We start from the raw sequence: 288,358 nt of genomic DNA on the forward strand, positions 1-288,358 counted from the left end.
CAACAAAACATTGCATTGTGAAATCGCTTATTTTTTTTACAGTATAAAAGTTCTTCACTTTTGCATATAAAATAAGACGTGATTTAGGTTGGTACCCAACACCCTATCATGTACGATATTAATGGATTAAAAACCAGTTCAGTTGCTCGGCGGATCTGTTTGTGCGCAAAAGCAACCTGAAATTAAAAGCTACTTATTTGGACACCCCACCCCCCCCCCCCCCCCCCAAAAAAAATAATAAACAGGCTTTTGTTTTCGGGGGCGATTGAGCAGTATTCCACACACAAAAAAAAACAGTGATAAAGAAAGAACTAGAAGATAATTGGGTACATTTAAAGAAAAAATACTGCAAGTGAGACTTGCGCAATCCCCCTGGCATGCTGGCAGCTTTTTTTTTTTATAAAGTCAGTGTCCCTAACCAAAATGGGACATTTCTATTGTTTTACCAATAGTGACCTTGACCTTTGACCTGTCGGCCCCAAAATCAACAGGCTTCTTAAGACTACCAAGAAAAGCCCACAAAACAAATTTCAAGTTCTTAAGTAAAGCATTTCTCAAGTTATCGTGCTGACAAGAGCTAATCTTACCAAAACATAACACAACTGCAGACACCCACGTTTGTTTATAGTGGAAATCGATGATGTCCTTTTGTTCCTCTTCCCTTTACCTTTGTTTGTATACTAACTTTTTCGCAACAGCTCTCATTGGTTTTGTACACGTTTTCCAACGGAGGAGTCCTCGATTTGGTTCCTGTCCTCGATTCACCGATGATGTTGCACGTGTGTGTCCTCGATTTACACCATAAACAAACGCAAGCATATATACAGACATACATACATATATAAAGAAATACACACAGAAGGAATACATACTGGAATTTGTTTCCGTGTGGAGTCATTTCTTTGTTGTCGTGTACTAAAGTTTTCGAGTTTAAAAGTATAATTTCAAAATGCTCCTATTTTAACCAGAATGAATTTCCTGAGCAGAAATTTTGACTTAATATCCCTTAGGCCTACACAAAATACTTCAATTTGCAACAGATCAACACACCTCAATTGGAAATTCCTAGTTTTTGAGTAAAATCCATATACATGTAACTTATTCGTGATAACCTTGTGCAGACATATTCACCTATAGAAATTGCTCTTTGGAGACGTGTACAATCTTTTGTTCCCTGTTGTTCACATGTATCCAGAAGGTACCGTGCAACACATCCCTATCGCAATATCCCCCTCCGGCTTACAGCCAGGGGGATAAAAAGGGAGAAACACATTGTCCAAACACGTCCAAAGATGTCTCGTAAATGACGGTTTTTTTAGCTGCTCCCATCGACGGAACTTGCAATATGTGTTTTTAAGACACCCTAAAATAACAGCATTGATAGGGAGCGTAAATAAGACATTCTTATTAATTTTGTTGCTGTAGTATTAATTTCATCAAATTCATATCCTACATCCGATTCAACTTTGGCTCTCATAGCAAAGCGCACATGTAAACAAAGCGTGACGTCATTGTGTCTTATAGGTCTTCAATTCTTTGGGCGACATGCAGACACTGAGTTAACAGGCATACACCGCCCAAGCACAGGTTAATAAAAGCCGGCATATGCCCCATTCGCTCTTGTATCACGATATTGGAACAAAAGCGCAGAAGTTGAACGGGCAAAGGCTTCCATTCACATTGCAATAACTAGACCTTTTGAACAAAAAAGTTACGTAACGGAGGACTCTGCGAACAGTACCTATGTTTCACGACGGGCGCAGCGCATACTGTTCGTAACTCCTCCACGGTGAAATCAATGATTTGATCCTCTGCAAAGAAACTGGTGAACAATCGTATTCGGAAACAAAGCTCAAGAGTCACTCGCGCGATACCGAAACTCGCCCCGCAGTCTTAAAAATAAACTGTACTAGGAATAGACGACACATCGTGACCATACCAACATAACATGCTCCACACAAGTCATGCTCATAGTCAGCTACCGTCCCCAGACTATGTAATAATAATACGGGCACTCGTACGGTGAGCCGGGCCCGCCGCTTTCAAAGTGCCTTAGCAAGATACTTTTACTTTTTATACGTGATAAAAAAACCGACTGTGAAAATCGAACCTGTCTTACAAATGTTAGCTTAAAATTCTACAACAAAATGAATTAAAAGCAGACACAATGTTAAAGTGAAAGGAAAGAGGAAAGGACATCGAGTAGTCAGTGGATACTGCAACATGGACTTACCTGTTCAAATGTTTCGTTATAGAAGTCAGTTCTGTTCATTTATTTCCAGTGTTCACAAATCAGTATGTAAGGGTGTACATGTACATGTCCAAGTAAAAAGTGTAGAGAAATCCATAAGAAAACACAGCTTGTATATAGGCATGGGCCCTATAACACAGTAGGCCTAATGGTCAGACACTAAGTGACAATCAAGCAAAATGTTTACATGCAAAGAAAAACAAGGGTACATATCAATAATTTTATAAGCCAACAAAAGAATGTCAGGAATAAATAACTATAGTACCACATATCAAAGTAAAATTCAGCAGAATAAATTTTGTAAACGGCGAATGTACCGTATACGAATAAAAAAAAATCAGAAAAAGTGCCTTAATGAAACAGGTTCGTATACAAGTCATTTAAATCGTTTGTTTATTACGGGAGTTTAGAGGGTTTTTTTTACATGCATGTATGAATACAAAGCGCAGATTGAGCTAACAATCCTCCAAGTGTTTCCAACTAAATATTGAGACTCAGTGGTTTAAAGACTGTATATACAATAGCCTAGTGGTTAGGGTACTTGTCCACAGACCGCGGGATCCGGGGTTCGAAACGGACTTTGGTGCAATTTTTGTGCACCCATACACTGATTTGTGAACGCTGGAAATAAAATGAACTGAACTGAACTGAACTGACTTCTATAACGAAACATTTGAACATGCAGGTAAGTCCTTTCACTTTGACCTTGTGTCGGTGTTTTTTTTTTATCACGTATCGCAAAAGTATCTTGTTCGGAAGGCATTGTGAAAGCGGCGGGCCCGGCTCATCGTACGGGTGCCCGTATTATCACATAGTCGAGGGACGGGAGTAGTGTGAGCATGTGTGGAGCAGGTTATGTTGGTCACCGTCACGATGTGTCGTCTATTCCTAGTATAGTTTGTTTAAAGACCGAGGGAGAGGTTTCGGTCTCGCGCAAGCGACTCCTGAGCTTTGTTTTCGAATACTATTGTTCACCAGCTTCTTTGCAAAGATCAATTCATTGGTTTCACCGTGGAAGAGTTGCTTTCATAGATCAAGATACGGTCTTTGTTTCACGACGGGTGCAGCGCACTGTTCGTAGAATCCTCCGTTACGTAACTTTTTTGTTCACAACGTAAACGTTATTGAAATGTGAATGGAAGCCTTCGCATGTTCAACTTCTCGTGATACAAGAGCGAATGGGGCATATACCGGCTATTTACCTGTGTTTGGGCGGTGTAGGCCTGTTGCATGTTAAGAATGATACGGTATTGAAACCCGGAAGTGTCTGCATGTCGCCCAAAAGACCTAAGACATAATGACGTCACGCTTTGTTTACATGTGCGCTTTGCTACGAGAGCCAAAGTTGAATCGGAAGTTGGATATAAATCTGATGAAATTAATACTGCAGCTCAAAATTAAAGCAATAAGAATGTGTTATTTACGCTCCCTGTAAATGCTATTATTTTATTATTCTTTGGACAATGTTTTTCTCCTTTTTTTCTTTAAATGTACCCCATTAAGCCTATCTTCTAGTTCTTTCTTTATCGCTGTTTTTCTTTGGAGTACTGCTCAATCCCCCCCCCCCTCCCCCAAAGTATGTTTATTAATATTAAGGGAATAAATGTGTGCTCCGGAGGTTTTTATCACTCTGTTTAATACCACTTAGAGTCTGGGTGCTGATAATTACCCGAGCCGGAGGCGAGGGTAATTATCAGCACCCAGACTCTAAGTGGTATTAAACAGAGTGATAAATACCGACGGAGTACATATTTATTCCCATTCATAAATACCTTTTCGGTAAAAAAAAATCATATAATTCGTTCAAAACATCCCGATTTTGTTCAACAAATTCACTTTATGCTTTTTGAATCATCCCTCCTGCAAAATAATGGAGTGTTCAGCTGGCGAGTAAGATGAAAACAACCCTTTTATGAAGATTGACGCGCGCGTATCGTGTTCTATGCGATGTCGCGCAGAACGCACCTGGCGCGTTGCATTTTGAATTTAGAACTATAAAATTCTAACTCCCTGGTAGTGTTGCGCATGCCTACGTGAGGATTGTGAACGTTCAACCAATGAAACGATAAGAGGCACTGGATTTTTAGGAGTCCACATTTTATTGTGACACTGGAAAAGTGTTTAAGACCAGCTAGCCATGTCTTTATAATCCGTTTAATACCGGCCACGTGACGGGCTCTCGACCAATAGGAATGGCTAAACTGTCTGAGGTATTTATGAATATTATTTTAATGGGAGGGGGCGTCCAAATAAGTAGCGTTTTATTTCAGGTTGCGTTTGCGTACATAACAAACAGACCTGTCGAGCAACTGAACTGGTTTCCAATCCATTCTCGAACATGATAGGGTGTTGGGTACCAACCTTTATCATGTCTTATATATGCAAAAGTGAAGAACTTTTATAATGCTAGAAAATTAGCGATTTCACAATGAAATGTTTAGTTGTTGGGGAGCGAGAACAAGCCGAAAATATCACAGGTTCAATGTTAAAGATGCGTCCCCTCGCTGCGTTTCACCTCGAAAATTGATGATTAGAAACGGACTTATTTCTTCGAATTATTGGCTGTCATATATTAATTCAGCTCACGCAGGTTGGGTTCATTTGTGTGCAAAATGAAAACACCTTTTTCAGAGTGTTGCAGACGCCCAAAATTGGAATAAAAGAAAATGTTCTCGTTAAAATAAAAGAAACACATCGACAACTAGTTAGCCTTGATGAAAAAGGCATGTAAACAGCACGGGTGTCATCTTTAATGTCGTTTACCCCATAAACCGTGAACACCCGCGGGGGTTGCCTGCGGAATACGAGAAAGGTCTTTTAAGTGTCTGTCCAAAGAAATTTCGAAAGCCGCACCCACCGGCGGGCGGCGGGCGGCGGGTGGCGGGTCGGTTCACCGTACGGCGCGTCGTCACAATACCTGGTTTGTTGTGAGACTGCACAGAGAGGTTTTGGTCTCGCGCGAGCGACTCGAAGCGTTGTTTCCGAAGGATCAAACCACATAATGCATGCACAATGGTTCACCATGGAAAAGTTACTTCATGCTTTCTTTTACTTTTGGGTGCAACGGACTTCTCCCCCCGTTACGTAATTTTTTTGTGAACGCGAAGTCGCCAATTCAGGTTTCTCCGCTTTTGTTCCAACATTGCGATACAAAGAGCGAATAGGGCACACACCACTTTACCCGATCAACCTGCATTTAGACGGTATTCGGGTCTGTTGCATTGGAAGCGAGATACGGTATTGAAACTAAACAGAAACGCCCCAGCAATTACTCTTTTCCAAGCCCCTCCTTACATCGAACAACCTACAGTTCATAAACTGGACAGGGATTTGATATGTTAATAACTTCCGCAAGAGTTGATGAATTCTTTCTTTATACCAAAATATGATGACCTTTATATTTCCTCAATCAAACATTTTGTAAAAAACACGAATCGATGACTTGATCGCATAATTGATAACGAGTTGAAAACTCAAGATTTATGAAGTGGAATACATGCATGCATTGGAATTTTACTCCATGAGAAAAAAGTCGGTTACAACCAATCGGCTTTGTCAAGATGCCACAGATGAATAGGGACATACATACACAATGGCGGATGGGGGGGGGGGGGCAACAGGGGCCATGCCCCCCCCCCAAAAAAAATCACCCAAACCATATCTTTTGAAGTTGACGTCGCAAAAAGGCAGCCACCAGCGTACAACATTAAAAAAAACCAACAGTTTTTCGGGGAGCAAAAAAAAAGTTTTGGCCCGCCCTAAAAACCCCCCACTGTGTCCTGGATTTGGCCTGATACATTCGTGAGTGCGAGACCAGTACCGGACTGAACGGTCGCGCGATTGCAATGAATTGTTGATTGCAAGAAGTGAAACAAAGGAAGAATAGTTTGAGTGAGGGGTGGTTCCTCCATCGAGAGTGCAGTTGAATAGGCAATTCGGCGTAACAATGAACGCGCTAAAAACATTACGTAACAGAGTGCGCTGTCAATAGTGTAAACGCCCGATATTGGAAGAGAAAGTAAGGTGCGTTTATCGAATTCCTTGGTACTGTAGTGATTGGAAGGAATTCGAGTACATTGTTCAATGATGAATATTTGTGGCGATACTCTCAGTCAATTGAGGGCACTATTTCAGTTTAACGGTCAAGCCTACGCAGGTTTGGTTGGGGGTTAAACGTACGAAAAGTAGTTCGCAGATAATTAGCTGTTTCGGCGACGTAGTTTGCCGATACAGCTCCTTTTAATTACGTGTGTTAATATTGATATTAAAGATAGATAAAGGGATTATTTGCTGCTGTGATTAGAAAGAATTGTTTGTGATTACATAATAATTGTACAGTGTGCAGTGACGATCAGTTGTGCGATTACATTTAGCTGACTGAGGGCGCTATTCAAGTTTAACGGTCAAGCCTACGCGCAGTTTGTTTTGGGAGTTGAACGTACGAAAAGTAGTTCGCGTATAATTGGCTGTTTTGGTAACGTCATTCGCCAAAACAGTTCCAGTTGCGTGTATTTCGTGTTGGGATTCAAATTAGCAACCGAGGCATTTCTTTTATTCTCATTTGTAACCGACTCTAATTATAGGCTCCCAACCAGGAAAAAAAACTAGAACCTCTAGATCCATATTTTGGTAATGTAACAAATGAAAAATATATATACATTAGATTCTGTAATCAGTCTATGTTACCCACAACTCTCCAAGGTGCAGAATCGTGCGTTTGAGACACCCACCAAATCAAAGCTTATTTCATAATCTTATATTTTCTGTTTTATTTTTGTGCATTTATCCTATAACGTTTGGGAGAAAATTCCATCAAATGATGTCATTCCGAAAAAGTAGTCCTGTGGCCCATCGCCATTTTGCAAAATGCATATACGCTCCTTTGCAAAATAGAGCAATTTTTCGGCCCAATTTCATGCAAATATCACAGAAACACGAGCTCACACTCCTGTGTACGGCTTTCACCCATTTTATTTTAATATCAAGTTCAAAGCCCTCAACGGTGTCCACTCTGCGTTTGTAACTCACAAACGCCTTGACCTCTAGTTGTGTTTGAAATGTTAGTACATGTAGGCCTACAGCTGTTACATAAGTTTAGGGTTCGACCTCAGCGGTGGCCCGCTAGCCTAAGTAGCCCGGTTGGCGAGTGAAAAATTATTAGGCTACGGCAAAGATGAAAGGACTGGAAGAAATAAATCATTCAATTGACAAGCAAACCTGTATCACTTTGTGTCTAATTTTAATATTTGTTTATGGTCAGATTATTAAAACACTGACAAGAGTGCCTCATGATACATGTTTTAGGCTACATGTATGCACATTCTTGTTTATAAGACACTCTTTAGTAACCGTCCCACACTCTATAAAAAAAAAAACCACGCCGGCTTGTAAAAATTAAGGGTCTGTTTTAGTAACCCGGCTGGAAAAAAATGTTAAGGGCGAATTTATTTTAAAAAAAAAACATTTCGTTTTCACTGTACCTTATAAAGCCGCGACACTGGTAAAAATAATAATGGGATAAAGAAAAACAAAAAGTTATGTGGTGTTGACCAAGCATTCAGGGGTCGCGATTGGTTACCAACTCCCATATAGGACTCTTCCTGGGTCTCGGATTCCCTGGCCCACCACACCTCCTTCCCTATCCATCCATGTAACCCCGGAGGGCCAAGCACCGTTAAGGGAGGAAACGAGGCGACACCCTATGCCTTGCTGCCGAGACAGCAAAAGAGCCCCGTACCTATGAGTAGATGCATAACCTGGACTTCGCAGACAGTCCCAGCCGGTGACTTAACTGATTGAGCTAAGGTCGGTTGGTATTTGACGACGGGAAAGAAAGACTCTTAAGTAAATGATTGAGCACGTGTATTGAAAATACAAAAAATGCACCGCGGTCCGTTTCGAACCCCGGACCCCGCGGTCTGTGGACGATGACTCGTACCACTAGGCTGTTGTACATACAGTCTTCATACTCAGAGTCTTAATATATAGTTGGAAACACTTAGAGGATTGTCAGCTCCAGTCTGCGCTTTGCCTTCATACATGCATGTAAAAAAAAGAACCCTCTAAACTTCGAAACTCCCGTCATAAACAAATGATTTAAATGTCTTGTAAAAAAAACCGAACCTGTTTCATAAACATGCACTTTGGCTGAAATTATGTATTCGTATATGCCGTACATTCGCCGTATTTTTCCCCCGCAAAGTATCGGTCTTTTCCCAATACCTTATACTCTTCAATCCATTAATTTTGTTTCTCGGAATTTCGATGTACATCACTCTACTAGGCAAGCTATTCATCTCCATCCGTCACTTACTGCTTCTTTTGCTTCAAAAATACGAGGGATCCGAGTGATAGTCCACTGATCCCTGAAGAATTTTCTTAATTTTTACAAATCTATTTTGCTGCATGTTTAACTTGATATATCTTACTATAGTTTTCATATCTTCTTAGGTTTATTTCTTCCGCATTACGATCGCTGACTTTTTATATACCTAAACGTGGATATGATGACCTTTTTATTTCTTGAAACAAATTTTCCCCCGTTTTTCGCAGCTTTGTGTAATAGCGAGTTGACAAACTCAAGTTTTATAAAGTGGAGAACATGCATATTGAACTTCCTGGAATTTTACTCACTGAGTAAAAAAGAAAGAAAAGAAATGGGTAATTGGTAATTTCTGTTTTTGAGAGAGGGGGGGGGGCATTGCCCCCGTTGGCCCCCGCCCGGATCCGCCGTTGCGTGTGTATGTCCCTTTTCACTGTGGCATCTTCATTGACAGAGCCAAGGTTTTTACCAATTATTTTTTCAGTGTGACGTCGCAAAAAAGGCAGCCATGCTACGTACAGCATAAAATTTCAGCCACCATGCAATGATGCCATGAAGAGTCCTAGTGCCCCCTTGCTTTTCATATCGAATTTGGGGCGGAACATTTTGGACCCACTTTTTCGGGGAACAAAATAATGTTTGGCCCACCCGAAACAACCGCTGTGTTGTGGATTTGGCCTTATACAATGTGTGCGAGACCAGTACCGGTACACGCTGTCAATAGTGTAACGCCCGATATTGGAAGAGAAAGTAAGGTGTGTTCAAATTCCTTGGTATACTGTAGCAATTGGAAAGAACTGTATTACCGAGTACATTGTTGAGTGACGATTACTTGTGGTGATACTCTCAGTCAATACAATTGAGGGCACTATGCAAGTTTAACGGTCAAGCCTACGCAGGTTTGGTTTAGGGTAAAAGTACGAAAAGTAGTTCGAGCAAAATTAGCTGTTTCGGCGACGTAGCTCGCCGAAACAGCTCCTGCTAGTTACATGTGTTCATATTTGGATTAAGATAGATAAAGGGGTTCTTTGCTGTTGTGATTAGAAAGAATGGTAAATGATTACATAATAATTGAACAGTGTGAGTGTGCAATGACGACCGGGTTGCGTGATTACTTTTGGTTGATTGAGGGCGCTATTCAAGTTTAACGCTTAAGCCTACGCGTAGTTTGTTGTGGGAGTGCAACTTACGAAAAGTAGTCCGCTCAGAATTTGCTGTTTTGGTAACGAAGTTCCCGAAAGGTAAAACGCGTTTTTGGTAAAACGCGGAACTGTTATTATTGAAGGTCTTCCCGGGTGAATTTTCCCCAGGTTAAAAATCACAGGAGTTGTTGAGAATATAATACACTTATCCACATTAAAATTAAAACATTGCGATGATTTTTAATGTTGGTTCTGTAACGATAAACATGCCCCCTCCCACAGCATCGGACCCATTACACGTATACTGTACATACCGTGCATTAGGCCTATTTGCACAAATCCTTTTTTTGGTAAAACGCGGAACTGTTATTATTGAAGGTCTTCCCGGTTGAATTTTCCCCAGATTAAAAATCACAGGAGTTGTTGAGAATATATATCACACTGATCCACATTAAAATTAAAACATTGTGATGATTTTTAATGTTGGTTCCGTAGCAATAAACATGCCCCTTCCACAGCATCGGACCCATTACACGTATCCCGTGCAGTAGGCCTATTTGCACAAAAAAACTGAATTGGTAAAACGCGGAACTCTTATTTGAAGGCCTTCCCGGGTGAATTTTCCCCAGAACAAAATCACTGGAGTTGTTGAGGATATAATACACTTATCCACATTAAAATTAAAACATTGTGATCATTTTTAATGTTGGTTCTGTAACGATAAACATCCCCCCCCCCCACTGCATCGGACCCATTACACGTATCCCGTGCAGTAGGCCTATTTGCACAAAAAACCTGAGTTCAAGGTAAAACGCGGAACTCTTATAATTGAAGGCCTTCCCGGGTGAATTTTCCCAGAACAAAATCACAGGAGTTATTGAAAATATAATACACTTGTCCACATTGTGATGATTTTTAATGTTGGCTCTGTAGCCATAAAAATGCCCGCACAGCATCGGACCCATCACACGTATACTATACCGTGCATTAGGCCTATTTGCACAAAAACCCGAGTTGGTAAAACGCGGAACTCTTATTATTGAAGGTCGTCCCGGGTGAATTTTCCCCAGAAAAAAAATCACAGGAGTTATTGAGGATATAATACACTTATCCACATTAAAATCAAACCATTGTGATCATTTTTAATGTGGGTTCTGTAGCGATAAACATGCCCCCTCCCATAGAATCAGACCCATTACACGTAGGCCTATTGTACACCTATATCGTATGTACAAAAGCCTGGGTGGCTAATAACGCGGAACTCTTATTATTGAAGGTCTTCCTGGGTAAATTTTCACTAGAAAAAAAATCACGGGAGTTGTTCAGGATATGATACACTTATCCACATTAAAATTAAAACATTGTGATGATTTTTAATGTTGCAAGGTTATGTAGCGATAAAGATGCCCCCTCTTACAGCATCGGACCCATTATACAAGTGATGGATGCCCGTGCTTGATAATAACACATGGCCGGAACAAACCCCCTGAAAAAAACTTGACTTGGTAAGATATGGGCATCTCATAACATCTCATCTCATGTGTAAATTTCCCCCAAAAATGCTCAAATAAATTTTTGGAGGATATACGACACTTGTCGACATGAAATGTTCGTAGTGATAAACATACCACTTCCCCTTATAGCTAGCTAACAACAGTTGCACGCGCATCTGAACACTGGATTTGTAAACGGTATTTATCTTTTACCGCATGTGTTCTGCGGTCATAGCGTCAACACAGCGTCAACACACGCAGAAGTACGACCCCGCGTAATTTGAAGGGTAATTTTAGGACTAAGTTATGAGATCTGAACGTCAGTCTATTTTCCAATTGAGTATTTTGTCTTTGTTCAGTGTAATCTCCATTTGTTTGCTGAGTTCCGCAGAGTTCCACACGTTCTGCAAGTTCCGCAAAATGCAGTTACTTTATAGACCAACACAACAGGTACAACGTAACTGCTGAGTGCTGGCAGTCCATGCGCTGCATACAGTGTGCAGTCGCATGTTTACCTATATACGTGTCAATGTGAGTAGTGTGACTTTACTGACCAAACTCCAAGAATGGATGCCAGACTCAGTTTCTTACCCAGGCATCTCAGACAAAGTTTAATGCCTTTCCAAAAAGAGGGAGTCCTGTATGCGCTACAAAGAAATGGCAGGTTCGTCATAATATTCATCATGTTCATAATAAAAATTTAAATTAGGCCCCCCCTAATAAAAATTATTAAAAATTAAAAGCAAATTTTCCCCCAAAATTCCTTAACTTTTTCATTATTTTCTCAATTTATCATTTTTCTGAGCGTGAACAGGGGAGCATTTGCCCTGCCCCCCTCCCCCCCAGCATCAACTTAACAGCAATATGGCTTTGCACCTCCTTTTCCTTTTTTTGTTTTTGTTTTTTTGTTTTCCGGGGGGCGGGGGGGGGGGGGGGAACAAGTGCCCCCTTTGCCCCCCCCCCCTCATGACGCCCATGCAAATGACTAATGACGAATGAAAGGGGTCTTATATCATAGAGTGACAATCAGCAATTAGTGACTAGCCTAAATTGGTTTACAACTATGTAATCAGTACATGCATGTTGGTAAACATGGTAAAGTTAATATTTCTCTTTTATTTCTTGTTGCAGATGCCTCTTCGGAGATGAAGTGAGTATGCGTTCTCAATTCAGATTGACAAATAATATGTGAATTGTAAAAAATTCTCAGATGAGGTCATTTGGAAGGATGATCCCTTGCAGACTGAGACCGTGAGTGCATAAAAACGTGCAAAATTACTACTGACGTTTTTTTACTCACCATTAGGCTAATTAATGCCCACACAACACATACATCAAAATGATAAAGTTGCAAGCATGTCACCTGCGAAATTTGAGACCTTAAATCCAATTTTAAGGCAAGTTTTTGGCAGTTCAAAAACCATCCACGTCAATCTCCATGCTCTGGAAATGGGTGTGTGATTCCCAATGTATTCTGGGTAGGTGTAGGAAGAGCCTTGCAGCTTACTTGTTTTTTAATTGATAGCCAAATGAACATAGCGCCCTCTGTTAAAAAATGAAACATTCTACATTCACTCAGATCAACAAGAGGGCGCTGTTTTATCTACAAGATGAAAATGTTCTAGCTAGGGAGTTTTTTTGCACAATGCATTGCAGTACACATCAACGTGATGTCTCACGTTTGGATTTCGATAACTCTCTGCAAAATTAGAATTAAAAGCTGAATTTTTGGTGATGCAATGCTCACAACAGCAACTTTGCGAGGCAGAAGTTTTGGGGATTATTGAGGAAACTGTAGTGAGTAAGAAGCTTGCACATTTGATTCACACTGGTTTTATTATGCAGCACAAACTTTTGCACGATATGGATACCTTAAGTTTTGGGACTCTCATACACAGTATTGAGAGTCCCAAATTTTCGGACTAGATCCCTTGGGTAAAATGACACAATGTCATAGGTGTAAAATGACAAACAATCTGTTAAATCTGTTTTGCCATTTGTCTGATTCATTTGTTTACGTGTAGATGGGGCTTGGTAAGACCATCCAAGCTATCAGTGTGGCCTACTTCTACAGATCAGAGTGGCCCTTGCTCATTGTTGTGCCGTCCTCTATGCGTTATCCGTGGATTGAAGAGTTAGAGAGGTGGTTACCAGACCTCCAGCCAACTGACATGAACTTGATCTCTTCTGGGACCGATGTAAGGTAAAAGGAATGCGTACCATATACATGTGTTACTATTACTGCAATTTGAATGAATATGCTTTGAATATGAACTTTGACCTGTGCTTTGAAAGTGGCCGACTTTACAAAAAGTAACTTTACGAAAAGTCTAATTGTTGTTTACTGTTTACAGGAACATACCAAAATGCAAGGTTTCCTTAGTCGGGTATGGATTGCTGCGTAACGACAGCCAGACCTTGGTGAAAGCACTGACGGACCAGACGTTCGGGGTTGTGATCGTCGACGAGTCTCATTACATGAAGAACAAGAAAGCGGCGCGCACCAAGCTACTGGTTCCCTTGCTTCAAGCGGCTACGAGGGTTATACTGCTGACTGGTACTCCGGCTCTAGCGAGACCAGCCGAGGTAAGGTTCAGATCTATCGTGTTTAAGTCGAGGTACATATGATGGGATATACCGTGCAAGATTTGAGACTCCAGTGTCTGTATACCCAATGGGCACCGTGCGCCAACAAAAGAGGGCATGTTTTTACCACTTTTGATAACCCTATGAACGGGACACACAGCGTGTGTGCACTATGGCGAACTGGTTCACGCTTGAAGTACGCACAACTTCCTGAATGTGCCAAAGCTATTAGCCACAGCGTCTTCGCGTGAGCATCAGGCATCGTCAGCGCGCGAATAGGTTCGAATCTAACTTGCGATGGTCTCCCACTGGCAGACTATTCCCGGCCACCCATAAGCTTGGTTCAATCGAAATACGCAGTGGATGGACCAGGAACCATTCTAGGTCTCCCCCAACTCTCCTTTTCTGGCCGTTGAAGGAGTACTTGTGCCCGGAGCCCATACACACTCCAGACTATTGTTACCTATCACATCCCCCTAGATATCTATCAAAAGAATTCCTGAGATTCCGGGACGCAATGATCAATACAAAAGGGGCGGGAAGGGAGGTTGGAGACTCTTCGTAGCATATCTTGCTTCAAATGGGAGCACAAGACCTCAAAAGTCAATCACAAGTTATCCAGTCCTAAGCCAAGTCACAAGCTGTTCAAAAGACATTCCATTGTTATTATTCGTCCCCTGTTGCTTGTGATGGGACTTGAGATTTGGTGGCTTGTGATTGACTTGTACCTCAACTACCTCAAATTGCATGTCCTTATGAATTCACACTTGATTATAGGCTCTCAGCTTCGGTCCACAAATTGGGCCACCGGTATCAAATGATCGAAAAAGAGCAACGCTCAGAGCGATTTTTGACAAGGTATACACATCTAGAATTGGAAAATGTGTTTAGCTTTGTAGTGTGAGCGGTGGCAGTTTTTGGGTTAATTTTTTTTTCTTCAAAATGGCCGCCAATATGCTTGAACCGGATTAATTATATGTGGTAACAAGCATGTTTTGGCTGCCATTTTTTTAAAAACAGTGATAGCACCCAAAAAGCTGCCACCGCTGCAATGCTATCACTTATCTTCCAACTACAGGGGTGCATACCTTGCCAAAAAATCACAATGACCACTATTCCCCTCGTTTGATACCGACCAAACCCCCAGGCTGATGGCCTGTTAGGATTCTCATTAACTTCTAACGTCAAGTAATCGTGACAAAATAAAATACTTCAAAACATTTCATCGTCGTGTTTGGCTGGTTTTGTTTTTAGCTGTTTACGCAGATTGACAGTTTGCAGAAGGGGCTTGTGGGTAGCTGGTCGCAGTTTGCAAAGCGGTACTGCAACGCTCGCTGGAGACATTTTGGAAAACAGAGAACATGGGATACATCGTAAGTAATATGTTCGGAGCTGAAAAGCGGAACCCAAACCCCCAAAAATATATTTCATATTTAAAATAATATGTAGCACCAAAAATAATAATGACTGGAAAGCCAATTTCTAAGCTACTTTTTGGTGAAAAATTACTGAAATTGCTCAATCCGTTCAAAGAATATCAGTATTTGAACGCAATGACCCAAAAAACCTTTTTCGTCCAATAAAAACCAATTTATTGCGTATGCTGACTACTCTACAACAAACAAAATGACACAAAATACTTGTTTCAACAACTGTCAACAACTGTAGTACACAATATCTTTATTAACAACCCTGGTTAGGCAAACAATATGATTTATGAAATCCATTTTTTTTTTAATAAAAATGTGAAAAAAAATGAAGCAACCAGGTTTCACATTAGATGAGCTAATCATTACAAGTTTACGTTTTGTCCCAGAGGTGCTTCAAATCTCGATGAACTGCACAAGCTTCTAGTCCAATCAGTCATGATACGAAGGCAGAAAAAACAGGTCAGTACACAGGAAAAAGCCAAGGCAAGAGATAAGTCCAGTCAAGTGATTATGCACATTATTTATTTCATTTAAAACAACAAAACATGCTAGTGTCATGATTTAGGGCGTAATTCCTGGCTACATGGGATATATGGGTGTATGGCTTCTGACTAGCAACCCTTGAACAAAGACACTGGCAAAAATGGAGAACCACCAACATTGGGCTGGATAGCTCAGTAGGTAGAGCACTGGAACGGAAATCTGGAGCTCACAGGTTCAAACCCCGCTCCAGTCATTTTTTGTGTTCAACTTTTAAAAAAAAAACATATTATTTTACTTGTGGCAATGAAAATTATAGAAGTGATCAGTTTTAGAGGTGGAAGCTAAATCTCGTTTGACATTTTGCGAGAAAACTCACAGAATTAGGCAGAGACTGAAAATCCACTCCCCATGTCGGCCTGGGAAGGGCTTGAACTTGGGTGACAGTGGTGGAAGGCGAGGACTCCCCACACATGACATCACACTGTCAATCTCATCGCGTTATTAAAACTTGATGGGGCACTTGCATAAACAATTGACCTATCGCCGTTTTCGAGTTAGTCACGCCCCTTAGACAACCCAATGGAATTTTTGTACACTAAGTTGTGTTTCTCAGATTTTCGGTTCCGCGTCCATATGTATATCGTGTAATTGGACAATATTTCACAAGCTGCGTTTACGCGATTTCTACGGTATTGTACCGCGATAGGTCAATTTTGGCATGGTCTATTTAACGTTGGTCTTTATCTATAAACATCTTAACCCTTTGAATGCAGAAATATTTGCCGTAATTAGACTTAAGAAAGTTTTGAAACTTTGCAAGGTGGTAGCGTTATGTAGTGAAGGTTTGGTGATACTATGTGGAAAATCTCTTTTGAGAAGATGTTTGGTTGTGAAACTCGACGTTCCAATGTGTATACTCTGATCGTCTTCAGGAGATCTGAAAGAGAGTACTGAAGATGATCAGAGCAAACTGAATAGAACGTCGAGTCTTTTCAGAACCACGCTTTTTCTCAAACGAGATTTTCCACATGGTGTCACCACAAACCTCCACCAGTAATAAGACTTTATGCCCTGTGCACAGTGAGTTGATGTATCAACATTTGTTACCAAACGCAAATATTTAAGAAACTGACAAATGAAACACATATTTTTAAATTTTATTTTTGTGGTTTTGGTTTCTCCACTTGTGAAAGGTTTTAACCCAACTGCCACCGAAGAGAAGACAGAAAGTGCCATTTGAGTTGGCTGACTCCGTGGAGAAAAAGGTAAAATGAACGTGGGGATAGAAATTTTTAAGAATTGAGATATTTATTTATCTGGATTTTGCAGAGCAAGTGCTTTTCAACGGTATACAACATTAAGGGGTACTGAGTTCTGTAACGGAAATATAGACTGCCAACTTCAATTTAAGTTGTAAAAAGTGATTCTTGCGTGAGAGAATGGAATTAAAAAATCCTGCAACTTATAATAGACAGGATGAAATGGGTTTTAAAGATGTTGGAGGGAACCAAAAAATTGGAGAAAGGGAAAACAGGACTTACAGATTAAGGTGTCCCTAAAAACAAAAACATTGACCACCCCTTCAAATATTGGCTTTGCCCCACTGTACGGCAAAATGGCAATTTAAGCTCATTCCGCGGCAACAGATCACAATTTTAATACTCGGCTCCATGACACCTGTCCCTTATATTCTCTGAAGGGTGTCGATGTAACTCACTTAAAATATTTTGATTAGGAACTGGAAAAATGCTGGACTGAACTGGACAAAGTGATGAACCCCCAGTCAGCAGCTGCTGTGGAAGAACTGAGCAACAGAAGCTTTGAGGTGAAGAAGCTTGCCACACAGATGTATAACTTAACGGGAAAAGCCAAGGTAGAGTGGAAATGAATGTACATTCAGATTTTAACAATGTGCTTCCTTTGCACTTTTTTACCAAAAATCAAAGTATTTGTAATATGTGACCTGTTCTGTCAAAAGCAGACGCTTCTGGGCAGAGGTTGACATTGAGATAGGGCCAAAAAACGCTGTGGGGGTGTTTTTTTTTCCATTTTCTAATTTTTGCATATTTGTAATTCCGAGCATGTCTAAAATATACTATAAAAGTTTGAAACCCTAATTTGATCTCTAATTATAGTATTTTTGATGATTTGTTAAGGTATATCAGTTAAAGAAATGTCTGTTTTGTGACGTTCGTGTCCATTCTCTCTGTTTTCTACTTTTTGACCCAATGAACTTCAAAATAGCATAACTTTGCGCAGGAAAGACCGGTTTCAAAAATTAAACCACCTATTAAAAGGAAACAGAACATATTTTAACAATATGCAAAAATCTCATTTTTGACCTTTTGCCCAGAAAAGTCTGATTTTGACAGAACAGGTCACATATATGCCTGTTCATCAGGCGATGAGACTAGTTTTCTGCAGAGGTTTTGAGATCTGCGCAATCTGGTCTCTACGCTCACAGGTGGAGAGGGGCAGTTGCAGTAAAGTGTCCTGCCCAAGAATAGTGCTGTGCATTTACGGGTTTTACAGGAACCGGGTATCCTGTTGGAAGTAAAAGACGGGTACCCGTAAAAGAAACCCAACCCTAAAATTCAAATCCCGGAAGTTGTCTGAAGGGCTTTATAGCTTTACGGTGTAAACTGCAACTTTCACGAGCGTCATCTGTCATGTGTTAAAATACACATAAACGTGAAAACTGCTTTGGTTTTCCATGTAGCCTGGTTTTCATTTTGACAATTCCCCACAAATGTCATGCAAAGCATTTCTTTTTCATTGTCTGAGAAGTTACTGAGTAATTTGTGAAGTTGGTTTCGGATACTCGATCCCATAATTGGGACCGTTTCCTGACATCAGCGGTCAAGTACTCGGATACCTGGTTCGGATTTACACCCCTATCCAAAAACACGAGCACCATTTGACAATTTTTAACAATCTTTAAAACTCCCTAGGCTATTTTGCTAGGTTGTAGCCTCAATCCTGCAAAATCCTCCAATTGGCCTCATGGAAAAATAGCATATAGCCTCAATCCTGCAAATTCCTCCATTATTTCTTGAATATGGTCCGTGGAGGGGTGACCGCTGCCTGAATCCTGCAAAATCCTGCGGCAGTGACTGTCAATATGTTGAGGCTTGGCCAGTGACATCCTGGAGCAGTACGGATGTTTTCAAGCATAATCCAGGCCTACATTTATGCATGGCTGAGCACAAACAACACAAGGTCTGGCCCAAGATCTTGACAAAGTGCATCCTACGAAATCAGTAATGCACTTTTGCCATGTAACCTCAATCCTCCAAATTTCTCCACTTTGGCAAAGAGGATATTGAAAGATTCAGGGCAATTAGGGTTAATCTCAAGTATGAACTGAGCCCAATATTTATTTATGGACGTTTTCATTAATTTCTTTTTTGCAATGTTTATTGACTTGTTGGTAATCTAGATAGGCGCTGTGTGTGAGTACATCAAGATGCTTCTGGAGAACCAGGACTTGAAGTTTCTCGTCTTTGCTCATCACAAGGAGGTCTTGACCGCCTTGGCACAGACGGTGACTGCCTACGCTAAGGAGCATAAGACACAACTCAAGTATATCAGGATCGATGGCGATGTACCAAGCATCGAAAGAATGGTAAGATGTGCAGAAGAAAGTGTAACTTTTATTGTTATGGCCAAAAAAAAAAGTCTCCGGTTTCTGGTATGGAGCTTGCCCAAAAAGTGGTGCGGCGACGCGGCTTTTTTTTTTTTACCTGTCTTTTTTGCTTCAAATGTCAGCTGATGACTGCAAATGGTGCCCGACTAAACTTAGTGCAAATATATGGGAGTCCAGAGAGGCCACATAAAGCTTATTCTCGACCATAACCCAATCTAAAAACACGTTAAAATCAGCAGCAGGATTCCAGTCAAACCAGTGAGTTTGGCGGTTTTAAGACATCATCTTTTATTGAAAAAAAAACTTTTTCATTTTGCCGACGCGCATGGCTACGGCGACGCGTGCGCATACCAGAAACCGGAGACTTTTTTTTTTTGGCCTATTGAGATCAGCCTTCCAGTGGTAAAAATAAATCAGCGTATTGTACGCTTTCGTAAAACGTACCCGGATGACTGCAATATTATGTCAGTAAAAACACCTCGATGAGGACAATATTATTTTTTATATTGTCCTCATCCGGGTATTTTAACAAATTTCATTAGTTTTCACTCAATCAAGAGTGTAGAAAGTCACAGGTGTTAACCAGTGAACAGAGCGTAGTGCGCTGGCACATGCATTTGGTACTGTTTTGTCAACAAAAATGCCAGTTTCGAGCGGGGCAAGATTCGCTACGGTTAGCGAAAATTCGACGAAATTTGAAAACTTAAAGACACTTTATTATTCCTCAGATTTTATTCAATTCAATTCTATTCATTTCAAACTCACATTTATTTCCGTACCAAAATGAGAAATACAAGCATAGAATACACGAATAAGTAAATAAATTCAAATCAACCCCCTCCGACTTCTGTGACAAATTCATCTATCCACACACGTAGGGGGAAAACTAACGTCAAATGTGGTTTGTGGTTTCCAAGTGGTTTGAAGGACACAGCCCGTCAAGTTAGATTTGCCTCCTGACAGTATGACGCATCTTTGGAATGTGATGGGGGAAAGCCTGATGAGGATGGCATGCCAAACACTCCTTGGTATTTCTTTGAACTGTTCCAGATGACACTTTGTTCAAGATTTTGTTCTGAAATGATGCACAATTACCGTGACATTTTGGACAGTCCAATTTCAAAACTTAATAACTTCACTTTGGAATATCCGATTTCAAAAAACAAAGCGGCTTTTCAAAGAGCAAAGAGCAAATTGATTCTGAAATTTTACTTATTTTGCCAATAACTCAAAATAAACTTCTTGCCCAAAAGTGCCTGATTTTGACATGCCATGTCACATATAGTGATTGAAACTTTATTTCATGTTCCAATACAGCATTTGGTGAAACAATTTCAAAATGACGACGACACGAAGGTAGCCCTACTAAGCATCATGGCAGCTGGAACAGTAAGTTTCGATACAATTTGACCCCTTTTACCCCACAACTTTGAAGTTCACAAAATTGAAGGTTATTGATGGCTACAACATAGTACAACATAAAAAAATGAGTGGAATGAGCCAAACTTTTACGTCTGAAGTAAACAGATCCAGTTTAGGGCTGTGGGGAAAATTGGAATATTCGAATATTCAATCGATTATCGAATATTCGAATATGAATATTCGGAGGTGAAATGCAATGAAATAAAAAGGTGGTAAAAACTTTGTTTTTAATAACAAAAGTGCTTTTTCAAAGTGAAGTTTCAAAGTTGTTGCCAAAAAAACCCCCATAAAAGCAGCTTGTTTATATGCCAAGCAATAGTGCCATTCATATATTACTTCTGCTTTGGGAGTGCTTGCGGTAACCCGGCCAACCCATTTTTTTTACGCCGGACCGCAACCCTGATCGCTGATGCTTCCGACAAGATAAAACAAAGCTTTTTGTCTTTCATGTCTTCACAAAACACTTTGTTATTCAGGGTTTGACCTTGACGGCAGCTGCCCAGGTTGTGTTCGCTGAGCTGCACTGGACGCCGGGCGTCCTGGAACAGTGCGAGGATCGAGCCCATCGCATCGGCCAACACAACGCAATCCATGTCCATTATTTGGTTGCCAGGGGAACCATTGACGAATGGCTGTGGTCTGCCTTATCCAGGAAGGTAAGCGAGTTTTTTGTGTGGATTAAAAACAAAACCAAATCAAGAAGTCCAAATCAACGAAGTGATTGTGCTTACCGTATATGTGATCTGACTGTTGGAGACCAGCTTGTGTGAAATGCATAGGATGGGGTAATGTAGTGAAATTATGATTGCCTATGACTGTTCAAGGCGAAGGAATGTTAATAGACCAGCAGAGATGATTATTGTGGTTGATAGGAGGCGGACATTGCAGAAATTCCTATCTTTCATTTCATTTTCATGTATTTCATTTTTCGGGATACACTTGTTACAACAAACAATGACATTAAAGACACAAAAATACACATGAACATTTTAGACAAAACATTTACTTGCACCAAAAGAAACAAGGTTTCTGTCGAGGGGCTCTCCAACCGATTAAATATGACCCGCTAAAAACAATGTTAACAAATTATAATTATGTAAAACCTTAAAGAAATAAAACAATATTTATACAAGTCTGTAATGAATACAACTATGAATAAAACAAATAATTGCATTGTGTCTTAAATTGCTATACAGTAAATAAGTATACATAATAAAATGATTTGGAAACTTAGGCACAATTTATATGACAAGTTCTAATAGCACTTCACTGTAAACAAATTCTTGCCAGCGAGCTACTTAAAGATTTCATTTTATTAAAATACTTTTGAAAAAGTTGATTAAAACAATTTTGAGAAAGATCAGCATTTAAACTTTACCACTTTTTTGGCCTTTGGAATGAACCAGTTGGCTCTTAGCGCATGATTTCTTGTCTCATTTCAGGTCAATGTCTTGAGCAGTACCCTGAATGGACGGGTCCAACACTTGAGGATGGAGGAAAAAGGAGGCGAGGAGGTGGAGTTCCTCAAACACGCTGCAGCTTGGTTGCCTAGCAACCGAGACCTGGAAGATGATGACAGTTTCTACTTTGACAACAAGGTTTGTTCAAATACATGTGGGTTAGTCTATAAATTTGGCGTCAACTTTTTTTCCCTATCCGTGCTACATCTGACATGAATGATTTTATAATTCTGATGCACTCCTTAATGCAGTTGTCTTCCAAGAGTGATTATGAAGAGCAAACTACTTACCCAACAAATGCAAAATTGTTTGAAGTCATTCTTAACCCTCTCCGCCCTGAATCCTTCAAAATCCTCTTTGCCAAAGTGGAGGAATTTGGAGGATTGAGGTTACATGGCAAAAGTGCGTTACTGATTTCGTAGGATGCACTTTGTCAAGGTCTTGGGCCAGACCTTGTGTTGTTTTTGCTCAGCCATGCATAAATATAGGCCAAGATTGTGCTTGAAATCCTCCGTATTGCTCCAGGATGTCACTGGCCAAGCCTCATTATATTGACAGTCACTGCCGCAGGATTTTGCAGGATTCAGGCAGTGGTCACCCCTCCACGGACCATATTCAAGAACTAACGGAGGAATTTGCAGGATTGAGGCTATATGCTATTTTTCCATGAGGCCAATTGGAGGATTTTGCAGGATAGAGGCTACATCCTAGCAAAAAGGCCTAGGGAGTTAGGGTTAATGATACTTAAATGGCATATTACAAAGTACCAAGGTAACTGGGACAGGAAAAATGCCAGACTTTGGATCCTAAATTTACAGAATGCCCATTTATACGTGACTAGACCCCACAAAAATCTCTCTCCACCCACTGAAAAACAAACGAACATGGTTTGCTCAGTGTTGTGAAATTCACAGCAGTCACATATTTGCATTGCAACATCTACACCTGGAAAGAGGACCAATTACGAAAAACAGTTGACGCTCGTTAACGACAAACATCTGTTACTACAAAGTTCTGATTATAGTGAACATGAGGCCTCAGTCCCATTTTTGCATTTATTATAAAATGAATGGGACTGGCACTCCTTTTAATGCAAAATTTGGATTCAACAAACATTTGGTTAGGTGCATATGATTGTGTGTTAAAGGGAGTCGATCATGTTCAATTTGTTGGTTTCATTTGGCACTTTGCAGAAAACGAGTCACGACATCCGCACGTTCTTCACACCCAGTCAGAGCGATAGCACCAAGCAAAGAAAACGTAAGCGTCCATCATCGAGTAAACCCGCAGAAACACCACCGAATCCTCACAAGACAGAGACCATCTGCATTGATGATGATGATGATGATGACTTCAAAGTTGCCAAGAAACACAAGCCGTCTTGTGACCGGAGCCCTAAAGAGCTGTTTTCCGATGACGCTCAGCCTGTCAATACGACAGTTTGCCCAACACCTGGTGCTGCCACTAGAAAGTCACAGAAAACAACTGCTAAGGATGAAATCACTGCGTCGGCATCCTCGAAGGATGAAGTTGTTGTATCGCATCAATTTATAGACAACTTGCCAGAGATGAAAAGTAACAAGAAACGTCAGCGACGTTCCAAAGACAAGACGGAAAATGCTTGTTCAGATTCTCAGTCAGAGAGACTTCCTGACTTTGATTCGAAGTTAGAAGATCCGAGCGCGTCTCCCCAAAAGAGCAACCAATCAAAAAGAGAACACTGTACACCTAGTTCATCCAGGAAACCGCAAGAGGAGAATGCAGTGAGAAATATGGACACCCCCTCGCCACGTAACTTACCGGCCCAAAAGTTTAACACCAATGAAAGCTGGAGTTGTTGCGCTTGTACATTTGAGAACCATGCCGAATTGCCTTTCTGTGAAATATGCAGTACGCCAAGAAAGACTTCAAGAAGCCGGTCATCAGAGCCGTTAAGAAGAGATCTCTGCTTGGAACAGGGCAAGGTGCAAGACAGCAGTGATGGAAAGGAAAGAATACCCAAAAGTGAGCAGTCATCATCCACAACTCCGCAAACATCTGCATCATCTGTTGCAAACAGCACTGGAAGCAGTTCTGTGAAAGTAACAAAGCTTGAGAAACATGCTGCGTGTTCCAATCACCCAAAGCCCCCCAGCACTGTAGAAAAAACTTCACAAACACGGGAGACATACACTGATGACAACAACTCCCTGAGCTCTGACTCTGAGGCCACAGCATCTTATGACTTGCCTAGGGAGCCTCATGACATCTCACCCAGTCCCACAAGCTCTACCCACGAATGCTCCTCAGAAATTGAGATTCCAACCAAGTGTCCCAAACCAAAGAAAGTTACAGCTAAAAACCAGGATCATTCCAAAGACTTGAAAGCTACTAGTGATTCTGCCATTATGTCTGAAGAAAGCACATCAGAGGAACATTGGACGTGTGATGATCCCTACTGCGGATACCTCAACGCTGATTATGATACTGAATGCGAAGTATGTTGGAGCCCCAGACCAAAGCCGAAGTCCGACAAATCTCCGCGAGATTCACTCAGTCCTGGATTCATCAAAGCGTCGGAGCTAATTCAATCAGACACGTGTAAGAAAGCAAACAGCGCATCACCTGCAGAATCTTTGACATTCCAAGATGCTGAAGACTTGACTGCCGATGACTCGAGTCAGACAGAATCTGAGCAGGAACCAGTAGTCTATGACTCCTTCCTGTACTGTCCCAGCAAACATACGGACAGGATCTATCTGTATGACCAGGTTAGTCAAATATCTGATATGAAGACTCGTCATAACCAGAAGTGGACGAGTAGTGAATTTGTTCAACAAGAGCACTTGTGGCAGAATTGCTTACGAGTAGTCGAGTACTCTATGAGATTTTGACCGAAATTTATAATAGTGAAGCAAGGCAGTTGGCAAGAGTTGCGTTAGATATACATTTTGTAAAGCAATTTGGATAATTGGGTTCTTTATTTAATCATTATGTGAGCAACTATTGAAATACAATGGAGGAAACTTCCTTCTCAACGATGTTATGTGTAACTTTTAAGTGTCGCAGTCAAATCTTTTTCCCGAGTCTGACAAGTTTACCAAAAGAAACTTGGCATGTATAGTTGGAATTTAATCCGAAGAAACGAGGCAGTGTAGTCTGATTAGCTGAGCTTTTGATTATGGTAGGTAGGTGAATATTTGGACAAAAGCGCATGAAGAAATTGGACAAGTATTTAACCCGCGGTCCCTTTACCGCCCTGCCTGTTACTCCCTACTACCCAAAACCACCTCAGCCGCATGGTTTCATGGATCCATCAGGGAATAAATGCAACGTAACGCAATGTAATACGGTAACACAGTGTAATACAATGTTATACAACATAGGACAGGTGTTAATGCATGTAATCTATTTGTCCGTGTTTGTTTCATTCCATGTTCAGGATGGGACTGCTCTCAATTGCAGCTTCCAAGCCATCGATCTTCAGCATCGTGACTTGGAGTCGCTACCCAAAGCCCTTTGTCATGAACACAACATGCGTATAGCACTACGCTTCCTCAGAGAGTGGAATAGGTTATCATTAATTCTTGAGTTTCAATTAATATAATTGACAGATCCAGTGTTGAAAATGTTGACATCTGAGAAATACATTGGTATAAGGGAGACAAAGTTGCACGGTTTATTTCAGGAGAATTCAAAGACTGAATTTGAAATATTTTCGATAAATCGCTGGTAACTTTATCCCATGCTATACTGCATCTTGTCTGTTGACTTGCATATCTGTGGTGGCATCCATCACAAGTCAATCACAAGTCCTTCAGCCCTTAAAGTCAAGTCACAAGCTGTGAAAATGGTATCTTTTCGTTACTGCTCTGTTACTACAGGGTGAGTTAAAAAAAACGAAAACTTAGGCCAAAAAAAAAAAGTCTCTGGTTTCTGGTATGCGCGCGCGTCGCCGTAGCCATGCACAACGGCAAAATGAAAAGGATTTTTTTTCAATGAAAGATGATGTCTAAAAACCGCCAAACTCACTGGTTTGACTGGAATCCTGCTGCTGCACAATTTTAACGTGTTTTTAGATTGGGTTATGGTCGAGAATAAGCTTTATGTGGCCTCTCTGGACTCCCATATATTTGCACTAAGTTTAGTCGGGCACCATTTGCAGTCATCAGCCGACATTTGAAGCAAAAAAAAATCAGGTAAAAAAAAAAAAGAAAAGCCGCGTCGCCGCACCACTTTTTGGGCAAGCTCCATACCAGAAACCGGAGACTTTTTTTTTTTGGCCTTAATGTCGGGACTATTGTTTTATTGAAGTTCTTCATGTAGCACTTTGAAATCTAGGACATTAAAGCCCAATTCAAAGCTTTCCTTTTAGTACAAGAATCATTCAAATCACTTATGTACTTTTCAAGTTACGGAATTTTAAACACAACCTCTGTTTTAAAGTTCTGTCCACGGATCACAAAAAAAAAGATGTGCGTTCTTTCAGCAAAACATAAACGATTCACACACATCCCTATGTGGTTTGTTTTTGTTTTGCTGAAAGAACACTTACCTTTTTGCGATCCGTGGACAGAACCTTAAAAGGGTGGTTGTGTTTAAAATTCTGTAACTTGAAAAGTACATGAGTGATTTGAATGATTCTTGTACTAAAAGAAAGCTAATGAATTGGGCTTTCATGTCCTAGATTCTGAAAGTGCTACATGCAGAACTTCACTAAAACAATGGTCCCAACATTTGGGTTACGTTTTTTTTACTCACCCTGTAGACTTGTGATTTAAATTTGTGCTATGCTTGTGTTGGACTCCGCTACAACGCTGTTGACTTGTACATATTGATGAATGTACTGTTTGTAATACCCATCTTGAATTAATTTTGTTTTGCTTTTTAGTTTGAATGAAGTAAAGAGAAAACAGCTGAGGAAGACGGGTGAGGTGTTTGATAGTCCTGTGGCAGCACTGGAAGCATTGAAACAAGGACAGCATTACCAGCCATGCACTAAGAGATACATCACTAAGGTAAAGTCCCCATGGGCTGCGTGCACAAATACCCCCTCAACGGTTAGACAGGGGGAGTTAGGGGAGACCTCTGGGAGAGACATTCAAATGCATTGCTGACGACTACAGACGCTCACGCTATAACCTCTTTGCTATGGTTTTGTGGACATTCAGAATAAACTAAGTCGTGTGTACTTCAGGCTATACGCATGAACCATTTCGCTGACACTGCGTGTCCTGGGGCACGTTTTGGCGCTGTGACCGTAAACATGTTTCTGGTTCGCTGTCGTTTTGGCGCTTCGATTACACTGAAATGACGTCATTGTTTCGACCAAAGTTAAACCGAAGTTTCCGGTCGGTTCACTTATGTTTCAAGATGGCGGAAAGGTAAACAAGCTTAGCAGACGACGTTACTTTTTACCATAAATGGGGTTTAAATAATGGGTTTTTACCTTCAATTGGTACGAAAGTTGATACACAATATCAGGCCTACTCTTTTTAGAACTTTAGGGAAACGCTATAAAAAAAACTCCCACTTTTGCTTTGAATGTTATTGTTAATCATGTCCGGTCGCCGCGTGATTTTTTTTGGGGTTGTGTGCAGTCACGTAGGCAGTAACATGACGTCATGAACAATTTTCTGGTCAGTCGTTTTCGCGGTGCACAGGAAACATGTTTCAGGTCACGGCTGTGACGTCAGAAACATGTTCCAGTTCAAGGGCCGCCAAAACGTGCTCCTGTCCACTTGGCTCTCGAAATTGGTAAGAAAGCGCCCTCTCTTGTTCGCGCATGGAGCCCATACTGTACAGAATGACATCCTTGTTATATCTCTTTCAGTTGTAAATTCAGTTAAAAGTTTACCTCTAGATTCTGCATACAGGAAGTACAAATTTCAAGCAGAGTAGAACGCTGCTATAATGAACACCACTACGACGAACATTCGGTTTTACCGAATGTCCCCTTTTGCTCCAGATTTAGTTCTGAACGTTTCTGAATTTTTTGGAAAAGTTGTTCCACTCGTCCATTTGTCTCCACGTGAGTGCTTCTGAACGGCATTCGGACGTCAAAAATGCTAATTTGCCAAATGAAATCCAACGACTCAAATTCAGTCAATGGAAAAATAATACATAAAGTTCTCCTGTCTGAAACCACTTGGACAGCCTGACTTGCTCCAAAGTTGCTTTGGTGTGGCTTAGGTCATGTCCTAATTACATGTACTTGGCTACAGTTGGCAATTACACACGCGGCTATGGATGTGGCTACAGCCACTTCCCATAGACTCGTGTGTTATCTTCAGCCGTAGCCCAGTAATTCGAAAGCGGCCTTAGAATGTCAGTCTTAAAAACAGGTGTTACATAAATAAATAGTACCACTGTATCTCTCTGTTAACCACATCTTTGCATTGTTGCTTGATGGAATTGTCGGACATTTAGGTGGACTTGGCAGAAGCGGCGAGACAGAAGGCGGAATCGCTCGGTGGAAGCCTGAGGGTCATATCCAAAGCAAAGCCAACCGCTAAAACAGCCAAGCGAAGATTACATCACCGTCCTGGCGATCCAGGTCCGTCAAACCAAGGTAATCACTCTGGTCCAGAATAAATATCTCCACTGCTGTTGTAATTCTGACCTCTGTATTGAGGTTTATTGAGAGTTGTACACCAACATAGCATTGTTGTCGAGACCTTTTCTGAGACCCCAAACAAGTACTCATGTAATGGGACATCAGATTGGATTTAAACAATAGTACTCATTCTAAGCTTATTATACATGTATGACGTATTTTGTCACCAAAAATATTAATAACTGATCAAACAGAAAAAGGTCTTGACAATCATACTGACAAATGGTGCTCCAAGGAAAATTGTGCTGCTGACTTTCTTGGTTATGTTGTAGATCTCAAACGAAAACTGTCACACTGAAAATGGTTTGATTTTTCTCATTATGGGTACTGTAGAACAAGCATCATCGTGCCAAACCAGTGTAAAGTCTCCGACTACAAGACATACCGGCAACAAACCCAGGGAGAAAGCTGGTCATGTCAGCCATGCCACCAGCACACACACTGCTGATACTCAAGCAGGTCAGTGTCTAACAGTGTCAAAGTCATGTCCATCACAAGCCCAGTCACAAGCCCAGTCACAAGTCAATCACAAGTCCAGTCACAAGTCAATCACAGGTCCATCACAAGTCCATCACACGCCAATCACAAGTCAATCTTAAGTCAATCACAAGTCCATCACAAGTCCATCACAAGTCCATCACAAGTCTAGTCACAAGTTCATCACAAGTCAATCACAAGTCCATCACAAGTTACAAACGTCCATCACAAGTCAATCACAAGTCCATCACACGTCAATCACAAGTCAATCACAAGTCAATCACAAGTCAGTCACGAGTCAATCACAAGTCCATCGCAAGTCAATCGCAAGTCCATCACAAGTCAATCACAAGTCAATCGCAAGTCAATCGCAAGTCAATCACAAGTCAATCACAAGTCAGTCACGAGTCAATCACAAGTCCATCGCAAGTCCATCGCAAGTCCATCACAAGTCAATCACAAGTCAATCACAAGTCAATCGCAAGTCAATCGCAAGTCAATCACAAGTCAATCACAAGTCAATCACGAGTCAATCACGAGCCAATCACAAGTCAATCACAAGTCAATCACAAGTTCAGTCACAAGTCTAGTCATAAATCCAGTCACAAGTCAGTCACAAGTCCATCACATGTCAATCATAAATCCAGTCATAAGTCCAGCACAAGTCCATCACAAGTCAATCACAAGTCCATCACAAGTCAATCACAAGCCAATCACAAGTCCATCACAAGTCTGGTCACAAGGAACAGGTGGAGGACAATAACAAAGAAATGTGTTTTGTTTCCACTGCTAATTTGAATAGTTCATAAGTTGACTTGGGCCAGGATAACTTGATCGACTTATGGTGATGTTGTTTGGGTCTTGTGATGGACTTGTCTACAATACTGGTGTCTATCCGGTTCGTTAGTGTCACGTCATCTCAATTCAACCATGCCTGCTTCACACAGTGTAGCATAGCACGAATGGAACTGGAAGTTAACGCATCTTGAGCATTTATCCAATGGGCGCTAGTTATCAGTGGCGCGCGCGCGTGTATGACGTTTTTACTAACGAACCGGATACAATCTTACATTTCCCTTTTTATCTGGTTCTTACTTCACGTCACAAGTCCGCGTAAAAATAACCAATGACAAGCTGTTGATAACTTCTCATCAAAACTTCCAAGGATTTAACCTTCCTGCTGCCTCCCCATGAAAATAGTACTACAACAATGTTACTGAAATTCCCCATTTTCTCTTGCTCTGAAGGTTTGAGTTCTTCAACTTTGAAACAAATACCAAGACCATGCTCTGATGATAACGTAGCATCTGTGGAGAGAGGAACCTATGTTCAGGTACTTAAGAGTAATTCTTGAGTGTTTTCCAAGCCACAAAGGATAAGTTGCAGTTTACCGACCAACAAATCAAAGGCGTAAACTTCATCATTTCAGATTTGAAGCTAAGAATCTTATGTAATTTTAAATATAATGTAACGTACGTGACACTTTTTTTTTTAATCGCAGTCAGATTTTTCATTCATGGAATGTTTTCACTTGAACATTTCTGCGCTCATTTGTTCAGGCTGTTGATAGTGAAGGGCGCCCTCTATGTGTGTTCTGCGGTAAGGCGACAGCATCGAGCACTGAGGCAGAGACGCATCAGAGTGCAGCGTGGGATATGCGATACTGCTCGGAGAAATGTAAAGACGAACACAACGTGAGTGTGGTTTCCTGATCATTCACTTCAATGACAGAGGAGTATGTGTTAACAGAATCTGTGATGTGTCGGGGAGATGAAAATTCAAAAGTGGGTTTTGCCCTTCGCCAACAAACTTTCGTGAAGACTGTGCTTGAATTTATTCGGATGGGATTCGAACCCATGACCTCCTGCTTTCTAGTGCAGACGTCCTACCACTCGACTACCAAGCTTGCCGGGGTCGGCTGGCTGGTTCGAATCTGATGTATGATCAGAGTCAAATCTGGATCATGATTTTGTCATCTTGTGATTGCTGCTACATCAGATATATGTTTAGTAAATGATTGTCATTTAAGTTCATGGTTTTTTTTTATTCGTAAGCTTCGATGGAAGAACACCAAGTACATACGGCAGCAGTTATTGGAGGCAGAGCGTGGCGTCTGTCAGATATGTGGTTTAGAAGCCCAGCAGCTCTGCAATATTATCAGGTGAGTTAAAGGGAATGTACATGTACATCATTGGCTTTTGCTGTAATTTTCAGAAATGAAGTATTTGGGGGTTTAGTATAATAGATCCAAATATTGTTACACTGACATGTTTGAAGTACGGTGTTCTAGAATGCTGGAAAAACCAAGAAAAACACAAATGTTCAAGTAGTCTGGTTCCTTGACTCCACTAAAGATGAAATGGATCAAAAATGCCGGAAAATTGTAATGTAAGGGAACCAGTCTAGCTGGCCTGCACCCGTTCATGAACATGGAACCAAAAGCAAACAAAATTTGGACTGAAAAAAAAAAACCAAATGGTAAATTTGGAGCAGTAGTTGAGAAATAGTTCGGTTTTTCCAACGGTGGTCGGCCGACCACCGTTGGAAATGCATACAAAAGTACCATTCTTCTTGAAAATGACTTCACATTAGGTGCCATAATTTTACAGGATGCTTTAGACTGCCAGTTACCAACATCCTAGTAAAGTATTTTGTTACAACTTAGTAGTTTTATTTTTCGATGTGTGCCAATGTTGTATTTTCCCTTTAAGCAGTGTTTAGGCGTGGTATTATGTTGAGGTATGATGGACCACAAGTCCATCACAAGTCCAACACAAGTCATACATTCTCAAGTCAACTCACAATAGGCTTTATTCACAAGTCGGCGATATTAAATTGAAAGCAAAGTAAAGTCTTCATTTTTGGAACGTGCGAATAGAAATGAAAGCAATGACATAAAGTTAGTTACAAATTAATACCAGTCTGCTCTGAGGAATAATGTAAATTTTGTGATTAAACATGCCCTAATGTTTTAAGCCACATTAAAAAAAGATTGAAAGCGAGGCTTGGTACGCATAAATAGTCTGGCACCATCCCATTCAACAGTTTACGATGTACAAAATACATTCAGGGAACACGACCAAAAATGGCTACCTTGTGACTAAGGTCTACATGTCTCAGTGTTGCTATAAGACTATAAGACAAATCTGTGTACTTATAAATAACATTTATGCTTTTTTTTGTTTTATTTTTTTTCCGCAGAGATGCAGCTAAGAGCGAGAGGAAGGATTTGTTGGAGCGTAGTACGTTCTCCAAGATGTCAACCCAGCGGTTGAATGAGATTATTCGTAACCCCTCCTCTGGCCAGGTAAAGAGGTAGTGATTAAACTGGAATTTGTGGTCAAAAAAAAAAAAAAAAAAATCAATGAAAAATAATCTTCAGTCAAAAGCAGCCAGGCAAGGGCGATCAAGCTGAGGGCCCAGAATTTTGGGGCATCATTCATTGAGTGAGATATGCTCGTAATTTTGAGTGCAGAAGCTCCCAAGAGTTTGAGTCCTCTTGCTGATAGTGCCCCACCACCACGGCAGCTTACCCGCACCGATGCCATGGATCAGAGCGAGCTGCATTAGCAGAACAAAGTCCTGATCCAATCTTGGACCCACACTAGGGAAAGCAGAGGGCGTAGCACTTATAATATTATGTCAGTGAGAGGCAAAGTAATAAACCTTACATCAACATGCATAAAGTTCCTTCGAATGTTTTGATTTGTTCTTCTTCCAGTTTTGGCATGCGGACCACATTGTCGCTGTGCATGAAGGCGGCGGTCTGTGCTCGCTGGACAACTACCGCACACTGTGTGTCCTGTGTCACGATGAGGTCACGGCCGCACAGAATCGGAGACGAGTAAATCGCAATCGGGCTGTAGGCATTCCGGATATCCGCTCCTTTTTTAATTCTTAAAAAAATCTGAATAATCTTATACCCGTTTTTAATAACACAGATTTTTCCAGAGTCAAGATTGGTTCATACTTGACGCAAAGCAGATGCAAATTTGTGGACGCAAATTTGTGAATGCGAATTTGTGAATACGAATTTGTGAATGCAAATTTGTGAATGCGAATTTGTGAATGCGAATTTGTGGACGCAAATTTGTGAATGCGAATTTGTGAATACGAATTTGTGAATGCGAATTTGTGACATCAGGGCAAGTATTCGCTGTGCGAATTTGCAGAAGTTGAACACATATCCGGTTTATTTTGAACATTTTAACTCCGGCGAATTTCGCAGCGAACATGTCCTGATGCTATTTTCACTTTTCTCATTTGCATAAAGTATGTACCGGACTCCACATCATTTATAAACCATTAGGAGCTACTCAGATTGACCAAAACAGATTTTGGTTTCAGATAAGCACGTTTTTTGCTCCATTCCCCAAGTTATGTCTATTTTAATAAACAGATCACAAAATTCAGCTGTCCACCACTGATCATTTACCGGTTTACGAACTGATGACTACCAATGAAACATTTCCAACCTCCATCGATGAATGACAACTTGCAAAGAAAAATATACAAAAATCGGCATTAACACTTCCGAAAAAAAAATAGAGTTGACTTGTTCCTTATATTCAAAACACAAAATCTGAAAGTAAAAATAATGCTTCAGTCTTGATTTCAATCATTAAAATCTCATTTGTGTTTGAGTGCTTGTGTGTAATCTGTACTTCTAACTAAGCTCAATAGCTTCCAATGGCATTCCGTGGACAGCTATAAAAATGGGTTCGTTCAGTAAAACATGGTTAACTTCTGATAGCATGGATCAATTTCAGTAATTCTTTGTTTCAGATGAATGGAAGAATTTGCTCTATTAAGACACAGTTCATTTGTGTATCAAATTTAATTGCTTTTAAGGGGAAAAAAATAATCCGGGTCACTTCTTTTTGACTCGCCCCTGTAGAATGCCGGTATAAAAGGTGTATTAGAATAACAGCGATGGAGTCTAGGGAATGTTTCCGAGACAGTGCAGATGAAAAGTTGCCATAATACTTGCCCAAGCTTACCAACTCCATAACTCTTGCGTCATTGACATGTACGATATTCCCGCATAGCTGCCGAATATTGCCAAAAACATTTGTAATTATAACAGATTAATGTGAAAAAAATGCAAAAATCATTCATGAACGTTTTATGATGGTGTTTGGAATTCATACAAGAATGACCCCCAGTGTACTCGTCTTGTTTTGAATTCAAATTAATCCTGAAACACACAATCAGTAGTTTACCTACCTATAGCCATTTATTGCTGCTTCAAACTCCATGCATATTTATACACATTATTATTCATGTTATGTGTGCTTGTACCATGATATTGTATGCTGAAGTACACTCCTATTAAATTGAAAATCACCATATGGCTTGATTGCAAATTGCATTTTTTTTAAGGGCTCATACAATGTAATTTTTTTTAATGCAATCCTTGAAATGCACCTTGGTGTCCCATTTAACTTTATTTTCAATTTTCGTTTTGCCATTTTGAAGGTATTTTGGTGTCTTTTTTTTGGGGGGGGGTATGCTGATGCAAATTTTCATTTTCATGGTAAAACTGTGATGTCATTCCAATTTTAGAAACCTCCATGTTACAGTTATTTAAGCACAAAAAGTTGCTAGAATTTTGGATATTTTGCTGTCATAAATTTTCTTTTCTTCTGTGATTTGTTGTCAGTACATGTCAGTAAGCCAATGAGCAGGCCTTTCTCACAAATGTTTCAATTAGCAAATTTTGGGTACGTAGTTTGAATAGAAAACCCTTAAACTGAACAGTGTCTTCATGAAATGCCATCACAGCAACAGCGCCCTCAGCTGTCCGGGAATGCATGGAAATTGTTTTAAATGTTTAAAGGTAGAGTCCATCATTTGCAGCCATCCGAAAAGTAACTGGCGTAATTATTGTTGAAAAACTAACTTGGTTGAAAGATAGTAAGGAGACTAAACTCCCTGTGAAATTATTCTTTCTGGGAAGCTGTCATTTTGAAGTAATCAACGAAAGAAGGCATTTCCAACGGTGATTCTTAAGAAGCACCGTAGGAAAATTTAAATTAGTAGTTCGTTTTGTTATTCAGCGCAGCGCGCACAAGTATTCGAACGACGCACACGCGCGCGCGGTTGTTATAATTCGTCGGATCAGTGCGCGACGTCGCGTATAGTTGCAATTCAAAACAATTCAAAACATGATTCAGCAACTCTTGATTTGAAATTGAGATCTTAGAATGCTGTTTTTCTCGGAATGTACAGCTGAAGCTTAGCTGAAACTTCATCAGGTTAGTTGCTCAGTATCCTTCATTACATTTTGAACTCTTTTGTTGCTTCAAACGAACAAAATGCACAAATTACAAATGATGGACTCTACCTTTAAAGAAGTGCACTTTTCAATAAAATTAACCAAAAGGGGATGTCAAATAATTTTCATAAATTTAAGGAAGTTGCACAGAGTGTGTTCAGAAAAAAATTCATCGCAACCCTTCAAATGTTGGCAGCGATGTTCCTGTGATTTCACTTAGCGGACTCGCATTACTTCTGCCAAGTGCCTCATACTTGTTTGTTCATTCTGTACATCATTTGCATTGCCCTCATAACCACCTCAAACCCAACCCACATGAGCCCTCAGAACCATTTCTTAAGACAATTTTTACAAGTTTTAATTGTGAACCACAGTATTTTTCAAATAAAGAGTTTGATAAAACAACATGTTCGTTTCAGCTTTTTTTGGTTGCATTGTTGTTGGAGAACTTGTACTTCAGTTTCTCTATAAATTTCTTGTTTATTGGTATAGTCCTTCATTTGTAATTTGTGCATTTTGTTCATTTGAAGCAACAAAAGTGCTCAAGATCTAAAGAAGGGTGCTGAACAAGTAACCTGATGAAGTTTCAGCTCAGCATTAGCTGTATATTTCGAGAAAAACAACATTCTAGGATCTCGATTCAAATCAAAAGTTGCTGAATCATGTTTTGAATTGGGCCTGAATTCAGCGTCCGAGACACGTTCTCACTGATGTCACGCACTGATCCGATGAATTATAGCAACTGCACGCGCATGTGCGTCCTGCCAATGCATTGAGCGCGCTTCGCCGAATAACAAAACAAACTACTAATTTGAATTTCCTACGGTGCTTCTTATAGTCCAGCGGATATGTGACAAAATATCGATGAATTGTGCACTTTTGCATAAAAGCGTGAAACTTGGCACAGATGTTTATATTCATGCGAGAAAATAATTTAGATGTGGAGCCATCGCAAATTTACCCTTTTAGGGGCGTGGCATCCATTTAAAAAGGGAGGGGGGCTGGACTTGTTGTGCCCGCAGTGAAAATGGTTTTTCCCACTTGTAACAAAAGCAGGAAACTTCACAAAGACATAATTATATAGATTATTAGGGTTTTCCAGATTCGGAGCCACCACAAAGTACCTTTTTGGGGGCGTGGCAGCCATTAAAAGAAAAGGGGGGTTTAATTATTATGCCCACTTTGGAAAACATTGTGCCCATATTTCATGAACGAATAAAACGTCACACAGACGTTTATATTCATGAGAAAAAAAATTCCAGATGTGGAGCCATATCGAACACACTTTTAGGGGCGTGGCAATCATATAAGAAAAAAGGGGGCAGGGGTTTTCATTATGCCCACCCTGGAAATATTGTTCCCACATTCATAGAGAAATGGGACCTTCCACAAACATTAACATTCATGAGAAAAAAAAAATCCAGATGTGGAGCCATATCGAACACACCCTTTTAGGGGCGTGGCAACCATATAAGAAAAAAAAGGGGGGCGGGGTTTTCATTATGCCCACCCTGGAAATATTGTTCCCACATTCATAGAGAAATGGAACTTTCCACAGACATTGACATTCATGAGAAAACAATTCCAGATGTGGAGCCATCGCGAACACACCCTTTAGGGACGTGGCAGCCATATTGAAAAAAAGAGGGGGCGGGGTTCTCCTTATGCCCAACATGGGATAAATGTGCCCACATCTCATAAACGAATGAAGCTAATTCCCACAGACATTAATATTCACGAGGAAAAAAGTCACACGTGAAGCCATCGTAAACACACTTTAAGGGGCGTGGCAGCCATATTAAAAGGGGGGGGGTAGTCATGATGCCCCTATAAAAGAAAGTCATGCCTACCTTTCATTAATGTCGATTGGCCCATAACCTATATTATTTGGTAATACAATGACTTACACCGAAGAGCATGGGTAAGTACCGGTAGGCTAACTCGTATAGGGTTCAATGTGTGTACTTGCACCTATATTATCATGCACATCTAAATTCCAGAGTGTTTTCATAATTACAAATACACAGCACACAATGGCAGCCCTAAACTCTAACATTTAATATTTAAGGGCCATGGAAATCCTTTTTTTTGGGGGGGGGTGTAAAATCCCCCTACCCCCTACCCGTTGCGCCGCATTGACAGCAGATTGGGTAACAACACGATGTACTCGCCTCACAAAGTGGTGATCACGTCCACTATGACTTCACATTCAATGAATCTGTGTACCCCCACCACACAACATCTCTTCTCTTAAAAATGGTATATCAAGCTCTGATGAGTGTTTTTTTTTCCCCGACCAAATCCATTAACAATTTTTATACTTTATACAGGCGCGAGACTGCATACGCCTTTTGGCCTAATTGTCAGAAAAAAGGCAGGGGAAACAATGTATTTGAAGAAGTAACACTAGTCTTTCCAGGACTAACTGAGGTACCCCAGTTTATACCCCATTTCAGATATTGCTGCAGTTGAAAGGTTAACAATAATTCTACAGACGACAGAACCAGTAACTGGGTTAATATGGATGAGGCAAGAATGCACAGTATAAAAAAAGGTTTGCCAACAGTAACTTCAAACTATAAAGGCGGCCCTACTCCAACACATTAAACAGCTATCTGAGGTGGATTTTATTATATGAAACGCGGTCAAAATTTTCCACGTTGTGCATATTGAGTACCCCCCCCCCCCATTTTAAAAATGGATGCCGCGCCTCTAAAAGGGTTTTTATGAATATATTGTCCGAGTGGAATTTAATCCATTAATGAAAGGTAGGCATGACTTTCTTTTATAGGGGCATCATAACTACCCCCCCCCCAATTTAATATGGCTGCCACGCCCCTAAAAGGGTGTGTTTACGATGGCTTCACGTGTGGCTTTTTTTTTTCTCGTGAATGTCAATGTCTGTGGGAATTAGCTTCATTCGTTTATGAGATGTGGGCACATTTTTCCCATGTTGGGCATAATGAGAACCCCGCCCCCTTTTTTCAATATGGTTGCCACGCCCCCAAAAAAGGGTGTGTTTGAGACGGCTCCACATCTGGAATTGTTTTTATCATGAATGTCAATGTCTGTGAAAAGTTCCATTTCTCTATTAATGTGGGAACAATATTTCCAGGGTGGACATAATGAAAACCCCGCCCCCCCCCCCTTTTTCTGATATGGTTGCCACGCCCCTAAAAGGGTGTGTTCGAGATGGCTCCACATCTGGAATTGTTTTTCTCATGAATGTCAATGTCTGTGGAAAGTTCCATTTCTCTATGAATCTGGGAACAATATTTCCAGGGTGGGCCTAATGAAAACCCCGCCCCCTTTTTTTCTTATATGGTTGCCACGCCCCTAAAATGGTGTGTTCGATATGGCTCCACATCTGGAAAATTTTTTCTCATGGATATAAACGTCCGTGTGACGTTTTATTCGTTCATGAAATATGGGCACAATGTTTTCCAAAGTGGGCATAATAATTAAACCCCCCTTTTCTTTTAATGGCTGCCACGCCCCCAAAAAGGTATTTTTGTGGTGGCTCCGAATCTGGAAAACACTAATAATCTATATAATTATGTCTTTGTGAAGTTTCCTGCTTTTGTAACAAGTGGGAAAAACCATTTTCACTGCGGGCACTAAAAGGGTAAATTTGCGATGGCTCCACATCTAAAACATTTTCTCGCATGAATATAAACATCTGTGCCAAGTTTCACGCTTTTATGCAAAAGTGCACAATTTTTGCACATATCCGCTGGACTATTAAGAAGCACCTTTGGAAAGGCCTCCTTTTGTTGATTTCTTCAAAATGAAAGCTTGCAAGAAAGAATAATTTCGCAGGGAGTTTAGTCCGCCTACTATCTTTCAACCAAGTATATTTTTCAACAATAATTACGCCAGTAACTTTTTGGATAGCTGCAAATGGTGGACTCTTGCTTTAAAAATATATATATTTCACGTTCCTGTTTTCAGCCTCATTTAAAAGCTTTGTTGTATTTTTTAGGGGTTGTAAATGTGACAAACGTGTAATTTTTGCCGACATCAAGTGCGACATATTGGGCATAAATTTGCCGTTATCAACTGATGAAAAGGTTGAACTTTCATTTATTTTGAAGCCATGATAAATGATAACACAAAACCAGTCCGTCATTTCTTTTTTTGAGGAATGAACCAAAATTTATTTCCAATTATAAACCGAAGAAACACTTATTTAAATAATCATATTAATCTGTAAATACAAGTAATCACCGGGAAAATCAAAATTGAAATCATGGGTATCCGTAACATATTTAGGCAATTGCACATTTTCATTGGCAGCTTGACTTGAGTTGTCAATTCTTATTCTTTGTGATGTTTAGTTGACAATACTTTTTCTTGTCCTAAATCTAACTTTTAAAATGATGTGATTATTGCCTGTAAGTGTACAGCACACCGCAATAAAACAACGCATGCTGCCATTTTAAATCCTGCCAAACTAACAAGCTATCTTGTGAGACTGAAACACCTGGATATGGGTCATTCTAGAAATTTGGGGTCCACTTTGTTTTCCTGGCCCTGTTGCATCTAAAAGCTATGATTTTATAATTCTGACGCACTCCTTAATGCACTCGTCCTCCAAGAGTGAGTCTGAATAGTAAACTACCTACCCAACAAATAAAACATTGTTTGAAGTCATTCTTAATGGTAGTTGAGTGGCAAATTACACGGTGACTGCTCTATGTTCCAACACCCCTATGTTCCGATAGCCCGCACATCAGATTGTGTTACTCCCGGTTAGGATTAGGAATATGTGCAGTCGGAACATAGGGGTGTCGGAACACAGAGGTGTAACCCAAAGTAACAAGGTAACGGAGTCGCACTTCAGACCCAAAATTATAGAATGACCCAAATGTTTGCCGTAAAACAGAACACAATTCACACACAGTGCTTCTTCCGAGATACATGTACTCGACTAACGATTCACCTACAATGGTTAAAATTCAATCTAAATCAACAATATCTATTATGATAAAAATTTTTAAATAATCTCATGAACAATTTGGCTATAGCGATACAATTAATACAGGGACACATTAAGAAACTAATGTAAACTGAACTGTAGATAAGATATATAAATACGAATAGTTAAAACATTAATTCTGTGTAATCATATAGGATTCATAAATATTAAATGTCGGACAACTTTTCTTTGGCTTAGGAATAGTACTAGATATATCTGCGTAACACAAAGACATATAAAACAAATATAAACTGAATATAAAGTTAAAATGTGGTTTCTAAAATTGGAACAATTTGAACAGATGTGCCAGCGAGTATTGTACAACTCTCGACACGTTGTACAAACTGTTTTCCTGTTTTAAGGTTTTTCAGCACAAAAAGTTGCTAGAATTTTGGATATTTTGCTGTCATAAATTTTCTTCTCTTCTGTGATTTGTTGTCAGTACATTAATGCCAATGAGCAGGCCTTTCTCACAATGCTTTCAATGGTAATATATGGCGACCAATCACCCATTTTCGCACGAATTTGAATGGGCGTTGAGATCAACATTCAATTACTTAAAAACACCAATCAATTTCACACTAGAAGCATGCGACTTCACATTTTAATCATGCAATTTCAAAAACAGGGCATTCAAATTAAAATTGCACGAACGAGCATCCAAATTCGCCGGAGCTTCCAGCTGTGTAAGTTTGGTCATTCGAATTCACCAGTAAGCAAGCATGTGAAAAGTGTATAAGCAAAGTAATTCGAAATAGGTCCATGTCTTCCGTCGTTTGTTAGTGCTTTTTTTTCCAAGTTTGATAAAATAACACGCTCGTTTCAGCTTTTTTTTCGCATTGTTGTTGAACTTGTTACTTTTCTCTGTAAATTTGTTAAAAATATATATACTTTACGTTCCTGTTTCCAGCCTTATTTAAAAGTTTTGTTGTATTCTTTTAGGGGTTGTAAGAGATCCTGTGAGACAAACATGTTATTTTTGCCGACATCAAGTGCGACATATTGGGCATAAATTTGCCGGTATCAACTGATGAAAAAGTTGAACTTTCATTTATTTTGAAGCCATGATAAATGATAATACAAAACCAGTCCGTCATTTTTTTTTGAGGAATGAACCAAAATTTATTTCCAATAATAAACCGAAGAAACAATGATTTAAATAATTGTATTAATCTGTAAATACAAGTAATCACCGGGAAAATCAAAATTGAAATCATGGGTATCCGTAACATTTTTAGGCAATTGCACATTTTCATTGGCAGCTTGACTTGAGTTTTCAATTCATATCTGTGATGTTCAGTTGACAATATTTTTTTCTTGTCCTAAATCTAACTTTTAAAATGATGTGATTATTGCCTGTAAGTGTAAAGCACACCGCAATAAAGCAACGCATGCTGCCATTTTAAATCCTGCCAAACTAACAAGGTTTCTTGTGAGACTGAAATACCTGGATATGGGCCATTCTAGAAATTTGGGGTCCACTTTGTTTTCCTAGCCCTGTTGCATCTAAAATCTATGATTTTATAATTCTGACGCACTCCTTAATGCAGCCTTCCTCCAAGAGTGAGTCTGAATAGCAAACTACCTACCCAACAAATAAAACATTGTTTGAAGTCATTCTTAATGGTACTTGAATGGCAAATTACACGGTGACTGCTCTATGTTCCGACACCCCTATGTTCCGACAGCCCGCACATAAGATTGTGTTACTCCCGGTTAGGGTTAGGGTTGGGAATATGTGCAGTCGGAACATAGGGGTGTTGGAACATAGGGGTGTCGGAACATAGGGGTGTCGGAACATAGGGGTGTCGGAACATAGGGGTGTCGGAACATAGGGGTGTCGGAACATAGGGGTGTCGGAACATAGGGGTGTCGGAACATAGGGGTGTCGGAACATAGGGGTGTCGGAACATAGGGGTGTCGGAACATAGGGGTGTCGGAACATAGAGGTGTTGGAACATAGGGGTGTCGGAACATAGAGGTGTTGGAACATAGGGGTGTTGGAACATAGGGGTGTCGGAACATAGGGGTGTTGGAACATAGGGGTGTCGGAACATAGGGGTGTTGGAACATAGGGGTGTTGGAACATAGGGGTGTCGGAACATAGGGGTGTTGGAACATAGGGGTGTCGGAACATAGGGGTGTTGGAACATAGGGGTGTCGGAACATAGGGGTGTCGGAACATAGGGGTGTTGGAACATAGGGGTGTCGGAACATAGGGGTGTCGGAACATAGAGGTGTTGGAACATAGGGGTGTTGGAACATAGAGGTGTTGGAACATATGGGTGTTGGAACATAGGGGTGTCGGAACATAGGGGTGTTGGAACATAGGGGTGTTGGAACATGGGGGTGTCGGAACATAGGGGTGTCGGAACATAGAGGTGTCGGAACATAGGGGTGTTGGAACATAGGGGTGTCGCAACATTGGGGTGTCGGAACATAGGGGTGTCGGAACATAGGGGCGTCGGAACATAGGGGCGTCGGAACATGGGGGTGTCGGAACATAGAGGCGTAACCCAAAGTACCAAGGTCAAGGTAACGGGGTCACACTGCAGACCCAAAATTGTAGAATGACCCACATGTTTGCCATAAAACAGAACACAATTCACACACAGTGCTTCTTCCGAGATACATGTACTCGACTAACGATTCACCTACAATGGTTAAAATTCGATCTAAATCAAGAATATCTATTATGATAAAATTTTTGAAATAATCTCATGAACAATTTGGCTATAGCGATACAATTAATACAGGGACACATTAAGAAACTAATGTAAACTGAGCTGTAGATAAGATATATAAATACGAATAGTTAAAACATTAATTCTGTGTAATCATATAGGATTCATAAATATTAAATGTCGGACAACTTTTCTTTGGCTTAGGAATAGTACTAGGTATATCTGCGTAACACAAAGACATATAAAACAAATATAAACTGAATATAAAGTTAAAAAGTGGTTTCTAAAAATGAAACTGAACAGATGGGCCAGCGAGTGTTGTACAACACTCGACACGGTGTACAAACTGTTTTCCTGTTTTAAAGTTGGCTGAAAATGTCAAAGTTAGTTTTTACAAAATTTAGTGAGAACACTGGTTTTTACGTAATCAGCACAGAGTTGTTATTTTTAATAAATGGAATTGGATGCCAAGTGAGGTTCTGTTGCTTGCTCTGATTAAAAAAAAAAAAAACCAAGAACGTGATAGCAATCCACACAAACCCTGTAGTTGGCCACTTTGTTGGTCAAATGTTAGTTGATTGTCAAAATTTATATATAATTTAAACATATACAGTTATATTTTTTTAATGAATTAAATAACAGACAATACATCAGCGGTTAACATCTGAACATAAACACATTAACATAAGGCCAAGTGAAATAATAAACCAGTTTTTCGTCCACGCCGGCTTCCTTTTTTCCCAAGCCGCCTCTCATTTGCAATATATTTTGCACTTATTTTGTCAATACATCGTTTTTAAATTTGTTTCCAACAAAATTGTAGCTATGTAGAAAGGGTGACGACTCCTTCGGACACAAAGAGTCGAGAAAATTAAACAATTTTTTTTGTGAAAAGGCCAGACGAGAAACTAGTTATTTTTTTTACTCGGCCAAAATAAAACAGGTCAATTTCATGGCGCTGCCCAGCGGTTATGTACAGAAGCCCCTCCCACTTTTGGCTACTGTGGTCACCTGATCCAAACTCATGATCTAATTGGTCAATGTGCATTCTTTGATTGACAGGCAGGGAGGGTTCGATCAGCACTTTAGTTTTTGGGGCTGAAAAATTAAACTTCGCCCTCTGCAAATTTGCCACTACACAGCACCTGAAACTGGACCCGAAAGCCCATCGCCAAAACTCAACTGCACATGTACATTATATCACATTATATTACACGCAGAATTAAAAGCAGTTGTGGAAAAAATCAGAGTTTTCAAAATCCGGTTATCCTATTTTTTTCAAACCGAATAATGGTTATCTGATATCTTCCGGAAGTTCCCATCCAGCTCACATTCATGCCAACCAAAAGTGACGAGTAAGGTCAAAGTTTCATTTTGTCAAAACCATAAAGATTTTTGGTAAACAGGTTCCAAAAAGAGGTTTGACAGATTTTCTCCTAATTTTTTAAGATCAGTACCTTTGAAATCGCTATTTTTTTTCTTTCACAACTTTCTGTCAATTGGAACTATAAGTGATCTTCATAGTTTTCTTTTAATATTGCACAATATGAATAAATTAAAATCGTACTGACTATTCTACCTCGACAAAGATTCAATGTTTTTAGTTGGCTGAATTTGATGGTTGAAAGGAAGATGGGTTGAAAAAAAGCACAATGGAAAACTGCCTTAATTCACTTTTAATCAATAAGTAAAAGTTGAACAAGGCGATGTACCGGTACATGTACATAAAAAAAAATACTGTTCAGGACAATCCACAACGTGAAGATTAGTGTGTACAATGGGAAGAAAGACTACGTTTGAGCGCATTGTTAACCAAAACACTGGATCATGCAGGATGTGGTTAACACTTTAAAACAACTACTGAGCAATAGTTATTACCACATTGTGTTACCGCAACTCAAAACGATACTTTAAAACAGGTTAAGTTTTGAGATGAAAGGAAAGCGAAAAATGTGTATCTATCGGTGAGGTTTTCCTTGAAACACGCAAAATTTACATACAAGCTTGACACGTGAATGAGTTAGCAGTGCAATTGATGGCAGTGTTAATCACTCTGACCCCATGCATAATAAGTTTTGTTATCAGTAAATACATTTGACGAAAGGTGGACCAAATCTGAGGTAGTAAGACAAGGCGTAAATAAGTGGAAAGACAGCAAAAAAGCCCGCAAGACCAAACACAAAATCAAGTCTTTACAAACAGCCTTTACGAACAGCACACACCACATAACCACCTTGATAATGAAGATGGGTCATTCTAGACATTTGGGGTCCACTTTTTTTTTCCTGTCCCTGTTACATCTGACATGTATGATTTTATAATTCTGATGCACTCCTTCACGCATTCGTCCTCCAAAAGTGATTATGAATAGCAAACTACCTACCCAACAAATGCAAAAATCATTTGAAGTCATTCTTAATGATACTTGAGTGGCAAATTACAAAGTACCAAGGTAACAGGGACAGGAAAAATTTCAGACTCGGGACCCTAAATTTACAAAATGACCCTGATGACACTTAGACTCAACAGTAACACCATTTGGCTTCTTTCTTCTTGATTTTCTCCAGCATGTTACCATGGATGACTTTGTCGGTACTCTGAAGACGATTTATCTGTGGGGAAAAATTAATAACCCAGTGTGTCACGATCAATCCGTCACAGTTCATTTGAGGAGGTTGTTAACATGTTTTAATATGAATAGCTTCGGGATATCAACCCCCAAAAATGGAAATTACTTTTGGCATGGACGAATCTGGAAATGTGATCACTTGTACATGCATGAGGTCCTTTTTAATGGAGAAATGATTGTGCACGCTTTTGTACAGGACAACTTTTCTCCTTTTTTAAAAAAATCTCTGTAGGGTTTAGATTTTTAATTTTTTAAATCTCTGTAGGGTTTAGAAAAACTCTTTCATTCAATTACCAAAATCAAATTCAATTAACAATTCCACTTTTTTTTTGAAAAAAAAAATGCAGCTTTATGTTTGTTTTAACAACTATCAGTCTTGGAAAACTGAGTCCATCTCATAATGTCGCAAATATTTCAAATTTCCAAACTTAGCATTGCAATTTTTTTTTTTGGTTTTATCGGTCTTCTTTACAATTCAAACAATGTTTCATTAAATTATTGTGCAACACTCAACACTATCTTTAAGCTAATGAATCCATACTACGAAAAACTATCAGCGAATGGGCTTCGCGTACAAATACCCCCTCAATGGTAAGAAAGGGAAAGTCGGGGGAGACATCCGAATGCATTGCCGAAATTTGCGTGCCGATGACGCCGGACACGTAAAGAGACTATGAGTTTGCCCACACTCAGAATAAAAAAAGTCGTGTGTACATGCGCGGACCAGTCCGTGCACGTAATGTGTCCCATCCCCTGGGCTCTCGAAAGTGGTCAAAGAGCGCCCTCTTTTGTCCACGCACGGAGCCCATACTAAGGCGGGAAGTGAACCTATCGTGCGTTTTGTTCATATGCACTCACTCTGTGTTGTTGCTTGGTCAGCATTTGTTTGACCAGTGCCATGAACGCAGGCTCAACGTTGACGGAGTTCTTGGCGCTGGTCTCGTAGAACAGAAGATCAAAGGCACTGGCAAGCTGTCAACAAAAAGAAAGAACGAGTGGTGTTTAATTCACGTTGATCAACAGACAATTTCACGGTACTGCAAAACACAGTATTTTGTTTTCTCACATAGGCTGAATCCGTTTTATTTTAATGCAAGAAGCAAAGCAGCCAGGGAGCCAATTTCAGAAACTGAACTGTCTCAAAGTAGTGACACGGCAATAGAAATTTACAAGCACCCAAGCATTAGCATCTCTATGCTGTGAATTATGCTAAAGGTTAGCACATATTTTTTTCTGTTGTAGGTCTATATTTATAAGGCCAAAAAAAAAGGTCTCCGGTTTCTGGTATGGAGCTTGCCCAAAAAAGTGGTGCGGTGACACGGCTTTTTTTTTTTTTAACCCGATTTTTTTGCTTCAAATGTCGGCTGATGACTGCAAATGGTGCCCGACTAAACTTAGTGCAAATATATGGGAGTCCAGAGAGGCCACATAAAGCTTATTCTTGACCATAACCCAATCTAAAAACACGTTAAAATTGTGCAGCAGCAGGATTCCAGTCAAACCAGTGAGTTTGGCGGTTTTGAGACATCATCTTTCACTGAAAATTTTTTTTTTTCATTTTGCCGACGCGCATGGCTACGGCGACGCGCGCGCATACCAGAAACTGGAGACTTTTTTTTTTTTGGCCTAAGCTTGGTTTGGACAAAAAAAAATTAATTGAAGTCTGATTTTTGTTAAAATGTAGGTTTTTGGGAGGTAACCGAGTGACACTTGGTTACTTTTTCTTGTTTTGGCACAGGCACAGTCACCATATCTCACAGGCTACGTTCTCATATTTGAATCAAAGCACTTTTTGAAAATATTTGTCGTGTAAAAAGAGGATTATGAATGGTAGTATCACTATTATTACGAGCATTTCTTACATTGATGGCCCTCATAGTTGGGACTTTTCTTCTGTCCTCCTCATCACACTTGTTGCCGACGAGCACTTTGCAGACGTCTGCTGAGGCGTTCTGTTCAACAAAAAGAATCGCTCAAAAGCGTAAGGTCTATGGGGTCAGTGTGCATGTAACCCACAACGGTAACAATGAAAAGCAAGTGCCGATACTGAAGGAACTCTATCTTGCTTCATGTCCAACACACACTCTTACAAAGTTGCGGAATGCCCTGTTTTATTCATGTCATCAGTCTAGGGATTAATTTACCCTAACCCCTAGGCCGTTTTGCAAGGATGTACCCTCAATTCTTTGAATTCATCCCACTGCCTACGTGTAAAATTTGATACAGCCTCAATCCTCTAAAATTATCAGTTATTTCTTAAATTTATTCATTGGAGGGGTGACCACTGCCTCAATCCTGCAAAATCCTCCAACAATCACTGTTGATATGTTATGGCAGTGCCGATGATAACCAGAGGCAGTGTGGATGATTTCAAGTATAATCTAGCCCTAAATTTATGCATGGTTCAGCATAAACAACACAAGGTACAGTATAGACCTTGACACAATGCATCCTCCAAAATCAACTGACACATTTTCGCCATGCAGTCTCAATCCTTTGAAATCCTCCACTTGGGTGAAGAGGATTTTAAAAGATTTTGAAAGGCTAGGGTTAACTGACAGTCAAATATTTCAAACACAACTCTGAATTGAAATCTTACATGTAAATCAATGTTACTTCCCCTTTGGTAAAATTCACTGCCCTACATACACAGTTGACTTGGACCAATTACATGGCGCTACTTAAAAAAAATAGCTGAGCTAAAATTAGCGGGGAACCAGTCACAAACAGCATTATCACATTGCATATTGGCTGGTAACCTTTAGTTGCTAAGGACAAACTCTATTCCGCTTAGCAAGTTTGTGCGTTACGCACATGGCTCCGTGGGATTGGACCCTAGTCTGTATACAATGACAGCCTTTCTCACCTGGGAGATGTTTTCCAACCAGCTGGTTATGTGATTGAAGCTTGTCTCGTTTGTGATGTCAAACAATACAAGAATTCCCTGTAAGAAATAGAAAATCCAAAATCCTAATATTGACGAATACAAAATGTATTTCACACCCCCCCCCCCCCCAAAAAAAAAGGAATTGCCACAAATGCTTTTCTGTTCTGCAATAAAAAGCAAAAGGTGGAAAGCAAATGAAATTTTTATGCCTGTCAATTCTAAAATATTGAAAAGGAATTTACCAATTTTGTCATGTCCCAGCATGCAAAAAAATATTATCTAATAACTAATGCATTTTCATATTGTTATCACAATTCCGAAAAAACACCGATTCTTAATGTGAGATACTGATGACATCAAATGCAAAATTAAAAAAATCATGAATATTTCCTTTCAAGCCCTTGCCTATAATTAACTTACATGGCACCAGGCTTGAGCAAACGGCACTCAAGTAGTACGCACGCATTCCGGGCTCCTTCATCCAATTGTGTTACCAAAATGAGTGCGTGCCTAGTCTTTAAGAACACGTGTGGCGTGCGCACAAGCATGGCACCACTGTAAAAATGGCTTCTAATTCTATTCGCCGGATTGTACACAGTCATGCACGACAATATGTGGAAATTAATTACTTTTCTTGTTTCTCAGACCAAGATGAATGCACTTACCATAGCACCTCTATAATATGCGGTAGTGAGTGTGCGATATCTCTCCTGCCCTGCAGTGTCCCTGTAGGTGAATGGAACATATGGTAGAAAAAAAAAGAATAAATCAAGTTCTGTTGGATTCCTTAAAGGTAATATACAACATTCATAAATACCTCAGACAGTTTAGCTATTCCTATTGGTCGAGAGCCCGTCACGTGGCTGGTCTTAAACGGATGATAAAGACATGGCTAGCTGGTCTTAAACACTTTTCATAATGTGGACTCCTAAAAATCCAGTGCCTCTTACCGTTTCATTGGTTGAACGTTCACAATCCTCACATAGGCATGCGCAACACTACAAGTGAGTCAGAATTTTATAGTTCTAAATTCAAAACGCAACGCCCCAGGTGCGTTCTGCGTGACATCGCGCAGAACATGCTACGCGCGCGTCAATCTCCATAAAAGGGTTGTTTACATCTTACTCGCCAGCTGAACACTCCATTATTTTGCTAGAGGGATGTTTCAAAAAGCATGAAGTGAACTTGTTGAACAAAATCAGGATTTTTTAAACGAATTATTTGATATTTTTTTACGGATAAGGTATTTATGAATGGGAATAAATATGTGCTCGGTGGGTATTTATCACTCTGTTTAATACCGCTTAGAGTCTGGGTGCTGATAATTACCCGAGCCGGACCCAGACTCTAAGCGGTATTAAACAGAGTGATAAAAACCTCCGGAGCACACATTTATTCCCTTATTTGCAAACATCAAAAACAAAACTACCAAATTATTATGAAATACCTTACTTGACTGTGCGTGAATAACAGTCTCAAGCATCCTGTGAAATCATAGCACATGGTGTGCTGTCATTTGCAAGAAAAGTGGAATTTTTGTATCAATTTCCAACGATGGTAGTCCGACCATCGATGGAAAAAAACTGATTTTTTTTTTCTTCAAATATTGCCCCCAAATTACCAAATTCAGTAAGTCCACAATTTGTTTGCAATTGGTTACACATCCGTGAACAAGTGCAAGCCAGCTAGTCTGGTTCCCTTTGTGACCTGACAATTTCCAGACATCTATAAATGTCTCAGTTATGTCTGCAGTAGGGTCAGGGAACAAGAATACAAGAACAGCATTTGTTTTCTTGGTTTTTTTTCTAGCATCTATGAACACAAAACGTTAAAAAAGTCAGTGTAACAATATTTGCTGTGAAATAGTAACCCCCAAATCCATCAATTTCTGAAAATGATTACCTATACCTTTATAATCTTATTATAACCCTAACCCTCCTCATTCCTCCAAAATCAACCAGGCGGCCAGGGAGGATTTTGGAGGATTGAGGCTAAATGCCAAAATGTGTCAGCTAAGTTTGTATGATGCGTTGTGTCAAGGCTGTACCCTGCATTGTTTATGTTCAGCCATGCATAACCGAGGCTTACATGTACAGTATAATGAATATCATCTGCACTGCTTCGGGATATGATCAGCATCATGCTGCCTCAATGTACTACAGTGATTGTTGGAGGATTCTTGAGGAATAGGGTCCGTATTCAATTTTAGCATGACAGCAATTGGAAGATTTTGCAGGATTGAGGATGGATCCTAGCCAAAAGAGCCTAGGCGGTTAGGGTTAGTGCTAAGTTGGCATGCATTCAAGAATTTTCAGTTAAAGTACAAGGTTGAATGGGTTCGAATCAAATTCTATGCACAATACCTGTACGTACAACTACAACCAGTAACTTTTGACAAAATGTTATTGTCAATCTACTGTCTTTTTATTTGTTTCTAACAAAACTGTAACAATGTAGAAAGACTACTGGCTCCTTTGGACATAGTTTTGTATCGGCAAAATAGTTGAGAAAATTTAAGAATCCAATCGCCATCTTGGAAAGTCCCCCATCTTGGGGCGAAAAGGAAGGACATAAAAGGGCTCCTTGCCTCCTCCATGAGCTTGAATTTGTAACTTCAGTCAACTTCAAACACGAATCAAATCCACAACAGTTTTAGTCAATGGCTTACCATATTTGTAGTTGTATTCTCGTTCCGTCAAGTGTGACAACGCGCTGTCTGAAGTCAAGACCTGCAGAAAAATATTTGTTTTTAAGAAAACAGTACATTAAGATCACAGATGCAGAAAGGGTAACAATTACATGATAATTTACTAACATCCTGGACTTTAGGTTATGCTAAAACATGGACAGCTACATACATACATATTGGAAGATAGTTTATCTCAATTCACATCTGGGACACGAAGTCATTATCACAGCAACACATCGTGTCCTGCCAAGATTAGACTTCCTTAGTAGTGGTTAGCGCTTCTTGCAACTCGATGTACCGTAGGAGCAAAGGATGCTTTTTATTAAGTATTTCTCATGTCAAATTTAAATCATTCAAACTCTAAATAATACTAGCAAAATATTGGGAACTACTTTGCAGCAGGTTTATATTTTATGTTTGTTGTGATAGCAAAACCCATTTTCAAACAACTGATGAACAATAAACATTACATTTTAATGTATGTGTGAGTTGACTGCATGCAGAAGTTTACTTTGGGAACGTTTTTGTACTTTTTGGGGTACTTACATTTACTTTTGAAGTGTTAGAGGCACCTTAACGGAAAGGTGCTTTCTGGCACCTTAACAGAAAGATGCTTTCTAGAAGTAACTTACATTAACTCTCAGACAACTCACATGAAGAACAAAAATGGACTCTGTTGTGATGTCTGGAACAGCTTAACAACTGCGTTTATTACATGTCGTCGATAAAACGTTAGGCCAATGGCCCTAAAACTTAGCAGTTTGTAGAAGTCAACATTGTTTGATGATTGCGAATTCTGAGATTGAAAACAATGGTTACCCATTGATCTCCCTATGTCCCACGCCAAGTTGGCACGCTTGCCACACATAGATTTGGACACGCTTGTCCTGAATACTTGGCACGCTTGCCACACATAACATTTCGGGCACGCTTGCCCTCCAAAACTTGGCACGCTTGCCCTCCAAAACTTGGCACGCTTGCCACACACATTTGGGCACATTCACCCTTAAACCAATTGGCAGAATGAGTGAAAATGTATAAGTATTGGAAAGATTTCCATATAAGAAGTTCACTGATTTTCCTCTGTATTGACTAACAAGCCCCCAGATAGCAATTTCATGTCATCACTTGAAGTCAATTTGAGCAGTGAGAAAATACAAGCATTTTCTTAGAAAACACTTAGAATTTTTCAGTCCAATCTCATAGGGTTTGTACACAGGGTGTTGAGTGAACTTCGTATATATGGAATCTTTCCTAAGTGGAAATAGTTCCAATCTGAATATAACCTTAATCTATATTTCCACCGTTTGTACGAACAGTTGGAGTAATGCAGTAGTAAACCCCCTTCATTAATTTTGCATAGGAATGATTAATCTCACAAATTTGCTGGTAAAGGGCACCTCAATTATTCCTTGCAGATTTTTTTTTTCACTTCATATTGAAGATTAGGTTTAGTTCTATTGTATTCAATCATTTACAGTCGACAACTTGGGATCAGGACCTCAGATAAATTCCTGAACTTTGGATCTTGGGAATCCCTAGGCTCAATTCGGAGAATTTCATTTTATTTCCACTGAATGTTAAGGCTGGGGTTTCCCCATAGAGCTGTATACAGCTCTATGTGTTTCCCTAGAAATCGAAGTTAACAGAATGCGAGTATTAATTAAATTTACGTTAGTTTTTTTTTTTTAAAGAATGTTGCATCCTGACGCCACTTTTTCATCCTACATTTCTCAATGAAGGTCTAAAGACATCCATCTCAGTCCTGATTTAAGGCGTGCGATCACACCCCACACCATCACCAGAGTTGCTGACTCGAGTCATGTGACTTGGACTCGAGTCGGACTCGAGTCGCTATTTTTGTGACTTGTGACTTGACTTGTAAATACCAGCTTTGACTTGTGACTTGACTTGGACTTGCAAAAAATGACTTGTTACCAACCCAAGTTAGATGCTAAATCAAGTAAAATGAATAGTTCCCACTACTTTCAAAAGTTTTCAATAAGACTGTCACAACAAACTACACAGTTTTCAATGACCAAGTCTCTTGCTTAATGTAATGGTTGAACAAACTTTGAAAGGAACCTTTCATGAAAAGAAAGCAGGCCTTTGTCAATTGCATGTAAAATACCGGATAGCCTAACCCATTGGTTGGCGTTTAGTATACATGAAAATTGAACAATAAAGTGTTAGTATACTACATGTAATCGAGTGAGTGAAGTTTTTTTTTCATGTCATCGCAACATTTATTTCTACAATGTAAAGTAAATTTATTAAAGTATACAAAGGGCTAATATCCGACAGATATGTGATAAACTATAAGAATAGTAATAGCAACACATTGAAAAAGGGGAATTAAGGAGGCATGTTCAAAATAACTTGTAAGTTGACGCCAGGTTCTTTTAGCTTATATCAGCTGGACAAAATAATGTGCAACTTGACATGTTCTTGGACAAAGATACTTGTGACTTGACTTGTGTTTAGACCGAATGACTTGTGACTTGACTTGTGACTGGACCTAATGACTTGTGACTTGACTTGTGACTGGACCTAATGACTTGTGACTTGACTTGTGACTGGACCTAATGACTTGTGACTTGACTTGGACTTGCAAACAATGACTTGTGACTTGACTTGGACTTGCAAAAAATGACTTGCTGCCACCTCTGACCATCACACACCAAAAAGCTTCCCGAGAAGTGTGATTAATTGCACGCCTAAATTTCCCTGGACCACAGATCACACACCTAGAAAACCACACACCTAGAAAAAAACACACACCTAGAAAAATCCATGTGTGCCTTTTTCCGCACACCTGTGATTTTCAAATCAGAAGGACTGCCACCTGTTGGGACTGAGAAACATTTCCAATTTTGTTAGAAATTTAGGGGCCTACCTAGAAAATTTTCTTGACTCTCCATAGACTCCACTGAAGTGGCGTCTGGATACGTTACAACCATATTGGGGCAACAAAAATCATTTGGAAAATCTGTAGGCATAAGCCACTTCGGAGTTACGAAAATGGGAGTAATTGCAGAATACCCCGCCATGCGAAAATTACCCCCTAAAAATAAATGGCTACGCAGTCGGAAAATGTTGCAGAAATGTCCAAAGTACATGTCATGCATGTAGATGTCGGGAAGTGGATACGCGGATACTGCGGCCAGCAGGGACAACGTGAATTGAATGGGGAGCAGGGGTTAAATAAATCTAAGTCCAAAGTAGGTGCCAGGAAGTGGATACCTGGATACGGGGAGGACTTTATTTTTAGCGGAGGAAAATATTTTTGACATGTTTGAGAACGAAACATCCATATCCATGTTAGGGGAAAAACGGGGATACGGGATGGACTTTACCAGACGCACACGCGTGTGGTTTTGGGGAAAAAGGTCTAAGTCCAAAGTAGGTGCCGGGAAGTGGATACGCGGATACGGGGATACGGGGTGGCACACGCGTGTGGTTATACTAAGTTGAGAGTATCCACTATCCAAGCGTGACTCCGTATCCGCGTATCCGGATACGAGGTGGGATACGAGAGTGGCGGGGTATTCTGCAATTGTGCCCGAAAATGTACTACTGCGCGTGCGCACATCAGATTTAACGATTTAGTGTCCGAAGATAAACAAAGCAGATAAATGCACACGATTCCATGCACACAAGTCTATGGTGGACGTGGTAATTGAATCCACATTGTGCAATTTTGTTCTATTGGAAACTTTTGTTCACACAAAAGTTGGAGCATACAATTACAAAACATCTTAAACCATGGTGCCGTTGAAAACAATCAACATTTTGCATCTACTTCAAAACAAGAACTTTTCTTTGATTTCGTTGGCACCCCGCTATAATTGTGCGCGTGTGTGGCAAACTATTTAACCCCCCCCCCCCCGACCCCAATCGTTGTCCTGGGATGTGCGCATGTGCAGTAGTACATTTTTGTAACTCTGAAGTGGCTTATAAAGTCATTTTTAAACGGAATTAGTAATGTCATGTTAGTATTTTATTAATTTAATATTAAAAAAGGGAGGTGTCCTTCATTTTCATGTCCATATAGGCCGATATAATAATTTTGCCTTTTTCCAAAAAAAATTGTAGCTATGTAGAAAAGTTTGTGCCTCCTTTGTACATGTTGTGCCCATTCTTGAAAATCACGCATTCTCGAGAATGGGCATGCACATTCTCGAGAATGGGCGCGCAATCTTAAGAATGAGCGCCCATTCTTAAGAACGAGCACGCGTTCTTAAGAATGAGCGCTCATTCTTAAGATTGGGTGGGAATATCACGTGCACAATTTATGAATTTTGCCCAATCTTAACAAACATTGCACGACATAATTATGTTAAATGAATTGTATAGCGGTTAAAAGGGAAACAATTCATATAAAGAGGAAAGAAAATGTGCTATGCTTCTGTACTCGTATAACTACGATAATTTGAATCAAATTAAACCTGTTATTATTGCTTTTTTCTGCCCACTATGGGAAGTTTTGTAATAACGGAGGACTGGGAACTAGTCTGGGAAGTGCTTTATTTAGGCTAGACAAGTTACAAGTCCCTGCATGTATCATATGCGTGCCACGAAAAAAAACGATGTCCAGAAGCTGCCAAAATTGCTCTTTTGACTAGATAGAATCCAGCTCTGCGACGTTATGGTGGGATGTGAACAATAAATTGGTGGCAATTTAAATGGGAAATAGCATTAGCACTATGGGATGTCGCAGTATTCATTTTCATTCTTCACATTCTTCATTCTTACGTCCCCCCCCCCCCCCCCCCCCCCCCCCTTTTATTATCCCAAAAATCAGAATTCTTTGCACTAGTATTAGTATGTCTCTTATATTTTCCCGGTGTCCCCCCCCCCCCCCCCCAATATCAATACGCCTATACTTATCATATCCACTCTACTTTTCAGCACCTTGCGTTGCAATAGTATAATTATTGAGAATCAGTGAACGAGGATTCAGCTAAACTTGCCAAGCGCAGCCGGTGCTCGGCATCGACAAGACCGTTATCTTGTCGCGCATTCTCGAGAATGTGCGCTCAATCTGGAAGAGTTATTTTTTGCCAAGATTGAGCAAGGATCCAGTTGCACATTCTCAAGAATGTGCATGCCCATTCTCGAGAATGCGTGATTTTCAAGAATGGGCACAACATACACATAGAACTGAGACATCATCTTTTGTTTCACAATGTCAATGACACAATGCTCACCTAAGGTCGGTACCGAAGCTCGCGACGATCCTCCACCGACGAAATTATTTTCACAAAATCTACAGGCCAAACATGTTTTCCCGACATTGCTGTCTCCCAAAACCAAGATCTTAAACGTCAGATCTGCTTGCACGTCCTCTTCCAGGTTATCGGTTCCATTTCTGCTCGCCATGGTCTCATCATTGTTTGGGTCATAACAAAGCAAAAACGTTTATCGCTTCAGCTGCCGGCCCTGGCCAGCTGCCTTTTTGCGAATGTACGTTTGTTTACGCAGCGATGATAGTAATGACATTTCGCCCCACAAACTGCTGTCTCAGAATTATGCACTGAAGAATGGACATTCGATTGGATTTTCAACACAGCTGGGGCGATTTGGCATTGAGAGAAAAATGCACCAAAATTCCGTCTAGTTCCCAGACCAGTACTGACCATGTAACATGCAACTCGCAATGGTTATAAAACGGGTAACAGACTATCCAGCTGATTTTCATCTCCGGTGTCGTGCCAAAAACCGTCCGGTGCTAAATAGTGTCCGCTGAGCATGCGCAGTAGGCACCAGACTTTTGGCATGTAATACATGCCAAATAATAGTGTCCGGTGCCAAATAGTGTCCGGAATCCCGGGACAATCCCGGGACATACCGTTATTTCGTTTTACTGTTTTGGATTTCCTCAAAAACAAAAACAGTAAACGAACCATTGACCGTTTTGTCGTTTTACAGTTTTGTTAAACGGTCAAAAGGTATTAAGTCACACCCAAAAAAATACTTTTTGTCGTTGTTTTTAATTGTAGAAAGCGTTAAACGGTTAGTTGCTTTATTTTTAGAGTGTTGTTTTACAAAATCATGACAATGACAAACTTGCCGACCATTTTTTGATTTAGGTTCGGCAATTAAGCAATGCACCTAGGAATGTTAATGCGTCCTTGGGATCGAGTCATTGCCTGGGCCCTCCTTACATTTCGTTCTCATAACAGAATTTGCGAATTGGCTATTGAAGAGCCGCGTCGACTTGAACTCCGGCCTAAGACGTAATGACGTCACACTTTGTTTACATGTGCGCTTTCCTATGTAATAGACGGACCTGCCCCACTTTATCTGGCGTCCCGACTTCTAGCTCCCATAGGAAAGCGTATATGTAAACAAAGCCATTACGTCATTACGTCTCAGGTCTATTTCCTTCAAAATATCTGCAACTTATAAAAACGTCTTACCATCCTGTATCCATTGTGAAATTTAATGTCCTCCCTTGAAGTTTTCCAGCGCCATTTTTGCTTGCAACTCTTTAAGCCCCACCAACTGAATCGCGTGAGAAGGGGGTCAGGGTCACCCCAGGAATCACACCACGCATTAATTACGCCGAGCCAACACTTCTTCGTGTAAAGCATGGTCCCCCTCCACCCCCTTCCCCACCGCCACAAAATGCACCACGGACTGTTAACTATGGCACTAAAAAAAAACAGTCTGTATTCAATACTGACCGTTTTGCTAATTTTCAAAGTTATTTGTGTAAAACTGTAAAACAAAAATCATTGATCGTTATGCTATGATAAATTTTACTAAACGTATAAAACGGAGAAACCGTATTTATCTATATAACGCTTGTCGTTTTATAAAACTGTAAAACGACAAAACGGTCGATGGTTCGTTTACTGTTTTTGTTTTGAAGGAAATCCTAAACGGTAAAACGAAATAACGGTATGTCCCAGGATTGTCCGGGCGCCGTCGATCGAGCGAGAACAAGGGCGCAAGTACGGTCCTGCCGGACGGTATTAATTAGCTGGAAAAATCGGACAGTATTTTGCAAGGGGAAATCGGACAATATTTGGCAGGGCGGGGAATCGGACAGTATTTGTTGGCAGGAAAAATCGGACAGCGTTTGGCAGGAATATCGGACACAATTTGGCCGGGGGGGGGCCGGGGATCGGACAGTATTTGGCAGGAAAAATCGGACAGTAATTTGCAGGAAAAATCGGACAGTTGCAGGAAAATCGGACAATATTCAGTGGCAGGGGAATCAGACAATATCGGCAGGGGGAATTGGACAGTATTTAGCAGGAAAAATCGGACAGTATTTGGCAGGAAAATCGGTCAATATTTGGCAGGGGGGATCGGACAGTATTTGGCAGGAAAAATCGGACAGTGTTTTGCAGGAAAAATGGGACAGTATTTTGCAGGAAAATCGGACAGTGGCGGGGGCCGGGGAATCAGACAATATTTGGCAGGGGGATCGGACAGTATATAGCAGGAAAAATCGGACATTTTTTTCGCAGGGAAATCGGACACTATTTGGCAGGGGGAATCAGACACTGTTTAGCAGGAAAAATCGGACAGTATTTGGCAGGAAAAATCGGACAATATTTGGCAGGGGGAATCGGACAATATTTGGCAGGAGGAATCGGACAGTTTGGCAGGACAAATCGGACAATATTTGGCAGGAAAAATCGGACAGTATTGGGTGGGAGAAACCGTAAAATATAACGTTGGTTATATAATGCTACACACAGCACAGTACTAGAGTTACGCCCCAACTATCGCATCGGTCCCAACTATAGTTGGGCCTGTCCCAACTATAGTTGGGCCTGTCCCAACTGTAGTTCCACAGTTGGGCTGGCCCAACTATAGTTGGGCCTGTCCCAACTATAGTTGGGACGGTCCCAACTGTAAGTTCCACTGTTGGGCTGGCCCATCTATAGTTGGGCCACTCCGATCTTTTTATTTTGCGGTGTCCCAACTATAGTTTACATTGATGTACAACTATAAAACGTTCCCTACAGCTCTGATACACGTCTGACTTTACTGGGGACCACTGAAATTAGCTATTGATGGGGCGAATCTATAGTTGGGCCATCCCAATCTTTTTATTTTGCGGTCCCAACTATAGTGTACATTGTTGTACGATAAAACATTCCCTACAACTGTAATACACATCTGACTTTACTAGGGACCAATGAAATTATCTATGGGTGGGGACCATCTGTAGTTGGGCCACCGCAATATTTTTATTTGGCGGTTCCAACTATAGTTTACATTGATGTACGACCATAAAACATTCCCTACAGCTCTGTTACATGTCCGACTTTACTTGGGACCTTTGACATTAGCTATATGGGTGGGGCCATCTATAGTTGGCCGGCTATGATCGCAGAACACATGCTGTAAAAGGATAAATACCGTTTACAAATCCAGTGTTCAGATGCGCGTGCAACTGTCGTTAGGCCAAAAAAAGTCTCCGGTTTCTGGTATGGAGCTTGCCCAAAAAGTGGTGCAGCGACGCGGCTTTTTTTTTCTTTTTTCCCCTTTTTTTTGGCTTCAAATGTCGGCTGATGACTGCAAATGGTGCCCGACTAAACTTAGTGCAAATATATGGGAGTCCAGAGAGGCCACATAAAGCTTATTCTCGATCATAACCCCATCTAAAAACACGTTAAAATTGTGCAGCAGCAGGATTCCAGTCAAACCAGTGAGTTTGGCGGTTTTTAGACATCATCTTTTATTGAAAAAAAAACTTTTTCATTTTGCCGACGCGCATGGCTACGGCGACGCGCGCGCATACCAGAAACCGGAGACTTTTTTTTTTTTGGCCTTAGCTATAAGGGGAAGTGGTATGTTTACCACTACAAACATTTCATGTCGACAAGTGTCGTATATCCTCCAACAATTTATTTGAGCATTTTTGGGGGAAAATTCACACATGAGATGAGATGTTATGAGATGTCCATATCTTACCAAGTCAGGTTTTTTTCAGGGGTTTGTTCCGGCCATGTGTTATTATCAAGCACGGGCATCCATCACCGTCGTGTATAATGGGTCCGATTCTGTGGGAGGGGGCATGTTTATCGCTACATAACCAACATCAAAAATGATCACAATGTTTTATTTTTAATGTGGATAAATGTATTATATCCTCAACAACTCCTCTGATTTTTTTTTTCTGGGGAAAATTCACCCGGGAAGACCTTACAAAAAAAGGCATGTTTAATAGGAAGTACTTTGTTATTTTTTGCAGTGTTGGAACTTCCAGTTTGGAAACCGTCCACGCGTCATGTTGTAACATTAGGCCTAAAGAATTATCTTACTTCTAATAATGATACAAAAAGTTAAGCATTGATCCAATGTACTTGTATTTAGTATAAATAATATCACGGCAAACTTGTATGCGAGCGGGTTTTGCATCGATCTTTTGTAAATTTATCATGACCCTGTTTGAGCGTGCCGTTCTATTCTTTAAACAAAAGATTCGAAATAACGGTAAGTATCGTAGAGTACCCCAAATTTGCGCTTACAAATATTCGCGCAACCAACTTTCTTGGCTCGTATCTTGTTTCCACGCAACACCGTCGTCAATATGTTATTCCCATATTCTGGTATTTTTATAACTTTTTACTATTATTGTTTTTGAAAAATCTATGTTTGGGATTCTACGTACACATCCTTACTCAACATTTTATGACTTTATAAGCAACGACTTATTAGTCTGGCAGCTAGGTGGAGTTTCAACAAGAGCTGTTTCGGGGAACTTCGTTACCCAAAACAGCAAATTCTGAGCGGACTACTTTTCGTAAGTTGCACTCCCAAAACAAACTGCGCGTAGGCTTGACCGTTAAACTTGAATAGCGCCCTCAATCAACAAAAAGTAATCACGCAACCCGATCGTCATTGCACACTGTACAATTATTATGTAATCATTTACCATTCTTTCTAATCACAACAGCAAAGAACCTCTTTATCTATCTTAATCCAAATTTGAACACACGTAACTAGCAGGAGCTGTTTCGGCGAGCTACGTCGCCGAAACAGCTAATTTTGCTCGAACTACTTTTCGTACTTTTTACCCTAAACCAAACCTGCGTAGGCTTGACCGTTAAACTTGCATAGTGCCCTCAATTGTATTGACTGAGAGTATCCCCACGAGTAATCGTCACTGAACAATGTACTCGGTAATAGAGTTCTTTCCAATTGCTACAGTATACCAAGGAATTCGAACACACTTTACTTTTTCTTTCAGTATCGGGCGTTTACACTATTGACAGCGCACTCTGTTCCTTATTTTTTTTAGCGCGTTCATTGTTACGCCGAATTGCCTATTCAACTTCACTCTCGATGTACGAACCACCCCTCTCTCAAACTATTCTCCTTTTGTTTCTTTTCTCGCAATTAACCATTCGTTTCACGTAGCGCGACCGTTCAGTATCGGTACCGGTCTCGCACACATTGTATAAGGCCAAATCCACAACACAGCGGTTGTTTTTTAAGGGGTGGGCCAAACATTAGGCCTATTTTGTTCCCCGAAAAAGTGGGTCCAAAATGTTCCGCTCCAAATTTGATATGATATGAAAAGCACTAGGACTCTTTATGGCATCATTGCATGGTGGCTGAATTTTAATGCTGTACGCAACATGGCTGCCTTTTTTGCGACGTCACACTGAAAAAAAATGGTCAATACATTGGCTCTATCAATGAAGATGCCACAGTGAAAAGGGACATACATACGCAATGGCGGATCCGGGCGGGGGCCAACGGGGGCAATCCCCCCCCTTTCAAAAAGAAAGCAAGAAATTACCAACTACCCTTTTCTTTTCTTTCTTTTTTACTCAGTCAGTAAAATTCCAGCAAGTTCAACATGCATGTTCTCCACTTTATAAAACTTGAGTTTGTCAACTCGCTATTACACAAAGCTGCGAAAAACGGGGGAAATTTTGTTTCAAGAAATAAAAAGGTCATCATATCCAATCGTAAAGCGGAAAAAAAACCTATGAAGATATGAAAACTATAGTAAGATATATCAAGTTAAACATTCAGCAAAATAAAGAAAATTCTTCAGGGTTCAGTGGAGAGTACTATCACTTGGTTCTCTCGTATTTTTGAAGCAAAAGAGTGATCAATATCGAAATTCCGAGAAACAAAATTAATTGATTGAAGAGTATTGGAGATAGACCGATACTTTGCGGGGGGGAATACGGCGAATGCACCGCGTATACGAATACATAATTTCAGCCAAAGTGCATGTTCATGAAACAGGTTCGTTTTTTTACAAGACATTTAAATCATTTGTTTATGACGGGAGTTTCGAAGTTTAGAGGGTTCTTTTTTACATGCATATGAAGGCAAAGCGCAGACTGGAGCAATCCTCTAAGTATTTCCAACTATATATTAAGACTCTGAGCATGAAGACTGTATGTACAATAGCCTAGTGGTACGAGTCATCGTCCACAGACCGCGGGGTCCGGGGTTCGAAACGGACCGCGGTGCATTTTTTGGTTTTCAATACACGCGCTCAGTCATTTACTTTAAGAGTCTTAATTTCCCGTCGTCAAATACCAACCGACCTTAGCTCAATCAGTTAAGTCACCGGCTGGGACTGTCTGCGAAGTCCAGGTTATGCATCTACTCATAGGTACGGGGCTCTTTTGCTGTCTCGGCAGCAAGGCATAGGGTGTCGCCTCGTTTCCTCCCTTAACGGTGCTTGGCCCTCCGGGGTTACATGGATGGATAGGGAAGGAGGTGTGGTGGGCCGGGGAATCCGAGACCCAGGAAGAGCCCTATATGGGAGTTGGTAACCAATCGCGACCCCTGAATGCTTGGTCAACACCACATAACTTTTTGTTTTTCTTTATCCCATTATTATTTTTCTTACCGTCATTGTCGAGGCTTTATAAGGTACAGTGAAAACAAAATGTTTTTTTTTTTCAAAAATAAATTCGCCCTTAACATTTTTTTCCAGCCGGGTTGATAAACAGACCCTGAATTTTTACAACCTGTGTGTTTTTTTTCATAGAGTGTGGGTTACTAAAGAATGTCTTATAAGAAGAATGTGCACACATATAGCCTAAAATATGTATCCTGAGGCAATCTTGTCAGTGTTTAAATAATTTGACCCTAAACAAATATTAAAATTAGACACAAATTGATACAGGTTTGCTTGTGAATTGAATGATTTATTTCTTCCAGTCCTTTCATCTTTGCCGTAGCCTAATAATTTTTCACTCGTCAGCCGGGCTACTTAGGCTAGCGGGCCACTGCTTAAGTCGAACCCTGAACTTATGTAACAGCTGTAGGCCTACATGTACTAACATTTCAGTTTCAACAGTAAAATTGAAACACAACTAGAGGTCAAGGCGTTTGTGAGTTGCAAACACAGAGTGGACACCGTTGAGGACTTTGAACTTGATGTTCAAAAAATGGGTGGAAGCCGTACACAGGAGTGTGAGCTCGTGTTTCTGTGATATTTGCATGAAATTGGGCCCAAAAATCGCTCTATTTTGCAATGGAGCGCATACGCATCATTTTGCAAAATGGCGATGGGCCACAGGACTACTTTTTCGGAATGACATGCTTTGATGGAATTTTCGCCCAAAAGTCATGGGATAAATGAACAAAAATAAAATAGAAAATATAAGATTATGAAATAAGCTTTGATTTGGTGGGTGTCTCAAACGCACGGTACTGCACCTTGGAGAGTTGTGGGTAACATAGACTGATTACCAGAATCTAATATATATAACTTTTTTCATTTGTTACATTACGTAGAATATGCATCTAGAGGTTCTAGGTTTTTCCCCTGATTGGGAGCCTAAAATTAGAGTCGGTAACAAATGAGAATACAAGAAATGCCTCGGTTGCTAATTTGAATCCTAACACGAAATACACGCAACTAGAACTGTTTTGGCGAACTTGTACGTTACCAAAACAGCCAATTATACGCGAACTACTTTTCGTACGTTCAACTCCCAAAACAAACTGCGCGTAGGCTTGACCGTTAAACTTGAATAGCGCCCTCAGTCAACTAAAAGTAATCGCACAACTGATCGTCACTGCACACTGTACAATTATTATGAAATCACAAACAATTCTTTCTAATCACAACAGCAAAGAATCCCTTTATCTTTCTTTAATATCCATATGAACACACGTAATAAAAAGGAGCTGCTTCGGCAAACTACGTCGCCGAAACAGCTAATTATCTGCGAACTACTTTTCGTACGTTTAACCCCCAACCAAACCTGCGTAGGCTTGACCATTAAACTGAAATAGTGCCCTCAATTGACTGAGAGTATCCCGCAAATATTCATCATTGAACAATGTACTCGAATTCCTTCCAATCACTACAGTACATGTACCAAGGAATTCGAAACGCACCTTACTTTCTCTTCCAATATCGGGCGTTTACACTATTGACAGTGCACTCTGTTACGTAATGTTTTTAGCGCGTTCATTGTTACGCCGAATGGCCTATTCAACTTCACTCTCGATGGAGGAACCACCCCTCTCTCAAACTATTCTTCTTTTGTTTCACTTCTTGCAATCAACAATTCGTTGTATGTCGAGCGACCGTTCAGTCCGGTACTGGTCTCGAATGTATCAGGCCAAATCCAGGACACAGTGGGGTTTTTTTAGGGTGGGCCAAACCTTCTTTTTTTTTGGTTCCCCGAAAAAAAATGTGTTTTTTTAAATGCTGTACGCTGGTTGCTGCCTTTTTGCGACGTCATCTTCAAAAGATATGGGTTTGGTGATTTGTTGCCCCCCCCCCCCCCCCCCCCCATCCGCCAATGTGTATGTACGTCCCTATTCACCTGTGGCATCTTGACAAAGCAAATTGGTTTTAACCAACTTTTTTTCTCATTGAGTAAAATTCCAGCAAGTTTCTAATGCATGTATTCCACTTCATAAATCTTGAGTTTTCAACTCGCTAACAATTATGCGATCGAAGTCATTGATTCGTGTTTTACAAAATTTTTGTTTCAGGAAATAAAAAGGTCATCATATTTTGGTATAAAAAAAGAATTCATCAAGTCTTGCGGAAGTTATTAACATATCGCATCCCTGTCCAGTTTATGAACTGTAGGTTGTTCGATATAAGGAGGGGCTTGGAAAAGAGTAATTGCTGGGGCGTTTCTGTTTAGTTTCAATACCGTATTTCGCTTCCAATGCAACAGACCCGAATACCGTCTAAACACAGGTTGATCAGGTAAAGCGGTGTGTGCCCTATTCGCTCTTTGTATCGCGATGTTGGAACAAAAGCGGAGAAGCCTGAATTGGCGATTTCGCGTTCACAAAAAAATTACGTAACGGCGGGAGAAGTCCGTTGCACCCAAAAGTAAAAGAAAGCATGAAGTAACGTTTCCATGGTGAACCATTGTGCATGCATTATGTGGTTTGATCCTTCGGAAACAACGCTTCGAGTCGCTCGCGCGAGACCAAAACCTCTCTGTGCAGTCTTACAACAAACCATTGGGACGACGCGCCGTACGGTGAACCGGCCCGCCGCCCGCCGCCCGCCGCCCGCCGCCCGCCGCCCGCCGCCCGCCGCCCGCCGCCCGCCGCCCGCCGCCCGCCGCCCGCCGCCCGCCGCCCGCCGCCCGCCGCCCGCCGCCCGCCGCCCGCCGCCCGCCGCCCGCCGCCCGCCGCCCGCCGCCCGCCGCCCGCCGCCCGCCGCCCGCCGCCCGCCGCCCGCCGCCCGCCGCCCGCCGCCCGCCGCCCGCCGCCCGCCGCCCGCCGGTGGGTGCGGCTTTCGAAATTTCTTTGGACAGACACTTAAAAGACTTTTTCGTATTCCGCAGGCAATTAAACCCCGCGGTCGTGCACGGTTTATGGGGTAAACGACATTAAAGATGACACCCGTGCTGTTTACATGCCTTTTTCATCAAGGCTAACTAGTTGTCGATGTGTATCTTTTGTTTTAACGAGAAAAAATTCTTTTATTCCAATTTTGGGCGTCTGCAACCCTCTGAAAAAGGAGTTTTCATTTTGCACACAAACGAACCCGACCTGCGTGAGCTGAATTAATATATGACAGCTAATAATTCGAAGAAGTAAGTTTCTAAACGTCAATTTTCGAGGTGAAACGCAGCGAGGGGACGCATCTTTTACAATTGAACCTGCGATATTTTCGGCTTGTACTCGCTCCCCTCCCAACAACAAAACATTTAATTGTGAAATCGCTAATTTTCTAGCATTATAAAAGTTCTTCACTTTTGCATTTATAAGACATGATATAGGTTGGTACCCAACACCCTATCATGTTCGGGAATGGATTGGAAACCAGTTCAGTTGCTCGACAGGTCTGTTTGTTATATGCGCAAACGCAACCTGAAATAAAACGCTATTATTTGGACGCCCCCCCCCCCATTAAAATAATAATATTAATAAACATACTTTGGGGGGGGGATTGAGCAATATTCTAAAGAAAAACAGCGATAAAGAAAGAAGTAGAAGATAGGCCTAATTGGGTACATTTAAAGAAAAAAAGGAGAAAAACATTGTCCAAACAATAATAAAATAATAGCATATACAGGGAGCATAAATAGCACATTCTTATTGCTTTAATTTTGAGCTGTAGTATTAATTTCATCAGATTTATATCCAACTTCCGATTCAACTTTGGCTTTCGTAGCAAAGCGCACACGTAAACAAAGCGTGACGTCATTATGTCTTAGGTCTTTTGGGCGACATGCAGACACTACTGGGTTTCAGTACCGTATCTTTCTTAGCATGCAACAGGCCTACACCGCCCAAACACAGGTAAATAGCCGGTATATGCCCCATTCGCTCTTGTATCACGAGAAGTTGAACATGCGAAGGCTTCCATTCACATTTCAATAACGTTTACGTTTTGAACAAAAAAGTTACGTAACGGAGGACTCGTACGAACAGTGCGCTGCACCCGTCGTGAAACAAAGACCGTATCTTGATCTATGAAAGCTACTCTTCCACGGTGAAACCAATGAATTGATCTCTACAAAGAAGCTGGTGAACAATAGTATTCGGAAACAAAGCTCAAGAGTCGCTCGCGCGAGACCGAAACCTCTCCCTCGGTCTTTAAACAAACTATACTAGGAATAGACGACACATCGTGACCAACATAACCTGCTCCATACATGCTCACACTACTCCCGTCCCTCGACTATGTGATAATACGGGCACCCGTACGATGAGCCGGGAACCCCGCCGCTTTCACCATGCCTTCCGACCAAGATACTTTTGCGATACGTGATAAAGAAAAAAACAGACACAAGGTCAAAGTGAAAGGACTTACCTGCATGTTCAAACGTTTCGTTATAGAAGTCAGTTCAGTTCAGTTCATTTTATTTCCAGTGTTCACAAATCAGTGTTTGGGTGCACAAAAAATTGCACCAAAGTCCGTTTCGAACCCCGGACCCCGCGGTCTGTGGACAAGTACCCTAACCACTAGGCTATTGTATAATTTATACAGTCTTTGAACCACTGAGTCTTAATATAGTTGGAAACACTTGGAGGATTGTTAGCTCAAACTGCGCTTTGTATTCATACATGCATGTAAGAAAAAACTTCTAAACCTGTAATAAACAAACGATTTAAATGACTTGTAAACGAACCTGTTTCATTAAGGCACTTTTTCTGATTTTTTGTATTCGTATACGGTACATTCGCCGTTTACAAAATTTATTCTGCTGAATTTTACTTTATATGTGATACTACAGTTATTTATTCCTGACATTCTTTTGTTGGCTTATCAAATTATTGATATATAATTATATAATATTCCCTTGTTTTTATTTGCATGTAAATATTTTTCTCTGAACACAGCATTTTGCTTGATTGTCACTTGGTGTCTGAACATTAGGCCTACTGTGTTATAGGGCCCATGCCTCTATACAAGCTGTGTTTTCTTATGGATTCCTCTACAATTTTCACTTGGACATGTACATGTACACCCTTACATACTGATTTGTGAACACTGGAAATAAACGAACAGAACTGACTTCTATAACGCAACGTTTGAACAGGTAAGTCCATGTTGCAGTATCCACTGACTACTTGATGTCCTTTCCTCTCTCCTTTCACTTTAACATTGTGTCTGCTTTTAATTCATTTTGTCGTAGAATTTTAAGCTAACATTTGTAAGACAGGTTCGATTTTCACTGTCGGTTTTTTTTATCACGTATGAAAAGTAAAAGTATCTCGCTAAGGCACTTTGAAAGCGGCGGGCCCGGCTCACCGTACGAGTGCCCGTATTATTATTACATAGTCGAGGGACGGTAGCTGACTAGTATGAGCATGACTTGTGTGGAGCATGTTATGTTGGTCACAATGTGTCGTCTATTCGTTGTTTTTAAGACTGCGGGTCGAGGTTTCGGCCTCGCGCGAGTGACTCTTGAGCTTTGTTTCCGAATACGATTGTTCACCAGTTTCTTTGCAGATGATCAAATCATTGGTTTCACCGTGGAGGAGTTGCTTTCAAGATACGGTCTTTGTTTCACGACGGGTGCAGCGCATATACTGTTCGCAGAGTCCTCCGTTACGTAACTTTTTTGTTCAGAAGGTATACGTTATTGCAATGTGAATGGGAAGCCTTTGTCCGTTTTACTTCTCCGCTTTTGTTCCAATATTGTGATACAAGAGCGAATGGGGCATATACCGGCTTTTATTAACCTGTGCTTGGGCGGTGTAGGCCTATTGCATGGAAAGAAAGATACATGTATAAGGTATTGAAACTCAGTGTCTGCATGTCGCCCAAAAGACATACATGTATAAGACATAATGACGTCACGCTTTGTTTACATGTGCGCTTTGCTATGAGAGCCAAAGTTGAATCGGATGTAGGATATGAATCTGATAAAATTAATACTACAGCAACAAAATTAATTGGAATGTGTTATTTACGCTCCCTATCAATGCTATTATTTTATGGTGTCTTAAAAACACATATTGCAAGTTTGATGGGAGCAGCTAAAAAAACCCCGTCATTTACAAGACATCTTTGGACGTGTTTGGACAATGTTTTTCTCCCTTTTTATCCCCCTGGCTGTAAGCCGGAGGGGGATATTGCGATAGGGATGTGTTACACGGTACCCTCTGGAGACATGTGAACAACAGGGAACAAAAGATTGTGCACGTCTCCAAAGAGCAATTTCCACAAGGTTATCACGAAATAGTTATATGGATTTTACTCAAAAACTAGGAATTTCCAAGGTGTGTTGATCTGTTGCAAATTGAAGTATTTTATGTAGGCCTAAGGGATATTAAGTCAAAATTTCTGCTCAGGAAATTCTTTCTGGTTAAAATAGGAGCATTTTGAAAGTATACTTTTAAATTCGAAAACTTTAGTACACGAGAACAAAGAAATGACTCCACACGGATACAAATTCCAGTATGTATTCCTTCTGTGTGTATTTCTTTATGTATGTATGTATGTATGTATATATGCTTGCGTTTGTTTATGGTGTAAATCGAAGACACACACATGCAACATCATCGGTGAATCGAGGATAGGAACCAAATCGAGGACTCCTCCGTTGGAAAACGTGTACAAAACCAATGAGAGCGAAAAAGTTAGTATACAAACCAAGGTAAAGGGAAGAGGAACAAAAGTAAATCATCGATTTCCACCATAAACAAACGTGGGTGTCTGCAGTTGTGTTATGTTTTGGTTAGATTAACTCTTGTCAGCACGATAACTTGAGAAATGCTTTACTTAGGAACTTGAATTTGGTTTGTGGGTTTTTCTTGGTAGTCTTAAGAAGCATATTGCTTTTGAAAATGACAGGTCAAAGGTCAAGGTCACTATTGCTAAAACAGTCGAAATCTTGTCAACTCGATAACTTGAGATATACTTTACTGAGGAACGTCAAATTTAGTTTGTGGGTTGTTCTTGGTAGTCTTATCAAGCCTGTTGATTTGGGGGCCGACAGGTCAAATGTCAAGGTCACTATTGCTAAAACAATAGAAATCTTCCCTTTCGGTTAGGGACAGTGGGACACTGACTTTATAAAAATTTAAAAAAAGCTGCCAGCATGCCAGGGGATTGCGCAAGTCTCACTTGCAGTATTTTTTTCTTTAAATGTACCCAATTATCTTCTAGTTCTTTCTTTATCACTGTTTTTTTGTTGGAATACTGCTCAATTCCCCCCAAACAAAAACCTGTTTATTATTTTTTTTTTGGGAGGGGGGGGTTTGGGCGTCCAAATAAGTAGCTTTTTATTTCAGGTTGCGTTTGTGCACAAACAGATCCGCCGAGCAACTGAACTAGTTTGCAATCCATTAATATCGAACATGATAGGGTGTTGGGTACCAACCTATATCATGTCTTATTTTATATGCAAAAGTGAAGAACTTTTATACTGTAAGAAAATTAGCGATTTCCCAATGAAATGTTTTGTTGTTGGGGGGCTAGAGGAGCGAGTGTAATAGCCGAAAATATCACAGGTTCGGTTGTTAAAGATGCGTCCCCTCGCTGCGTTTCACCTCGAAAATTGACTGTCCAATTGCTGTTTTCCTAGAATCCAACGACGTTTAGAAACTGACTTATTTCTTCGAATGATTGGCTGCCAGTTATTAATTCAGCTCACCCAGAATGGGTTCATTTGTGTGCAAAATTAAACTCCTTTTCAAAGGGTTTAAAACAAAAGATGCACATCGAAAACTAGTTAGCCTAGAAGAAAAAGTTATGTAAACAGCACGGGATGTCTTTAATGTCGACCCCCCACAAACCCCCCACAAACCGAGCGCACCCGCGGGGGTTGCCTGCGGAATACGAAAATGTCTTCAAAGTGTCTGTCTTAAACCAAAAAAAATTCGAAAGCCGCACCAGCGGGCGGCGGGCGGCGGGCGGCGGGCGGCGGGCGGCGGGCGGCGGGCGGCGGGCGGCGGGCGGCGGGCGGCGGGCGGCGGGCGGCGGGCGGCGGGCGGTGGGTGGCAAGCAAAGGATCAAATCACAAATGCATGCACACACACGCATTATAGAAGTGGGGGTTTCCTTTGTTCTCGTTGAAATTTTTCCAACCCACCTTGGAAATTTTTTCCAACCCACCTTGGAAATTCCTAGTTTTTGAGTAAAATCCATATATCTATTTTGTGAAAAACTTGTGGGGTACCAAACCTGTACCCCGCAAGTCGGTGGGCATTCCTTATGGGGTACCTCCCATTGTTCCGGTACCCCATAAGGCAGTGTTTATACGTTCACAATGGTTCACCATGGAAACGTTACTTAATACTTTCTTTTACTTTTAGGTGCAACGCACTTCTCCCGCCGTTACGTAACTTTTTTTGAACGCGAAGTCGCCAGTTCAGCTTCTCCGCTTTTGTTCCAACATTGCGATACAAAGAGCGAATAGGGCACACACCACTTTACCCGATCAACCTGTATTTAGACGGTATTCGGGTCTGTTGCATTGGAAGCGAGATACGGTATTGAAACTAGAACAGAAACGCCCCAACAATTACTCTTTTCCAAGCCCCTCCTTATACCGAACAACCTACACTTAATAAACTGGACTGGGATGTGATATGTTAATAACTTCCGCAAGAGCTGATGAATTCTTTTTTTTATACCACAATATGATGACCTTTTTATTTCCTGAAACAAAAATTTTGTAAAACACGAATCAATGACTTCGATCTCATAATTGATAGCGAATTGAAAACTCAAGATTTATGAAGTGGAATACATGCATAGGGAACTTGCTGGAATTGTACTCAATGAGAAAAAAGTCTGTTACAACTAATTGGCTTTGTCAAGATGCCACAGATGAATAGGGACATACATACACAATAGCGGATGGGGGGGGGGGCAACGGGGGCCATGCCCCCCCCCCCCCCCCAAAAAAAATCACCAAACCCATATCTTTTGAAGATGACGTCGCAAAAAGGCAGCAACCAGCGTACAACATCAAAAAAAATACACATTTTTTCGGGGAACACAAAAAAAGGTTTGGCCCACCCTTAAAAAACCCCACTGTGTCCTGGGTTTCGCCTGATACATTCGTGAGTGCGAGACCGTATCAGACTGAACGGTCGCGCGACATGCAATGAATTGTTGATTGCAAGAAGTGAAACAAAGGAAGAATAGTTTGAGAGAGGGGCGGTTCCTCCACCAAGAGTGCAGTTGAATAGGCAATTCGGCGTCACAATGAACGCGCTAAAAACGTACGTAACAGAGTGCGCTGTCAATAGTATAAACGCCCGATATTGGAAGAGAAAGTAAGGTGCGTTTGAATTCCTTGGTACTGTAGTGATTGGAAGGAATTCGAGTGCAACGTTCACTTTGTGACCAGTGTAAGAGATTCGTAGATCCGAATCCACAGTTTTAACAATAGTGTGACGTCATAGCAATGGTTTAATCGTTCCGAATCCACACTTTGTGACCAGTGTAAGAGATTCGTAGATCCGAATCCACAGTTTTAACAATAGTGTGACGTCATAGCAATGGTTTAACCATCGAGAGTGAAGTTGAATAGGCAATTCGGCGTCACAATGAACGCGCTTGAACATCACGTAACAGAGTGCGCTGTCAATAGTGTAAACGCCCGATATTGGAAAGTAAGGTGCGTTTCGAATTCCTTGGTACTGTACCGATTGGAAGGAATTCGAGTGCAATGTTCAATGATGAATATTTGTGGCTATACTCTCAGTCAATTGAGGGCACTATTTCAGTTTAACGGTCAAGCCTACGCAGGTTTGGTTGGGGGTTAAACGTACGAAAAGTAGTTCGCAGATAATTAGCTGTTTCGGCGACGTAGTTTGCCGAAACAGCTCCTTTTAACTTCGTGTGTTCATTTTGATCTTAAAAATAGATAAAGGAATTCTTTGCTGTTGTGATTAGAAAGAATTGTTTGTGATTACATAATAATTGTACCGTGTGCAGTGACGATCAGTTGTGCGATTACTTTTAGTTGACTGAGGGCGCTATTCAAGTTTAACGGTCAAGCCTACGCGCAGTTTGTTTTGGGAGTTGAACGTACGAAAAGTAGTTCGCGTATAATTGGCTGTTTTTGGTAACGTAGTTCGCCAAAACAGTTCTAGTTGCGTGTATTTAGTGTTAAGTTCAAAATAGCAACCGAGGCATTTCTTTTATTCTCATTTGTAACCGACTCTAATTATAGGCTCCCAACCAGGGGAGAAACCTAGAACCTCTAGATCCATATTCTACGTAATGTAACAAATGAAAAAAGATATATATTAGATTCTGGTAATCAGTCTATGTTACCCACAACTCTCCAAGGTGCAATACCGTACGTTTGAGACACCCACCAAATCAAAGCTTATTTCATAATCTTGTATTTTCTGTTTAATTTTGTTCATTTATCCTATGACTTTTGGGAGAAAATTCCATCAAAGTATGTCATTCCGAAAAAGTAGTCCGGTGGCCCATCGCCATTTTGCAAAATGATGCGTATGCGCTCCATTGCAAAATAGAGCAATTTTTGGGCCCAATTTCATGCAAATATCACAGAAACACGAGCTCACACTCCTGTGTACGGCTTCCACACATTTTTTTTTGCAACATCAAGTTCAAAGCCCTCAACGGTGTCCACTCTGCGTTTGTAACTCACAAACGCCTTGACCTCTAGTTGTGTTTGAATTTTCTGTTTAAACTGAAATGTTAGTACATGTAGGCCTACAGCTGTTCGGGTTCGACTTTAGCGGTGGCCTAAGTAGCCCGGCTGACGAGTGAAAAATTATTAGGCTACGGCAAAGATGAAAGGACTGGAAGAAATAAATCATTCAATTCACAAGCAAACCTGTATCAATTTGTGTCTAATTTTAATATTTGTTTACGGTCAAATTATTTAAACACTGACAAGAGTGCCTCAGGATACATGTTTTAGGCTACATGTATAAACATTCTTGTTTATAAGACACTCTTTAGTAACCCACACTCTAAAAAAAAAAAAACCACGCTGGCTTGTAAAAATTAAGGGTCTTGTAAAAAATTAAGGGTCTGTTTTAGTAACCCGGCTGATAAAAAATGTTAAGGGCAAATTTATTTTTGAAGAAAACCATTTCGTTTTCACTGTACCTTATAAAGCCGCGACAATGGTAAAAATAATAATGGGATAAAGAAAAACAAAAAGTTATGTGGTGTTGACCAAGCATTCAGGGGTCGCGATTGGTTACCAACTCCCATATAGGGCTCTTCCTGGGTCTCGGATTCCCCGGCCCACCACACCTCCTTCCCTATCCATCCATGTAACCCCGGAGGGCCAAGCACCGTTAAGGGAGGAAACGAGGCGACACCCTATGCCTTGCTGCCGAGACAGCAAAAGAGCCCCGTACCTATGAGTAGATGCATAACCTGGACTTCGCAGACAGTCCCAGCCGGTGACTTAACTGATTGAGCTAAGGTCGGTTGGTATTTGACGACGGGCAATTAAGACTCTTAAAGTAAAATGACTGAGCGCGAGTATTGAAAACCAAAAATGCACCACGGTCCATTTCGAACCCCGGACCCCGCGGTCTGTGGACAATGACTCGTACAACTAGGCTATTGTACATACAGTCTTCATACTCAGAGTCTTAATATATAGTAGGAAACACTTAGAGGATTGTCAGCTCCAGTCTGCGCTTTGCCTTCATACATGCATGTAAAAAAGAACCCTCTAAACTTCGAAACTCCCGCCATAAACAAATGATTTAAATGTCTTGTAAAAAAAACGAACCTGTTTCATGAACATGCACTTTGACTGAAATTATGTATTCGTATATGCGGTACATTCGCTGTATTCTTCCCCCGCAAAGTATCGGTCTATTTCCAATACCTTATACTCTTCAATCCATTAATTTTGTTTCTCGGAATTTCGATGTACATCACTCTACTAGGCAAGCTATTCATCTCCATCCGCCATTTACTGCTTCTTTTGCTTCAAAAATACGAGGGAACCGAGTGATAGTACTCTCCACTGATCCCTGAAGAATTGTCTATATTTTTACAAATCTATTTTGCTGAATGTTTAACTTGATATATCTTACTATAGTTTTCATATCTTCATAGGTTTATTTCTTCCGCATTACGATTGCTGACTTTTTATATACCTAAACGTGGATATGATGACCTTTTTATTTCTTGAAACAAAATTTCCCCCGTTTTTCGCAGCTTTGTGTAATAGCGAGTTGACAAACTCAAGTTTTATAAAGTGGAGAACATGCATGTTGAACTTGCTGGAATTTTACTGACTGAGTAAAAAAGAAAGAAAAAAGATGGGTAATTGGTATTTTTTTTTAGGGGGGGGGGGCTTTGCCCCCGTTGGCCCCCGCCCGGATCCGCCGTTGCGTATGTATGTCCCTTTTCACTGTGGCATCTTCATTGACAGAGCCAAGGTTTTTACCTTTTTTTTTTCAGTGTGACGTCGCAAAAAAAGGCAGCCATGTTGCGTACAGCATTAAAATTCAGCCACCATGCAATGATGCCATAAAGAGTCCTAGTGCCCCCTTGCTTTTCATATCGAATTTTGGGCGGAACATTTTGGACCCACTATTTCGGGGAACAAAATAGGCCTAATGTTTGGCCCACCCCTTAAAAAACAACCGCTGTGTTGTGGATTTGGCCTTATACAATGTGTGCGAGACCAGTACCGGTACTGAACGGTTGCGCTACGTGAAACGAATGGTTAATTGCGAGAAAAGAAACAAAAGAAGAATAGTTTGAGATAGGGGTGGTTCCTACATCGAGAGTGAAGTTGAATAGGCAATTCGGCGTAACAATGAACGCGCTAAAAAAAATTTAAAAAAGGAACAGAGTGCGCTGTCAATAGCGTAACGCCCGATATTGGAAGAGAAAGTAAGGTGTGTTGGAATTCCTATGTATACTGTAGCAATTGGAAAGAACTCTATTACCGAGTACATTGTTCAGTGACAATTACTTGTGGTGATACTCTCAGTCAATACAATTGAGGGCACTGTTTAAGTTTAACGGTCAAGCCTACGCAGGTTTGGTTTAGAGTAAAAAGTACGAAAAGTAGTTCGAACAAAATTAGCTGTTACGGCGACGTAGCTCGCCGAAACAGCTCCTGCTAGTTACGTGTGTTCATTATTGGATTAACATAGATAAAGAGGTTCTTTGCTGTTGTGATTAGAAAGAATGGTAAATGATTGCATAATAATTGTACAGTGTGCAATGACGTTCGGGTTGCGTGATTACTTTTAGTTGATTGAGGGCGCTTTTCAAATTTAACGGTCAAGCCTACGCGCAGTTTGTTTTGGGAGTGCAACTTGCGAAAAGTAGTCCGCTCAGAATTTGCTGTTTTGGGTGAAAACTCGAACCATGGAGCTTTTAAAGCTTCATGCTCGAAGACAGCGTTATCTGATTTCACGAAGTGTAGGCCTACTTATGCCTTATAGTTTGATAACTCATTATTAGTTATCCGTTGGCGCTCAAAATCATACATTAACGTGTCATTTAAGATCCCAGCTTTCAGACAGTGCAACAAAATATGAATTTTGAGGCTACAACGATATCAAGATCACCGTTTGAAATCATCGTCAACTTATATCGCTTATATACCTCGTAACACACATTTTCCCTCTGCGGGGGGGGGGGGGGAGTAAGGTCACTACGTAGTGACGGTGACGAGTTTATTTCAAACAGCCGAAACAGCTTGTTTTTGTCCACAAACACAATTCTAGTTTACTGAATTTTTTTACATAACAAAATGACGAATCCACCTTTAAAATCGTCACATGTGGACATTGCAATCATGGCGCCAAAAGACCCGATGTCTATTATCTGTAAAGACCAGACGCAATGTTTCATACAAATTGTCTTAATGCGCCGCCGATCTGTATGCCGATGGTTTATTTACGAATACATGTACGTGTAATAGGCCCTATTCTTGAAATTGAAACTGGACTGAATTAAAGGAACATTTCTTTAAAATGTTTGGGCATTTTACATTGTGCAAAAAAGAGGGAGAAAAATGAGATAAACCTGAGCTGTGAAGTTACAATTTGCATGGAGGCCTAATTGCTCCTTTGTTTTAGTTTGATTGAATTACACTAATTTTAAACTTGAATTCAATTTACATGTTCAAGCGGTTTGTTCTTGTTGATAAACTGAAAAATTCAACTTGAAACAAAACATTAGAAAGCATCCTTGCAAATTGCAACAGTTTACAAACTAAGTATTTACAATTCCTTTTTCAAAAATATAATGCACGAAAACATGCGGACGAAAATACATGGTATCAAGGTAAGAACAGAAGAAACTTAGAAGGCTTGTAAAAGTAAGAGTTTATTTCAATCAATGAAAAAAAATCTTATAATCTTAATTTTTTTTTACTCAAATAACTCCGGGGGCCAGGAATTGCCTCAGATTGCACCGCAGAGTATCTAGAATCCAAAATTTCACGGGGCCCTTAAGCTAGCGGGCACCGGACCCAACGCCGAAAGACGTTCGCGCTCCGCATTGGTCTTAGGGGCAGATGCCCTATACGCATCCTTGCAACAGTTTACCAACTCAGTCTATACAATTCCTTTTCAAAAATAAGCACGAAAATAACTATGCAGACGAAAATATTTGGTGAAGAACAGAAGAAACTTAAATGGTTTGTAAACGCAAGAGTATATTATAAACCAATGAAAAACATCCTTATAATCTTAAAATGTTTTGCTCAAATCACTCAGGGGAAAAGGGGCCAGGAATTTCCTCAGAATACACAAAAGAGCACCTAGAATTCTAAATTTTCCGGGGTCCTTAAGCGGGCCCCGGACCCCACGCCGTAAGACAAGCATGATCCGCCCTCGCTGTAGTCCTTGGAGCAAAATGTGCCACAACGCATCGTTGCAACAGTTTACAAAACTAAGTCAATACAATTCCTTTTCCAAAATAAAATGCAAGAAAATATGAAGACGTAAATACATGGCTTTCGACTTTCAAGCACACAATAACTTAAAATTTGTAAAACTAACAGAATATTTAAAATAAAATCCTTTTAATCTTAAAAACTGTTGCTCAAATAATTCAAGGGAAAGGAGCCAGGAATCGCCTCAGATTGAGCGTCTAGAATCCAAAATTTCCCGGGGCCCCTGGACCCCACTCCCGTAAGGGCTTCGAGTTGTTGAGGATATAATACACTGATCCACATTAAAATAAAAATATTGTGATCATTTTTAATGTTGGTTCCGGTAGCGATAAACATCCCCCCACAGCATTAGACCCATTACACGTATACTATACATAACCGTGCATTAGGCCTATTGGCACAAAAACCTGAGTTGGTAAAACGCGGAACTCTTATAATTGAAGGTCTTCCCGTGTGAATTTTGCACAGAAAAAAAATCAGAGGAGTTGTTGAGGATATAATACACTTATCCACATTAAAATTAATACATTGTGATCATTTTTAATGTTGTTTCTGTAGCAATAAAGATGCCCCCTCCCACAGCATCGGACCCATTACTGTACATACCGTACATCATTCTGCCCGTTTAAAACGCGGAACTCTCTGAGGCCCGTACCCATCAGTTGCGCTGCCTGGGTGAAACATGGAACTCTTAGTACAGAGGGCCTTCCCGTGGGTTTTTTTTGTCCAAAGAAAAAAGAAGAGGATTTGTTGAGGATATAAGACAATTGTCGACATTACAAATAACACATTACGATAATTCCATAATGTTACTTCTGCAGATCCCCCTATCAACTGTTTAATACACGTGCTTCACAAAGCACTGAGTTTAAGCTGCACCCCTGGTTTGTAAACGGCATGTATCCCTTTACAGCATGTGTTCTGCACTGTTCTGCAAATACTACACACAATTATTATACGACGGAGGTGTTACGCCCCAACTATCGCATCGGTCCCAACTATAGTTGGGCCTGTCCCAACTGTAGTTCCACAGTTGGGCTGGCCCAACTATAGTTGGGCCTGTCCCAACTATAGTTGGGACGGTCCCAACTGTAAGTTCCACTGTTGGGCTGGCCCATCTATAGTTGGACCACTCCGATCTTTTTATTTTGCGGTGTCCCAACTATAGTTTACATTGATGTACAACCATTGATCTCCATATGGAGATCAATGTGTACAACTATAAAACGTTCCCTACAGCTCTGATACACGTCTGCCTGGCTGGGGACCACTGAAATTAGCTATTGATGGGGCGAATTTGTAGTTGGGCCACCCCAATCTTTTTATTTTGCGGTGTACATTGTTGCACGATTATAAAACATTCCCTACAACTGTAATACACATCTGACTTTACTTGGGACCAATGAAATTATCTATGGGTGGGGACCATCTGTAGTTGGGCCGACGCAATATTTTTATTTGGCGGTCCAAACTATAGTTTACATTGATGTACGACTATACAACATTCCCTACAGCTCTGTTACATGTCCGACTTTACTTGGGACCTTTGACAGTAGCTATGGGTGGAGCCCACTGATCTCTATATAAAGACTGGATAGCGGATATGCATCCAACATGATCCAACATTCACACAGTAGACTTTGCATATTGACCAATTCGCCCCCGGTCTCACGAAGATGGCCGCGTATATACAAACGTTCTACGCGTAAATACGCGCGCGTTGTATCAACAGTTGACGCGCATTTTGGTCACGTACACATATTATGATGTTCTAAAAGGGACACATTTCCGTAGTGATTATTATTTCAAAACGCCGAAAAAGTTATATTTGCGGCATTTTAGTAACCACGACGTTAGAAAAATTGTAGTTAACCTTGGTCAGTGATGGTGGTCAAAATATAAGTCAAGTGAACCGCGACGTTACAAAAGAAATCATGCTGTCTATAAAAACGACAACTTGTCCTTTGTAGATCACCAGCCGGTCTCACCAATATGGCGTCAAATTCGTACATTGTGCGGCTCTGTATTAGCTATCCAGTCTTTATATAGAGATCAGTGGTGGAGCCCATAGTTGGCCGGCCATGGCAATCTTTGAATTTTGCAAAATGCTGCTAGACAAAAAAACCCAGCAGCTGGACAACTCATCCAACTAGGCAGTACCACGTGACCGGCCAGCCTTGCGGCATGCATGCACGACGAATACACGGTGCCAGTGCCGCGGAACATTTAATCCAACAAGATCTATCAAGCATGAAGCATCAGGCGCAACTCCAGTCCTAACTATAGTTGGGCCGACCCAACTGCCGCACTATAGTTGGGACAGTCCCAACTATAGTTGGGACCGATGTGATAGTTGGGGCGTAACACTTTATACACACACTTCACACAGCGTTAGGCCTACGCGTACGTACATGTACGTACTGCACGCCAAACAGGTGAACTGACGCGAAAAAAACCACAAACATTTTGCACAAATATAATGTTTAAACTATTAGGGAAACCAAGTCAAATAGTTATCACAGTCTCACAGATAACAAGGAAAACGTTAAAACAGATTGTAAATAGCAACTTCAGGTGAAAAGATATCTTTTCTATACGATGTATTGACAGCTCGACAAGGCTGAGCGCGGACACTATTTGGCAAGCGTCTGTGACGTCATAGACGCATGACCAATCAGATCGCATTATGCTAATTAGCGGACACTTTTTGGCACCGGACGGTTTTTGGCACAACACCTGTCGGCTCAGTGCAGTGTGGCGGCTTTTCTAAAATAATTAAAAATGATTCTTTCGGCCCTGTTTCATCAAGCGTGCTGAGGCCTGTGCCGCAGCCGGGCAGAGGGTGGGGGTTGGGGTGGATGTGGAGTGTTCATTAATAGTCCCTCTCTAAGCATCTACACGTGGACTGTTTGTTTTAGTAATGGTCTGCCACTGCCAGATTGCAGGTAGGCTAGGCCTAGACTCTGTGCTGACTGTCATGACTTTGCTAAATTAATAAGCCTAGTACTTTTTAGTAGGCCTACATGTAGTACTGATGTGATGACGTCACACTTTGTTTACGTGTGTGCTTTCCTATGGGTGCTCAGTGGACCGTGGGCCCCCACTGGCTCCATAGGAAAGTGATCATGTAAACAAAGTGTGACGTCATCAGTACAGAATTAGCCTAGGTTGGACAACTTCTTCATCATTATACGTCGTGTACACAACGGAGTCCAACCTGGGGTACTATGCTAACTGTTAGCGCAAGGCTAGGTGGGAAAGGCTTAGCCTAAACTTTGAGCCATAAAAATGTGAGGACAAAAAGTTGGTAAACTGATGTTTTTTTCCCCATGGAATTGGAAATATTTCGGCCTAATAGTAATACTCGGCATGGGGGGTTCTTTTACCCAAGCATTCCACTTTTTCACAAAAATTAGGACTTTCCAATTTTTGTTTGGGAAGGTGAAATCTGTCTGTTAATTTGCCACTCGTAATTTGAATTGTCAAACTTTGTGCACTCCTTCCACTTGGGTTTAGACATATTTCACCTGAGGTAACCATTGTGGGGGGATGGAGGGTGGGGGTGTACATATTGGTCACTCCCACTGACATGGAAAAACCACATGTGTATAAACAAAGTATTTGTGCCATTATTATTACATCTCAGATAAACAGCCTAAGGCCAAAAAAAAAAAGTCTCCGGTTTCTGGTATGCGCGCACGTCGCCGCAGCCATGCGCGTCGGCAAAATGAAAAAGTTTTTTTTTCAATACAAGATGATGTCTCAAAACCGCCAAACTCACTGGTTTGACTGGAATTCTGCTGCTGCACAATTTTAACGTGTTTTTAGATGGGGTTATGATCGAGAATAAGCTTTATGTGGCCTCTCTGGACTCCCATATATTTGCACTAAGTTTAGTCGGGCACCATTTGCAGTCATCAGCCGACATTTGAAGCCCCCCCCCAAAAAAAAACAGGTAAAAAAAAAAAAAAAGCCGCGTCGCCGCACCACTTTTGGGGCAAGCTCCATACCAGAAACCGGAGACTTTTTTGGGGGGGCCTAAACTACATGTATGTTGACCTTGGTCATCTGGCTGACCCCTGACTTTTGACATTTTTTGTAATTAGGCCTGAACGGGATGAGTTTCCACGTCCAGCCAATAACACAGATCAGAGACCACTTTGACAACACCATGGAATCAACTTTGACATCACAACTACAACTTTCCCTGTAGGCTAGGCCTAGACAACGTTTTCGACGATGGAAAATCACATTGATGTAAGTAAGTTGGAGCCTATAGAGAGGCCTCCACAGTGGCATAGCACGGTCATTTTTATTGGGGGGGGGTAAAAATTTTTGAAAAGGGCACTAGCACATCCATGGTGAAATGTAGACAGGTTTTTTTCTCCGGACACATCAAAAAGTGGGGGGGGGGGGGGGGGGGAGAGGGAACCAACGATTAGGCACACAAACGGCCAATGGTGCTTTTCAGGGCGTACATGTGCAAAATTCAGTAAAAGGCACCCAAAAACGTCAGATGCCACAAAAAGGGCACCACTTCTTTTTAAAAAGGGCACTTGTTCCGAAAAAAGGGCACTTCTTAAAAGTGTTGGTATTTTATGAGACTTGTCATGCAGGTCGATCCAGATAAGAAGACGTTGAACCCTAGTGCCTAGTGCAGTCACAGACAGTAAAAAATTTCAATCCTGTTCCCCTGCCATGCCTTTTACATAGGCTAGTCCCCAAAAAGTCGGGTCATTTCTTGTAGACACTTTGACAGTCAAATTCCATCAACATACAAAAGCAGGTGACTGGTGGTAGGCACAGCTGGCTTATCAATCTCCAGCAGTCAAAGCATAGATCACAATCAGGTTTCAAAACAATCACAGCCAGTCAATCCTGCCTTATGAAGGCAGGGAGCACTCAACTGTTAAAAACAGCCACTTGATGTATTTTGACTGCTGGGCTGGCCTTGTTTAAAGTTTAATTAGAATTTCTATCCAGAACACTATAAGATCCAATACATTGCTAGTTCCCACTCGGGAGATTTTGCACAGCACCTTTAAAGCACTGTTTGAACGTGAAGGCAAAAGTTTCAATATTTTGTGCATATACCCACGCAAGGCATTCAGAAATCCCTCATTTTTTTATGGGCTAGTGCTCTGGCTTAGAACAGAATGGTTGAACGTGTGTAATTATGTGGTTGGCAGAGCCATTGAAATTGGTTGCAGAACTGCGGGGTGCACTGAACTAATTCAAGCTCCATTGAAAACAGTGTAGAATCAACAAAGTTCAGGGCCAAGTAACACGCAAGCCGACATCACTGGGGTTTCTTAAACAAATATTTAATTATTGTCTTGTACTTCATCTTTTCATTTCTTTTCAATTTTGGGTAGGCTAGACGATTACATTTTTAAATATTTACACCAAAACAAAATCACCTCCCGAAAAGTGATAGTTCCCAAGCCTGTATGTAACCATTTTACAAGTGGCATCCTTCCACTTTCTCAGGCAAATAGGACCCATTTATCAACCGTAATTTTATCAAGCCTGCCCTCAGATGGAAGCCCAAAAACCAGGCTACATTTACACAATTCCACCGTTTTTAAAGCCAAACGGTCTCCGTTTTCAAAGGAAACTGTGGGTCTCTTTTTATGCTAATCAGCTGGCGTAGAAATTGTCACTTGTCTATTCCTTCCTCCATGCTTAAATGAGTTCATTGCACCCTGCGGATGCAATTTGGTCCCTTTAATTCAGCCATCCCTTTATGGTCGAGCGGTCAATGAACGACAATTGATGCATGCCTTTGATGAAAGATCTACAGAGGAAATTAATAGTCACATATGGTCACGCAAGGCCAACTATAAATCATGTGCTTCAAACTGTGACCATAGGAATACTGTTGTACATGTCTGTTCCGAACATCGCTTGCACAGATAATGATCAAAATTCCTCTGTGGTTTCCTTGTCATCACCTTGAAACATTCTGGCAGGCTGGATTTGTTTGCAATATTCCTGTATAATGAAAGTTCGTGCACTTTTGGAATTGTACGGCAACTTCAAAATTGTGTTTACTGTAGAAATGGCTGTGGGTTGATCAAAATGATGTTGTCTGTCAAGCAGAAACAAAACCAAAAACCACATCAACACAAAAGTTTCAAAAGGAAAAAGCAGAACAATTATAAGTTCAAAAACACAGGTTATTAAAACGGACTCTTTTTGTGTCTCGCATAATGTACTTGGGAGTTAAAAAATTGTCTCAAATGTAGGTAGCATTTTAACTGTAGCATCGATCTGTATACTCCCCAGGGAGCTGAGATGGTATTTGGAATGTTTCATTGGCCCACAATGATCAGGGATAATAATAAAACTGTAGGCCTAAGTGCTGTGATTTAGCTTGCTAATAAGAGCGTTCTTAAATATGCCGATTATTATTCCTACAAATGTACTATTAGGGAGACACGTTAGCGTAGAAATTTCGATAGTAGGGAGACACGGGCTTATTAGGGAGACACCTAGGTGTCTCCCTATTGGCGCAGCCCCCCTTTAGAGGCAAAATTTTACTGTCGAAATTAGGTTATATTTGTTGCTCGTGGTCTAATTAGTAAAAATACCGAAATTCGTGGGAAAAAGGACAAGGGAATATTGGGTTAGGGCACATTTAAATCGGGAAATTTTTGTGCACAAGTCTATGGGAAAGTCTCCCTATTACCCCATTACCAGTAATCGTTATTATTATTATTATTATTATTATTATTAACTTGCACAGCTCCTTAAGCTAAAAAAAATGCAGTGAAGTTAACAAAAAATCAAGTGAACAATTCAAAATGGAATGATTTGTTCAACAACAAAAAATTGCACCACATGTGACCTCTCCTTGTCTCTTTTTGCCCCACACTGTTGTGGGCAAGTTAGTACCATTCCTTCAACTTCTTATAACTCTGTTAAAAGTGATATAGCCACAGCATCTTGTAGTTTACCCAACAAACACATTTTTCTGTAGTTGTGGCCTGAACCAAGTTTGTTTGTGAATGGCATTATAATTGGATTTCCTACCGTGACATTGTCACGCTACCCTGGACATGTTGCGGGGAGTGGGTATAGGAAGTGCTGGGCATACAAGTAGGGTCCTCTCTTTGTACAAGCTCTGCTGTAGTTGCTTTCCAGTGTTTTAGTTTGAGTCAGTCGGTCACAAGTCATCCAATCCAAAGTCATATCACACAAGCTGGCAAAGGCATGCATTTGTAATTGTTCATCCACTAGCTGTTTATACATGTACTTGTGACTGGATTCATGAATAGTCTTGTGATTTACTTGAGACCATCTTGAGACCAGAACTTGTGATCCATCGCAAGTATACCTCTCCTCTGCGAGTCCCCAGCAACACTGGTTGATTTCTGTTTGATATAATGTGAGAAAATCCACACTTGTAATCACTCTGGCGTAAATTTTCTGAACCCGTCTCGTTTTTTTTTCTCACTATTTGTGCAGGCAAGCCTGGGTGCCTACGTGAGTCGGCAGGATGGCGTCCAAGTCTGCAAGCAAGGAGCAGGGTGCTGCTCCCAGGCAGAAGATGGCATTTGTCACCGCATTCAACTTGGTCAAGAAGCAGGCCCCAGGCACGAAAGGCAGCAGTAGAACTCATGAAGAGATTGAAGGTATGTATTAATATCTGTTCCACTTTCAGCATCTGCGTTGGCAGTATTTGTTGCTCTTCAATGCATTAGGGGTTTTTTTTCCCTCACGAGTTTTCGATTTGTGTGATTTATTTTTTCCCCCAAAAAATTATTTTCTACTGTGGGGGTCTGCAACCCTTTTAAAAAGCTTTAAACTTGGGTTGATTTTATTGCACCTTAGATGCACTAAAAGATCCGCCGGAATAATTGTCAGGCCGCAATTAAGTTTGAACATTAAATTATTTTGTTAAGTAATTACACCCTACTAAATGTGTGTGATTTTGCTCAATCGCACTCCAAAATTCAACTTGGTTTTGCAACAACCCTGCCCATTTACCGCTCTCCCCCCCCCCCCCAAAAAAAAACCTGTATACAACTTTTGACGGCATTGTACTGATCATAGCATGAAGGAATAAAAGTGCAGCCGTGGATTACATGGAAGAATAAAAACTGACAAAGACTTAAGAAAACATGACCAAAATTACCAACAGGTAAAGTGTGGGTGTCACTGGAAATTGTACAAATAAACTTTGAGGCTGACCTGCGTGCACTGGTGCTTAGTATAATGTACATGTTTGCGCCACAGACAGTTTTGGGGAGTAGGGTTTTACCATGGGTTGTACTGTCTGGAATGTAGAAGTTTGGATTTGATTTGCATACAGGAAATTGAATTACGAGGATGTTGGTGATAGAAATGTATCCCTGAACCATGCCTGAGTTTTTTTTTTCTCTTTTGGCTTCCTGATGATTATAAGTATACAGTCACTTCCTGGGAACACGTCCAGGTCTATCCAGGTGTGATATACAGATCTATGGGTGTGGGAAATGAAGGGCTTATAAAATACTTCACATAGGCATGATAGGGAGCTCAGTAAAATGGTTGGGTTATACATGCATATGTAACTTTTGGCCTTTGCAAAAGTTACATGGAGCTTTATGCAAATGAGGGTCCCTGGGAGTGGAGACTGCTCAGGATTGGTGCTCCCAATCCTATGCAAATGAGGGAAGAAACTTTTAACCAATGAATCTCCAGCAAGATTAAAGTGACTCCTTATTTGTTTGGATTTGGAAAGTGAACTTTTGGCCTGTGCAAAATTTACGATGTGAAAATAAGGGGTCTTTAGTGTATTTATCATTCTTGCCGAAATTAAAAAAAATAATTACCTTTTATTCTGAATGACAGAAAAAATATATTTGGTTTAAACATCCACAGGTCAAAGAAAATTGTTTTCCTAAGAATTGCAGAAAAAGCAAACGTCATGTAAGAGGAAAATCTCACTTTGAATGGCCATTTGTTTGAGAAAACTTTTTTTTTAAGCTTTTGATAATTGAGTTAAAGAATTCGTTGTCACATTTCACTCCAAACAGTTTATGGCATATTTTATTGCTTTCCAAGTACATTCCTGTCACCCATTTGAAAGTAAACTCCTCTCAAGTCTTAATTAGCATCAAGCACAGTTCCAGGAAGCTTTATGCAAATGAGGGTCCCTGGGAGTGAAGACTGCTTAGGATTGGTGCTCCCATTCCTATGCAAATGAGGGAAGAAAGTTTTAACCAATGATACTCAAGCAAGATAAAAGTGACTCCTTTGGTTGGATCTAGGGAAAGTGAGGCAAAAATGTGTGGATCTTCGTTGTGATCAATTCCTTTAAGCCGATTTTAAAGAAAAAGTCTCTCGTTCGGGCTTGATTTTTCATTTTTTTTTTTTTCCCAAGGTGGTGGATTTTCCAAGATGGTGGATGGACCATTCCATTTTCTCGACCCCATTTGCTGATGCAATAATTTTTCCTAAAAAAGCTGTCACCCTTTTTACATAGCTACAATTTTGTTGGAAACAAATAAAAAGACAATATATTGACAAAATTTTGCGAAAAATAGTGCAAATGTATGAATTTAAAAAAAAGGGAGGTGGGTGGGAAAAAGGAAGTGGGCTGGTACGAGAAACTGGTTTATTTTATTACGTGGCCTTAAACAAATTTTTGATTAACATTTGTGAGTTTTTTTCTTGGTCAAAGTGATACATATTTTCACACCCGTCTGATGTGTACCTTAAAGCTATAGTCCATCATTTGCAGCCATCCGAAAAGTAACTGGCGTAATTACTGTTGAAAAACAAACTTGGTTGAAAGATAGTAAGGGAACTAAACTCCCTGTGAAATTATTCTTTCTGGGAAGCTGTCATTTTGAAGTAATCAACGAAAGAAGGCATTTCCAACAGTGATTCTTAAGAAGCACCGTAGGAAAATTTAAATTAGTAGTTCGTTTTGTTATTCAGCGCAGCGCGCACAAGTATTGGAACGACGCACACACGCGCGCGGTTGTTATAATTCGTCGGATCAGTGCGCGACGCCGCGTATAGCTGCAATTCAAAACAATTCAAAACATGATTCAGTAACTTTTGATTTGAAATTGAGATCTTAGAATGCTGCTTTTCTCGGAATGTACAGCTGAAGCTTAGCTGAAACTTCATCAGGTTAGTTGCTCAGTATCCTTCATTAGAGTTTGAACACTTTTGTTGCTTCAAACGAACAAAATGCACAAATTACAAATGATGGACTATATCTTTAAGCTGGCCTCAGGTCGACCTTGCGACGACACAGATCAGTCGGTCACTGACCGAGTGTATTAACTGTGTGACCTGAGTGTAACTGCGATGATGTTAAAATGATCTGCATCAGCCAGCACTAAAAAAAGTCAACAGTCGCAAGAGTAGAAAAATGTCAACTTCTGCGACGTGTTCCGGGACAATCACACGATCCCTCAGTTTTTTGACCTGAGTAGAAATTTTGTGCTTGATGAACGGTTCTGTCGTGGCGCAAGCAAAATGTGGGTCGACCTGAGGCCGACTTAAAATCTGCCTGTGTCAGTCAATAACTATGTACAGTTCTTATTTTGGTGTTTTTTCATTTCTAGATGTGCCTCAAGAACTGAAGAAACTGGATCTGCACTTGCCTCCACCAAAGGAACTAAAAACAATAGGTATTTATTCCCAATCCTTCCTTAACTTTACCACAATAAGTTATTTTTTCCACAATTTTCATTAAAGTCATAGTTAGTCAGCGTAAGTCAGTCATTGTGACTTATATTCTGTGCTGTTACTGCAGACAAAATGTGTGCTAAATTACTATCCCCTTATAAATGTATTTTATTTATGATGTTGATTCTTTAAGCGTTGGAGCAGTTCAGCTTGTAGAGGCTACTTTTACTCCCAATTTAAAGCTATAGTCCATCATTTGCAGCCATCCGAAAAAGTAACTGGCGTATTATTGTTGAAAAACATACTTGGTTGAAAGATAGTAAGTGGACTAAACTCCCTGTGAAATTAATCTTTCATTTGGAAGTAATCAACGAAAGAAGGCCCTTCCAACGGTGTGTATTTAAATTAGTAGTTCGTTTTGTTATTCGGCGCAGCGCGCGCAAGCAATGGCACGACGCACATGCACGCGCGGTTGTTATAATTCGTCGGATCAGTGCGCGACATCACGTATAGCTGCAATTCAAAACAATTCAAAACATGATTCAGCAACTTTTGATTTGAAATTGAGATCCTAGAATGCTGTTTTTCTCAGAACATACAGCTGAAGCTGAGCTGAAACTTCATCAGGTTAGTTGTTCAGTATCCTTCATTAGATTTTGAACACTTTTGTTGCTTCAAACGAACAAAATGCACAAATTACAAATGATGGACTATATCTTTAAAGGCATATAGGATCATTTGCATTTATCCCAAAAGTAACCTACCAAATTAACATTAAAAAACTTACTTGGCTTAAAGATCATAATGGTACTAAACACCCTTTTGAAATTATTCCACCTGACTTGCTGTCATTTACAATAAATCAAGAAACGTAGGTAACTTCCAAAGATCAGTCAGTTGACTGATTTTTGGAAATATAGAGTGCTATGGACAATCGTTTTTTGTGATGCAAAGGTTGTGCATGCATGTTTTTTCACTGTTTTCTCAAAAAGTGTAATATCCACTAAGCTGAAACTTCAACAGTTTTGGTTTTGACATTTTTTTTCTTTGGATTTTGAGTGGTGTCATTATTGGAAACAAACAAAATGCATGAAAAGCAAATGATCCTATATGCCTTAATAAACAGTTATAATTGCAGGGATTTTTGCGTGCTGATCTGAATTGTAATTTGTTTTATTTGCTTTTCCCGACAGCTGATTTTCCGTGCATGACAGGCACAGCTTCCTGCCAGTTCCCAATCCCAGCTTTCATCAAAACCGACTTCAGCGTCAATACCAAGCACGGCGGCGGCACGGCCCTGGTGCTCATCACAAGTCTCTACGACCTCAACTATCACACATTCACCTCAGAGCTCTGTCTAATCCGCTGCGGCTTCGATGGCAACCATTGCGGTTACACCCCCCTCGCTAAGGGAGGTAACCACACCGTCTACCGGTACATCCGCATGCACACTGATGCCGAGGGCAACCTGTCACCCTGTGTACGCTTTGGTTTCTCCAGGGCTACCATCATCTCAAATGTAGCTGAGATGGGTCACGGCGGGAGTGCTCAAGTCTTTACTGGACCCAAGGCGGAGGTCGGTGCCAGTACAGCTGTCTTCAAATCCGGCATCTCTGTCACCCGTCATGAGAAGTATGGTAAAGCCTTGTTGGTTCTGTGTAGTGCTTCTGGAAAGGAAGGCACCCATCCCTGCAATGCTTACTTTGTTGCTTTCGGGTACAAGCCAAGCGAAATGGTCGTTCGGGCAATCGCCGGTGAGGGTTGTGATGATGTCTGGAAGTTTGGTTCCAGTGGGGAACCGGAAATCGAGCCAGGTTCCTCGGATGAGGCAGAGGAGTATGAGTTTACTGATGAAGATGAGGAGATAAAGACAAAGCCTGGATCAGATGCAGAGCTTGAGATTACTGGCCCATCAGAGAGTCACTATAGCATCTGGCGCTCGGATGTCAACGCCGATGTTGGTAATCAGGCGAAAGTTGTCCATACTCAGGCTTTCCGTGGATCAACCCCTACAATTCTTGTCGAGGATTTTTCCAAGTATGTTGGCCATGCACTACTCGTCATGTGCTCTTGTAGTCTAGGTGATAACGACATGACGTCTTCTGCTCTGTACATGGTCACCATCCAGAGTTGGGGGATTAAGAGTTCATTTGCCTCAGGAAGTTCGGGGTTGTCTAACGGAGGTGACGATTGGGTGATCTCAGATGACAACAAGAAGCTTGTTATCGTTGGTCCGGATGCTCCCTGCCGCTACAGTTTCATGTCGACCATTCCGGAAGATTCCCCAAGCCCGCAGAAGAGATGCTTTCAAGATTCCTGTTTAGCTACCGGCCGGGAGAACAAGTACCGGGGAGCGGTGTACGTCAATGGCACAAGCATCACCGGATGGGTTTCCAGAATGTCAGCGGTCAAGATTATGCTGAACGGCCAGACTATTGAACTGGTGAAAGCCAGCCAGCTGTTGGAACAGCCTGACGGCCGACTGGGATTCCAGAGGGAGTTGAGCGAGGATGAGAACAGCCTCGGCTTGAAGCTGCTGCAAGTGTTTGGAGTGACCACAGATATTAGTAAGTAATCACTGATCGTGTATTATTCAGATGGCCAACAAAGCAATTTTGTTAATACAATGTATGGCAGCACGTAATTTACAAATGTTGTTCTGCAATAATTATCGGCAGCGCTAATGATTGACATTGAGCTAAAATTTGGTGCGGATGAATTTATTTTGTAAAGGGATTAAAAGGCTGGTAATCTTATTATTTTAAATCATATTGTCACTAACTATATTACTTTAACTTCATATTTTCATACATTAATGTAAAGAAAATTTCATGACCAATTTTGAATCACCGTTGTTAAAATTTGTCTTTGGTTGTAGATAATGAACCAGTCAGCGTGGAGCTGGAGGGGTCACCCCATCGCATCGTCAACCAACCACCAGGGCTCCTGTTTGCTGTCAACCTGGGAGGACCCATGTATGAGGCTCTCAACAAAGTGGTTTTCTACGGAACGGAGATAACGTTCAAGGCAGCAGAGCAAGATGGTAAGTTGAGGTCCTACTCACTTAACACTCTTGATTTTACTAACTGAAGGTCATATATAAAAAAAGTATTTTGATTTGTTTTGGTTGGAGCCCCGCCGTGGTCACGCGTGTTGTGCAAGCCCTTGAGTAAGGCGCTTTACCTCAATTACTCCTCTCAACCCAGGTGTTAAATGGGTACCGGCATTATTCAATGTTGGGAAGGTAACAGACTCGCTGTGGAGGAGGTGTGGCGATCCCCCACAGCAGCATTTCATGGACTCGAGTCTGGCCCAATCGCTAATGAAAGAGAGATGGGCACTCCGTTCCTGTGAACACAGGTTCGTCCCCTTTTTGCAGCTCAGCGAATCTCACTTCAAGAACTTCAACAAAATGAGATGGCCTAATGTCTTGATCCTTACAATCCTTCTCAAGACCAAACTGAGCATGTGATCACTGTCCACTCTTAGGGCCCCCAGTTATGGTGGAAGCATTGTGATTACCATTGTACAAAATGACCATTGTACAGGGTGTTCCAAAAAAGTTTGCGCTTTTTTAAATGCACATTTCTAAAAATTGGGGAAACATGTTGAGATTGTTTTAAAATGTTCCTAAACTTCAAGATTTTGGTGGTATATGATGAAAATGGCGTCGAAAATAAAGATTGAATTAAGAAATGGCGGCCATTTACAGAAAAATGGTAACATACCAGTTTATCCACACTTGTGTATGAGATATGGTCATCGTTATTGCAGTTCTTTGTGCACGTAGTGCTTTTGTTTTGACCATATATCATAGATTTGCGTGTTGACAATACAAATTTTGACCACTTTTCTGTAAACGGCTGCCATTTCTTAATTTAGCCTTTATTTTCAATGCTGTTTTCACCATATTCCACAAAGATCTTGTAGTTTAGGAATATCTTAAAACAATTTCAAAATTTTTCCCCGATGTTGAGAAATGTGTGTCAGAAAAAGTGTAAACTTTTTGGGGACCCCCCTGTACAAATAGTGACTGCTCCAGTATGTGACAATTATTTTAGTGACCTGTTGCAGTTACCTTGGGCCACTACATGTATGAGTGTACAGTTATAATGTGGCCAGATGGTTTTATACCTCACCGTTTGGTTTAATTATGTCGTGTTGTTCTTCTCTACTGCCAGGCATGCAGTGTCTGAGAAAGTTTGCCTGCCTAATCAGCCCCGACGACAATCTGTACAACATGATGACCAACACCAACGATGGGTTTCTCTATGGCACATGCAACGAAAGCCATCCTGAATTTGCAGACAAGATGACGTACAAGGCACGTCGTTTCTGTGATGATACTGTGGCGATTCAAAGACTTTCAATTAAATAATAAACTGATTAGGTTTTTTTTTTCATCGTTGTGTATACTTTCCTCCGAATTTCAACTTATGTTTCCCTCATTGACAGCCCAGATTGTTTAACATTGCACACTTTTATTTCTTGGTATTGAGTGTCATGGCCTAACGGTTAAGAGCACCGCACCGGACTCATGCTCTAATGTTTCAGAGGCAGCGAATGTGGGTTCGAGCCGGGTCTGGAAACTTGTGCCCATAAGCAAGGCACTTAACCAATATTGCTTCGTCCTTCAGATGGGACATAAAGCCGTAGGTCCCATGTGTTGTGTATTTGCAATGCACGCAAAAGAACCCAGTAACACTTATCACTAAGAGAAGGGGTTTGTCGCAGTGTTTCTGGCCTCCTCATAAACTCCCCTGAGATGTCTTTAGGAGAAGAACCAACCAAGTATTGATAAGGTTTTCCCATTGCTAGTTCCATTTTTTTTTTAAACCATTATCCAGTGAACCAAATTATTTTCTTTTTGTTGTAGTAGTGTCATTGTGAGGACAATATTGACCTTATGCATAGCACTAAGCTGTCTTGTTAATGTTTGTAGGTTTTTGGTAGAAATTTGAATTCATTGATGAAAACAAATTATTCTAAGGGGAAGAGGAACAAAGCCATTGCCATAGATCTACGATGTCCATAAGGTCTAACAAACATATTAAAGGCGTCTGCACTAGTAAGCAGGAGGTCGTGGGTTCGAGTCCTACCCGAGTCAGCTTGTGAATTTGTTTTGCAACCCCTCAGACAACACTGAGTATACAGTGTTCATAAAAATACATCGGTAAAGGGCAAGACCCGTTATAAAATGTGCTTTCTTCTGCCATTTTTTTTTGTGTTTGTAGATTCCGGTGACAAAATCAGGAAAGTTGACGCTTCAACTTCACAGTGTGAGCAACTACATGAAAGAGCACTGCATCGAGATCAACAAAAAATCTGATATATCTGATGAGGCAAGTCATTACTGTCTGAAATTACCGATTCAATTTTCAAATTTTGCTGAAATTGTCAGGCAACCATTCATCATGTATCATAAAAGTTATTGGCCCAGTTGCGGACTTGGTATCGGGTATAAGTGGCAGGATTCTGAACAACTTCCCCGCAATCTTCCCGCTGTGAAGTTATCAGTATCGGTGAGTCAAGCAGTTGCTGATGAAAATTTCCTCGGACCATGTCCGGGACAAATGCAGAGCTTCTTCCGGACAGAGTAAATGATTCTACCGGCAACTTGTCCGGAACCCGTCCCGGATATGAATTGAGACCGGCCCTAGTAAAGGCAGTTGTAGACAACCCTGTCATTATCTTATCCACAGGTGACTCGGCGGTTGGACCAGATTCCTGAGGTCGTCCCAGGCTACACAGCTAAGGTGGTGTCCATCCCGTTTGAAAGCTCCGGGAATAAAGTCAAGCTCAACTTTGATAATTGTAAGTATGTGAATCAACCGAATATGTTAGAAACTTTGAGGAGGATTTGACTGTTGTTATGATTGGGAATGTTTTCAAATCCAAGTGTAAGAAATCAAGAAACCTGTCTAAATTTATCGAAGCCTGCACGCTTGATTACATCAATAGAGCCATCATAGTAAATAAAAAATTACTTTATTTTTTTTTTAAAACAGACATTGACAAAATGGAGAACCACCAACATAGGACTGGATAGCTCAGTTGGTAGAGCACTGGAACGGCAATCTGGCAGTCACGTGTTCGACCCCCCACCAGTCAATTTCTTTGTTCAACAATAAAAACATAAATAAAATCATACCAATTCTATTGCAGATAAGAGCAAATGTTTGTTATCAGCCATCGTGGTTCATGATGACACATACAAGGAGCCAATACAAAGCCGTGACGAGAAGAAACAGGAAAGAGAAGTCAAACAGAAGGTAAAGATGATGGATTGATCAAATATACAACTATTGACTGCTTTAGAGGGGTATAGTTGAACTACATTCTTGAGATGATCCCTTGAGCATTCCATTTTCCCAAGGTGAACCCAATGGGCTCTCCTGAGGTGAAACGCTGTGTAGTTATGTGACGGAGGCTAGTTGACTCTACCACGAGTCAAAGCAGACACAAATTTGTTTTGTAAGAAGTGCCACTTTTCAGGTTTTAACCTGAATTCAGGTTAAAATTTGGGCTGAAACATCCAGAAAAAAATATTTTTGAAAGGGGGTATGGGTAGTTTCAGGTTTTTTAGTAGTGTTTCAGGCTTTTCATTGATATATTGGTGGCATCTCTGCTCCACATGATCTCCCACACTCATTCTACTTATTTTAAACTGATTGTAGTCACTGTATCGCCCCAAACAGCCCTGCCTTTTTGCCTGTACCCCCAAAACTGCCCGAGCACTCTGTGGTTTGATCCATTCATTCCTCAGGGAATAAATAGGATGTAATTACAATGTAGTAAGGCCAAAAAAAAAAGTCTCCGGTTTCTGGTATGGAGCTTGCCCAAAAAGTGGTGCGGCGACGCGGCTTTTTTTTTTTTTTACCTGACTTTTTTGCTTCAAATGTCGGCTGATGACTGCAAATGGTGCCCAACTAAACTTAGTGCAAATATATGGGAGTCCAGAGAGGCCACATAAAGCTTATTCTCGACCATAACCCAATCTAAAAACACGTTAAAATTGTGCAGCAGCAGGATTCCAGTCAAACCAGTGAGTTTGGCGGTTTTGAGACATCATCTTTCATTGAAAAAAAAACTTTTTCATTTTGCCGACGCGCATGGCTACGGCGACACGCGCGCATACCAGAAACCGGAGACTTTTTTGTTTTGGCCTAAAGGTAACAATGGGTAAACAGAGATCGGATCCATTGAACATCACAGCTAATAACCAGCAGAACAATGTAAAACTCCAGTAGAAAAATCCATATACCTGTCTGTAACTTCTGTCAGACTATCATTTCATTTGGTTCCTTGAAAAAAACAGAGTCAGTTGTAGGGAGCTGTGTGAGTTCATTCATCTTTTATTTATTTATTTATTTATTTATTTATTTATTTATTTTTTTTGCTAACACTTTTTACTTGTATTTCTTCAAGTTGGCAGACACGCTAGTGGCCTTGGATCGTTCCTTCAGCATGAAGCAGATGAAGATAGCTGGCTGGTCATCCAACCTTCTCTCCAACCCTTCAGGAGAGGTCAGAGATGATTAGGAGTCTTACTTATCACATAGGAAAATATCTTCCCAAACGGGAGAGGAACGTGGGGGAGGGGGGCACACTCCTTTAGCCGATTAACACAAATCTTGTATAATGGAACATCAGATTTAGTTGTTCAAGGCAAATTTGAGGACAGACTCACAATTTTATGGCTTTGGACACAGAAAACAGTTGGCTCATTTGCATGGTAAACTGGGATTGTAATTTACTATATCATGAGGTAATTGGATCTCAAAATGGTCGAAAGATATTTTTGGACAGTATAAATCAAGGAAATTGTCCGCAGATCCATGTAGTTTCCAGTTAATCATGGACTGAATTTTCAGATATATTAACATTTTTGGTGGTTTTTTTTCATAGAGAGGTGACATGAGCCATTGGAACTTCTCTGGGGACTGGAAGCTTTCTGAAGGCGGCAATCAAACAGAGACAAGTAAATAATTCTTACATTTATCAGAAGACTTGAAGCATCCAAAATTTACTTTTGTTGAAAATTTCACATCTTTAGCCTCAATTGCCTGCTCTCACTATTTACATTGTGTTCTCTTTCTAGTGTTTGTGGCCTCTTACATGCGATGCGTCAAGTATCAAGAAGTAGAGCTGGTCCAACACTTCTCAGAGAAACATCTGGACTCCAGCCCAGAAATTCAGGTCATTATTATCGATGTATCTGCATAGGGCTTCCTTTGTTTATATTAGTGTTGTAGTCGAGGTCTTTTCCAAGACTTCCCACAAATGTACATTTTACAGATCACCAGTTTTTATCTATTGTCCAGTGGAAAAGTAATGTTAAGCACTCTAAACGACTAACTAGAATGAAAGTTTGCATAACCGTTCGTAGCAACAACTTAAGGAGCATCATCATACAAAAAGGTTTACATAGGGGTACATGTACAGTCAAAACAGAAGGTGGTGATCAGTCAATTACCAATGGTGTAGTGTATTATCCATAAGCAAATTTAGACGCTTAAGGTCCCAAAAAAAAGTCTCCGGTTTCTGGTATGCGCGCGCGTCGCCGTAGCCATGCGCGTTGGCAAAATGAAACAGTTTTTTTTTCAATGAAAGATGATGTCTCAAAACCGCCAAACTCACTGGTTTGACTGGAATCCTGCTGCTGCACAATTTTAACGTGTTTTTAGATTGGGTTATGGTCGAGAATAAGCTTTATGTGGCCTCTCTGGACTCCCATATATTTGCACTAAGTTTAGTCGGGCACCATTTGCAGTCATCAGCCGACATTTGAAGCAAAAAAAATCAGGTAAAAAAAAAAAAAGACGCGTCGCCGCACCAGTTTTTGGGCAAGCTCCATACCAGAAACCGGAGACTTGACTTTTTTTTTTGGCCTAATGCTTTGATTTTCATTGGTTTTATTGTTAAAGTAGGAGTCAGAATTATGATTTTAATGAAGTAGTAGATCTCCTTGAGTTCTAAAGAAGGTCTAAGTGAGATTATTGGCTCTGGAAAAACACACTTCTATCTGAGTAAAGAATGTTGACAAGAAAAACAGTATTCCCATATCAAATAATGAAACCACTACGCTAGTTACTTGACTTAGTATTTTTTCTCTGACAAATGTTAACAATAGTTCAAAAAGAGGATATCTTGAACGATCTTATAACTGTCACAAGTACAACATTATTAATACATACAGAATAATCAAAAACTCATTAATTTAACCCTCTTGCTTAAGAGGTCACCAATGGTCAAATTTTTCTTCCTCACCTCCTGGCCTACTGTGTACAAACCAATGGGGGTCTTGACCAATATTGACCCAAGTAATAACCATTTTTCCATAGGAGGTTAAAAAATAAAATAATGATAATACAAAATATTTATATGGCACTATATGAAGAACAGAGTACCTTACAATAACAAAGAGGGAAGAAATGTGAACTATACAAAATACAAAAACCAAACCAACAATTACGAACTAACAAAGTAAACAAGCATATCAGGAAGGTTCTGGGGAAAGAAATGTCTTGAGGAGGCATTTAAAGACATGCAACGAAGCAGCTTCTTTCAGACTTGTAGGGAGCGTGTTCCACAAGCGGGGCACTGCGACTGCAAAGGCACTGTCCCCGGCCTTCCTTTTAGATCTAGGAATGGAAAGCCGGGTCAAGTCTGAGGATGAGCGGAGTCGATGCCTAGGTACATCAGGGACAGTATCGATATGCAAAATTGCTGTTGTACCTTCAAAAATTATCCATTGTTTGCCGAAATATTCCTCTCAGTCTTAACTTGTATTTTCTTGTCCAGGTGTCGGAGTCTTTTCGTGAAGGTTGCGATCAAGGTGGTTTCTACTGGCTGACTGCCACCCTGCTCGGTCAAGACGGCACAGTGATTGAGCAACAGACCACCGGTCAGCAGGACACCATCAACACCAGGTCAGGGGGATGGATACCGGTCTGCTTCACCTTCAAGAACTACGGCCCCGGAGTCCGCAGTGTCGGCATCGAGACTGTCGGTGAGACCGTTATACGCATTTGTCTTAATCAAGCAAACTTTAATCCTCCATTCTGATTGGTCGATCCGTGGCAGCACCATTGTGGTGTTATCCCCTATTGCGCTGTCCATATCAAACAATGTGTGCTGCGTGCTATTGTAAGATGCACTAGTCCGTATGTATTTTAAGTTGGTAAATTGTGAATTGTGCGTAAGTGTTATTGAAATTGAAAGTTTGCAGATGGCACTTTATCATAGTTCTTTCATGAGAGAAGCCGTAAGATCACTGGCTTCTGTGTACAAGCAGATAGTGACTGCCACCATTTTGCATCTGGAGGTAGAGAAGAATGGGCTTCCAGATCTAGGGCTATGTCTGTGGGCTTCATGCGTAAACAAGAGAGGGCGCTTTTCACCACTTTTGAGAGCCCAGTGAACGGGACACACATGTGCATGTACTTGTTCACGGGCATATAGTGCGAAATACGCACGACTTATTATAATCTTACTGTCCACATTGCCATTGCCAGCTTTGTGTGAGGGTCAGGCGTCATCGGCAATGCATTCAAATATCTCTCCCAGTGGTCTCCCCCAAAACTTGTGCACGAAGCCCGCTGCCAGCATGCCAGTACATTTTTAATTGACAAAGACCTTGACCATTGCTCAAGACAAGAGATACGGAGGCAGCTTCTTATTCAAACTCTCCATTCTCAGCCAAAGATATGAAGATGTGGGCGGGTCACTTTGGGCCCTACGTTTCCGCGGCCTGCATCCGCGTCAAGAGCGAAGTGACTGCAGCCGCCGGAGACAACTACGACGATATCCCGTTACACACTGGAGCTAGCTTCACTAAGGACCTGGATGCCATGGTGCGTGGCCTGTATGCGAGGCATAAAGACGAACTAGCTGAGATGCAGAACACTTTGGGTAAGCGGTCGTCTTGATCAGCAGTCTCAAAATGACTGGAAAAGTTGAGAATAGGTCATTTTGTTTTAGGCTGCTGCAATGAAGTCATTTTGGGAGTACAAACATGTCACAGATAGTTTTTGCATTTGTTTGTCTCGTTTTGTTAGGTTTACATGTAGGCACTATTGTGAGGTTTCTGGCAAAATGAGACAGAACTGGGCACAGGCCGTAGTGGAGAAAAATGCCCCCGCAAAAAATGAATGGGGGTGATTTTTTTCAATTTTCAGATTTATTGAAATTTGGAATCTTTGATACGTCCAACACACATATTTTAAAGAAATAGTATAAAAATCATGGAATAAATGTGTTTTTAAGCTATAAACGTCTGACACTCATATTTTTAAGAAATAGTATAAAAATTGTTTTTATAGCTAAAAACAATTGGCATCTTTCATTTTCACTACAACAAAACTTTAAAGACCTTTTTCTCAGTATTTAACCTTTTCGACATGTCGATGAATGCAAACTTTAAACAGCCATAACTTGTCAATGTAATATCTGATTGAAGTGTAACAAACAGTACTATAATGAGAATTTTATTCTCTTTTCTAATACCCGCAAACCCTCATTTTGACCTCTGCCCAGTTCTGTCTCATTTTGCCAGAAGGAATGGTTTGAACCAGAACGTTTCTCGGACTATTTTCCCCTTTCCGTCTTCTTACCACCGACAGAAGAGACAGAAGTCCAGCGTGGTGCTGAGCAGGACGAAGCTAAGACCCCCACCCAGGCCACACCGCGACCCAAACCCAGTCATCAGCGCATCAAGCGTAAGAAGCGAGAGATCCGTGTCTTTGTCTCCAGCACCTTCAGGGATTTCACAGAGGAGAGGGAGGTAAGGGCGTAGTCGAGTCAATCTCAAGTCCCTGCAAGTCCGTCATAAGTCCTCCAATCCCAATTAACCTATCACCGTTTGCGAGTTAGCCACGCCCCTTAGACAACCCTGTGAAATTTTGTGCGTTAAATATTTGTTTGTCTCGGATTTTGCGTGTGCTGCATCCATTTGTATATCAAGTAAATTGGACAATATTTGACAAGCTACGTTGACGCGATTCTACCGCGATGGGTCATAAGGCGATTCTACCGCGATGGGTCAATTCAACTCACGTGTTGTTCAAATGAGCTTTGACAAAGACATTCCTTTGTTATTGTTCATGCACTGTTACTAGTGGTTGGACTTGTGATTACTTGTGATGGCCTTGTGATGGACTCAACTACACCCCTGCTAAGGACTATATTCACACCTGTTTCAGACCGGCGAACCGGAGTCACCCTGAACCAACATTATCAGAAGCGATTTCGACCCAAATAAATTTTTGGATGGATTGGTCAAATTGGCAAAAGATGTAACAAATGTGCATCATTTTGGCGATAAAGTTCCCACAATGCATTGCCTTCCTTCCCAGTATTCTGTGAACGAGAATATTACAATATCTTATGAAAGAATTTATGTAATTTTTGACCCACCCTAACAAAATGAGTCACAAGTCATCACCACAGCTACTATCTAGCAATTGACCCTGTGTACGAACCGCAGATGGGGGTTTGTTTACCACTTTGGAAAGCTTCAGAGGGACACACTTTGTGCGCTCACTGGTTTATGTGTGTATAGGATGTGAAGTATGCACGACTCGACCTATAGTGTGCATGAACCAGTTGCATCGTGCGTAAGCGTCAGGCAAGTCAGAAAGTTGAAAGTCTCGCCCAGTGGTCTCCCCCAACTCTCTCTTTGTAACCATCGAGTGGGTACTTGTGCACGGAGCCCATAGGCAATTTAACAGAATCTGACACAATGGTAACAAATAGGAACAGTCAATGATCAGAAGTACACTGACCTATTCCAGCCAAAACTGGAACCCACTGAGGAGGCAATGGCAACAGTGGATTTTGCAGGTCAACGCAGCTTGGTTAGGAACACAAGTTTCACTACACCAATGTCAGAATTCACCAAATCTGCTGCACCTTTATCGGAGATCAGCAAGACAGCTACTGTTGTCATATGATCCGTGGTGTTCCAGACCTCAACACGAAAAAGCTGCTCTTCAATGCCAACAAATATCGGAAACGAGGCCGCCCCATCCCAACTCTCCACCAACAAGTCTGTGCAAACCGACAATGTACAGAAGCATATCTTTTTGACATGGCACGTCCATGAGGATTTGAAGTTTCCCAATATGCGTGTATCCTGCCAATTGTTAGATTAACAAAGCAGTAAAACCAAATGAATGAATGAATCCTTTCACCCACATTAATATCTGTAGTTGTCAAATTGAGTGATACCTCAAAATGAAAAACAAATTATGTGCTTCCTTTAACATTTGAAAAATTACTTTTTTAGTGAAAAATTGTCCTTAAGACTATTTTTTTGGGGAGATCCGATCATAATAATGTAAGAAATGAAATGTGATTAGTGTGTCCAGATAAAATATGCCTTGATCCATCTTCAAGGTGCTGATCAAGAAAGCGTTCCGTGAGTTGAACAGGATTTGTCTGGACCGGGGGGTGTTCTTTACCTACGTGGATCTACGCTGGGGTATCACAGCGGGGCAGACCAACGACGGGAAAACAATCTCCATTTGCCTGAGAGAGGTACGGAAGTTGATGCCATGAATTTGTGCAAACCTTTTTCGAAAAAGATAAAAGATTAACATGTTTAATATCAATATCAATTTCTAAATATTTGTCAGGTTTAATATTGTTTCGAAGAGGCAGATTTAGAAATAGCAATAAAGATTAATTGAGGATGACATTAATTATTAAAAGATCAATTAACAAGTACTGCATGCACATGTGTTACCTGTGAAGCAAAGAACCCCTCTGCCATACCTTTCGACTCTTGCTTTAGGCTTAACAAAATCCCATTTATGTAAACTGTTAGTCACTTCTGTCCTGTGGTCTTTTTGTGAGATGGAATATTATTTGGTCCCTCGGTAAGATTGAGAAGTGCCGGCCGTACTTCATCTGTCTGATGGGCGATCGCTTCGGCTGGAGCCAGAGACAGACGCGCCCAGACAAACTACTCAACAAGAGCTATGACTATGCCATCGAGAACTTCAAACCCTTGGAGTGGATTGATCAGTATCGCTTTGAATCTAGCGTCACCAAAGTGAGTGTAGGGTCTGAAAACTTTATAAAAACATGATGTAACTTTTCATAAGATGCATTTGTTTTTTGGTGTCGGGTGATGTAAACCAAATTAGGTTTTGCCCTTCACCGACATATCAACACTGTATACTCAGTGTGTTACCTCCCGAGAGAAAGTTGGAAAAAAATCACTCGGGTGAGACGCGAACCCACGACCTCCTGCACTAGAAAGCATTTTTTTTTCAACTTTCACTCGGGAGGTAACACACTGAGTATACAGTGTTTATACGTCGGTGAAGGGCAAAACCTAATTTGATGATGTAACTTCACAACACAAAAGTTATTTGGGACATGCTTGTCTGACTTGACCGTTAAAGAGCTGGAGTTTTTAGGCCATCTTACATTCTTTTTTGTCCATATAATCTTACAGATTCTGCCACGTTCATGATTTTTATTAAATTGGATTTTTATTAAATATTGTTTACTAAAGTGTGTTTCATAGATCTGGAAAGTTTCAATATCAATTTGACAAAGTTTATTTGTATATGATCAGTAATACCTCGTTCATCCATCTGTGAATGACTGCATTTTCCCACACACTATAAATGGAAATTTAAAATTTGCCATTATTATGCATTGAAAATTTGACATTTTGCTCTTAACAAATGGTCGATTTTTATGAAATTGGTCTGAGAACGTTTGCAAGACATCTGAGTCTGATAATCAGAAAAAGCTCAGCATAAAAAAAATTGCGTAGCAGTGTACAGCCCTGCCCCCCCCCCCCCCCCCATGCAGCACTTTTAGGGTGAAGGAAAGTCCAAAGTGTTTTTAGCTTTTTGACAAACATATCTGTTGTGGATTACATTCTTACTAGCTTGAGATCATGCATGCTGCTCTGAAAGATAAAGCACTGAACCAAGGCCGCACCTTCTTCTATCTGCGAGAGCCTCGTATTAAGAGGGAAGATCTTGAACCAGACGAAGACGAGGATGAGCTACAGGCCGGAGTGGACGGAGCAAAGTCTGCTGCTGTAAGTCACAGTTACTGCTTCTGAGACTGCAGTTGGTTTTACTTGCAAAAGTGTATAGCCTGGAGTACAACATATTTTGTATTGTTATACCCCTGTCTTGAATACTGTATTTTCATTGGCCTAGAACGATCACGTGTTAAGTTTATAAAAAGTCATGGCACACTCCGTGTGGGATATCACTTACGTGATATCCCACAGGGAGTGTGCTATGACTTTGTACGTATGGTACCTACAGTGTGAAACGCTTGTATCGTTGGTACCCACGCTATTTTCACCATGCTTTCACACATGAGTGGGAGCAGTGAACTAGCAGACAATCATCAGCTGTTTCGAGCACGCAACATGCATGTGAGTTGACGTTCGATTGTCATGATTGTTGTGTTTAATGCTGTTTGTTTTCGTGATTATTACATCAAAGTCCAAAGAATCCAAGACAGAGGTATAACAAAACATTTGTTGACTGCTCTGATGTGGGATATGAGGTTTTGAACACCCTCGGGGCACAAAGCACCGTCGTCTTCGCCTTGGTGCTATGCGCCTCGGGTGTTCAAAACATCATATCCCACATCACAGCAGTCAACAATTGTAAAGTGTAACTTTTCACAAAAGTAACACAGTGTGCAGTTCTTGTAAAGGTTATTGTTTTGCCTTCAATTTGTAAATAGGCCAAGTTTTTAGCGAATGAGATCGCTGTATAACAATGCAATTTTCTTGGTACAAACACTAGAACAATCCCGCTCATTGAAGCAGTTTAGTAACCTTACTTCAATTGACAAATTGTAGATTGTAAACAACTAATGTTTGAATTGTAGCATAATGTAAATTTACCTGCGAGTTACATCTGATGACATCTATGATTTCATAATTTTGATGCACTCCTTAATGCAGTCGTCCTCCAATTATGAATAGCAGACTACCTTCCCAACATTGATTTGAAGTCATCCTTAATGATACCAGAATGGCAAATTGCCAAGTGCCAAGGTAACGGGGACAGCAAAAATGTCACACTTTGGACCCTGAATTTATAGAATGACCCCTGTCAGTTTGTTCTCCGAAAATGTACTTTTATTTTAATACTTTGTTGGTCTATTTTAACGCCTTTTGGTCTTTTTAGGAACAAAAAGATGCCAGCAAGAAGAAGAAGACAAAGTCGATGGGAGAGACACAGTGGCATTTTGATCGTCAGTATCAACTCAGGAAGTCGGTGGAGACATCTGGAATGCCTCTACGTCGATACTCCACGGCTGACGAAGGATGCACACTCATCCAGGATGTAAGGGCAGAGAAATTAGGAACTGCTGTGTTCAATTGCAAGAAATTATGAGGAGTTGTAAAATAAAAAGTGTCTTGATGGATGCGATATGAAAAATGGGGAAAAGGACAGCTGAGAAATTAGGAATCACTGTGTACAATTGAAAGAAATTATGAGTAGTTAAAGAAAAAACTAGTAATAAAAAAAATGGCAGTAAAACATTTAGCAAGGCAGTAAAACAGTGAGGCAGAGTAAAACAAATAAACCGAATTTTTTCTTGCCTGCTTCCTTTTTTCCCGCCTGCTTCCTTCTTTTCTTCTTTTTAAATGTTTTTTTGGCAATATATTCTGTCTTTTAGCTTTGCATGCAAGTTCATATTTTGTAGAAAGGATGATACTTTTGTGTCCTGTGGACTCAAACGTATCAGCGAAAGAGTAAAAAAATGGAAGAAGCCACCTGACATCTTGAGAAGCTCCGCTGTCTTGGGGGAAAAAGGGCCTCCGTTTTTTTCTAAAAACCCTAACAAGAATGTTTTTTTTTTACTTGGCGTAATGGGGTGACATAATATGGTAAGGCAAAAAAAAAAAAGGTCGGTCTCTGGTCAGCGCGCGCGTCGATTTTAATCATGTGCGTCAATCTTTTTTTCCCAAAATATTCCACGGTAGCTCCAACAGCGCCCTCTATTGCCGCACCGCAATTTTTTTTTACCAAAGTAGCACCAAGGAATGGGAAATTGCACCAAGGCAAATGATCGAGAGCACCAAGGCAAATATGGAGGACACCAATGTACATGAGGACACCAAAAATGCAAAATAGTACCCCACCTTGTCTGTACAATCCAAGCTTGAAGAAAAAAAAAGAAAAATCAAAAAAAAAAAAAAAAAAAAAACGCGTCGCCGCGTCAATTCCAGAACTTCGGTCTGACCAGAGACCAAATATTATTTTTTTTTTGGCCTAACAGTGCAGCCTGCTCTACTAAAACCCCTCATTAGGAAACTGCTCCTAATCAGTTTTTAGTTTTTATACAAACTCAAATGCCAGGGTTCCCAGTGCTTACCCCAATGTACTTCAATTCGTTGAATTTTGAAAACTTTTCATTTAAAGGAAGAGCATATCACTTGCAGCTGTCCAAAAAGTAACTGACGAAAGTTTTGTTGAAAACTTACTTGGTTTAAAGATAGTAATGGCACTAAACTCCCTGTGAAATTATTCTTTCTGGCGTGCTGTCATTTGGAAGAAAACAATAAAAGAAGGCCATACCCCTTATTTTTTTTTTTTGCTGGTTGATTGATTGATGAGTTAGTCAATTTGTCTTCAAGATTGTATAAATATCACTCATAGCATATTCGGGAATTTACGGAATAAGTAACACAGTTTTATCCCCAAACTAGTCTAATTGATTTATTTGTCTTCATTTCAGGACCTAATGTGGTGCATAGACCAAGACTTCCCCCCAGGCACGGAGCTGACCGCCTTACAGCGTGAGCACGAGGCTCACCAGGCCTTCGCCGAGCCGCGTCGTCGCATCTACATTGGCGGCTTGGAGTACATCAAACAAATCAACGAGTTTGTTCTCAAGGTCGGCCGACAAACTGACCAGGAGGAGTCTGCCAACGTGCCTCTGATCATTCTTGGGGAGTCAGGATCGGGCAAGTCGGCCCTCGTTGCTAACTGGTCCCACCAGTATCAAGAGGCTAACCCTGATGCGTTTCTCTTCATGCATTTCATTGGGAGTTCGTCGGAGAGCGCTTCTCATCTGAATCTTCTACGCCGGTAGGTCAACCTTCAGTGTCGAAATTTTCAATTTTGGGGTTTTACTTTTTCATTGTGATTGGAAAAATATAGTCTTAATAAGGCCCCCAAAAAAAATATTCGGTCTCTGGTCAGACCAAAGTTCCGAAATTGACGCGGGGACGCGGCTTTTTTTTTTTTTTTTTGGCTTTTTTTTTTTTTCTTCAAGCTTGGTTTATACAGACAAGGTGGGGTACTATTTTGCTATTTGGTGTTCTCATGTACATTGGTGTCCTCCATAATTTGCCTTGGTGCTCTCGATCATTTGCCTTGGTGCAATTTCCCATTCCTTGGTGCTCTTTGGTAAAAAAAATTGAGGAGGTGCGGCAATAGAGGGCGCTGTTGGAGCTACCGCGGAACATTTTGAAAAAAAAAAGATTGACGCGCATGATTGAAATCGACGCGCGCGCTGACCAGAGACCGACTTATTTTTTTTTTTCGCCTAACATGTTTGTACATTTTTGTAGATATATATTTAACTTGGAGTAAGGGTACAAGGACTAGCTTCAGCAATAGTTTTTTTTACATACCCTTGCAATCCATGGCAATAAAGGGGGAGGGTGGTGGTCAGTGTACATTCACCGCTTTAATCTGTTCAAGTCAAGACTGACTGTTATTCCAGGTGAAGAAAATATACTTAGTTCTCCGTATAATATTATCTTTGTGCCAGGTTGTACGAAGAGATCAAGCAGTTCTTTGGTTTTGAGATGACCGTCCCTTCATCTCATCGTAATCTTGTCTTGGAACTGTCGACCTGGCTTCAGATGGCTGCCAAGCAAGCTAAAGTAGTGCTGGTACTGGATGCCTTGAACCAACTAGACACTGGCACTGGAGCAGGTAGGTTGTGTGAAGAGATCAAGCAATTCTTTGGTTTTAAGATGACCATCCCTTCATCTCATCGTAATCTTGTCTTGGAACTGTCTACCTAACTACAGACGGCTGCTGAGCAGGTTTAAAAGTGGAAAAAATATTTTGCTGATTGATATCTCAAAATTGAACAAGATTTGTGTTGATTTATAAATTCTGTAGGTGATGAGCAAGATTTGAAGTGGATACCTAAGGAGTTGCCAAGCAACGTGTGTATGATTTTATCAACTCTACCAGGGAGGGTGAGTCCACATTTTAATCCTCTTTTGCCATTTTGGCTCTTGAGTCAAATGAACAATTACAGGGTGTCCCCCCAAAAAACCAAACCCTCAAAACGCCCGTTTTTCACAGCTTTAAAAAAGTCCCTCGCAAATATCAATACATATTTAGAGAGTATAGTTCATTAGCTTTTCAACAAACAAACAAAAGATTTCCTATCCGGTAAATATTTATTGAGTTATGCCCAATAGAAAACAAGTGCCGCTTTTTCATGTTGTCCACGGCGACTGATATTTTGCAGCCTCAATAAGAACACAGGCCGAAACTTGCATCCGTGAAAGAGGCTACCACGTAGAGGCAGAGCAGCACAGTAAGCATCTAAGAAGTTAACCAAACAGTCCTTTTTAGGACTACCATTTCTTCTAAAAGGACAAATGACCATTGTTGCAAAAAATGAAAAATAAAAAACATTCAACTAAACATAAAAAGATTAAAATATTTAAGAAAGCAAAGCTACCCTCGCACTAAATCCATTACCTTCCCACTGGAATGACAATTGAGACCGTGGACAAAATAAAAAAATAAGCACTTGTTTGAATTGGACATAACTCAATCAATATTTACCAAATTGGACAGATGTTTTCGTTGTTGAAAAGCTAATGAACTATACTCTCCAAATATGTATCAATATTTGTAATGTATTTTTTTTTTTAAAGCTGTGAAAGAGAAGGCGTTTTGAGGGCTCGCTTTTTTTTTTTTGGACACCCTGTATAACCAACATCCCTCATTTGGACCTCTGCCCAGTTCTGTCTCATTTTGTCAATATGCCTCACATAACTTTGTGTGATATCTAGGCCATGGATGCCGTCACTGCGGCCGGTTGGCCCTCAATGAGAGTCAATCCCCTCAACGTCAATGAGAAATCAGACATTGTGACTGGCTACATGAATCTGTATGGCAAGACATTGAATGAGGAGCAACGATCCATGATCATTGATGCTAAGCAGACGGATAATCCTCTCTACCTGAAAGCTCTGCTTGATGAGGTAAGGCAAACTTATTGCGGCTTTTTTCAAGAACAGAAATAATAATAGAATGAGACTGCTGTTTGGTTTCCACTTTCTGGATATAAACAAATAACAATATCATAATCAATTTTGAGACTGTACTTCAAAGAGTAAAGATTTAAAAATATCTAATACCTGAATTTGGCGAAATGTAATCTTACATTAAACAACCACGGCTTCACGTCTCAGCTTGCATCCCTAAAATAGAGCAAAACAGTGTCCCAATTTGCTAAAAAAATGTGGCCTATTCTGAAAAGACTCAAGCTGAGTCATATTTTTATTGTCAGACTTTGAGACAATATCTGTCATTCTTCACTTGTCTTCAAACAGTTAGTAAAAGTCTGTCCCAAGCCAATGTGGCTCATCAGGCCGGCGTTTATCTCCGGTTTCAGTAGCATGAAACGACTGAGAATATTTCTACTCCCCCTGGATGGGATGCTAGTCCATCGCAGGCTACTCCCCAGCTAATGCCGGTACCCATTTATACTCCTGGGTGGAGAGGGGCAAGTGGGGGTGAAGTGCCTTGCCCAAGGACACAATATATGACCAGCGGCTGGATTCGAACCCAGGACACTCTGATCGTGAGTCACGAACCCTAACCACTAGGCCACACACTCCCCTTTCAAACAGTTATGTTGCCTCTAATGGTCATTTTTGAAAGATTTGTACAGGGTGGCCCCAAAAAAGGTTTACACTTTTTCATACGCAGCTTTCTCAAAATTGGAAAGACATGTTGAAATTGTTCTATGATATTCCTAGACTACAAGATCTTGGTTGTATATGGTGAAAACGGCGTTAAAAATAAATGCTAAATTAAGAAATGGCAGCCATTTACAGAAAAATGGTCAGAAATTTGCATTTGAAAAAGTGTAAACTAAAAGTGTAAACTTTTTGGGGGACCACCATGTACAGATGTATCAATTCAAGAAAGCATTACCCCAAACTTTTACTGGCCATTTCACTGTTTTCACCTTTGTGACATCACAAACTTCATGAAGTGGGAATGACTTGGCAGTGAATGTCTGTTTCAAAACTAAATCTGTCCTTGCAAAGGAGTACTGATATATATTTTAACAAAATCTTTTCAATTGCCCCCTGTTCTTGACCATCTATCGAGAAGAGTCTGTTTCTGACAAAAATAACATGTCAAATACAGTGAGATCTCGATAAGTCAAACCTCAAGGGAACAGGTTCAACATTTGACTTCAGCAGAGTTTTGAGTTAAGCAGGGTTGTATATCATTGTCATACTGCTGATGGGAATGGATTCTTTGTTTGACTTAACAGTTGTTTTGAGTTATCAGAGTTTGACTTATCGAGATTTCACTGTAAGTTCAAGTAGTTTTCATGAGATCTATTGGTTATGAACCGTGCACACACTACTTTTTCATATCAAGATTGCATTTTGGAAATCTTGTCTCCTTCGACCTTTTCATTCCTCAGGTGCGTATGTATGGGAACTTCTTCCAGCTGACCACGGCCATCAAGGAATACTTGGCAGCCAGCAATCCGGGCGAGCTCTTTGTGAAAATCCTGGACCGAATGGAGAAGGACTTTGAACAAAGCATTGTCGAGAGGTTTGTCTCAAATTTGTATTCTTGATTAATCAGATTTAAGAGTGATTTTGCAGTTCCACAATTTTCTCATGTTTTTTTGTTGTTGTTGTAAAGCATTCTACAGTTTCCAAAGGGTTCAACTAAAGTTAAAAAATGATGCCCTTTTTTCGTAAATATGTTTGCATTCATGTACAAAAACTGTTTTATTGATACTGGCCAGACAACCATTTGATGATAGTATGTAAACTTGCCATAAGCAAAGACAGCAATATTAAATATCAATATTAAATATTTTCTTGGTTGGGGGAGTGCCTCTTTTAATTTATGAGCAAGTTGAACAACAATTGTTGGTCAATTTCTGGTTGATTCCTGACTTAATTTCGCCTGCGAATGCCTCTCGTGAAATGATAGTCAAAACATCACGGAACTTTAGGTCCTGGCTCCCTGCTGTGCATTATGATGCATGCGGTTATTGGTAACCAGTGATGCGAATGCCCTTGGTAGACCGGTCCCGAGACCGATATTAGTCAACAAGACTGTAGTTGACCTGAGTGGGGTAAAGGAAAGATAGTTAATATTTGTTTTTGGGAAAATTTGTGTTCTTTTGTCCTATTTGTAAGAACTTTGCATTGGAAAAGGTTAACAGTTTGCATGTCTTGACTTGCACAGCCCTGGCCTGGTACGAAATGCGACTACTGCCCTCTGGTGTTCACATCGTGGTTTGAGTGAACAGGAACTGCTACAATTTCTCAAGGTGAGAATTTTTTTTACAAAACCAAAATACTTGATCACAAAATACTTAGTCCTAACGTTTGATCCGGACCCAATTATGAAAGTGAAACAAGTTTAAACTTCTTTGTTTATATGTTTACTTATCAATCCGTGGCGCACCCAAAGGGGGGGCCCTCTGGGGGCTTTAGACCCCCCCCCTCCCACCAAGAGGTTGTCAATTTGTTTTTGGGGGGGTTCTTTTGGGTAAATATTTTTTGTTAGTCCCACAATTTGACCATGGTGATATTTATGTGGCCTATTTTCGAGCAGTATAGTAGGGGTGTTAATGGCACCACCAACGGACCCAAAAATACAAGTTGATCAAATTTGCTCAAAAAGTTCATACGAGGTGCCTAAAGGCCAGAATTGAATTCCCTGAAGAGTTCAACTCATTACATTCAGTATCCAGTGAGAAAAGAAAATTTTTAGATTTTTTACAAAATGCCCCCAAAACTTCAACGTTTTCCACAGCCGGCATCATAAAAAAAGTCAGTTTTTGAACCAAAAATACAACTTCACCAAATTTCCTCAGAAGTTCATACGAGGTGCCTAGAGGCCAGAATTGTATTCCCTGAAGAGTTCAACTCATTACATTCAGTATCCAGTGAGAAAAGAAAAATTTTAGATTTTTTACAAAATGTCCCCAAAACTTCAACGTTTTCCATAGCCGGCATCATTTAAAAAGTCAGTTTTGACCCAAAAATACAAGTAGATAAAATTTGCTCAAAAGTTCAAATGAGGTGCCAAGAGGCCAGAATTGAATTCCCGGAAGAGTTCAACTCATTACATTCAGTATCCAGTGAGAAAAGAAAACCTTTAGATTTTTTTACACAATGACCACAAACTTCAACGTTTTCCATAGCCGGCATCATCAAAAAAGTCAGTTTTTGACCAAAAAATACAAGTTGATCAAATTTGCTCAAAAGTTCACACGAGGTGCCTAGAGGCCAGAATTGAATTCCCTGAAGAGTTCAACTCATTACAATCAGTATCCAGTGAGAAAAGAAAAATTTTAGATTTTTTACAAAATGCCCCCAAAACTTCAACGTTTTCCATAGCCGGCATCATCGAAAAAGTCAGTTTTTGACCAAAAAATACAACTGCACCAAATTTCCTCAAAAGTTCATACAAGGTACCTAGAGCCCAGAATTGAATTCCCTGAAGAGTTCAACTCATTACATTCAGTATCCAGTGAGAAAAGAAACATTTTAGATTTTTTACAAAATGCCCCCAAAACTTGAACGTTTTCCATAGCCCGCATCATCGAAAAAGTCAGTTTTTGACCCAAAAATACCAGCGGATAAAATTTGCTCAAAAGTTCACACGAGATGCCTAGAGGCCAGAATTGAATTCCCTGAAGAGTTCAACTCATTACATTCAGTATCCAGTGAGAAAAGAAATTTTTTAGATTTTTTACAAAATGCGCCCAAAACTTCAACGTTTTCCATAGCCGGCATCATCACAAAAGTCAGTTTTAGACCCAAAAATACAACTTCACCAAATTTCCTCAGAAGTTCATACGAGGTGCCTAGAGGCCAGAATTGTATTCCCTGAAGAGTTCAACTCATTACATTCAGTATCAAGTGAGAAAAGAAAAATTTTAGATTTTTTACAAAATGCCCCCAAAACTTCAACGTTTTCCATAGCCGGCATCATTTAAAAAGTCAGTTTTGACCCAAAAATACAAGTAGATAAAATTTTCTCAAAAGTTCAAATGAGGTGCCAAGAGGCCAGAATTGAATTCACTGAAGAGTTCAACTCATTACATTCAGTATCCAGTGAGAAAAGAAAACCTTTAGATTTTTTTACACAATGACCACAAACTTCAACGTTTTCCATAGCCGGCATCATCAAAAAAGTCAGTTTTTGACCCAAAAATACAAGTTGATCAAATTTGCTCAAAAGTTCATACGAGGTGCCTAGAGGCCAAAATGGAATTCCCTGAAGATTTCAACTCATTACATTCAGTATCCAGTGAGAAAAGAAACATTTTAGATTTTTCCAAATTCCCCCAAAACTTCAACGTTTTCCATAGCCGGCATCATCAAAAAAGTCAGTTTTGACCCAAAAATACAACTTAACCAAATTTGCTCAAAAGTTCATACGAGGTGCCTAGAGGCCAGAATTGAATTCCCTGAAGAGTTCAACTCATTACATTCAGCATCCAGTGCGAATAGAGAAATTTTAGATTTTTTCCAAATTCCCCCAAAACTTCAACGTTTTCCATAGCCGGCATCATAAAAAAAGTCAGTTTTTTGACCCAAAAATACAACTTCACCAAATTTCCTCAAAAGTTCATACAAGGTGCCTAGAGGCCAGAATTGAATTCCCTGCAGAGTTCAACTCATTACATTCAGTATCCAGTGAGAAAAGAAAACATTTAGATTTTTTACAAAATGACCCCAAAACTTCAACGTTTTCCATAGCCGGCATCATCAAAAAAGTCAGTTTTTGACCCAAAAATACAAGTTGATCAAATTTGCTCAAAAGTTCACACGAGGTATCTCAAGGCCAGAATTGAATTCCCTGAAGAGCTCAACTCATTACATTCAGTATCCAGTGAGAAAAGAAACATTTTCGAACTTTTACGAAATACACCCAAAACTTCAACGTTTTCCATAGCCGGCATCATCGAAAAAGTCAGTTTTTGACCCAAAAATACAACTTCACCAAATTTGCTCAAAAGTTCATACGAGGTGCCTAGAGGCCAGAATTGTATTCCCTGAAGATTTCAACTCATTACATTCAGTATCCAGTGAGAAAAGAGAAATTTTAGATTTTTCCAAATTCCCCCAAAACTTCAACGTTTTCCATAGCCGGCATCATCAAAAAAGTCAGTTTTTGACCCAAAAATACAACTTCACCAAATTTGCTCAAAAGTTCACACGAGGTGCCTAGAGGCCAGAATTGAATTCCCTGAAGAGTTCAACTCATTACAATCAGTATCCAGTGAGAAAAGAAAAATTTTAGATTTTTTACAAAATGCCCCCAAAACTTCAATGTTTTCCATAGCCGGCATCATCGAAAAAGTCAGTTTTTGACCAAAAAATACAACTGCACCAAATTTCCTCAAAAGTTCATACAAGGTACCTAGAGCCCAGAATTGAATTCCCTGAAGAGTTCAACTCATTACATTCAGTATCCAGTGAGAAAAGAAACATTTTAGATTTTTTACAAAATGCCCCCAAAACTTGAACGTTTTCCATAGCCCGCATCATCGAAAAAGTCAGTTTTTGACCCAAAAATACCAGCGGATAAAATTTGCTCAAAAGTTCACACGAGATGCCTAGAGGCCAGAATTGAATTCCCTGAAGAGTTCAACTCATTACATTCAGTATCCAGTGAGAAAAGAAATTTTTTAGATTTTTTACAAAATGCGCCCAAAACTTCAACGTTTTCCATAGCCGGCATCATCACAAAAGTCAGTTTTAGACCCAAAAATACAACTTCACCAAATTTCCTCAGAAGTTCATACGAGGTGCCTAGAGGCCAGAATTGTATTCCCTGAAGAGTTCAACTCATTACATTCAGTATCAAGTGAGAAAAGAAAAATTTTAGATTTTTTACAAAATGCCCCCAAAACTTCAACGTTTTCCATAGCCGGCATCATTTAAAAAGTCAGTTTTGACCCAAAAATGCAAGTAGATAAAATTTTCTCAAAAGTTCAAATGAGGTGCCAAGAGGCCAGAATTGAATTCACTGAAGAGTTCAACTCATTACATTCAGTATCCAGTGAGAAAAGAAAACCTTTAGATTTTTTTACACAATGACCACAAACTTCAACGTTTTCCATAGCCGGCATCATCAAAAAAGTCAGTTTTTGACCCAAAAATACAAGTTGATCAAATTTGCTCAAAAGTTCATACGAGGTGCCTAGAGGCCAAAATGGAATTCCCTGAAGATTTCAACTCATTACATTCAGTATCCAGTGAGAAAAGAAACATTTTAGATTTTTCCAAATTCCCCCAAAACTTCAACGTTTTCCATAGCCGGCATCATCAAAAAAGTCAGTTTTGACCCAAAAATACAACTTAACCAAATTTGCTCAAAAGTTCATACGAGGTGCCTAGAGGCCAGAATTGAATTCCCTGAAGAGTTCAACTCATTACATTCAGCATCCAGTGCGAATAGAGAAATTTTAGATTTTTTCCAAATTCCCCCAAAACTTCAACGTTTTCCATAGCCGGCATCATAAAAAAAGTCAGTTTTTTGACCCAAAAATACAACTTCACCAAATTTCCTCAAAAGTTCATACAAGGTGCCTAGAGGCCAGAATTGAATTCCCTGCAGAGTTCAACTCATTACATTCAGAATCCAGTGAGAAAAGAAAACATTTAGATTTTTTACAAAATGACCCCAAAACTTCAACGTTTTCCATAGCCGGCATCATCAAAAAAGTCAGTTTTTGACCCAAAAATACAAGTTGATCAAATTTGCTCAAAAGTTCACACGAGGTATCTCAAGGCCAGAATTGAATTCCCTGAAGAGCTCAACTCATTACATTCAGTATCCAGTGAGAAAAGAAACATTTTCGAACTTTTACGAAATACACCCAAAACTTCAACGTTTTCCATAGCCGGCATCATCGAAAAAGTCAGTTTTTGACCCAAAAATACAACTTCACCAAATTTGCTCAAAAGTTCATACGAGGTGCCTAGAGGCCAGAATTGTATTCCCTGAAGATTTCAACTCATTACATTCAGTATCCAGTGAGAAAAGAGAAATTTTAGATTTTTCCAAATTCCCCCAAAACTTCAACGTTTTCCATAGCCGGCATCATCAAAAAAGTCAGTTTTTGACCCAAAAATACAACTTCACCAAATTTGCTCAAAAGTTCATACGAGGTGCCTAGAGGCCAGAATTGAATTCGCTGAAGAGTTCAACTCATTACATTCAGTATCCAGTGAGAAAAGAAACATTTTAGAATTTTTACGAAATGCACCCAAAACTTCAACGTTTTCCATAGCCGGCATCATCAAAAAAGTCAGTTTTTTGACGCAAAAAGACAACTTCACCAAATGTCCTCAAAATTTCATATGAGGTGCCTAGAGGCCAGAATTGAATTCCCGGAAGAGTTCAACTCATTACATTCAGTATCCATAAAGAAATCTTTTTTTTAGATTTTTTCCAAATTCCCCCAAAACTTCAACGTTTTCCATAGCCGGCATCATCAAAAAAGTCAGTTTTTTGACGCAAAAAGACAAATTCACCAAATGTCCTCAAATTTTCATATGAGGTGCCTAGAGGCCAGAATTGAATTCCCTGAAGAGTTCAACTCATTACATTCAGTATCCAGTGAGAAAAGAAACATTTTAAATTTTTTACAAAATGCCCCCAAAACTTCAACGTTTTCCATAGCCAGCATCATCGAAAAAGTCAGTTTTTGACCAAAAAATACAAGTTGATCAAATTTACTCAAAAGTTCACACGAGGTGCCTAGAGGCCAGAATTGAATTCCCTGAAGAGCTCATTACATTCAGTATCCAGTGAGAAAAGAAACATTTTCGAACTTTTACGAAATGCACCCAAAACTTCAACGTTTTCCATAGCCAGCATCATCGAAAAAGTCAGTTTTTGACCCAAAAATACAACTACACCAAATTTGCTCAAAAGTTCATACGAGGTGCCTAGAGGCCAGAATTGAATTCCCTGAAGAGTTCAACTCATTACATTCAGTATCCAGTGAGAAAAGAGACATTTTAGAATTTTTACAAAATGCCCCCAAAACTTGAACGTTTTCCATAGCCGGCATCATCAAAAAGGTAAGTTTTTGACCCAAAAATACAAGTTGATCAAATTTGCTCAAAAGTTTACACGAGGTGCCTAGAGGCCAGAATTGAATTCCCTGAAGAGCTCAACTCATTACATTCAGTATCCAGTGAGAAAAGAAACATTTTCGAACTTTTACGAAATGCAGCCAAAACTTCAACGTTTTCCATAGCCTGCATCATCACAAAAGTCAGTTTTTGACCCAAAAATACAAGTTGATCAAATTTTCTCAAAAGTTCACACGAGGTGCCTAGAGGCCAGAATTGAATTCCCTGAAGATTTCAACTCATTACATTCAGTATCCAGTAAAAAAAGATTTTTTTTTAGATTTTTTACAAAATGCCCCCAAAACTTCAACGTTTTCCATAGCCGGCATCATCGAAAAAGTCAGTTTTTGACCCAAAAATACAAGTTGATCAAATTTACTCAAAAGTTCACACCAGGTGCCTAGAGGCCAGAATTGAATTCCCTGAAGAGCTCATTACATTCAGTATCCAGTGAGAAAAGAAACATTTTCAAACTTTTACGAAATGCACCCAAAACTTCAACGTTTTCCAAAGCCGGCATCATCGAAAAAGTCAGTTTTTGACCCAAAAATACAACTTCCCCAAATTTGCTCAAAAGTTCATACGAGGTGCCTAGAGGCCAGAATTGAATTCCCTGAAGAGTTCAACTCATTACATTCAGTATCCAGTGAGAAAAGAAATATTTTAGAATTTTTACGAAATGCACCCAAAACTTAAACGTTTTCCATAGCCGGCATCATCGAAAAAGTCAGTTTTTGACCCAAAAATACAACTTCACCAAATTTGCTCAAAAGTTCATACGAGGTGCCTAGAGGCCAGAATTGTATTCCCTGAAGAGTTCAACTCATTACATTCAGTATCCAGTGAGAAAAGAGAAATTTTAGATTTTTCCAAATTCCCCCAAAACTTCAACGTTTTCCATAGCCGGCATCATCAAAAAGTCAGTTTTTTGATGCAAAAAGACAAATTCACCAAATGTCCTCAAAAGTTCATGCGAGGTGCCTAGAGGCCAGAATTGAATTCCCTGAAGAGTTCAACTCATTACATTCAGTATCCAGTGAGAAAAGAGACATTTTAGAATTTTTACGAAATGCACCCAAAACTTCAACGTTTTCCATAGCCGGCATCATCAAAAAAGTCAGTTTTTTGACGCAAAAAGACAAATTCACCAAATGTCCTCAAAATTTCATATGAGGTGCCTAGAGGCCAGAATTGAATTCCCTGAAGATTTCAACTCATTACATTCAGTATCCAGTAAAAAAAGATTTTTTTTTAGATTTTTTACAAAATGCCCCCAAAACTTGAACGTTTTCCATAGCCGGCATCATCAAAAAAGTCAGTTTTTGACCCAAAAATACAAGTTGATCAAATTTACTCAAAAGTTCACACGAGGTGCCTAGAGGCCAGAATTGAATTCCCTGAAGAGCTCATTACATTAAGTATCCAGTGAGAAAAGAAACATTTTCGAACTTTTACGAAATGCACCCAAAACTTCAACGTTTTCCATAGCCGGCATCATCGAAAAAGTCAGTTTTTGACCCAAAAATACAACTTCCCAAAATTTGCTCAAAAGTTCATACAAGGTGCCTAGAGGCCAGAATTGAATTCCCTGAAGTTCTCAACTCATTACATTCAGTATCCAGTGAGAAAAGAAACATTTTCGAACTTTTACGAAATGCACCCAAAACTTCAACGTTTTCCATAGCCGGCATCATCGAAAAAGTCAGTTTTTGACCCAAAAATCCAAGTTGATCAAATTTTCTCAAAAGTTCACACGAGGTGCCTAGAGGCCAGAATTGAATTCCCTGAAGATTTCAACTCATTACATTCAGTATCCAGTAAAAAAAGATTTTTTTTTAGATTTTTTACAAAATGCCCCCAAAACTTCAACGCTTTCCATAGCCGGCATCATCGAAAAAGTCAGTTTTTGACCCAAAAATACAAGTTGATCAAATTTACTCAAAAGTTCACACGAGGTGCCTAGAGGCCAGAATTGAATTCCCTGAAGAGCTCATTACATTAAGTATCCAGTGAGAAAAGAAACATTTTCGAACTTTTACGAAATGCACCCAAAACTTCAACGTTTTCCATAGCCGGCATCATCGAAAAAGTCAGTTTTTGACCCAAAAATACAACTTCCCAAAATTTGCTCAAAAGTTCATACAAGGTGCCTAGAGGCCAGAATTGAATTCCCTGAAGATCTCAACTCATTACATTCAGTATCCAGTGAGAAAAGAAACATTTTCGAACTTTTACGAAATGCACCCAAAACTTCAACGTTTTCCATAGCCGGCATCATCGAAAAAGTCAGTTTTTGACCCAAAAATCCAAGTTGATCAAATTTTCTCAAAAGTTCACACGAGGTGCCTAGAGGCCAGAATTGAATTCCCTGAAGATTTCAACTCATTACATTCAGTATCCAGTAAAAAAAGATTTTTTTTTAGATTTTTTACAAAATGCACCCAAAACTTCAACGTTTTCCATAGCCGGCATCATCGAAAAAGTCAGTTTTTGACCCAAAAATACAAGTTGATCAAATTTATTCAAAAGTTCACATGAGGTGCCTAGAGGCCAGAATTGAATTCCCTGAAGAGCTCATTACATTCAGTATCCAGTGAGAAAAGAAACATTTAAGAATTTTTACGAAATGCACCCAAAACTTCAACGCTTTCCATAGCCGGCATCATCAAAAAAGTCAGTTTTTTGACGCAAAAGACAAATTCACCAAATGTCCTCAAAATTTCATATGAGGTGCCTAGAGGCCAGAATTGAATTCCCGGAAGAGTTCAACTCATTACATTCAGTATCCAGTGAGAAAAGAAAAATTTTCGAACTTTTACGAAATGCACCCAAAACTTCAACGTTTTCCATAGCCGGCATCATCGAAAAAGTCAGTTTTTGACCCAAAAATACAACTTCACCAAATGTCCTCAAAAGTTCATACGAGGTGCCTAGAGGCCAGAATTGTATTACCTGAAGAGTTCAACTCATTACATTTAGTATCCAGTGAGAAAAGAGAAATTTTAGATTTTTCCAAACTCCCCCAAAACTTCAACGTTTTCCATAGCCGGCATCATCAAAAATGTCAGTTTTTTGATGCAAAAAGACAAATTCACCAAATGTCCTCAAATTTTCATATGAGGTGCCTAGAGGCCAGAATTGAATTCCCGGAAGAGTTCAACTCATTACATTCAGTATCCAGTGAGAAAAGAAAAAATTTAAATTTTTTACAAAATGCCCCCAAAACTTCAACGTTTTCCATAGCCGGCATCATCGAAAAAGTCAGTTTTTGACCCAAAAATACAACTTCACCAAATTTGCTCAAAAGTTCATACGAGGTGCCTAGGGGCCAGAATTTTATTCCCTGAAGAGTTCAACTCATTACATTCAGTATCCAGTGAGAAAAGAGAAATTTTAGATTTTTCCAAATTCCCCCAAAACTTCAACGTTTTCCATAGCCGGCATCATCAAAAAAGTCAGTTTTTGACCCAAAAATACAACTTCCCAAACTTTGCTCAAAAGTTCATACGAGGTGCCTAGAGGCCAGAATTGAATTCCCTGAAGAGTTCAACTCATTACATTCAGTATCCAGTGAGAAAAGAAACATTTTAGAATTTTTACGAAATGCACCCAAAACTTCAACGTTTTCCATAGCCGGCATCATCAAAAAAGTCAGTTTTTTGACGCAAAAAGACAAAGTCACCAAATGTCCTCAAAATTTCATATGAGGTGCCTAGAGGCCAGAATTGAATTCCCGGAAGAGTTCAACTCTTTACATTCAGTATCCAGTGAGAAAAGAAAAATTTTAAATTTTTTACAAAATGCCCCCAAAACTTCAACGTTTTCCATATCCGGCATCATCGAAAAAGTCAGTTTTTGACCCAAAAATACAAGTTGATCAAATTTGCTCAAAAGTTCACACGAGGTGCCTAGAGGCCAGAATTGAATTCCCTGAAGATTTCAACTCATTACATTCAGTATCCAGTGAGAAAAGAAACATTTTAGATTTTTCCAAATTCCCCCAAAACTTCAACATTTTCCATAGCCGGCATCATCAAAAAAGTCAGTTTTTGACCCAAAAATACAAGTTGTTCAAATTTTCTCAGAAGTTCATACGAGGTGCCTAGAGGCCAGAATTGTATTCCCTGAAGAGTTCAACTCATTACATTCAGTATCCATAAACAAATTTTTTTTTTTAGATTTTTTCCAAATTCCCCCAAAACTTCAACGTTTTCCATAGCCGGCATCATCAAAAAAGTCAGTTTTTGACCCAAAAACACAACTTCACCAAATTTGCTCAAAAGTTCATACGAGGTGCCTAGAGGCCAGAATTGTATTCCCTGAAGAGTTCATCTCATTACATTCAGTATCCAGTGAGAAAAGAGAAATTTTAGATTTTTTCCAAATTCCCCCAAAACTTCAACGTTTTCCATAGCCGGCATCATCAAAAAAGTCAGTTTTTTGATGCAAAAAGACAAATTCACCAAATGTCCTCAAAATTTCATATGAGGTGCCTAGAGGCCAGAATTGAATTCTCGGAAGAGTTCAACTCATTACATTCAGTATCCAGTGAGAAAAGAGAAATTTTAGATTTTATCCAAATTCCCCAAAACTTCAACGTTTTCCATAGCCGGCATCATCAAAAAAGTCAGTTTTTCACCCAAAAATACAAGTTGATCAAATTTGCTCAAAAGTTCATACGAGGTGCCTAGAGGCCAGATTTGAATTCCCTGAAGATTTCAACTCATTACATTCAGTATCCAGTAAAAAAAAGAAAATTTTTAGATTTTTTACAATATGCCCCCAAAACTTGAACGTTTTCCATACACGGCATCATCAAAAAAGTAAGTTTATGACCCAAAAATACAAGTTGATGAAATTTGCTCAAAAGTTCACACGAGGTGCCTAGAGGCCAGAATTGAATTCCCTGAAGAGCTCAACTCATTACATTCAGTATTCAGTGAGAAAAGAAACATTTTCGAACTTTTACGAAATGCACCCAAAACTTCAACGTTTTCCATAGCCGGCATCATCGAAAAAGTCAGTTTTTGACCCAAAAATACAAGTTGATCAAATTTTCTCAAAAGTTCATACGAGGTGCCTAGAGGCCAGAATTGAATTCCCTGAAGAGTTCAACTCATTACATTCAGTATCTAGTAAAAAAAGAAATTTTTTAGATTTTTTTATACAAAATGCCCCCAAAACTTGAACGTTTTCCATAGCCGGCATCATCAAAAAAGTCAGTTTTTGACCCAAACATACAAGTTGATCAAATTTGCTCAAAAGTTCACACGAGGTGCCTAGAGGCCAGAATTGAATTCCCTGAAGATTTCAACTCATTACATTCAGTATCCAGTGAGAAAAGAAACATTTTAGATTTTTCCAAATTCCCCCAAAACTTCAACGTTTTCCATAGCCGGCATCATCAAAAAAGTCAGTTTTTTGACGCAAAAGACAAATTCACCAAATGTCCTCAAAATTTCATATGAGGTGCCTAGAGGCCAGAATTGAATTCCCGGAAGAGTTCAACTCATTACATTCAGTATCCAGTGAGAAAAGAAAAATTTTCGAACTTTTACGAAATGCACCCAAAACTTCAACGTTTTCCATAGCCGGCATCATCGAAAAAGTCAGTTTTTGACCCAAAAATACAACTTCACCAAATGTCCTCAAAAGTTCATACGAGGTGCCTAGAGGCCAGAATTGTATTACCTGAAGAGTTCAACTCATTACATTTAGTATCCAGTGAGAAAAGAGAAATTTTAGATTTTTCCAAACTCCCCCAAAACTTCAACGTTTTCCATAGCCGGCATCATCAAAAATGTCAGTTTTTTGATGCAAAAAGACAAATTCACCAAATGTCCTCAAATTTTCATATGAGGTGCCTAGAGGCCAGAATTGAATTCCCGGAAGAGTTCAACTCATTACATTCAGTATCCAGTGAGAAAAGAAAAAATTTAAATTTTTACAAAATGCCCCCAAAACTTCAACGTTTTCCATAGCCGGCATCATCGAAAAAGTCAGTTTTTGACCCAAAAATACAACTTCACCAAATTTGCTCAAAAGTTCATACGAGGTGCCTAGGGGCCAGAATTTTATTCCCTGAAGAGTTCAACTCATTACATTCAGTATCCAGTGAGAAAAGAGAAATTTTAGATTTTTCCAAATTCCCCCAAAACTTCAACGTTTTCCATAGCCGGCATCATCAAAAAAGTCAGTTTTTGACCCAAAAATACAACTTCCCAAACTTTGCTCAAAAGTTCATACGAGGTGCCTAGAGGCCAGAATTGAATTCCCTGAAGAGTTCAACTCATTACATTCAGTATCCAGTGAGAAAAGAAACATTTTAGAATTTTTACGAAATGCACCCAAAACTTCAACGTTTTCCATAGCCGGCATCATCAAAAAAGTCAGTTTTTTGACGCAAAAAGACAAAGTCACCAAATGTCCTCAAAATTTCATATGAGGTGCCTAGAGGCCAGAATTGAATTCCCGGAAGAGTTCAACTCTTTACATTCAGTATCCAGTGAGAAAAGAAAAATTTTAAATTTTTTACAAAATGCCCCCAAAACTTCAACGTTTTCCATATCCGGCATCATCGAAAAAGTCAGTTTTTGACCCAAAAATACAAGTTGATCAAATTTGCTCAAAAGTTCACACGAGGTGCCTAGAGGCCAGAATTGAATTCCCTGAAGATTTCAACTCATTACATTCAGTATCCAGTGAGAAAAGAAACATTTTAGATTTTTCCAAATTCCCCCAAAACTTCAACATTTTCCATAGCCGGCATCATCAAAAAAGTCAGTTTTTGACCCAAAAATACAAGTTGTTCAAATTTTCTCAGAAGTTCATACGAGGTGCCTAGAGGCCAGAATTGTATTCCCTGAAGAGTTCAACTCATTACATTCAGTATCCATAAACAAATTTTTTTTTTTAGATTTTTTCCAAATTCCCCCAAAACTTCAACGTTTTCCATAGCCGGCATCATCAAAAAAGTCAGTTTTTGACCCAAAAACACAACTTCACCAAATTTGCTCAAAAGTTCATACGAGGTGCCTAGAGGCCAGAATTGTATTCCCTGAAGAGTTCATCTCATTACATTCAGTATCCAGTGAGAAAAGAGAAATTTTAGATTTTTTCCAAATTCCCCCAAAACTTCAACGTTTTCCATAGCCGGCATCATCAAAAAAGTCAGTTTTTTGATGCAAAAAGACAAATTCACCAAATGTCCTCAAAATTTCATATGAGGTGCCTAGAGGCCAGAATTGAATTCTCGGAAGAGTTCAACTCATTACATTCAGTATCCAGTGAGAAAAGAGAAATTTTAGATTTTATCCAAATTCCCCAAAACTTCAACGTTTTCCATAGCCGGCATCATCAAAAAAGTCAGTTTTTCACCCAAAAATACAAGTTGATCAAATTTGCTCAAAAGTTCATACGAGGTGCCTAGAGGCCAGATTTGAATTCCCTGAAGATTTCAACTCATTACATTCAGTATCCAGTAAAAAAAAGAAAATTTTTAGATTTTTTACAATATGCCCCCAAAACTTGAACGTTTTCCATACACGGCATCATCAAAAAAGTAAGTTTATGACCCAAAAATACAAGTTGATGAAATTTGCTCAAAAGTTCACACGAGGTGCCTAGAGGCCAGAATTGAATTCCCTGAAGAGCTCAACTCATTACATTCAGTATTCAGTGAGAAAAGAAACATTTTCGAACTTTTACGAAATGCACCCAAAACTTCAACGTTTTCCATAGCCGGCATCATCGAAAAAGTCAGTTTTTGACCCAAAAATACAAGTTGATCAAATTTTCTCAAAAGTTCATACGAGGTGCCTAGAGGCCAGAATTGAATTCCCTGAAGAGTTCAACTCATTACATTCAGTATCTAGTAAAAAAAGAAATTTTTTAGATTTTTTTATACAAAATGCCCCCAAAACTTGAACGTTTTCCATAGCCGGCATCATCAAAAAAGTCAGTTTTTGACCCAAACATACAAGTTGATCAAATTTGCTCAAAAGTTCACACGCGGTGCCTAGAGGCCAGAATTGAATTCCCTGAAGAGCTCAACTCATTACTTTCAGTATCCAGTGAGAAAAGAAACATTTCGAACTTTTACGAAATGCACCCAAAACTTCAACGTTTTCCATAGCCGGCATCATCGAAAAAGTCAGTTTTTGACCCAAAAATACAACTTCACCAAATGTCCTCAAAAGTTCATACGAGGTGCCTAGAGGCCAGAATTGTATTACCTGAAGAGTTCAACTCATTACATTAAGTATCCAGTGAGAAAAGAGAAATTTTAGATTTTTCCAAACTCCCCCAAAACTTCAACGTTTTCCATAGCCGGCATCATCAAAAAAGTCAGTTTTTGACCCAAAAATACAACTTCCCCAAATTTGCTCAAAAGTTCATACGAGGTGACTAGAGGCCAGAATTGAATTCCCTGAAGAGTTCAACTCATTACATTCAGTATCCAGTGAGAAAAGAAATATTTTAGAATTTTTACGAAATGCACCCAAAACTTCAACGTTTTCCATAGCCGGCATCATCGAAAAAGTCAGTTTTTGACCCAAAAATACAACTTCACCAAATGTCTTCAAAAGTTCATACAAGGTGCCTAGAGGCCAGAATTGAAATCCCTGAAGAGTTCAACTCATTACATTCAGTATCCAGTGAGAAAAGAGAAATTTTAGATTTTTCCAAATTCCCCCAAAACTTCAACGTTTTCCATAGCCGGCATCATCAAAAAAGTCAGTTTTTGACCCAAAAATACAACTTCACCAAATTTGCTCAAAAGTTCATACGAGGTGCCTAGAGGCCAGAATTGAATTCCCTGAAGAGTTCAACTCATTACATTCAGTATCCAGTGAGAAAAGATACATTTTAGAATTTTTACGAAATACACCCAAAACTTCAACGTTTTCCATAGCCGGCATCATCAAAAAAGTCAGTTTTTTGACGCAAAAAGACAAATTCACCAAATGTCCTCAAAATTTCATATGAGGTGCCTAGAAGCCAGAATTGAATTCCCGGAAGAGTTCAACTCATTACATTCAGTATCCAGTGAGAAAAGAAAATTTTTTAATTTTTTACAAAATGCCCCCAAAACTTCAACGTTTTCCATAGCCGGCATCATCGAAAAAGTCAGTTTTTCACCCAAAAATACAAGTTGATCAAATTTGCTCAAAAGTTCATACGAGGTGCCTAGAGGCCAAAATTGAATTCCCTGAAGATTTCAACTCATTACATTTAGTATCCAGTGAGAAAAGAAACATTTTAGATTTTTCCAAATTCCCCCAAAACTTCAACGTTTTCCATAGCCAGCATCATCAAAAAAGTCAGTTTTCGGCCCAAAAATAAAAGTTGTTAAAATTTGCTCAAAAGTTCATACGAGGTGCCTAGAGGCCAGAATTGTATTCCCTGAAGATTTCAACTCATTACATTCAGTATCCATAAAGATATTTTCTTTTTTTGATTTTTTCCAAATTCCCCCAAAACTTCAACGTTTTCCATAGCCAGCATCATCAAAAAAGTCAGTTTTTTGATGCAAAAAGACAAATTCACCAAATGTCCTCAAATTTTCATATGAGGTGCCTAGAGGCCAGAATTGAATTCCCGGAAGAGTTCAACTCATTACATTCAGTATCCAGTGAGAAAAGAAAAATTTTAAATTTTTACAAAATGCCCCAAAACTTCAACGTTTTCCATAGCCGGCATCATCGAAAAAGTCAGTTTTTGACCCAAAAATACAAGTTGATCAAATTTTCTCAAAAGTTCATACGAGGTGCCTAGATGCCAGAATTGAATTCCCTGAAGAGTTCAACTCATTACATTCAGTATCCAGTAAAAAAGAAAAATTGTCGAACTTTTACGAAATGCAACCAAAACTTCAACGTTTTCCATAGCCGGCATCATCAAAAAAGTCAGTTTTTGACCCAAAAATACAACTTCACTAAATTTGCTCAAAAGTTCATACGAGGTGCCTAGGGGCCAGAATTGTATTCCTGGAAGAGTTCAACTCATTACATTCAGTATCCAGTGAGAAAAGAGAAATTTTAGATTTTTTCCAAATTCCCCCAAAACTTCAACGTTTTCCATAGCCGGCATCATCAAAAAAGTCAGTTTTTGACCCAAAAATACAACTTCCCAAAATTTGCTCAAAAGTTCATACGAGGTGCCTAGAGGCCAGAATTGAATTCCCTGAAGAGTTCAACTCATTACATTCAGTATCCAGTGAGAAAAGAAATATTTTAGAATTTTTACGAAATGCACCCAAAACCTCAACGTTTTCCATAGCCGGCATCATCAAAAAAGTCAGTTTTTTGACGCAAAAAGACAAATTCACCAAATGTCCTCAAAATTTCATATGAGGTGCCTAGAGGCCAGAATTGAATTCCCGGAAGAGTTCAACTCTTTACATTCAGTATCCAGTGAGAAAAGAAAAATTTTTAATTTTTTACAAAATGCCCCCAAAACTTCAACGTTTTCCATAGCCGGCATCATCGAACAAGTCAGTTTTTGACCCAAAAATACAAGTTGATCAAATTTGCTCAAAAAGTTCATACGAGGTGCCTAGAGGCCAGAATTGAATTCCCTGAAGATTTCAACTCATTACATTCAGTATCCAGTGAGAAAAGAAACATTTTAGATTTTTCCAAATTCCCCAAAACTTCAACGTTTTCCATAGCCGGCATCATCAAAAAAGTCAGTTTTTGACCCAAAAATACAAGTTGTTCAAATTTGCTCAAAAGTTCATACGAGGTGCCTAGAGGCCAGAATTGTATTCCCTGAAGAGTTCAACTCATTTCATTCAGTATCCATAAAGAATTTTTTTTTGTTGATTTTTTCCAAATTCCCCCAAAACTTCAACGTTTTCCATAGCCGGCATCATCGAACAAGTCAGTTTTTGACCCAAAAATACAAGTTGATCAAATTTTCTCAAAAGTTCACACGCGGTGCCTAGAGACCAGAATTGAATTCCCTGAAGAGCTCAACTCATTACTTTCAGTATCCAGTGAGAAAAGAAATTTTTAGATTTTTTACAAATGCCCCAAAACTTGAACGTTTTCCATAGCCGGCATCATCAAAAAAGTCAGTTTTTGACCAAAAAATACAAGTTGATCAAATTTGCTCAAAAGTTCACACGCGGTGCCTAGAGGCCAGAATTGAATTCCCTGAAGAGCTCAACTCATTACTTTTAGTATCCAGTGAGAAAAGAAACATTTTAGAATTTTTACGAAATGCACCCAAAACTTCAACGTTTTCCATAGCCGGCATCATCAAAAAAGTCAGTTTTTTGACGCAAAAAGACAAATTCACCAAATGTCCTCAAAATTTCATATGAGGTGCCTAGAGGCCAGAATTGAATTCCCGGAAGAGTTCAACTCATTACATTCAGTATCCAGTGAGAAAAGAAAAATTTTAAATTTTTAACAAAATGCCCCCAAAACTTCAACGTTTTCCATAGCCGGCATCATCGAAAAAGTCAGTTTTTGACCCAAAAATACAAGTTGATCAAATTTGCTCAAAAGTTCACACGCGGTGCCTAGAGGCCAGAATTGAATTCCCTGAAGAGCTCAACTCATTACTTTCAGTATCCAGTGAGAAAAGAAACATTTTCAAACTTTTACGAAATGCACCCATAGCCGGCATCATCAAAAAAGTCAGTTTTTGACCCAAAAATACAACTTCCCCAAATTTGCTCAAAAGTTCATACGAGGTGCCTCGAGGCCAGAATTGTATTCCCTGAAGAGTTCAACTCATTACATTCAGTATCCAGTGAGAAAAGAAACATTTTAGAATTTTTACGAAATGCACCCAAAACTTCAACGTTTTCCATAGCCGGCATCATCAAAAAAGTCAGTTTTTTGACGCAAAAAGACAAATTCACCAAATGTCCTCAAAATTTCATATGAGGTGCCTAGAGGCCAGAATTGAATTCCCGGAAGAGTTCAACTCATTACATTCAGTATCCAGTGAGAAAAGAAAATTTTAAATTTTTAACAAAATGCCCCAAAACTTCAACGTTTTCCATAGCCGGCATCATCGAAAAAGTCAGTTTTTGACCCAAAAATACAAGTTGATCAAATTTGCTCAAAAGTTCATACGAGGTGCCTAGAGGCCAAAATTGAATTCCCTGAAGATTTCAACTCATTACATTCAGTATCCAGTGAGAAAAGAAACATTTTAGATTTTTCCAAATTCCCCCAAAACTTCAACGTTTTCCATAGCCGGCATCATCAAAAAAGTCAGTTTTTGACCCAAAAATACAAGTTGTTCAAATTTGCTCAAAAGTTCATATGAGGTGCCTAGAGGCCAGAATTGTATTCCCTGAAGAGTTCAACTCATTACATTCAGTATCCACAAAGAAATTTTTTTTTTTAGATTTTTTCCAAATTCCCCCAAAACTTCAACGTTTTCCATAGCCGGCATCATCAAAAAGTCAGTTTTTGACCCAAAAACACAACTTCACCAAATTTGCTCAAAAGGTGCCTAGAGGCCAGAATTGTATTCCCTGAAGAGTTCATCTCATTACATTCAGTATCCAGTGAGAAAAGAGAAATTTTATATTTTTTCCAAATTCCCCAAAACTTCAACGTTTTCCATAGCTGGCATCATCAAAAAAGTCAGTTTTTTGACACAAAAAGACAAATTCACCAAATGTCCTCAAAATTTCATACCAGGTGCCTAGAGGCCATAATTGAATTCTCGGAAGAGTTCAACTCATTACATTCAGTATCCAGTGAGAAAAGAAACATTTTAGATTTTTCCAAATTCCCCCAAAACTTGAACGTTTTCCATAGCCGGCATCATCAAAAAAGTCAGTTTTTGACCCAAAAATACAAGTTGTTCAAATTTGCTCAAAAGTTCATATGAGGTGCCTAGAGGCCAGATTTGTATTCCCTGAAGAGTTCAACTCATTACATTCAGTATCCATGAAGAAATTTTTTTTTTTAGATTTTTTCCAAATTCCCCCAAAACTTCAACATTTTCCATAGCCGGCATCATCAAAAAAGTCAGTTTTTGACCCAAAAACACAACTTCACCAAATTTGCTCAAAAGTTCATACGAGGTGCCTAGAGGCCAGAATTGTATTCCCTGAAGAGTTCATCTCATTACATTCAGTATCCAGTAAGAAAAGAGAAATTTTAGATTTTTTCCAAATTCCCCCAAAACTTCAACGTTTTCCATAGCCGGCATCATCAAAAAAGTCAGTTTTTTGACGCAAAAAGACAAATTCACCAAATGTCCTCAAAATTTCATACAAGGTGCCTAGAGGCCAGAATTGAATTCTCGGAAGAGTTCAACTCATTACATTCAGTATCCAGTGAGGAAAGAAAATTTTAAATTTTTTACAAAATACCCCCAAAACTTCAACGTTTACCATAGCCGGCATCATCGAAAAAGTCAGTTTTTGACCCAAAAATATAAGTTGATCAAATTTGCTCAAAAGTTCATACGAAGTGCCTTGAGGCCAAAATTGAATTCCCTGAAGAGTTCAACTCATTACATTCAGTATCCATAAAGAAATTTTATTATTTAGATTTTTTCCAAATTCCCCCAAAACTTCAACGTTTTCCATAGCCGGCATCATCAAAAGAGTCAGTTTTTGACCCAAAAACACAACTTCACCAAATTTGCTCAAAAGTTCATACGAGGTGCCTAGAGGCCAGAATTGTATTCCCTGAAGAGTTCATCTCATTACATTCAGTATCCAGTGAGAAAAGAGAAATTTTAGATTTTTTCCAAATTCCCCCAAAACTTCAACGTTTTCCATAGCCGGCATCATCAAAAAAGTCAGTTTTTTGACGCAAAAAGACAAATTCACCAAATGTCCTCAAAATTTCATACGAGGTGCCTAGAGGCCAGAATTGAATTCTCGGAAGAGTTCATTTCATTACATTCAGTATCCAGTGAGAAAAGAAACATTTTAGATTTTTCCAAATTCCCCCAAAACTTCAACGTTTTCCATAGCCGTCATCATCAAAAAAGTCAGTTTTTGACCCAAACATACAAGTTGTTCTAATTTGCTCAAAAGTTCATACGAGGTGCCTAGAGGCCAGAATTGTATTCCCTGAAGAGTTCAACTCATTACATTCAGTATCCATCAAGACATTTTTTTTTTTAGATTTTTTCCAAATTCCCCCAAAACTTCAACGTTTTCCATAGCCGGCATCATCAAAAAAGTCAGTTTTTGACCCAAAAACACAACTTCACCAAATTTGCTCAAAGGTTCATACGAGGTGCCTAGAGGCCAGAATTGTATTCCCTGAAGAGTTCATCTCATTACATTCAGTATCCAGTGAGAAAAGAGAAATTTTAGATTTTTTCCAAATTCCCCCAAAACTTCAACGTTTTCCATAGCCGGCATCATCAAAAAAGTCAGTTTTTGACCCAAAAACACAACTTCACCAAATTTGCTCAAAAGTTCATACGAGGTGCCTAGAGGCCAGAATTGTATTCCCTGAAGAGTTCATCTCATTACATTCAGTATCCAGTGAGAAAAGAGAAATTTTAGATTTTATCCAAATTCCCCCAAAACTTCAACGTTTTCCATAGCCGGCATCATCGAAAAAGTCAGTTTTTGACCCAAAAATACAAGTTGATCAAATTTGCTCAAAAGTTCATACGAGGTGCCTAGAGGCCAGAATTGTATTACCTGAAGATTTCAACTCATTATATTCAGTATCCAGTAAAAAAAGAAAATTTTTAGATTTTTTACAAAATGCCCCTAAAACTTGAACGTTTTCCATAGACGGCATCATCAAAAAAGTAAGTTTATGACCCAAAAATACAAGTTGATGAAATTTGCTCAAAAGTTCACACGAGGTGCCTAGAGGCCAGAATTGAATTCCCTGAAGAGCTCAACTCATTACATTCAGTATCCAGTGAGAAAAGAAACATTTTCGAACTTTTACGAAATGCACCCAAAACTTCAACGTTTTCCATAGCCGGCATCATCAAAAAAGTCAGTTTTTGACCCAAAAATACAAGTTGATCAAATTTTCTCAAAAGTTCATACGAGGTGCCTAGAGGCCAGAATTGAATTCCCTGAAGAGTTCAACTCATTACATTCAGTATCCAGTAAAAAAAGACATTTTTTAGATTTTTTACAAAATGCCCCCAAAACTTGAACGTTTTCCATAGCCGGCATCATCAAAAAAGTCAGTTTTTGACCCAAAATACAAGTTGTTCAAATTTGCTCAAAAGTTCACACGAGGTGCCTAGAGGCCAGAATTGAATTCCCTGAAGAGCTCAACTCATTACTTTCAGTATCCAGTGAGGAAAGAAACATTTTCGAACTTTTACGAAATGCACCCAAAACTTCAACGTTTTCCATAGCTGGCATCATCGAAAAAGTCAGTTTTTGACCCAAAAATACAACTTCACCAAATGTCCTCAAAATTTCATACGAGGTGCCTATTACCTGAAGAGTTCAACTCATTACAGTCAGTATCCAGTGAGAAAAGAGAAATTTTAGATTTTCCAAACTCCCCCAAAACTTCAACGTTTTCCATAGCCGGCATCATCAAAAAAGTCAGTTTTTGACCCAAAAATACAACTTCCCCAAATGTCCTCAAAAGTTCATACGAGGTGCCTAGAGGCCAGAATTGTATCCCTGAAGATTTCAACTCATTACATTCAGTATCCATAAAGAAATCTTTTTTTTAGATTTTTTCCAAATTCCCCTAAAACTTCAACGTTTTCCATAGCCAGCATTATCAAAAAAGTCAGTTTTTTGACGCAAAAAGACAAATTCACCAAATGTCCTCAAAATTTCATACGAGGTGCCTAGAGGCCAGAATTGAATTCTCGGAAGAGTTCAACTCATTACATTCAGTATCCAGTGAGAAAAGAAACATTTTAGATTTTTCCAAATTCCCCCAAAACTTCAACGTTTTCCATAGCCGTCATCATCAAAAAAGTCAGTTTTTGACCCAAACATACAAGTTGTTCTAATTTGCTCAAAAGTTCATACGAGGTGCCTAGAGGCCAGAATTGTATTCCCTGAAGAGTTCAACTCATTACATTCAGTATCCATCAAGACATTTTTTTTTTTAGATTTTTTCCAAATTCCCCCAAAACTTCAACGTTTTCCATAGCCGGCATCATCAAAAAAGTCAGTTTTTGACCCAAAAACACAACTTCACCAAATTTGCTCAAAGGTTCATACGAGGTGCCTAGAGGCCAGAATTGTATTCCCTGAAGAGTTCATCTCATTACATTCAGTATCCAGTGAGAAAAGAGAAATTTTAGATTTTTTCCAAATTCCCCCAAAACTTCAACGTTTTCCATAGCCGGCATCATCAAAAAAGTCAGTTTTTGACCCAAAAACACAACTTCACCAAATTTGCTCAAAAGTTCATACGAGGTGCCTAGAGGCCAGAATTGTATTCCCTGAAGAGTTCATCTCATTACATTCAGTATCCAGTGAGAAAAGAGAAATTTTAGATTTTATCCAAATTCCCCCAAAACTTCAACGTTTTCCATAGCCGGCATCATCGAAAAAGTCAGTTTTTGACCCAAAAATACAAGTTGATCAAATTTGCTCAAAAGTTCATACGAGGTGCCTAGAGGCCAGAATTGTATTACCTGAAGATTTCAACTCATTACATTCAGTATCCAGTAAAAAAGAAAATTTTTAGATTTTTTACAAAATGCCCCTAAAACTTGAACGTTTTCCATAGACGGCATCATCAAAAAAGTAAGTTTATGACCCAAAAATACAAGTTGATGAAATTTGCTCAAAAGTTCACACGAGGTGCCTAGAGGCCAGAATTGAATTCCCTGAAGAGCTCAACTCATTACATTCAGTATCCAGTGAGAAAAGAAACATTTTCGAACTTTTACGAAATGCACCCAAAACTTCAACGTTTTCCATAGCCGGCATCATCAAAAAAGTCAGTTTTTGACCCAAAAATACAAGTTGATCAAATTTTCTCAAAAGTTCATACGAGGTGCCTAGAGGCCAGAATTGAATTCCCTGAAGAGTTCAACTCATTACATTCAGTATCCAGTAAAAAAAGACATTTTTTAGATTTTTTACAAAATGCCCCCAAAACTTGAACGTTTTCCATAGCCGGCATCATCAAAAAAGTCAGTTTTTGACCCAAAATACAAGTTGTTCAAATTTGCTCAAAAGTTCACACGAGGTGCCTAGAGGCCAGAATTGAATTCCCTGAAGAGCTCAACTCATTACTTTCAGTATCCAGTGAGGAAAGAAACATTTTCGAACTTTTACGAAATGCACCCAAAACTTCAACGTTTTCCATAGCTGGCATCATCGAAAAAGTCAGTTTTTGACCCAAAAATACAACTTCACCAAATGTCCTCAAAAGTTCATACGAGGTGCCTATTACCTGAAGAGTTCAACTCATTACAGTCAGTATCCAGTGAGAAAAGAGAAATTTTAGATTTTTCCAAACTCCCCAAAACTTCAACGTTTTCCATAGCCGGCATCATCAAAAAAGTCAGTTTTTGACCCAAAAATACAACTTCCCCAAATGTCCTCAAAAGTTCATACGAGGTGCCTAGAGGCCAGAATTGTATCCCCTGAAGATTTCAACTCATTACATTCAGTATCCATAAAGAAATCTTTTTTTTTAGATTTTTTCCAAATTCCCCTAAAACTTCAACGTTTTCCATAGCCAGCATTATCAAAAAAGTCAGTTTTTTGACGCAAAAAGACAAATTCACCAAATGTCCTCAAAATTTCATACGAGGTGCCTAGAGGCCAGAATTGAATTCTCGGAAGAGTTCAACTCATTACATTCAGTATCCAGTGAGGAAAGAAAATTTTTAAATTTTTTACAAAATACCCCCAAAACTTCAACTTTTTCCATAGCCGGCATCATCGAAAAAGTCAGTTTTTGACCCAAAAATACAAGTTGATCAAATTTGCTCAAAAGTTCATACGAGGTGCCTAGAGGCCAGAATTGAATTCTCGGAAGAGTTCAACTCATTACATTCAGTATCCAGTGAGGAAAGAAACTTTTTAGATTTTTTACAAAATGCCCCCAAAACTTGAACGTTTTCCATAGCCGGCATCATCAAAAAAGTCAGTTTTTGACCCAAAAATACAAGTTGATCAAATTTGCTCAAAAGTTCACACGAGGTGCCTAGAGGCCAGAATTGAATTCCCTGAAGAGCTCAACTCAGTACTTTCAGTATCCAGTGAGAAAGAAACATTTTCGAACTTTTACGAAATGCACCCAAAACTTCAACGTTTTCCATAGCCGGCATCATCAAAAAAGTCAGTTTTTGCCCCAAAAACACAACTTCACCAAATTTGCTCAAAAGTTCATACGAGGTGCCTAGAGGCCAGAATTGTATTACCTGAAGAGTTCAACTCATTACATTCAGTATCCAGTGAGAAAAGAGAAATTTTAGATTTTTCCAAACTCCCCTAAAACTTCAACGTTTTCCATAGCCGGCATCATCAAAAAAGTCAGTTTTTGACCCAAAAATACAAGTTGATCAAATTTGCTCAAAAGTTCATACGAGGTGCCTAGAGGCCAGAATTGAATTCTCGGAAGAGTTCAACTCATTACATTCAGTATCCAGTGAGGAAAGAAACTTTTTAAATTTTTTACAAAATACCCCCAAAACTTCAACGTTTTCCATAGCCGGCATCATCGAAAAAGTCAGTTTTTGACCCAAACATACAAGTTGATCAAATGTCCTCAAAAGTTCATACGAGGTGCCTAGAGGCCAGAATTGTGTTACCTGAAGAGTTCAACTCATTACATTCAGTATCCAGTGAGAAAAGAGAAATTTTAGATTTTTTCCAAATTCCCCAAAACTTCAACGTTTTCCATAGCCGGCATCATCAAAAGAGTCAGTTTTTGACCCAAAAACACAACTTCACCAAAATTGCTCAAAAGTTCATACGAGGTGCCTAGAGGCCAGAATTGTATTCCCTGAAGAGTTCATCTCATTACATTCAGTATCCAGTGAGAAAAGAGAAATTTTAGATTTTTTCCAAATTCCCCCAAAACTTCAACGTTTTCCATAGCCGGCATCATCAAAAAAGTCAGTTTTTTGACGCAAAAAGACAAATTCACCAAATGTCCTCAAAATTTCATACGAGGTGCCTAGAGGCCAGATTTGAATTCTCGGAAGAGTTCAACTCATTACATTCAGTATCCAGTGAGAAAAGAAACATTTTAGATTTTTCCAAATTCCCCCAAAACTTCAACGTTTTCCATAGCCGGCATCATCAAAAAAGTCAGTTTTTGACCCAAAAATACAAGTTGTTCAAATTTGCTCAAAAATTCATACGAGGTGCCTAGAGGCCAGAATTGTATTCCCTGAAGAGTTCAACTCATTACATTCAGTATCCATGAAGAAATTATTTTTTTTAGATTTTTTCCAAATTCCCCCAAAACTTGAACGTTTTCCATAGCCGGCATCATCAAAAAAGTCAGTTTTTGACCCCAAAACACAACTTCACCAAATTTGCTCAAAAGTTCATACGAGGTGCTAAGAGGCCAGAATTGTATTCCCTGAAGAGTTCATCTCATTACATTCAGTATCCAGTGAGAAAAGAGAAATTTTAGATTTTTTCCAAATTCCCCCAAAACTTCAACGTTTTCCATAGCCGGCATCATCAAAAAAGTCAGTTTTTTGACGCAAAAAGACAAATTCACCAAATGTCCTCAAAATCTCATACGAGGTGCCTAGAGGCCAGAATTGAATTCTCGGAAGAGTTCAACTCATTACATTCAGTATCCAGTGAGGAAAGAAAATTTTTAAATTTTTTACAAAATACCCCCAAAACTTCAACGTTTTCCATAGCCGGCATCATCGAAAAAGTCAGTTTTTGACCCAAAAATACAAGTTGATCAAATTTGCTCAAAAGTTCATACGAGGTGCCTAGAGGCCAAATTGAATTCCCTGAAGAGTTCAACTCATTACATTCAGTATCCATAAAGACATTTTTTTTTTTAGATTTTTTCCAAATTCCCCCAAAACTTCAACGTTTTCCATAGCCGGCATCATCAAAAAAGTCAGTTTTTGACCCAAAAACACAACTTCACCAAATTTGCTCAAAAGTTCATACGAGGTGCCTAGAGGCCAGAATTGTATTCCCTGAAAAGTTCATCTCATTACATTCAGTATCCAGTGAGAAAAGAGAAATTTTAGATTTTTTCCAAATTCCCCCAAAACTTCAACGTTTTCCATAGCCGGCATCATCAAAAAGTCAGTTTTTTGACGCAAAAAGTCAAATTCACCAAATGTCCTCAAAATTTCATACGAGGTGCCTAGAGGCCAGAATTGAATTCTCGGAAGAGTTCAACTCATTACATTCAGTATTCAGTGCGGAAAGAAAATTTTTAAATTTTTACAAAATACCCCCAAAACTTGAACGTTTTCCATAGACGGCATCATCAAAAAAGTAAGTTTATGACCCAAAAATACAAGTTGATGAAATTTGCTCAAAAGTTCACACGAGGTGCCTAGAGGCCAGAATTGAATTCCCTGAAGAGCTCAACTCATTACATTCAGTATCCAGTGAGAAAAGAAACATTTTCGAACTTTTACGAAATACACCCAAAACTTCAACGTTTTCCATAGCCGGCATCATCGAAAAAGTCAGTTTTTGACCCAAAAATACAAATTGATCAAATTTGCTCAAAAGTTCATACGAGGTGCCTAGAGGCCAGAATTGAATTCCCTGAAGAGTTCAACTCATTACATTCAGTATCCAGTAAAAAAAAATTTTTTAGATTTTTTACAAAATGCCCCAAAACTTGACCGTTTTCCATAGCCGGCATCATCAAAAAAGTCAGTTTTTGACCCAAAAATACAAGTTGATCAAATTTACTCAAAAGTTCACACGAGGTGCCTAGAGGCCAGAATTGAATTCCCTGAAGAGCTCAACTCATTACTTTCAGTATCCAGTGAGGAAAGAAACATTTTCGAACTTTTACGAAATGCACCCAAAACTTCAACGTTTTCCATAGCCGGCATCATCGAAAAAGTCAGTTTTTGACCCAAAAATACAACTTCACCAAATGTCCTCAAAATTTCATACGAGGTGCCTAGAGGCCAGAATTGTATTACCTGAAGAGTTCAACTCATTACATTCAGTATCCAGTGAGAAAAGAGAAATTTTAGATTTTTCCAAACTCCCCCAAAACTTCAACGTTTTCCATAGCCGGCATCATCAAAAAAGTCAGTTTTTGACGCAAAAAGACAAATTCACCAAACGTCCTCAAAATTTCATACGAGGTGCCTAGAGGCCAGAATTGAATTCTCGGAAAAGTTCAACTCATTACATTCAGTATCCAGTGAGAAAAGAAACATTTTAGATTTTTCCAAATTCTCCCAAAACTTCAACGTTTTCCATAGCCGACATCATCAAAAAAGTCAGTTTTTGACCCCAAAATACAAGTTGTTCAAATATGCTCAAAAGTTCATACGAGGTGCCTAGAGGCCAGAATTGTATTCCCTGAAGAGTTCAACTCATTACATTCAGTATCCATAAAGAAATTTTTTTAAAGATTTTTTCCAAATTCCCCCAAAACTTCAACGTTTTCCATAGCCGGCATCATCAAAAAAGTCAGTTTTTGACCCAAAAACACAACTTCACCAAATTTGCTCAAAAGTTCATACGAGGTGCCTAGAGGCCAGAATTGTATTCCCTGAAGAGTTCATCTCATTACATTCAGTATCCAATGAGAAAAGAGAAATTTTAGATTTTTTCCAAATTCCCCCAAAACTTCAACGTTTTCCATAGCCGGCATCATCAAAAAAGTCAGTTTTTTGACGCAAAAAGACAAATTCACCAAATGTCCTCAAAATTTCATACGAGGTGCCTAGATGCCAGAATTAAATTCTCGGAAGAGTTCAACTCATTACATTCAGTATCCAGTGAGGAAAGAAAATTTTAAATTTTTACAAAATACCCCCAAAACTTCAACGTTTTCCATAGCCGGCATCATCGAAAAAGTCAGTTTTTGACCCAAAAATACAAGTTGATCAAATTTGCTCAAAAGTTCATACGAGGTGCCTAGAGGCCAAAATTGAATTCTCTGAAGAGTTCAACTCATTACATTCAGTATCCATAAAGAAATTTTTTTTTTTAGATTTTTCCAAATTCCCCCAAAACTTCAACGTTTTCCATAGCCGGCATCATCAAAAAAGTCAGTTTTTGACCCAAAAACACAACTTCACCAAATTTGCTCAAAAGTTCATACGAGGTGCCTAGAGGCCAGAATTGTATTCCCTGAAGAGTTCAACTCATTACATTCAGTATCCAGTGCGAATAGAGACATTTTAGATTTTTTCCAAATTCCCCCAAAACTTCAACGTTTTCCATAGCCGGCATCATCAAAAAAGTCAGTTTTTGACCCAAAAATACAACTTAACCAAATTTGCTCAAAAGTTCATACGAGGTGCCTAGAGGCCAGAATTGTATTCCCTGAAGAGTTCAACTCATTACATTCAGTATCCAGTGCGAATAGAGACATTTTAGATTTTTTCCAAATTCCCCCAAAACTTCAACGTTTTCCATAGCCGGCATCATCAAAAAAGTCAGTTTTTTGACCCAAAAATACAACTTCACCAAATTTCCTCAAAAGTTCATACGAGGTGCCTAGAGGCCAGAATTGAATTCCCGGAAGAGTTCAACTCAATACATTCAGTATCCAGGTGAGAAAAGAAAAATTTTAAATTATTTACAAAATGCCCCAAAACTTCAACGTTTTCCATAGCCGGCATCATCGAAAAAGTCAGTTTTTGACCCAAAAATACAAGTTGATCAAATTTGCTCAAAAGTTCATACGAGGTGCCTAGAGGCCAGAATTGTATTCCGTGAAGAGTTCAACTCATTACATTCAGTAACCAGTGAGAAAAGAATTTTTTTTAGATTTTTCCAAATTCCCACAAAACTTCAACGTTTTCCATAGCCGGCATCATCAAAAAAGTCAGTTTTTGAACCAAAAATACAACTTCACCAAATTTGCTCAAAAGTTCATACGAGGTGCCTAGAGGCCAGAATTGTATTCCCTGAAGAGTTCAACTCATTACATTCAGTATCAGTGAGAATAGAAAAGTTTTAGATTTTTTCCAAATTCCCCCAAAACTTCAACGTTTTCCATAGCCGGCATCATCGAAAAAGTCAGTTTTTGACCCAAAAATACAAGTTGATCAAATTTGCTCAAAAGTTCACACGGGGTGCCTAGAGGCCAGAATTGTATTCCCTGAAGAGTTCAACTCACTACATTCAGTATCCAGTGAGAAAAGAAAATTTTTAGATTTTTCCAAATTCCCCCAAAACTTCAACGTTTTCCATAGCCGGCATCATCAAAAAAGTCAGTTTTTGAACCAAAAATACAACTTCACCAAATGTCCTCAAAAGTTCATACGAGGTGCCTAGAGGCCAGAATTGAATTCCCTGAAGAGTTCAATTTATTACATTCAGTATCCAGTGAGAATAGAAAAGTTATATATTTTTTCCAAATTCCCTCAAAACTTCAACTTTTTCCGTAGCCGGCATCATAAAAAAGTCAGTTTTTGAACCAAAAATACAACTTCACCAAATTTCCTCAAAAGTTCATACGAGGTGCCTATAGGCCAGAATTGTATTCCCTGAAGAGTTCAACTCATTACATTCAGTATTAGTGAGAATAGAAAAGTTTTAGATTTTTTCCAAATTCCCCCAAAACTTCAACGTTTTCCATAGCCGGCATCATCAAAAAAGTCAGTTTTTGACCCAAAAATACAAGTTGATCAAATTTGCTCAAAAGTTCACACGGGGTGCCTAGAGGCCAGAATTGTATTCCCTGAAGAGTTCAACTCACTACATTCATTATCCAGTGAGAAAAGAAAATTTTTAGATTTTTCCAAATTCTCCCAAAACTTCAACGTTTTCCATAGCCGGCATCATCAAAAAAGTCAGTTTTTGAACCAAAAATACAACTTCACCAAATTTCCTCAAAAGTTCATACGAGGTGCCTAGAGGCCAGAATTGAATTCCCTGAAGAGTTCAATTCATTACATTCAGTATCCAGTGAGAATAGAAAAGTTATATATTTTTTCCAAATTCCCTCAAAACTTCAACTTTTTCCGTAGCCGGCATCATAAAAAAAGTCAGTTTTTGAACCAAAAATACAACTTCACCAAATTTCCTCAAAAGTTCATACGAGGTGCCTATAGGCCAGAATTGTATTCCCTGAAGAGTTCAACTCATTACATTCAGTATCAGTGAGAATAGAAAAGTTTTAGATTTTTTCCAAATTCCCCCAAAACTTCAACGTTTTCCATAGCCGGCATCATCGAAAAAGTCAGTTTTTGACCCAAAAATACAAGTTGATCAAATTTGCTCAAAAGTTCACACGGGGTGCCTAGAGGCCAGAATTGTATTCCCTGAAGAGTTCATCTCATTACATTCATTATCCAGTGTGAAAAGAAAAATTTTAGATTTTTTACAAAATGCCCCCAAAACTTCAACGTTTTCCATAGCCGGCATCATCGAAAAAGTCAGTTTTTGACCCAAAAATACAACTTCACCAAATTTGCTCAAAAGTTCATACGAGGTGCCTAGAGGCCAGAATTGATTCCCGGAAGAGTTTAACTCATTACATTCAGTATCCAGTGAGAAAAGAAACATTTTAGATTTTTTACAAAATACCCCCAAAACTTCAACGTTTTCCATAGCCGGCATCATCGAAAAAGTCAGTTTTCGACCCAAAGATGCAACTTCACCAAATTTCCTCAAAAGTTCAAACGAGGTGCCTAGAGGCCAGAATTGTATTCCCTGAAGAGTTCAACTCATTACATTCAGTATCCAGTGAGAAAAGAAAAAATTAGGATTTTTGACAAAATGCCCCAAAAACTACAACGTTTTCCATAGCCGGCATCATAAAAAAAGTCAGTTTTTGACCCAAAAATACAGGTTCATCAAATTTGCTCAAAAGTTCACACGAGGTGCCTAGAGGCCAGAATTGTATTCCCTGAAGAGTTCAACTCATTACATTCAGTATCCAGTGAGAAAAGAAAAAGTTTAGATTTTTTTCCAAATTCCCCAAAAACTTTAACATTTTCCATAGCCGGCATCATCAAAAAAGTCAGTTTTTCACGTCAAAATAATTCGTTCACCCCCCCCTAAATAGCCCAACATTTTTGAAAATTCACACTTGAAACAAGAATTGAAGCAAGAATTGTGAGCCCCCCCCCCCCCCTCCAGCCAAATCCTGGGTGCGCCACTGTTATCAGTTAATTAATCTCTTCCTTTAAACTCCATTTACATTAGAGGTTCTTATTGTAACTTGATATGTAGTTAATGTCAGCATTCTCTTAAGATTGAAACTTTTAGTTTCTTTTTAATGATATGGGTTACTTTTTTTGATATATGATAAGTGAATGAATAATAAGCAAATATTCCTCTCATATCCTCATTTTTATGCAAGGTACCGGGCAAAGTTTGGTCCCCCTTCTATCTATCCCTGGAGGAGAATCTCGTCAACCGCAACGGCATCCTCAACTTCTTCCACGATCATCTCCGTCAGGCCGTGGAACGCAAGTACCTGTCCACCCCTGAGCTGAAACAAGAAGCGTTCCTCACACTGGCCAACTGGTTCAACACTCAGGATATCGATGAGAGATATGTATGTCACAATCGTTCATACATTCAGTATTTTATCTGGGATTTACAAATGTGCCTGTCCTGCCTTGGTTAGGAAAATTCACACAAGGAGGGGGGCGGAGGGGGGGGGGGGGGGCGGAGGGGGGCGGAGGGGAGGGTGTGTGCTCACTGTGTGCATGGTACACAGGTACCCTTGCTGCAATATAGTGCAGAATGCGCATGGCCAATCATAGAATGGTGTAAGAAACATTGAGTTATTTCTTCTTTTTATTCTGTGTTGTCGTTGATGTTGTTTTTTAGTCAAGTCTACCCATAATTTTTAATCGTTTGTTTTCCAAAGTGCCCGTCTCCAAATTCTGTTTAATTTACCCACGCAAAAGACGGATGATGGGTTGTTAGATGAAACGCTTGATACAGTGCAGTGTCAGTAGTGCAATATATTTATGTTATAGTTTCATTTTTTGATTTGTCTGTGTATTTCCTGTGTTTGTCTGTGGATTAAACCTGACTGATTTGTTCACTGATTTCTTATCATCAGTTAAAGCATTTAAGCATGAATTTTTCCCACGTAATATTTCAAAGTAAAAGCGTGTTAATTATGTGGACTAAGGCTATTAAATGCAGTAGATTCTTAACTCATTAGTACAGTGGAACGTCGCTATACCCTGAACACCGCTATCCGCTCCGTTCACAAGTACCCCCTCACTGGCAAAGCAAGTACAGTTGGGGGTGACCGACCGACGCCATCTTGCCTGACTGCAATTTATTTACCGCAAAGCGCAGCCACTGCGTGTATATAGTACAAATTCCCTGGTGTACGTGCCTCACACACGTACACAAGGAACGGTGCGCGTCAACCAGCGAAATGCCCCGCCCATGGGACGTCGTTGCTAGGTAAAAGGGCGCCCTCTTCTTTCGGCGCATGGAGCCCATACTTAACATTCGGCTTATACTGAACATCATCCTTGGTTCCCGATTTTTATTGTACAGAACTTACCAAACATTGTTGTTAAAAATGTCAACAGAAGAGTGACAAGTGGCTATTATTTCCCCAAGGAATAGAAGGGGAAAGTCACCCATTATTGTATGTAGTAAACTAAAAAAAAAATGCATAATTACATGATTCAATAGTAGGCTCATGTTCAAAATCGTCTTTCTGTAACTACCGGGGCCGGCGTGCCGGGTGATGTTGTGAGCACTATTGAAAAGTGAGTGCCGAAGCACCGGCACCTAAAAATCGATATACTGAACAATCGCTATTACGAACAATTTCTGTGGAATTGTGTCACATTGTATTTAATTCCTGAAGGATCCATAAAACCATAGAGTGCTTGTGTGGTTTTGGGCGGTTCAGGGAGAAACAGGCAGGGCAGTTTAAGGGCGACACCTGCAGGCCTGATGGGTTCAACTGTAACTAAACATCTTCCTTTTTTTAAATGAGACTTAAGGGTTTGATCGGGGTTATTAGTGCAGAATGCAACATGGCCAATCATAGAATGGCGTCAAAAATAATGTTCCAAACGTGGAGTTAAACCACTTGGTTCTTCTCAGAACCACACAACCCACAATGCGATATCATTCACATGGTACTGCAAACCTCCCATTCATTAATCTTCCTTTTTTGTTGAACTGTACTGTATTGTGCCCACTTTTCAACAAGGCTTAATCTCATTGCTTTGATAAGTTGAAGCCTTTTTTTGTTCAGCAAAGCTGTCCATGAATTATCCACCTCAGGTTGAAGAGGTGCCCTACTGCCTGTCACAGGCCAAGGAGTTCAAACGTCTTAGAGCTACCATCCTTAACGTGGCTGTCTTTGAGCGTCTCATGAGCACGGAGGAAGGCAAGTTTGAGCTCATCAAGTCCTGGCAACTGGTAAGTGAAGTGTGTGTCCCTCAGCAGGAACTTTACCTCAATTTCTTTCTCTCTGTACAGGGTGAGTACAAGAATCATTCAAATCACTCATGTACTTTTCAAGTTACGGAGTTTTAAACACAACAATTCACACACATCCTTATGTGATTTTTTTTCGTTTTGCTGAAAGAACACTGAACTTTTTGTGATCTGTGGACAAATCCTTGAAACGGTGGTTGTGTTTAAAACTCCGTAACTTGAAAAGTACATGAGTAATTTGAATGATTCTTGTACGAAAAGAAAGCTTATGAATTGGGCTTTCATATCCTAGATTGTGAAAGTGCTACATGCAGAACTTCACTAAAACAATGGTCCCGACATTTGGGTTTCCTTTTTTTTTTACTCACTCTGTGCAGGAGAAAAAAAATGGGGTTATAGAAATATAACTGATATATTCTGTGCAAAAATTCCATTATGCAAATAGTGATTTGTATGACCTGTTTTCAAAATTGTCATCTGCTTGTCTTAAACAACATTCTCTCTTAAAATTTTCAGATGTGCTCTTGGCTCCATTTCCTTGTTAATAAATACTTGCATTAGAAAAAAAAATTTTGTCATTCTCTTTTATGTCCACAGCTTGGAGGTTATGAGGAGGTAGAGGAGTTGTACCTGGGCATCCTGGCTCGGTCAGAGGAATGGGAGAAATCAAGAGAAAGAGACAGTCTGATCCGCGCAATGGCTGGTTTCTTCATGCAGCTGGGGTTACTCAAAGGAGCAAGGTTTGCATCTTAACCCCAATATTGGGTATTTCCCTTTACCGACTTTATATTGACACTGTATGCTTTGTGTTGTCCCAAGCGCTTGTGAGAAAAATCGCAAACTACCAAGCAAGCTCGGTGGTCGAGTGGTAAGACGTCTGCACTAGTAAGCAGGAGGTCGTGGGTTCGAGTCCCATCCAAGTAGTTTTTGACTTTTTTCCTCACAATCACTTAGGACAACACTGAGAATAGTGTTTGTACAAATACGTTGTTGACGGACAAATGCCAATACTGAGTTGACATCACTCTGATGCAAATTCCATCTTATGAATAGTATCTTAAACCATCGTGTTTCCCTTCCACATAACTGGTGAAAGAAGTTTTTTTTTAATTCACAATCAAAAATATATTACATTTTTTTTTCACAGTTTGCATCAAAAAGAGTAAGTCTGTAGTTGCATCACGTGACATGAAATCTCTGTTGTGAGTCTCCTGGCGATGGGCAGAGCATACTGTCAGGAATGTTGGGTTTCCACTGGTTCTTATCAAACTAGCAAAAGATAATTCATTACAACTCATGGTACAACTGCAAACTTACTCTTATAATAGCCTCATATTAATACCTTGAACATAAAATAAAGTACCTTTTTGTGTCAAAGTGTTTGGCAGTTTGATTATAACAGTTGTGAAATGTCTTATGATTTTGCCTTCAAAAGGCAGAACCCTCTGGGTGTTTTTTTTTTTTTACCTTATAACCTTTTAACTTTGAAAACATTTTAGTCTGATACCTCAGTTCCAGATGACCAAATTTTCCCATCTTCCATATTGAATCCAGACATCTGAATGAGAGACTGTTGTCAGAGTTAGAGACCCGATACATTGGTAGCCATGCTACCATTGTTTATCATCACGCCAAGTACGAGTACAAGACCAAGTGCATTCATCCTGATGTTCTGGAGGTAATAATAAGAAGTATTTGCAAATATGAACCCTAAAAGGGGCGGGGCAGTATTCATCCCCCCACATACATTTTGTTTTTCTTCAAATATCAAGGCAGCAGAATTGTTTGTGTGTGCTCAGCCTTTATGAGTTTGTAGCCTACTTGTAGACATTTTAAAAACTAGTAAAGCGTTTGAATGTTTCAGCACAGGGTATCAAAAAAATCTTTGGTTTTCCATCTACCTTGTACGAAACTGCACTCAATCACAGATAGAAGCGTGGAATATTACTGATCATAATTATAAAACGCTTTGCCCGATTAAGGTAAACCTTTGCGCATTGTTTAAGCATAGACTCGTGTGTAATTTCAAGCCGTATCCAAGTAATTTGGACATGCATATTCATCATGCTGTTATGTTGTGCTGTTCTTCAGGTGTTGATCTCACTAGGAACCGTCTCCATCAAGCTAGGAGACCTGGATGCAGCACGTAAACATTTCCACGAGGCTCTGCAGAGACGGAATAAGATCAAGACGCCTGAACAGAAGCTCCAGCTGGTGAAAGGGCTGCTGGGCATGGGGTGAGAGAAACCGGGAAATCATGATTTTGACTTTTTCTGTCAAATTTGTTTTAATGAATTGTTAACATATAGATTTTTCCCTTTACAATGATAATTTAATTTTAGTAAATGAATTTTCATCAGCAAATTGGTTTTTAAAGTTAATGATGTCACAAAGGTGAAAATAGAGAAACTGTCCGTTGAAATTTTTGGCTATATGCATTTCTTGAACTACTACACTTCTACAAATCATCCCCGAAAAAAATCACATTAATGAGCAAAATTACAGTCTGAAACTTTTACAGTTTACTTGAGGCATATCATCGCTGTTGGCAAATCATCATTGTTTTTACTGAAAAGCAAAGTCTCTGTGTACCTTTAGGTCTGTGCTGAGTTTGAAGTTGAAAGCAGATGAAGCCATTCGCTTCCTGAGACGAGCCGAGGAGGTGGCTACCGATGTGTTGGGACCTAAGCATCATTACGTCGCTGCCATCAATGGACAGGTACTCACAGATCCTCACAAGCCATTCACAAGTCAATCACAGGCCAATTACAAGTCAGTCACAAGCCGTTCACAAGTCAATCACAAGCCATTCACAACTCAATCACAAGCCATTCACAAGTCAATCACGGGCCAGTTACAAGTTAATCACAAGCCATTCACCAGTCAATCACAGGCCAATTACAATTCAATCACAAGTCATTCACTAGGCAATCACAAGCCATTCACAAGTCAATCACAAGCCATTCTCAAGTCAATCACAAGCCATTCTCAAGTCAATCACAATGGATTTTATTCCTTAACCCCTTACCACCTGTACCACATTGTAACACATTATATATATTCACTGCAGAAGCCATAAAACCATTTAGTGGGGCCGATAGAGGAGATATTTGGGGGAATTGTGCCTTTGATGATACAAGCACGGCATTTTGCACCCAGTCAGAGTATGTCATAAGAAAGATATTTGGCTATAGGGCCATCGCAGATTTGTCCTTTGAAAAAATATAGGTACAATAACTAGCAAGTTTCAAAAATTTTCAAATGACTGCTATTGCTAATTATTCTACCTATATTTTCCAAGGACAAATCTGCGATAGCCAAATAGCCATACTCTGACTGTGTGCCAAGCGCCATGCTTGTATCATCAAAGGCACCATCCCAGCACCCATCTGCGGTACAAATTGAGTGCTTTTGCAGTTTCGGGTAGTTTCAGTTGGTACAGGGAGTTACAGGCAGGGCAGTTTGTAATGATAGAGGTACTTATGGGTTAGTCCTATAAAGTATACTTTTAGAATAATGTTTAGTCGAAATGCTAATATTGCAGTTGTTGACGTGCCGTCTGTTTTACTCCTTCAGATCGGCCAGCTGTACTACAGCCAGAGCAAGCTAGACAACGCCATGTTACTTCATCTCTGGGACCTCAAGCTGACCCAGAGTGACGTGGGGCTGAACCACCCCCGCGTGGCTGCCATCCTGAATAACTGTGGCTTAGTCCTGGATGATATGAATGATAAGATGTCTGGCGAAGTCTTCCAGGCCGTACTGGGGATCCTGGTAGGAGCGTATGGGAAGGATCATGTGGATGTAGCTACAATCAGGTATGTTAACGGCCAAAACTATTGAATTTTTTCCATTAAATTTGCATACCCCATGCTCTTCAAAAGTGGATTTTTTTTTTTCTCCTAACAAGTGTCAATTTGTATAGTTTTAACGAAAAACTACTTTATTCCGATTTTGGGCGTCTGCAACCCTCTTAAAGAGTGCTTTCATTTTGTGCATACTAACCCGCCATGCGTGAGCCGAATTATTGTCTTGCAGCTAACAATTTCATATTTTGTGAAGAAATAATTCAATCGCTAAATGTCGGTCGATTTTTTTTCGTTAACTGTCTCATTTAATAGTGAATAACTTTGATATTGCTAGGAAAATAACAATAGAAAAAAACAAATCTATTTTTTTTTTTAGGTGAAACTCGCAAATAACACAGGGAATGCTTCTTTAATGACAAAACTACATTTTTTCATTAAGGATTATTTCTAGATCCGGTCTTGTGAGATCGAATTGATCAAATTGAAAGAACTGGTTATTTGTTTTCCCCGTATAAACATTTCATTGTTGAAGTGAACATCAAAAATTTGGTACAGAGTGCTTCAAAGCAGTCCAAAATTCCACAAAAAAAAAAGTAATGAAAATACTTTAAAAATAAATAAAATATTTAGAATTTTTTTTCAACTCTTGATGCCTAAGCGTTTTGGAATTTCAGATTGTCTTGATGCGGCATTCATGTATCTGTTCAGGATTAAGAGAGCCATATATTTGTGAACAATGCAAAAAAAGCCCCCCTATTTTTTTTTTTTGCTTAATGAGCATTCTGTTATTAAAACGTCTTTCAAATAATAAACCTTTATTAAAAAAATGTACAAATATGTTAGAATTTCAGTGAGTTATTGATTGAATGCACATTTTTTTTTCATGTTAAGTTACCAAAAAGAAAAATATCTGTCGTTTACTACTAAAATTTAGATTCTCGATGATTAATTTGTTTGGCGTTTTTGATTACTTTTAGGTTTAACCTCGGATTGTATTTCATGGCCTCCAACATGTACCAACGCGCCAAGTACCAGTTTGACGAGGCCCTGCGTATATCTGAGTTGTTCCTGGAGCGGGACCACCCAAACATACAAGCCACAAAGACGGCCTTGGAGAAACTGGCTGAATTCATGCAATAATGACCGATGTAATTACTATAGCTGAAGTTATGCAATTGACAATTATTGTCATTCAAGTCAGTGATAAATCAAATAACAAGTCACTTCAAAAGTAATAATGACAAAGGAATGCTTTTGTCAAAGTTTATTTGAGAATAGCTTGTAATTTGACTTCTGGCTGGATGACCATGAGCGTCGCTAGACCTTTTTAAATGGAAAGGGAGCCTTGCCTTGCTAAAGACAGATCTAATTTACAGAAATAGATAAATAAATATTTTATTAATTTTTTTCTTGTTTTTACTATATCATACTACATTTAAGTATACATAGTGAATCATGTTGTATTGTTTTGTTTTTTCCACACAGGCCACTTTTATGCAGCCTGTATCTTTAATTCCTCACTTAATCATTCGTCACGTAATGTTTTGATTTAAATAATTAATGGATTTTTTTTTTTAACAAAATAGTGATTTTTTTTTTTTTTTTTGAAATTAATTGTTATTGTAAATCTGAGAGTCAGCTTGCATGCAATAAAAATAGTAAAAGTGATAACTGGTTTGGTTTTACTGCATTTGACGTTAGTACTTTTGGACTTGAAATTGTAAAAAAAAAAAAAAGGCCGACATGAAAAATGCAAATGATCAGATTGGATTTCAAGCAAGCATATCTTGAGTAAGTTGGAAAGAAAGGGGTTCTTCATTTTGTTTTATTTTGGTTTTTGTGGAATTTAGAACATCAGCTGTCGCTGTTATATAAACGTGGATGTATACAAGGCATCATTTGTATCGCCAATGCATTTTGTAGTACGCATTAAAGAGGTTTTTTTATTTTAAAAAAGGAGGGTTTTGTTGAGGCTGGGTTGCAAGAAAATTAATATTTTATTTTACAATTATATTTTGAAGTTACACCTCAAAGTGCAAGAGCAAAATCCGTGCAAAACAACAGTAAAGACATTTTATAGAGAGTTTATTTTATATTAATCAAATCTGTATCTCTAAAACTGACACAATACATATATTGTAATAGTTTTTATATTACTTTTCATCTACTTAACTTAATTGTTTGATTGCAAAGCAGTAGAAAAATTAAATAAACAGAATCTGAATAATAAACTACAGTTGTTGGTATGTTTATCATTTGAAATACGTTGTCATTAAGAACAAAAATTCTTTTGTCCATTGGTGACTTTGAGTCGAATTTTGGTGATTTTGAGTTGAAATTTTAATGAGAGTAGCCCATCACAAAGCCCTGAAGAGCTACTCATTAGGGGCTACATAAAAAGGATAGAAAAAGAAATCTTAGAAAAGAAAGATAAGTAGTAACATTATGCTTGAGCTGGGACAGATTAAAATCAACAGAAAGTGGAGTCTTGCAAGTAATTCACAGAAAATAAATCTTATTATCTTTTTTTTTTTTAGAAATAAAAGGTTATTGTCAAATCTGAGAGTCAGCTTGCATGCAATACAAAAGTAAAAATGATAACTGGTTTGGTTTTACTGCATTTGACGTTAGTACTTTTGGACCTGAAATTGTAAAAAAATAAAAAGCTTTTATTTCTAAAAGCTGACATGAAAAATGCAAATGATCAGATTGGAATTCAAACTTGAGTAAGTTTGAAAGAAAGGGGTTTATTGGGCAACCACTCTTAAATCTATAGGCCTCAGAGAAAATAATAATCATTATAACTTCAACTGCCCTCACAGAAAAAAATTCCCACCCTTAAATATGTCTTAAGCCACTCTTAAAAATCAATTATGAAATTGCTGCCTGATTCAACACCCAAGAACAACACTTATACTCGCGTCAGACTATAAAATATACCGCCGCTGCCTTTTCAAAAATTGAAGTAAACTTGCAGGGAACATAATCTACTTGTGTAAATCGGATGAAGAGTTATAAAAAACATTTTTTGGATTTTTTAAAAATTAGTTTTAACTGTTTTCCCCACGATTCCCGCCTAAAAATCACTGATGTATATCGATCACATTCAAGTTCACAATCACTTTCCACTTTCCCACGACTCAAAACGAAAAGAAATAATGACAAGTGTGGCTTTCTGTTTGTTTCTTTCTCTTTTTTGTATTTGGTTGCTTGTTTGTTGGATTGGTTGGTAGGTTTGTTTAAAGGGGATCCCCCGGAGAATTACAGCTTTATTCCATTGGTTATTTGACATTTAATGCATGGTGGAGTTCGGTATCATTCAATGAAAAAGAAATCAAAAATAGCACACAATTCCTGCTAAAACGGACAGAACTTCTAAAGTTATCCGTCCAAGTGTGACGGTCCATTGAGTTCGCTAATCTCTTTTTGGAGATAGTGCCGTTGTATTCTGACCATTGTTTACTACACTGTACTTGTCTCCAGGTAACAAGTAAAGCGCCCACCTGGATTAATGACGTCACTAATTGATTGACAGCTGAATAGTAGTCTGGCTCCAAGATAATATAATGCGCAAATGGTATAACTGAGTCACTGGGTACCAGGCAAACAGTGTAAAGTAATGGCAGGAGCTGTCTCGATGTGACGCGTTTTGCAATCTGAGTAATCAAAATGGCTCGGAAATTCTGCATTAAACCTCCTTGACGTTGTGCTTGGAATAGAGTTCCATAGGTGAAGTACAAATGAGGTAATTGCCAGTATTTCTAGTTGTTTTTAAGTTGTGGGTATGCTTCATGACGATTTATTAGTGGACAGTTGAAACTACGTTATGATGAGTGGTGATCCCCGAGGTGAGGTGATGTTTTGCCAATGGTCGAAATCGAATTGGGAAAAGCTTCACTTCAGCGTTGTTTTATTAAGTAAAAATAAAAAAAATTAAAAAAACAAACAGATTGACAGTCTTAAGCGTCATCATTGTTCCATTGCTTGGAGTAATCGATTAGAAAATGAGTGATTTTCCTTAACTTACAAATTACATAAGTTACAAAATTCTAAATGCGTGGAGCACTGCTTTCATTTTTGTCTTACTGTCACTGTGTTAGGCCTATTATTATCAATCATGTAAAGTTTTTGTCCTTGTTATGTAAATTTTAGATCACTTTGTCATACAGGTTTGAGCTTAAAACATGAAACTAAAGTCCCGCATGTTATTACTTCAATACTCCACCATTCTGTGCAATCTTTAAAAAAGTTATTGCGATCAAAGTAACCACAAACTTCAAAGTTCAATGTGATGTTTCAAATGTCTTGACAGTTGTCCATTCCGGAAAGAATTTTGCAACCTGACGCTGCTTGTTTCTTCATATATCATCTCAATGAAGGTTAGTCATTGCAAAAATGACGATAAGACATGAATCTGGGACTGAGAAATATTTTCAGTTTTGTAAGGAAATACTTAGAATTTTTTTTTGACTCTCCATAGACTTTGTACACAACCGCTGAAGTAGCGTCAGGTTACAACATTCCTTCCTCCATTCCTTCACCCATGATTAGATTAGGTTTTGCTAGTAAGTGGATTTTTGTTCCCTTATTTATAGGGAACAGGGCCCTACACTACACAATGGCCAAAGTATTTGCTTTGTATTAATAGTACATCATTTGGACAATTATAGAACCCTTTTTTCGTCTCTATTTATTTTCTAGTGAAACAACCGAAATGCGACAACTTGAAATGTTGATATTATGATTTGTAATGGGACGCCTGCATAAGAGCCCACCAGGACGCATGAATGCCGACGCAAATGACACCCTTCTTGCCTACCCCTTCAACAACTCGGACACAGCAGCGGCGGCAGCCCGTCCTCGCCGCAAACACCGAGACGCCATGCTGCAAGTGGCGAGCCGCAACGCGGATGCCACTCCCGCCGTCTCGCAGCAGCATAAGGACATCACCGAGGAGAAATACCAGGACTTGCGGCGGCCGCGACAACTCCTCTTCTTCCGTAACGGCGACCGTTACTTCCGGGGCAAGAGATTACGGATTACGCCAAACCGTTTCCAGACGTTTGACACCCTTCTGAGCGAATTGACGAAGCACATGTCCCTCCCGTATGGAGTGAGGAAAATCTACAATCCGGAATCCGGAAAATCTATCACGGATATTGAGAATTTGCTCGATGGAGAGTCCTACGTGTGTGCTTCGTTTGAGAAGTTCAAAAAGCTGGAGTATGGGGCTAAGCACAGTACGCCCGATTGGAGTACGGGACATGCAAGTAAGTCTGTTATGCTGGATTCACCCCAACTGCAGCAATGGACCCAATTGTAGTTGGGACGGTTTCCAACTATAGTTGGAGATGTCCTAATTGTAGTTGGGATGATGTTATGGGTGAGGCGTAAAAAGTAGGAATAGTGACTATTTTTTATAGTTCAGTGTGTTTTTGCTGTGGAGGTACCTATCTTTACGTGTTTTATTTGTTTATTTTGACTTCTATCCTAAGCTTTATATACAGAGGTAAGGTACATGTGTGTAGTTTTGCATAAGGCAAACCTATTTATCAGACTAAAATTGTGCGACGTTGTCGCAAAAATGAGACAAAACTGGGCAGAGGTCAAAATGAGGGTTTGCGGGTATTAGGAAAAAGAAACAAATTCTCTTTACAATATTGTTTGTTGTACTCTAATCGGACATGTATACATGTACCATTGACAAGTTATGGCTGTTTAAGGTTCGCATTCATCGACATGTCAAAAAGTAAAATACTGAGAAAAGGGCCTTTAAAGCTTGACGTTTTGTGGTCATGAAAATGAAAGACTCTAAGTGTTTTACCTTAATAACACTTTTATTTCACAAGTTTTACACTATTTCCTTATTTTGTGTGTAATATAGACATCAAAGATTACATCAATAAACCTGAAAATCCAAATCAAATTTCCCCATTTGGTTTTTTTGCATTTTTGTCCACTACGGCCTGAGCCCAGTTCTGTCTCATTTTGTTAGAATGCCTCACAATTATACGTGCTGAAGACAACAAGCCAATATAGTGACTAGCACATCATTGTGCATAATTTTCTGTCTAATTAACCCTCCTATTGTTTGATCAGTCACAGACAGTCAAAAATCTCTTCCACTTCCTCTGCCATGCATTTGTACACAGACTAGTAAAAACAACAGTTAGATCACATTCATGTAGACACTGCGTCCTGTCAAATTTCATCAACACACTAAAGAGGTACACATAACTGGTAGGTAAAGCTGGCATGTCAATCACCTCCAATCAAAGCTTTGCGATATCAAATTTATCAAGAAAATTAAAACCAGCAATCACTTGATTGATTTTGACTGATTTTTTTCTTCATTTGTTTCGTAATATTTGTCTATCCATTTCAAACCTTGTCAATCGTGAGCCTGTCAATTCATGTGATTTTGTAAGCGGACGATGGTGACGGCATAGAACATTTATGAAATTGAAAATCTTGCAAAGAACACATCAATCAAAAATTAAAGTCTGTAATTGCAACAGCAAACACCAAAACATATTCGCACAAGGTTCAAGTTTTTCATACAGACGGTATGCAGCAAGCATAACGCCCAAAATTACAAAGCCCATTTAATTACTTGACGTTTGATGGATGTAAAATGAAAATTTAACAGACGGTGACAATGGAATGGACGAATGAGATTTAAAATTAATGCTGGCTTAAAATCAATCGTGTGTAGCGTTGTGAGGCATTGTCCTCTGTTAGTGGGTTTAGACTCGAACCTTTTAATTCAATTTATATTTGATGGTTCAGCCTCTGAACATCTGCATTTCTTATGAGTAAAATACATGTATTCCAAGGTTTCATTGTTTATTTATTGAAGAAATGCTATTTTACAGTAGCTTTCTTCATGCTACATTTTTGGGTCCCCCCCCCCCCACCTCCACTTTAAAAATTAATTGACAATACAAAATTATTCACTTTTAAATGAGACTTTGAATAAGATGTGCTCATGTTTAGGAATAATTACATTACAAATTTCAAATTGCTTGCTGCAAAATTCATGGGATCTATTTGTGAATTTTGAGGTTCAAAAGCAATGCAAAATAGAACCTTTTTTGAAGGGTTTCAGAGGCCCTTAAAAATAATTTGTTGAAACAAAATATAAGATTAAAAAAAAACAGAATAAAAAACATTCATGACATGAATTGGTTGAAGCGCACGCATGTTGAGAGTAATTTCAAAAATGTATTTAACTGTTTAAACACCACACCTAACAAAATTGTACAGAAATTACAGAACAAGATTCATTTACTAAATATCAATAATCAGTTTTAATTTCTTTATATAAAAATCCAAAATGTCCTTCAGAAACCAAGAAACCAGGGTGTTAACCGAAGCCTTGGTTGCCTAGGAATTAAGAGTTTGTAGTGGCAACAACAGATTTGATTTGTATCACTACATAATAAGACCAAACATTTGCCACTTTGCCCCAGCAGAGGGATTACTGGCAAGTTTATTTAAGGGTTCTCATGCAAACACAACGTTATTGTGTGTCAACTCAGGTAGGGAACTGAAGTAACACAAATAACAGTTCAGGCTAGTCTTCTTAAAGCTATAACTTCACAGTTGTATGTTAATTCTAAATTGAGGGGTAATGTTGTGTGCCTTGAATAGTTGCAGTGTAGTCTATAGCATTTAAAATATTATTTGAAGCAACTGTGGAGCAGCAAAAAATACCACTATAATGGCCCTTTCCATGCATTAACTACATGTAATTCCAGAGCAGAGCTTTGAGAAATTTTTCCCTGGTGAATTTTTCAGGCCTGAAGTCATCAAGAAATGTACATGAAAAATGCATGAAAAGATGGGGAAAATATGGGAAAATTCTGTGCTTCGGCACAACAAAGTGAAAGAAACGGATCAATGACAACATCTGTTTGTGGCAGTATCATTTCCCTTGACCCCTTTGTTTTAGTGATTAGGTATCCAATCTGCCATTACTACATACATGTAGCTGTAAACAATGATAAATAGGCTGCATTTAACAGTGGAAGAGATAATCTACATGTACATGTACATGTAAGGCAGGTTTTCAGATTGTGGTTGTAAAACTAATGTAACAGGATAACATGTAGTTTTATAACATTTGTTTGATAACATTATCAAAATACATACGGTACATGCACATGTTGATTATTTAGTACATGTACATGTATGTACTGACCATAGAGCTATATTAAATTACTAGAGCGCTAACTCCTCATTCTTGCGTGCGGAGACACTTTGAAGCCGTCCTGGGCACAGACATTTTGAATTCATGTGCGTGTTTGTAGAACATGGATTGAATTTTGAAAGTGTACTCTAAATGCTGCGCGCAAGTAGAACATGTACATGTATACGTAAAAAATTTAAATGCGTCATAACGGTTTAACAAAAAGTCACGGTTAATCATCTGCAGCGGATACGCGCACGTGTTACACTGTTTGCGTAGAGCAAAATGACACGCTCATTTGCTGATAGTGCGTTTCGGTTTTGGGCGTATTGGCTTCGGTAACGCACCTGTATAGAATACAAGCTTGCGCAGATATATGCAAATATCCGTACAAAATTTCGAGTTTTCCATAGGTTTGTGCACAAATATGGATGCGCCCAGCAGGCATCACTTTATGAGTCAGCGCTCTAGTAATTTAATATCTATGGTACCGACCCTTTTCCTATAATGCAATAGCTATTGAGTAACACCATCTAAAATTCTCAACCCTACCAAACAGAAATTATGACCAAAATTTCTGATTACTTTAAATGAGTGCTTCAATTTTTCATTGAAAAACTGCATCTTGTTTCCATGGAAACTCGCTGGATGTGTCACGGCAGCTGGCATATACACATGGAAGGATTTTGATAAATGGTGGCTTTTCAAACAATTCAAATAATTAAAAAGCTATTGCTCACACAACATCATGGCAACACAAAGACGCTAGCCGTCAACAACACCGCGCAATAATGGGGTTCATTTGGGTGGTGTTGATTTTATGTGTTTGTTTTGATCTTCAAGTAGTTTGTGTGCAAAGTTCAGAAGCGTCTATGGTCCTCTCGTCCGGGTAACGAAAACCGACTTCTAAAGAATTTCTAGTGTTGGAATTTCACAATCGGGTACTAGCCTGCCGGATCTTCAGTCGGCATCTGTGCCATTGATTTTTATATATATCACCAGACACGCTACGATTCTTTCATTCTTTTGTCAAATCTGATGTGACTTTTGCGATGAACGCCTGACTGGAATTTTTTGTTTGTTAGCAACTATTGTTGTGAGTGCATGGTAGTACCACCAAAGTCATTGCCATGGTGAATTGGTAACATGTATGTGAATGGAAAACTCGGGCTGTCACCGAGGATTTCTCAACGGAATGGTGAGAGAATTACCTTGCAGTTTTTAAATTTCGCAAAGTTGCCCGTGTTTGAAACTGGTGTCTAAAGCAACGATTATATCTATTGTCGGGCTAGCGTAGTTGTACAATGTACTGTACACATGTATGTGGTTGTCAAAAACCTCTAGAGACAATAACTCTACAACTCTGACGATCCTGATGATCCAAACGTTAAGTGATTTCAATGGAATCTGTTGACATGGTTGATTGTGACTAATTATACTCAGTGATAGGAAGAACCAGTGTGTTTGCATGCAAGATTTAGAACAGTAGAATGTGTCTTTTGAATCTTTTCCCTATTCACGTTCCATTGCATGCTCCCTCTGCCTGGTCCCCTGAGGGCCTCCAACTCTCCACTTCAGTCTCTGTTCCCTTCTTTGTGTCCCATGTTTCCCTTCTTTGTCATTTTCCTGTATAATCCATGCCTGTGTACGGTATTTCTTGAGAATTTTCGGCTAGGATCAAATTGTCAGACCCTTTTAACTTTCACCTGTTCACAAAAGATTTGCATGAATAATGAGCTTCAGATCATGTTCAAACTGTATGCTGCTACATGTACTTGGCTTAAACATATTAAAGGGAATATACAACATTTGCAAACATCGAAAAATAAAACTACCAAGTTTTTACGAAATACCTTACTAGGATGTTGGTAAATGACAGTCTAAGGCATCCTGTAAAATTATGGCACCTGGTGTCAAGTCATTTTCAAGAAACTTGTATTTTTGTATACATTTCCAACGGTGGTCGGCCGATCACCGTTGGAAAAGCCTAACTATTTTTCAACTACTGCTCCAAATTTACAATTTTCAGTCCAAATTTTGTTTGCTGTTGGTTACATGTTCATGAACGGGTGCAGGCCAGCTAGACTGGTTCCCTTACCTTACAATTTTCTGACAATTATAAATTGATCCATTTTATCTTTAGTGGAGTCAGGGAACCAGACTTACTTAAACATTTTTAGTTTTTCTTGGTTTTTCAAGCATTTTCGAAACACAAAACTTCAAAACATGTCAGGTAAACAATATTTGATCTAGGCCTATTACATGTATACTAACCCCTCAAATAGTTCATTTCTGAAAATTACAGCAAAAGCCAATGATGTACATTCCCTTTAAGCATTTTTAGCAATACGTACAATTCTTTACCTGCAAAAACACCTGGCAAGGATCTGTACATTGTGATAAGAAATTGTCATCATGGACTTTGGAAGCAAGTTTACATAAATGTGATGAGTTCATTTTTTGATAGCAAGTTACGTGTATGTACTTCAACTTAGATGAAACTTCTCATGTGTTACTGTGTTAACAAAAAAAACAAAAAAATGCAAATTCACTTAGTTTTGTATTGTATTCTTACTACCAGTACATATGTACGTATTTTCTTTTGCAAAGACAAGCTCACACAATGTGGTTTTCCTAAGCAACAACACAGAGCCACTAAAAATGTAGTGTGAGTTTTTTTTTTCTTTTGACCAGGGGCCAATTTCACGGCGCTGCTAAGCACAAAAATTTGCTTAGCACAAAAAAAAGTCTGGTTTATAAAAGCAGGTCACCAGCCAAAACTCCATGTGATTTTCATGCTAAGCAAACAACAGCTGAATACTGATCACGAGCAATATACATCACGTGGAGTTTTGGCTGGTTACCTGCTTTTATAAGCCAGACTATTTTTGTGCTAAGCAAATTTTTGTGCTTAGCAGCGCCGTGAAATTGGGCCCAGATCTTTGCTGATTTTTTGCTTACTGAAAATAAAACCTATAAGCAATATATCTTGTTCAGTAAACCAATCAAAAGATCTCTCGATGTCAACTAATCCTGATTGGACAATGCTGTTGTATGCCTAGTCCATCCAAGCGACCGTACTTTGTGTATATTTGACGAGTCCGTAGATTATTGCCTGAAATTGCCTCCCGGATATTGCGGGGTCTTTGTGTTTGAAGACGTCTCGGCAGACAATCAAACTCCTCAATTTAGATGATTACTTCTTCTGTGATGTGGAATTAAAGTGGAGCACTCTGCTGTATAGCAGTAATCATGGGCAATTGGCACTCTTTGTAATTGGTGGATGCGTGTAGAATTGGAAAATGATGGACGCACAAAAGTTGAGACGTTGGAATTCACACATGGATTAATATCTCTGAGGTACATGTAGGCTGAAATCTTGATGTCCAGCTGGTATTTTGGAAGCATGAGCTTTTGGTTAACAAATGAAGAGATTAGTGCTGAAATATGAAATCAACTTTTCCTGCTTTATCGAGGAGCAAGAATTGGTCTTTGTGCATCACCAGAGAACTTAAGTTATCACCGAAGATTGTACATTTATCTTAGACAGAAGTACATGTGTCTTGGTTGTGGAAACCTTGGATGTGCAGTATTCTGAGAGCAGCCTTTGACATTTGGATTTGGAGCCTTTGGTGTGATCTAAGACATTTTTTCAAATCTTCAAAATGAGAGGAGATTTAGGCAGTTTTTGTGAGGACGAAGTGACAGGGCCGATCTATTTCAAGAAGTATGTTTGGGGTCGACCACAGAGATGCTGTTGTCAGTGCACAGGTAATTCTGGCAGACGTCTGAACTGAATGGAGTGAAAAAGGACTGTTTTAAAGATGTACTTTCTGTGCTCTTCAAATGCCTTTCTCTTAACAAATTTTCAAATTGTATGTTGAAATATTATGGAAAAAAACTATTTTGTTTCTATTATGAGTATCTGCAAACCTTTCAAAAAGCTTTTGGTTTGGTTTTACTTTTGTGCGCGAACAGATCTTGTTCACGAGTAGACAGGTTCTCGGTCCCATACATTATCAATTCTGAAAGGGGGTGGGAACCAGTCTACCCCACATTATTGTCTGGCTTTGAATAATTCAAAATTTGTAAAGTAATTCTATGAATGTGAGACAACTCCATTTTAGTCAGTGGCTCATTCAAAAGTAAATAATATTTGTATTGCTCAAATAATAGCAAAGTAAAAAACTCAAAAAAGTCAGGCTGAAACTCAAAACATTTAGGCCAAAAAAAAAAGTCTCCGGTTTCTGGTATGCGCGCGCGTCGCCATAGCCATGCGCGTCGGCAAAATGAAAAAAAAAAATGTTAATGAAAGATGATGTCTCAAAACCGCCAAACTCACTGGTTTGACTGGAATCCTGCTGCTGCACAATTTTAACGTGTTTTTAGATTGGGTTATGGTCGAAAATATGATTTATGTGGCCTCTCTGGACTCCCATATATTTGCACCAAGTTTAATCGGGCACCATTTGCAGTAATCAAAAATCAAAAAAAGCCGCGTCGCCGCACCACTTTTTGGGCAAGCTCCATACCAGAAACCGGAGACTTTTTTTTCATAAATTTGAACGTGGGCACTAGATACAACTGTATGCATACAATCGGCTATTTCTTTTTAATATCACAGTGCGAACCGTGTTCGTAAATTCTTTAACCTTTGACTTTTAAGCGGAGCGCTAATGCAAACAAGTTGAATTGTGTTTCCCTGATGAAAGAATTCACATGGGCAACCCACAAAAGAAAACAGACAATACATGATGTAACATAGCAACTGAGATTTGTTGTTATTAAAAAATAATTCAAGGTATCTGACTACTTCAGTTACTGAGCAATTTGTACTGTCTACTTGTATATTTCCCCTGATTTTACTGTCAAGGATAAATTCAGTCTGTATACATTCTGTGTACGTATGACATACACATAGTAAATGCATGTAGTGTGTATTAAACAAAGACATTAGATGCCATAGATACAAAAATTTACACAAAACTGTATCACAGCTTCATATGATATCAACCTTTCTTAACCCTAAAGGGGCTGGGGGGGGTGCGGAATCTGCCCCCCCCCTCAACATTTTCCGTGATAGCCTCTAAAAAAAAAATTTGCGCGACCCGAGCTGTTATGACTTTTTAGCCTCGAGCTTTGCGCATCTTTTGATACCAAAAACATAAAAATCGGACCACGGGTTGCCGTGTAGCGAAAAAAATTTCAGCGCTATGCGCCGTGAAAACTGAATTTTCGCATATACGTCGTGTACACAGAGCAGAATTACATCGTTCGTACATATGAATAATTAATTAGCCATAATTCCAAAACCCTTTGACCTATAGTCATGAAATTTCTTGGGTATGTTTAGGAAGAGTCCTCTATGCATGTGCCGAGTTTCAAAAATTTTCGTCACTTGATGGCCGAGATCTTAGGGGGGGCAGAATCCGCCCCCCCCCCCCCATCGTCCAATTGCTTGCAAAAATTCCTTAAAAATTTACAAAGGATTCAATATTGTAAGCTGATTTCATAAAAAATATATATTGTGGATCATCTATGACTGCAAAGAGCTGTTCATTTACTTTGTTCTTAAAGAAATCACTGTAAATAATTCTCACGATCAATTTGTAAATTTGCTTTGTCTTGGACTTGATTTTGAAGAGGAATTCAAATGAATCTGCTTTTCTGGCACAACTTGAGTATTACCGTAACATTTCTTGGTTTGTTATGTTTTCTGCAGGCAAACACAGTCAGCTACAGAGTGATCTGTATGGTCGGTTTAGTTACTCCTACCCCAGCACTGGCAAGTATGCAGCAGCTTATGCAAGGAGTCCTGCAGGAGGTTCTGACTCGCTCAAGAAGGGAGGCAGTGGACCCGTCTCCTTCTCCTTCCCTGGAGTCAAGAGGCCGCCTTTGTCTCATCGAGAGAGAGAGCCCGTGTCTAAGTCCACCGGGTCACTTCATCCAGACCTGAGTCCTTCCAAACCAAAGCTCTGTAAGATCGTCAAGGCCGGACCCAAGCCGCGCCAGAGTGTCTCTCTCCTGCTGAACAAGAGGAGTGTCCAGTCCTACGAGATGCTCGTTCAAGACATCTCGGATGCATTCGGTCTTCCCAAATACAAAAACCACAGGATTCGGAAGCTGTATACCGTCCAGGGAAAGGAGGTGAAGGGAGTGGCAGATTTCTTTAGGAATCCCGACGATGCGTTTATCGCATCCGCTTCGAAACACCACTTGAGTAAGGAAGAGATTGCTGAAATCTACGCTGAGAACTTTCCCAGTAACCCCTATGCCAAGGGGCATAGGAGACGGACTAAGGGGCGGGACAGTAAGAGCGATAGTGGTTTGGAGGAGGATGAAGGGGGAGAGGTTCTCTCCATGGCCAAGCCCAAGAAAGCAGGGAGGAGATCCAAGGATGTGGAGAAGACACCCAGAGAGGATGGAGATGCAGCTAGAAAGACGAAAGACGAAATGGAGAGTGAAGACGCAGAAAAGGAAGATGAGATGAGACAAAAGGAGGAGGAACAGAGGCAGAAGAAAGATGAGGCAGAGAGAGAGGAGGCAAATCGGAAGAAAGAGGAAGAATTGAGGTTGAAGGAAGAGGAGCTTAGAAAGAGGGAAGAGGAGCTGAAGAAACAGCTCCTGGAGGACAGACAAAAGAAATCAGAACAGGAACGACTGGAGGCCATTGCCAAGAAAGAGGCGGAGCTGAAAGCAAAAGAGGAGGAACTTCAACGGAAGGAGAAAGAGGAGCGAAGGAGAAGAGAGGAAGATGCGGAGAGGAGACGGTTGGAAGAGGAAGAAGAAGAACAAAGATTAGCGGAATTAGAAAACATTCAGACACCAGATGATGAAATCAACAGTATTGATGCAAGAGATTTCGATTCACAGGAAGGTGTATATGATAACCATGAACTTCATTCACCTGTGGATAAAGTTGAAGCCAAAGGTAATCAGAAGAAGAAACTGGACTTCACATCGGACCCACGAGAGATTGTGGACAAGGATTCGATTCTGAACAGGTACACCATCGGCCCGAAAATCGGCGACGGTAATTTCGCGGATGTCCACGAGGCTACACTCAAGAACACAGAGCAAGTGTTCGCGATGAAGATTGTGGACAAGTCCAAGCTCACGGGCAAGGAGCACATGATCGAAAACGAGATTGGGATCATGAAGAACATCAACCATCCCAACATCGTCAAACTCTTTGAGGAACACGAGACCAGGGAGAACATCTACCTGGTGATGGAGTTCATCCGGGGAGGGGACTTGTTTGACGCCATCACGGAGAGCGTTAAGTTCACCGAGGCGGACGCGGCTGTTATTATCAGCGACATGGCCAGTGCCTTGGCTTATCTGCACAGTCTCAACATTGTCCATCGAGACCTCAAACCCGAAAACCTATTGGTAAGTTGTGGCTCAAATCATTCTCAAATAAGCAGTAAACACATTAAAAAAAAGTAACAGAAAAACTCTTTACATTTGTAGTAAAGCTGTTTGCAACATGCTGAAAAGGCTGTTGTGTATTTTTACGTTGGGTTTTCAAACTAACATACTTGTACAATTCAAGAATGTTCGGCCCTCAAAATATGGATAGTTGTGAAGTACACTTCAGATGCATTTAAATTCAAAGCACTTTGCTGAAATTGAAGTTGGAAATGCACCATCTGTCAGGCGCGACCTTTTGGTTGTGTGGGCAAATTAAGTAATTAAACTCAGTCCCTCTGTAGACTGTACGCGAACAAAAGGATTACGAGGAAAAAAACTTCCTGCTAGACCAATGTTGTAATTCAGACTTTTCGGAAACCTTTCAGACATATTTTTGAGGGTTCTTATTTTTATGTATTTATTATTATTTTTTCCATTTGAGCTACATGTATATATACATGCTTACCTGTACCGAATGACTGCATATTTCTAATGCTCTATTGTCGTGCCTTCAAAAATTTTCATTTTTCCCCCTTCTGCGTGCTAGTTTGTGAATCGTCCGGTAAGTTATTTGTAAAAAATAATGCCTGTTTGCCTTTGCTGATTAACAACAAACTTGCACCCCTTATACAGCACACATGTTTTCATGGAATGTTTAGATTATTGAAAAACTGAGCTTGCATTAGCAGTAATACAGAGAAAAAAAATCAGTGTGATTTGAGAAAATCTTTGGCAATTTAATTTTGAACAACTCTTTTCTGAAAAGGAAAATGCTGCCACTTATAGTATGACACATGCACGAGTTTCTCTTTTGCTTTTGCACCAATTTGCAGACTATAAAGGTTTTTTTAGATCTTACATTAGATAATTGCATGGCTATTGTGGCTATGGGCTTTTTGGATGGGTTATATTGCTGCAATCTTAGACATTTCCGGTGTTGAATTGTACATGGTACAGCAAGGTTTGTTCACCATGTCACTCTTTCTGGTGACATTTATGTCTGAAATACGTTAAGTCTGTCCCAAGCGATATATGGGTTATTTGTCCCTAATCTTCTCTGCATGAAATGTACATTATTTTGCCTGCATCTGGATTCGAACCCTTGACGCTCAGATTGTAAATTGTCACAAATGCTTACGACTATTAAAGTCATTATATTTTATCTGCGGCTGAGCATGAAGAAAAGTGCAGAAAAAAAAAGAAATTTTGAAAATTTGATACACAGTATGGTTACAAATGCATGTTTGATGTGTATGCACGCTTGGAAACACATTTATGCACTTTTAAGATTTTAGTGTGCGTTTGTAAGGGTACACACTGTAGGCATGTAGCACTGTTTACTGTTTGAAAATTATTATTAGATTGCATTGTAAACATGGTAAAGGGACCTTAAAAAATTGTGCCAAAAAAAGTTGAAGCTACCTGGATGGTATTCGAAAAAACGCTCTCCAGCATGTATGTGTTGGAGTAACGTGAACATGTATGTCAGTTTCACATGAGACATATCTACATGTAAGCTTGACACTGTTCTGTTTTGCCTGATTCATATTTTGTAAAGTCCTAGTAACTAAAGCTTCTAGGTGTGACATGCAGAACTGAAAATAGTTCAATTTACATGTAATCCACTGGTGTAGAACTTGTTAATCATTTTATTTATTCCCCCCCCCCCCTTCATTTCCGTTCTCAGGTCAGCAAGTCTTCCTCAGGTGACATCACCCTCAAGTTGGCTGATTTTGGCCTGGCCATGGAAGTCAAAGCACCCATCTACACGGTGTGTGGGACACCCACGTATGTCGCCCCGGAAATACTAGCAGAAACGGGTAAGAAATAGCACAATAACATTTTGATTATGCACTCCTTGAACTGATACGCATCTACAAATCATCTACAATCACACTTGGAGGCAAAATTATGGTCTGAAACTTTAAATTACGTTATTTGAGACAATTAGCATCACAGACTTTCCAAAAACTGAAAATAAAAAAACCAACGAACAAAGAAAAGTTCACTGTTTAAATCAGGAATGAAGACATTACTGCACTATGAGACTATGTAACGCTAACGTTCTAAGATCCTTAAAAAGCCACTAGAAGATTTTGGAAGATTTTGATTTTGTACTTCGTCACAAAGCGCCCTCTATTGGTCAGGCATGAGTCCATTATCCAATACACGTTCTGTTTATTGTTCTGGCAGGTTATGGTCTCGAAGTCGACATGTGGGCCACCGGTGTCATCTGCTACATCTTACTGTGCGGCTTCCCGCCGTTCCGCAGCTTGGACCGAGACCAAGAGGAGTTGTTTGAACTCATCCAGGCTGGAGAGTTTGTCTACTTGTCACCTTACTGGGACAACATCTCAGATGGTAGGCACAGAATGTTTTTCTTGGGTTCGGTAACCATTCGGTAACCAAATGGTTGGTAACCATTCATATTAAGAAATTTTTTTTCTGTGCTAAACAGATTTCTGTGCTGCATGAAATTCACTCCTGAGTCCTGAATTGGCATCTGCAAAAAAAAGTTGGATTCCCTGAAATCTCCATCAATTCCCTGAAGTCTCCATCAATTCAATTGGTCCAATTTAACACAGCCTCTTCATTATTTTCTTTGTTTTGTTTTTCTGAAACAGATGCCAAAGATTTGATTGATCACTTATTGGTCGTCAGTAAGAGGAAACGCTACACGGCCAAGCAGGTCTTAGCACATCCCTGGGTGGTGAGCGGTGGGGGAACAGTGAAGGACAGCCTCCCAAATCTCCAGCGAGAGGTCTCCATGAACCTGGAGAAGAACTTTGAAGGACGGAAGAGTGGCAAACGGAAAGGGGTACACGCGGGAGGGGTGAGATAAGATGGCGGACGGACTCTATCACTTGGAGAACTTTGAAGAACGGAAGCTTGTTAAAAGGGAAGGGGTACATGTGGGAGGGGTAAGATAAGACGGGGAAAGAAATCCATTTCTTCCAGTGTTGCCGTCACGTACACTGAAATGAAAGCACTTGTGGTAGATTCTTTTTATCACGAATCAAACCACAAGTAAGCCAATGATCTGTGATGGAAGTTGCTTCAAAATTTCAAAAGGGCATGTCATAACTTAGTGATCCATGTCAAATCACTCTGTGAATGTAGAAATTGTTTACATTTCGGACACGGAGAAGTATTCCAATACACTTTGTAAAATATCGATCAAGATGTAAAAAAAAAGATTATCATGTCTTGCAGAATTTCTGCCTTGCATTCTAAAATGCAGCTACTGTATGTACATTCCTCCATGCTGCATTTGTTTTCCATTTTTTAGAACTCTAGCGATCTCTTTTTGACCATCACTTGTATCGTCTTCCGATTTTAAATTCCAATTCTCATTTTAACTGAAAACGTGACGTTTTTATTCATGAATATAAATATAAATACGATAGTACATACACGGTGTACATAATGTAGGCAACAGCCGTTTTAACTTCATTTTATTGATGTACAGTTGTAGAGGTTTTTTCCAGCACGTCTTCATGAAATTTTTGGGGCTTTTATAACACAGTAACTGCAGTATTATACAAATAATGAATGTTTACGAGTGCAATGGTAAGAATAATTTCATGAGGTGACGGAAATAATGTTCCATTGCACAAGGCAAAGCCCAAGTGGAATGGAACATTTCATTTGTCACCGAATTAAATGATTATTTTCATTGCACGAATGTGAAACATTAATTATTTGTTTTATTCAACTTTTGAATAAATCCTCATTGTCTGATTGTGCAGAGCCACCAATCAGATGGCCTTGCTATGGAATTCTATTTATCGTGGAACATGTGGAATAGAACTTCTATTTTTGCGGTGCGGCTGGGACATGGGTTGGGACGAATAATTCACCGACATGTGATAACGATTTACCAATCAGGTGACGGGGATTTATTCAGGCGTTGAATAAAAATGGGTCTTGAAACAGGATAGGTGACTGTTTCATGGAACGATGGTTAAACTTATGAAATTGCTTCATTTCTTCCCCCAGTTATACATCATAACCTTTTATATCAATGTACCGCTTGAAAGTCCAGTGGTTGAAAAGACTAAAATTCATGAAATATAGTGCGCAAACCAATTCCAAATAGCGTTTATCACATTTTAAGGAAAATATAGTTTGTAAACAGTTGTCTAGATTTTTGTATATAAATGTATATTACTATTGTACTTTGGCAACTTTTAGCTGTAAACATAAAACAAATCACCTTGTCATTTTATACTTCCGTGTCAGATTTCTGTGTCATTTATTTTAATTATTTAAGATGCGTTTAAGGAATAATTATGATGAGTGAATGACTTGTACATGTAAAATAATTATCTGACTAGTCATTATCTCATTAGAAATCTGCGAATATAAAACAGACTTTTAAAAGTTCTGGAGGGTAAATGATTAGCATGTTTTCGTTAGCTCTAGTTTTTGGTAACCGTTTAAAATGCAGCAATCACACTGTTCTGGAATAAAGTATTTATGCCGTCAGCTGTTTGGGAAAAATTGTGGGGTTTGGTTTATTCATTAACCCTGTAAATTCATTACAAATCATTTTTCCCCCCTAGTATAGGTCTCTTTCAAATGACATAATTTGCTACAGACTAGCTATGTGCATTGGCAACTAGAGGGCGCGTTTGGAACATTTTCAACACTGCGCAATGCGTGCTTTATTGCGTAAAATACGCAGTTGCAGTTCTGTTACAGAGATGGCCGCCTTTGAGAGAGACCTATAGGTTCAGTGCACTCTTACCTTGTATTCTGGGACAATCGACATTCAGAATTATTAATAAATAGGAACATGAATCAGTAAAATGAAATTCTTTGTCGTGTCTTTTTTTTGTTCATTTTATCTCTTGAAAGAATTGTAGTGGTGAATGGGTCAGCAGCATGGGGTTTTATTACTGGTTGTCAATGAAACACTTCCTAAGCACTTGCCTTGCGCATGATTAAAGGGAAAATACAACATTTGCAAACATCAAAAAATAAAACTACCAAATCATTTTGAAATACCTTGCTGGACTGTTAGTGAATGACAGTGTAAAGCATCCTGTAAAATTATGGCACCTGGTATACTGTCATTTTCAAGAAAAGTGGTATTTTTGTATCAATTTCCAACGCTGATCGGCCGATGAGTGTTGGAAAAAACTGGCTTTTTTTCAAATACTGGCCCCAATTGACAATCGCACTTGTTTGCAATCGATTGGTTCCCTGACCTTACAATTCCCCAATGTATGTAAACTGCTGTTTCTTCGTATATGGAGTCAGGGAACCAGACTACAGGAAAATGATTGTTTTTCTCGGTTTTTATAGCATTTTCGAACCCAAAACCTCAAAAAAGTCAGTGTAACTATATTTGCTATATATTTCCAACCCCCCAATTCCATCCATTTCTGAAAATTACAGCAAAAGCAAAAGATGTATATTCCCTTTTATTATGGAACAAACACAACACACAAAACAACCGAGAAAAAAACAAAAGTACAAATTTCATTTCTTTTATATTAAAGTAAATTAATCTTTCCTTTATTTTCAAAATATCAACCCTAAATGAGTTGCATTTATAGAGTTATAGTAAATAACTAGAGCACTAACTTACTCCTTTTCACAGAATACTTCAAAGCCATCCTGAGTACAGGCTTTTAAATTCATGAAATGAGATAAAAGTTTACGAATAAGGGGAACAAATATGTGCTTGGCCAGTTTTAAAAAAGTACATTTAAAACCAGCTAGGAGCCTGGTTGTGGATAATGTTCGGTGAGACCCATTATCCACAACCCAGCCGCTAGCTTGTTTTATACTTAATTGTTCAAAAACCAGTCAAGCACATATTTATTCCCATTCGTAAATACCTTTCGGTCAACAAGTCAAAACAATTCACAAATTTCAAACAATTTTGTTCAAGTTTCATTCATGTTTTGTGGAACACTCCTATGTCTACATGGGCGGATCCGGAGGGGGGGGGGGGGCAACGGGGGGCCATGCCCTCGCCCCCCCCCCCCCAAAAAAAACGAACCCATTTTTTTTAAAAGTGACGTCGCAATAAAGGCAGGCACTGCGTACACCACCATCTTTTTCTCAAAATAAATTGTTTAAAGTGTTCAGAAATTGCCCCAGATCGCACCACATAGCATCTAGAATCCAATATGAGGACCAACATTTTTTTGGAAACCCCCCCCCCCAAAAAAAAAATTTGTGTTCTGGATCTGCTCTTGTATGGCTATGTGGTATGCCTCACGTGCGCAGTGCTAATCTCCTATGGCGCAGAATGCAGCAGTGTTTTACTGGCGGTTTAAAACCACCCACGTGACAGGCTCTCGACCAATAGGAATGGGTAAACTGTCTCGGGTATTTATGAATGTGTTTTGAATGCAATGCTGAAAGTACAACGGATGGGTTTGCATTGGCATGAGTATGGCAAAATCTTCAGCACATACAGTGTACATGTACCATGACACGTGCGTTGTTTACGGACAGCAAAATCGAACGCTCTGTCACTGATTGTGCATTTCTGTTTTGGACAAATCAGTTTTAACACCACCAATACAAGCATGTAACACAATTATATATGCTAATATCCGTACTCAAAACATGCCAAATTTGAGTAGTGACTTAGAACTCTGGTCATTCAATATAAATCTATAAGTGTTTTATGCTTTTGGCAACACACGACCAATACAATTTTCATAGACAAGTGTCATTTCAAGTTACACCGTTGGCCTGTACTTAAAACTCTATATAATACCATACAAAATTCTCTTCTGAAAGTTGGCGTTGAAAATCGGTCAGATACCAAAAATACTTGTGCGAAAATTTCATCAAATTTCAATCATTTCTTGATTTCTCTTAACAGAAAAAGAAAGAAAAAAATCTACGGTTTACAAATTCTCAAATCTGTGCATGTCAATTAGTTAATTTTCTCCTAAATGTATTTTTATTTAAACTTTTACAAAGAACTTGAAAAGTCCTGGACTTTACGAAGTCATGCCTTGTTTTTTTGGAGCCACATTTCCGCCCTCTACTGACTTGGCAATCCAACGCTCTGTTAGCAGTCTCCAGCAGATTCAAGAATTAAACAAATGTAACACTCTCTCCCAACTTGGGTTCTGTTAACCAGTTCGCGCCGGAATTATTTTGACATTGACCGGACCCAGGCGCGGGATTGTTTTTCACAAACCTCAATGCCAGACGGGTTCAGGCCGTCATCTGCGGGTAGCACACCCTGATATTTCTGGCCTCGCTCGCTGCGAGCGGGTCACAGACAGATATTTCTGGTCTCGCTCGTTGCGTGTTTATCCGTCATCTGTTCTTAATACCTCAAAACCTTTGCGTGTACATGTGTACATGTCATCCGATTTGAACTGTTTAAAGCTATAGTCCATCATTTGCAGCCATCCGAAAAGTAACTGGCGTAATTACTGTTGAAAAACAAACTTGGTTGAAAGATAGTAAGGGAACTAAACTTCCTGTGAAATTATTCTTTTTGGGAAGCTGTCATTTTGAAGTAATCAACGAAAGAAGGCATTTCCAACGGTGATTCTTAAGAAGCACCGTAGGAAAATTTAAATTAGTAGTTCGTTTTGTTATTCGGCGCAGTGCGCACAAGTATTGGAACGACGCACACGCGCGCGCGGTTGTTATAATTCGTCAGATCAGTACGCGACATCGCGTATAGCTGCAATTCAAAACAATTCAAAACATGATTCAGTAACTTTTGATTTGAAATTGAGATCTTAGAATGCTGTTTTTCTCGGAATGTACAGCTGAAGCTTAGCTGAAACTTCATCAGGTTAGTTGCTCAGTATCCTTCATTAGATTTTGAACACTTTTGTTCAAACGAACAAAATGCACAAATTACAAATAATGGACTATAGCTTTAAATGACAACCTCCAAAATCCAGCACACACAGGGTTTGGTGCTGGCTATTTGGTGGAGAGGGTAAATTACAAAAATATGGTGCACAGATACTCATAGTTACAATGAACAGAATATCAGTTAACAGTATATAGTTACAGGTTTGTTTTTTAAGTAAGTGAAAAATTTACATTTTGGTGCAGACTCCATCGCCTTGCAATTTCACCACTGTACTGTGTGGGTTCTTCTATGCAGGGAAATATTTAACTAATATGTACTTACGGTATGTCCGGTACAAAGCCACGAAACCAGTCTATACTATTATACTGATACATGTATGTGAAAACAAGGATCCAAAAATAAGTCAATAACTAATGCCAACTGAGGGGGAAAAATCAAAGGATTTTAAAAAGCAGCAATTATGAAAATGTATTCAAGGAAACGTAACAACAAACTCATTCAAAAAAATTAAAAATACATAAATACATCTACACCTAGCTGTTTCACTTGATTAAACAAATCAGTAGAAATCACTACAACATAGTACAAACTGCAAAGTTTTATACAGTTCATACAAAATAGGGAAACTACAAACATTGAGAAGAACATAATCAGAGCACCGTAACACAGCTTGCAAAATTTACACATGTGGCTATGGATGTGCCTAAGCCGCTTCTCATAGGCGTGTGTTATTTTGCCGGCCATGGCGAGTAATTTGGACAAAGTCGTAGTCGAACTGAGGCTCTGGTTGTGTGCAATCATGGAACAGAACTCAATGAAGCGCAGTGTTTAGTTTTAACAAGCAAATGTACCATTCTTTTTTTGATAAAAACATGTCATGATAAATAAGTAACTGTCTACTGATTACCAACTTCATTTTGAGGAAGATTTGCAAAATTAACCCAAAAAATGCACCACTAGGAACCTAACCATCGCAGAGGGAGCAATGATAAAATAAAAGTGCTTTGCATCAGTCCCCATGTTACTACAGTCATTTATTCGTTCCACTTTGTTTAAACCCATTTCCAAAAGTATGATTTTCTTTTTACAGCTATTATGTACACTATTTAATATCATCTTTTTTATTTCATCTTTTTAAGATCCCTATTTTACATTAAAAAAATGGATCCCTCATAACGATATGATTAGTTACAACATAGAGTACATCATTTCCTGATACAGGATTTCAAAAAGAAGTGTGTGATCAGAAAACTCATAAATTGTGAGTTTCAGAAAATCTTGTTCCCACCCTTCTTTTAAATTTCATTCAACCACTTAACATAATCAAGATTAACTCGAGTTTTATTGTTGTTTTCAACTTTCACACAAGTCTTTGGACACACTTTTGAATACTTGGCATTTTTGTTAACAGATGAACGATACAAAAATACAACAATAGTGAAAATGACTTCAAAAGCTCCTCAAAGTACATTTTTCCATTTTATATATTGTAGGTCATTTGATGATTCTCTTGTATAGCACACAAATAATGAATGTTTGTGAGTGCAATGGAAAGAATAATTTCATGAGGTGACGGGTGGAATGTTCCATTTCATGAGGCGAATGGAACATTCCATCTGTCAATGAATGAAATTATTCTTGCCATTGCACGAATGTGAAACATTTATTATTTGTTTTATACAACACCTGAATAAATCCTTGTCATCTGATTGGTCAGATCCGCTAAAAGTGTGACCGTGGAATGGAACTTCCTTTTACCGTGGAATGGAATTTCTATTTCTGCCGTGTGGCCGCGCCGTGAGTTGGGACGAATAATTCAATGACACGTGATCAACGATCCACCAATCAGATGACGGGGATCTGTCCAGGCGTTGTGTAATTGAGCATATTTACTGCTGATGTAGACGTCACACTGCTTCTAAGGAGTCTGCCACAGCTATTCTCATGTCGTGTGTAACAAACTCTGAGCTGAATATCAACCACGGTACACCTGCTTTGATTGGCTATTAGTGAATGGCAAGCTTCACTGTACTGGTACACCCATCCGGATTGGCTGGCACATTGTCAATCAGTCTCTCTGTGAAAGCTCATTGGCTCCTCTCAGGATGAATCGGATAACTCCGCCCCCTTTTCCCTATCACTGCACAAAATCAAAGAAAGGACGGAACCGAAGAGGAACAAAAGAAATCTCGTCATCACCAAAACAGAATAAAATAAAAATACAATACACAAGGAAGTTAGTGCCACCATTTTCATTTTTTCTTCTTGTTTTATTGAATGAAACAACTTTAAATCAGAACTGGTCCATTTTTGTCAGTTTGGGGACAAGCCACATTATGATAAATATTATTTACAACTTTTTGTTTTACTGTTAACATTGTACAGCGAGCATGTTAATACGCATGTGGTTAATTTTCATTTATTTATTTTTTTCACTTTTAAACAATAGCGGAGTTAGATACAAAAAGCAAATTACACATGCATGCCACAAAAAAATAATACACCAGCGTGGTTTTTTTCACCTAAATAATTTACATACAATCAGTCTGGTTGCCAAAAGCTTGACTGCTTAAATATCAACATTATACATCAAACCACCTCTGGGTACAAGACCACTGGATACCAATGGGAATAAAAACAAATCAACTGAAGAATACAGAGATAAAATGCTTTTACAGTTTTAGGCCTATAGCATGAAATAACTTCTTCATCAGAAAGTCTTCTTTTTTTTATTCAATCTGAAGATTTTTTTTTAAAGTAAGCAATTTCTTTTATTTATAAAGGTCAGGTACTTTAACATAAGAGGTAATTGCTGAACTTTAGACACTTGTAAAAAGGTTAAACATGGACCTCTATATTTGGTAATTATTAAGAAGGAAAAAAAAACAGCAGTAATGTACAAATTCCAAAATCACTGAATCTGGCTCAATATTGATTACACATTGGAAATGTTTAATACCATGTTTTTTATTGATGAAAACATTTGAATGTAAAAAAAAAATTAACTTAATTTTTTTTTCATCACATTCAGCTGTGCAAAAAAGAGATACTGATACTTAGTGCACATGTACATTGTAGGTCACATGATACTCAAAATCACAGGAAATTTAAGTGTCACATGACCCTAGTCACACATACGCCACATGATACTCAAAATCACATGACACCATAGTGTCACATGACCCTAATTACATGCACATGACCAGACTCCTCTGGGTCAAAAAGGCCTGCTATGGTTTTGCCAGCTAGAGCTGCACATTAACTTTGTTATCATTCAAGTAACAAAGTATGATTTCTGTCCAAGAAAACTTCAAGTTGTTTGAAGCTTTTTATGTTTGGAATGCCCCTTTGCATAATTTGTCTATGACAGTATGCGTTAAATGAATGTAAAATAAAGCGGCATCTTACGCAGACAATGCAGTATCTTGGTGACTGTTTTTTTTTTAGCTTGTCAACAAGATATATTTTAAATTTGAAGTGGCTATTTTTACCGAAGCCATAATGCGTTATTTTCAAGGGCAATAGTTACAGCATTGCAACATAACATTGCAAATCTCTATGAGGTTTAAAATGCCAACAGCGATTGAAGCGATTCAATAACTAACAAGGATGACTGTGCATTTGGAATGCTTAAGTTGCTGCGTTTGAATCATCATCATTTTTTTAATTTCCTGCAATATTTATTTTCTTACTTCTGCTTTAAATCAAATCCCACTTTTTATTACAGTGGAATTAATTTTGCTTTCTGATTCATGGCTCTGAAGGATTTTTTTTTTAAGGGAAGTTAAGTCCAAGAACCATTCTGGCAACAACTGACGCATGTGCGCAATGGTCAACTTCGTATAAAATAGCAACAACATTTTAAATTTGACACTTTTTTAAAAATTCTCTGGTGCCATCTCTCACTTTCAATTTTCTTACATAAATATGCAACTGTTTTATCATGCAAAATGCAGACACCTCATTTATTCATATTTGCACATAATTTAAAACATAAAACATCTGTCAAAATATAAACCTGAATCATATACAACAACATTTAATATGCAAAAGTGGTAGTAGACAGTTTTACATGGCATTAATGCTTTCTTTTTTGGAAACAAATACGGTTAACACATTTTTAGATACAAGAGACAGAAAAGGAGACTTAATTTCAGAATAAACAACGATATTATCCACTTTTTAAAACTTTACATCATTTTACATGTTAACAGGTTTTAAAGGTAATATACAACATTTGTTTTTACTTTATTTTTCAGAAATGGGTGAATTTGTTGGTTAGAATTAAATGGCAAACACCGTTACACCGACCTGTTCTAAGTTTTGTCTTCACTGATATTGGAAAAACCAGAAAAAAATGCTGTTCTTGTAGTCTGGTTCCCTGACCCTACTTCAAATGAAACAGAGCAATTTATAGTTGTCGGGGAATTGTCAGGTCAGGAACCAATGTGTAACTGATTGCAAACAAAATGCGGACTAACTTAATTTGGTAAATTAGGGGCGGTATTTTCAAAAAGTGTTATTTTTTTTCTAATGATGGCCGGTTGACCATCGTTGGAAATTGATACAAAAATTCCACTTTTCTCAAAAATGACGGCACACCAGGTGCCATGATTTCACAGGATGCTTGAGACTATTTTTCACTTACCATCAAGTAAGGAATTTCATCATAACTTGGTAGTTTTGGGTTTTTTTATGCTTGCAAAATGTTGCATATTACCTTTAATTTTATTACCCAAGTATGGATTTCCAACAATATACGTGAAATATCTGAAGCAGAATTACTGCCACCATAAGAAGCTTGCATTTGAAACATTTTAGAAATTATGCGAAATGGTTTCCGACGAAGAAAACAAACCTAAACATTTGGTGTTGCTGTTTTTTGGTTGATCAGGCACTGAACAGCAAAAAAAGGGAAAATTTGGGAAACAGGTACAGGGATACATCAATTACTTTACATGGAGCTTCATGCTTCTTGAGAGTTATGATACAAAGAATGTGCCATTTGTGGTGGATTTTGCAGGATTTCTGAAAATTTCTATCACAAAAGGCCTGAGTAGGCTGTTCTTTCTTCAGCAAATGAAAGGCTGCAACACCAACCATTTTTGTTTGGGGGGGGGGTAACAAAAAGGTGTGATTCCCAAGTTTTTGATGCAACTTTACATGCTGCTTTAGTTCAAAATTTGCATTTTGTTTAAATTTTCAGATTGAAATAGGGACTAGGGATATTGTTGTTTTCAGTGTACAAAACCTTAATTGCAAAAGGTGATGTTTTGGAGACCCAAGATGGCGGACGAGATGCTTCAAGGCACACTGGCCAATGAGCATATAGCAGCCAGTCCTGTTAGAATAGAGATGAGTGGTTATTACATGTGCATGAGCATGAACCTCCAATCGGGCTTTGGCACTATCTGACTCATTTTAAGGCCTTTTCACACTGACATCATTTTCATTTCTTTCCAAATCGAAACCTTGAGACATCCCAAGATTTGCCCCAGGTTGGGAACTCAAATATCCACACTGCAGCATCTTCAATACATTTCCAAACAAAAAAAACAACCAAAAACAAAGAGATTAACAACAATAATTTTGATACTTTTCTATAATCGCCAACCAGACTGACAAGGCTGTAAATTTGAGGGTCAGTCCGATGGTCTGAACTTTGGTGATGTAAAAGCAAGACAGTCTGGAGAGGCCTTCTCATGAGATCTTTGATTTCATATAACATGATGTTAAGCGGTTACAGTTGACGGTAGACAAAAGCTGAATCTATTCACAACCAACACTGTTCATCTTCCTCCTCCTCGTCTCCCTGACCAGCGCCCTCCTCAAACTCCGGCCCCTTCTCCTCCTTGCTCAGTATCCTCAGACCGACATCGCCCTCTCTAGTCGGGCTGGGCAACTCCCGTAGCCTCTCGGATGAATCCGTGGACAGGTCGGCCGTCTTGCGCGGCGAGGACTCGCTCTGCGTATCGATGGTACTGCTACCGCTGTAGGTGCGAGGGGTGGACAGGGAAGGGGGAGTCATTGTCGGGGAGGTGGTTGGGGTCGTGGTCGGGGTGGAGGGGAACATGGTAGTCAGCGTGGGCCTGTGACGAGCATCGACAGAGATGTAGAGAGGATAGGGAGGTGAGGGGGGTGGGGTAAGCAGCAAGCAATGAATGTTAGTAATGAATGATCTAATGTGGTTAGTTTTAAGCCCATGTTACTCGTCTGTGTGTGCATTCCTCAACACCTGTCCGCAAAACTCTTGCACAAATGAGTCAGAAATTGCCAAAGCTACAATAGTTAAAGTAAGCCACCAGCTACAACTTGGACACTTAAATCGTGAGATTTATCCAAGCGCTCTGTCTCACAAGACAATAGAAACATATGATTAGAAAACATCTGTATACACAGATCCATAATTATAACACACATGTACACAACATGCACAGCTAAGAATATTCCAGCCTTCAAATTGATGACAATTTCATCAATTTTTTTTTTGGGGGGGGCCTCCAAATTTAGCCCACTTTTCTGTGTTCATGTTCTATTGCCAGTTTCTCTACATATGTCAATTACAGTATTAAGGAATTAGACACAGACTACCAACCTGATGCTTTTTTTTTTTTATCTATTTAAGCACAGCACACACTGGTCATTTGATTCAACCGGCAGGCACGTTTCACTCATGATGTGTTGAACAGTGTTCAGCAAGCTACAAAAGTATGGAGCAAGTCATGTTCTATAGACATTTTTGTAAAAAAAAATAAAATGTGAAACTTTTCAGAGACGGAATTTCCTTGCTATTGTTCCAAGAAACATTTAATAGAAAAGAAGAAACTTCTACATGTACGTGTAATGCCACATAGTGCAGTAAACAATTCACTTCCAAATGAACTTTTCACCAAATTAATTTGTCTTATAACACTGCCCCAACTCCAAGGGGCTTGCTGCACACTTCAACACTCAAGCAGCAACCCAAACAAAGAATGTCAGTATTTTTTCAAAACCCTTCTGGGGTACAAAACTGAAGTACATGCAAATATGTAATACATAATTTTGACTGGCTAATTTTATTGTCTCTTCCAGAAAAGCAACTGAATACCTGAACTTAAAGCAAGTACACCGGCATGTTCATACACTATGCAGGTCACTGCAAACAGCGCCCTCTGTAGGACAGGCCTAGTGCATAGTTCAGGCAGGAGACTTAGGCCATGTCTGAATTACTTGACTACGGCTTGAAGTTGCACACGAGTCTATGGTAGTGGCTGCAGCCACTTCCCATAGACTCGTGTGTAATTTCAACTTGGCTACGGCTTGAAATTACACACGAGTCTATGGTAACGGCTGCAGCCACTTCCCATAGACTTGTGTGTAATTTCAACTTGGCTAAGGCTTGAAATTACACACGAGTCTATGGTAACGGCTACAGCCACTTCTCATAGACTTGTGTGTAATTTCAACTTGGCTAAGGCTTGAAATTGCACAAGTGTCTATGGTAGCGGCTGCAGCCACTTCCCATAGACTCGTGTGTAATTTCAACTTGGCTAAGGCTTGAAATTACACACGAGTCTATGGTAACGGCTACAGCCACTTCTCATAGACTTGTGTGTAATTTCAACTTGGCTACGGCTTGAAATTGCACAAGTGTCTATGGTAGCGGCTGCAGCCACTTCCCATAGACTCGTGTGTAATTTCAAGCCGTAGCCAAGTAATTCGGACACGGCCTTAGGCCACATTCAATTACTTGGCTACGGCGTGCAATTACACATGCGTCTATGGGAAGCAGCCGAAGCCACTTCCCACAGACATGCGTGTTACTGCTAGCCATAGCCAACTAATTTAGACAGAGCCTGAATGCATGTGGATAATGCCTGCAGTAAACGGCGGCCATGTTAGCTGATGACTAAGCTGAGGATGGTTGATGCTCATGGCTAGCCATGGCTAGCCAAAGGTGTGGTTTAGGGCCAAGTTCGGGCAAGGACCATTAGTCGACTAGTGGTTGATTTGTGACGTACCTTACGCCTGCGCACTAATAGCAAAGAGGAAACGTCTCTAGTCAAACGCTGGTCAAAATGTCATTGCAAAACGTCTGGATCCTGGCTCCCTGCTGTACGTTATGAACGCGCGCGGCTATGGTTACCAACGAAGCAACCAACCCCAGTAGGTTGGTTCCAAATAGTCGACTAGCGTAGTTAACCATCGTCGACTAGACCGAGTTCGGGCAAGCGTTAGTCGACCAATGGTTAACTATAGTCCTTGCGCGAACTTGCCCTAAGTTGAGGATGGTTGATGCTTATGGCTAGCCATGGCTAGCCAAAGGTGTGGTTTAGTTGATTCAAAGCAACTGGGTTATGGCTGAGTTTAGTTGACTGAATGATTAGGCAGTATTGCAATCCCAAACATGCGTCATGCTCACTGTACATTCAACTTTTGTAATAAATAAACGCAAACTGACCCCAATAATTGCACGATCCACGAAAACCGATTTCCTTAAACTCTAGTCAATATACTCTACATGAAACTTTCCAAATTTGAAAGGATCGATTTTATTTGACAAGCTTGACAATATGTTGGAAAGCACCTTGCTAGTATGCACATACAAGTAATCTAGTGAGTATGTAACATGTACCACATTTCCAGTCAAAACAATGCATATTTAATAAAGCCAAACCATCCAAAATTAACATTTCTTGAAACATTGTTGAAACATGGCAAATTTGGATACCAAACTTGAAATTAATTATTGACACTTTCTGACTCTGCAACGCAGTGTTGTGAAGACTGATGGCCGAGCCAACACAGACACTTAGAGAGGTGGACTAACGAACAGTCCAATTATTGGGCTACATACATTATTTCATGCACTGCCAATGCACAGCAAGGCCTGTGAAACTCGGAGCGCATGTGCAAGTAAGTCCTGACCGTTCTACAGAATGGATATGTGATGTGGAGTTGTGTTCTGTCTAAAAAGGGTGCAAATGTAACTTTGGAAGAATGCAATGACATAGTTGCATCATGATGCAATTTTAAACGGGAATCTTTTTACAACAGTAATTATTTGTGCTGTGGGATTCTCATGCCAAAGCCATTATAGAAAAATGTGAATTAATGTTCTAAAGTCTGAAATTTCTTACAAAAAAAATGCCTCTTGTGATTCTTTCTCTACGCGGAAAACAAGACGCACCAGTGTAGCAATTCAACAATTTTTCAGCCAAAAAGTCACAGCAATATGACAGCCTAAATCTCTGATGGCTCCTCAACTTATTGTGAGTATCGCAATGGAACTCAAGCTCCATTCACAGAGTATCTTCACATATTCTCTGGCATCTATGAGGCACACCAGTTGGCTGTCAATTGTTTCAACTAAGGCTTCAACTTCTGAAACCCAGTCACAATTATTTTTACTACTATCCACTCAACTTATGAGGCATTTCTGAGTGCGAAGCTTTGATGCAAAAACCCAGGTACCCCAAATATTTCCTTATCACAAACCAACTGAGCTAAAATATGGATGCCGTGTAAAAGTACCCCGTCCGCAGTGACAAAAAGAGAGTTAGGCAGATTCTTGGACACCGCTGTCGCGGTTACGCCCGGCCATCCTGCAAAGACGCTACAGGTTGCCGGTGATTTGTGCATTCATGTGTGGAACGCTGCGGTCCAATGGTTACGGCATTTTGACTCACATGCCATGGTTTGTGGGTTCAAGCCCTTACAGGGAACATGGTGCTTGTGTTCTTTGGCAAGACACTTTACTACAACTGCCTCTCTCCACCCAGGAGTATAAAGGAGTATGCATACTCAGGTTACTCCCCAGCTAATGCCGGTACCCATTTATACTCCTGGGTGGAGGGAGGCAAGTGGCTTGCCCACTGACACAACATATGACCAGCAGCTGGATTCGAACCCCTGACCCTCTAATCATGAGTCACGAACCCTAACCAATAGGCCACACTCCCCACATGACGCAATGTACACACGATTAATTTCTCTCTGGTTAAGAACAAACCTATATCGTCTTTGCATTATTGCTGGGTATTCGGCAGCACTGTATTCGAGAGTCCCCCCACCTCTCTCTGTGTCACCTCTTGAGGGGGTACTTGTGCACGAGGTCTATAGTGTTTCTCCTCCTTCTTACCTTTGGTTGTAGTCTAGATTCCCGTCCATTTCTCTCAGTTTCTGTTGGAGTTCCTCCGTAGCGAAGGGTTCGTCCATGGCTTCGGTTCGTATCGTGATGTCCTCCACGTCCACCGCTGCGCCGTCCTCGTCCGAGCTCCGCGTCGGACTCTCAAACGTGACGCTAGCGTCTTGCCGCTTGCCGCTGCCCGAGCTCAGCTTCCGCGGTGAGCTAGTGATCTGTAAGGCTTCACCGTAGTTGGGCGGTGTGCTCGGCACCAGGTCAGGCCGCGTGACCTTTGGCTTAGCACCACCTGAGAGCATTTATTATTTGGGAAGAGAAAAAGCATTAGGCGATGTCAAAGAAAAATTGAGTCTTGAGACATTTTTTTTAACTTATTAATTTTTCATATGCTGTAAAAAATGAATACTTTAATTTTTGATGCCTCACTCATTTGCAGATATTTCATGGGTAAATATGTTGAATGTTCCTGTTGATTGTCATTGTACAAGATTTGTAAGAAGCCCTACTACTCAAAAGTACTAAGACAACTAAATTTACGATTCACTTTATGGGTCTGTTAGGCAGCTAGACAAAAATAGGTCATTTAAATATATAGACTCTTCCCTTCAAATTGGCAATTCAATTTTTGATAACGGACTTTCCATGGCAACAGTTTGCAAATTTGAAGTGTGTGATAGCGCATAGGTGAAAACAGAAATTCCCTCTTAAAGTTTGGGTTATATTTAACACAGTTTTTTTCTTGAATTTATACAAATCATCCACGAAACTCAGCTTTAAAAAGCAAACTTCAATCATGTTTACAAAAAAAAAAATCATATTTTGTATTTATATTTCAATCATAATTTAAGACATAGGATCTAAAAATGTTCATCAACTGAAAATCGAAAAAGAAAATGAACCCCCCACCATTTTTTTTTTTGGGGGGGGTTGTCTTATTTTGATATCAAGCTCTGCTAACGAGCATCCAGTTTTAACAGAACATGGCCAGACTTACCCTGGCCTCCGTGCGAGAGTGACACCCCTGCTTCTAGCGTTGCTGACATACTGCCCCCGTGTGATGAGTGGACTCGTTGCGGATCACTCAGCTCGGCTGGCACGGTGCGCGCTCTGGGTCTGCCGCCCCCTACTGATGGAGTGTAATTAAAACCCTTTCGTTTAGAGGGAGAATGTTTCGAAGCTGTTGATGGAAAAGGACAAAAACAAACAAATGTGAATGACAATTATTTCAGATTTTATCAGTGTTCAGTGGGTTTGTAATTTTTCTAGGTCTTGTTCCCTGACGATGGCATTGCGGATATCATGAGACAGGGGCTCTGACATACGGGGATCAGCCTATGAATTCTCTTTTGCAGATTATGACAAAACTATTTAAACAAAAATAGCATCAACAAAAGTAGATCAAACATGAAGTAAGTATTTTTTTTTTTTATAAAAACAGGACCAAATTGTGGAATTGGTTAATAAATGTACATGTACTTGTGTCAGATGAATGTGCAATTGGTGATTGATTAGCATGCCATGTTCCTCACATGAACGTGAAAATAATCTGAAATTTCCAATATGCTGTACGTTTATGTCAGTTCTATTAATAGACAATGACAATGAAATGCTACAAATTTTAATATGTGAACATCTGTGCACTATTAAGGGAATAAATGTGTGCTCCGGAGGTTTTTACCACTCTGTTTAAGACCGCTTAGAGTCTGGGAGCACCCAGACTCTAAGCGGTCTTAAACAGAGTGATAAATACCGACCGAGCACACATTTATTCCCATTCATAAATACCTTTTCGGTAAAAAAAATCAAATAATTTGTTCAAAAAATCCCGGTTTTGTTCAACAAGTTCACTTCATGCTTTTTGAAACATCCCTCTAGCAAAATAATGGAGTGTTCAGCTGGCAAGTAAGATGTAAACAACCCTTTTATGGAGATTGACGCGCGCGTAGCATGTTCTGCGCGATGTCGCGCAGAACGCACCTGGGGCGTTGCGTTTTGAATTTAGAACTATAAAATTCTGACTCGCTTGTAGTGTTGCGCATGCCTACGTGAGGACTGTGAACGTTCAACCAATAAAACGGTAAGAGGCACTGGAATTTTAGGAGTCCACATTTTATGTGACACTGGAAAAGTGTTTAAGACCAGCTAGCCATGTCTTTTTCATCCGTTTAAGACCGGCCACGTGACGGGCTCTCGACCAATAGGAATAGCTAAACTGTCTGAGGTATTTATGAATGAGTATTAAAGGTCACATAATGATTAAGATATATATGTAGGTTGACTAATGTTCTAATTTAGCCTGGGTGTGCTTAAAAAATGAGAAATAAATGAAATACATACAAAATTTGTACAGATTTTGATAAGACTTATTATAAGCTTCTATTAAAGTTCTTTAAGATTGTCACTTGCATCAAAATGGTGTCAACACCTAAACTCAATTTTTTCAAGGCAATATTTTTGCTGGTCCCAGAGTGCCAGCCTCTTTGCACACATCTGACTGACTGTCACTTGTGAGTCGGGCAGTGCTATCATATAGGATTACCCCGTCATGCCAATGAATGGGCTCAATCCGGCCCATTGTGTAGACCACATGCATGAAAAGACTTCCAGTGATTGGCCGTTCTGAATCAATTTAATTGAAACTGTACACTCTGGGCCCAGCATATCTAGGCTTGTCTCGGCTGTTTTTTTATAAAATTTAAATTAAAGTAAAGTGTTTGCAGTTGTTGGATGAGTGTGGCACTTGCATTAAAATGCCCATGCTTGTCATGCAAAGTGACTTTTTTAAAGATGAAATCTTCTCCATACATTTTTGTACATGCAGAGGTTGATGCTGATTAACAGACAACCCGAAAAACCCTTTTATAAAAAGTATAATCCAAACATTTTTATTTTGACATTGTGAATAAAAATTGTTCCCAACACCAACATAAGGATTAAGATTGAAAACATTGACAAATTTTAAATCATGACCACCACCAATATTTTGAACCTATACCATCAAAAATCAAAAAAACAAAAAAACAAAACAAAACAAAAAATTGGAATAAGAGCTTCGATTCTAAAAAGTATTTAAATATCAGGGGGTGTGTTATACATGTACATGCAACAAAACAACATGCATTGCGTTAATTGACGTGAAATTAAACTTCCTAATGGAAAGGGATAATCATGCATTTTTAAAATAGTTTATCAAAACCATTGTTTGGATTATTAAAACCACACAAAGTGCCTTGAGCACCCTTTGGGTGGATATGTTGCACGACATATATGTTTCATTATTATGCAATATTTATTAATGATTTCCAAGAAAAATTTTGCTAATTTCTCGGAATCCCAAAGGGCAGAATTTAGTACTAAACTATCTAAATTATTCTGGGTAAAACCCTCATGAAAACCAGTCCCATATGCTTCTGCAGGTTAACCTTTTGTGTGTATTAAAGATAAACCCAAAATGACACCGATGTTATGAACCAAAAAATAAAGAAAACAATGGGTGATAAAAATAAAAAAATTAAAAGTTTTGCAAGCAGATTTTACCATGTCAAACAGAATGGTTATGGGCTCTCTCATCACTCATGCAATCAATACGGGTCAGTAGCGTCCAAGGGCAAAACGTAAAAACCAAAAGAAAGCACACAAAACAGAGTGTGAAATGAAGCGCAAACAAAAAAAACAGTTCAGCCTCACCCTAGTCATTCAAAATTAGTACATGTACCTAAACTTGATTTGTATCAGTGCTAGATGTTGTTCATATTTTACATACAGGGCGAGTCAAAACAAACATCCCCCAAATGGCAGGACTAATTTTTGAATGAAGTTTTGCATGTAGCACTTTCAAAATCTAGGATATGAAAGCCCAATCAATGAGCTTTCTATTAGGTCAAGAATCATTCAAATCACTCATGTACTTTTTAAGCTATGGAATTTTGAACACAACCACCGTTTACGAGTTCTGTTCACGGATCACAAAGAAGGTTAAGTGTTCTCTTTCAGCGAAACGAAAACAATTCACATGCATCGCTTTGAGAATTGTTTTCGTTTTGCTGAAAGAACACTTACTTTTTTGTGATCCGTGGACAGAACTTTAAAATGGTGTTTGTGTTCAAAATTCCGTAACTTGAAAAGTACATGAGTGATTTGAATGATTCTTGTACTAGAAGAAAGCTTAATAACAGGGCTTTCATATCTTAAATTTTGCAAGAGCTACAGGCAAAACTTCATTCAAAAATTGGTCCTACCATTTGGGTTTCGTTTTTTTTTTACTCACCCTGTAGACCTTAACCACAAAATGGGCAGAGTAGGAACTGCGTGTATTTAGCAATCATTTTAACTGTCTTGTGGTTTTTGTCTATATTTGGCCATCAGTTGTATTCTTGTCAGAAATAAAAAGTTATGAATATTTATGAAGCAGTTAAAAGGCGGGCAATTTAAAAAAAGGGACACATTAGATATGATTAAAATTTTTGCCGTTTCTTGAACACTCCAACAAATGAATCAGCGTGAAGACTATAATTGGAGTCAAGCCAAACAGTGACTTGTTTTTAAAATAAAACTTAATTTCAATGTTTGAAGTCGAACCTACTTAACACAATATTGCAAAATATCTATCTCCCCCCCCCCCCCCAAAAAAAACCCCACAAAGCAACGGGATTATTTTCACTTCAAATGGAACACACATTGGTAGTTGATACACAGCCATGCTGTCTGAAATTTGTGTTTAAAATATGCAAATCTGAATGCAAGATAATCTTAACTTTTAACATTTTGGACTATTGATTAATTGAGCTAGATTTAAAAATCTAGATTAAAAACAATCAATTCAAGAGTTATCCTAGTCCCTACACACTTTGGGTCTTTTATCGTGTGGAGCCCTACCCTACTACATAACCCTACAGCCAGCACGTAATATGGTGTGTAAGTATAACTTACACAAGTTCTAAAGGTTAAAGACACAAATTAATGCTGCATTCAAATCTTAACCCTAAAGGGGCCGGGTTATTTTGACCATCTCTCAGCCGGGGGGGGGGGGGGGGGGGGGGGGCAGATTCCGCCCCCCCCCCTAAGATCTCGGCCATCGAGTGTCGAAAAATTTTGAAACTCAACACATGCATAGAGCAACTCTTCCTAAACATACCCAAGAAATTTCATGACTATAGGTCAAAGGGTTTTGGAATTATGGCTAATTAATTATTCATATGTCACTGTATGTACGAATGGCAATTCTGCTCTGTGTACACGACGTATATGCAAAAATTCAGTTTTCCCGGCGCGTAGTGCCGGAAAATTTTTCGCTACGCGGCAACCCGTGGTCCGATTTTTATGTTTTTGGTATCAAAAGATGCGCAAAGCTCGAGGCTAAAAAGTCATAACAGCTCGGGTCGTGAAAAAAATTTTTTTAGAGGCTATCACAGAAAATATTGAGGGGGGGGGGGATTCCGCCCCCCCTCCCCCGGCCCTTTTAGGGTTAAACAGTTTCTCAAATCTGTGAACTGTATTAGCTTGTCAAGTCACAAAAAGTCTGATCAATCAGTAGCACAACAAGCCAAACCACACATCACAACAACTCTGAGCTTCCAGAAAAAAAAAATTCAACCACAGAATTTCAACTGGCCGCTCGGATTCCAAAAACCCTTCTCTTACAAAACCAGCCTGGCTCAGACCCCGTCCGACTTACGTGGCAATCTCCTGAAGACTGACTTGGACATGAAGTCTTGAAAGCGCGAGGCATAAAAGCTGGGTCTGTGGACGGACACCGTGTCACCGTCATGCACCATCTTCTTCCAGGTGTGCTCTAACTTCTTCACCAATCTACAGCGAAATGTCAGACAAAAATTAGGACTTAAAGGGCCCAAGAAACGGATTATGTTAAAATGCAATCCTTGAAATGTACCTTTGTGTTCCATTTACCTATATTAAGTTTGATCAAGATTTAAGTCGTTTAATGTCAAAAGTGGCACCGAAAATGAAACATGTACAAAATCTATGGGATTTGGGTCGAAAGAACAAGAAGAAAAGAAACAAAAATCAGAGTGAAAACAGAGGATTTTCGCCACTTTTGCCCCCAAGTTAAAGAGAGTAATTTTTTTTTCCAAATAACAATATCTGGTGCTGTACCATCTACATGTCACTGGCAATGCAATGCATGATTGCCGCATACTCACTTGAAACATTGCAAGATATCGATAATGCCTATGAAGAGATCCAACCGGTCTCCTTTAGAATTCTTGGCTGGAATACCACCACTCCTGTACCAAAAAAAAATCCAAATCAATTACTTGATGCGAAGAATCAGGATTGAAGATGCCTCATACATTTTTTTTTATGGATTGAGTAAAGCTCCTGAACCACTGAAAATATTCCAACACATCAGGAGTCAATTATATGGAGGTGGGGACATTCACACTGAAGACAAAATAAAGCCATTTCTCTGTCTGAGGAAGACAAGCTGTCTGGTTGAGACTGACTAGCTGTCTTTTGGGGCAAGCTCAACTAATTAAGCCTTTTCTTGTTTCGTACACTTCTTCAACCCTAACCCTGCCGGATGCAATACAGTGCATCAGGTGTAAACATCTGTGGGACCCTGCTGCATTGAGTGCATAGACGGCCAATTCTGAAATAACGAGACTTAGTCCCATTGAACAATGCCACAGTTGTATCCTGCTGCAGTTGGTGACTACAGACTCTGAGACAGTTTGGCCTTTGAGATTTGAGATTTGTGACCTGATGGATCTTTGCTACACCGAGCAAGCTTGCCATTTTGACGAGTGTTGCACGTTGCCAGTTTTTAGCCAGAGTATCCTGGAGGGTTAGGGTCAAGTAAAGCAAAACTTGGCTTGTAAGCAATTCTTGAGCTGCTAGTTTTGTAAACTGTTGACAGTTAGAGGGGTAGGCTTGCTAGAGATCGCATTCTTACGGTTCTTCATCCTCCTCGGGCATCAGCGATTGCTTCACGTGGCCCTGGATGGCTTCTCTCGTCGTAGAGAACGCCGGTCGCTTGGATTTATTGAGATAGGACTTGGAACGTTCCAGTTTATGAGGCGTTTTCTCGCCGTGATGGTCCTCTCCCGAGCCCGAGTCGGACAGACTTCGGAGCATGGTGGGCCGAGTGATGATCTCTGTGGTCTGTTGCTGCTGCAGTTGCTGCTGCAGTTGCTGCTGCAGTTGCTGCGTGTCAGCCGTCCGCGACTCGGTGTTGCCATCTGTACTGTTATTTTCATTTTGCTGGAAGGGTGACACAAGGTTTAATTGACACGCTGGTTAGGTTCATGTGTGACGGCCTTTCAAGTTTGAGTAACATATATGTAAACAGACAAACTGATCTTATTTTGTGGTTTGAATGATGAAATTTTACTTTCAAATATTGAGTTTCTAATGGTAGGTGTAAGTCAAGCGAGATCAAGTTGCTATGCAAGAAGCTTGAGCTACTGCTAAGGAAGGGCTACTGACAGAGACAGACTAGGCCTGTTTCTCTTAACGCAGCACCTTGTGCGTCATAATTACCCTGTCTCTTTCTGCCTGTTCCACATTGTGTATCGAGACAAGCAAACTGTAGTCCATAATCTTGAAGCTTTCTAACACCTGCATCCAAAAATAAAATCAGGAAATTAACCAATTATCTAAAGGGGTAAAAAGGCTAGAAAATGCAAGTTGTGGTCAGTCTAAATGAAATGAAGTTAAGTGTTAACTCCAAAAAAAAAAGTGTAACCAGTTTGTAATATTATCAAAAAATGTATCAGTTTGTTGAATATTAAAGCTATAGTCCATCATTTGCAGCCATCCGAAAAGTAACTGGCGTAATTACTGTTGAAAAACAAACTTGGTTGAAAGATAGTATGGGAACTAAACTCCCTGTGAAATTATTCTTTCTGGGAAGCTGTCATTTTGAAGTAATCAACGAAAGAAGGCATTTCCAACGGTGATTCTTAAGAAGCACCGTAGGAAAATTTAAATTAGTAGTTCGTTTTGTTATTCAGCGCAGCGCGCACAAGTATTGGAACGACGCACACGCGCCCTCGGTTGTTAAAATTCGTCCGATCAGTGCGCGACGCCGCGTATAGCTGCAATTCAAAACAATTCAAAACATGATTCAGTAACTTTTGATTTGAAATTGAGATCTTAGAATGCTGCTTTTCTCGGAATGTACAGCTGAAGCTTAGCTGAAACTTCATCAGGTTAGTTGCTCAGTATCCTTCATTAGATTTTGAACACTTTTGTTGCTTCAAACGAACAATATGCACTAATTACAAATGCTGGACTATAGCTTTAAGCTAAAGACGAACACTGTATTTACAAAATCCGTGTTGTATTTCTGGAGCAGGGGGAATTCACGCCCCCCCTTCCCAACACCCCCAACCCCCACCTCCACACCCCCTAATCCGGCAGTAAGATGGCCGAAACTGGCTCTTGTTAGAGTTAAGAATTCCTTGAGGTGAGCCCTCACCCTACAGTCCCTCTGGAGTGTTTTGACCAGCGCGTTGTAGGTAGCATTGTCCAGCAGCAACCCCTCGGGGTGCTCCTCCACAAAGTCTAGATCCTTGAGGGTAGGTAACGTCTTCTGTCTCTCGGCCTTGGAAGCCTTGCGCTTGTAGGTGGAGCCCTTCAAGTCAAACTTCTGATGCATGGTAATGTCCGACGGCATCAGATTGTTCATGACTACCAAACGAATGTTACGACCGCCGCTCTGGTAAGTGTAGAGACCGTAGAACTTGGGCAGCAACGTCCGAGGGTTTTGGTTCAAATTCTGGGGTGGGAAAGCAAACACAAAGATGATTTTTTATTTTTACGCACCGCAAGATTACTTGTGGGTTTAGTTTATCATTCTGGAAGGCCTCTTTGTATTTTACACAGACTGTTTCAGACCGCCGTCTCTATGATCACGTGGTTATCTTTGGGGGCGTTTCATTGAAAAGACATCCCATCATGCTGAGAATACAATGCACGATGGGGCGTCTTTTTCAATAGAAATTACAAAGATGATCACAAAGATGGCGGTATCACAAGCGCAATCTCTACAACACTGCCGTTTCCTACCGTCTTAACCATGCAGCTCACCATATAATATCCTGGAAGAAGCTTCTGTAGGAAGTCGGCCTCCTTGTGTTGTACCGTCTTGATGATGAACTCATCGTCATCGGTCAGGTAGAAGACGCTACCACTGGCTCCTGGGTTGGACAGCTCTCGTAGTGACCGGTCCACTAGGGATATCTGGACAAACGAAAAACCAAAAACAAATAATTATATTGGTGAAGGTATAATGAGGACCTCCAAGGTACGGTGCTCAACTCATGGGCAAAGATATGTGGAACACAGACGGGGAATATGATGTTTGTGTTCTTGGGCAAGACACTTTACTGCAATTGTTTCTCTCTACCCAAGGGTATAAACGGGTACCTGTGAGGGTAGAGAACAGTTTGTATAGATAATAAGCTGCTGCTAAAAAAATTGAGCTGCTAAACAAATTGAGCTGCTAAAAAATTGAGCTGCCAAAAGAATTGTGCTGCCAAAAAAATTATGCTACCACAAAAATTGTGTTGCCGAAAGAAATGTGCTGCAAAAAAAAATATTTTTTTTTTTTAATAAAGGTCCCAGGGCCTGATTACAGGGGTAATAATTGTTAGGCACTTTAAGACATAACGTGTACAATGCAATAACATGAAACAATGCAAGCACCACATTAATGTACTCACTCCTAAAATGAGATCAGACAAGATATCACAAACGTTTAACCACAAGCCAATGTAATTTGGAACATCTTAGCATGCTTAGGACAGGCAGCATTAGGCCCTTTGAAATGTATTCTAAAGTTTGTAGTTTGCTACTTCTTGACCATAATTATGTGTAACAAATAAGCAGTTCAGTACTTTTAAACTGCTTCGTTCAATTTTGCTTCAGTTGGTTCTTTCAAGTGAAACTAAGAATTCCGATCAAAATGTTAGAGCTAATTGGGTCATTTAAAAAAAGTATAAGCATTAAAAACAAAATTCTGAGTGTAATGGCTATTTGATGACACAAATATTTATAATAATGGGCAAATTATTTTATTAAGTTAAATGAGTACATGTAAATTTATACATGGAAAGAGGAACTGAGATGCATCTATTCACATATAATGCTAATGTCAACCAAACAAGAGTGAAACCGACGTACATGGCTAGAAAACAATAAAGCCAAAAAAGTAACAACACGCAATAAGGGGTATATTGTGGGAGTGGAATGAATTGTAATTTCTTTCTTTCTTATTTTGATTTTCTTTATTCGTACAGTTAGGAATACAGGGGAGAATACATGTACGTACAAAATGTTTATTTACGGTACTGCAGGTCTATCAAAACTTGCACTTTCGTGTTACTGGACACACAATAGGCCTGCTCTTTCTGCTAAATCATCATAAATATCATCAGGAATTATGACAAAATGTTTTACTATTTTTAAGGCATTGCCAGGAAACCGTTGGGCAAATGTGTCTTTATGTGTATGTTTAATGCAGATGAATCTTACATGAACACACATCCAAATGAAGAGTTAAGTTCCAAAATGCAATATATCCATGTGAAAAAAAAGGAAAAAGTTGCATGATGTACATGTACACGTGTAACAAAATCCCAATTGCCGAAGATATCTATAGACATGTATACATGTATTAACAAGTAAAGAGCTATCAACTGACAAAGATGTGTGTAACGGGAGAAAAGATGATCTGATACACCGTGCCCTCTGGAGACATGCACAAAAATAGGAACAAAAGATTGTATACGTCTCCACAGGGCAATTTCTATAGATAAATACGTCTCCACAAGGTTTTCACGAAATGAATTTTACTGAAAAACTAGGAATTTCCAAGGTACATGTATGTTGATCTTTCGCAAATGGTAGAGTTTTAGAAAAGGGATATTAAGTCCAAATTTCAGCCAAGGATATTAATTCTGGTTAACATAAGAGCATTTTGAAACTGAACTTTCAAACTCGAAAACTTTAGTACACAAGAACAAAGAAATCATAAAATGTCTCCACAAAGATACACATTTCAGTATGCATGTTTTCAGTGTTTCTGTCAGTGACATTAGCTACATGTATACATGCTACAACATTCCATAATGCACACATACATGTAGGTACATGAACGCTAAATTGCTTAAAAGCTCAAAGCAATCTTATCTAAAGCTTGTGTCGCCAGCATGAACAATACGTGCCCAAGGCACTGACAATCGGCATCACTTGACAGTGCAGGCACGGTCCGCATACATTTGTTCCCCCTTACAGCGCAGGCACGTACACATGTAAAACTAACTGATTAATTTACTGTAATTGGCAGGCCTGCCTTTCCCCAGACAAGATAAATGGATGCACGTCTGTCTATTCCATAGAGCAGTGACCTCCACTTTTCATATTGCGCAAAATGTGTGTGTGTGCATTCACAAAGCATGCCCGGAAGATGTAATTATGCATAAAAGATGGAAATTACAAGGCTCATGTTTCGGAAGATGTTTTCTTGCATCCTGTTTTCTCGGAAGCCATTTTTTTCCCTACTTTGTTCTATACATTTACATATATACATTATATGTATATGCAGTTACACCTTAACATCAAATCCTGTGCAATATATACATAAAAAAAAATTCTCAGGAGAAAGAAGCTATTAAAGTGGGTTTTTTTTAATCAATTAAAAAAAATATCTATCACCTTATATGAAGGAGTAAAAAATAAAATGAAATGATGTACCGTAACAAAGAATGTCAGTATAAGGGTATGTTTATATGTACATTTACAGAAATTTAAAAAAAATTTTTATTAGTGTCCGTCTGTAAGACATTCTTGAGGTCTTTCAACTTAAAAAAAACCAATTTCATAATTGTGCAAGTCTGAGAGCAAGAACTTTCTCCAAGTCCATCTCAGACCCAGCTCCCCAGGGAAACTGGTAGGGATTCGAACCACGCTGTTATAAAGCGTTCCTTTTATCCCCATTACCCACGTATTGGGCAGTAGTACCAGTCTATCTCAGACCCAGCTCCCCAGGGAAACTGGTAGGGATTCGAACCACCCTGTTATAAAGCATTCCTTTCAGCTCCATTACCCACATTTTGGACAGTAGTACCAGTCTATCTCAGACCCAGGTCTCCAGGGTCCGGCAGGCTTCCACCGTTCACTGAATGACCTTAATTAACCAAACACCTGCCTCATACTACATGTACATGCCATTGTCATATTAGACATATTTCATTACAGGTGTTTTTTTTTTTATAAAGAGATTATTTTCCATATGTCTAGATTGAAAGAAAAATAACAGACACACACAATATGCTAATACTGCAAACAACCCGAGAGGCCTGCATGTCTGGAGAGCTGGTTTTCAAATTTCATTTTTTTTTTCAAAGGCTTTTGTCGGTGCTAGACACGTACGTGCTGGCTGGCAATGCAAATGAAATGACACATCGTTGATGACATAAGGGACGACGGCATGATGTTTTGTAAAAGCAACAGGGCTCGGGGAAAAATGGCGGGTGACTGGGTAATTATTTTCGGCATTCCGTTAATGTACATGTGAATAGTGCCAATTTGTTTAAGGGGTGGTAATTATGAAAATTAATTTCCTACCGAATGTTACATAAAACCTCTGGTTTATTTGACGAAAGTTTAATAACAAAATATGACGTGCGATATTTTCAACTATCACAATCAATGACGGAACACATTGTGGCATTTCCTGCAGAATATCAGTATTAATTTGTCATCAGTAATTGAAGATGAGTGTGCAGTCAGGCACGACAAACTAGGCACGCCCGAAGCAGTGAAGCCTAACACGCAAAGTTACATTTGCAGACACTGGTAAATGTACATGTACATGCAGGGTGTGTGGACAAGTACGTACATGTACATGTACATGTACATATGTCACCTTGCAATGCATTACAAAATGTAATTGCATTGCTGTGAAGGTGGTGAGATACTTTTTTTATGTACATGTACATGTATATTGCATAAAAGATATATGTGTAGATAGGCTAGCTACATTGCTGTACATGTTTGCCAACTGTACATGTTTGAATGTGTTGACACATTTAGTGCAGATAATCCAAACATGTACATGTACATGTACGCGTTCATGTGTAAACGTACCGGTACCATGTACCAGTATGTACCATTCCGGCGATTCACAATGCAGAGCGCCACCAATAGTTTGCCACGGAGAGTTCATTTTTCCCAGTGCATTGTGGGAGATGGTCGCCAAATTCGCAGCGCGGGACATTTGAAATTGTTTGTTTTTTCCGGTCAGTAGTTTCGTAAGCATGTGATTCGAGTATATGTTTGCCCTTTTATTTTCTTTGCATCAATATGGTGATTTTTTGTAAGGCGGGAGAACGCTATGCCTCTATCTATAACATAATAGCTCAAGTTCTCTACTGACACTCATTCAAATGGGCCATATTTTGTCGACCGCAAACTCTTGGTGGCGCACTGCATTGTGAATTGCCTGAATTTAGCATTTGTTTTTTACAATAAAAATGCATTTGTAAAAAAAAAATTCAAAATTGGGTTTCAGGCTCTTTGACAAAATAATAAAGACAAAAATGCATTTTAAGTATCAGCCCTTCAAAATGGCAGCATTTCAAAGAAAATGTAATTATGTAATTCCACGGCCAATCGTACGTGTGTTTTGATTGAGAAATATTGATCTTTGTATGAGGTATTGTCAGTAACATTTTCACCAAATCTGACAAAACAAGAGGGTTTTGAAAAACACTGGGTGCTATTTTTTTTTTTTTAGTGTTTTGCTATCACATGGTATCAGAAAGTACTGCTCACCAAATGTTAAATAAAACCTCTGGTTTATTTGATGAAAATTTAATAACAAAATATGACGTGCATATTTTCAACAATCAATGGCGGAACACTTTGTGGCATTTACTGCATGATATCAGTATTAATTTGTCATCAGTAGTTGAAGATGAGTGCAGTCAGGCATGACAACTTGAAAACCAAGTAGCTTTCTGCCTACTTGAAAATCATTCGCGCGATAATTACACAGAACCTGTGCATTTTCAAGGTGTTTTTGTGTTACGTGTGTAAATATTCTTCTTTTTAACAAACTTTCCAACTATATGTAATTATCATTTCATGTCAAATGAAAGTTGGGGCCTCAAAGGGGGGGGGGGGGGGGAGGGGGGAACTCTGGGTGAAAGTGTCCCTTTAAGTAGTTCCTCTCTATCTTGTCAGATTGGCAATCATCGAGAAACTGGATCAAACGCCACCTTCGCCCGACCATTTTTTGGCACCGTGTTTGTCTAGTAAGACTACACCTAGCCAGCCATCTCCTCCAGAGCGACGGTCTGGGGGACAGCCCTCCAGTGATTCACTTAACTCTGTGACTGTATTATCGGGCAGGAGGTCGAGGGGGGGGGAGGGGGGGGTGTCTTGCCATATATTTAATCTGACAGGTTGGTATATGACAGCATCCGAATGCCTTGACTACGGCCGGAAGTATCAAGTGCGTCTATGGGATGTTGATTCAGTCACTTTATAGGCGCATGTGTGATTGCAAGCCTTAGCCAGGATTTTCGAACAGGATGGTTTTTCTTTTATTGTTTATGTCACAGAGTATTTTAAAGTGACGGAAGAAAGAAAGTTTCCAGGTTTTGTATTGAAGTGTCACACAATCTAATGACTATGAACATCCTACATGTGTCCTACATGTGACCTACATGTGACCTACAACTGAATAAAATCTGACAGTTGACAATTGCTCTCATACGAGGGGAAAATATTAGGATTCTTAAAGGGACGTAACATGCTGGAATGCGCCTAATTGGGCTACAAATTGCATTTCAAACAAATTGTTAATCGGAAAGAGCATTTAAGAGTAGGATATAAACTTCCATGCAACCATCCTTTAAAAACTGGGCGTTTTTGTGTTATTCTTGTGGATACCATGCGGGAACGAATTTCGGGAGTCAAAATTTGAATCTCAAAAATCGAGCTGAATGCTAGCTGTAAATCCTTCTGCACAGTGTTTCGCATTCTGGGGACGTGCGAGAAGCAACATTTGTGTATTGGTACTGTGTGTATTATTTGACAAACACACCGCGTGTACGTGTTCATCTTTTCAAACCGTGGACGAAAAATACCAGAGAACAAAAGAGAACAATATCGTCTACGATTCCCAGCATACGTCCACGATTAGGGTCGTGTACAAAACCTATGGGAGTCTTCCTAAAAAGTTAGTACAAACAAAATAGGGACAATAGGACGTCCACGATCGACGGTGAAGACAGGTTTGCGTGTTCCATAAATTGAAAGGACATGGCTGGAAATACGTATGCGTATTCCACAAAATGTCCAACGCGTCCGATGTAAACATCCGGGTTTTTCCATCTTTTCTTTCGGGAACGGTAAGACATTAGGAACCATCCTCAAGTCTGCAAAATCCTCCATTTTCCACCCATGTAAAAATTGGAATTCAACATCAATCCTCCAAAATCATCTGTTATTTCTTGAATTTGTTCAGAGACCAAGGCCTCAATCCTTCAAAATCCTTCAACAATCACTGTTAATGGGTTGAGGCAGTGCCGATGACATTCAGAAGCAGTGCTGATGATATCAAGCATAATGCAGGGCTGAATTATGCATGACTGGACATAAACAACACAACCTCCAAAATCGACATTTTTTGCCATTCAGCCTCCAAAATCCTCCAAAACCGCCTGGATGATTTTGGAGGATTGAGTAGGGCTGGGGTTAAAGTGCTCCCGCGTGTCGTCCAATATGGCCAATTGGCTTGGCCTACTCATTTGGGCCACGGTTTCATCAACTTGTTAGCTGCAGTTGGAATCGTAACAAAAAGAATCTGGTTTCGAGTGCATGCAGTCTTTGATCCAGCCCCAAAGCTTGTAACTAAAGGGTGACAGGAAGAGGGGCCAAGTGACGGGTTTGCTTGACTCACCAGGAAATCGTCGGGCTGAATCCCAAATAATTCTCGGAAGTATCGGAAGGCGATGGGGGCGTAAGTCTTGAACCTGAAGTCTGGGTAGCTGTGCGCAGGTGTGATGTTACTGCCCTCACTTTCAAGATGTAAAAAAAAAATCAAAGGAGTAAAAAAAGATGACATTTACACTGTATTACGGTTAAGTTAGAATTAAAAGTTCAGGGTATTAAAACAATTGCACAATAAGTTCTGAGTGGCGTTCTAGAGACCCTCAAAACCAAGTCGTATAAGGAGCAACTCAGACCAACAAAAATAGATCTGGTTTTCAGACAGATGAACTTTACAATACTCTGGAGCCGTTCCAAACAACTGCAGTGGACTTTTCAGTGAAGTCACTCCTAACTGATTCAAACAGAGAATCGGTGAGGCGTTCTGCCAAAAGTTGAGGGAAGTTGGCACAGGCCGTAGTGGAGAAAAATGCCCCAAAAATGAATGGGGTTGATTTTCTATTTCTAGATTTATTCATATTTGTAATCTTTGATATATGTCTACTACACATGTTAGAGATATACATGTAGTATAAAATATGGCTAATAAGTGTTTTACAGGAAAACAATTGGCATCTTTCATTTTTATGAATCCAAACTCAAAGCTTTAACAGCCTTTTTTCTCAGAGTTTTATTTGTGGACATGTCGATAAAATGCAAACTTTAAACAGCCCTTACTTGTCTACGGAACGTCCGATTGAAGTGCAACAAACAGTATCGTAAGGAGAATTTTATTATCTTTCCTAAAACCCGCAAAACCCTCATTTTGACCTCTGCCCAGTTCTGTCTCATTTTGCCAGAGCGCCTCACATTTGTCATGTACTCAATTCGACTCTTCGGAATAAATATTGGTTCAAGGCGACTCTGGAATGCCATTGTCACTTGGGTTTATTATTCACCTTGGAAAGAATACACTCTCTACCACAGCAAAGTCTTGCAATAGTACGTCTCTCTCAGGTTTAGCTGACAGACTACCGACAGAGTGTCCAATGCCCAGCTGAATTGCGGCCATCAACGCAGACGAACTCGTCTGCAAGGAACAACAATATCAGTATTAAATAAGCGGTGTAGAAATTGAGGCCATCACAAGTCTGGTCGTGAGTCAATCACAAGTCAATTCACAAGTCTGGTACCAAGTAACCATGGTAACAGGAGATGAACAATAACAAAGGAATGCCTTTGTCTCAGTTCATTTGAATAATTGGTGACTTGACTTGGGACTGGAGGACTTGTGATGAACTCGAGTACAAAATAACAATTGATAAACAGTTTTTTTTTTAAATCATCCATCACTTCTTTTTTTTGTAATTAAGCCACCATTGTTTTTGTCTTACAGAACAAAATAATCACTTTTTGACTGACATTTAGCAGAATCCCAGACAAGGTAATCCTACAAGAATAAACGTAATCCAAGCAAGGAGGGGCTCAAATAAATTCAGATTTTTATACAAACTTGCAAATTGTTTTCAATCATCAACAGACCATCAATTGAACTCTGTGACATGTGTACAATGTACGTCCGTAGAAGTTAGAACGTCAAACTTGAATTTATTACCAATTTTGAAATTAAGTCCATCACAAGTCTGGTCATGAGTCAATCACAAGTCAAATAAATTCAGATTTTTATAAAAACTTGCAAATTGTTTTCAATTATCAACAGACCATCATTTGAACTCTGTGACATGTGTACAATGTGCGTCCATCCGTAGAAGTTACAACGTCAAACTTGAATTCATTACCAATTTTGAAATCAAGTCTTTCACAAGTCTGGTCATGAGTCAGTCACAAGTCTGGTACCAAGTAACAGGGGAAGAACAATAACGAAGGTCTGAGTTCCTTTGCTGGTCAGTTGAGGCTATAGGCGACTTGTAATGGACCTGTGAGGACTTGTGATGAACTCGAATACAAAATTGCAAAAAAAATTTACAAAAATTAAAAAAAAAATATATTATTAATCACTTTTGTTGTAATTAAGCCACAATTTTATTTGTCTAATGGGGGAAAAAAGTTCATTTTGACTGACATTTTGCAGAATCATAGACAGCGTTATCCTAAAAGAATAAAATAATGCAAACAAGGAGGGGCTCAAATAAATTCAGATTTTTATTAAGACTTGCAAATTGTTAACAATTATCATCAGACCTTGAATTCAATTACATGTACCTCCATAGACGTTAGATCATAAAACTTGAATTTATTACCGCCGTTTCGCAAGCATTTGTGAAACATATTGCTTTAGGTACACGTACGTAAACCATGATCACTGCTCCAATATCGATTTATCCAATTACAAATCATAATAGAAAAAATAACCCACAACCGTAGACGTATAATTCAATTAAATGTGAATTATCTAGACACTAAATTATTCCAAGGACCAAATATAGAAAAAGAAAGGTTCAAAGGGAATGGACGGTGTTTCTGTGCATTCTTATAGAAGTTTGGATTGTTTTTGTTAATTAATTTACCATTTTAAGTGTATTTTTAGAATTTTTACAAGGAAAGCGTATCAAGGAATTTGCACTTCACAAATGAATGAATTATTTTTTATCATTAATATAATATCACCAACATGTACCTATATGAGTGCTTAGAAACATACATGTGCATTGTACATGAAGCACATTTGTTCAATTGTACATGTAACGTGCATCAAATCCAGAGGGTAACACAATAGAGCACGTTTATTGAACACGTTACTTATTGATCCAAATTAAATATTCGTCTATGAGCCAGACAGCATCCATTTTTTCCCGCACCTTGCCCGGTTGAATAAATTGCAAACATTGGGTTGTTTGTTTTTCATATGTTTTCCAAACAAGTCAGTTGTCATGGTTTTAGAATCATACAGCATGTACTTTTTTTCTCAATCTAGTTCACTACAATTAGCCATCAATATTTCATCTGCCTGTAAATTGTTGACGACAGATTTGATATGAAGGAATACGACCCTGAAACGATCTGGCCAGACAGTCCATTCATACAATGACAGCATAACAAGCTGTACAAACCATGTGTACATGGCACAGTTACAGTTTTGCATTGAATAAATACACAGGTCTCCATGTACTGGTATCTATTGGTTGTAATTTCATAAAGTTCAAGGATGCCATAATGTACATGTATGCCGCTGTGATCTGAACACTTCACTGGCCTGGATTTCATATTAGGCACGTACATGTGACCATGGGAAGCATTGTTTATTACATTTCATGCATGTGTAGATCCATGCATGGTTCCTTTCTAGTTTTACTTTTAGTATACTTTTATGATATATAAATGCTTTGACAATGTGCTTGTTTCATTTGTTGGCCGAATAAATAATAAGAATAAAAATGTACATGAGCAACGTGACCACATGTGTTCATGTATATCTTGCCTAGGATACATGCACCTCCATACATGTATTGTATGTATCAGAACACTACATGTTCAGGTACAGGTACATGTTCATTGTACATGTACATGTGGAGTCAGGTACATGTACCAAACATAGTTAAATGCACATGGGTCAAAAATTAGGGTCCAAATTGTGACATTTTGTGTCGCTGTTTATACTTTTTGAGTGAATGATGCACCATACACTGCTGTATTTGATACCATTTTACACTAGAAATTCACAATTTTCTGAAGCAGTTTAGCAACTTTACTTTAAACTACAAATTAAAGACTGCAAACATAAAGTACTTGGCTGTGCATGTAGTAATGTGTAAAATTGCATCAATAACCTTTGATTTTGTCTGTGTACACCCCAACATGGGGTCGCTATATAGCGCCCTCGCTCGTTGAAGATTAAGGCCAATTAGCATCAGTGGGGGGGGGGGGGGAGGGGGGGGTAGGGGCAGTTGGGCTAGAGATTGCGATTTCGAGGGGCAGCTACTTGTACATGCATAGATGTTATTACCCTAACCTCTTACTGCGAGCAGAAGTAATACCAATCAATACGAGGTGGAAAACTTCATCATTCACAAGACCAACTTGATTCGTTTTTTTCCAGGCCACCTCACGACATTCATGACACAGACTACCGGTAACGATCAATAGTCCAGCAAACAGTAAATGGACTAACGTTCCAAGCGTTCAAGATTGCCGGCTGCGCTGGGAAGGACCTACCGGTACAACCGTTTGTCCTAATGCGAACGAGACGAGGTGGGTCGGCTTCACTGAGTTGCTCAATGTGGCATACACGGAGACCGAGGAGACAGTATGTAAGATGCTGTCTCTGTCAAAGATGAAATAGTAGATTGCCTACTTTGAAATTCCTTGTCATCAACAGTAGACAGTTATACAAAATACAGTGGGCAGAGTAGGGCTGTGCATCGGAACCGGGGGCCTGTCCACTGATGTCGTGAACCAATTCCAAATTATGGAATCGGGTACCCGTACCCAACTTTACAAGTGTTAGTAACTCCTCTGACAGTGAAAAGGAAAGGTTTTGAATGTCATTTTCTGTCTTAGAATGTTCAAATATTCCTGTGCTGTAATCCTTTATTTATCAAATAATAAACTTCATCTCTCTCCAAGTATTAAGCCAAACACTTGATAAATTTATACTGTGCATTAGTCATGACAGTGTACAAAATTGACATTTGGTCTCCTCCTGTTGTTGAATAATTTGTTGTTGACGGGATTTACGGCTTGTACATGTACATGTATAATGTAAAGCTTGTTTCATCTCGAGACAACCTGCTTGTGTGATTCTGCAACATACATGTACACACATATAATATGGAGTTAAACTTGAAAATTGTGTGAGTGCAATAGTGCATTGTTAGATTTGCAAAATGCTTTTACTGCATAATGGCATGCTGACAGATGGAAAAATATGTAAGTGTTCCTGGAAATTTTAATTGAATTTGTGTTGCGTTTAACAATTGATTTCAGAGTGGTCTTTGGCCACACATCAAATACACACCACTGTGTCAATGACTATGTAATGGGAGTTCCAACAGTGACAGCGTAGTGCATTACAAATGCCACAATCCTCGTTGTATTACGACAAGGTCCCCTTGAAACTAGTTACTGATGTTGTAAGGTTATCAATTTGTCCATAGGTTATTTTTAAAAAGTTGTTGTGTAACCTTTGGTTAATTATAAAGCAGTGACCTAGAAAACCCTGTGAGGTCACCTAAACCGAAACTGTTATCTGTAGTTCATTGTCAAAGTGAACCCACACGTTTAATACCATTATGCATGGTATCCCATCTATGCATTAAAGAATAATACACGTACGATGAACACGTACTTGGACGAGAGAAATATACCCCCCCCCCCCAAAAAAAAAAATGACCCTGTTTCAAGTTCAGTGTCTTTGGTTTTATATTTCTCCTACAACACTTATCAGTGAGGAATAGCCTACATGTGTATTTGAAATTGAACATATTGTACAAATAATAAATTTGAACAATTTTATGGCGTGTTTGAAGGAGACACTAGACAGATCATGAGAATGGCTAACTGCACAGCAGCTGAGTACCAGTCACAAGCAATATAAATTACATGCATTTTTGGCTGGTAACCTGTTTTTGCTAAGCAGATATGTTTCTGTGCTTAGTAAGGTACATGTACACGCCCGTAAGTGCTAAGAAGTTCAATAAAACTGGCCTCATGGGATACATCTATAAATGCTTGTCAACCGGCCATCAGTTATCTTTCCCAGCATATGCCAGCCTGCCTGCCTGCCTGCAGGCCAGCTCAGCTACCAATTAAATGTCTTGTGAATTTTCGGAGTTGTATATGAGCACGTACATGTACGTCTCGTCTGTTACCTGTACTTAACCATGCATAAACATCAATCGCAATTATGCAATATGGGGTGGTTACATCACTGACATTTGATATTTAACCAACAGCAGTCAGACTTGCACTAATGTCATACACATTAGCACCGGTCTATCCGGTTCATTAGTGTGACGTCATCTCAATTCAACAATGCGTACTTCACACGGTGTAGTATAGCACGAATGAAACCGGAAGTTAACGCAACTCGAGCATTTATCCAATGGGCGCTAGTTTTCAGTGGTGCGCGTGCGTGTCTGACGTTTTTACTAACGAACCGGATAGTGAAGGTAACGTCTCTTCGTTTGGATCAAAAATGCGCAAAGCCTTTTAGCAATCATTTGTAACGACAAACACAAGAAGCATGATTGAAGATAATGGGAATAGATATCATCAATAACCAGATGAGTGCTGCAGGCTTTCAAATCACGTATCAAAATCAATCAAGTTGGATTGTTACAATACGGCAAAATATTCAAGTCGGCGTAGGAAAACGGTTGGCTCGTCTTCTACTGTCAAGCTCCGGGATGAGATTGTCAATTCAAACAAAAAAAAAGGTCTGAAAGATGCATTCTTTCTCGACTGTTATCTTTCTCTCAGATTCAAAGGTATGATTTCAGGCTAAAAGTCTGAAAAAAAGTCTCATGTCTAGAAGTTGATCACGTACATGTGCCTACATGTTTCCCACACCTACTGGCAGTATGCACAGAACCTGTACAACACACAGTGTCTGAATATAATTGCCTTCACCGAGTGAAAATGGCCGTAGGCATATTTCTGTTTCCATGGTTTTGCTGCACTCTACATTCGTTTTCCTTTACATGTGTGTGTGGTTTTTTTTTAGAATCACATTACTTCGTTTTGGCCTGTGGGAATAAGCAATTCTGTCCACGGTGAGTCCCTATCAATTTGGAATCGACAATGAAGACCTAAGACTTGAACACATGGTGTGGGAATGATACAGAGACATTTCGACCAGTGTGAAATGAAGGATTAGCCCTCTCTGTCTGGCTGGCAATTTCAACAAGGCCAGCCCAGCAGTTCAAATAAATCAAGTGACTGTTTTTAACAGTTGAGTGCTCCCTGCCTTCATAGAGCAGGATTGACTGACTGTGATTGTTATGAAACCTGATATACATGTAAAGGTAGATATACCGGTACATGTAGCTATGCTTTGACTGTAGGAGATTGATAAGCCAGCTGTGGACTCTTTGTTCCAGGTAAACTGACCGGGTCAGTCTTTGTGAGAGAAGTTTGGCTAGTAAAAGTAAAAGTAACCATGGTAACCTCATGACTTGTGAAATGTAACCACGAGAAACGTTTCTCGAACTGTTTACAGTGGACTTGAAAAGGGGAAAGTAATCATCTTCTTAGGGAGTTTTACCCAAAAAATCCAAGATCCACAAAAGATCAGAGATACATGTAACTCCAGGCTGTCTTCACTCCAAACAAACTTACCTTTTTGTAAGTTGTTTCTCCGAGAGTGTCCACTCGTCTGTGGCCGATTTTTTTCTGTCTCGGAGTGGTAGGCTGCTCCCCCAGCGGACTCTGCGAATAGACAAGAAAATATAAACCGATTGTTGGAGGTCGTTTTCTCCGCAACTCAAACAAATGACCTGAGAGGTGTTTGGGACTCTCTTCTGGACATTCAACTTGCGTACTTGAGGCAAAGAGGATGTACAATGTATAGATTTGTTTTAGTGTAATAATGTGCTGACTGCCAAAGATTTCGTTGACTGTTGCTCAATCTCTGGGCGGTCAAAATTGTAAGTGCTACATGTAGACGAAGAATGTCCACTTTTCATGATGACTTAGGATTGAGCACATTTATCTTTGTTATTCCTAGTATTGGTGCGCTGTACTTTCTACAACAAAATTTGAGAAATAAAGCCGGAAAGCTCCAACTTACACTGCCGTCCATGGTTCCAGATCTGCTTTTGTACTTCATTGAACCCATTTTGACTGGAGAAAAAAAGACAAAAAAAAAGGCTTTTAGACAACAAGCAGAAAGAAGAGTCACATGTAATGAACGCAGGAAAAAAAAATTATTAAAAAAGTAACTCCATGTTGGTTCACTTTTCAGAGGTATCAGGTTCGATTTCCCCTCTAGCTTCATTGTGTGACAGTAAGTCCGAATGAAACTACAGGTAACTGGTAGGGGATTCGAACCTGCAACCTTCCAAAAGTTGCAGGTATAAATCCCCTTCAAGTTTCAATGCCTCTCAAAATGCATTCATCCTTAACCCTAACCCCCTAGGCCCTTGTTGCTTACAACCATCCTCAATCCTCCAAAATCCTCCAAAATTTTTCAACTCCGCCTAAATTTTTCAAAATTGTCAGACAGTCCTGCCTCAAAATGCATTCATCCTCAATCCTCCAAAATCCTCCTCATCCCAAAACTTTGCACTCGTGTTTAAATGAAGGATAACCAACGCCAAATCCTTCAATATCATCAGACAGTCCTGCCTCAAAATGCATTCATCCTCAATCCTCCAAAATCCTCTTGTGCTTCATTCACCATTCATCCTCAATCCTCCAAAATCCTCATGTGCTTCAATCACCATTCATCCTCAATCCTCCAGAATCCTCATTTGATTCAGTCACCATTCATCCTCAATCCTCTCGAATCCTCCAAAACCGCCAGGAGGATTTTGGAGGAGTGAGGTGGGTTAGGGTTAATCCTCTAAAATCCTCCGCATCTTCAATTTCAAACACCATTCATCCTCACTCCTCCAAAATCATCATGTGCTTCAACACCATTCATCCTCAATCCTCCAAAATCCTCATGTGCTTCAACACCATTCACACTCAATCCTCCAAAATCCTCATATTTCTCAAGCACCATTCATACTCAATCCTCCAAAATCCTCCAAAACCGCAAGGAGAATTTTGGAGGATTAAGGTGTGTTATTAGGGAAGATGCGTTCCCCATGTTTTATTCCAAACAACAAATTCCTTTTTTCCTTTTTGGGACATGTTGGATGTTTGCAACCCTTTGAAAAAAACCCACCAGGTTTCTGTTTTGGGCACAAACAGATTTGCCTTGCGAGCAGACTAGCTCCTGGCCTGTACATCATCGATATGGATTGTGGGGTTGGGAACAAGCCTTCCCCACGAGAATGAAATTATTGTCTGGCCACCACTTATTCAAATTACTAAACATGGGCAGATTCTTTTTCGGTCAACGTCTCATTCAAAATGTGAATTGTTCTAGTGCTAGTAGAAACACAGCAATTTAGAAAATGCCTTTTTTCCCAGGATGAAAGTCAAAAATATACGTAGCACGGGAAACGTACATTAAACTACTAGACGGGGGGATCCAAATACGCAGCCTCCAAAAGTTGCAGGTTAACGTCCCACTGCACTCAATTCATTGTTAAACTTACAATTGAAACAAAAATATCTATGTTGGTATTATGCTTACATGTACTTGATAATGCACCCTTCACGTTTTTGTTAGGCTCCAATAGACTTTTATCATGCTGCCACCATTTCAGTCACGTTCCCTGTATCCAATAACTGTACTGAGCAATAATGGGTTTTTGTGCAAAAAGGAACCAGACTATTTTTCCTTCCAGCCTCGCTTTGGTTACGTTGATTTGAAAGGGAAAAAAATCAAGACAGCCGCAACATGATAATGGTCTATTCTATGGCACTGCTTATTGCCATGATATTCTGGTCATTGAATTTATGTTTTTTGTTTAAGGGTACCTAGGACCATCACAAGCAAGAACATTTGATTCTACAACACTCCCATTTCCACACAATGAACTCTGACATGCTGACTGTGTCGGCATTAAGACACACCCAGACATAAGATTTCATGTAGTATGTTCTTCATGTACAGTGTACGTAATACATGTACTGCAAGCAGTGTATAATGTGTACATGTACATACATACATGTACATGTATATGCATGCTCTAAAGTGGGGCATGCATGTCTCTGCATAATGCTTGCACTTGACATACGTACATTTTTTTTTTTTATATATATACTATGTACATGTACATGAACACTGAACATACTTGCATTATAATTTGTAAATGTCTTGTACATGTAGTCTGTATGCAATTTAAAGGGAATGTACAACATTTGCTTTTGCTGAAATTTTCCGACATAAATGGATTTGGAGGATTAGTATGTGATGGAAAATATTGTTAAACTGACTTGTTTCACGTTTTGGGCTTGTAGGTGCTGGAAAAACCAGGAAAACCAATCATGTTCGTGTAGCCTGGTTCCCTGACCCCACTTAAGATGAAACGAAGCAATGTATAGACTTTGGGGAACTTTAAGGTCAGATAATCAGTCTAGCAGGCTTGTTTCCTGGTGTGTAATCAATTGCAAAGAAAATGCGAATACGAAAATTTAGAAGCAGTTTTTGAAAAAAAAACAGCTTTCTCCAACACTTGTCAGCCGACCAGCGTTGGAAAAATACAATTTTTCTTGAAAATGTGAGCACACACAGGAGCCACGATTTTACAGGATGCTTCAGACTGTCATGAATTCCCTAACAGTCCAGTAAGGTGCTTCGTGATAATTTGATCATTTCGTTTTTTGATGTTTGCAAATGTTGTATCTTCCCTTAAAAGTAATCCCATCTAAAAACTATGGCGGAAATTATTGTACTAAAGACAATGTAGGCCTACATGTAATCGTAATAATTTAGTAATACATTGTATTCATACTTTATACATGTACTACACTGTTGTATGCAATACTACAAGTACACCTTCCATCATGTCTTATACACAAGTGTGCAGTATTTCACATGTTCAGTACATGAATGGTGACATCATTGTTACTGTTAAACGTAGGCCAAAAAAAAAAATTCGGTCTCTGGTCAGCGCGCGCATCGATTTTAATCATGCGCGTCAACCTTTTTTTTTTCAAATTAACACGGAAGCTACAACAGCGCCCTCTATTGCCGCACCTCCTCAAATGTTTGTACCAGGGAGCACCAAGGAATGGGGAAATTGCACCAAGGCAAATGATAAAGGGCACCAAGGCATATTATGGAGGACACCAATGTATAATGAGGACACAAAAAAGCAAAATAATACCCACCTTGTCTGTAAAATTCAAGCTTGAAAAAAAAAAAAAGCCACCCAAAAAAACAAAAAACGTGTCGCCGCATCAATTCCGGAACTTTGGTCTGACCAGAGACCGACTATTTTTTGGGGGGGCCTTAAGTACATTGCAATCACAATGTTGCCATTATGCAAAGGTGCCGGTAGCAGTAAAGGTACTAAAGTTATCTTAAAGGGAATATACAACATTTGCAAACATCAAAAAAATAAAACTATTATTATGAAGTACCAATCTGGACTGCGAGTGAATAACAGTCCAAAGCATCCTGTGAAATCATGGCACCTTGTGTGCTGTCAGTTTCAAGAAAACTGGTATATTTGTATCAATTTCCAACTCTGGTCTACACCCAAATATTCAATTACACGCCCCTCCCTTCAAAACAAGATAACACACAATGTCAACAGAATCTCCCCACATGTACTCACATGTGTACATGTAGTATGCACTGACAAGAGATGGACTTTGAAACAGTTGCAAGGCAAGGCAAAGTGCATGACATGTAAAACTGCGCTAGTGGTGTTTATAGGGTACAAGTACTGTATGGTAATATCTTAACGCAAAATGTATGCATACTGGGCCTATCCAGGATACAAAAGTAACAAACTACCCAGTAAGTGTTCGATGGTTTTATGTTTTCCCATGAAAACAAATAAAACATGGCGGCATGAGTGTGTATATAAACTATCAAGACATGTAATGGCAGCATGTGTGTATGTATTTAAAGCTATAGTCCATCATTTGTAATTTGTGCATTTTGTTCGTTTGAAGCAACAAAAGGGTTCAAAATCTAATGAAGGATACTGAGCAACTAACCTGATGAAGTTTCAGCTAAGCTTCAGCTGTACATATCGAGAAAAACAGCATTCTAAGATCTCAATTTCAAATCAAAAGTTACTGAATCATGTTTTGAATTGTTTTGAATTGCAGCCATACGCAACGTAGCGCACTGATCCGACGAATTATAACTGCGCGCGCATGTGCGTCGTTCCAATACTTGTGCGCGCTGCGCTGAATAACAAAACGAACTACTAATTTAAATTTTCCTACGGTGCTTCTTAAGAATCACCGTTGGAAATGCCTTCTTTCATTGATTACTTCAAAATGACACCTTTCCACATTGTCCCAGAAGGAATAATTTCACAGGGAGTTTAGTTCCCTTACTATCTTTCAACCAAGTTTGTTTTTCAACAATAATTACGCCAGTTACTTTTCGGATGGCTGCAAATGATGGACTATAGCTTTAATTTATAATTGGCCTGATTTTACTTGGCATATATTTGCATTTGTTTTTTTTTGTTTTTGGGGTTTTTTTTTTTGGTGGGAGGGCTGTTTGGTGCTCACGTTTTGTGGCCCCAGACTGATACAAGCTCAGGGCCCATTCCACGGCGCTGCTTAACAGTTAGCAGAAAAGTTGTGCTTAGCATATGATTCTCTAGCAGAGAAATTTGCTCACCTTAAGCACTATTTCACAGAGCGATGGGAAAGAATGTTGCAACCTGACGCTGCTTTTTTCTTCATATAACAACTCAATGGAGGTCAGTGGTTGCAAAAATGATGATAAGACATGAATCTGGGACTGAGAAACATTTCCAATTTTGTTAGGAAATACTTAGAAAACTTTCTTGACTCTCCACAGACTTTGTACACAGCCGCTGAAGTAGCGTCAGGTTGCAACATTCTTTCCGCGTGATGTGCTAACAGTCGCGCATGCATGGAAATTTCTGTAAGCGTGCCTTTTGCTGTGGTTATGCTTGTCTCCATGAAATAGATGGAGGCTCTGTTAACAGAAAATTGTGTGCTTAGCAGCGCCGTGAAATTGAGCCGATGTGAGACAGTAAGGTGGCCAAAGCATCATAATTTGAGCCAGAAACAAAGGAGAACTGGCTTTAACATTTCGTTACTAGCACGTACATGTAGTAAATTACAATATATAAACAGGGAAAGGACAGAAAATTCGGACAAAATATTTTCAACTTAGTTCAAACTCAAAAGAAAATCCTTTCATGTTTTTATCATGTGTTTATGAGGAATACACTAACTACCAAATTAAAATGTTAAAAATGCATGTAATGTTTACATACGTGTGTATCAGGAAATCCTGAATCCTGAATGTTGTTTACAGTTGGGGCTAGAGTGTGAATTACATCTTTGTTTTAAAATTGTCACACATCCTTAAAAAAATTACCATACATGTTTGTGATTGACAACGTAATCTTGTCAACTGACACACACAGAGAGCACATGCGAGTGCATAATGAATGCACACTAAGAATAGACCTTTCTATAGCCGATGCCTGGTTGGCACATTTTACCAACTATGGAAGGTCCAACACTGCAAAAATGAAGAATAGTAATTTTATGATTACCAAAATACTACTTGATTGTTGAAATAACAAAATTATAAACAAAGTCAAACACTACATAACAATTCCCAAATATGTCTTTTTCTTATGTAATGAGGGTGCTATGAAGACTTTTTTTGAAAAATACAAATGTATGTTGCCAACCACGGCTTCAATTTATGCGCTTGCAGCAGCCCATACAAAATAGCCCTCAATGTTTACAAACAATAGAAACTAAAGGTCTATAACTTCAAACTAATTGCAAGACAGCAATGGTTATTTTTTACCTAATTTAACCAGTTAATGCCGGAGGACATGTAAACATGATCTGGCAATGTAAATTATTGTAAACGCAGAAGGCACTCACTGTGAAATGCGTAACGCATAAAACAGTCGTTTGAGGTATGTACATGGAATCTGGGTTGGGATAATAGAAGGGAAAAGGACCATTTTGTGGAGACCGGATTTTTTTCTGGCGATCGTGTATACTATGGACCCGGTTCCTATAAAAAGGGAACAAAATCCACTTTAATTAAAATAGACTGACCAAACTAGTTGGCGACATTATAAGAGTAAACAGGTAGGCCTATGTCATAGATAGAGGGCAGGGTTTGGGGGTAAAATCCGCGCCGTACGACAGTATGGGCTTTGAACACACCCAAGGTGGAGACGGCTGAAACGTACACGTTCTAAACAAATTAATGACGTCTCCACCCTGGGTGTGTTCAAAGCCCATACTGTCGTACGGCGCGGATCGGAGCACGTATCATTACACGAAACAGTCGTTGATAAAGCGCGACTTGTTTTTCTTCGCGATCGATCGAGCAACGACGGTGACGTCACATCAGACGCCCTCAGCGACAAGCTAATTCAAGAACTGAACCTCCATGCAAACACATTGAACTGTAAGTTTTCAGACTATTTTCCTGTTTTCTTCCAAAATGTTCGCTGTTTGGGAACAATATAAGGGGTCTCATGGGATGTCAAGAATGTATAGATCAATCCAGGATAACTGTCTCTCTCATTTGTAATCTCTTTACCGGTTTTTTGGGGTCTTTTTGTCCTCGCGTGGGTTTGTGACTATGCTACTGTGATGGTGCTACCAAAGTATGGTGAATCGGTGGACGTGGAGCGCTAGTATGGACATTTGGGGTACCCGTAATTCAGCGCTCCACTCAGTACTAGCTACGTCAGGATATTTCTTTTCCCTACAAATCTCACAATATGTGACACTGTGGCAAACTACTTACGACTATTTCCCGAAATGGTGCGTTCTCTGTCCCGTTCTTGAGTTAATTTCGGCGGTTTGGCCGCTGCCGGCGCCACGGCAGCGTCCGCCATCTTCCTAGGGGGCCGACACCAATAAACACGAGCGCCGGCCTAGCGCCTATTCCGTGTTAGTGTTACGCTCTCTCGTGTGGTGGACCCGCGAACGTCGATGATCGACACTACAGCCTAAATGAAGAAAACTGCCTCATATACTTTCTGAATGGTCGTTTACAAAGTTAATATTGACGTCAATGAGAACAACTGTTCAATAAATTGTCGTTTGGCCGTATATTGCACATACTTTCCGAAAAAAATGCGTTTTTTGGAATATTGGAATCGGGCGATCGGCCGTCAGTCACTCGACTTCATGGCTACAAAATACCGGAAACTCAGTTTTTTGCCTGGTAAACATGATCCACGCCTGATATCACAATGCAGACTGAAGACTACCAGTGCATATTGCGCCCTTAAAATGTTATAGCGCCCTCAACAATATTCCACTGTTGCGAAACCGAAACTACGAGGTACGGTGGGCGGTTCTATATTTGAAGGGGAAACCGAGCTTTTTCGCCAACCTTTATTTTTAATGTAGCCAGTACGTCATTTCTTCATGTATGGATAAATAACGAAAACAATGCGTGCGTCATTCTCTAATAAAATAGTGTCAATACGAACGAAAGTATCCTGCAGATACAAATAACAATTTACAGATACGAAAATAGCCCGCCGATCCTGCAAATGATTACCTTCCATGATGTATTTAAAAAAAAAAAAAACTCGCCGTCAGTCGTTATTCATATTTTCTCAAAATTGTTAAAGAATGACTTTCATTTTTTGTTAACTTTTTTAAAGCATTTAGGGGTTCAAACGATAATTTAATTCCGTGTGTAAGAAGCTTTGACTTTTACATCTAGTTTACGAAACTTGTTTCGATTAATTAAATTAGCGGCATGCTAGCTGCTAAAGGTGACGTATACGTTTCGTTTGTTTTGGTTTTGGTTTTGGTTCCATAAAAAAAAATTGCACCAGCAAAGTGTAAGAATGTGACGTACATGTGAACGGTCTCCCCTAAATAAATAGAGACGGGTGCATTTAATTGTACACTTTTAGTTAATATAGTGTGCCTGATTGTAGGATTTTATCATATCAGCGCTCCCCATTGAAAATATGGCACGAGCCCCCCCCCCCCCCCCACCCCCTTCCCCTCATTTGTTGATTTTCGGCAGTCGCGCGCCTCCCTGAAAAAAAATCTGGATCCACCCTGCTAGCCCCCCCCCCCCCTCCCCCGCCCCAAATATTGGCTCTAGAACTGCGCCTGTTGTGTTGCACTACTTATATAGGCGATGACGTAAATTATCAACCTATATTGTAACATCTCATTTTCACCCACGTTACACTATTTGTACGTAAATAAAAATAACAACAAATCCTCAACAATTCCTATCCAAAACGAACACAATGGTGTATAGAACACAAATAAAACAAAACCGACCGAGGTTGTGTTTTCATTTTGGTTCATAAAGCATATTTTAGTCAACCAAATCTAAACCCCTTTTTATACTGGAAAAAAAAACGAAACACTAAAACAATTGCCCAGGAAATACGTCACGTAGGAGGCCGAGGAGGGAGCGGCCAGAACACTTGCTGAAGTGTAGCAGCTCAGCTCAGCGGCGCGCACGCGCGCACACGCGTTGGCCGGCCACGCGCGTAGGCCTACATTTAGATATCAAAAATAATGAATAAATTGAGTTATTTATTCTTTTGATATGATCAATGACGCGTACGGCCGGACAGATCGCGGAACTCGCACGCGGAACATCATTTCAAATTCAGTGCAGTCCGTCGCGCGTATGGCCCAATGGAGTTTCAGATCCTTCAACTTATTCAGTATTTTCAGGAAATTCAGTTATGACTCAACTTGTTTTGTTCTGACAGGCATCGTTGAATATTGTCGGCATAAAATATGAGCTGCCTGATCGGGTTCTTTGATAAATGCGTGCCCGGTAAGTTTCAACTGGCTGTTGTGAAATTTGCCGTGTCGAAAGTTATGTTCATTTTGTGCTTCGGCCTCACGAGAAAGCGATTTCATTTTTATTATTATTTTGTCATGTGTGTCAGCTGTGAAGCGGGTCCTTTATAATTGCTGCCCATGTGTGTACTGCCTCCTCTGGGGAGATACCAATACCTTAAAGTTTATTGTCGTCAAGACGGTCTTGGGACTTGGCTTCGGAGGCCTCCTCGGTGTAGGTAAGTCTAAACAAAAGTGCAGTGATTTCCGCCCTCAGTAACGATTTTGGATAGCAGTTTAAACAAATTGGAAATTTTGTATAAAACGTTGGAATCATTGATTAGCCTAAAACGTGTTTACGAAATCATTTTGTACCCATATTGTAGCCCAGGTGGACTCAATACCTCCCTACGTTACGTCAGTCATAATGCAATGAAGACGTCCAACCTGGGCTATTAGTATTACCTATAGTATAGGCCCTGTGTGTTTCCTGACTATGTTAATATAATGCATTTTTTTAATGTACACATGTACATTTCACTCAAGAACCGACATTTTCCCATTGATGATACTTTTTTTAGCCCTCCATGTCTTCATAATCAATCGCATCACCGCCCTACCAGAAGACGGTCGTGAGGCATTCGGCGCGGTCTTCACCCTCGTGTTAGCGGCAGGCTTCGCCTTGTCGCTCCAGCTGCGGTGTATAATGGTCCTCGTCATTCCAAACTTCTTCAGCCGTTACGGGAGAAGTCTTCTTGCCTCCTTCGCCTTCGTACTGTTACTTTCCGGTAAAATTATGGTCCTTAAGTGTCACCAAATTATGTTTTAACCTCTTTGTTGTTAACGATCCTACAAAACGTAGCAACGTTTTTTTTTTGCTAACGCCCCCAAGAATTTCTGCCCATTTTATGAGAAATTCTTTGTTGAGAACGAACTGAACTGAATGGGAGCCGTGCGCACGGCACGTGTATACTTGTGGAGGCTTTGATTGGTCATGGACATCCAATTATGCAAAAGATCTAACCAATTGGAAAGCTCAAGCAAATTGTGTGCTGAAACTTTGGCCAATCAGAATGACTAAAGGCTCTCCGAGGGGAGGATAAACAAACAGTGTTACTGTAAAGTGTAAAAGAGCATCGTTTATGTGCGGTAGTGATGAGTGGATGAAATTGGAAGATGAAAAATGCCATCTTTCTTTTGGGGGGGGGGGCCTATCCAAAATAAAGTTGAGTGCTTTTGCTTATCGCACTAAATTTGCAACTTTTTTTGGAACATTTCCACCAGGTCCCGTCAACAACATTGTGAGGAATTCTAGGGAATCTGCTCGCGCCATCCAATGCACCGCCTCGCTGACATTCAACCACAGTAAAGAACTCTTCACTCTCCTCCACAAACCCTTCCAAGATGCCTTCCAAAATGTTGGGGTAGGAAGAGATAAGATTTGTATGGGATTAGATTATTAAGATTAGCGATGGGATTGTTAAGATTAGAGATAAGAGTATTTAAGGTCATTAAGCCCAGCTAGCAGAAAAAAGGCAGATTGGTTGGATTCCCCCCCCCCCCAAAAAAAATGTAATAATAAAATAATGTACAAAAATAGTTAGTGGCCTGACGTTTCGACCCTAGCAGAGTCTTCCTCGAAGGCTAAATGATAAGACTATAAACATAAACAGGTACATGTATACATTACTGATGTAACAAAAGCAGTCAAGTGGAAATAGATGATGCAGAGGAAAATACACAGAGAAAGCAGTTGGCTGAACAGAAAGGAGGGTAACAAAAGGGAGGGGGATTGGGGGAAGGGAATGGTTGACCACAAAAGGTGGGGAACACAAAGGACAAAGTCAATGGTGGGGAGAGGGAGAGAAAGGTAGTTAAGATTAGAGATGGGATTGTTGAGATTAGAGATGGGATTGTTAAGATTAGAGATAAGAGTATTTAAGGTCATTAAGCCCAATAAAATAATGTAATCATTTAGTTGGACAGTATACGTAGTAGCATTTCGAATAAATTCCAAATTTGTTTATGTAAGAACTTTAAAAAAAAACACCCAATATGTTTTAATTAAGTGTACTATCTGACTCTTTGATGTTTTCTCCAAAAGAAGTGTGAGTTTTCAATTTGTAGGTTTTTATTAATGGGGGGGGGGGGATTTTTTCACAAATTTGGGCATCTGCAACCCACTGAGAAAGGCTTCATAAATAATTTGTAAAATATGTATGTCATTCAACCAAAAACTGTTGCAAAAATTATTACAAATAGCAAGTAAAGAACATCTAGCTCAACAGTATACATCTTTAATTTAAAGAGTGATTGGAATTGTACATACATTTATTCACAAATGGGAAGGCTGTTAATTTTAACGCAGCCTTTTATAAATCAGAACAATGGTTGAAAAAAATCAGCCATAGGCTTCTTCTGATGATAAGGGCGAAAATGTCATATTGCCTTTTACACAAGCAGTACGTACTGCCTCTTGCCTACAACATATTGAAGTCTATGTGCAAAGAGGCAGCTTGGCAATATGTGATGCGATCAAGCTAGATGAGTCGTTTGTCGACCCTGGTCAATATTTTTTACAAATTTAAAAAAGAGCACAATCTCAGCATAACCGATGTTAAAACCGCATGCTGGTACCATCTTTATTTATAAAAAGTATGGAAGTTTGAACATCAAGAGATGTGATGAAGTGATGTGATGAAGTGGCCCTATTTTGGCCTGTATCTCCAAATGAAAGTTCCCGACAAACGACTCATTTAGCTTGATCGCATTATTTCACGCAATCTATTACCCATATTTTATGTAAAAAACACACAGGGCAAGAGTGAAGAGATTCAGGATGAGGCCCAAAAAGTCCAACAGGAGTTTGTAGATCTTGAGGATGAGTTGGAAGGCCAGCACGAGGATGAAAAGACAGGAGAAGAGAGGAAGAAGTTCAATAAAAAGCATACAGCGGACAGTGTTGTGAAGTCTTACGTCTTCAGGAATGGGGAGAGATGCCAATGTAAGGCTGTCATTTCTCCCGCGGGTTTTGTCCTCGTAGCATGTAAAACTGAAATAGGCTTTCTTCTGAAGCATCTAACTGAACATGAAACTTTTTTTTTTCATTTGAAACTGGACTTATGACTTAGTGTGTTTTAACATTGAACTGGTGAAGAGGGACTTGAGAGTTTGGACCTAGTTTTGGACTCTATCAATACAGGCCTGATTGTTTTGCAAAAGATCCAAATCTCACTCAGTGATTGAGCTGTTTGTTCACCGTTCACAATGAATGATAATCGAGTCTTTGTGATACAAAAGTAATACCACTGAGTGACTTGAGACTTAGCAAGCCCTGACTAATTTGACCGTGTCTGAATCACTCGGCGGCTGGAAATAACACACAGGGTATACGAGTAGTGGCTGCAGCCACCACCATAGGCGCATAGCCAAGTGGCGTAAAAAACAAGCGGGGTCTACCCGATGTTTCCCAATACATATGTTCCCCATACCTACATGTGTGTTACCCAAACTCCTCCTTAGGGTAAGGGTAATAGTTAGATGGCTAGGGTTAGGGTTGGGGAACATATGTATCGGGGAACATAGGTATGCACCCAAATCAAGCCACCCTAGACTATTCTTGATTGGCTAAAAGCCCAGCCACCTTTGGCATGGTTAGTGTACATGCCTCACAGTGCTTGTGACCAAGTGTGACGAGCTATGCCGTGATTAGACTGTTTCCCGCCCCCCTAAAAATATGAACAAAAGCTGGTGTTTGACTGACATGCAGGTCTGATGGGAAAGACAGAATGATTTGATTGGAAAAACTTGAAGCTTTTATTTGAGTGATCCTAAGTTTAGACCAAACGACAACAATTAAGTGACTGAATCAGAATTCAGAACAGAGTGAATACAGGTTGCTTAAACTAACATGTGATTCGAAATTGGACTCAATCAGTAATAAACAATGAGAACAAAATCGTTTTTTTTATTTGCAGCTTTGTTTGATGCTGGATTGTCTAAATGCAGAAGGGAATACGGTGCAATGTTTGATAAATGCTGGGACGAGGCAGATGGTGTAGTGGCGAAGCTCTTCTGTTTTCCTCTAAAATTTCAAAAAATGTGCGATTTGATCTACTGTAAGTATTCCATTCTCAGTTTACTTTTTTAATAGAAATCACGAACAATGTACATGTATCACAGTACACACAAGAAATCCCAGACCACTGGGATGGACCCTTGGACGCATAACCAAAGGCACCCATGCAGTGGCATAACTATGGGGTGTGGGGGGGGGGGGGGGGGGGGTGCCCCCCAGTGGAGGTCCGTCCCTCCCCCCCCCCAATTTGAAATCTTGAATTGAACAAAAACAATAGCCTTCAGTACCCCTATTAAAAACTGGTTCACCAATAGGTGCCCCTTGAAGCTTAATCCTAGTTACGCTGCTGATTGCAACTGACGCTAACAATAGGTGCAACTTGTTTGTGCAGTTTAATACTAATTTATTTCCCACATGTACTTTAATTAAGGGCCAAAGAAAGCAGAGTGTGTCTTAGGCCTCCCTGCACCGGAGCTCTCGTGAACAATGACGAAACTCCACCGTGAAATCTGACGATGCTTTCTTTTGACTTGGCTTAATTGCAGTGTTTGAGTTCATCTGTAAGCATATTCCTGAAGCCCCTACCGGTCTGGGCGAGATGTACATGATACTACGAGGCGGGGTCCATAACTTAGACACCAACTTCAAGGTTGATCTCAAGTGGCAAGTAAGTTTGAGTGGAGGCAGTAGAGTGGAGTGCCGTGATCTCACTGTCTGAATTAAGCATCAAACTCAAGATCACTGGGTATAATATTCTTCAGGTTGTGGACATGAGTCTAACTTGAGGCATTGTGATGTGATGCGTTCATCCTTGGGCAAGACACTTTGTCACCATAATTGCTTGTCCCCACCCAAAGGGACGGTACCTGTGAGGGCAGAGATGCATACTGTGATTGATTTTAGCTGCTTTGCACCAAAATGGTAGTCTGAGTATCGCCCCTTACCAAGTAGCCCAGTCTCCTGTCTAACAAGTAACATCTAATATAACTAAGCATGCATGACGTCATTTCATTCCGAAACCATTCAGGACTGAGATTGTGATTGGTCGATTTCGATGTCGCGTTTTTGCAACACAACAACCTATACAAAAATGCTACTCGTGCGGAGAGCTCCAATTACGTGCCTATAGAATTGATTATGCCCGTATAGAATTCTGATTGGTCAGTTTCTCGAGGTCGTACGCAGTCCATTTGCATAATATTAATCGCCGAATTTGTTTACGTATAGTTGACCATCGGTCGGCCTCGCCAGGGCCATGCAGGGTCTAACCTAGACTACCAAAATGGCAGCATCGAGCTAATGGCGTTTGGAAGTTGGGTCCAAGTGGGTCCAATGAGCAGGGGTAACAATGATGTTGTACCTTGATTTTCCCCCTACTTATTATAGCAAAGTTGTTGTGTTTTTGCTAATCAGGTGACCAAGTTCCCGGACATTCTGAATGGCACTTCCATCACTGATCTGCAGGCCAGGATGGCGTACGAGATAAGGGTCCGCCAGCAGTGGTTTGAGGCCATCACAGTTCTGGCCAAAATCTTCCTGTCGTTTACGTTCATCCTGGTTTTCAAAAGGTGAAGTGTATACAAGAGGTTGAAGACTTAAGTCATTTAGGAGGTCAAATACCTCAAGGGGCCAAAATCATATTACAAAGATTTTTAAGATGCCTACTTACTGACCTGGACACTAGCCCAGGTTGGACGAAGTCTTCATTGCAATACGACTAACGTCCAGGACAAGACTTTTCTACATGAAACCATCCCAACATTTTTACCAGAGTTTTGTTATGTTTTACCTCGTTATAGAAGCTTATTTCACGCCTACATACTCTATGTATCCTTATCTATTGGCCACTGGGTTCAGGAATTCCATATGCGATGCTGACTGACGTTAATCAGGAAAATAAACTCAAAAGCAACGTTAAACTTGTACGTGTTTGTAGTCTCTTTTCATCAGTTTATTCCCAGAGTCGTACGTCATGCATAATGTACAATGTACATGTACATGTACAAAATGTACGTGCGTACGATCCGAAAGCGCGCACGCACGCTAGCGCCCTCATTTGTTTAGTTTTGGTTGGAACCGTGACGTCACTCCAGCCAACCGATGTCACGAAAACGCTCAACCAATGACCAAAGCCGAAACGTGTTTCTGGTAACAGGCGCGAAAACACGCTCGGTCATTGGATTAGCGACCGCGCCTTCAAGTAAGTGCGCGTGCGTATGAGGGTGGTTACTAAGCAAATCGCGCGTGCGCACTGCATATTCATGCGGCATAGTCTGTCCCTCGGACCAGATGTGATATGAGCGTCGAGAATAATTGTCCGGTCTAGGGAACCAGACTACACGCTGCACAGACGTTCATGGTATGATGTACGACTAGAATAGACTCGGCGGTGAGAAACTGATGAAAAGAGACTAAACACGTACAAGTTTAACGATGCTTTCGAGTTTATTTTCCTGATTGACGTCAGTCAGCATCGCATATGGAATTCCTGAACCCAGCGTACTAACAGATAAGGACACATAGAATACTACGACGTAAATTTAGCTTCTCCAACAAGGTAAAAATATGGAAATTATTGGTAAGAAATTCGTTCGGTTCGTTTTCGTTCGGTTGTGATCACATGTGTACTCAGGACTCCCTCCGTAACGTAGGGAGGAAAGGGAGTCCACCAGGGCTAACCTGGACACCTATTTAATCTGTAAAATATGGTCCCAATTGTGAAGTTGGGGAGTTGTTTCAATATGGTTCAATGCTTGGTATTGAATTCCATTCTGAGTGCCTTTGACATATTTGAACAGACAGTGAAGTAAACTGAAGCACATGTTACAACATCAAAACGAGAGTAAAGTCATTAACTTCTTGAAGAAACTCCTAATTAACTCCCATCTCTAATCCCTGCAAGTATGCCATGCGTCTTAATGTGTTATAGAGGCACAATGGTCATCTATTTGGGATAATTTATTTTCTGTTGCAGTGCCAGCAACTACAGTTCCCAGTATCTGACCAACATCAGCTTTGACAATGTCTACCTGACAGCTTACTTCAGAAAACTGGATGCCAGGAGAAGAAAGCAGGCAAGCCTTAAACAAAAAATAAAGTCACAAGAATAATAGTTTGGGATTGATGCAATAACTTCTGATTCTATTTCCCCTGGATAGAGGTATCAAGTCCATCGCAGGTACCCATTTATACTCCTGGGTGGAGTGAGGCCAGTGGTTGTTTAGTGACTTGCCCAAGGACGCAACGTATGGCCAGCAACAGGATTTGAACCCCTGACCCTCTGATTATGAGTCACGAACCCTAATCGAGGACACACACATGCAAAATCCTTGATGAATAAGCCTGATGACGTCACACTTTGTTTACATGTGCACTTTCCTATGGAGCCAGTGGGGGCCCACGGTCCACTGAGCACCATAGGAAAGCACGCACGTAAACAAAGCGTGGCGTCATCAGTACAGAGGCTTATCGAGGACAGGAACCAAATTGAGGACGACCTCGATTAGAAAATGTGTACAAAACCAATGAGAGATCAATATAAAATCCTCAATTTACACCATAAACACGCAGTAGTTTTTTGCTATGCTTCCGAGGATCAGCTTTGTGTTTTCCTTTGTTCCCTTATCTAAACCTTTCCCATAGACTAAGTGCGCAGACCGGCAATCGAGGACAAAGGGACCTTCGATCGAGACCACAAAAGAACCGTTGTGCTCCCTTTGTGTGTGATCCTCGGTCATAAAGCCATGTAAGAGCAAGCGTGCTTGGGTGTGCGTGCATGTTCTTTTGTTCCTCTTCCCTTTTCCTTTGTACTAAATGTTTCGCAACAGCTCTCATTGACTTTTTTCTCTCTCAAACTTCTCACTGATTTTTATTCTGTTGCCGGTCTTGGTTTGCGCAGAAAAAGAGGACCCTTCTTCCCCAGAAGAAAATGGAGTCCAATGACATCATCGAAGCGGCTCGCTGGAAACTGAGAAGGCAGGAGAAGAAAAATATGGTAAGTGAATCTGTTGTTTTTAAATTCAAAAGTTGCCTATCTACATTATGTGGGTTGGGACTCGCGATGGGACTCGCGATGGACTTGGGTACAACACAGGTTTGAAGGCGCAAATAATTTTAAGAATTGCCCTAAAGCAGAAACAGATACGTGTACCCAAGGCGCGGTTCTAGAGGCTATATTTTAGGGGGGCTAGCAGTGGTGATCAAACAAATTTTGTAGGGGGGCGTGCTGAAATGTAGACCGGTATTTTTCTCTGGAGACTTTTAGGGCTCCGAAAATCAATAAGGGGGGGGGGGGGGGGGGGGGGGGAGGGCTCGTACCATATTTTCAATTTGGAGTGCTGATCAAATATCCTACAATCTTGCACTATCTGCGCCTGGCTGCTATAGCGAATATTTTTTTTATTTTTTACTTTTTTTTGGGGGGGGGGGGGGGAGAGGTAGACTGTTTGCATGCACGTCACCTTGTAACATTTGCTCTTTGGTATTTCATTTTTTTTTGGGGGGGGGCAATTTTTTTGGGGGGGGGGGCTAAACAAAAGTTTTTTGGGGGGGGGGCTAAAGCAACCCCTAGTCCCCCCCCCTGTAGAACCGCGCCTGATGTACCCATGTAATCAGTGGAAATTAGTACTCGGACTTTTCAGGCCATGCAGTTTCACTGAACAGCTAGAACCTAGAAATTGTCAGTTTTAGTGAGGATTTCAATTTGAAAAGAAATTTTCCTTATTTCCTTTGTTCTTTAATGTCTTATGAATTGTTTTTTATTGGCCAGGCTGTAGGCTCGATACGACTCCTAATGCAGGTGATTGTGACAGTCGTCTTAATGTTCTTCGACAGTCTTTTCTACAACCTGCTGGATCTCATCCGGCGACACAGTCACGTAGACTATACCTTTAAAGGTGAGCTTTTTGTGGCTCATGATTCAAATCCAGCTGCTGGCCATTATGTTGTGTCCTTGGGCAAGCCACTTCACCCCAACTTGCCTCTCTCCACAAAGGAGTATAAATTGGAACCAGCATTAGCTGGGAAAGTATATAAGCAGTGATGGCCTGGCGTCCCATCCAGAAGAAATACAACTTTTTACTTGTTTCACGCGGCAGAAATGCCGAGTTGACGAACCGTGTTGGCTGAGAGCAGACTTTAATTGCTTTTACTTTTTGGTTTAAAAAATGAAGTATGTGAACAAAGTCTTATTGTGTTACGGTCTTAATTAGTCTTTTCTAGGTTTCAACCAAGTAAAAGATTTTGTGCTGTGACTGACTATGTGGTAAAATACATCCCCAATCGAGCAATACAATGTACTGAACTTTTACTATTTACATGGCAGAACTTGCAAGAAATTATATGAATGAATTATTTTTATAATCATGACTTTTTCTTACAGGAGAGCATACTCTGCGCCTTGCAGTCCTAGGCACTGGGACCATTGCTAAACTCTTTAGAAAAGTTCTGATGACGTTTGACCAGAAACATTCGATAGACAAGCTGAGCACCAACAAACGTACGTATATACATCTCGTCTGCCATTGCCACTCTTAAAGGTACCGTCCATCATTTGTAATTTGTGCATTTTGTTCATTTGAAGTGCAACAAAAGTGCTCAAATTCTAAAGAAGAGTGCTGAACAATTAACCTGACGAACTTTCAGGGGTGTGGCTAACTCACAAACGGCGATAGGTCAGTTGTGATTCTCATGTGGCTATTGTAACCAGTTGGTTAACCAAAACTCTCACTCAGACTTGTTTGAGTGAGATAGGAGAAACATCCCCCCCCCCTGCAAAAAAGAAAGAGTTGTATTTCTGTTTCTAATACCGATGTCTTTTCCTGAATTGTAGAATGTCTGCCCAATCCCAACCCACCGGATCAGGAGATGATGATGATGATAGGCAGTGTGCTATGTGGTGTTTGGTTACTTTTGTACTTGCAAGCCTATGGCCTGAGATTAAGGCATATCATCTGTGCCTACTTCTTCCCAAAGGTATTAGAGCAGTTTGTCTAATCTTCGGGAGCCATTTTGTGGACTCCTATATAAACATGTACTGTCTGAACGTGTTCTACACCCCCCCCCCCCCCCCAGGACTGACACACAAAGGGAGTTGGGTCTTTTGTTGGAAACAGTGTATGGGAGAGTGTTATATTACAGGGACAAATGGAAAACACCTGAAACACGACTCAAGTTGTTTTACATTTATTTGTATTTTAGGATGGAGAATAAAACATCTTTGTCCAAGGTTGCTATTATTTGTGTCCAGTGCAGGCTCCTAATTGATAACATATGTGTAAAACTGCTCATTGATTCCCTTTCAACATCTTATTCTTCACCATTTCAAATTTTGTCTGACAACAGAAAGAGAAACAGCGCATCCTGTTCCTGTACAATGAGACACTCAAGAAGAGAGTAGGTTTCCTAAAATTCATGAGGTTGAAGGTGAGACAACTCGCCAGGGAGCAAAAGTTGGCGGTAAGTATGCGTGGTTATAAGATGAGTTCTGTTGACATGCAAAGGTTTTTAACCAGTCAGAACTTGTCATACATTGTATTACATTGCATTAGGCCAAAAAAAAAAGTTTCTGGTTTCTGGTATGCGCGTGTGTCGCCGTAGCCATGCGCGTCGGCAAAATGAAAAAGTTTTTTTTCAATGAAAGATGATGTCTCAAAACCGCCAAACTCACTGGTTTGACTGGAATCCTGCTGCTGCACAATTTTAACGTGTTTTGGATGGGGTTATGATCGAGAATAAGCTTTATGTGGCCTCTCTGGACTCCCATATATTTGCACTAAGTTAATTAGTCGGGCACCATTTGCAGTCATCAACCGACATTTTAGGCAAAAAAAATCAGGTAAAAAAAAAAAAAGCTGCGTCGCCGCACCACTTTTTGGGCAAGCTCCATACCAGAAACCGGAGACTTTTTTGGGGGGGGGGGGGCATTAGAAGAAATCAAGAAATCTAGGTGATTTCCGACGACCAGTCAATTGACTGATTTTTTTTTGGAAATACATTGTAAAGTCTTTACAAGGAAACCGTGTTTTGTGATCAAGAGGTTGTGCATGGTGTTTCATTATTTTCTCAAAAAAGTGAGAAAACATCCACCTAGCTGAAACTTCAACAGGCTGGGTTTGGAACATTCTTCTTTGGATTTTGAGTGGAGTTATTATTGGAAACTAACAAAATGCATAAAAAGCAAAATATATATGCCTTCAATGTATTTGTTGGCATTGACTGGACTTTAGAGGATCGTTCTGATCAACTCTAACAGTTTCAAACAGTTTCAAACAGCGATCTTTTCAAAGCTTTGGAATAATTTAGTTCGATGTGACTCTAGAATGCCAGTCTGTCTCCATTGTTTATCAGGACAAGATTGGCACGATGCGAACACTACGTACCCATTGCCCCCTCCTGTGCTGCTGTCTGGCATATTTAAACCTAGGACGACGCCAGTGTCTCATCTGCGAGGACTATGAGAAGGCCGGATTCCAGAAATGTCCTACAAAGGGATGCGACTTTGTCTACTGTGGGGACTGTTGGAAGGATGTCAAGGTGAGGTATACGGGAAACAGCTGTGAAATGAGCGGAGGATTTCAATTGATATGTGCACAGAAATTGGCTAAAACACGGGAAATATTTCCTCAGCAAAAACAGATTCTGAAGGTTGTGGGTTCGAATCCAGCCTAGGGTTCGAGTCCAGCTTGGTGCGTGCGCCCTTGTCACTCATTGCTTCTTCACACCCAGTAGTAGATGGGGACCTGTGAGGGCAGAGATGGTTATTGCGATTGATTTGAGCTGATTTGTGCTGAAATGGCAGCATCGAGCTGTATACTCCTCAGGGAGCTGAGATTGTCTTTGGAATGTTTCATTGGCCTAATCCGGGGTAATAATGATGTAGCGCTTTGAGCACCAATACTGGTGGATACATGCACTTAATTAATAATATTATTATTAAAAACAAGTTAACAACTGTAAGGTAAGCAACGTGTATTGCTTGCGAGTGAATTTTAACGTAGCACGTCAATGAAATTTTGCCCTTGTTTTAATGACCTAGGATCTCGAACAAGTGACTTAATTGTGAGCCACACAGACTTCCTGCATGCCCTCCCAGCTTAATCTGCCCTGTTTTCCCTTTGCCTGTTTTTTTTTTGCAGAGGAAATGCTACGCTTGCAGGGTCTATGACAGTGGAAGTGAGGAAGAATTCTTTTCAGACGACTGAGCAGGCAGCAGAGTCAGATGCGTGTCGTCATCTTGGTCTTCAGTTACACTCAACAACTGTTGCGTGCTGTGATGTTGGATATGACGTTTTTAACACCCGAGGGGCGCAAAGCACCCGAGGCGAATGCACCCAGAGGGGTTAAAAACAGCATATCCCACATCACAGCAGTCAACAATTGTTTTGTTATATCGTGCCAATAACTTAAAAAAGATAAATGGTGGTATTTTACTGTCTGAGAGATATATTTAAAGAGGTTGTGGAATGCTCGAAGACATTTCCGTCATTTTTCGGGTATATGTAGCCTAAGTGTGATAAAATAAAAACGACTATTGTTTCTGTCATAAAATGAGTACAAAAGGTACTTTTGAGAGCTGTTTTTCAAGTCCTGTCATGCCTGTTTCGACCCGAACGTGCAATTTGTGTAAAAGTCGTCGTTGCGGGCAGTAAACAAAAAACAGTAAATCGTGATGTAATAAACAGGACTCCCGATGCAGAATAGCATAAACGAGTCCTGTTTATTACGTCATGATTTACTGTGTTTTGTTTGCTGCCCGCAACGACGACTTTTACACAAATTGCACGTTTGGGTCGAAACAGGACCTGAAAAATAGCTCTCAAAAGTACCCTTTGTACTCATTTCATGACAGAAACAATAGTCGTTTTTATTTCATCACACCTTAGGCTACATATACCCCAAAAATGACAGAAATGTCTTCGAGCATTCCACAACCTCTTTAATCACTGCGACATCCTTTGATAACTTAAGGTTTTGATGTTCTGCCGGACAGGAGACTGAACGTTTAACGTTGCAGTTCTCATTGCGCAAAGCTAAGCGCGGCAGGTTCCACATGCGTGCGCAACGCGCGCAATGAATGCAATGTGATATCACCCTCAGTGTGTGACGTGCATTTTTATTGTCCAGACACGTGGCCATCCTAGATATATGAAATTACAGTATCCAAGCACATGATATAAATAAAATGTTTTCCGCCAAAAAAATATTTTAAGTTTACAAAGTGGTGTCAAGATAGAGTTGCGGCTTGAATGAGTTCAACTTTCAGCAGTTTTATTTCACTGCAAGGCTTCAATATTATATAACTGTTCATTGTCGCTCTTATCTGTTATGTTGTATCTCTGTATCCAAAATCTCTGTTGAAGGGAATATAGATTTGCTTTTGCTGTAATATACAGAAATGGATGGATTTGGGGGTTAGTATTTTATAGGAAATAGTGTTACACTGACTTGTTTGAAATTTTGTGTTTGTAGGTGCTGGAAAAACCAAGAAAAACAATCATGTTCTAGTGGTCCGGTTCCCTGACCTGATGCAAGATGAAACGGAGCAATTTATAGACGTCGGGGAATTGTAAGGCCAGGGAACCAGTCTAGCTGGCTTGTACCCGTTCATAAGTGTGTAATTGATTGCAAAAAAAATGCGGACTAACTAAATATGGCAAATTAGGGACAGTATTTGAAAAAAGCGAGTTTTTTTCAAATACACGTCCGACCAGCATGGGAAATTCATACAAAAATACCACTTTTCTTGAAACTGACAGCACACCAGGAGCCACGATTTTACAGGATGCGTTAGACTGTCATTCACTAACAGTCCAGTAAGGTATTTCATAACAATGTTTCACTTTTGTTTTTTGATGTTTGCAAATGTTGTAGTTTTCCTTTATAACATGTTTAAGAGTTTTGGTAAAGCAATGTTTTATACTTACATTTGTGCAGCATTGCCGGTAGAGTGGGCCGTTTGCAGCTATCCAAAGAGTGATCAACCAAAATACTGTCAAAAAGCTTAAAGATAGTAATGACGCTTAACTCCCCGTGAAATTAATCCTGTCATACTGAAGAAAACAATAAAAGAAGGTCATTTCCAAAGATGTGTCAGGTGACACACTTTTTGGAAATTTCCGTCAGTAGTTGGTTTGTAATGGGTGCGTGCAAGCGTCCACACGACGCACACAATCGATGCACACTAATATTCCTCGGTTCAGTGCGTGATATAGTGTAGCTGCAATCAGCTGAATGAGAACGTGTCCCAGATGCTAATTTTGGGCGCAATTCAGAACATGCCTTGGCAACTTTTGAATAGAAATCAAAATCCTGGAATATTGTCTTCTCAGATGGTACAGCATTCACAGAGCTAAAACTTCATCAGGTTATTGGTTAAGCACCCTTTTTGTTAGACTTTGAGCACTTTTGTTGCTTCAAATGAAAACAAAAATGTACAATTTACAAATGGTCCACTCTGCCTAAATTTAATGAATCTGCGTGGCTTGCATGAATTATATCTACAGTCCATTATTTGCAGCTTTCCAAAAAGTAACTGACGAAATTATCGTTGAAAAGCATACTCGGTTTAGAGACAGTAATGGGACTAAACTTCCTGTGAAAGTATTCTTTCTGGCAAGCTGTCATTTTGAAGAAAACAATGAAAGAAAGCCATTTTCAAGCGTTGACTCGACGCACACGCACGTACGGTTGCTGTAATTTGTCGGTTCGGTGCATGAATGTTTTTCTCAGAATATACAGCATTCACTGAGCTTAATCTTGTTAAGCACCCTTCTTTAGATTTTGAGCACTTTTGCTGCTTCAAACGAACATAATGCACAAATTACAAATGATGGACTGTACCTTTCATACACAAAAATCATAAGACAAACGAAGCATTTCAGGGTAATTGAGGTCTACATATGAATAAATACATACTTTATTCTTACTTCCAGATAAATTAAAACTCTTTGATATCAATTGATTAATTAATCCTAATATAAATACTTTATTTCACATTGACTGTACATAGCATGCACCTTTTAACCACATGACAAAAAAAAAATTATCAGTATATCAAATTATTGTAAGTATGATAAGCATATTGTAATTTGTTCTATTAACTTAAGTGATTCCAACAAAATCTGTCAATTTTTTTTGTTTTGTTTTGGCTTCTGACCAGTGCCCCTTGAACAAAGACATTGAGAAACTGGGGCGCTGCCAACATAGGGCTGGATAGCTCAATTGGTAGAACACCAAAACGGCAATCCGGAGGTCAAAGGTTCAAACCCCGCTTCAGACAATTCTTTGTTCAACTTTATTTGTCATATTTTCCTCTACTCAACACGGCATGGTCGTGCTGAAGCCATATCATCACTTCCCTCGCAACAATAACTGTCACATGCTTTTCGTTAACTGCACTGGGAAGAATTAATTTCTCTTTTTTTTTAACGAGAGAATTAAAGTTTACCGACTCTTGAGCACACTGATGATGCACAGTACGGTTCAATTCATTTCTTTTGTTTACAGATGGAGTACATGCCTTGTACCTCTGACTTCATTGAAATGTGTCTCCATACAGCAAACAGACTAATAGAAAATGCCTGGTTCCCTTGATATGTCTCATGAAAGGTGCATACAAACAAGTTGTGGAACAAGACACTGCATGCTCAAATGAACAAACACCTGTTTTACACCAAGAAATTTTATCTAACCAAGCAAAACTTTTTGTCAATGCGTCATGTCATACTGTTAGCATATACACCACTGTTAGGACACAGAAAAATATGTGTCTGTTACCACAGAGCTATATTAAGTTATTAGAGCGCTGACTCATGTACAAAGTGATGCCTACTGGGCGCAAGTGCATCCACATTTGTGCACAAACCTATGGAAAACTTGAAATTTTGTACGACTTTTGTACGGCTATTTGCATATCTGCGTTTGTATTCTATACAGGTGCGTTACCGAAGTTGATACGCCCAAAACTGAAACGCATGATCAGTAAATGAATGTTGCCCTGCGCAAACAACGCAACGCGCGCGTGTGTATCCGCTGCAGATGCTTTTTGCCGTGACGTTTTGTGAACTGTCATGACACGCTTAAGTTGTTTGCATGTGTTCTACTTGCGCGTTGCATGTAGAGTACACTTTCAAAATTCAATCCATCTAACTTCATTGCGTTCTACAAACACGAACATGAATTCAAAATGTCTGCGCCCAGGACGGCTTCAAAGCGTCTCCGCGCGCAAGAATGAGGAGTTAGCGCTCTATTCATTTAATATAGCTCTATGGTCAATACTTTTCTTGTTCCAACATTTCAACATGCATCTTCATGTACACAGTACAGTTATAAGTTCACAGTCTACGGTCACATAGCAAGGCACTGCAAATCCATGTCCAAACGACTTCACCTTCAAGCAAGCTTGAATCCTCAAGTCGGATTCGGTCTATCCATGGAACAACAGTGTGGTGTTATACAAATAATGAATGCTTACGAGTGCAATGGTAAGAATAATTTCATGAGGTGACAGATGGATTGTTGCATTCCACGACGTGAAGTCGAGTGCAATAGAACATTCCATCTGTCACTAAAGGAAATTATTCTTTCCATTGCACGACTTTGAATCATTCATTATTTTTTTTTATACAACGCCTGAATAAATCCTTGTCATCTGATTGGTCAGAGAGCCACCAATCGCGTGACCAAGCAATGGAACTTCTATTTACCGTGGAATAGAACTTCTATTTTTGCAGTGCGCCTGGGCCATAGGTTGGGACGAACGATTCAATGACATATGATCAATGACCCACCAATCAGATGACGTGGATTTATTCAGGTATTGTATAATACCCCCTATTTCACAGTCTGAATTCCACAGTGTGTATCGTTCACTGTTCTGCGATATATGGGTCATTCCACCGGGTTGGGAAAAAGTGCATGTTACATCCATATATTTGGTTATATTATTAAAAGTATCAATGCATTCTAAACAATTGCTCAACATAATATTTGTCTGAGGGTGTTTCAATACTTGAGAAAGTTTGAAATCATTTGAAAGTACTTTGACAAAATATGAGCAAAAATGTTTTGATTCAGACATAACATTGACACCGTGTTACATCCAAATATTCTTTTTTTGCCATTTTTTACACATATGTAAAATATTACCCAAACTGACATTGCATATTTACAACTGGACACCTAAGCACCAAGAAAAGATTTTGTTCGGTATAGTCAGGGTTCAAATATAGCAGAAACAATACCTCAAGTGTGGATGTAATGGTGTAAAAATCACTCAATGGAAGTGTGACATTGGGTTTTACACCGTGTAAATGTTACGTCCACACAACCAAGCTATCATTTCTGCTCCATTTGATACCTGACTACCATAACAAAAGCTTTTCTTATTGTGTTGCATGTATAGTAAGAAGTACGCAAAGTGAATTTGGGTAATGTTTCGCAGAAATTTAAAAAAAAAGGTACAAATGTCGTATTTGGATGTAACACTGACACGGTGTCAATGTTACATCCAAAATGACATTTTTTTGCTCATATTTTTGGCAAAATGCATTGAAATGATTTCAAACTTTCTGCAGTCGTGAAACACCCAACAACAGACATTATGTAGAGCAACTGCTAGCAAGGCATTCATGCTTTTTTATAATATGGTCATATGTCACACATTGTTCCCCAACCCCGGTGGAATGACCCATATACGTTTTCCTGCTCTATTGATGTGAATGCGTTAACAGCTGAAATGTGAACACACGTATCTCTACTGTGCATCAAGTCTGCTTGAACAATAAAATGCGTTGTCCCACTCGCACTAATGCATGAACATGAAAACTGCAGTGCATCCATGTTCCATATGCCCCTCGGCTGTCGGCCTCGCGGTACATGAGACACGGACGCACTACATCATTTCGTGTTCCACTTGTGCTCATCATGGGATAACTAAAAGTATTTGGTAATTTAAGCCCAATACCCTTCAAGTTTTACTAGTCCACAAGTAAGAGAAAATGTTGCTGTAATCAACAAAAAACACGTGTTCGATATTAGATTTAGCAACGGATATGACTAAGTGGTTACATTGAGATTACTTTCAGAGCATCACTCTACAAATATGCTTCTAAAAATGTACTTTTCTCTGTGAACAAAGCTAAAAATTAACAACAACAAATCCATCTATAAGCAAAAAAAGTGTGATTTTTAAGCAGCGCCAAAATATTTGACTCCGTGCCTTGTTGTTTAAAACCTCAGATTCAGTCTCACTACATTCCAACTGATTACAATTTTGTACAAATTAATCATGGTATCTTACAATTCAATGACAAAATGTATTATATTTTTTTGGTTTAAATATTGGGGTACAGGGAGATTGGCACACATGCACTGGGCAGTGCATTATTTTGTTGTTGTTGTTGTTAATAATTACTTTATCATAATTAAAAAATAAATAGAAGTATCACTTTAAAAATTAAACATATTTATCCAATTTAATCATCTCGAAATACTGTACAAGTCAACTTCAAAGCAATCTCTATTCAACTCCAAACTCAAACAATTCAAACTGCCTCTTGCTATTGGGGGAGGCTCAGAAAGCTTGATAAAAGAGTAGTTTGCACACATAATTAATAACCATCGTTAATGAGCCAACCTTTAGTAGCCATCTTGGCTTTGCTCCAAGAAGCCACTAGTGCTTACATCTGTGAAGATCAGCGGTGAATCCGGGCACCAGACTATTTGTATCTGTTTTGCTAGATGTCATTCTCAAACAAACCTCCATACATAATGTAGTTAGGGTAGCAAGTTGAAAAATAGTGAAATTAATTCCAAAATAATAAAATAAACAAATGGACTTAAAAAAAAAAAATTAAAAGTGGCTTGCCAGATCATAACTTTCATTTTTCGTGACTTTGACTCAAAAATTATTAATGCCAAATGTTCTAATAACTTTTACTCAACCCGTTTATTGCACAAAACTAAAAGCAGCCCCGCCAAAAAATAAATAAAAATAAATAAATGATGATCAATATATTAAAGAAAAAAGTGAAAATAAATTGACAAAACACAGAACAAAATCTTAAAATATTCTTTGCATCTAATCCTAACTTTGATGCCATGATGGAACTGATACAAAAACCTTGAAAATTATTTGTTTAAAAAAAATAATAAATGGTAATTATTTTGAAACAAACTGCCTAGATGCTGAAATGTATAAATTTGACATCCAGAAAGATGGGTTGCTTGGAAATTTGTCCAAAAAACAAAAGTTTCTGTTAACAAAAAAAAAACACCCCAAAACAGTATGGTGGCATATTTTCCAAATGAATTTTTAAGATTCTTGTATATATAACCAGCCAGAGATATTGCATTGAGTATTTTCAAAGCAAGCTTTCCAATCGTATTGCTCCTGAATTGGCAGTCTTCCTCTCAGGATTATGACATCATTTTGGGAGGAGTCAGAGAAAATTTGTTTTAAAAAGTCTTGAAAATGTCAAGGATTTTTCAAAAAATTGTTTTGTTCTCTGTTTAAAGACTCTCATGTTTGTCAAAAGAGGCTACACACACTTCACTATCCACACACAAACCATACACACATCATGGTCAAGCAATGCTAAAAGAGGTGCATACAACAGCTCATGAATAATTCATGAGCCTTATAAATAAATCCAAAGATTTATCCATAATTCAGGAGAATCAAATCCATGAAATCCATAAACACTTCATGATGTGGACTGAATAAATTAATTTCTTGAGGTAAAACAAAAACCTGTTCGGGCAAACTGTTATCGCTTCTTCGGAGAGAACCGTGGGTTGGTGGGAGTCTCGGTGAAAGAGCGAAGTTCGTAGGTACCCAGAGCAGACTCCAAATCGGGGCTGTGACGGGCAAATATCATCCTGATGTCTGTGTGCAGGTAAATCTTGCCAGACTTGGAGCTCTGAAACCTGCATGAATAATATTAAAACAAAACAAATTTAGCCTTAGCCAGCAACTTTCTGTAAGGCAAACTTTGATAAGGATGGAGAAGACAGATTTCTATAAATGACTTCTTGGGGAGAATTCTTCTGCTGATCCAATTCTGATTATTGTGAATTCCATCTCAAAATTCAAATTCCAGGTCACTATAACAAGGCAATTTCAGGCCATGTCACAAGTCAAATCCCAGGGCATTCCCAAGTCAAATCGAAGGTCAGTCCCAAATCAAATCCCAGGGCAGTCTCAGGTCAAATTCCAGGCTAGTCCCAAGTCAAATCCCAGGTCAGTCCCAAGTCAAATCCCAGGGCAGTCCCAAGTCAAATCCAAGGGCAGTCCCAAGTCGAATCCCAGGGCAGTCTCAGGTCAAATCCCAGGGCAGTCCCAAGTCAAATCCCAGGTCAGGCCCAAGTCAAATCCAAGGGCAGTCCCAAGTCAAATCCCAGGTCAGTCACAAGTCAAATCCAAGGGCAGCCCCAAGTCAAATCCCAGGGCAGTCCCAAGTCAAATCCCAGGTCAGTCACAAGTCAAATCCAAGGGCAGCCCCAAGTCAAATCCCAGGTCAAATCCCATGACAGCCCAAGTCAAATCCCAGGGCAGTCTCAGGTCAAATTCCAGGCTAGTCCCAAGTCAAATTCCAGGCTAGTTCCAAGTTAAATCCAAGGGCAGTCCCAAGTCAAATCCCAGGGCAGTCCAAAGTCAAATCCCAGGGCAGCCTCAAGTCAGATCCCAGGGCAGCCTCAAGTCAGATCCCAGGGCAGTCACAGATCCAATCCCAATGAGGGCAACCATACCTGATGTGTATGAGGTAACGAAGTTCCTTCTCACAGTCATCAGTAAGCTGTGCATTGCTAGGCATGTAGAAAATTCGCTGACGTGCAAAAGTCTGGCAGTTGGGTGGCATGTCGGCCAAGTTGTACCGCATGACAAACATCTTGACAACAGTCTTGTTGGGATTAAACAATGTCTGTTGCAAAAAGGGGAAAACAGGTTACACATTTCATTTTTCATGATTCATACATTTCCTCCACCAAGATTTCCCAAACACAATGATTTCAACCCAAATAAAGACTCGAAGCTGGTTTCTGGACTAGCACTACTCTCAAAAAAGTTACTAAGACCTATTTATATCAAGTATGATTGAATTTTATAAGAATATTTTTCAATGCCTGCCATGTTTTTGTTGCAGTACATGCACCCACTTGATAGGCTTCTTTCAAAACAGTGTTGGTTTCAGACTGTGTGAGGTCACAGTACAGGTCAGAAGTAAGGTCAAAGGTCATGACTTACTGCCTGGATGGTTCCAACTTTGGGTATGTGGTATCCACGCCTGCCAAGGCGCTCAAGGTTTATATAACCCTGCAGAAGGAAAAAAAGTTAACTTTTAAATTTTACGTTTTCGTACTTTATCACATGTATTCGCGCGATTTAACCCCTTAAGGACAAGGTGTAATGGGGACATTCCTCCACACATAGAGCAAGTGGCCCGCATGACTACACAGCCTTTGTGTGGTAGCGGGACTGCACAAAAGCAGCAGCTGTGGAACTACCCACTAGCCGTGTGCCATGGCATACCACAGCTGGCAACTGCATTCCAATGAGGATTAGCGGCCGCGGCCATGACCGCTTCCCGTGCGCATGGGGTTAAATGTACAACACAATCAATTTTCGGTGAAATCCAAACATAAAGTAACATTTAGAACAGAAGCTGGACTTTTAATGTCTTTTTTTACAGATAATGCAGAAACTACCGGTATGCTGGCTATATGTACTGTTTGATATTTGGTTTTTGGTTTTTAATGTGTATGCACCACATGCTTCAGTGTTGCGCCACACGGCAATTATTCTTAATAAAGTCTTTTTTACATGTTTGAGCTCAGCCACATCTATATTGAGTAATTATCTAATGTACCTGTGCATTTCTTGATATGTGGGTTCGCACTTTGGACTTGAACACTAAGAGATCTCAACTAGAACACGCAGTCGTACGGATGGCGTTTATTGGGTACTTCCATTGGTTTCCGCTTATCCTTCTTCATTAGAATTTCCCTTGTGGGCCACCATTTTACAAAGACCGACTTTTGAGGTACCGTTGTTCCCTTGGTGCGAGTACCCGACGAGGTACCTCTCGTAAAAACAACATTTCTTGAAATTTGGACGTCTGTAAGGCCAAAAAAAAAAAGTCTCCGGTTTCTGGTATGCGCGCCCGTCGCCGTAGCCATGCGCGTCGGCAAAATGAAAAAGTTTTTTTTTCAATGAAAGATGATGTCTCAAAACCGCCAAACTCACTGGTTTGACTGGAATTCTGCTGCTGCGCAATTTCAACGTGTTTTTAGATGGGGTTATGATCGAGAATAAGCTTTATGTGGCCTCTCTGGACTCCCATATATTTGCACTAAGTTTAGTCGGGCACCATTTGCAGTCATCAGCCGACATTTGAAGCACATTTGAAGCAAAAAAGTCGGGTAAAAAAAAAAAAAAGCCGCATCGCCGCACCACTTTTTGGACAAGCTCCATACCAGAAACCGGAGACTTTTTTTTTTTGGCCTAAAGGCTAGATTGTCATCGACTTACAAAATATGAGGAGGGAGCGTCATCATCAGACACGCTATAGAAGAAGGTAGTGACTGGGAGGATGATGTGTTTAGGACAGAATGACCCACTGGCGCCGATCTCCGCTGTAAAGCCGTCGATGGTGCCTAGCGGTTCAAGCCTTCCGTTCAAGACAGATTCCTGCCAAACACAAAAATGACATTATTTCAAACTTTAGATTGCTTTGCACTTGTCTGTTGTCCTGCAAAGCTTTCCCTGAGTCAGCCTCGACTCCATGGGCACTTGCACGTTACTTAACTGAAACCATTGGCCGTGAGGAATACGTAAACGACACTGATCAGTTGAGTGCGTAATGCGTGCGTATTTCTAGAACTGCACGCCCTGCATGTAATGTGCTTACGCGTTTCTGCACGTCACATCATATACGAACATTTTTTTCAAGACTGCACGATGCCTGGACCCTGGAAGCCTTGTTTTTTTTTTCACCCAAAAGCCTGTATCTTGTGTTGTAAAGGGACAACAGAAGTACGTTCGTTTAATACAAATCCTTGCTAAGTAACTCGTCATCGAAATCTCATGTTTGAAAGGATTGATTCTACAAAATAACAATTTTAATATTTTCAGCATTGCGTCGCGCGTTCAATAAATCAACTGCAGTCCTACTTTAAATGTCTCAAATAGTGGCACATTTAAATTACACAATTCCAGGCGTTGAGAGGCATGATGGGAACCAACATGGCGCAGCAAGATCGTACCCATGGAAACGAGGTTGTCCCTGAGTAAATTGTAACCCAATATGACAAAAGTCAAAAGTCACCAGGAGCTACTTTTTTGAGTTACAGGGACTTAAAAACCAAAATTACACAATAGGAAGGGTGAATAGTTTAAAGGGAATGTACATCATTGGCTTTTGCTGTAATTTTCAGAAATGAACTATTGGAGGGGTTAGTATAATAGATCAAATATTGTTACACTGACATGTTTGAAGTTTTTTTTCTGCGAAAATGCTGGAAAACCAAGAAAAACAAAAATGTTCAAGTAGTCTGGTTCCTTGACTCCACTAAAGATAAAATGGTTCAATTTATAGATGCCGGAAAATTGTAAGGTAAGGGAACCAGTCTAGCTGGCCTGCACCCGTTCATGAACATGTAACCAATAGCAAACAAAATTTGGACTGAAAAAAGTGTAAAGTTGGAGCAGTAGTTGAAAAATAGTTAGGTTTTTCCAACGGTGGTCGGCCGACCACCGTTTGAAATGTATACAAAAATAACATTTTCATGAAAATGACTTCACACCAGGTGCCATAATTTTACAGGATGCTTTAGACTGTCATTTGCCAACATCCTAGTAAGGTATTTCGTAAAAACTTGGTAGTTTTATTTTTTTCGATGTTTGCAAATGTTGTATATTCCCTTTAAACCCGCATAACATCCATATTAATCATAATTACCTCGAAATTGCCCAACAGACAGCTCGTTGAGGCTGGAGCACTAGTGCTGAATACCCTTGTGGCATGAGACAGTGGCGTGTTGGAGTTCTCAAGATCATTGCAAGAGGGAGAACTAAAAAAAAAAAAAAATTGTTTCATATTCAGATGTAGAGAAACTGTGAGTACTGTTAAGTTTGAGCTCAGTGGGTGCCTTACACCTGATTTAAACTGGCATTCCAGAGTCCCATCGCACCAAACAGTATTTGCGGCAACTCATCAAATCGACCCAAAATAGTTATTGGTTCCAAACAGGTAAACCTCATGTACTTAATCCCTCTGTTGCCTCCCCCCCCCACCAATCCGCTCATGCAAGTTTAGTTAAGATACCCAAATGCAGGAATGCCATGGTTTTACTGCGGAAATGCCGAATTCTTAGTCATTTACCTCTTAAGAAGAGAGCGGGGCTTGAGTAGAGATGCACAGTCATGCTCCGTCTTGGCTTTCCTCAGAGGTGCCTGAAAGAAAACAAAGGCAATTCTTTTAGAAACATTGAAATATTCCAACTTTTTTTGGGGGGGGGGGGCAGGGCGCATGCATTGAGGGGGATTATTCACAAAGACGCAAAGTATCTTTCCAGTGTATTCTATGTTGTATTTGCTACCAACGAACAAATGTGACCTGTTCTGTCAAAATCAGACTTTTCTGGGCATCAGGTCAAGAATGAGATTTTTGTATATTGTTAAAATATGTTCTGTTTCTTTTTTAATAGGTGGTTTAATTTTTGAAACCTGTAATTCCTGCGCAAAGTTATGCTATTTTGAAGTTCATTGGGTCGAAAAGTAGAAAACAGAGAAAATGGACACGAACGTCACAAAACAGACATTTCTTTAACTAATATACCTTAACAAATCATCAAAAATACTATAATTAGAGATCAAATTAGGGTTTCAAACTTTTATAGTATATTTTAGACATGCTCAGGATTACAAATATGCAAAAATTAGAAAATGGAAAAAAATCACCCCCACAACGTTTTTTGGCCCTATCACAATTTCAACCTCTGCCCAGAAGCGTCTGCTTTTGACAGAACAGGTCACAAATGTGTGCAAAGAAAACTATGTCTAGATGATTACATAATGTGACAAGTTCATTGTTGTTTTAAGATGACACCTGACAGGCCTTTGCCAATGGCAATAACCTGTACTAAAATATATTTCTCTTCCAAGGAATCCATGCAACCATACTGTGATGAGGTAGCTTGGGCATTACAGGGAGTAACAGGCAGTGCAGTTTGGGGGTAGTACAAGGACAAAAAGTCAGTCACAGAATAGAAAACACTTTAGTGTGACTTACTGGACTTGAGTTGATGGGTAGTCCTGTGCTCGGATTAAAGACGTAGGTGTTGGAGCTGTCTAAGGATCTTCTCATGAGACCACTCCTCAAGCCTGATAGAGTAGGGGGAGAAGTTACCTCTATGCTCTCAGCAGCTAGACCCTGATACGGGAAATTCACAAGTGGCAGGCTTGATTAATAACATGCTCGCATTTTTAAAGAGAGAACTTTGACAAAAACCGTCATTTGCAAAGCAAACCTTAATTTTCACTCCCGTTGGAACTAAAATATGGAATTGAGAGTATAGGGCTTCCATTGTAGTGGGTTGTTAGAAACCCTTTTCTTTTTAAGTTACATTTGTCTAAAGAACTTGAATATCATAGGGTGCGATTTTAAAAACCGTGACCCTTTTTTGACAGTAATGTCAAGGACACAGATTATGCTGGATATATATATAGTTTGTTTTGTCATTTTTTGTCAGGGAGATCCGGTATTTTGTCTTATTTTATTATTTCATAAAGTTTCTGATAAATTAATTTCCAAAATTTCATGCAATTTGTGACATGACTTGTTTTGTTTGGTATGTAAATGTGCTCAGTTATGTTTCCTGTCAAGCAGACTGGAAGCATCTGCTGTGCATTTTCTGTCCTTTTCATATGACACACTTACCTCTTTGCTCCTTGAGTTATTTTCCTTTCCCAGAACGCTCCTGAATAAGGACTTGCTTCTTCCAAAGACTGGGGTGAAAGGGGAGGAGGCACTGGTGCTTGTGTTGTCTGAATTCCCTTCATATTGCATTGGTTTACGAAACGGTGCCGGGATATTGGGTTGAAAGTCGTGGCTGTCCAGGCTGAAGCCCCGCCGACGAGCGTGTCGGGGCGAGGACGTCGGAGAAGGTGTGTTCCCTGAGATTGCATTGGTAGAGGACTGGTTTAGATGGGATGGGCTTTGGTTGTTTTGGTTCTGACTTGGCGAGCAACCCAAATGGCTGTAAGCTCCTTGGACTTGATCCGTTGTCCACTGGTTTTGGGCGGTCACTACTTGGCTTAATGGTTGGTTACTGCTTGATGAGGCATCATGGCCCACTGGTTCAGCACCACGAATTGCATTGGGGTAGTGCCGGGATTGCATTTCAGGCATCTTGTGTAATAAATTGCCATTCTTTGCCGGGGATTGGCTACATGATGTCGGAGTGTCTGTCCCACTGAAACCATGCTTTGGTTGATTCCCTACAAAGACGCTTTCTGGTTGGCTGTCACAATGTATATGGCCCTGGTTTCCGGAGTCTGAGTCCGTGGACTTGTGGTAGGATAACCAGGGAACGGTGGAGAGAGGCGTGCCAAACTCTGTCGCCGGCACGTCCTCATCTTCCTTGTCGTACCTGTTTGAGGTCCTGAACACATCTTGAACGGCAAACCCTCGGTCTTCTAAGGAGGACTTGGCCGTGAAGAAGATGCCATCATCCTCCTCAAGACTTGGCGTCCTGTCTTTCCAAGCACAGATGGGTCTTGGAGTCGACTCCCCTCGAGATGGCGGGGGAGTCGAAGTCACACACTCGGGAGACCCAGTTGAGCTCCTCTCTTGAAGCTTCTGAAGCTTCAACTCGCGAATCCGTCTCTCCAACTCCACCGTGGAGAAGCTTGGCTGACCACTGACATAATACAGCTCACAGGTTGGTGTGTGCTTCCCCCTGTTGCTGTCCTCCACTTGCTGGCGTTTCAACTTTGCCGTGACTTGCTTCTCCTCCAGCTCAACGGACGGCGGCCTTGGTGGGAGGTTGTCGCAGGATGTTGGCTTCAAAGGAACCCGTCGCGCATGCTGTGGAGAGTTGTCTCTCAACTTTGGTAACCTCGGCCCTTTCTTCTCAGGACGGACTGGGGATGCATCTCTGGGTTCTGGGAGCAAGACTCGCAGCTTCTGGGCAGCGGTTGCATTTCTCTGTCTCATCTTTTCCTCCTGGACTGCAGGGAGCGACGCTGCGCCCGCGCTAGAACCCTGCTTCACCCGCTGGTCATGTTTCTGCCTACGCTCCTCTTTCAGCTCCTCGCCACTCCGCTGATCCCGTTCTCTGCTCGGGTTGACAAAAGCGTATCTAAACTCTCTGTCATCATCATCGTCATCTTTCTCCTTCCCGTCTCCACGACCCTTCCCAATGGTTCCATCTATGTCTGAATGCTCCGCATTGTAGCATGGAAGAACGGGGATGGTTTGGGTGCGAGGTAGAGAGGCGACGGTAACCCGTAGACTGGACGACTTGGACAGGTTCAGGATGGGGAAGGTGTGTACCTCAGGGGTGGAAGAAAAGCTGGTAGGAAAAGACTCCCCTGGAGCACAGACCCTGCACACACAAACATGAGCCAAAGATAATTAATATCAGTTCTCTTTTATAGAGGACGTAGTAAAAAAGAAGTAGGAAGTGGTATCACTCTAATTTCACTTTTGTGGTTATGGTTAAACTGTAAAAAAAGAAGTCGGAACATGGGTAGGAAGTGGTATCACTCTAATTTCACTTTTGTGGTTATGGTTAAACTGCAAATGATCTTATCCTCTTTAAGACAGTGCTTGCCTGTGTTGGTTGGCCAATCTAACATGACATTATTCTGCCATCGTTTGATTCTAAATGTCTAGTGTTTTTATCTTCCTAAGGATATCTAATTTGGAGTATGCGTGTGCATATTTTTACACAGTGACCACAAAGTGACATTATTCGAAGCCAGAAGTTAATGGCACTTTAATACTCGGAGAGTATGGGAATAACGGTAATGACTAACAACTGCAAGCACCATTTGCCAAAGAGGTTAACAAAATGCAAACATTGTAGTAGTTGAGATACTTGTGACGGATCACAAGTAAATCATGATGGACTTGTGATTGACTTGTGATGGACTTGTGATGAATTTGTGATGACTTGTGAATGACTTGTGATGAATTTGTGATGACTTGTGATTGACTTGTGATGAATTTGTGATGACTTGTGAATGACTTGTGATGGACTTGTGATTGACTTGTGAAGACTTGTGATGAATTTGTGATGATTTGTGATGGACTTGTGATGGGCTTGTGATGACTTGTGATGGACTTGTGTTGGACTTGTGATGGACTTGTGATGAATTTGTGATGACTTGTGAATGACTTGTGATGGACTTGTGATGAATTTGTGATGACTTGTGATTGCCTTGTGATGAATTTGTACAGACTTGTGATTGACTTGTAATTGACTTGTGATGAATTTGTGATGTTTTGTGATTGACTTGTGATGAATTTGTGATGACTTGTGATTGACTTGTGATGAGTTTGTGATGACTTGTGATTGACTTGAGATGGACTTGTGATGACTTGCGATCCATCACAAGCACCACAATGGCAAACAATGAATGCACAAAGTCTGACCTGTAGACAATATTCTTTGGTAATCGTCCCTGTGTGGAGCTGAGCCAAGCACTGATCTGAGAGAAGTGCAAGAAGGACCTGACGGCCTGGAAGAGTAGATGACTGTGACAATGGCCATCAGGGAACCTGTGGGATAAACACACACATATCATCAATAGATAGTTGATAAATGTGACCTTTTCTGTCAAAATCAGATTTTTCTGGGCATAAGGTCAAAAATGAGATTTTTGCATATTGTTAAAATATGTTCTTTTTCCTTTAAATAGGTGGTTTAATTTTTGAAACCGGTCATTCCTGGGCACAGTTATGCTATTTTGAAGGTCACTGTGTCGAAAAGTAGAAACGGAGCAAATGGCCACGAATGTCACAAAACAGTACTTTCTTTGACTGATATACTTTAACAAATCACCAAAAATACTATATTTAGAGTTCAAATTAGGGTTTCAAACCGTTACAGTATATTTTAGACATGTTCAGGATCCACAGCGATTTTTTTGCCCTATCTCAATTTCAACCTCTGCCCAGAAGCGTCTGCTTTTGACAGAACAGGTCACAAATTGGTTTGCAAAGAATGACATGCTAAGATATGCTGTACATGTACACCCAGTTTCCCAGGACTATTAGATCCAGGTGGACAAGAATTGAATGACTAATGCAATGTAAAAACTTGAGTGAAATTTGACCTTTTGTTAGTCAAAACTAATTTACCTTATCTGCCAGACTGAACGACATTGACCAATGACGTAGGGGTCAAATTCTTTTAAATATTCACATGAGAACGAATGGGGTGGCCTGACCTCATATCACATGTGAATATGAGGACGGGCAATGCCCTCGGTGATTCTGATATCTAATTGTTTGCTATGCACACTGACGATGTAGCCTTAACGGTAGTGTGATCGGCCTACATGTACTTTTCCAGTAAGTTTCGCATTACGTGGAACACAGTGTCCTCTTCATACGTTGACCCTTGCATCACACGGCAATTGGCCAACCGCAAGTTGGACTAGAAATCCAGAGACTAGAGTTGGACAAGAGCTGGTGTTAGCCTCGAAATCTGCACTGAGATTTTGATTTTGGGTTCAGACAAAGAGCAAGGCAGGACAGGACAAGTACATGATCAGGACACGGAATGGAATATGGTGCAAGGAGACTATGATATGATCTTATTGCATTTGATGTACATTACCTTTTGGGTAACAGCTGCACAATCCACTGTTCCAGAAGCAGATGAGACGAGGGCTGGTCCAGGGCCTGTGCCGTCTCCTCAATGGAGCTCATCATCTCTATGTCTTCCTGGTCCTCCAGGCAGCAGTCCGGGTAGAGCAGAACCTCCACGGACATCGGGATGTTGTTGAGACATAGGAAGCAGATGTAGGAATGAGCAGCTTCTATTTGCTTGCACTACATGAGAAAGAGAGAAAGAATTGTGCAGCGTGTTAATTTTATGTCACAGCCCAGTTTGTTGGAAAAGGAAAAAAAACTGTATGGGCTCCGTGCGCCAACAAGAGAGGGCGCTTTTTACTGGTTCGCGCACGTATGGCGCGAAGTACGCACCACTTAGTTTATTCTGAATGTACACAAAGCCATAGCGTCTTCGCGTGAGCGTCAGGCCTCATCGGGGATGCATTCGAATGCCTCTCGATGTTCTCCTCCAACTCTCCCTTTCTTGCCCATGAGGGGGTAACTTGTGCACGAAGCCCTTGGCCGTCAAAGGGTCATTCAATAAAGTTAGGGTCCAAAGAGTGATATTTTTTCCCTGTCCCTGTTACCTTGGTACTTTGTCATTTGCCATTCATTAAGAATGACTTCAAACAATTTTCTATTAGTTGGGTAGATAGTTTGCTATTCATAATTACTCTTGGAGGATGACTGCATTAAGGAGTGCATGAGAATTAGAACATCATAGATGTCAGATCTATGTAACGGGGACAGGAAAAAACAATTATAGAATGATCCCTACTCAGTTGGATAAAACAATAATTCAATTTCATTTTATGAAAAAAAAAGTTTGGCAAGAATTTCTTTCTCGTACTTCTTGTGCTGTCATTGTTCAAAACTGATTATCTGTGTTTTAAAACTAACATTAAAAAATCAAGAATGAATCCTATTTAAGCAAATCTGGCTAAACTTAAAATTAATCATAAAAGGGAATCATGGTTGAAAGTATTACACATCCAACAAAAATACCCAATTCTAAAAACAACGGTTATGATGTAAATTCTAAATTAAGTGTACTACGTGAGCCGTAAAAATACCCGCACCTGAAAATGAAAGTGAATTTAATCCGAGAGTTCATTATTGCCGGCTTCGGTTTAGTAACTTGATACAGAGCCAGCAGAACTTGAATGCTACGTGTACTTTGATGAATTAGGGCTGTGGAAATTTATATTATAGTTTATTAATAAGCTCCGTGGGATGTATGTGAGATACAGTTTATCATACTACCTCTGTGGGATACGGGGCATGAAAGCAGAAGGGAGTGGGGGGGGGGGGGGGGTCGCAACATGTCAAATCCAGAAATAAATAATTGAGAAATAAATCAATTGGGAATGCTGCCATTGGATGGAAATTACAGAGCAAGAGGTTCAGGATCATGAACAATATTTAAAAAGTGGAAATATAAATAGACACAACTAGTACTCTTACTTGTTATCAAAATTGTTTAGTGTACACCTAAAAATTGTGCCTCAATAAATGGTTTGGGTCTTCGGATCAGCTGATCCTGAATAAGTTAAGGAACCATGGCTATTATGTGTCATACAATTTATAGCTCCGTGGCATGGCCACGGCTATGCGCACATGCACACGTACGCCATAACCGAATTGATTTTTTTTTAAAAGCCGCTGACAAAACTAATGAAAGGACAACTTTGGAAACGAAGGTCAAACTCTGACAGTACAGCAATGGAACTTGAATTTGACAGGATGTGACAGCTTAGGCTGGAAATTTAGAATTTTTATTTTTTTTAATGCTGGTACAGTGTCGGAACTTATCCTCTCACTTGCAAATTTCAAGTACATGTGCATGGGCATACATGTAGCAGAAGTATCATACAAATGTACTGCATTCACCTGTATCATCTACATGTACATGTACATGTGCATTCACAGTTTATACATAATGGTATGCGTGTGTTTACATACTGGATATTTATGTGAAGTACATGTACAAAATGTGCATGTACATGTAGATGTATTTTTCCTTATAAATACAGGTAGACATTGAAACATAGTACTGCTGTAATGACCATGGAGCTATAAAATGTATGACACATGTTTTTTGATATGAATATCACGTCAACACTTGGCTTGCATATGAAACCAAAAACAGCATTAGTCATATTTGTATATGGGTTGGGTCACTGGAGTTAACCTGTATACACTGTAACACCCAAACACGGAGAGCTCATAAGTGGGAAAAACAGGTATTCTACATACAATGCAAAGTCAAGGATTAGACTCCTCCACACAAGTGTAGGAATGTTTTTCTTTGTTTGGCAAAGTACAATAATCGGCATACCACAACAAAATAATAATTTGTTTGGAGTACAGTGACCTTTCACGTGCATGCGTAAAAGAAGTATTATTTTGACACACGCACACGTTTGTTGGTGGTGTAAATTGAGGATTTTTTGTTCCTCTTCCCTTTTCCTTTGTTTGTACTTTATTTTTTTTTGCAACAGCTTGAATTGGTTTTGTACATGTTTTCCAACCGAGGAGTCCTCGATTCGGTTTCTGTCCTCAATTTATCGATGATGTCCTCGATTCACACCATAATTAAACACGCACGTGCATACATACAGCTAAAGTATGTTTTCAAGTGCAGTTTGCTGTGCTGAGCAAGAATACTGAAATGACAATTAAAATTTCAGACTGAGGACAACTATGTAATAATAGGGAAAACAGAATTCTATTTATATAATTCTCTGTTATCGGAACCTAAACCAAGCACGCATTCTATACAGTTTGCTGCTGCGTGTGCCTACATGTGCTTTTATGGGGCATTTGCAAAATCTATTTGCCAGCTTTCAGGATTTCAGGATTTCAGATTAAGTAGGACATTGTAACTTTCTTGAATCAACAATAATTTATACCACACAAGAAAGGTAATGTGCTGATGTACTTCACACTCCATGAGACACCGGGCAAAACTTGCAATTACTTAAACCAGGCAAATTGAAACAATCTATAAATGTGTCACCATATGTTATTAAAGGATAACTATTCAGGAACCAGATGGTGGCTTCTTTGTGTAATTTGGTGATGCAGAAACTAATCTTAACTGAGTGAGTCAGTGGTGACTAGTCAAGGCGTAATGATTGAATGATATGTAGAGGCATGGAGCTAGGACCATGTAGAGGTGAACCACAGAGCAGTGCTTTACAGCTTAACACAAGACAAAGTGCAGTTCATGTCTATGTCTCACTGCCTGGTGGCAAATGATAGGGAATCTTATTATGTACAGGCTGAATACGTGTAACAAGAGATGCTGGAGAATTAATTACTTTGTCATGTGAAAGCATGCAAATGCTGTCAAGCTTGTCATGATATAGTACATTTGAAAACAATCCCCCACTGGTAATTTGCTTCTCAAACCTTGGTAGTGTTTTGGCATCATGTGAAGAGGGTTTTAGAACACTCGGTTTGCCTCGTTGAGGTGGACCCAAAAGGATGTTGCATTCAGTGACTCGATCAGTTAGTCAGTCAGAGTGACTCAGTCAATGGGGGAGTCAGTCAGTCAGGGGGAGAGAGTCAGTCAGTGAAGTCGGGGAGGGAGTCAGCTACTCCTCTCAGTCTCAGACTCAAAAACTCATCAGCGATTGACTATAGACACATGTACACACGAATGAAGGTTCCATGAAATTATGCCAAAGCGTCTGTGCAAATATTCCTACATACAGTACATGTACATTGTACCAGGTAGGTCTCAAGTGGAAGCAAGATCAATAGAACTGGCAATGAAAAAGTACAAGTTCACTGTGTATTGCCTGGAGGACATACGAGTAAGGAGAGATAAGGGATCAATTTCATAGTGCTGTTTAGCATTGCAGAGAATAATTTATAAGAAAACTTAATTATGGCATGATAATTATGTTTGCTATGTTTGTACACAGTAAAGAAACATTTTACCTGTAAGATGTGGATCAGTTGGGGTATCATAATTTGGACGTCAGACATTCAATATCATTATAGGGCCTACTGTAGTGATTAATTTATCCTAAACCCTGCTGAAAATGTACATATGTCTCATCCCACAGTGAATAGTAAACACCTTTTGTATTGCTGGAAACACAGCAATTTAAAAAAAAAAAATGGGAAACTATTTTTCAGGATGAAAAACTGGAAAATAACACAGGGAATGCATCTGCTTCATTATTTATTCTTCAGGATATATCTTCAGGACATGTATGTAAATGTATGCTTCAAATTATGGCTACAGCGATGGCTCATTTGTAGTTTCGCACTTAATTTTTTTTGAAACCCATACCTTTCCATAAATACGGTACACATATAGGCTATGGTACATGTTCTTCTGTGTCACGTGGAAGGAATTTTAGCACCTGAATGAAACTTGAATTTTTTTTAACATTTGTTTTACTTTTAGTACTGCATTTGGAGAAAAGATCACACATCTCATAAATGATACTATAGTAACTGAATGTCAGATGGTAATTGTTCAGACTGGAATTACTTTTTGACCACAATATTTGTTTTTTCCTTTCCATATTTTTTTTTATTTACACAAAGTGATGGGAAGCTGCATTATAAGCGTACAACTGCATGCTTACAAGATCTGGTTATTCCATTAGGTCACTGAGGTGTAATGCGCTGCAAATCTGCATCCCTCTCTGCACCTTAGAAATGCTATGAATTCACAAGTCCCTACTCCCTAGATGAATGGTGTACATGTATGTATCACCGTGATAAAGGGCGCGCTGGAATGGCTACGGCTGCCAGTAACACATGTGTCTATGGGAAGTGGCTTCAGCTGCTTCTATAGATGCATGTGTAACAGCTAGCCGCAGCCATAGTCAGATGAAGACTTTGGAATGCAGGAATTATCGGCGTTATGTTTGTGGGTATATAGCACCATGGAGCTATATGGTAGTGGCATGCCAGCCTGTCTAATTCAAGTATGCTTGTCTTACCCTGCGACAGCTTTCTGACCTAGGTCTTGTAAAACGTAAATGGTACATTTGTAATATCACTGAAGCACTAGGGTTATGATGTTAAAATTTGACATAACGGGCCCCAATGGAAAAATTAAGCTGTCTCCAATAAGGTACCGGTGACTGTATTTTGTTTTATCCTTGTTGTGTTCCATGCAGTGTATTTTGTTGATTTCTTCTGAATAAACTAAATTTGCAGCAATGACATAATTTTAGTACTGAACTTGATAAACTGCATAATAATATTGTAAAAGAACCCAAGATCATAACAACGTGTCTGACAATATTGTCATATGGCACTCAGGTTTTAATCATACATCATGTACTTATATAGTGCATGTACGCATTTGTGATATAAGCCAATTATTTCATGAATGTAAAGAATGGGTCTTCATAACACTGTCTTATTAACGTACCATTCTTCTACCTTATTAAAAGATTATAATGAAATTGGCAAGGTACATGTATTCATTGTTTATTAACTGTCAGCACCTTCATTCGGGATCAATCAATAAGTGGATGTATAACGCACTGTACACAGACACAGTGTAATTACTGAACGAACCTGTGTCCACACTGTATCTCTATGTAACTACATACTTATGTAGGTTTTTCAAAGTCGTCTTCCTCTCAAGCCTAATTTTAATTTTCAAGAAAGGTAAAACATACCCTCATATTTGAGTGTTCATAAGGGATGCTGTTAAAGTAGCATACCCATGCTCTTAAAAAAATATATCTTTTTTTCTTTCTCCTAACGAATTTCAATTTGTATGTTTTGTTTTAACAAAAAAAAATTATATTCTGATTTTGGGCGTCAGCAACCCTCTGAAAAGTGACTTTCATTTCGCGCACAAATGAACCTGCTCTTATGTCTGGCAGCCAATAATTCAAAATTTTTGAGGAAATATTTCAATAACTCAGCGTCTGTGGATTTTTCATTCAAAAGTGAATAACTTTTACATTGCTATAAGAATAAGCAATTGAAAAACTAATCTATTTTTCGAGGTTAATCTTGAAAATAGCGTCGGGAACGCATCTTTAATTCATGTAGTAAGAATTTGCAGTTTAAAAGAACATGTCCATATATATATATACAGAAGCATGTCCATCCAAATGTCAAATTCATAAATTAAAAGCCTTCGTCTGGAAAAAAATATTGTAAACTGCAGACACAAACAATGCACTTGTACAAACTTAAGTGCTACATTTTGTCCGCTGTATCAGTGTTGCTTCATGAGCAGTAGGATATCGGTCTACATGATTGAATTAACATCACCTAGCTGCTAGCATTAACGTACATGTCTGTATGATCAAGGCTTTTCCTGGATGACATGTCGTGGCACACTGTACGTGCACAATTAGTGCAAGTCCTACGTGCTGCTTTGCACTGGCAGGGGCTTCTCTGTGGATTGAACTAATCCACTTTGAGACAACTATATAAACTTGACCGGGTGAATTATCAGGTTTCCTGTACATGTAAGCCTGAGCGAAAGGGAAAAAAGGCAGCAATGTCCAGGACCCACCGTGGGATAAAAATAGCAGCGGGGATCTGAAGTGAGTGGAGTTAAATGCACAGGATGGGCCTACGGCTAAAGGGTTGCCGAGCTGATATTTTGTGGGCTCATTTATCACTTATCACACAGAGATCCTTGGGATTTTTGGGGGCTATATTCAATTCTTCACACTGTCTGTTAGTGAGGTCATGGGTTCAAAATGTGCTTGGAGTGCTTAGGAATAGTAATCAACAGTGTGAAGTGTACAAGACACTAACAAGTGCAATATCACAAGACAGTTTGTAGCGTAAGGCTGATATTCTTTTGATAAGGGTATCTGAATGCTAAGAATTCCACATGCACTCTACAACAGGATCGAGGTAATACTTTCAGCATCTATCTATGTACGTACACTTTGAGAGCTTATTCAGGAATATGCATTCCTGAAAAAAAAGAGAATATTTCAAACAAAATACTTAATGCTTCAGTTCAGGAACCATTAATGGCATTCTGACAATTTTATTAACCCTAACCTCATGCACCCAAAGCTACAAAATACTACTACATGTAGTAGTAAACTGTAGTATGCAGTACTTCAGCATATAAGTGGGCACAGCACTCATAGTATGTTTTGGTATGTGGTGCCTGCATACATAATTTTTGTAGTATTGATTCTGTAGTACTCAGTTCTTTATCCCAAAGTAATGGCTAGAATTAAAGGGAAAATACAACATTTGCAAACATCAAAAAATAAAACTACCAAATCATTTTAAAATACCTTGCTGGACTGTCAGTGAATGACAGTGTAAAGCATTCTGTAAAATCATGCATGGCACTTGGTATACTGTCATTTTAAAGAAAAGTACTGGCCCCAATTGACCATCGCACTCGTTTGCAATCGATTACACACCTATGAACGGGTACAAGCCAGCTAGACTGGTTCCCTGACCTTACAATTCCCCAATGTATGTAAACTGCTCTGTTTCTTCTTATATGGAGTCAGGGAACCAGACTACAGGAAAATAATTGTTTTTCTTGGTTTTTATAGCATTTTCGAACCCAAAACCTCAAAAAAGTCAGTGTAACTATATTTGCTATATATTTCCAACCCCCCAATTCCATCCATTTCTGAAAATTACAGCAAAAGCAAATGATGTATATTCCCTTTAAGTTCAAATATACATGTGTAAACTAAGAAAACTATGCAGTCTTAAAAGCAGAATATTTGATGCTAATTTAGAGTCAACCATTTATTTTTGATTTTTTTTATAGCAATAAACTTATATCCTTAAACCACCAAGCCTGTTAATGCCTATGTCGCTCTGCAGTTATTCCTTTGATTCAACAAGGAGTAACTACAATGTAATACAATGTAATACAATGTAATACAATGTAATACAATGTAATACAGGTGCTAATGGATTAAAAAAAAAAAATTCCATCTGATGAATACCTACCCTTGCCACCATATCCGGTGTACACTGATGCCTGCTGTCGTTCGGATAACGAGGCGGGCAGTGTTCCCCTTCCACACGCCCCTTGACCGACCGCTCCGGTTTCCGTCCTTCCAGAATCAGCATCCCTAGGTCGACGAAGAGGTCAGTGGGCTCAGGACGCGGGTCATCGTCGTCTGCATCCAGGTCATCGTGGACTTGGCTCATCAGTCCCGCCCCTGAGGGAGTCACTCGCCCCGCCCCTGCTATCATAGTCGGTGGCTGTTGATGATACTCAGCTGTTGGGAAAGCAGAAGGAAACAAGTCAGGTGTGTTTACAAACACAAATGCCCCGCAACCGTGACTGTTCCCATGACATAACACCACTCTTTTAACATCAACTTACATGTACCTTGGTCACATGGAACATTCATTGACAGCATTAGTGTCTTCTGTAGGTTTTATATGAATTAATCCCTAATCCCTATAATCTCAGAATAAAAAAAAGATTTCTATTGTTTTAGCCACTGTGAACTTGACCCTTGACCTTTTGGCCCCAAATTCAATAGGCTTCTTAGGATTGCCAAGAACAATCCACAAACCAAATTTGAAGTTCATATGTTAAGTATTTCTCAAGTTATCGCGCTGACAAGATTTCTATTGTTTTAGCCACTGTGAACTTGACACTTGACCTTTTGACCCCAAATGCAATAGGCTTCTTAGGATTGCCAAGAACAATCCACAAACCAAATTTGAAGTTCACATGTAAAGTATTTCTCAAGTTATTGCGCTGACAAGATTTCTATTGTTTTAGCCACTGTGAACTTGACCTTTGGCCTTTTGGCCCCAAATGCAAAAGGCTTCTTAGGATTGCCAAAAACAATCCACAAACCAAATTTGAAGTTCACATGTAAAGTATTTCTCAAGTTATCGCGCTGACAAGATTTCTATTGTTTTAGCCACTGTGAACTTGACCTTTGGCCTTTTGGCCCCAAATGCGAAAGGCTTCTTAGGATTGTCAAAAACAATCCACAAACCAAATTTGAAGTTCACATGTAAAGTATTTCTCAAGTTATCGCGCTGACAAGATTTCTATTGTTTTAGCCACTGTGAACTTGACCTTTGGCCTTTTGGCCCCAAATGCGAAAGGCTTCTTAGGATTACCAAGAACAATCCACAAACCAAATTTGAAGTTCATATGTTAAGTATTTCTCAAGTTATCGCGCTGACAAGATTTGTCCGGACACACACACCCACACACCCACCCACCCACACACACACCCACACACCCACCCACCCACCCACCCACCCACCCACCCACGGAAGGACAAGGCGGAAACAGTATGCCCCTTCGGCTTCGCCGCGGGGCATAAAAAACTTGAAGTTTGTGAATTAGCTTTAGTTAGGATAAAAAACTTACAAAAAAATGAACCGTAGTATCTAGTCTTAGCTAAAAGCAGACTACATGCATGTCATTGTATCTTTTAAGATACAATGACATTTTCTGATTAGTAATTAAAATGACTCATCAAATATTGATTCTTCCTTTTCCCCCCCCCAAAAAACCCTAACCAAACCAACCAACCAACAAAGGCATTGTACGATATGGCAGCGTTCCATGAAGAGGACACACCCAAACATCTATTAATCATATTTCCTATTAAAAAAAATAATTGAATGGCTTAGCTCTGCATTCATGCATTCAAACATCTTTCAACTCAAGGCACATGTACTGCAAAAAAACATGGGTGTGGTTTTTATGGTAGTCAAACTTGCATGAAGATTTGAAATAACAGAGTCTGGAATTTAATTTTTAAATAACTAAAGTTGAATGTATATCAGGCACGCGCAACTGCGAATTTAGCAAAAACGAGGAAACTCCAAACCACATAAGACTATGTGGTTGTATATTTTCAATTTGTAATGGCATTCATGAGAAGTAAACAACGAGGAAATCAGCGGATCCAAGGAAAAATTGCTTGCCTGATGTATGTAACTATTCTATTTAGTTTATTTTGCCATCAATTACGACCAGAGCGCAAAGAAATGGGTAAAGTTTACTACACATGTACAAATGAGAACAGGAATATCATAAAAACATAGGAACACAATGTACATGTACAATGTAAACATACAAATTTGTATCCATATTGATCCAGAATAAACCCACAATCAAACACAAAGTGCCCTTTGCTTATAATGGCTGGTTGGTGACTATGGCAAAGCAGCCTTGGTCTGTGTACAACACCTCCTACAATGAACGGTGTGCATGGAAGCTGTACACAATAACGTTGGATGAGCACCCACACTCTTAAACATCAGCTGTGTATATAAAGCAACTGTCATTTTGTCAGCTGTCCAATTTTGTTAGACTTGACCAAGTCCCTTCGCTATTCTCATTCCATATACTGTTGGACTATAAGAGTCCTGATTCCAAGACCATAATGCTTCCCTCCTATCCTTTCTATGCACGCCCCGCCTCGTTATCTTCTGAAAATGAGGGCGCTGTTTCAGTTAAATAAATTGATTCGTCATCGTATTTGATTCTGATATGCTTTAAAGTATTAATCCGAACCCTGATAAGAATTGACCTATCGCAGAAGAATCGCATTAGAATCCCGTCAACGCAGATTGTGAAATATTGTCAAATTACATGATATAAAAATGGACGCGTAAATGCGCAAAATCTGAGACAAGCAAAACTTAGCGTACAAAAACTCCATAGGGTTGTCTAAGGGGCGTGGCTAACTCGCAAACGGCGATAGGTCAATTGATTCCATCCTACCTAATTAATTCCTGACTTGTAAAGTTGATTAACTAGCAAATAATCACAGTTCCAAATTGTATATTGATCAAAAGTGTTTTGCGCAACAAATAAAATTATAACGTCTGAAACCAAGACTACAGACCTAACTGAGAAACAGATGGTCAAAATGAGAAACTGTACAATGCCTCCTATGGGTTCTACCCAGCATGTATTTTATAAGCAAATTTGCTTTTGGAGATATGGCAGACACAATAGAAGGGATCTCCTTGGAGTGGGTAAATTTTGGGTTAATATAAAATTGTTTGCGCACTCTAAATTCCACCCTCCTAAAGAGTCCTATTGTGTCCACCATATCTCTCAAAAAGGCCAACGGACATGCCATATTGTAGGACAACTAAGAGCACTTTAACCCTAACCCTGCTTAAAAGGAAAATACAACATTTGCAAACATCAAAAAATAAAACTACCAAATCACTTTGAAATATCTTGCTGGACTGTTAGTGAATGACAGTGTAAAGCATCCTGTAAAATCATGGCACCTGGTACATACTGTCATTTTCAAGAAAAGTGGTATTTTTGTATCAATTTCCAACGCTGATCGGCCGACCAGCGTTGGAAAAAACTGGCTTTTTTTTCAAATACTGGCCCCAGTTGACCATCGCACTTGTTTGCAATCGATTACACACCTATGAACGGGTACAAGCCAGCTAGACTGGTTCCCTGACCTTACAATTCCCCAATATATGTAAACTGCTGTTTCTTCTTAAATGGAGTCAGGGAACCAGACTACAGGAAAATGATTGTTTTTCTTGGTTTTTATAGCATTTTCGAACCCAAAACCTCAAAAAAGTCAGTGTAACTATATATTTGCTATATATTTCCAACCCCCAATTCCATCCATTTCTGAAAATTACAGCAAAAGCAAATGATGTTTATTCCCTTTAATCCCAAAATCATTCAAGCGGTTTTGGAGGATTTGGGAGGATTGAGACAGAATGGCAAAGTGTGTCGGTTGACTTTGGGGGCAATGATGCACTAAATTGTGTCGAGTTCGTAGGCTGTGCCTAGCATTGTTACGTCCAGTCATGCATAATTGAGCCCTACATTAAATGCTTGATATCAACCGCACTGCATCGATGTCATCAGCACTGCCTGAGTGCCTCAACCCATTGTAGTATCCTAATATATTTTCATTGCCCCTCCTGACATTACCACTTGACGCGAAACAGTCGATGGTTGTTTTCACAGCAGCTGACTTGGGCAAGTCTAACTTGGGGCTTCACATACCTGTGTGTACACGTACATAGCTGCATGTAGCTAGTGTGCGCTATCTGGGCTTGAATGGATGATAATGATGTATTTAATTCAGGTATGCAGGAGCCGGAATGTTGGCTTGTTCACAATCATACATACATGTATGTTTACGTTTTAAAGGTTTCTGAATCCAATGTTTTGACAGATGAAAACTCAGTAATAAAAATGTTCATGCATATAATGTGCTCTACATGTAGGTCCAAATACTATTTTGAAACTTTCCTATTCAAAAGACATTATGCTTGCTGAGCTAGTGCATTGCCTTGGTGTGCTGAACATCACCTTTTTGTCAAATGTTTGCCCATGAACATATTAATTAATGCACTTGAAATAAAGTTAACATGAACGAACGTACTGTAAATCATAGAGATGAGATGTACGACAATACCAGTACTATCCGAATACATCAAAGAACGTGTAATTTATTTTATTGTTAGGGCAGATCGAGACACGAAAAGTAACAATTTGCATCCTCTGCGGTCTGCCATGTCTGCAGTTTGCACCATCCATACAGATAGAACCTCCCAAAACCAATTGGAACTACCCTACGTGTACACGTACACATAGACACCAAGCCATCAGATCACTACGTACGCTGCATAATTATCATGTTGGCCTACAGTATTATTGAACCAGCACGGTACAATAAACAAGGTCAGTATCTGAAGATCAACGGTTGATTTCATTCACGGACAACACATGCATTAAGCAACTCATTTGCATACAGTGATATTACTTATGCATGACAAATCAGGGTGACAAATGGGGGGGGGGGGGGCTGACAGGGAGTGGACATAATGTACAAACAGCTGTACTTCTTCAGTTGACCACAAAATCACTCCGATTTGTTTGTACATGTATGTCAGATACTATTTTGATCACTGTTATTATGATGTTTCATGGCCTTCCCAGCGAATACAAACAGGGAAACTACTGCTAAAATTGTTTCCTTGCAAATCAACTGATAAGAACATGTTATGTCAAAGCAGAGGAGAAACAGGATTCGGCATGCCAGGATCAAATCTGTGTTCCATGGTTTGATATGTCTTCAGGAAATGGTGATGAAAACTCTGGGGAGCACTGAGCAGCATACTTGGTCAAGTACACACATGAACACATACTCCAACAAAAAAGTCATGTTTATGAAGTACGTAAAATTAATGTGCTTCATACAATGCACATATGTGATGCGATCAAGCTAACTGAGTTGTTTGTCCACCCTGGTCATTTTTTTTAAACAGTTTTGAAAAGAGCACAATCTCAGCATTCCTGATGTGAAAACCGCATGCCGATACCATCTTTAGTTCAAAAATTATGGAAGTTCACATATCGCCATCTTTGTGAGATCACGTGGTAATCTTTGAGGTCATTTCATTGAAAATACGTCTCAACATGCATTGTGACCTCAGCATGATGAAACAACTTTTTAATGAAATATTCCTAAAAATTACCACGTCATCATAAAGATGGCGGTAAAAAAACGGTCTGTATGTACATACATGTGTGGTAGGCCTGAAATTCAGGCTGCATGGAGCAAAACACACAGATTTCCTACCTATGTGCTATGATCATGTACCATGTAGTAATTACTCCATACACCATCCAAGACATATTAAGCATCAGGTCTCTGAAATGCAGGTGCAGACAAGTCATTACGGAATAAATGATTCATGCATTTTGCATGCAGGAAAGCATTAAGGAAGTTACTAATTCTACATGTATGAGGTAAAACAGGGCTTTTTTTACTGGGGGAGTAATTCACTGCATGACTTTAGTAAATCAGTTCTGACGAAAGATACTTCTAACGAAAGCCTGATATTTTGTTCCTTTTAGAGACGCACATGTGTATAAAGTTACACTGTACACAAGTAAATTGTATACATTCAGTACAACGCAGAGTGCACCCAAATGTTTACAGTCCATGTTCATGTATGTATGTACCCAGCATGTACATGTACATGTACATGTACACGTATACATGTACTTCATTCCATTGCTGATGTCATAAAAAGCACTCAAACTAACCAGGGTCCATGAAATGAACTGACCTGAGACTACACCGTAAACAACCTACGTGGGCTAGATAACCAAAGCCGTCAAGGGATAACTGATCCTGACATAATTTACATAAACGGCAGTTGGCAATTTCAAAAACTTTTAATGTGTCGGTGAAATATGCCTAGCTCTCATTGATTGTTTTCATTAAAAAAATAATTCAACAAAAAAGAAATTCCACGTTGTTCCCTGTTTAGGAGTTTATAGTTTGAGGATCAGCCATGTGCAGAGCCGCACTACAACGTTTTATATCCGAGCATGCACATTTTATGCAACCCTTCGCGCCAACCAATCTGTTATCTGACCCACCTTTAGAAGTTGTGACGTCACTTGGAGCAAAATTCAGCCAATTAAAGCTGACTGGATTGGTCAATAGCTTTCATGTTTTCCCCATACAACATCGGGGTTACCAAAGCCACAATGGAAAGCGCACACTGAATGTCATGATTCTGGAGGTCAAGACGCAGTGTTGTTTTGCATTTTCATAATCTGCAAACACAACATAGCTGCAAGCATATAGTCCATAGACTACAACTACATCTAGGAGTCATGAATTGGTACAAAAAGTGCATGCCCCGAACATGAATCTTTCTGGTTAAAAAAAAAAAATGTGCAAACTGACTATTGGGGGTTGGTGAACTTTCCATTATTAAATCCCCATTCAGTCTGCAAAGTTCAATATCAATGTAAATTTTCAATTTGATTTACCTATAGATTAGGAATATGTTAATCACATGATACTGTGAGAAATGCCAAACTTGGGTTGTGCAATAATTCTATCCTATTATGATTATTTTAAAACCAAACATGATTTTAGAAGCCGCACCACGATGTGTGAGAATAAACAAGGGCGGATCCAGAGAGGTTACGGCCGGGGGGCGGAGGGTGTGCCGGGGGGGAGGAGGGGGATGGCGGAGGGTGTGCCGTGGGTGCGTGGGGGGGGGGGGGGGCGGGGAGACGCCATAACAGCTCTCTCAAGTAAAGAATGGCCTTATTTGAGAATATTTCGATTACTGCTGGGTGCTGGGCGGGGGGGGGGGGGGGGGGGGGGGGGGGGGGGGACCCTTGGGTGCGGGCAAGCCCTCATATTAGGCCCCCTGGATCCGCCACTGATAAGTACATGAATGCCCTGTACAATGTACATGTGCACTGTAGATGGTCAAGGGGTGACCATAAAGTAAACTCTACATGTACAAAGTATACCATTTGTGTACTGTGCATATGTGCATGTACTCTACATGTCTAGTTAACAATGAATCACAGGGAGTGGTGTTTCCTGCAACAACAGATCTGCAGGCCCCTGCAACAAAAAGATAGCCCAACCACAGGAAAGGGACATTGGAAGCAGTGAACCATTTCAAAACAACAAAACTTGACTACAGAATGCAATGCATAGTGTGTGATTGGCATAAACAAGCGGATCAATATTCATAATCCACCCCAATGATGCCACATCATTATCACGTGTAATCATGCAGACTGCATGTGATCCATGGCATTGGATGTCTGGTTCTCCCCCCCCCCCACTCCCTAGGAAATCCATCTGATTATACAAATTGCAATTATATAAGTTGGGAATTTGCATGATTGATTATAAACTGTACAATGAAATGTACATGTACATCATTAACTCTTGAAATGAATACACCGATTGATGCTGTTATATGTCCGCTTTCACATGTGTACATGTACACGTACACAGTACATATCCATTTATGCACATTTACAGTGCCCGAATTAAAATGAAGTTCATAATTGTCAAAAAAAATTGAACTGTAGTATGGATCTCAAATCCGAGGGGCACAAGTTATCAAATTCAATTGCATGGTATGGGGACAAAATTAAACATTCTTCCCTTTTACGTTTTTGTAGACATGTATGCAAAAGCGTTCAATTTTTTGTTGAAGAAACCAAATAATCAAGTAAGCATACAAAATGTGGAGATTTTTTTTTTTTTTTTTTTTTTAACAAGTCGACATTTTGTATGTATTATACACAGCTCATTGCAAAAGTTATTGTAAAGATGAATTGCAAAACAATGTACATGTAACTTGTAATCACTTTCTAGGTAATATGCGCCATCTTGTTCACAGAGCAAAAAGAACACGCGTAGTCCAGGCTTGGACCGTGTCTAGACACGGGCACATTCTGGAAAGAACGCATGATGATTTGGAAGCGCAAAAGTTGTCGATTGCCGATGCGTTCACAGCCTGTAAAATTTGTCGGTTAGCAAGATGGCACATAAATACCATGAAAGTGGTTATTACTATATTAGTTATTTTTTTATTACCAACTTCACAGCACTTTGAAGGCACAATACTACCAAAAACATTGCAAAAGTTTAAGTAGTTTTACAAAGTTCATTGGTACTAAAAGTAAAAGATGTATACATGTACGTTGTTTCCACCTAAAAATAAAATTGACAAATACAATGCCTAACGAATGTCTGTAGTGCAATACACAAAACACTTGTGGTTTGAGGAGAATCTTCAAATACAGAAAAGACAAGTATAGGTAATTAACACGTATGAGTATAGAACTTTGTAGCGTTCATCATTTCATGTAGGATATAGTTTTTACTAAACTAACAAAATTTGGTTTTATCAACAAAAGGTATCAACGATCAAGTAGGATGGCATACAAATTTAGCAAACACTTGCACTTTGGAAGTTTGGATACATTTCATGAAGTTGGCTTCAATGCTTGGTAGGCTACTGCTGAATTCTGTATCATTATTTATGGGGAAAAAATATTAAACCAAACTAATGAAAATTTCTCCAAAATGTGTCCATTCTGGAACCACACAATTCTACAATTTAACATTACGGTTGTCCGTCATTAGCCTCGGCTAAACTACAGCTTGAGCTTAGGGTGATCATGATGATGCAATAATCAACACAAGAGAAAACAGGAAGTTACATTTGAAGACAAACTAAATGAGCGGAAAATCACTTAAAAATCTAGCATGTCTAGGAAACCATTTAAAGAGAATTATTTACATGTTATTCATAATGTAAGGAACAAATTTCACTGAAAAAAATACTTGATACACGTTCTGTGCTGTGCATGCAAAACGTAGTCGAGCGCTGTTGTTAGCAAGATGAATGAAAAACCCCGCGCCCCGCGCCGCCACACAATCGCTCACTCGTCACAAAAACGTAACTTACCCACTGCAGATTTCATCTTTTCACATCAGTTCCTCGATAAAAATTACGATTTTTGTCACTCACGCAGTATCACTGCACCTTCTATCCCATGTCTACACTAAAAACGGTACGATTTTAGGTGTCTTTTGGTAGAATTTCAGCAGTCAATATGTTGCGCTCGAGTGGATTTCATCAGCCGTTCGCAGTTGTTGTCAACGTAGCTCTGCCACGGAATTCTTGGCAAATTTTGTCGATCTGTTTTTGTTGCTGATGAACGGGATCACGTGATTAACAGCTGATTGGGTCAAATGAGGGCCAAAGTTCAAGGAACTGTAATAAATTAGTGAGACAGTGTCGTCTGCTAGCGGCAGCTGGTGCGTCGTCATTTCGCTTACTGCGCAAAATGTTTGTTTCGCTTCTTTTCGTATTTGGCAAACGTACGTGCCGTAAAGGATAAGAAAAAGATAAATATAATAAGTGATGTTCCGTCAGCTTGTGCTGGACAGATTATCTGGTTTTTCTAAGTTGAGCATAGGACATAATTCGTGATGATTGAAGTGGTTTAAAGCCGAATCCGGGTTTGTTTTTAATGATTTTTCATCGAACTCATTTTCAGTCTTAGATTGGGTATACATTCATTGGGAAACTATATATAAAAAATTTGGCACACATTAAATGCAGTATGCAAAAGTAGATTGGGAAACTGAATTGCAAGAAGCAAGATGCACATAGACGAATGATAGTCCGAGCAACAAGGACTCTGCGAATCGCCTTTTTTAACATTTGGAGATGGTCGGGCGATATTCTTCTGGGGTTTTCCCCCACCTCTAAAACTTTAATTTCTTCTCATTGTCTTCTCTCTACAGGTTTCTTCTGGCTTGCGAGCTAGAGACGTGCCATTGGGGAATCATTGGTTTCATTACCAGAAATATATAATAATCATAAAACATGTAAAACCTTATTTGCTAACCCTTACAAATCTTTATCCCACAAACAAAACATGAAACCTTTTTCCCTTTTGTCTGCTATAACATTACCCAGTCAATTTATCAATCCAAGACCTAAAATATTGTAACAAGAGAAACTACAACTATATGGCTAAACAAAATTTACACACTAAAGAAATATCACAAAGAAATAAAGAAATACACCAAATATTTCAACTTTTTTTTTTCAAGGCATTGTTTTCATTTATTCAATTGCTAACAAGGGATTCTCTTTACAGATTATATAAAACAAAAAAATTCATTTATTCAAACACAAAGTCAAGCTTTGTACAACAGAAAAACAATAACTGTGACGAATCACTCTCATGACCAAGACTCAATGCAACAACATTTTGTCCTAACCTAATCATAACCCTAGTGCTCATTTGGAAAAGAAAACAAAGTTTGTAGCTATAGTCATGGAGGAACGAAAACAGATTTCTCAAACCAAAAGAATCTGACTACCTCTGATGAATCCAAGGTCAGGCAGCCGCCACAGCACGTGACTAAAACGGGAGGAATGCCTCCCTTTTTTCGTCGACAATTTTGAATATCGCCCGGGAATTTCTGGGTATAAAATAGGTTTTATTTACCTGCCATGCTTATTAAAAATTTAAGAAAGGAGTTGATAATAAATATTCATTTAATAATTGCATTGAAAATACTTGAAATTTAACAATGACTTTGTGCATCAAGTATGCACTCAGATCATACGAGGGCGAGCTCTGCTTATTTTGAATCTGGCGAAACTCGGCGTCCTCTCCATTTTGGATTTGCCTGCTATTTGGGTCCTAACTTGAAGATTCCAGCTCAACATTACTTAATGTTTTCTTACATAAATATCCAACTGTATGTTATGAAGCAAGTGATTTTTTTGGTAATTTGATCGGAACATTAAAAGATTTTAATAATAAAGCCAAAGTGGAAATGAAGCCGAGCTTTGAAAAAGGGTTGTCGTGTTTATTTTTAGCCCAGTGGCAGCTGCCTGACCTACAATTTATAGACGTCAGGGTGGAATTGTCCGGTCAGGGAACCAGACTATTAACGGCTATAGATGTCGGTTTCTAAGTAAATATTTCCACATGGATAATTGTGGATAATCAAGCTTTGGGAATTTTTAAAAATTAAATGTACATTTGTACCAAAAAGTACAATTGTGCATTTTTAATTAATTTAAAAGCACAATTTCCAACTGAAAACGTGGCACTGTTACATTACTATGCTCCATAATTAACATCTAAAATGTTGCTTGACAAGGTGTTATTTGTATGAAAGGCTGGGAATACAGTTCAGTTTCATAAGTAGTGGCGTAGCCAGTGGGGGTAAGGGAAGTATTCCCCCCCCCCCCCAATATTTTGTAAACAGTGCCTTTTTTCACAAGTGCCCTTTTTTTCACGAGCGCACTTTTTTAACTGTGGCAAAGATGGTTATTGTGATTGAATGAGCTACCTTGCGCCTAACAGACAGCATCAAGCTGTATACTCCCCAGGTAGCCGAGATGGTATTTGGAACGTTTCATGGGCCCAATGAGCAGGGGTAATACTGATGTAACGCTGTGAGCGCCAGTACCTGGTGGATACATGCGCTTTATAAATATCCACTATTATTATTATTATTATTATCTGTTACTTGTGACTAGACTTGTGATTTGTTTGTGATTGGGCTTGTAATGGGCTTCCGATGGACTTGTGATGGGGTCAACTACGACACCGAATGGATGGGAAGCCACAGTCAACAAACATTTTCACCTACGAAACTTGGGTCATTTCGATTTATTTGGAAGCATGGTCTGGGGTAAACAGTGAAAGCAATTCCATGATTTTTAGTTAGTTCTACTAACACTGACATCCAGTTATCTCAGTTTCCCCACTCCTAGGCCCTGACTAACTCTTCCATGAAGTTTCCATAATTTTTTATTGTGGAAGTTGGAAGCATGGATTGTGGAAATACCAAGCGATTCAATAATTCTTAGTTTCAGTAGGAAGTTTCCCTGTGTTATCTCAGTTACCCCACTCCAAGGCCTTGACAAACTCCTCCTCAGTGAACGACAGCATCTTAGCTGCTTCGATGTGCATCTGAAACACAAGAGATCATGTTGTTCGTTTGGTTTAGCTGTAAGAAACCAAAACTGAAGATTTAACTTGCAAGTGAATCCTTTCATTCACAATTTATTTTTAGATTTTTGGTGCAATAAGAATGTCTGGGGAAAAGTTGTGGCCGACTGGAAATTGATATGGCAGTGGTCACCAAAATTAATGTTGCATTGAATCTGACAAAGATATCATATTTATTGCTTTACTTATATCTTAAAAGCAATAGATATTTGCCATCTGAAACAATTCCAGCCATACTCTGCCATTTTCAAGTGATAAATCCTGATGAAAATATATATGCTGCAAGCTTGCGATTCTTAAAGCAGATGAACTGATCTTTATTTTGGCTAGGAGCCTGAACCTACCTTCTGTCTCTTGAGCACATCGATGAGTTTGAGCTGTTTCTTAAAGCCGCTCATGAGTTCATTCTTCTGCTTCTCAAGACGTCTGTTCTCAGCGAGTAGCTGCTCAACTCGCTTCCTCTCTTGCTCTGTAGACTCCTGGGGGATAAAAGTTGGATGAAAGCAGGGAACTAGAATTTAGGTCAATATTTTGAATAAGAAACTAAACTAAACACCTGTTTCAAACTGACATTCCAGAGTTCTCCTAAACTAAATGATTCTTAAGATTTGAGTTAACTACAAGATTTGAACGGGTTAAGACTGTAAGACAACACTCTAAGATTTTGAAACAATTAGAAGTGACTATGTTGAAGGATGTATCGTGGCAATCTTTCAAATGCCTCTAGCCTTGTCAATGGAAAATTAAAAGAAAGTGTTTGTCTGTCTGAAACCAAAAAAATGTTTGGGTTGACCTGAGATGCTCCTCATATCATTCAGGAGTGCAAGTCTGAAACACTTGACATAAATGTTATGGACAGGGTAGTCTAGGGGATAGTTGTGTTATGGTTTGATACGCGATAACCTGACGCTGCGAGAGGGCGATATCACGACCAACCATTATCATCCACGAACCGTCAGTAACAATGTCTAGGCCAATTAGTATTGTTTGTGTAATGCGTGCACACCTGTTTGGCCTAATATACGCAGCGCGCATTCAAAAACAATCATAGTTGTTCCGAAGCAAACTCTCAAATTTCTTCCAGTTATATAAAAGATGCAGCAAGACTTTTGTGCAACTTCACTGGTCAGCTCTTTTGTTGTGTGTAGTATGTGTGGGACTGAAAATGGACCGTAATTGCCTGCAGAAGTCGCGCATGCGCACTAGTTTCCCCCATTTTTCGGGGAGAGGTTTTAGGAATTGGCCTAGACATTGTTACTGACGGTTTGTGGATGATATTGGTTGGTCGTGATAACGCCCTCTCGCAGCGGCGGGTTATCGTAGTGGCGGGTTATCGCGTATCAAACCATGATAACGTTTAGCCCCAAGACTATAAACAGGGATGTAGTAAAATACATCACAAGTCCATCAAAAGTCCATTCACAAGTAACAGTGGATGAACAAGAACAAAGGAACGTGTTTGTCAAATCTCCTTTGAATAGCTTGTGAGTTGAATTGGGACTGGAGGACTTGTGATGGACTTGCAACGGACATGCAGGGACTTGTGATAGACTCGACTACATCCCTGCTTCTGTATAATTAAGTCCATTGCCAGGACTTCTGGACTTACCCTTGATGTGGTCCTTGCTTTCTGCAGTTCAGCCTTGTACCTATCAGCTTCCTCCTGGGCTCGGTTCAGCCGGACTTCGACTGCTCCTTGACTGGTAGCTGACTGCTTCTGGTTACGCTTGAGGGAATCCACTTCCTTGGGAAAAAATCAAAGAACGATCTTTAACACATCACTAAAAATACCACTGGTTAACCATAAAACACTTGAAGAGCATTCTCATTTAAAGCTATAGTCCATCATTTGCAGCCATCCGAAAAGTAACTGGCGTAATTATTGTTAAAAAACAAACTTGGTTGAAAGATAGTAAGGGAACTAAACTCCCTGTGAAATTATTCTTTCTGGGAAGCTGTCATTTTGAAGTAATCAACGAAAGAAGGCATTTCCAACGATGATTCTTAAGAAGCACCGTAGGAAAATTTAAATTAGTAGTTCGTTTTGTTATTCAGCGCAGCGCGCACAAGTATTGGAACGACGCGCGCGCGGTTGTTGTAATTCGTCGGATCAGTGCGCGACGTCGCGTATAGCTGCAATTCAAAACAATTCAAAACATGATTCAGTAACTTTTGATTAGAAATTGAGATCTTAGAATGCTGTTTTTCTCGGAATGTACAGCTGAAGCTTAGCTGAAACTTCATCAGGTTAGTTGCTCAGTATCCTTCATTAGATTTTGAACTCTTTTGTTGCTTCAAACGAACAAAATGCATAAATTACAAATGATGGACTGTAGCTTTAAATTACCCATCTCTGTGCAGCACACTCAACAGAATTCAGCAAAATTTACACCCACATTTCGCAGAACTACAAAGCACAGCCATTACTGTGGCTCGTTGTTTAACAGACGTTTGATGTTTGACGTTGGACAGGAACTGTTCTGCAACTCTAACTGGACCTGCCTTACTAAGAACTTGCATGGTTTAGGATTTCGACACTTAAGTTAATGTGTGTGATCTAGGACTGTGGCTTGCACATAACTTCGACGATTTTAGGACTTTGACTTGACCAATGTGAACAACACCCGTGTTTCAAACCAGTGTTATAGAGTTGAAGGAACCAAAAATTTCAAGTATGTACATGAACAGTTCAACGTCGGAAACAGTAAGTATCGACTTTGTCAAATGTGTCCATAGGTTTAGTAAACAATCCATGCTTAAGCCGCATTCAAATTACTTGCCTTCGGCTGGTAATAACACATGTGTCAATGGGAAGTGGATTCAGCCATTTCCATAGGCACATGTGTGCCTTCAAGCCATAGCCAGGTAATTGGGACTTGGCCTTACTTTCCTGAGGCTAGCTAGCTGTCCTTCCAACCCGTCACTCTTTCTCTTAGTGTCTTCCGATAGCTTCTTGTACTTATCGATCTGTGTCTGCTGGGTGGTGTTGGTGCGTTGGAGGCGGGCTCGTTCTTCCTCTGCTTCCTTCAGACGACTGTCAAGCTTTGAGTTCTGCTCATCCTAAAGTGCAGAGGAAGAAATCGTCAACAACTGAGTAATATGGAAGGTTTTTTTTTTTTTTCTGTCTTTCCATTCTTATTTTCTTCACTCTGCACGTGTTGAGACGACAAATTGCTGGAGATCAGGAGCCAATATATCTAAATAGTTATGTCAATTTTATTCGAAGCTCACTGAATGAAAAATGTGATGTCATAAAAATTAGATCTATTGATAATATTCAAAGAGTGAAATGAAAGTGGTAGGCAGCCGTGTTAGTCAGGCAGAATCAAATGGATTGATTGTTAACATCTGATGACGTAGTTGTAGCAACGAAAGCTTATGCACACTTTCATTCTAGTTGATCATTTCAAGTGCTACCTTACTTTTCCATTTGATTCAAGGAGTGGGAAATCATGCCCATAGATAAATGTTCTTGTATTGGAGCACAAGACATTCTGGGACATTCTGGGACCGGCAAATCCTGATTAGAACATACACCACATCATGTGGAAAAATGTGAGGTTTCTGGCAAAATGAGAAGGAACTGGGCACAGGCCATAGTGGAGAAAAATGGGGTGATTTTTTCAATTTTCAGATTTGTAATCTTTGATATGTCTACTGCACATATTTTAAAGAAAAAGTATACAAATCTTAAGAATAAAACTGTTTTTTTATTAAGGAAAAAATTGGAATCTTCCATTTTCGCAACTACAAAACTCAAGACTATAAAGGCCTTTTTCTCAGTATTGTACTTATTTGACATGTCAATAAATGCGAACTTTAAACAACCATAACTTGTCAACGAAATGTCTGATTGAAGTGCAACAAACAGTATTGTAAGGAGAAGTTTACTCTCTTTCCTAATACCCGTAAACCCTCATTTCGACCTCTGCTCAGTCCTGTCTCATTTTGCCAGAACGCCTCACGAATGTGATCTTCTTTCGTTACCTTTTTGTTGTACTCATGAGATAGTCGGTCTACTTCTTCTTGCATGACTCTCAGTTTGGCCTTCAGGAACCGAATGGTGGCCTCTGGGTGAAGATAAGAATAAGACATGCCAATTCAGAACATTGTCTGTGCCTGTGTCCTAATTATGTGGCTATGGCTTACAGAAACACATGCATCTATGGGAAGTGGCTTCAGCGGCTTCCATAGATGCATGTGTAATTGGAAGCCGTAGCCATGTAATTCTGAAGTGGCACAAGTTGACAATGATATCAAAAAAATAAACATAAATCACTGTGCGCACTTCACCACTTCAAACAAAAAAAAACACCATCATCGCGACCGAGTATTTGTAACCAAAGATTTTCTGTCATTTTGCAAATGAATAGTAATTGATGTATAATCCTAAATACAGAATTCAAAATGAAATTAACGGTGTATTAACTCCAAAGCCGAGCAAAAGGTCTGTTCTTGACACGGGTACATTGTTCTCGATTGAACCGCGGGAACACGACCCACGAACACTGCACTCTGAACAGGATCACACACCACCTATCCGCCGGGGTTTTGCAAGAACAATATATTCGTGTCAAGAACAGACTGCCCCAACTTGCCCATGAGTCAATGGATTCTCATGCCACATTTAGAATATCTGAACCTTTTTCCCTCTTATGTTTTTAGTTTTCCATTATAGATGGAGTACAGATTGTACATACGGTACAGTTTATAAGCTAGGTTAGATTCGGATTGACATGATTCGTGTTTTACCTGAGCCCATTCCCTCTGCAGCCTGAGGCAGAACATCATCCAGGGTATCGGAGGGTAACGTCCCATCATCAAGCCTGCCCTCTATAGCATGAATGGTGTCAGCCAACGAGAAGTCGTTGGCCACGCCCATGGACGACCCCGCCCCCTCGTGTCCCACCCCGTCATCAGGTATGGCGACATCGTCATAGGCGCTGGCTGAAGCTGCTTTGGCCCTTGGCCTGAGGGTAAGACATTCAAATAGAAAAGAAAAAAAGTTTTGCCAATAAATGCTGAAAAAAAACCTCAAATTCTGTGGTCGAATTCTTGGGCTAAACAAACATGATGCTGGTGTACAGTGTTGCCACATTGTGTTTTATCTAAGCTAGGAAGGGGGGGGGGTGGGGAGTGGGGGGAGTGGGGGGTGTCTCTACACAAGAGAGGTTGTATCACTTAAAGGTCCGTCGAATATATCCATAGCATTTTTCCTGAGGTCTTGAGAAGATGAACCCAAAAGTCAGTAATGTTATTTAAATTGTATAAGCTGCATGGTTTTACTGTTTGTCAAATGCCACATATTTGTCGACAGTCATTTTTACGCACATGATTTGAGAGTCCCATGAATAAAACTAGCTCTAAATTGCATCCTTAAAATCTTTCAAGTATATAGCTAGTCTGCTACCTTGAAAAATATATCGATACATAAGTTCTTAATGTTTTATTCAGCTTATTGTCAATCTTCGATCAATTCGGGCGATTCACAATGCAGTGCGCCACCATTTTTCCCAGTGCATTGTGGGAGATGGTCGACAAAATCGCAGCGCGGCACATTTGAAATTTTTAGTTTTTCCAGCCAGTAGTGTCGTAAGCGTATAATTCGAGGATCTGTTTGCCCTTTTCTTTTCTTGTCATCAATATGGTGTTTTTTTGTAAGGCGGCAGAACGCTATGCCCCAATTTATAACATATTAGCTCAAGTTGTCTACTGACACTCGTTCAAATTGTCCATGTTTTGTCGACCGTATACTTGAAAAATGGACTCTCCATGGCTAACTGTTGGTGGCGCACTGCATTGTGAATCGCCCGAATTGTCAATCCCAATCGGCGGCCCATTTAATTCACGACCAGCGCTTGCAATTAATGCTTGTGGTGCATGTAAACCCTGATCAACACCCTTTGAATATTCCACTATTTGATTGAAACCAAGCTCTAAAATTATTTCTGAATTATTCGCAATTGCACAGCACAGTTCCTTGGCCACTTGTTGGCGTCTTCTTCGTAATCAAACGGATTGTGTAACTGTAGTAGGAACACTGTTCCCATGTGCAGAGAAATCATATTAAAAAGGTTTTAAGATAGTTAAGTATAAACCCTTCATACCTTGTTTTTGCTTTTGATGCCGGCCGACCGCCTGCCGTCACAGCCCGTGCTGTTGACGTCTGTTGTCTGGTACCAGCTGACGGTTGTCTGGTACCAGCTGACAGTGGTCTGGCGCTAGCGGGTGCCGGACGGACATTGGCTGATGGGGGTCTGCCCCTAGAGGGCGGTCTCCTGTCTGATGCGAGATTCGTTGAGGGAATGGAAGATGGCTGCATTTGGAACAAAAGACAAATTTTGAATTTTCATTCGATTTTACAGATCATGCAACAAGACAAGAGAACTGATTCATGGATTTTTGCTCACAACATTTTAATTGTTTTTTTTTTTTTATCGTAGGCTATATTTGTTTTAGCAACTCTAGACACTGAAATGACACCATGTTGTGAAGTCACATGAATTCAAGGTTATTGATGTAAGTTTAGATATTGCCTTAATTCAGAAATTACTTTTGTGCAAGTTTTAAATTTTAAATTGGAAAGTCACTGAATTGCTTCAATAAATGTGATATTTCCATGGTATTCACCCAATTTCTGTATGCACCAAATTTCTGTATCCATCCAATTTCTGAATTCATTTCCGATATATATTTGGGTCAATAACCTTGAAATCATGTCACTTTGTGTGCCAACATGGCGTCAGTGAACTCATGTGCTGTAAATTACGGGGTGGGGGTAGAGGGAAGCTTAGCGTAACTCATGATTAGAGGGTCAGGGGTTCGAATCCAGCTACCAGCAAGATTTTGTGTCTTTGGGCAAGCCACTTCACTTCCACCCAGGAGTACAAATGGGCAACCTGCAATGGACTGGCATCCCATCCAGGGGGAATTGATATATTCTCAGTCGTTTCATGCCAAGAAAACCGGAGTTAAACGCTTGCCTGATGGGCCATACTGGCTTGTGACAGACTTTACTTGATGTGCTGACAATTACGGTCTTTATGACACACCGCTCACCTTGGAGATATCATCTGAGACAAGAGGTGGTTCTGTGTCAAAGATTGGAGACGTTGCCATCCCACGCTGGTCTCCTGCATCGCCGAAGGAAAGACGGTTCAAAGATCTGCTCAACATTTCCTCCTGTTCACGCTGAGAAGAAAAAAACAAAGATCAAAAATGCCACACAGATCCGAGCAATTCTGAGCACGCTTCATATGCACACATTGGCATGCATAGTATTATGTGTACATAATACTTACTATACAGTATAGACCAATCTGGGCAGCGTATCACTTTTATCACAAAGGCCCCCTTCAATGGCAAAATATTTGTGCTAATTATTGTTCAGATAATTTGTCACAGGGCATTTGCTTTGTACAATTGCATGCATAACAGTTTCTCCATTAAAGGATATCAACTGAATAGAAAATGTGTGGGCTTTGGGACCAGCTTTACTAGGCTTCCCTAGTTGGAAACTTTGAATCAAGACCAACGTTATGTTGGACATAAGCTCCGTGCACAAGTACCCCCTCAACGGTAAAAAAGAGAAAGTTGGGGGAGACCTCTGGCAGAGACAATTCAACGCATTCAATGCTATTCCTTTGTGCACATTCAGAACGAAATGAGTTGAGTGTACTTCAGGCTATATGAGCGCAAACCAGCCCAATGGGCCCTCGAAAGTGGTCAAAAAGCGCCCTCTCTTGTTTGCTCACAGAGCCCAAATGCTGGCTTGATACTTGCTGTAGAATGATAGACTCGTACAGGTCAGGGTATATGCTTTACTCACCATCACATCCTCTGCTTCTTGGATGAGTCCAGCAGTTTTGGCTTCTAGCTCTGCGTTAAGACGCCTGACCAAAATGAAAAAGCAAACCAAAACAAGAAGATTTGTTAGCATTTGTTTCCCTGCTTCTTGTTGGGAAGAGGAACCTTTGTTGAAAAATCTGAGTCCAGTTAAGCTTGCAATGCCGTTCTCTGACTGTGTTCACCCAAAGTTGTCAAGTTGAAGTCATCGAAGAGTGAAGATGGTTACCGAACTATGACCGAACCGACAACTGAGAAACACTATGGGAATACAAATTATGTCTATCAAAAAATAAATGAATTGTATGTGTGACGTCGTTGTTTACATGTGTTACGCGATAACAATTGCCGGTTTATAAACCCTAGCTCCGGTCCGTCTCTGCTGCATTCATGCAGCTTGCAATGGTGCTGGACCCGGAAACGGAGCCGAAGCCTGGGTTTGGAAAACAGCAATTGTGATTAGGTTACGCTTGTTCACAACAACGTCACACGTTCACTTCATGCACGCATGACAGCCGTGGTACACATTTTTTTTCTGGAGAAGCCACCGTACTCATCAATATTTCTCATATTTGGGTCACTAATGGCATCTCGGTTCGGATAATAGAGGGAAAATGGACCATTTTTGTGCTGCACTTGAGATACGATACAGGGTCCCGTTTTTAGGGACTCTTACGTTTCTGTAACGTAGTTTAGCTCCAGCTCTATATGTCGAATTCCTGATGAGCATTGGACATGTTGGAGCGAGTTACTCAAGCTAGGCATCATTGTGAGTCAAGGCCATACTCACATGTATTCTTCTTCTCGGCTCATGAGGTCCCTTGGGGCTGCCTTGGACTGGGGTCGTGACCCCATATTGACCCCTGTACCTCCTGCTGATCTTCGGCCACTTGATGACAAAGGTCTGTTTGCCTGAAGTAGGGGAATAAATGCATGGTTTAAACACAAATTGCATGACTTACAATTTATCAGGTAGACCATAGCGGGAGTTACCCAGCCCTAAATTTTATCATTTGGTTGTCATTTACTAGTCAAATTAGGGACAACCCAAAATGACAACCCAATGATGACATTGAGGGCTGGGTAACTCCAGCTAGGCAGACCTAGGCCTAGGCCTACTGCAAAGTCAGTTTTTAACAGAACCGGTAAAAGTAGATGTGAAATAGAGAATAAATATTGCAGCCATGTTGCAGTTTCAGTTTTAATATACAGAATCATCAGAGAAACAGGGGGTCAGACCCAAAAATACAAGTTGATCAAATTTGCTCAAAAAGTTCATACGAGGTGCCTAGAGGCCAGAATTGAATTCCCTGAAGAGTTCAACTCATTACATTCAGTATCCAGTGAGAAAAGAAAATTTTCAGATTTTTTACAGAATGCTCACAAAACTTCAACGTTTTCCATAGCCGGCATCATAAAAAAAGTCAGTTTTTGACCCAAAAATACAACTTCACCAAATTTCCTCAAAAGTTCATACGAGGTACCTAGAGGCCAGAATTGAATTCCTGGAAGAGTTCAACTCATTACAGTCAGTATCCAGTGAGAAAAGAAACATTTTAGATTTTTTACAAAATGGCCCCAAAACTGCAACGTTTTCCGTAGCCGGCCATCATCGAAAAAGTCAGTTTTTGACCCAAAAATACAACTTCACCAAATTTGCTCAAAAGTTCACACAAAGTGCCTAGAGGCCAGAATTGAATTCCCTGAAGAGTTCAACTCATTACATTCAGTATCCAGTGAGAAAAGAAACATTTTAGATTTTTTACAAAATGCCCCCGAAACTTCAACGTTTTCCATAGCCGGCATCATCGAAAAGTCAGTTTTTGACCCAAAAATACAACTTCACCAAATTTTCTCAAAAGTTCACAAGAGGTGCCTAGAGGCCAGAATTGTATTCCCTGAAGAGTTCAACTCATTACATTCAGTATCCAGTGAGAAAAGAAACATTTTAGATTTTTTACAAAATGCCCCCAAAACTTCAATGTTTTCCATAGCCGGCATCATCGAAAAAGTCAGTTTTTGACCCAAAAATACAAGTTCATCAAATTTGCTCAAAAGTTCACACGAGGTGCCTAGAGGCCAGAATTGAATTACCTGAAGAGTTCAACTCATTACATTCAGTATCCAGTGAGAAAAGAAATTTTTTAGATTTTTTCCAAATTCCCCCAAAACTCTAACGTTTTCCATAGCCGGCATCATCGAAAAAGTCAGTTTTTGACCCAAAAATACAACTTCACCAAATTTGCTCAAAAGTTCACACGAGATGCCTAGAGGCCAGAATTGAATTCCCTGAAGAGTTCAACTCATTACATTCAGTATCCAGTGAGAAAAGAAACATTTTAGATTTTTTACAAAATGGCCCCAAAACTTCAACGTTTTCCATAGCCGGCATCATCGAAAAAGTCAGTTTTTGACCCAAAAATACAACTTCACCAAATTTGCTCAAAAGTTCACACGAGGTGCCTAGAGGCCAGAATTGAATTCCCTGAAGAGTTCAACTCATTACATTCAGTATCCAGTGAGAAAAGAAACATTTTAGATTTTTTACGAAATGCCCCCAAAACTTCAACGTTTTCCATAGCCGGCATCATCGAAAAAGTCAGTTTTTGACCCCAAAATACAACTTCACCAAATTTGCCCAAAAGTCACACGAGGTGCCTAGAGGCCAGAATTGAATTCCGTGAAGAGTTCAACTCATTACATTCAGTATCCAGTGAGAAAAGAAACATTTTAGATTTTTTACAAAATGCCCCCAAAACCTTAACGTTTTCCATAGCCAGCATCATCGAAAAAGTCAGTTTTTGACACAAAAATACAACTGCACCAAATTTGCTCAAAAGTTCATACGAGGTGCCTAGAGGCCAGAATTGTATTCCCTGAAGAGTTCAATTCATTACATTCAGTATCAAGTGAGAAAATAAATTTTAAATATTTTTTACGAAATGCGCCCAAAACTTCAATGTTTTCCATAGCAGGCATCATCGAAAAAGTCAGTTTTTGACCCAAAAATACAACTTCACCAAATTTCCTCAAAAGTTCATACGAGGTGCCTAGAGGCCAGAAGTGTATTCCCTGAAGATTTCAACACATTACATTCAGTATCCAGTGAGAAAAGAAAATTTTTAGATTTTTTACAAAATGCCCCCAAAACTTCAACGTTTTCCATAGCCGGCATCATCGAAAAAGTCAGTTTTTGACCCAAAAATACAACTTCACCAAATTTGCTCAAAAGTTCACATGAAATGCCTAGAGGCCAAAATTGAATTCCCTGAAGAGTTCAACTCATTACATTCAGTATCCAGTGAAAAAAGAAACATTTTAGATTTTTTACGAAATGCCCCCAAAACTTCAACGTTTTCAATAGCCGGCATCATCGAAAAAGTCAGTTTTTGACCCAAAAATACAACTTCACCAAATTTGCTCAAAAGTTCACACGAGGTGCCTAGAGGCCAGAATTTCGTTCCCTGAAGAGTTCAACTCATTACATTCAGTATCAAGTGAGACAAGAAACATTTTAGATTTTTTACAAAATGCCCCCGAAACTTCAACGTTTTCCATAGCCGGCAACATCGAAAAAGTCAGTTTTTGACCCAAAAATACAACTTCACCAAATTTGTTAAAAAGTTCATACGAGATGCCTAGAGGCCAGAATTGAATTCCCTGAAGAGTTCAACTCATTACATTCAGTATCCAGTGAGAAAAGAAACATTTTAGATTTTTTACGAAATGCACCCAAAACTTCAACGTTTTCCATAGCAGGCATCATCGAATAAGTCAGTTTTTGACCCAAAAATACAACTTCACCAAATTTGCTCAAAAGTTCACACGAGGTGCCTAGAGGCCAGAATTGAATTCCCTGAAGATTTCAACTCATTTCATTCAGTATCCAGTGAGAAAAGAAACATTTTAGATTTTTTACAAAATGCCCCCAAAACTTCAACGTTTTCCATAGCCGGCATCATCGAAAAAGTCAGTTTTTGACCCAAAAATACAACTTCACCAAATTTGCTCAAAAGTTCATACGAGGTGCCTAGAGGCCAGAATTGTATTCCCTGAAGAGTTCAACTCATTACATTCAGTATCCAGTGAGAAAAGAAAATTTTTAGATTTTTTACAAAATGCCCCCAAAACTTCAACGTTTTCCATAGCCGGCATCATCGAAAAAGTCAGTTTTTGACCCAAAAATACAACTTCACCAAATTTGCTCAAAAGTTCATACGAGGTGCCTAGAGGCCAGAATTGTATTCCCTGAAGAGTTCAACTCATTACATTCAGTATCCAGTGAGAAAAGAAAATTTTTAGATTTTTTACAAAATGCCCCCAAAACTTCAACGTTTTCCATAGCCGGCATCATCGAAAAAGTCAGTTTTTGACCCAAAAATACAACTTCACCAAATTTGCTCAAAAGTTCACACGAGGTGCCTAGAGGCCAGAATTGTATTCCCTGAAGAGTTCAACTCATTACATTCAGTATCTAGTGAGAAAAGAAAATTTTTAGATTTTTTACGAAATGCCCCCAAAACTTCAACGTTTTCCATAGCCGGCATCATCGAATAAGTCAGTTTTTGACCCAAAAATACAACTTCACCAAATTTGCTCAAAAGTTCACACGAGGTGTTTAGAGGCCAGAATTGAATTCCCTGAAGATTTCAACTCATTTCATTCAGTATCCAGTGAGAAAAGAAACATTTTAGATTTTTTACAAAATGCCCCCAAAACTTCAACGTTTTCCATAGCCGGCATCATCGAAAAAGTCAGTTTTTGACCCAAAAATACAACTTCACCAAATTTGCTCAAAAGTTCATACGAGGTGCCTAGAGGCCAGAATTGTATTCCCTGAAGAGTTCAACTCATTACATTCAGTATCCAGTGAGAAAAGAAAATTTTTAGATTTTTTACAAAATGCCCCCAAAACTTCAACGTTTTCAATAGCCGGCATCATCGAAAAAGTCAGTTTTTGACCCAAAAATACAACTTCACAAAATTTGCTCAAAAGTTCACACGAGGTGCCTAGAGGCCAGAATTTCGTTCCCTGAAGAGTTCAACTCATTACATTCAGTATCAAGTGAGACAAGAAACATTTTAGATTTTTTACAAAATGCCCCCGAAACTTCAACGTTTTCCATAGCCGGCATCATCGAAAAAGTCAGTTTTTGACCCAAAAATACAACTTCACCAAATTTCCTCAAAAGTTCATACGAGATGCCTAGAGGCCAGAATTGAATTCCCTGAAGAGTTCAACTCATTACATTCAGTATCCAGTGAGAAAAGAAACATTTTAGATTTTTTACGAAATGCACCCAAAACTTCAACGTTTTCCATAGCCGGCATCATCGAAAAAGTCAGTTTTTGACCCAAAAATACAACTTCACCAAATTTGCTCAAAAGTTCACACGAGGTGCCTAGAGGCCAGAATTGAATTCCCTGAAGAGTTCAACTCATTACATTCAGTATCCAGTGAGAAAAGAAATATTTTAGATTTTTTGACCCAAAAATACAACTTCACCAAATTTGCTCAAAAGTTCATACGAGGTGCCTAGAGGCCAGAATTGTATTCCCTGAAGAGTTCAACTCATTACATTCAGTATCCAGTGAGAAAAGAAAATTTTTAGATTTTTTAAGAAATGCCCCCAAAACCTCAACGTTTTCCATAGCCGGCATCATCGAAAAAGTCAGTTTTTGACCCAAAAATACAACTTCACCAAATTTGCTCAAAAGTTCATACGAGGTGCCTAGAGGCCAGAATTGTATTCCCTGAAGAGTTCAACTCATTACATTCAGTATCCAGTGAGAAAAGACAATTTTTAGATTTTTTACAAAATGCCCCCAAAACTTCAACGTTTTCCATAGCCGGCATCATCGAAAAAGTCAGTTTTTGACCCAAAAATACAACTTCACCAAATTTGCTCAAAAGTTCATACGAGGTGCCTAGAGGCCAGAATTGTATTCCCTGAAGAGTTCAACTCATTACATTCAGTATCCAGTGAGAAAAGAAAATTTTTAGATTTTTTACAAAATGCCCCCAAAACTTCAACGTTTTCCATAGCCGGCATCATCGAAAAAGTCAGTTTTTGACCCAAAAATACAACTTCACCAAATTTGCTCAAAAGTTCACACGAGGTGCCTAGAGGCCAGAATTGAATTACCTGAAGAGTTCAACTCATTACATTCAGTATCCAGTGAGAAAAGAAATTTTTTAGATTTTTTCCAAATCCCCCAAAACTTAACGTTTTCCATAGCCGGCATCATCGAAAAAGTCAGTTTTTGACCCAAAAATACAACTTCACCAAATTTGCTCAAAAGTTCACACGAGATGCCTAGAGGCCAGAATTGAATTCCCTGAAGAGTTCAACTCATTACATTCAGTATCCAGTGAGAAAAGAAACATTTTAGATTTTTTACAAAATGGCCCCAAAACTTCAACGTTTTCCATAGCCGGCATCATCGAAAAAGTCAGTTTTTGACCCAAAAATACAACTTCACCAAATTTGCTCAAAAGTTCACACGAGGTGCCTAGAGGCCAGAATTGAATTCCCTGAAGAGTTCAACTCATTACATTCAGTATCCAGTGAGAAAAGAAACATTTTAGATTTTTTACGAAATGCCCCCAAAACTTCAACGTTTTCCATAGCCGGCATCATCGAAAAAGTCAGTTTTTGACCCAAAATACAACTTCACCAAATTTGCCCAAAAAGTCACACGAGGTGCCTAGAGGCCAGAATTGAATTCCCTGAAGAGTTCAACTCATTACATTCAGTATCCAGTGAGAAAAGAAACATTTTAGATTTTTTACAAAATGCCCCCAAAACTTAACGTTTTCCATAGCCGGCATCATCGAAAAAGTCAGTTTTTGACACAAAAATACAACTTCACCAAATTTGCTCAAAAGTTCATACGAGGTGCCTAGAGGCCAGAATTGTATTCCCTGAAGAGTTCAACTTATTACATTCAGTATCCAGTGAGAAAAAATTTTTAAAGATTTTTTACGAAATGCGCCCAAAACTTCAACGTTTTCCATAGCCGGCATCATCGAAAAAGTCAGTTTTTGACCCAAAAATACAACTTCACCAAATTTCCTCAAAAGTTCATACGAGGTGCCTAGAGGCCAGAATTGTATTCCCTGAAGAGTTCAACACATTACATTCAGTATCCAGTGAGAAAAGAAAATTTTTAGATTTTTTACAAAATGCCCCCAAAACTTCAACGTTTTCCATAGCCGGCATCATCGAAAAAGTCAGTTTTTGACCCAAAAATACAACTTCACCAAATTTGCTCAAAAGTTCATACGAGGTGCCTAGAGGCCAGAATTGTATTCCCTGAAGAGTTCAACTCATTACATTCAGTATCCAGTGAGAAAATTTTTTTTAGATTTTTTACAAAATGCCCCCAAAACTTCAACGTTTTCCATAGCCGGCATCATCGAAAAAGTCAGTTTTTGACCCAAAAATACAACTTCACCAAATTTGCTCAAAAGTTCATACGAGGTGCCTAGAGGCCAGAATTGTATTCCCTGAAGAGTTCAACTCATTACATTCAGTATCCAGTGAGAAAAGAAAATTTTTAGATTTTTTACAAAATGCCCCCAAAACTTCAACGTTTTCCATAGCCGGCATCATCGAAAAAGTCAGTTTTTGACCCAAAAATACAACTTCACCAAATTTGCTCAAAAGTTCATACGAGGTGCCTAGAGGCCAGAATTGTATTCCCTGAAGAGTTCAACTCATTACATTCAGTATCCAGTGAGAAAAGAAAATTTTTAGATTTTTTACAAAATGCCCCCAAAACTTCAACGTTTTCCATAGCCGGCATCATCGAAAAAGTCAGTTTTTGACCCAAAAATACAACTTCACCAAATTTGCTCAAAAGTTCATACGAGGTGCCTAGAGGCCAGAATTGAATTCCCTGAAGAGTTCAACTCATTACATTCAGTATCCAGTGAAAAAAGAAACATTTTAGATTTTTTACGAAATGCCCCCAAAACTTCAACGTTTTCCATAGCCGGCATCATCGAAAAAGTCAGTTTTTGACCCAAAAATACAACTTCACCAAATTTGCTCAAAAGTTCACACGAGGTGCCTAGAGGCCAGAATTTGTTCCCTGAAGAGTTCAACTCATTACATTCAGTATCCAGTGAGAAAAGAAACATTTTAGATTTTTTACAAAATGCCCCCAAAACTTCAACGTTTTCCATAGCCGGCATCATCGAAAAAGTCAGTTTTTGACCCAAAAATACAACTTCACCAAATTTGCTCAAAAGTTCATACGAGGTGCCTAGAGGCCAGAATTGAATTCCCTGAAGAGTTCAACTCATTACATTCAGTATCCAGTGAGAAAAGAAACATTTTAGATTTTTTACGAAATGCCCCAAAACTTCAACGTTTTCCATAGCCGGCATCATCGAAAAAGTCAGTTTTTGACCCAAAAATACAACTTCACCAAATTTGCTCAAAAGTTCACACGAGGTGCCTAGAGGCCAGAATTGAATTCCCTGAAGAGTTCAACTCATTACATTCAGTATCCAGTGAGAAAAGAAACATTTTAGATTTTTTACAAAATGCCCCCAAAACTTCAACGTTTTCCATAGCCGGCATCATCGAAAAAGTCAGTTTTTGACCCAAAAATACAACTTCACCAAATTTGCTCAAAAGTTCATACGAGGTGCCTAGAGGCCAGAATTGTATTCCCTGAAGAGTTCAACTCATTACATTCAGTATCCAGTGAGAAAAGACATTTTTAGATTTTTTACAAAATGCCCCCAAAACTTCAACGTTTTCCATAGCCGGCATCATCGAAAAAGTCAGTTTTTGACCCAAAAATACAACTTCACCAAATTTGCTCAAAAGTTCATACGAGGTGCCTAGAGGCCAGAATTGAATTCCCTGAAGAGTTCAACTCATTACATTCAGTATCCAGTGAGAAAAGAAACATTTTAGATTTTTTACAAAATGCCCCCAAAACTTCAACGTTTTCCATAGCCGGCATCATCGAAAAAGTCAGTTTTTGACCCAAAAATACAACTTCACCAAATTTGCTCAAAAGTTCACACGAGGTGCCTAGAGGCCAGAATTGAATTCCCTGAAGAGTTCAACTCATTACATTCAGTATCCAGTGAGAAAAGAAATATTTTAGATTTTTTGACCCAAAAATACAACTTCACCAAATTTGCTCAAAAGTTCATACGAGGTGCCTAGAGGCCAGAATTGTATTCCCTGAAGAGTTCAACTCATTACATTCAGTATCCAGTGAGAAAAGAAAATTTTAGATTTTTTAAAAATGCCCCCAAAACTTCAACGTTTTCCATAGCCGGCATCATCGAAAAAGTCAGTTTTTGACCCAAAAATACAACTTCACCAAATTTGCTCAAAAGTTCATACGAGGTGCCTAGAGGCCAGAATTGTATTCCCTGAAGAGTTCAACTCATTACATTCAGTATCCAGTGAGAAAAGAAAATTTTTAGATTTTTTACAAAATGCCCCCAAAACTTCAACGTTTTCCATAGCCGGCATCATCGAAAAAGTCAGTTTTTGACCCAAAAATACAACTTCACCAAATTTGCTCAAAAGTTCATACGAGGTGCCTAGAGGCCAGAATTGTATTCCCTGAAGAGTTCAACTCATTACATTCAGTATCCAGTGAGAAAAGAAAATTTTTAGATTTTTTACAAAATGCCCCCAAAACTTCAACGTTTTCCATAGCCGGCATCATCGAAAAAGTCAGTTTTTGACCCAAAAATACAACTTCACCAAATTTGCTCAAAAGTTCACACGAGGTGCCTAGAGGCCAGAATTGAATTCCCTGAAGAGTTCAACTCATTACATTCAGTATCCAGTGAGAAAAGAAATTTTTTAGATTTTTTCAAATGCCCCCAAAACTTCAACGTTTTCCATAGCCGGCATCATCGAAAAAGTCAGTTTTTGACCCAAAAATACAACTTCACCAAATTTGCTCAAAAGTTCACACGAGGTGCCTAGAGGCCAGAATTGAATTCCCTGAAGAGTTCAACTCATTACATTCAGTATCCAGTGAGAAAAGAAACATTTTAGATTTTTTACAAAATGCCCCCAAAACTTCAACGTTTTCCATAGCCGGCATCATCGAAAAAGTCAGTTTTTGACCCAAAAATACAACTTCACCAAATTTGCTCAAAAGTTCATACGAGGTGCCTAGAGGCCAGAATTGAATTCCCTGAAGAGTTCAACTCATTACATTCAGTATCCAGTGAGAAAAGAAACATTTTAGATTTTTTACAAAATGCCCCCAAAACTTCAACGTTTTCCATAGCCGGCATCATCGAAAAAGTCAGTTTTTGACCCAAAAATACAACTTCACCAAATTTGCTCAAAAGTTCACACGAGGTGCCTAGAGGCCAGAATTGAATTCCCTGAAGAGTTCAACTCATTACATTCAGTATCCAGTGAGAAAAGAAACATTTTAGATTTTTTACAAAATGCCCCCAAAACTTCAACGTTTTCCATAGCCGGCATCATCGAAAAAGTCAGTTTTTGACCCAAAAATACAACTTCACCAAATTTGCTCAAAAGTTCATACGAGGTGCCTAGAGGCCAGAATTGTATTCCCTGAAGAGTTCAACTCATTACATTCAGTATCCAGTGAGAAAAGAAATTTTTAGATTTTTTACAAAATGCCCCCAAAACTTCAACGTTTTCCATAGCCGGCATCATCGAAAAAGTCAGTTTTTGACCCAAAAATACAACTTCACCAAATTTGCTCAAAAGTTCATACGAGGTGCCTAGAGGCCAGAATTGTATTCCCTGAAGAGTTCAACTCATTACATTCAGTATCCAGTGAGAAAAGAAAATTTTTAGATTTTTTACAAAATGCCCCCAAAACTTCAACGTTTTCCATAGCCGGCATCATCGAAAAAGTCAGTTTTTGACCCAAAAATACAACTTCACCAAATTTGCTCAAAAGTTCATACGAGGTGCCTAGAGGCCAGAATTGTATTCCCTGAAGAGTTCAACTCATTACATTCAGTATCCAGTGAGAAAAAAATTTTTTAGATTTTTTACAAAATGCCCCCAAACTTCAACGTTTTCCATAGCCGGCATCATCGAAAAAGTCAGTTTTTGACCCAAAAATACAACTTCACCAAATTTGCTCAAAAGTTCATACGAGGTGCCTAGAGGCCAGAATTGTATTCCCTGAAGAGTTCAACTCATTACATTCAGTATCCAGTGAGAAAAGAAAATTTTTAGATTTTTTACAAAATGCCCCCAAAACTTCAACGTTTTCCATAGCCGGCATCATCGAAAAAGTCAGTTTTTGACCCAAAAATACAACTTCACCAAATTTGCTCAAAAGTTCATACGAGGTGCCTAGAGGCCAGAATTGTATTCCCTGAAGAGTTCAACTCATTACATTCAGTATCCAGTGAGAAAAGAAAATTTTAGATTTTTTACAAAATGCCCCCAAAACTTCAACGTTTTCCATAGCCGGCATCATCGAAAAAGTCAGTTTTTGACCCAAAAATACAACTTCACCAAATTTGCTCAAAAGTTCATACGAGGTGCCTAGAGGCCAGAATTGAATTCCCTGAAGAGTTCAACTCATTACATTCAGTATCCAGTGAGAAAAGAAACATTTTAGATTTTTTACAAAATGCCCCAAAACTTCAACGTTTTCCATAGCCGGCATCATCGAAAAAGTCAGTTTTTGACCCAAAAATACAACTTCACCAAATTTGCTCAAAAGTTCACACGAGGTGCCTAGAGGCCAGAATTGAATTCCCTGAAGAGTTCAACTCATTACATTCAGTATCCAGTGAGAAAAGAAACATTTTAGATTTTTTACAAAATGCCCCCAAAACTTCAACGTTTTCCATAGCCGGCATCATCGAAAAAGTCAGTTTTTGACCCAAAAATACAACTTCACCAAATTTGCTCAAAAGTTCATACGAGGTGCCTAGAGGCCAGAATTGAATTCCCTGAAGAGTTCAACTCATTACATTCAGTATCCAGTGAGAAAAGAAACATTTTAGATTTTTACGAAATGCCCCCAAAACTTCAACGTTTTCCATAGCCGGCATCATCGAAAAAGTCAGTTTTTGACCCAAAAATACAACTTCACCAAATTTGCTCAAAAGTTCACACGAGGTGCCTAGAGGCCAGAATTGAATTCCCTGAAGAGTTCAACTCATTACATTCAGTATCCAGTGAGAAAAGAAACATTTTAGATTTTTTACAAAATGCCCCCAAAACTTCAACGTTTTCCATAGCCGGCATCATCGAAAAAGTCAGTTTTTGACCCAAAAATACAACTTCACCAATTTGCTCAAAAGTTCATACGAGGTGCCTAGAGGCCAGAATTGTATTCCCTGAAGAGTTCAACTCATTACATTCAGTATCCAGTGAGAAAAGACAATTTTTAGATTTTTTACAAAATGCCCCCAAAACTTCAACGTTTTCCATAGCCGGCATCATCGAAAAAGTCAGTTTTTGACCCAAAAATACAACTTCACCAAATTTGCTCAAAAGTTCATACGAGGTGCCTAGAGGCCAGAATTGTATTCCCTGAAGAGTTCAACTCATTACATTCAGTATCCAGTGAGAAAAGAAAATTTTTAGATTTTTTACAAAATGCCCCCAAAACTTCAACGTTTTCCATAGCCGGCATCATCGAAAAAGTCAGTTTTTGACCCAAAAATACAACTTCACCAAATTTGCTCAAAAGTTCACACGAGGTGCCTAGAGGCCAGAATTGTATTCCCTGAAGAGTTCAACTCATTACATTCAGTATCCAGTGAGAAAAGAAAATTTTTAGATTTTTTACAAAATGCCCCCAAAACTTCAACGTTTTCCATAGCCGGCATCATCGAAAAAGTCAGTTTTTGACCCAAAAATACAACTTCACCAAATTTGCTCAAAAGTTCACACGAGGTGCCTAGAGGCCAGAATTGAATTCCCTGAAGATTTCAACTCATTACATTCAGTATCCAGTGAGAAAAGAAACATTTTAGATTTTTTACAAAATGCCCCCAAAACTTCAACGTTTTCCATAGCCGGCATCATCGAAAAAGTCAGTTTTTGACCCAAAAATACAACTTCACCAAATTTGCTCAAAAGTTCATACGAGGTGCCTAGAGGCCAGAATTGTATTCCCTGAAGAGTTCAACTCATTACATTCAGTATCCAGTGAGAAAAGAAAATTTTTAGATTTTTTACAAAATGCCCCCAAAACTTCAACGTTTTCCATAGCCGGCATCATCGAAAAAGTCAGTTTTTGACCCAAAAATACAACTTCACAAAATTTGCTCAAAAGTTCACACGAGGTGCCTAGAGGCCAGAATTTAATTCCCTGAAGAGTTCAACTCATTACATTCAGTATCCAGTGAGAAAAGAAACATTTTAGATTTTTTACAAAATGCCCCCAAAACTTCAACGTTTTCCATAGCCGGCATCATCGAAAAAGTCAGTTTTTGACCCAAAAATACAACTTCACCAAATTTGCTCAAAAGTTCATACGAGGTGCCTAGAGGCCAGAATTGAATTCCCTGAAGAGTTCAACTCATTACATTCAGTATCCAGTGAGAAAAGAAACATTTTAGATTTTTTACGAAATGCACCCAAAACTTCAACGTTTTCCATAGCCGGCATCATCGAAAAAGTCAGTTTTTGACCCAAAAATACAACTTCACCAAATTTGCTCAAAAGTTCACACGAGGTGCCTAGAGGCCAGAATTGAATTCCCTGAAGAGTTCAACTCATTACATTCAGTATCCAGTGAGAAAAGAAATATTTTAGATTTTTTGACCCAAAAATACAACTTCAAATTTCAACCAAATTTGCTCAAAAGTTCATACGAGGTGCCTAGAGGCCAGAATTGTATTCCCTGAAGAGTTCAACTCATTACATTCAGTATCCAGTGAGAAAAGAAAATTTTAGATTTTTTAAGAAATGCCCCCAAAACTTCAACGTTTTCCATAGCCGGCATCATCGAAAAAGTCAGTTTTTGACCCAAAAATACAACTTCACCAAATTTGCTCAAAAGTTCATACGAGGTGCCTAGAGGCCAGAATTGTATTCCCTGAAGAGTTCAACTCATTACATTCAGTATCCAGTGAGAAAAGACAATTTTTAGATTTTTTACAAAATGCCCCCAAAACTTCAACGTTTTCCATAGCCGGCATCATCGAAAAAGTCAGTTTTTGACCCAAAAATACAACTTCACCAAATTTGCTCAAAAGTTCATACGAGGTGCCTAGAGGCCAGAATTGTATTCCCTGAAGAGTTCAACTCATTACATTCAGTATCCAGTGAGAAAAGAAAATTTTTAGATTTTTTACAAAATGCCCCAAAACTTCAACGTTTTCCATAGCCGGCATCATCGAAAAAGTCAGTTTTTGACCCAAAAATACAACTTCACAAAATTTGCTCAAAAGTTCACACGAGGTGCCTAGAGGCCAGAATTTCGTTCCCTGAAGAGTTCAACTCATTACATTCAGTATCAGTGAGAAAAGAAACATTTTAGATTTTTTACAAAATGCCCCCGAAACTTCAACGTTTTCCATAGCCGGCATCATCGAAAAAGTCAGTTTTTGACCCAAAAATACAACTTCACCAAATTTGCTCAAAAGTTCATACGAGGTGCCTAGAGGCCAGAATTGAATTCCCTGAAGAGTTCAACTCATTACATAGTATCCAGTGAGAAAAACACAATTTTAGATTTTTTACAAAATGCCCACAAAACTTCAACGTTTTCCATAGCCGGCATCATCGAAAAAGTCAGTTTTTGACCCAAAAATACAAGTTCACAAATTTGCTCCAAAGTTCATACGAGGTGCCTAGAGGCCAAATTGAATTCCCTGAAGAGTTCAACTCATTTCATTCAGTATCCAGTGAGAAAAGAAACATTTTAGATTTTTTACAAAATGCCCCCAAAACTTCAACGTTTTCCATAGCCGGCATCATCGAAAAAGTCAGTTTTTGACCAAAAATACAACTTCACCAAATTTGCTCAAAAGTTCATACGAGGTGCCTAGAGGCCAGAATTGTATTCCCTGAAGAGTTCAACTCATTACATTCAGTATCCAGTGAGAAAAAAAAATTTTAGATTTTTTACAAAATGCCCCCAAAACTTCAACGTTTTCCATAGCCGGCATCATCGAAAAAGTCAGTTTTTGACCCAAAAATACAACTTCACCAAATTTGCTCAAAAGTTCATACGAGGTGCCTAGAGGCCAGAATTGTATTCCCTGAAGAGTTCAACTCATTACATTCAGTATCCAGTGAGAAAAGAAAATTTTTAGATTTTTTACAAAATGCCCCAAAACTTCAACGTTTTCCATAGCCGGCATCATCGAAAAAGTCAGTTTTTGACCCAAAAATACAACTTCACCAAATTTGCTCAAAGTTCATCACGAGGTGCCTAGAGGCCAGAATTGAATTCCCTGAAGAGTTCAACTCATTACATTCAGTATCCAGTGAGAAAAGAAACATTTTAGATTTTTTACGAAATGCCCCCAAAACTTCAACGTTTTCCATAGCCGGCATCATCGAAAAAGTCAGTTTTTGACCCAAAAATACAACTTCACCAAATTTGCTCAAAAGTTCACACGAGGTGCCTAGAGGCCAGAATTGAATTCCCTGAAGATTTCAACTCATTTCATTCAGTATCCAGTGAGAAAAGAAACATTTTAGATTTTTTACAAAATGCCCCCAAAACTTCAACGTTTTCCATAGCCGGCATCATCGAAAAAGTCAGTTTTTGACCCAAAAATACAACTTCACCAAATTTGCTCAAAAGTTCACACGAGGTGCCTA

At 39.5% G+C, this 288,358-nt stretch overlaps 8 protein-coding genes across 14 annotated transcripts; 4 read left to right on the top strand and 4 right to left on the bottom strand.

Moving 5' to 3' along the window:
* Positions 1–2,756: 2,756 nt before the first annotated feature.
* Positions 2,757–34,658, top strand: LOC119729648 (DNA annealing helicase and endonuclease ZRANB3-like). Of its 2 annotated transcripts, none has more exons than XM_038202311.1 (22): positions 2,757–2,936; positions 12,340–12,358; positions 13,233–13,411; positions 13,563–13,794; positions 15,049–15,167; positions 15,611–15,683; positions 16,901–16,972; positions 17,443–17,580; positions 19,147–19,332; positions 20,671–20,742; positions 21,252–21,431; positions 22,218–22,373; positions 23,429–24,985; positions 25,657–25,787; positions 27,106–27,232; positions 28,644–28,785; positions 29,164–29,289; positions 30,555–30,640; positions 30,867–31,001; positions 31,362–31,468; positions 32,509–32,614; positions 33,029–34,658. In XM_038202311.1, the coding sequence occupies exons 3-22, from the start codon at positions 13,233–13,235 to the stop codon at positions 33,206–33,208; spliced, it is 4,104 nt and encodes a 1,367-aa protein (XP_038058239.1). In that variant the 5' UTR covers positions 2,757–2,936; positions 12,340–12,358; the 3' UTR covers positions 33,209–34,658. The 2 variants fall into 2 exon arrangements, with proteins under 2 accessions (XP_038058239.1, XP_038058238.1); XM_038202310.1 differs by lacking the exon at positions 2,757–2,936 and adding an exon at positions 11,450–11,872.
* Positions 34,659–45,684: 11,026 nt separating this feature from the next.
* LOC119729798 (ras-related protein Rab-13-like) lies at positions 45,685–57,008 on the bottom strand. The gene is made up of 7 exons (XM_038202542.1): positions 56,662–57,008; positions 51,431–51,491; positions 49,428–49,488; positions 48,742–48,819; positions 47,738–47,827; positions 46,734–46,847; positions 45,685–45,858 (listed from the first exon to the last, which is right to left on the bottom strand). The coding sequence occupies exons 1-7, from the start codon at positions 56,831–56,833 to the stop codon at positions 45,769–45,771; spliced, it is 666 nt and encodes a 221-aa protein (XP_038058470.1). The 5' UTR covers positions 56,834–57,008; the 3' UTR covers positions 45,685–45,768.
* A 28,280-nt stretch (positions 57,009–85,288) lies between these two features.
* On the top strand, positions 85,289–150,753 carry LOC119729838. The gene is made up of 34 exons (XM_038202631.1): positions 85,289–85,426; positions 85,684–85,850; positions 88,782–88,847; positions 90,039–91,412; positions 91,724–91,888; positions 93,027–93,169; positions 94,080–94,187; positions 94,548–94,659; positions 95,011–95,117; positions 96,274–96,372; positions 96,754–96,826; positions 96,947–97,044; positions 98,650–98,857; positions 99,547–99,759; positions 100,470–100,630; positions 102,244–102,384; positions 102,731–102,901; positions 103,754–103,909; positions 105,024–105,182; positions 106,582–106,934; positions 107,623–107,789; positions 107,982–108,061; positions 108,893–109,084; positions 110,548–110,681; positions 111,330–111,414; positions 111,702–111,705; positions 142,613–142,845; positions 144,558–144,695; positions 145,311–145,453; positions 146,268–146,391; positions 146,805–146,950; positions 147,312–147,432; positions 148,290–148,531; positions 149,500–150,753. The coding sequence occupies exons 2-34, from the start codon at positions 85,715–85,717 to the stop codon at positions 149,660–149,662; spliced, it is 6,015 nt and encodes a 2,004-aa protein (XP_038058559.1). The 5' UTR covers positions 85,289–85,426; positions 85,684–85,714; the 3' UTR covers positions 149,663–150,753.
* A 1,372-nt stretch (positions 150,754–152,125) lies between these two features.
* On the top strand, positions 152,126–168,943 carry LOC119729708 (serine/threonine-protein kinase DCLK1-like). Of its 3 annotated transcripts, none has more exons than XM_038202397.1 (7): positions 152,126–152,267; positions 153,224–153,792; positions 162,436–164,105; positions 164,674–164,688; positions 165,814–165,946; positions 166,320–166,487; positions 166,751–168,943. In XM_038202397.1, exons 2-7 carry the CDS (start codon positions 153,273–153,275, stop codon positions 166,966–166,968), a joined length of 2,724 nt encoding a protein of 907 aa, XP_038058325.1. In that variant the 5' UTR covers positions 152,126–152,267; positions 153,224–153,272; the 3' UTR covers positions 166,969–168,943. The 3 variants fall into 3 exon arrangements, with proteins under 3 accessions (XP_038058325.1, XP_038058327.1, XP_038058326.1); XM_038202398.1 differs by having other exon boundaries at positions 152,145–152,370; XM_038202399.1 differs by lacking the exon at positions 164,674–164,688.
* A 4,680-nt stretch (positions 168,944–173,623) lies between these two features.
* Positions 173,624–212,921, bottom strand: LOC119729709 (phosphatidylinositol 4-phosphate 5-kinase type-1 beta-like). Of its 4 annotated transcripts, none has more exons than XM_038202403.1 (14): positions 212,490–212,920; positions 205,716–205,768; positions 205,265–205,354; positions 198,928–199,058; positions 198,000–198,117; positions 191,117–191,269; positions 190,506–190,805; positions 189,566–189,643; positions 188,979–189,286; positions 188,227–188,310; positions 187,740–187,873; positions 183,060–183,242; positions 182,063–182,354; positions 173,624–174,079 (listed from the first exon to the last, which is right to left on the bottom strand). In XM_038202403.1, the coding sequence occupies exons 1-14, from the start codon at positions 212,578–212,580 to the stop codon at positions 174,040–174,042; spliced, it is 2,055 nt and encodes a 684-aa protein (XP_038058331.1). In that variant the 5' UTR covers positions 212,581–212,920; the 3' UTR covers positions 173,624–174,039. The 4 variants fall into 4 exon arrangements, with proteins under 4 accessions (XP_038058331.1, XP_038058329.1, XP_038058328.1 ...); XM_038202401.1 differs by lacking the exon at positions 173,624–174,079 and adding an exon at positions 176,513–178,028 and having other exon boundaries at positions 183,060–183,191; positions 212,490–212,921; XM_038202400.1 differs by lacking the exon at positions 173,624–174,079 and adding an exon at positions 176,513–178,028 and having other exon boundaries at positions 212,490–212,921.
* A 1,361-nt stretch (positions 212,922–214,282) lies between these two features.
* On the top strand, positions 214,283–226,901 carry LOC119729893 (E3 ubiquitin-protein ligase DCST1-like). Its single transcript, XM_038202690.1, has 16 exons — positions 214,283–214,511; positions 214,627–214,755; positions 215,098–215,304; positions 215,801–215,940; positions 217,334–217,520; positions 218,494–218,634; positions 219,140–219,261; positions 220,008–220,162; positions 221,569–221,668; positions 222,493–222,588; positions 223,363–223,489; positions 223,975–224,091; positions 224,425–224,567; positions 224,937–225,050; positions 225,942–226,127; positions 226,730–226,901. The coding sequence occupies exons 1-16, from the start codon at positions 214,472–214,474 to the stop codon at positions 226,793–226,795; spliced, it is 2,070 nt and encodes a 689-aa protein (XP_038058618.1). The 5' UTR covers positions 214,283–214,471; the 3' UTR covers positions 226,796–226,901.
* Positions 226,902–233,049: 6,148 nt separating this feature from the next.
* On the bottom strand, positions 233,050–261,892 carry LOC119729551 (protein FAM214A-like). Its single transcript, XM_038202158.1, has 12 exons — positions 261,656–261,892; positions 252,377–252,651; positions 244,443–244,657; positions 243,254–243,379; positions 240,533–242,201; positions 239,885–240,025; positions 238,976–239,046; positions 238,553–238,664; positions 237,124–237,282; positions 235,840–235,908; positions 235,344–235,516; positions 233,050–234,521 (listed from the first exon to the last, which is right to left on the bottom strand). Exons 1-12 carry the CDS (start codon positions 261,669–261,671, stop codon positions 234,362–234,364), a joined length of 3,186 nt encoding a protein of 1,061 aa, XP_038058086.1. The 5' UTR covers positions 261,672–261,892; the 3' UTR covers positions 233,050–234,361.
* An 899-nt stretch (positions 261,893–262,791) lies between these two features.
* LOC119729718 (testis-expressed protein 9-like) lies at positions 262,792–273,575 on the bottom strand. Its single transcript, XM_038202417.1, has 10 exons — positions 273,370–273,575; positions 272,563–272,626; positions 271,794–271,925; positions 270,842–271,050; positions 269,487–269,704; positions 268,722–268,804; positions 267,621–267,794; positions 266,344–266,478; positions 265,079–265,213; positions 262,792–264,695 (listed from the first exon to the last, which is right to left on the bottom strand). Exons 1-10 carry the CDS (start codon positions 273,558–273,560, stop codon positions 264,621–264,623), a joined length of 1,416 nt encoding a protein of 471 aa, XP_038058345.1. The 5' UTR covers positions 273,561–273,575; the 3' UTR covers positions 262,792–264,620.
* Positions 273,576–288,358: the final 14,783 nt, after the last annotated feature.

Source organism: Patiria miniata, unplaced genomic scaffold, assembly GCF_015706575.1.
Source record: "Patiria miniata isolate m_02_andy unplaced genomic scaffold, ASM1570657v1 HiC_scaffold_21, whole genome shotgun sequence".
Lineage (NCBI taxonomy): Eukaryota > Metazoa > Echinodermata > Asteroidea > Valvatida > Asterinidae > Patiria > Patiria miniata.

Coding starts and splice junctions, on each gene's coding strand:
- LOC119729648 (XM_038202310.1), top strand. CDS start 11,775: ATGGATGCCAGACTCAGTTTCTTACCCAGGCATCTCAGACAAAGTTTA. Junction 16,973..17,442: donor CTGACTCCGTGGAGAAAAAG/GTAAAATGAACG, acceptor TATTTTGATTAG/GAACTGGAAAAATGCTGGAC. Junction 28,786..29,163: donor TCCAGGTCCGTCAAACCAAG/GTAATCACTCTG, acceptor TGGGTACTGTAG/AACAAGCATCATCGTGCCAA.
- LOC119729798 (XM_038202542.1), bottom strand. CDS start 56,833: ATGGCGAGCAGAAATGGAACCGATAACCTGGAAGAGGACGTGCAAGCA. Junction 51,492..56,661: donor AGCTTCGGTACCGACCTTAG/GTGAGCATTGTG, acceptor ATTTTTCTGCAG/GTCTTGACTTCAGACAGCGC. Junction 48,820..49,427: donor CATATTATAGAGGTGCTATG/GTAAGTGCATTC, acceptor TATTTCTTACAG/GGAATTCTTGTATTGTTTGA.
- LOC119729838 (XM_038202631.1), top strand. CDS start 85,715: ATGGCGTCCAAGTCTGCAAGCAAGGAGCAGGGTGCTGCTCCCAGGCAG. Junction 102,902..103,753: donor TTGAATCTAGCGTCACCAAA/GTGAGTGTAGGG, acceptor CATTCTTACTAG/CTTGAGATCATGCATGCTGC. Junction 106,935..107,622: donor CATCTGAATCTTCTACGCCG/GTAGGTCAACCT, acceptor TCTTTGTGCCAG/GTTGTACGAAGAGATCAAGC.
- LOC119729708 (XM_038202397.1), top strand. CDS start 153,273: ATGGGACGCCTGCATAAGAGCCCACCAGGACGCATGAATGCCGACGCA. Junction 165,947..166,319: donor GGAAATACTAGCAGAAACGG/GTAAGAAATAGC, acceptor TTGTTCTGGCAG/GTTATGGTCTCGAAGTCGAC. Junction 166,488..166,750: donor CTGGGACAACATCTCAGATG/GTAGGCACAGAA, acceptor TTTCTGAAACAG/ATGCCAAAGATTTGATTGAT.
- LOC119729709 (XM_038202400.1), bottom strand. CDS start 212,580: ATGGCGGACGCTGCCGTGGCGCCGGCAGCGGCCAAACCGCCGAAATTA. Junction 190,806..191,116: donor TTCTTCCAGGATATTATATG/GTGAGCTGCATG, acceptor TTCCCACCCCAG/AATTTGAACCAAAACCCTCG. Junction 182,355..183,059: donor ACTCTCGCACGGAGGCCAGG/GTAAGTCTGGCC, acceptor AAATGCTCTCAG/GTGGTGCTAAGCCAAAGGTC.
- LOC119729893 (XM_038202690.1), top strand. CDS start 214,472: ATGAGCTGCCTGATCGGGTTCTTTGATAAATGCGTGCCCG. Junction 214,512..214,626: donor CTTTGATAAATGCGTGCCCG/GTAAGTTTCAAC, acceptor CATGTGTGTCAG/CTGTGAAGCGGGTCCTTTAT. Junction 224,568..224,936: donor GTGCCTACTTCTTCCCAAAG/GTATTAGAGCAG, acceptor GTCTGACAACAG/AAAGAGAAACAGCGCATCCT.
- LOC119729551 (XM_038202158.1), bottom strand. Junction 243,380..244,442: donor GTGCAGCTGTTACCCAAAAG/GTAATGTACATC, acceptor TTTATCCCACAG/GTTCCCTGATGGCCATTGTC. Junction 237,283..238,552: donor GTCTGTTGGGCAATTTCGAG/GTAATTATGATT, acceptor TGTGTTTGGCAG/GAATCTGTCTTGAACGGAAG.
- LOC119729718 (XM_038202417.1), bottom strand. CDS start 273,560: ATGGTCTACCTGATAAATTGTAAGTCATGCAATTTGTGTTTAAACCAT. Junction 271,926..272,562: donor AAGAAGCAGAGGATGTGATG/GTGAGTAAAGCA, acceptor TTTTCTTCTCAG/CGTGAACAGGAGGAAATGTT. Junction 268,805..269,486: donor TGCAGAGGGAATGGGCTCAG/GTAAAACACGAA, acceptor ATCTTCACCCAG/AGGCCACCATTCGGTTCCTG.